Genomic DNA, 288358 nt, shown 5'->3' with positions numbered 1-288358 from the left:
AAAGAGAAATCCTGCCCTCTCTAGCTAGCTGAAGTTGTACAAGGCATCTGTATAACAAAGATGTCTTTTATTCAGGTCTTCAGCAAACCCCTGACAAGGTGCCTAGCAGAACATTATTGAAGAAAAGAAGTTGCCATGGGACTGATGCTTAGATAAGTTGAAAGCTGCCTACAGGTTAGGGAGGGAAAGCATTCACTGTCACCCTTCCAGATGAAGAGGAGTAAGCAGTAGAGTCTCTTGAGGAATGAGTTTTATTGAAGATCCTCATTGGTGACCTGCAGAAGGAGGGGGTACAGAAGTGTGTCACACACACTTGATGTGTGTCAGGTACAGAAGTGTGCAGAAGCGTGTGTCAGTTTGCAGATGATATTGAACTCCTTCAGGGAGTCAAATGACAAACCCACACATGGCACAGACCCCTAGAAAGGCCATGCAAGAGTGCAGTAAAAAGTGGTAGATGAGCACCTTTGTAGATATATAGTGCATCTAGGGAGAATAACCTAAGCTGCATTTACACAGTGCTGAACTGAAAACTGGCAGCTGCAGCTCAAGAAAGAGACTTGGAGGCCTCTGATCTCATCTGCTCAAAAGGCAACAGCAGCCAGAAATGCCAACCAAAATTGTGGGTGTTCTCAGAAAAGATGCAAAGAACAAACCAGAAGATGCAAAACCTTGGTGCATACGCATCTTGAACACTGTGTACAGTCCTATTTCCACATTCTAAGAAGGACACAGGGAAATTAGGGAAAATACAGAGAAAAGCAACTAAGATGATTAAAGGGATGGAGCAGCTGCCTTTACAGGCAATCATAAAATGCTGGGACTTTTCATGATCTTATACCTCCCCCAGGCTGACCATGTTATGGTCAAGGTTTATAAAATCATGAAGGCAGTGAGTAAAGAAAATACAGAATTATTGTTTGCCAAGTCCTGCAGTGTCCTGTGGGCAACAGAAACTAATTGGAGAGCAGCTTAAAACCTACAGAAGAAAATCCCTTTTTTTTTTTGGAGTTGGACTCGATGATCCTTACAGGTCCCTTCCAAATCAGTATATCCTATGGTTCTATGATTCTAATACCTGTTCTACCCCCTGGAACCTGCTGTTACAGGAAGCTGTGGAAGTCCACAGCACCAGCAAGCTTAAATGGGTGAAAGCAGGCAAAATCCAGGGCAGCAGGTCCATAAACAGATACTGGAAGGGAGAGGCAGGAATGTGTTTGCTGGATGCAGTGGTGGGTACTGGGGGAATGAACTGCAGACAGGCAGGATCATGAGGCATCCCTCCCTAAACAGCATTTCCAATTGCCACCGTTGGAGATGAAATGGAGGATTAGTTTGACCCAGAAGGCCATTTCTGTGTTGTCATGAAAATAAGACCCTGTGCTCCTTTGCTAGAGCTTAAAGCTGCCACTTCAGAGTTATTTCCACCCATTTAATTTTGATTGCATCTCAGTAGGCAGTAAATGGCGCAGGATATTTCTCAACTGAAAGAACTGTGTGGTAATTATCAATGGCAGGTATTTTTGTTGTTGTTTTGACCGTGTCAATTTTTTCAGCAGAGTCAGAGAAAATACAGGGCTTTGCAAAAATGAAAGGAGATGAACAAAGAGTGTTAAATAGATATTTATCTTTTGTAGAAATCTATAGAACCTTGAAGTGATATAAATCCAGTCAAATAAGAAGTATGTTGAGTTAAAGAGTTAGGCAGGCACAAGACAAATTTTATTTTTAATGAACGTATTTTTAGGGCTCCATTCTGCTACAGTCATTAAAATTCTGGATCAGAGTCCAATTTATACAGCAGAATGTTGTTCCCAGGTTTTCTGATGGTGTGACTGTTTTACTTTGCATGGTGAGCAAATGATTTTTCTCAGGAACGAGGAGTTGCTCACATGAAGGTATCGGAAGCTGGGCCTAAATAATTAAAGGAAGACCAGAACTCCCGGAGGCTGTATAACCCCCTCTGCCAAGTCGGCAGCGATTCCCTCTCACTTTGAAGATTTCATAAGGATCAAACACTGCATTCTCTCCTAACCCAACCTTTTTTGCTGCAATTGTTTGTCTTCCCCTGTCCATCTTGTTCTAAATACTCCACACAACAGAGTGCTTCACCTTTCACTATCTGTCATCACTCCTTCTTCCAGCTCAGAGAAAAAGGTGAAAATGCTGAGGAGCTCTCTGCCACCCACACCAGAAAGGTGGTTTTATGTTGCAGAAAATACTGACAAAACATTTATTTTATATACTGCTGGCTGTTCCGAGGCATGCTTATGGCTACCTATTTATATTCATCAGGTATCACAATATCTCAAGACAATTATTGGGTCACAGTTTTGAGATCCATTTGCTGTGTCACAATGCAGAGAGAAGAATGCCAAATCATGCCCCCTGGAAATGTGCTGTATTTGAGCACAAGGATGAAATAGGGTATCTATTCTTTTTTTTATTCCCCACCCCCTGGAGAGTAGGAGAGCAAATAGCTAATCAAGGCAGGGGGGAAAGTCTCACAGACTGGTTATCTGGCATTTGAATTAATGGATGGCAATTTGCTCTGCATATACTTTACAGTCTGTATGTCCCTATATATAACAGCAATAGAAAGAACCAAAACCAGTTATTCTCTTACTGCTTTTAAATGTAATTTGCTGTTGCTTGCATCAACCTTAACTTGGTCCACTGTAGCCACACACAGGGGAAAAAACAAAACAAAACAAAACAAAACACTTTGCTATAATTAAGGATGGGCATTTTTTCTGTTTAAATGTACTCTAAAATCCACTGCTTATTTCATACACTGTGAAATTTAGTGGGTGTCTAGAGGGTACATTAAGATGTGTTAGTGTTGAAATCCAGGATCAGATGAGCTGGAGATGGTTGAAGCACAATCCCTCAAGGCAGAAACTTTTTTGTTTTCTTGTTCTTATAACACATTGCTGACATTGGTTCTTATATAGGTTCTTAGAACGCATTGCTGACATTGTCCCTGGGCAATTAAATCATCATTCTGATCATGCCTGATTGATCTCAGTTGCTTGACATTTCCCATTGCTAGCACAGAGGGCTCACTACCCAGCATGAAGTAAGGAATCAAAATCAGAAAGCCAGTATTCTCTAAACCCAGGCTAAACAGCTCACCCTGCTCCCACAGCACTCCCTACATCTCGCAGCACATTCAGTGAATTCAGCTGAAGCAAGGGCAGCCTTTCTCCACACCTGTTTTCAGTTTCAAGAAGGAGTGAGTAAAGCCTGCTGGGATGCACAGATTAACTCCTCCAGTCTGTTTTCAGTGGGTTTTCTGCTCTAGATGTTCTGGAAATACAATCATCAATCTTCCTCTATCATCAGCCCAAATAAATCGCAGCATTGCCTTGAAGCATGAGACAGAATGCAGTTACACTGTCCAGGAGCAAATTCAGACACAAATGGCATCTCTAGCACTGTAGAGGCCAAAATGTTTATCCTTCACATCCTTCACTCACAAATGCCCTTGGGATCAACACTGACAAATACCCTCTTTGGTACCACCCAGGTATATCATGCAGTACTTAAATCACCTTTGAAGGTTTGCTAACCTTCAGACTCTCAGGTAGGACTGACAGTATCCATAGCAGGGTCTGCATCCTTTAGACCATCATTGCAGAGACCTGAGCTAGCATACTGAAGTCAAATGATGAACATCTCCCACACACACACTTTCTGAGCTTCCTCCAGCTTTTACATCCCCAGCAGCACTGGCATGGTGTGTTAGGAAGCTGTCAAGAGCGCATGCTTTGACATCCATGTTGGCACTATGCGAGGGAGGTGTCTGGCTCTTGGGCAGCATCTACTCATGGATTCAGTAGGTCATCATACAGGGCATCAATGAGCTGGTTACATCTTTCTGTTACCTATCTAATCTTGATTCAGTACACAGTGACAATCCCAGCTTGAAACCTAAGAAAGATCTGTAAAGTCGTATTATCCTTACAATCAGTTTGAAACTTGATTCCCTCTTCACTCTGCATGAGCTCTGAGCCCAAATTTTCTCAGTCTGTCAATATATATCCATTGTACATTCATCCCCATGTTCCTTTCCTTTGATTTCTTTTTGTCTTCTCCTATACAAGAGCTTTTACCATTGTTGCTCTATCATTAAATTACTGAATACACAGGCTTTTTTCAAACAGCACAGATTTTTACACAAGCCATAGCATGACGTAAATCTTCATAACTGATCTGCTTCTCTCCTAAGGTAAGATACTCCATGTATATTGGGAAAAAAAAAAAGAAAAGATGCATATAAAATACCTTTTTTGGAAATTTGGGAGCTGGGGTGGGGAAACAGTTCTGTCATAAAGGACCATTATCCAAGCCAGCTGTGATTGCTGAGAGTGTTCAGAAGCAAACCCTATGAGACAGGGAGATTGCACACATGCACATATGTGAAATGATTGTCTCCTTTTTTTTTTCCCAGTTCTTTTTGCTTTTAGGCTGAAGGAAAAAGTTTAAATATGAAAAGTTGAAATTTAGACAGAGGCAGCATTGCCAGTTCTTCTAATGTTATTGTAAGTATCACAACTGTTAATGCTTTCTCTTCAAGCCCCAAATGCTAGCAGCAAGAATTTGCAGAGGAATATTCATTTCTGAGTACATTTTGAGCCCTTCTGATATCATGGAAAGGTTTGAAGCTGCTTCAGAAATGTAGCCTAAAGAATAAAATAGAAATAGAATAAAAATGCAAGGCTTAAAATCTTATGACTTTTAAACAGGGCTGATGTTTTTCCAACTGCATGAATTTTGACAGTGGGATTGGCAATACTGTGCATCACAGCTTTAATCAAGTTGAAGGAAACCTGTTTGGCATACTATTCAAATCTCAGGAAAGTGCTGTCCTGCCTAAGAGTTACCTTAATCTTTTATGTTTGGGTACTGTCCTGATTCAAGATCTTTCTGTGTTTACAATCTGAGCAAGACTTTAAAAGAAGCTCTATTTACTTGTCAAAATTACATGCAATTGCATAGGCAGAACTCATGCCAGTACTGAGATTTTATCCACCGACTTTAAGCCTAGAACAAAATTTTTACTCCTAAATTAGACACTTCTGAAAATTCAACTTATAATGATAATGTCTCACAAAAAATCTTTCTCTCTTAATAATCTTTCATTGCTCTTCCCAGTAGCTTTACTGTGATATTAATTTTTCTGACTTTAAAAGCAAGCAATTTATTTCTAATAATTTATGCAGCAGCTACAACATGTTTATTACCATGCAGTAGACAGGTCTGAAATATGTCAGTGAACATATTTTGCAAGCCATCTGCAAACACTTTGCTGATAGAAAATGGCACAATTTTAAACCATCTTCTCAAATTACCACAAAGTGCAGCTTTCACATTAAAATACAGAGCATATTCTTAGGCTCTGTCAAGACTGCACCTCGGCATAGACCAGACAAACTGAAAGACCTGTCTGATATAGGCCATTGGTGAAGTGCTAACTCACCTGCCAGCTGCATCGATGATGGGTCAGGTTTATTAGGACTTCCAAGAAGCACACAGGTTTCATATGTGAAACAGCTCCTATTCAATACCCCAGGAAATCTGCTGCACTGAGCTGCTTCTGGGCAGGGGTTCCCCTGACTGTGGTTTGAGAGGCATTAACCATTCAGTTGGGCCATTTCCCTGATTCTTCTTGCAGGATGCCTCTGGCATCAGCTGTGAAATGAATGTTCTACAAACTGCCATGCAGTGCACTAGGTCTCCTTTGAAGGAGGACTCCTGGCTGCTTCTCAGGCTCGCAGTGGAGATAAGTCCACTTTGTTCTTGGACATTAAGCTCTTTAAGCAGTGCTTTAGGGATAACACCTCACCCCCTGTTTTACAACTCTTCCCAAGGGTCATCCTCCTGATTGCAACATTTCCCACTGAAAACAGTCATATTCTTAGTTTATTTCAGCGATGATGAAAGCTACTAAAAGGTACATGCTGAGATAAAAGCTGGTAGTAGAGGTCTCTGCATTTACGCTAACAGACCTACCCAGATTGCACTTTATCCCTCCCCAAGAAATGCCTATGGCATGGACATTAGGCTCAGACTGGTGCTTGTAGCTACCGGATATCTGGGATATTATTTCTTTCAGACTTGTGCTTCTCCTTCCAGCCTTTGGGAAGCATATTTGTTGGAGGGGAGGCTTGCCCTTATGGGTTCAACAAGACCATTTTTACCCTTTTCAGAAACAGGGATATCTTGCAGTACTTTATATCTCTCTTGTTATATGGAGGTGATCAACATCTATAAAAATGGAGACAGAAACAATTCCCCCAGACTGGGAAACGTATCAGAAGTGTTTATTGCACTTTAGAGTGTCTGAGAAGAATGATTCAGATCAAAATCAAAATTACTCTCAGAAGAATGAAAATAGCTTAGTTCATTTTTGCACAGAGAAAAAGTAAAATCAAATAAATGATAACTGTTAAGCATAGCATTGTAATTGCCTGTCTAGTAGTCTGTGTTCAGAGTGAACTCCCACTGGCTTAACTTTATTTGTCATCCAATATATTTAACAGGTCTTTCATCACAAAAATGATTTAGATAGGAGGAAAGACAAGTCAGGAGATAGTGGTGGTCTTTAAAAAAAAAAGAAAAGAAAAGAAAACGAAAAAAGATTGTACAAAGATTTGATTAAATCCCAAAAGAAAACAGTAATTTGAAGGGAAATGAAGAGTGGCATTCATCTGACACGAGAATTAATTATAAATAAAATGGAATGCAAACATCATAAACTAACCCAAATTTCCTAAATATATCATTCAAAGAGTTCATTTAATACAAAACCATACTGTATGTTTATTCTGTGTGTACTTGGATCTATATGTATAAAAATAATAATGGGAATAAGTATGGAAATTAGTTTCATTAATTTCATTAAGAATAACAGAATTAAATAAACAGTAAGAATTGTGCACAGTTACTTAATATAGTTTAGTAATTCACCTATATGGGGTTATGCTATACCTCTGTTCTGTAAACTATACCACTTGTTCTGTGTTCACCCTTTCACTACAGAGCTAAGAGTCACTGATCACTGTTCTCAGAGGGCCACTGCATTACAGTAATAGTTGTTAAACTACTTTAAGGGACATCATTTCAGGGCCTCACAATGCATTTTTGTAACTGTAGGTGTACCTATATGTGCATCACATGCAGAGAACAAAGTATTTCTAATTCCTGTGACAACTCAGATTCTGTGAGATCAAAATGCAGTTAGATAGCTCCAGCCCTCAACTGATGCAGGTTATTCTGGAATTGTTTCCAGAGTAGAATAACTCTGCATCCAGAGAGAAATCAGAGAAACAAAAAGCCATTCATTGGACTTACAGAACAGAAGATTCAATTGTTCCAACCCAAAAGAGTGAGGATGAGAGAAGTGGGAGTGATGGGTTGATTGACTTGATGGAAATATGTGCCCAACCCATGGCACATGACACCAAACAGTTGCCTGTGGAGAGGATTATGATCCATAAATTGTTATCACATTCAGTGGTCCTAATGGTGACCACTGTCTGTTTCTATTTAAGCATACTGCATTGAGTCACAGGTCTAAAGGTTTGATTGTCCCTCTGCAAAGAGAGAGTGATCTGTCTGCCTTTGGCAGTCTGCAACACAGAAACAAATTCTGTTGTGTACTTGCAGTTAGTCTTCATAGCAGAGAATTTGTATTTAGGAATTCAGATTTATAGGCTTTCTGAATGCATGTTAGAGCAATTTGAAAGGTTATCATCCCCAGCTGTCTGTCCTTTCTTCTTGCCAGAGTTTATTGCTCCTACAGCAGAGACAATTGAATGGCTGGCACATTATGTGCACTGTTCATGGCCTGGCACATCGATTTCAGCTGACATTATTAACTGGCTGGGCTCTGAGTGTAGGTGGCAGAATGCCTTGACTGATCTTCCCTGCTGGACATAGCTGTAGTGGTTAAAGTATTTATCAGTTCCCACAAGTGATAGCCAAATCCTACAGGTACTGAGGACAAGGCCCTCAACATCCCACCTGTGCAGGGTGCTGAGGGTGCCCACTGCACACCTCACAATTTGGAAGGAGGAAGAAGCTAGTGGCTGTTGCTGTGTCACACAGTCAGATAACCATGGTAATCAGGAGAGGGCTAGGCACACCCAGGTTTAGTGGGCCTACTAGAAGTCAGCCTGAGAAACTTTTCAGCTGGGAGTTCAGGCAGCCAAAGTGCTAAAACTGGCCCTTTGGGGAAAAGTCTGGAGAGGAATAGGAAAACTTAGCAATATGCACTGCAAAGACAATCTTTTAAATAATGTGGCAGTCTGTAGGAGCCACACTGTGCACCTAGAGCAAAATCTCAGGAGCCACCAAGATAACCAAAAATCAGAAAGAAACTGTGGTGAGTGACAAACTCTAAATGGGAATCCCTGCCAGGCAGCCACCTTCCTAACCTCACTGCAGAGCCCAGGAGCAGCACAGCCTGGCACACAGTTTTGGCATATTCACTTGAGTGGAGAGGAATGCACTTTCAACAGCTGTTCCAGTTCTGCAGGGAAAGGAACAGAACAGGTGTCTCCTACAAGCCAAAGGGATTAAGTCACCTTAGAAGAGTGCTGTTGTGGAAGGTATGTGTCCCTTCTCTTTTCTCTGAATGATGTGCAGTCTGAGAATGACTAGTCCAGCATATTTTGGCTATCATCTAGTTTGTGAGTACACCTGGATGTCCTTGGCACACCCAGATTTTTGCGAATACCAGACAGCAAGAGGCACCAAGGGGTCGTTACGGATGCAAATCAACAGAATTTAAGCACTTGGAGGGTGAAGAAGGAGTTACTCAGATTTTCTGAAATTTCTAATAGCAATTTAATTTTGCAAGCAGACACCTTAATTTACAAGCAGGATCTGGGTTCCTTGGTGTATTTGACCATTTTGATCTGGACATATTTTTAAATATATCAGTCAATCAGTGGGAATTAAGTGTTTTGATTTCTTATGTGCCAGTGATTCTGTGACCTCTAAGTGTCTGAATACCTTTGTAAGTCTGGGCCACAATGAGTTCTTTGAACCATGCTAAAGTGTGAGGCGTTTCTACAGACAGAAATGCTTGAGCAGAGGTTTCAGCATGGAGAAAAAAATGTTAAGTAACATCAGAAAGTCCTTTTGAGATGGGCATTGCTACACAGACAATAAAATTGTAGAAGATATCTGGGCATTGTTAATTATATTCATCCCATTAAGCACAAGTATCATACAGAGAAAAATCATTTAGGATTGATGGAGTTTTATATTGCCATCCTTAGGTTTACCCCATGTTTAGAGTAACTCCCATTGATTTCTGTTGACATTAATGGCCCATTAACAGTTACATTCAGTGGCTGGCAGACTGCTCTTCGCCTATGCCAGTCCCCACCTCCTGTTCCTGAAGCTCTCATATCCTCTGGATGTTGCTGCTAAAGCAAAAAGGTGAGGCAGAAGCAACTACACAACAACTGACCCTTCCCAGCAGAATTAGGTGTCAGTGCCACAGCTTTGTCTTTGAGGATCATAGGGAAATACATGGGTGAGGAGTGGGGAGAGAGAGAGGAGGGAGGGAGGGAGGAAGGAAGGGAAAGATCTGCCAGCTCTGCCAGGCTTCCACAGGTCCCTGAAACCTTGCCTTCCCCCCACTCAGAACTCTTCAAACTTCATTGACCCCTAGTTACCATCACACCTTTTCTCTAAGAAGCTGAAATCTCCACTGACCCCTTCCACTACCCCTGAGGCTACTGGTGATCTCTGCACATCTCTGCAAACCCCTTCCTCCTCTCCATCCTAGACCCTCTGCTCTACCTTCACCTACAGTCCTTGTGTAGCACCTCCCTCACCCCTCCTCACCACCCTGGTGGCCTTTCCTAACCAAGGGCCCTGAGGTTGTCAGTCTTGTGTACATAGTCAGGAAGCCCCAAGTGAGCTTCACTGTCTGCTCCAAACTTACTCCCAGAGGGGAGTGTTTTCTAACCCATCACAGCTGTTTGAAGAGCTCCTGTGTGTAAGTGCTCCCTGTGGAGATCAAGGAGCATAAATCCAAAGTATTCTGCACCAGCACTACTATTTGCTGTACTTCTCCCAGGGCCCAAACAATGAATACACTTCTATGGGTCTGCACCAGTAGAAGTGTATTGGTAAAGATTCTTTCATCTCAGTCTTCTGTATTACCCTACATGGCCTCTCTTCTTTTATGGAGAAGAAACTCATAATAATGACATCTTCCAAAGTTTACATAAGGCAAGTGTTCCTTCTGTATCTTGCCTTTGTGATACTATCTGGCATCTGATACCAGGCTTCAAAGTTCAGATGTGGTAAACTCAGTGATCAGCAAGAATGGAGTTAACCATACCCTTGTAACAGATGGAAGCTCTTTGAAATCAACCATCCTATTTTGCTGAAAATTTTGATTAACAAAGCGCCTGTGTATATTTTGTAATACCTATCTCATTCTGGTAAATGTTAGCTTTGCTTCAAATATTGGCTTTTTGGGGCAGCGGAAGAGGTTACTGATTAGAAAGATAGTTTGGCCTGGGATCAGATGCCGTGTGATGCCCAACTACACAAAGCATAACGTGTATAAATAACACCAACATGGAGTAAATGACAAGAGAGTAAGCCAGTGGAAACTGAAATTAATAGAGAGAAAAAAACCCAAATGAAATAGAGAAATAAAGCAGAAAACAGGACTTTATCATTGCTTTCAGTTGTAATAGCCTCACTAGAAATGCATAAATTGATTCCATTTTCAAACTCTTAAATCCCCTGCTCCAGATGAGAAAGAGCAACAATGTAAAATTCATGGTATTTGTGACTGGCCTTTATCGACAAAGAGTAAACAGCCATGACTTCTAATAGAGCTTCTGCTGCTGGTTTAACATCTCCATGAGAGGCTCATGCTAGAGTTTCAGGCTGCACAATAAATATGTCACAGAAGCTTAAGCGTCTCTTAACATAAAGTGATTATTATATATCCTCATCTTATTGGTCTCCCAGCTATTCACATTCAGGCTTTGAAGTATCTGCTTTTATTCCAGCCCTACCATCCCTTTTTGCTCTTCAGAAGTTACACAGAAGTTGTTCAGGAGATCAGCATCAGCGTCTCTGCGACTGATATGTAAATCAAAAACAAGTGGGAAAATTGTAACAAGCCTTTAGGGAGACGGCGGGGTTCTTTATGGCGCTCGCTTGATGCGCAGGCTAAGAGGAGCTATTTCTGAGGCTATCAATTAGGAAGGAATGAATAACTGAGGTTATTAGCATTGAAGGCATTTGCTTCGGGACTGTTATTTCAGCTCTTATTTAGGCTGGTAGTTACTGAGACTTGTTAGCAGCACAGCAAAGGCTCTCCCGCTCTCAGCCTGTTCCTGTTGAATTAGGGCTCAGAGTACACTCCCACTAGCATGGACTGTCTTGTCAAAGGGACCTCCTCTGAAGATGAAAGGGCTTGATGTCTAGATGTCAGCTAAATACCTCCTGAAGGTGTCCTCGGGCATCCTGAGCTCTGTTGGCAGGTGAGCATAAGCAAGAACTCCAACGTAAGAGTCTTACTTATTTATGCTCACCTACAAACAGTTTTCCCAGATGCTGAGCTTAATTTGCTCTGCTTTGCTAAGAGAGTAACAGTGGCGTAAGCTTTGTTGGAGAAATAATTAAGTGAAAATTAAAAATCAACAACAATTACACTAATGAACAGTTATATAAAACCCATTCGTTAGAAAGCAGGAAATGAGAGGGATTATAACTCTGCAAGAATTTTAAACATGGGAAAGGTAACACAGTGGATAGCTAGATCTGATATTACCCCATAAACAATGCCCTACTTGAGAGGAAAATCACAGAGATGAAATTTTCCTCCCCAAATTATACCTGCAGCAGAACAAAGATTGAATTGAGGCTGCATAAAAGAAGTTTTACTAGTATCTTTAATCTTTTTTTTCCCCCTAAAGAATTACTGAAAAATAGGGCTTGACAGGTTTCCCATCCAGCCACTCATCTTATAAAATGCCACCTGCTCTGTACATATTGCCAGAAGTAAAGAATGGAAGGTTATGGGGGACTCTGGGCCAGCAGTAAGCAGCAAAAAAAGAGGAAAATAAAACATATTTATTTGTGTAATTTCAAGAAATCACGCTTTATCATTGCGGTCACAGATTGATATGTAGTTATTTAAAATCAGGAAAATAGTTTATTGAAAGAACAAAAAATGTGGAGGCAATGTGAAAATTGAAAATGCCTTTGTTCACAGGTGTCTGCTTTATTTTTATCCTACTTTTCTTTTTTCCTACTTTGGTAGAAAGAAGGCCAACACCAGAACTGGAAGTTAGGGGAGGGGGTGGAGGGAAGAAAAAAAATTTTAATCTGACATGAGTTAAGGGCTGAAATTCTAATGAATAACATTCAAAATAATAATCTATTAAAATGGATTACTTGTCTGCCAACCACAAAAAGTCTCTCTGCCAGGTATTCATTTACCTCAACAGTAGCCAAGCACCATGCAGATAATTTGCCAGTTTACTGCAACAACAGCAACAAAAACTAAAAGGAATGAAATGTATAAAATTGAAAAATACCTTTCCCATATTTTCCTCTTAATATAGTTACCGATTACTGGAGGGCAGCCTGACTTTCCTGTGATGCCAGTTTTACTATTACTGCCTTGATTTTTAATCAGTAACTATAACAAATCCCTAATAAACTTTCAAACGATCATTAATACATTCTTGAACAGTATCTGAAAGTAAAATTATGACAACAGTACCTTTGTGTGGAGATTACTTTTCTTACCAGCTTTGAAGTTCACTCCTGTCTGAAGCCCTGCGTCCAATTATGTTAGATCGTTAAAAAACAAATTATCTTGACATTTCATTTTAATAGCCTGACTTTGCTTTGGCTAAACATGAAATGCTGAACTTCCAGGGTATGAACTTTCCCCACCAGTGTATGTTTTGGGAATGCTGGGCTGAAGAATGAAAGAGAAGGTGGGGGGGAACTGTTTAATCAATACCAGATTAATAGCCCCTTACCGCACGGATCACATGCTTTCTTAGATGGAACGAGGGAAGAAAAATCTTTCCCAATTCCATATTCTGATATTTGTAGACATATAAATTATTAAAAGCTTCATCTGGGCCTCTTTTTTGTTCAGACAATAAGCTTAAAGATTTCTATTTCCAGATACTTGCACTTTATGAAACCAGTGGTGCATCACCCTGAGCTACGGAAGAGGAGAAAAAGCATTGAGCGTAACAGAAGAAAAGACTGCACGGGAATGTTAGTAACATCCTAGATATGTCTGGATGACAACTCCTTGCAGCTCAAAAACCATATTAATTGTCTTCACCTATGGCACCAAGTACAAATAATCCCCAAAGAGAGAAAAGAATGATCCAGTGAGTAACAGAGATTGAAGGAACTAATAAAGGAGTAAAAGAAGATGGGTATTTGTCTAGGTGATGTCCCTAGCACATGAGGTTATCGTAATATGAGTTGGTTGAGACTGAGAGGTTGGTTGTATACGATCCAGGAGAAAGAGCTGTCTCTCTTTCCTAGCCATGTTGTAGTGGCCACCATCAGACATGGCATGTGACTAGATGGAACCTTACAATCCACCACTTGGGAAGTATTTCAGAAAAACTGGTTATGGAAAGAGAGAATGATGTATCAGGAAGGCTGAGAGAACCGAAAGAGAGTTCTTACCAGCACTGTTGCCAGTAAGAGGAGAGCAACAAGATTATAGACCGAAGGCTTGTGGTTTGTGTTTGTACACCTGAGATCTGGAGTCAAAGTACAGCCTATTGCCCATAGTTTTATAAGGACTCCATTGCTAAAGGGCTAGAGCATTCATTTTTGTATCAGGCTATTTGAGATAGTGTTTTGAAACATTGGCCATAAGGGGTTTTTTTTGGAGAGGGGAGACATAACAAAGTATCACATTTGGTAGGATACATACTAATTTTCCAAATAATCAAATACTATCTGAATTAATCTTAATTAATGAAATGAAGAATACTTCTGGGTTTTTTTGGTCAGCAATATACATGTGTGAGGAAGAAGGATGTCCAAAAGCACAGAATTTTGCAAAACCTCTAAAATCCCCTCTGGAATATGGGTTTCCATCAAAGCAAACTGAAAGCTGAAAACTATTTTCTCTGTACTTTTAGAATATATTTTCCAACTGAAACATAATTGTATATGCTAGGAAATTACTGGAGAATAATATGTGCACAAACTGAAGCAGAAAAACATAGTGTACAAGAGAAAGTACCAATTGTCAACATCATAAAAATACAGGCATGTATTTAGTGCAAGTGCTGGCCCCTCTACATCAGATCCAGGTAATTATATGAAACCCATCTTTTATGCTGCACGTGCAAGTGGAGTCAGGAAATCTTCAGACAACGTGTTTCTTCATCAGGGAGTGAAGTAGCACTAACAGTGTTGTCAGAGAAGAGGCAACAGTCTGGTTTTGTGATTTAAGTGTGCTGCTCTGTGGGAAATGTAAAAACTATGCTTTAAAAATATGAAATAAAATAAAGGCCAGAGAATTATATCCCCTTAGCCAAGCTTCCAAAAATATTTATGGAACTAAAAATCTCAAGAGCATAAAGCAATTCATACTATGTTAATGTTTGTACTGGGAACTTTCCATTAGTAAATATATGAGAGGGAATAACCATATCCATCCATCTGCTTAGTGGCTGTTTGACCACAGAAGCTGCTACATGTCAATTATTAATCCTCCTGGGGATAGAAAACCTTTTTTTTTTTTTTCTTCTGGAGGGCTGGTTTTCTGTTTATTTTTTCTTTTTTTTTTTCTCCTCTGCTATTTAAAAATAATCTTTTTCTTAATCTTTTTCTTAATGATTTCTTACAGATATCGACAGACACATTTTCATCTCAGTAATGTGTTCTTTTTTTCATACAGCCCTACCATCAGCCACATCGCCATGTGCTAGAAGAATGATCAGAATACATGAACCAAATCTTTTCAATTTACACAAGTTCCTTTGAGACTCTTACTTCAGTGCATTTTGTTGCAGAGACGGCTGTTCCAGCGATAGTCATTAGGACATTTGAACAGTCGTGCTGTTTCTATTTTTGTTGATCAGGTAGTGATCTTTCTGGTTTCTGGCACAGCAACAGACAGTAATGCAACAAAGCTATTTATAAAATAACAATCAGAAGTGTCTAATTTAAATGGAGAAAAAAACCCCAACCAAACAAAAAAACCACAAAGGAGTGACCATGGCTGCTGTTGCTATTACTTAAAAGCTAATCAAGCAAGTGATATGTAACATCAAAGAGAAATTAACTTCCATGAAAGGGGGTCACTTTCTAATGCTAGCCACATTGAGAAATCATTGATTTTAGCTGGAATCAAGAAAGGTTACTTAGTTTTTTGTTGGTGCATGATGCTGCTTCTTACAGGTTGATTTGTGCCAGGATTATCTTCATTACTAGTGCCACTGTAATAGCATGGGAAAGTTAAGTACAGAGATAGCATCAAAGAAAATCTTTGCAATAAACACAGAGGTACTAATTCAACTTACTGATCAGAGCTGTCATAGAGCGAAAGCTAATTTAATGATGCCAATCACTGAATATGACTCATCATGAACAATTAACTTTTGCAAATGAATGAATAAACAGACAAATAAATAAGCTACATACATCACTTAAGTTATTTCAGAAAGATGAGAAAACTATGAAGAATATTAGTACAAATTTTCATTTCAGTTTAGCTATTAAGGCTTTTCCAAAGGGCAGATAAATAGCATCAGGTATTAGCCTGTACAAAATGTTTGCCTATACTATATGTCAGTGTTTCACTCTATCTTATTGCACTATTATCTACTAGTACCTAGAAAGGCATATGAATGAGAATCCCATTGTGTTAGGCAATGCCACACAGATGCATGAGCAGCAGGACACAGTCTCAGAGGCACCACAGCCTCAACAGACAAAAGAGACCAGGGTCCGGCAGCACCCGTACAAGGTTCCTGTGCTCACACAGCCAAGTCCTGGAGAAGCCAGATGCAGCCAAGGGTACTTTCCCACCACCTTCCTCAAGCCCTGGCTTGCAGAACTGGGAGGGAGATCAACGTCAACATGGAGCTGCAGGGCATTAATTTCCCGGGCAGTACAGTTGCCTGGAGGGAGCTGGGTGCAGAGGATTAAAATAAGCATCTTTCTGGATTCACACAGCAGCTCACTCCAGGCTGTTAGGAAGGTCCTCTGGGTTGTCAGTGTTAAAAGCACAAAGTAGAAGTTCACATCAAGTGCTTTAGACATCATAAAATTGGTCAAAATCTTTCTTACATTTCTGGGAGTATTTCCAGTTGCTTTGGTAGATTTTGCTTCAGGCTTTGCCTGGATCCCTGTATGAGAGAAATAATTACATTCTCCTTTTTTTTTTTTTTTTTTTATTCCAGCATTTTACTTTTCTGGTTTTTTTTGTTTGCTTTCATATCAAGACTCTCCTTTCAGCGTGCAGCTTGTGGTTTTCTCTGTCTTCTAAGACTGAATGTTCCTTGAACAACAAAAAACATCCAAGGAAGCAGAAAGGGACAGATTTTGCTCTTGAAGTGGGCTAGTTGCAATCCTGCAAACAGAGTTGATTTGGGGAAGAGCAAGACCAGAATGCAACCTTAAATGAGAAATTCCTGTGTCTGTACAGCCATAAGCATGCAGAACTTCCGTGCAGGCTGGACCTGTATGAGAATCTGCATATTTGAGAAACAGAATTGTATATGATCAAACTTGGCAATTATCTTCTGTGTCCATTTCCCTGCTGCTTCCTTTGCTGCAAGTGTCTACTCTGGAACATAGATAGTGAAAATGCTTACTGAGTCCTGAGCTCACAGAACAGCTAATGAACCAGTGAAGGTTTAAGTCTCTTACTTTATGCTAACTGATTTATATGTGTTTAATGTACAACATGCAGCAGTAAAGAAATATAATGATGACTGTATGCTGCTGTTTGCTTATTTAAAGGCAATCAGCACATTTTATGTTAATAGCTAGAATAAACACATTTTATGGACATCTTTCTGCCAGTAGCATGTGGTATTTTTTATGCTGTTAAGTAGCGTCCTTTTGTCCTTTTTTCGTGTGGAAAAGGACAGATCCCAGATTTCTGCTGAAGCAAGTGAAAACTAGACATATGACTTGATTTATTATGAATTATAATTATTTCAAAGACATTTGAATATTAATAAATTCTTTTGCTCACTAAAATTACTAATTTACATTGCCAGATGATTATTACAAATTTATCGTGTGACATATTCATAACTGTGATATATTTCCAATGGTATAAAAGTTCTCACCAACACTTATACAACTGCTGCTTTGCATTTCTTTCAGGCTTAAAACCTGTGGAACCTCTGAATAAAATTCTGGAAAAACACTAGGCTTCACCTGCTTCCACATCAAAATCAAAGAAATTAAATGCAAATGCATGGCAGTTTCAAGGCACAATCACAAATCAGTTTCCTGCTGAAGAGTTTCCATTGAAATGTTGGCCAAGACTTGAGAATCTTTTCAGATATGATCTACATGTCGAGCCTGAAATGAGAACCAAAAAATGACAGATATTGCCAAGCTTTGGACTGATAACATTTACTCTGCTTTGGTCACTGTGTAGCTTGGATGTGAGAGGTTCTTGCACTGAAGGAGCCAATGACATCTAGACCTGCTCCCTTTGCTCTCTCCGAAGGTAAGGAAAGTGGGCTTTTTACTCTGCATTTCAGAGAGCACCAGCTGTAAACAGGGATCCAAATCCTGATTGAGACTTCTCCTAAATTTAGAAGTTTGGGATCTGTAGCTTTAGTTTCATCACATTTATTCTTTCAAATGCTGTGACATGTCAGCTCATCTTTTTCTTAAATGTAAATGCCCAGGAATACGTCACATACTGACTGATCATGCAGAAAGCAGGCTGTAATGAGGAAAAACAAGATCATAATGATACTTGAATACCTGTTCAAAAGTCCTTACACTTTTTAAAATCTATATGTTTATTAAAGGATAATGTGGTATACACTTGGTACAATTTATTACTTATCACTTCATAGGTTGCAGTTCTCGCTTTGAAAGAATTACTACACAAAAAACCCAAGGAAATTACAGGGAAGGTTTTATGCAGTCTTGAACAAGCAGTGTCTGAAAAATTGTACATTTGCAATTTTTTCACAGTGAAAAGCTCTCTTCAGTCTGCATAATTTTTCAAGAACCTGTCCTGTCTACCTGATGGAGAACTGCAGGATGATGCCTTCATGAAATAACATTTTGTTCTAAAGTAACTTGATTTTCTATCTCTATTGTGCCATATTCATCTGACAGTTATTCCAAGAGGTTTTTGCTAGGGGCCTCGTGATGCCACGTGCCTCGCTTCACCCATCTTTGACCCTAACATGTTTCAGTTCCATTTCAACAAATTAAATAAGCCAAACTCTCTCCTACCTCGCTAGGAGTGGGCCTTTAATTTGCCATGGCAAAGTCATAATTATAATTTTGCAGAGACAGAGTGATAATAAAAAAACGTGGTGAAATCCGGCCGTTGCATAACATATTCTGTCTCCAGATGGTGAAACTCAGTTGTCTGTAAACACTTTTCAGTTCTGCTGGGGGAAGGGACATGGTGAAGGAAAGCAAGGGCTGTGGGTATGAACTGGATTTGAAACCCCTGCTTACCATTAACTTCAACAGGGGGAATCTTCTCATTGTTCATTCCTAGGTCCATTATTTATGACAAGATAAGGTATAAAATTATATGAAGTGTTAATCTCTAGACAGAATTAGCTTTATCACAAGATATCTCTTGCTATCATAGCACTTGGAGGATCCTATCTTGTCCTGCAGATCAGATCAAAGTGCTTCACCATGCAGCAAAGCAAAGCACTTCGGGAACTATCTCTAGAGGAGTTGGACACATCCATGTTTTCACTACTGAAAAGTTAAGATCTGTAGTAAAAATCTGACTCCTTAACTAATCAGGGAAATGTTTTTTCTTTTTTTTTTCTTCTTTATTTTGTGGCTCTTTTAAGTCCATGGAATAAATTCTGAGCTCATATTTTGAGCCTAGAAAAGCTGTAAATGTTCTATGTGGTTCTTAACATATAGAACTAAATTAGATTAAAGAACTTTGTTTTCATGTGAGTTAATGTCACTCTAGACAATAGTATAATTTTTCTCCTTCACCACTTTCTAATACTGATAGCTTTAGACCATCTCAGCCTCGCTGTAGATAAGTGTTAGTTAATGACAGCAGATTATTTATTATCATCTAGCAGGTAGATGCAGAAGCAGCATGCAGGAAGCAGAAGAAATATGCACCTTCCCTATGACCCTCACCTAAAATGATGTTTCTTCTCTTATCGGTCATAGTTCCCTCTCCTCTGTGCTCCTGAACTGCTTCTGCTGGGTAAGATATTCCCACAAATTGTCTCAGTTAGTGGTTTCTCCAAAGTAATCATCATGTTGTCAGGAGCTGAGTAAGTATGATTATTTACTGTGATAGATCAGCACGTTCGCATGGTGTAAGTAAGGCAAGAGAAAATGCTGCTGCTGAGTTATCCCCTTGATCCCAGTGAAGGTGGGGTTCCTGCTTCTGCAGCTTGTCCACTGGAGTAGTGAATAGGAACCTCATAGCAGGAACAGCCCCAAACCTGCTTCTGCCTTTCAGTAGAAAACACATTCAGCTTGAATTTGTGCCTGTGGATCCTGTATTATGGTCACTGATGTAATATTTCATGTTTACTGTTAAATAGTGATCCTGCCCCAAGCAAAGTAATGATGTGGCAAGAAGGGGAAAAAATATATTATTTTTTAAAATCCCCTCTTGTTAGTAGCTTCTCCAGAATGTGTGAGGCCAGAAGTGTGCTTACCCTCACAGTGTTGCATTTAAATCAATCCTTGCCATGAGTGACAGGTCTACAGTCCTGTTTCTGCTGCTGTGACTGCGCTTCATTTTGCCTGTGGAAAACTCCGAGAGGTACCTGACCTGACTCTCAATCCCCTGCAAGTTATTATTGCTCACTAAATCCAGGGTCTGAGACTCCTTCAAGATTCTCAGATCTGCTAACTTTTAACAGTATTTCTCTTCACCATTGTAGGATGGCAATGCCATCTAAACAAAAGTAATGAAAAACAAATTGTAATTTAAGGGGAACAGTCTTGGGAGCCTTGCTTTGCTGCTGCTTTCATGTTTCTAATACCTATGTCTGCATAAAGCAGTGAGAAGAATAGAAGATCAGGGACTGAGTGAATACAGTTTTACCAGGCTTGTCAAAAATCTCCTTCCTTCATCTAAAAGCCAACTCCTAGACCACAGTACTTTTTCCCCTCTCTACAGCTGCCTTCAGCATGACATGCTCTGTCACGCTGTGGCTTTTCCCTGCCAGCACTGCTTCAAGGAGGGTCATGGCCCAGAGGGCTTGATGTGCGTGTGAATGGTGAGTCACATTTCTACAGTAACTGTAGATATTTGGGCTCTCACCACCACCTCTGATTTTGGTGGAGTGTGTGCTTCATGAGAGGTTCAGGCAGAGAAAGTTCCCAGCAGAGAGCAACCAGCCAGCATTGAGACCCAGCCATAGTATGAGTGACTGCCCAGGACTGGCACCTCAGCACCAGCATGGCAGAGCACACTGTGCTGAGTTGGCCTGCCTCATTCCAGATGGAACAGCCCACAAGACTTCTTCTAACAGCAGGTGTTCATGCATACCATGAAAACATACTTGGGAAAAGCTTCATTTCAGTGTAGTTCTGCTGTGTGTCCGTTGGACATTTCAGGTTTTGAAAACCTTCCCCCCTTAGAGCACAGGGTGGAAAAGTTCAAATACTATTGTTTGAGAAAATGTCACGGGAGCAAACACTCAGCCCTGACACATGCTCGCTCCTGCTCACAGGGGATACCGTTTCTCCCCCTGCATTAGGACCACCAGGGTCAGCACGTGAGGAGCATCTGAAAGGAAGATGCTCTACTGGTAGAAGGCACACCTGCAGCACCCTACTTGTGTCCAACTGTGTTAATGGTCCTCCAACAGTGGAGGTCAGGACTAACTAGGCTGAAAATCCCTCCAAGTCAGCCTGCTGTAAAAATGCTAGTGATTTTCCTGTGCGAGCAGATACCAGACAGTGTCTGGTGATTGCCCCCAGTGAATTACTCTTTCTTATTTCTGCCCTGAAGAGTCTGAATTGCTCTGTAAGAGTGTCACCAAAACCTGGCCTCTCCCATTTCTCCCATTTCTCATCATGCTCTCTTAACTGATGCCAAAGCACTAAGCCTAACATGATTTTCTTGTAACACTGTGGAGAAAGAAGAGCACAGCACAAAGAAAAGGAATGAAAGCTGTTAAATTAAATGTACCTCTGACTTGGAAGGAAGCAATTTAGGAGCAAGGGAAAGTCAGGAAAGGGAAACCTTACTTAAATACAATTAAGCACCAAAATAAACCAGGATAGAATATCTGGGTATCTAGATTATAGTCAAACCCCCCAAAAATCCTAGCAATAGAAATGAATACCATGACCACAATGAGAAGTGTATTTGCTTGAAATAGAAGGGGAAAAAATAATGATACCAATCTAATACCAGGTTAAAGGAGATCAGCACAACTCCAATATCTTTAAACACCTATTACTGATAACAACAAGATAGAAACCTAAATGGGGCCTTTCACAGACCAATGCACTGAACTGCAGGAATGAATATTTATGGAGAGTCTCAAGGCTTGCTTCTTATTTACTGTTTTTTATTTTCAGATTTCATAGCAGTGTAGCCTTTTTACAGCCCGGTTCCTTGGCTGCAGTTCATTTGAATAATTCTACTCTGCCTGTCTAAGTACCTCCTTTTCTTTTGCCTCTGTATAGGTATTTTCTCTCACAGATGAGCCTGAAGCTGTGTCTGCACAGAAGTCTTTACTCCTTCTTTCACCTTCTTGGGCTCACTGGGCATTTCTGTAGACATTCTGTTAATTAAAAATCAGCTAATACACATTCTAGTCATATTTCATTCACTGTGAGATGTATTAGTAGGGGTATGTGTTTACAGATAGGTTCTAGATGCATAATCTAAGGGCTGGACTTTCTTGGGAAAACACCGCTGCTATAGTTTTTATAGTCATTACCAAGGAGCTATCTCTTTTCAATATAACATGCTAAGGAAAACCACAGGTGAGGGTCCACAGTGTTTATTACATGTGGCATTTGTGTACATCTGGAGCTATTACAATACAAAAATAAGGTTATTGGTGCTGTTGACAAATAGCCAGTGCTTTTGTTATGACAAGGTAAAGGAGTTCAGAAAGCAATGAACCGTCCATGTATGACACCACTGATAGTCTGCAGCTTCGTGTTGGCCCTTCAGAAACCACAGGCTCTTTCAAATATGCATGAAAATGTGAGCAATCTGCTGACATATTTGATCTTCAAGTTACTGTATTCCCACTGGGGAAACGGAGTAGAGCTTTCCCTTTCAATTCTAATGCTTCATCTCAGACTGGAGACAGCAAATGCAGCAACCAGTCGTATGTGTTGTACAAAAGATTAAAATGCTCAGCCCTTTTATTGACCTTGTGGCACTTCTATACTGGGCTTATTTTACAAATTTAGGAATATTATGGAGAATTTATTCAGCACTTATAGCACTATGACTGTGAGTGAGGAACTTTGCAGCAGCAAAAATGTGTAAAATATGAACCCAGAACTGATCTGTTATGGAGAATAGATGTGCACCCTACTATTATTTCTTATCTTTGATGTCTTCAAGATGGCATGAAATTGTCTACAGAGCCTTTGCCATGTCCAGTCTCCGTCAGATATCTGTCTGTGCAACCAAACCAACTCAGTAACCAAGTCAGGGGTATTTTAGGGGAAGCAGAAAGCAGGCAATTGATGCTTAAAACACCATTTACAATGTGAGGAAATACAATGAAAAATTCTCCTCCCGCTTCTGTGTTGGAGGAATGGAATTAATTCTGAGATACAAAGTTAGTTTTTACAGTAGCTGAGACATTTGTCTAGCACCCTAGGGAAAGCCTTTTCTGTTTAAGTCATCTCTTTCAGGATCTGAAATGTTCATCCAGCTTGCTTCATGCCTCAGAAAATCTGCCCTATCTGTCCAGAGCAACTACTTTACAGCGGTGGAAGATGTCCTATATGTAACCTGTGAAAAAATACCCAGTAACCTTTTAAATGTGAGATTTAGTATGAAATAATTATGATGATATTGTGAAGAACTGCAAGCCTTATGAAGAACTCCATCATTTTCATGCTTCAGAAAAACTGCTTTTCCATGGCATTTGCACACCCATTTTGCTGACTGCTTTTGTACTGTCCAGAGGTGCTGCATCACAATTAGAAGGAATCAGATTTCAGTTCAATTTCTGAATCATAAATGCAAGGAAAACTTTTAAAAAGAAATACAGGGATGAGCAGTCGACACCCAGTAAAGGTGTAAGCTATGATCATATGCTCCAACAAAACAAAACAAGTTGTGTAGTATTTTTCTTTCAGAAATATGAAACTATATCAAGAAAAAAATGTTCCAGGCAGACCCAAAATACATTCTTAAACTTTAAAGGAAACAATTAATTTCAGTCTGAACAGATTGTTTTACTTTTGGTTGCACATTTTTCCAAAAAATTCAATAAATTTGAAACAGAAAGTCCTGAGATTTTGTTTTTAATTCCTTCTCTGTGGCCCAAACTGTTTGTTAAATTTACTCAAAATTCTCAAAAGCTTTGGTCACCTGAAATAACTTTTTCCTCTAGATTTCCTAATCAGAGAAAAGTATGGTCCAGACCTTCCATACCTCCCATTTACTTCCCTCTAAGAAGTAGAACAGTTTGGTACATACCCTGTATAATGCATGAGATACCACAGAACTTTATTTGCTGACATACAGTTGTCATTTCAACCAGCTGTGGTCCTACACCCCCTTATCACACGAGAAACTAGAAATACGTTTGCAGACACATCCTCAAAGTAGGCAGGGTACAGTTCAAACAAGGGATTTGGAAGAGGTGCTGAAATATATGAGATGACAGAACAGGTGCTTAAGCATACGTACAGCTCAGCATATACCAACTGTCACCATAGCTGACAATGTATGCTTTGCTAGAGCAAACACTGAAGTCATTTGCCGTTCGCATCCCTCTGAAATCAACCAGAATTTCTCCCTTGACTTCATGAGACTCAGGTTTCTACCTGTTGTATGTGATGAAGTCACAGGACTGTATAGCATGGCAGGGATTTCCCCTACAATGGAAAAATAGTGTCATCTGACAGTAAGTTATGATATGTCACAAGGAACAATGACAGAACACTCCACACAGGAAATCCAGGTAGGAAGAACACTAATGGCTCAGAAACATGAAAGGTCAAAAATCTTTATTCAAATACAAACTGTCACTCCAATAGTTACTCTTGAATTTTTGTATTTGCTTAGCTTCTATGCTTCCCTCTTGGCTTTGGTAAGCATAATGCTGTATCAGTGCTCCTGCAATGACATATGCATGTGCATATAGTTGAAGTAATCTAACCAAATAAAAGCTCAAAACAGCTTTGCAATACAGCTTCATGACTTATTCATGAGGCCGTTTGCAAATAAGACTGCAAACAACACACACTGAAGGAACTTTCTTCTGGAACACTTCTAGTGGTGCCTAATAACTCATACGCAAAGCTGCATATAAACATATGTTTTATATTATAATTGGTTTTGTACCAAACTACTTCTAGGTGAGTCAGATAATGAGCAATAGCAAAATACTTATCCCAAGCTTCACATTTTGCTACTGTGTGCTCCTGGAGATAGATTAACTATGGCTTTGCTCTAGGGATCTGTTTCTTTCTTCAGAGTCAGACTGTAACTGTGATGTTTTATGGGGAAGATATACTTCAAGTTTCCATCCTTCTTCCAAATTCCCATCTAAGTTGTTTACAGAATATAGTTACACAGCACTTGGGCTGACTTTCTGTGTAAAACATACATATTTTGTACATTTATCTGTCAAACACAGGATTATAAATGTAGTGCCATAAAAAGACAGAGATTTGTTGTCAACTGTTTCTCTGTAAATCAAGGCATTTCTATTACAGTGACAACTGAGAATTTCTTGTTACAATAACTTTTCAGAAAGTCATCTTTAAGCATGTGCCCATAAATGCAGTCTTTCAAAACCAGGCAGCAAGCGTTTCATCTGCATAAAAAATAAGCCTCCTAAGAAAAATAAAGACTAGCTAAGGGTTGTTCTTAAAAAACTACTCACTTCTTACAGAGTAATTTTTCTAAAAACTCCTCTCTCTCGGTGACTTAGCTTCCATTTCAAGGTTGAAAATAATAGTGGGAGTTGATAATCTGGATTCTTTGGAAATAGCAACAAATTAAAGGTAAATCATATAAGCTATTAGAATATAATTTTATAATTTTGCTTTCTATGTTCTATCCAATTTTGAAATAGTTGTTTCACATGCAAAATGATTCAAAATGTACTTCCCCTTATCTGCTAACCTGAATATAGGATAGTGTTCATCTTCTTGCTGAAACAGTTCTTTCTCCCTTCCTACATCTATTTCATCATTAATCACTATTACCATTTGTTATCATACTGTGTTGTAAAGATACAAAATATTTTCTAAGGTATTCCTTCTTACTTACAGAAGAGAGGGAAGGTCTACATTCAAAGAGACATTAATATTGCACCATGTGACTTCTGTGTCCCACTTCCCCTGGAATAAACCTGCATAAGGTTCTCCAGCTTCTTGCGTGATGTTGGAAGAGATTTGGGCTCCTAAGTACTGGAATCATGGAAGTCATGGAAATTCAAGTGGGCGTCAGGAGTAAGCAGGCATAGCAACATGAAGACAAAGGAGCACCCAATGAAGACTCCCAACCATAAGTTGTATGAGGGGGTCAGGTGCTTTCATTAAGAAAACTGAAGACGCTGACTAAGGCACTCTTTCTGGAGATAGAAGGATTGCTTTCATCTCTCATATCGCTTAGGTTAGCCTCAAGACTAGACATAGGTCCCCCACGTGCCAGCAGAACGTCTTTACACCTAGACTTTTGGGGCAGTGACAGTAAATGCTCTCTCAGTTGTTTTTGTTGGGGTTGTTTACTTTGTGCAATTGTTTAATTGGAGATTCACTTAGTCAGAGGCTTGAACATGACTCTGTGGTCTACACACTCAATCTCTTCCTTATCTTTTTTTATAAATCTTACTCAGTGCATATTCAGTCACTAATGGAAAGTTAACCATCACCAACAGAAAAGATTGCAATTGCCTCCTGTTAGTGCAACAGTCCCTGGTGATTGCAGAATTTTTCTCAATTCTCAGAAACCTGCATCCAATTCCTTGTTTTATATCACACAAAATGGAGCCACAAAAACAAGGTTTTTCTCTTAGTGAGTCTTCTAGCCACTGTTAGCAAAACCTGAGTACATGCATGAAGCAGGCTTTGCCCCTCATGTTCTTTGTGTGAATCGTAGCCTAGTCTGAGAACAACTAGCTAACCTGACCACTAGAAGCGAGGATGCTATGCTACCTGGCCTAAGTCACTCAAATATATACTTCTGATCTGCCTGGGGCTTTAAAATATAAACCCTGTGACTGCTGCTGAAAAGAAACAATCAGTTCATGAAGACAGCTAGTATGGAATGACATCCCTAGCCCTTGTCACCCAAGTAATGTCATGATAAAGAAACAGACTGGAATAAAGGACAACTATGAAAATATTGGTTCAAAATCTGTGGGAAAGGATTTTGGTACTTGTGCAGAATACAGTAGAAACAGATGTGAACCATTGTAAACATAGGACATGGTCTTTTTTAACATCTAAATTGTTATTTAATGCTAACTAACCTTTTAGGGCAATGAAAGGAAAACAGTCTCAGTCTGAATTATGTTAATATCATTCAGCATTGGGTTTTTCATAATTTTTCAACATTCTCAAGCATTTTCAATCGTTACAAATAATATTTACTTTCTGCTGTTCTTATTTTCCTTTGCTGTGGTTGTTCTGGTTGTTTCTGTAGCTGAAAGGTCAGTGCAATTTATTAGTACAATTAATTGTACTTCCAACAAACTATAACAATGCCATATGTAAAATCTGCTCCCCTAGGCTCATATGCTGGGTGACATGGGGTACAAAAGTCATTCATGGGATAAAGTCATCCTAGAAGGGAAAATTTATCCCTATCTAGCAGCAGCAAAAGGGAGAAGGTCTACACAGCAGCATGTGAATTTATTTAGATTGAGGGGACTCCACCTTTGCCTTTGTGAAAGACAATTTCCTATGCCAACACTGCTTAAGCACAACAGATCAACATCAGATAAGTTTTACCTTTCATGAGAGCCTAAAGCAGTAACAACTCAGCAGGATGACTCCAATTATGCACAGAAATACAGTGCAGTGGTAACAGAACATAAAAAGACTGTTTCTTGATTGGCATTTCAGTATATGCTGAGTATGTGATTAAATGCAGATGAACGTCTTTCGGTAAAGTCCAGGTTTTGTTGTCAGAAAAACTTAACTCAGCACAGTTGCTTGTTCTGCTTCATCGGCTGATTTTCTGCTCAAATCCAGATGCATCTTTTAACATAAGTTTAATTAAGGCAGCATGACAGAAGCAAAGGGCAAGTGGTCATTTTTTAGCAACTAAATCAACAGGAAAAAAATATTCTGAATATAAATATTCAGAGAGCAGATATTGTGAATGACATTTGAAAATAACAGATGATGGATTTTGATATCAACACTGGGCTATCTTTAGAAGAAGAGAGCAGGTCAGAGCTGTGCAGGGCTGCCCTAGCAACACAGCGCGTTGCTGACTCCTGTCAGCCACTGAACACCTTCTCATGCATAAAGTAGAGTGGCTAGTCAGGAAAACGGGGAGTGAACAGGAACGTGACTGCAGGCAACACCAAATGCAAGACTTTGTTCTGACTCTGTCATTAAATTAGTAATGTCCAGTGTATATAACAAAAATTAGTAGCCTAAAGCAGGAAAATTATGAAGAACAAGTACCTAGTTTCTTCTTATGTTTTTTCTTCCTTGATAAAACATTACAACCACAATCCCTGCAGCAACACTTTCCAGGATATTAGTTGAAAAGAAAACATTATATCATATGTGGTGGTACAGACCACTTCTGCAAGAGAATACCATGCCTTCAAAATAAATGGCTGGTCCTTTGTATCACAGAAGTTAATGTTGTCACCGTTTTGCATAAAATCTTCCTTTTTGCAATGTAAATGTCTATGATTATGGTCAATCTACAACTGCTTCAATATCAAATAGGAACTATGGAAACTCTTAAGGACATGTCTTTCACACCCAAATAAGACAGATGGAACTACAGTTGTTACCCCGAGATGTAAGGTCTTTCTATCATTCAGAAAAATCTCCTAGGTTCTTTGGAATACCCTAGTAGTGGGAGACAGAAAAATCTATTAAAATAGGTCAGTGGAATTAAGACTTTCTAAAAGCAATTTACAAGATAGGTAGAAAAACAATCCAAAAACTAAAACACGTGAGGGAAGTTATCAATTGAAGACTATGCAAGAAAAATCACACAAATCAACATGAATCAGCCCATTTTCCCTCTTACCTCCCAACTGAAACACATTTTCTTTAAACTTTTCCTTCTTCTGGAGTGTATGGAATGAGATCAGGTAAAGGTCAACATCCTGAAAGTCTCAATAGTGGAAACGAGTCCTGGCCAAAAGTTTTCTTCATTCCCTGGGAGTAGATTATGCCTTTAAGAGTACTTCTTTACTGTACTGAAGAGATGCACTGAATGTAGACAAGTAGGCAAGTTTTATTCAATTATTTTAGTTACCACCACCAATGCAACCAAAGCATCATGGTTTTCAGGATGTTTTGCACAAGGCCCCTTGGAACTGCACATATCTGTTTGGTTACAGTGGCAGCTACGCTGCATTTTGCAAGCTGGGTTTAGCATTCCTCATTTATCACATATTAACAGAAGCAAAATATCCACGTGGAGTCCACTGCAAATCCACTTACTGAGATGAAACAATATCATTACTGCAGGAAGATCCAGAAACCCAAGCTGAACTCTAACCCTTATTGTTGTTTCTCCAACACATCACAAATCTTTACTTAACAGGCTACTGGGGTCCTCCCTGGCTTGAGCACCTCTCTCGTGACACTGGGGAGCAGGAGGAAGAATACAGATGTATAGACTAATGTTGTGTGAAGTTAACCACGGTAATGGACTTCAGTAACTTACAGCAAGGGGAAAGACAGCAGACTCTAGTCCTGGCCCCGCTGAAAATAGAAAGTGCATACGAACTGGAGGAGCTACAGTAGTCCTGCTCAAGCATTCATAGGTTGCTGGTGCAGAGAGACAGTACTTGGCTTAATACACAAGCTACCTTTATGAGGTTGTGATTTAGCTCAGAATTCAGACCATGTTAGCTTTAAGAGGTAAATGTAATTTTAATTTGAAAGACTCCTCCTGTAACTCATAAGCCTGCTCTTTCCTGTATACTAAGTCAAAGAGGATCTTTTTTTAAAACAGGAAATACATAATAGATGGTGGCTCCATGAGGAACTATGTTATTATTGAATAATTTTATTAAGGGCCAAACCCAGGAACATTAGCCCTTGAAAAAAGTAAAGATTGGTCACATCTAATTCATCATCTCAAAAACAACCAAGGAAATCGTCTTAGCAATTAAAAAGTAATGCAGTCTACAGATAAAATTAAAAGGGAAAATTAATGAGTGGGGACTGAATCCTCGGGTGATTTCTTTCAATAGACTCTCCCTTGCAATAAGTAGGACTTCACTAATGGTCCTCATCTGAGAATAAAGGCTTCCAAACACACTGTTTTTCAGCCATACTATGTAGATAAGTTATCGTTTAGTCCCGTTACACAACTCTAATTTTAATAACACCAGTTAGCTTGGAAGGCAGCGCGATTACTGACAGAGGATAATGCTTCTGAATCAGCAGACATGGTTACTATCTCCACTGTTGTCATTGATTTGCTAGCTGGCCACGTGCAGACTCACCTCTGGATTTTATCAGCTCTCTGGTGAGGATAATGAAATTGTTGGGAGCTGTGAATAAAGTGTTACTGTATGCATCATGTTACCCGTTATAAGCAGCAGGCCTGTCAAAGCTACAGGGCATTTAAAGCTGTTGTTTCATTGGCTCCTGTGGAAGAAGAGGGAATGCCAGTAGTAGCTGTCTCTGGGCTTAGGATGTTTTCCTGCTCCAGTGTCCTCAGGTGTCTGCTGCATGCATGAAGTGGTTCTTCTCATAGCTGATAGCACAGGGGTCTCCAGACCAAGGCATGAACTTTTAGCTCTGTTAGCTTTCACAAGGTGCAGGTATAGTCCCACCAGGTACAGGTTTTTACCACAGGTTTCCCACCACCCCCAACTCAGAGTAAAAGAACATAACTATCTGTGCAGTGAAATATAGTGTAGATGTGACTGTGTCAGTGTCACCTCAAACTTCCAGCCAGCATGGTTCTGTGCAATGCTACATATATTTTTCTGATGATATCCAGGAGTAGTTGAATGTTAAATCCAAATAACTTTAGCTGCAACCCCACTGTTTCTGCCCTCAGCCTGACTTTAAAGTTTGGTTTACAGATAGCCTGTTTTAGGGATAGATGGATCAAGTATAATCACAGCTTTAGACCTCCAGCAATTCAGACACCTTTCTTTTATGTAACCAACATCACATGGCAACTCAGCTAGGGGTATCTGTAGCTGAAGGCACATGGAACGTTGCCAACTCCTCTGAAATTGTCCAGAGGGAGAGGATGTCAGCTGGAGCTGTTGCTGTGATGGGAGAAGATATGCAAATGTACTCAGAGATTTTAGGCCCATGTGGAGGAAGACTCTCGTGGCTCCCTGGCTGACCGTGGCTCCAGCATTGCAGGCTCTCGGTTGCAGCTGTTCTGGAAAGCGTCTCTTCAGCAACCTGATTAGCCTTAGTCTGATGGATGATAAGGGGAAAAGCAAGCATCTTTTGCTTTGCTTTTTTCCAGGGCAGAAAGCTGCTTACTTCTGCTCCTCGTCTGTGAAAAGACTTGGCAAGTGAGACTGGTTTAATGTGCTGACCTGACCAAGGCAGCTTTTAGCAAGTAGTAGGCACATGTAGCAGCCGTGTTGGACTGATGTGTGAGCAACCATGTCAATCACTGTGAGTGGACATGAAGACAGTAGAACCAAAATGTCTTTCTCTATTAATTTAGGATACTTCATGACACTGGACCCCTTCCTTCAGGATGTGTTTGGGCAAGAGGTTAATTAAAAAACTAAGACAGACCAAGAAACATGGCTGTTGTTCAGGGCTGGCTTCATGACATTACCAGGGGAGCACCCATCTGCTGCCTCTCCTCTTCCTGAGGGTTCATGATTCTGCTGGAGATGTGCTGCCTGGTATAGAATGTCAAGCCCAAGTACCTGGCTGCTCTGATAAGACCTCTTCTCTCTGATTGCTGTGGCACCCACAGCAAGACAGTTGGTACTGGGCAGGGGGTACTGGGGTGCTGTGGGAGGGGGTTCCAGCAGAGCTTGTTGGGATGCAGATGGAAAAGAAAATAATTGCTTGCAGTAGGCTGGATGTTGTTTTACATGTAGGATGTATAGCAAATACAGGTAGCTGGGACTGGTATGTTCCTGAAACTGCTGTGAATAGCTCATGATTAAACTTCCTCAGCCAGCTTACAGCACCAAATGCTTTTCCCTGTGATTTATTCAGAGCCTGTAAAGACCTCGAGGCTTAATCAGAATTGGTTAGTGCCCCTTCTTTCTTGATTGACACTAAAGTCAAAGCAAGGACTCTTCTGTCTCCAGAAAAACAAGCTTTCAGCTCACGTTCATGTTCCCCTCTCTGAAGTCTTTTCCCAGAGAGGAGAGGGAGCAGTCTTGCCCCTGTTAATCATTTCATTAGCTTTCTGTTGGGGCAGACTAAGTATTATTGCACAGGTGACATGGGATCAGTAAGTAGCACCCAGAACACACAGGGAACTGAGCCTTGCTACTGGACAAAAATTAGAGCACCAAATAGTTTTTCCTATAATTATTTCAAAAATAGAGATAATGTTAATGCGGAAAGAGCTGTTTGTATGTCCTCTGACTAAATAGTTTTAGGTTAAAATCATCATGGGGAATGAGAGGAAGGAAGCTGTATGCCTTAAAATCTTACAACATGCTACTCAACTAACCCAAAGAAAACCCCACTGACATATATTACAACAACCTGTAGTAGCTGTTAAAGAAAGGAGTGAAAATTGAATTTTGTCTGCAGAATTTTTATTTTAGCAAGACTTGAATAAGACTCACTTCACTGCATCCACCAGTTCATAAACTTGTTTCTTGTAAGCAATCATTTAATGCAAAAACTGAAAAGGATTTGCCAACACTGGCTCCTCCTATTGTAGATTACCTTCACTATAGAGAGATAAAAAAGACGCTCACAGAGGTAATTAAAAGGTCAATTTTTGCTTATGTCTGGGAACAAGCAAGTCACAGTGTCAAAACTGTCTCTCTGAATGCAATGGAACTAATTTCACTGAGAACAGGGTAACTTGATTTGCAAGTATATGTGGATTTGTTTGTGAAATCGAAGGCGCAGTGTAAACTTACAGAAATTAAGCAATTTTGGATTGATGTAGACACTTCTCTGCTTTAAATTCTTAAAATTATGTGGTATCCCTGACAAAGGAAAACAAGCAAAGGTGTGCTTTGATGTCATTAACTTTCATACCTTTTTCACCTGAACCCAGGCCCTTCTGCTATGTTAGGTTCAATGCACAAACCAAGTGCACCATGCTCTTTGCTGTCTGAGAGGCACGGTCACCCTGAGAGCATGGCTTGCTGCCACGTCAAGCATCCTGGGCTGCTCCTCAGGTTTGGAGCAACCTCTTATCACATGTACCTTTCCCACATTTCTCTCTTGCACAGATGAGACTTGGCCTGTTTAGAAATGGCTCATGTGGAGCCACCGGCCGGTGTCCCAGTTCACTTGTGCTACAGTTTTGTTTGCATACAGGAGGATTGATTTCAGTGATGTTAATATAGTCTGTATATTATTACTCTTTATTCAAGCATAAGTCCCACTGAAGATAATAGGAAATGGAGAAATTAATCCTACATATATATACACATACATTCCTCTTTCTCATTTCAGTTTCTATCTTGCAACTTGATTTTAGGGATTGGATGGATTTTAGATGTACCTTCCTAGAGACCAGCTCCGCATCCTTAAAATGTAAAATCCTTTTTTCTTCTGTTTTCCAGTCATTGCTGTGCCAGAAAAAATGTCAGGTTAACCATAAAACAGGTTGTGGCTTTTGGAGTCATTGTACCAGGAAATATTAGCCCATACATTTTCAAAAAACTTTGTGTAGGATTAAACACACAATAACATTAGTTCTGACAGATTTCACAACCAACTCCCCACACAGCACTCTGAAAATGTTTAAGAAATTCTGAAGAGTTTAGTAGTAAAACCTAATTGATAACCAGAAACAGTAATACCTGCAAGCATTAAGTCATAAGGGTGCTTTTTCCACTTGTATGTGACTTTTCTGACATCAGAGTTAAGTGGCTATCTAAACTGAGGTACCCAGTGACATTTTAGATTCCCTTGAGTGTCTCAGACATCTGCAAGGAACTGGCAGGTATGACATACAACATATGGGAGCCCTACACCCTTCTCCAGTGCCAGCCATATGCCAGGTAGGATAACAGAGGCATTTAAAGTGGTATTGGATGCCTACTTGGGAAGCTATGCTCTGTCCCTTAAATCCTGTATTTTTCCATCAATTTATTTCCCATTAGCTCTGGTTCCGAGGTGTTAGTACTGAGAGTAATTAGCTGAGAGTTATTGTTTGTCCTTCAAAGGTAGGAGATTGCTCAGATACATTGTGGAAGTCTGACAGACACCTGATTTAATTCAGTCTCTGAAAAGTGACACGAAATGTTGTCGACAAAGCTGAAGAGGTACAGGGTTGGCTGTGCTAACGGTGTGAAGTCCAGTTACTTGGGTCTGCTGGGTATGTGTATTACAGGTAGGATGATCAAGGCAGACTGAGAGGGGTGAACAGATACGATTGCTTGTTTGACTGGACTGTATGTGTGCTAGATCTCAAGGCTGATTTGCCACAGGGGTATATTGATAAGAAGGCTGCAAGGTTAGGCTGTACCAACAGAACTGCTGTAATCATCGTAATGTAGAAGTAATGTAAATAGTTATTTAGCCAACCAGAATGTAGTTTGAAGAACACATAGCTAACAAAATGTTTGCAAAGTAAATGAAGTGGGAGTGTAAAGCAGCACGCTTGAGGTGCTAATTCTTTGGGGTGACTTTCCCTGGACAGTATCTTTAGCAGCTTTTCATTAGAAAAAAATAACCATCTGTTTAATATTTTTCCTTGTTAGTGTCCCTTTGACTGTATTAATCATTAATTTTATGCCTTATTTGTTCAGAGTTTTTTTCTGTACAATCCCATAGTAATAGCTTCCAGGTAGACGTCCAGACATGCGAAAGGAATAGCTGCACAATTTCCCCTCGCTCGATACCCAGATATTTCCCATTCAAAAGGAACTTAATTTGGTAAAACAGAACACTAATTCAAAAATTGGTCAATTTTCAAATATAAGAGAGGTCCCATCTATCTAACTTAAGCTTGTAGCCTCTGGCTTTTGGTAATATGTTCTAGTCATGATTCAAGTATATTCATCATTATGCTATTTAGATAACTATTAGATGTTAAATACGATTCTGACCTTGAGGCTGCGAGAGTCAGTGAAGTCTCTCACATTACTTCAGTTGGAAGTATATCACACTATGATTGACTCAGCACCATAAAGATATACTATTTGTTATCTGATATATGGGATATGATAGGGTTTTGACAGTGATGATGTGTAGGGATATATCTGTTTTCCTTTTATTTATGGGCTGACTATTCATCAGTTACCAGAACTTAAACTTGACCGTGTAAGATGAACTTCAGTAACTGTTTTTCAAGGGTCTATAGGTACTCCATGACATGTGCAAAGACCACTGAAAATAAGAGGTTTTTCAAGCTAAATTGCTAGGTTATGATAAACCTGTGTAAGCTGGTATAATCAAGCATAATAAATCTATAACTAAGAAAAACTTCTCAGTCTTAACTTCTACCAGGATTCTCAATTTTATTCAAATGGTTCTGCAAAGATCTACCAAATCCTGAATCTGTGGATTCACTAAGTGTTTCAGATTGAAAGAGAATAATCTTTTTTGTATTACTTTTCTGAGCAGTTCATCAAAATTCAAGCCAGAGCAAACCTTCCTCTAGCAATTTCATTTATTCTTGCAAACTCACACTCTCCCACTGCAATTTGAAATGAAGCATGAGGATTTCTAACAGAAACAGCTGTTACCAGAACAGGTTGTAGCTCTTTGAATCATTTTATCTATAACATAAATGGCATTAGCTACAGCCATACAGGTCACAAGTCAGTACCTTCCATGATTTCTCTAGAGCCACTAGATGATAATGATACTCAGAATAAGCGAGTTACTGAAGTGAATAAGTAGCTTCAAAACCATCACAACTCCATCAGGGACTGGGGACAGTTTTATAAGCTCTGTAGGTCACAACTTGATTTTCCAAGTACCAAATGGACTAAGCCTGCCATTACCAAGAACAGCCCCTGGCAGTGTGTTTTACAGAAGAAGCCGACAACTTCCAGCCTAAGCAACAGAAGAATTAAGCTTGAGGGATATTCAGAACTTACATAAAAAGACCAACAGCCTCCTGTAGTCATAGATCTTAAAATTACTGCTACAGACAATTTTGAAAAGAGCATAATTTAAAGTACTAACTGCATTCTTCATGGCAGTTGTCTATGGTCCATGAAACCCAGACTGGGCACAGTACGAAAAGTTAATGGCAGAGGTCATGGGTAATATTGGTCACCACATACATAACTCAAACATTTTTTGAAATAGCTCATTCATTCATATCACTGCTTTTGGACATGTGTTTAACAGTCATCAGTTTTCAATATGTGCCATTATTTAACATTTTGTATTTCCCAAGGGTTTTATATATCTAAGTTGTTATGTCTCCTCAGAGAGCATTTTATAAAGAAGTGGAGCAGGAATGGTGCTAAAGACTGGTAACTCCTGTCACTAAGGGCTAATTCCTCAAAGCTTGCTGTGCGTGTTTTGTACAGTGCTTCTCTGGACTCTGTCCCTAGAATATTAAGTGTGTTGTCACCTATTTCATGGGCAGAACTTCAAGCAAGTGTACTGGAGAGAATATAATCCTTTTTTGTACATTTAAACAATTATCAAATATCCATAGGATATTTTTTGAAGTGACACCATGGGAAGGCTCAGGTCTCTTTCTATTGAAATATTTATTTGTAGCAAGGATTATGTTCAGGTTGCTTTTGTTTTGTTTAATACTAAAAATGATTGGGTAAGGCCAGATTCTCAGGCTTCCTAAATGCCAACTAGGACCCAAACTTCAAAACTTTAAGCTTTACTACTTCTGTTTAACAGTTATTTTCTCTCACTGCTATTTGAAGAAGAGGCAATGAATCTTATCTGTTAAATAATGAATGTGCAGTAATGGAGTATATTCCGAGGTTTTTAACAGTTCATTCACAGCTCGTGGCAGAGAAAGCACAAAGAGGGAGAAATGCATTTGCCAAGACATAATGTTTAAAGATTATTATCAAACATCCTACCCAAGTTAAGTATCTCATAACTTTACTGCATTCAAGCCTATAACCATCCTAATCACAGCATAGTAGTTACCTACAATTTGTAAGAGTGAAATAGTTTCACCAGCAAGCAAGTGTAGGTGGCATTTCAGGATGGAGACACCAATAATACATGATACTGCTATTCTTTGCTGTAGGCCATGTCTAACCTGAAGTCTTGAGATTACCATTTCTGAGTTCAGGTGCTTATTTTGGCTGCAAGATGACACTGCATTGACCCAAAGACCACCATAGCTCCCTGCTCCATTTTCAGCTACCCTGAGCAGGACAGCCAAGGTCTGGCTTTGGAGACCTGCAGCTGCTCAAGGCACTTCATTCAAACACCTTCAGCTCACACAAAAAGATTCCACAGGTAGGACATACACAGCCTAAATGCATACAATAATTATTTATTAGCAAATTTGAATGAAAGACAGCTGAGATTTAACGAGCTACTCAGCTAAGAGTTAATATGCTCATCACCACCTACATCCTTGGAGTTGCTGAATTGTCACCTTCCACCAATTCTGTTTTCTCTCCTTTTAGTGTTTATTCCATCAGAGCAAGGGCCACGGGTCCTTAGAGCATAGCTGAATCCACCCCAGTGTAAGTGTTGCGGAGGGGGATGCAGAGATAGGCTACACCCTATAGCACAGACACAATCCCTGAAATCCATCAGATCTTTTAGCTTAATTTGTATAAGAGTCAGAGTTTCACCTGTGGAATAGAGAACTGCAATGCCAGATCATCGTTCTCACTCTTGACCAGAGGACCTTAGTAGGAATAAGCATGGAAAATGGAAGACAAAACACTTAAAACATCTCTGCCTCTGTAAGTACACAGTGTACATTTCTAATCTTGAATGGTGATATGTTCTGAGAGTTTTTTACTTCCAATCATTTTTTAAATATCTAAAATACATCTTCATTGCAGAATGCTTTCTTTTCAGGTGCTCATTTAAATAACCCCTGTTTTGTATATTTTGCTGTAGCTACTGAAGATAGTTTTCTGAGAGGACTAGCAGTTATTGTAATCTTTATGCCTCGGTGCACGGAACAAAAGAAAGAACATGCAAATTTGGGAGCGGGGGAGGACCTAAAAGAAATTATAACGTTACTCTCTTCTTCTGTGTTACTTAGCTGGAATACACTATTCATCAGTACTCAGGCTAGGTCACTTCCTGTATTTTAAAAGTATTGAGAAGTTTACTAAATAGATTATGTATGAAGACATCTGGAACTTCGAGATCTTTCTGATGTTTTACAAAAGACAACAGCCTCTGTCTTCATAGGTGCTTCTCCAGAAAAGGTAATCAGAAATGCAAGTCGCTGTGTATTTCTTGGTAAAACATGTGCCATGTTTCTATACATCTAAATGCACAGTAGAAGCAATGGGGTGGTGGTCTAGCAACACTCATTCTGAAAGTAGAGATAATACAAACAGAAATTTATATACCTGGAAGATCCTTCTCTTTGATAGCTCTCTCTTCCCTACCTGTTGATAGCTCTGAATTTGTGAGAGTTATCCAGGCACACAAGCCATTGCAGGATTGATTTTCTATGCTGCTATCACTCAAGGATTGTGTTTATACGTAAGAAAACATTACATATGTACATATTACATACAGAACTTGAACCTACAATATACTGGGAGGTAGAAGGGAGGAGAGTTGGATTTCTCAAGGTTTTTTAACTTTTTAAAAAATGGAAATATCAGAAACTCTGTAATTTCCTGAAGTATGAAAGAGAAACACCTTCTGTTGTACAGGGTCCAGTTCAAACATTTCATCTGTAATGTCCCTTTCTTCCAGTGTTTGGTAATGAAACATATTGTAGCATGAATTTTTAATTTGCAAGTTTCAGTTGATCTACTTACAGCAACCTATGCAGCACTAAGAGCCCCCAGCGAGGACTGAGACGGGGAATAACTTTTTTCCTCTCTCTTTTCTATGCTGCAAAAATCCTGTAGGAGACACGGCATTGTCCCTAGTGTTCCCTAAAGAGGATTACCTTCTTTCGCCTACTCTTTCTCAAGGAAATATTCTCTAGTGTTCAGTAAGAACATAAACATTTTTTCTTGTTTCATTGTGTTTTACTTTTTGCATAACCTTTTCCTGGCTAGCCTATCATCCAGAAACCCCAAAATATTCCCTTCGAAACAGAGATTCAAGACCTATGAGCCTTGCCTTGTGGGGTAACGGTTAGTCAGTAGTACAAATGCTCACAGAAAGCTCGCTTTAACTCTGTGTAAGAGCAACAAAATTATTTTCATTGGCCTCAACAAGAATGTTGAACCTTTACTGGAACCTAAAAAGAAGGGGAACACTCCCTAATATAGGCAAATTTTAATCACAAATGTGACTTTCAACATCCCTAATGGACAAAGGAATATCTGAGGTAAGAGCAAGTTAAGTCTTCAAGAGAAATGCAGACAGCTACCCTAGCAACTCTCACACATATTTGATAATACTGCAGATCCAATAATCTTTCTGTCTCCTGTCAAGTGCTTTAGTCATTGGACTCCAAGAGAGGGGGGAAAAGTGCATTTTGCTAAATGGCTGTGATAGAGTGCTGAACATCTATAATCTGAGTAATATAACAGCACACCTGACCAGCAGATGTGTGGTCTATAAGGATATATTATTGTATTCTAGTAGCCGCTGGGGTGTTTTCACAAAGGTTTTCAATAGGAAAGAGATTGCTTGCGTACATGCATATATTTGCATACACTTGGGCATACCCAAAGGCCTTTCAAAAAGGCCAAAAGGACTGTACTGGGAACCAGATGGTACTCAATTCTTTGAGAAATTATCTGGAGTCCATGTCCAACGGTGGATCCAAAAAGATTCTTGATAAATTGTAGCATATCCAGCAGAGTGCTGTGAGAGGTCCTAGAACACCTCACCAGAGGAGACTGAGGGAGCTGGGCTCTTTTCATTTGACCAATGTAGAAGAGAAAGTGTAGTGGTGCCCATGGTTGCTTGGGGGAGCATTACAAGGAAAACAGGCCCAAACACCCCAGAAAATGGATCCTGGTATTGGCAAATGACAGAAAAATCAGCAGTGCCTCCAAGTTGCAAGTACCTGTAAGGTACATATTGCATGTTAGGAAAACCTTCACTGCAGCACAGGAACAGGCTGTCAATGTGACTGTGAAAATCTCTCCTTCAAGGCTTTCAGACATGGCTAGAAGAAGCTTATGTAGGCTGAGACAAGTCCTGCTTCAAGAAGAAACCTGGGCTTGATGACCTCCAGAAGTCCCTTTCAAACAAACCCATAAGAAAGTGCAATATGTGCCTGCTATGCTCCCAAGTTTTGTAAATAGTATCTGGTGCAATTCATGCTATTTTCTACAAGCCTTGGTAGAAATTCTGCTTCACGTGCTCCGTAACCCCATCAGAAGATGGTGTCTACCCCAGTCAGGGTGAGGAAGCATGCTGGCATCAGAAGACCAGTGTACTTTCAGCTTTTTCTCTAGGGATCCTACTTCAAAAGACCATTCCCTTTAAACGGATACCCAGCCTAGATGGCATCGTATATTATAACTAACCAGCTTGGATTTATAGCGCAGAAAAGGGAGCTTTGAAAGGTTTCTACTCTAGTTGGGAGGAGTGACCTCTAAGGAGCAGAGCTCAATAAAATTTGGCCTTTCCTTTGCTGATTGATGACTTTCCTTCTGTGAGAGAGATCTATAGTTGTTAGTAAGACTGTCGTGACTACTCCCAGAGATCAGTTGCTCTGCTCACTGAATGACACTTGCTTTTTTTTTAATTCATAAAGGCTGTTTTGTTAATAAGAAATTGGCAGCATAATAAATTAACTGCAGCATTTCTCTTTCTAATTGCTATAGGGCTGTGGTATGTGTTTAAAATCAGGTTCCATGAGCTGTAAAGTATATTTTGTCTCACTGAAAGGCCTGCCTTTGACATAAACAAAAGCTAAGCAGAAAGTATCAAAGAACATGGTTATTGCTTATTTCCAGCATAATAATCATGACTTGACAAGCTGTTAAAAAACTCATTAAAACAAGATGACCATGGTAAGCGCTGCCTAACAATACCACGTGGTCTGTTTTCAAGTATAAGCTTAAAAGAAGAGTAAAATAAAAGAGAAAAATGCAGATGAAAATACTTGGTGGATGTATGTGGATGTCTTATTTCAGACATTCTTAGTCATGGCAAAACCATGGGAATGCAGCCTGATTCCACTTTCAGTGCTTGAGTATAAAAGGGTCTCCGGAGCAAGTCACTTTCCATTTTGAGAAGAGGAACAAATTATTCATAGCACCATCAGCATTCTAAAATAAAATGAAACCCTAAAGCACACATTTACAACAGAGTAGACAATTTCAGAAGTATACCTAATAAGTAGAAGACCATGACAATTTCTGACAAGTGAATCTCCTTCCTCTGCCCAGCTAGCAACAGCATCTATCTTTGTCATCTTCAGTTCACTCCTCCAGCTTGGTCACAAATTTAGAAATACACTTTCTCACGCTTCCTATCCTATCCTAACCCACTCTGGATCCTAACTGGGTTTTGTTGTTTTCGTTATTCTCTAGGTATCCACCCCCCTTCTTTCATTTAGCAATCATCACTATATATCTAGCACACCACAGCTGCTCCTCTTAAAAAGACCTGGATCGCCTTTTCTTTCCAAGCATCTCTTCTACTTATTTCCACTTGCAATCTCACTGCAGCATTTCCTTCCTCGAGAGCCCATGACCTCACCACCTTCTCCTCTGCTGAAACTAACCTAATTCATGTTCCACCACCTCCTTCCTAGCCAACTGGTCACCTGCCCGTGGCCTCTTTGTGCCTGTCAGTGTCCTGGAGAACACTGACACCTTACCTTGCCCACTCCTCATTCTCCTCTCGCTGCTCTTTAGGTGCCTCTCCGGAAGGTGCTTTTTGACTAACCAAGAGAAAGGCAATTTTGTTACAAGTAGGAACTGGGGTTTACATCTTCTTTTAAACAAGAACTTTTGCTAAATTCCTCATTTCCCATGTCTTTTTTCTTAATGTTGGAGAGTAGTTTCTAACTGGTAAATCTAGATTGCATGTTGTTATGAATGTCAGAACAGAAAGCTGGTGACTGTGACAACAGTGGTAATTTTGCAATCAATAAAATGCAGGTTTTGCCACAGCCACCAATTTTATGTTTCATAATGTAACTTCTGCCCCAGAAAAATTCTCAGCTAGTAGCTTTCATCCAGCATTTACTGTTTGTTTTTTAATATTCTCTGCATCATAAGTAGCATCTTTGAGGTTATTCGTTTCTCTACCTGCTTCCTGATCATGATCAGAAGTTGTGCACTCATCTGAACCTGATGCAGATGGGGACAGAAATTCATTCCTCCTCTTACGAACTCTTTCCTCTTCTCCAGTAGAGATGGGAGCAGTTCTATGTACAGACATCCCCACTGGTACACCGGGATTGTGTTGAGGAGGACATCCTGTTATACACGTGTTAGCAGAGCCACATGTTGTTCTGTCACATCAGCCAGCATCCCAGCACTTAGGGTTTTTGGAATGAGCCAGATGCTGTAGGTGAGGCCTCTCTGATGTCCCTCAGTCAGTGATACAGGACAGCATGGTCCAGCTGGCAGATGTCAGGCTGAATCCTGGCTGCAGGCTGGCTCTCTCTGCAGCTGCTATGCAGAAGGGATGGCAGGTACACTGCTCCAGGAAGCTCCCCAATGACAAGTCAGCTTTTTGAGCTGCAGCCATGTGGACTGTCCTTTGCAAACACTTTGTTAGTGCTACTGAAGCAGTGACTGAGTGTCCAGAACCGTGTTCTTCTTGTTAAAGGAGTAGCCTGCTGTAGATGCGAGCAAGGACGTGGAAAATTTGCATGGCCTCTTGAAGCCAGGATTGGATTTAGCCCAGACAGACCCTGGTAAGGATTAAATTAGTCTCTGGGATGATCCAGATAATTTAGTGCTTGCTCTTCATTCCACAACTTTCACAGGGAGTGAGATGGGGACGTTCTTTTTTTTTTTTTCTCCTAGATCCAGAAGGGGTCATTCCCTGCAACAGGGAATTTGCAGCTTCAGTTCAAGGTATGTGGTGCACTTGGTGTCACATCTGTTTGTTCCCCTGGTGAGTGTCCTCAGGCTAGGACTCAAGCACTCACTGCAACAGTCAGGAGGAGGCTTACCAGGGTTGTGGCAGCAGAGCCATGCTGACATCCGTGAAGACAAAAGTGGCGAGTGGGTAGGGACTCATAAGTATAGAATGAGGAAACATCATCACATAAAGGGTAAATAGGTGAAATAACAGTTCAGTGCTAAATAAAAAAGACAAACTGTATTCCATTTTCTACTTGTTCACTTTTGAGTGGGGTTTTTTGGTCTGTTGGGGATTTTTAATGGTGTGTTTGCTGTTTAGTGAATTTATGAGCAGCCCTCAAAGGTTTATAATGCTCCTTTTTTTTCCAGTGTGGGTGGTTCTATTTCCACTTCATTTTGAATGTTGCCTTTTAATCACAAATGCCATTCAGCTGTGCATGGAGTTTAAGCTCTGTGCAAATCCCTCAGATATACCAGAACAATTTGTTTGTTTAAAGTGAAATCCCAGAGAGCTCTGCAAAGTGGAAATCTCTGTGGAACGAAGCCTTCACTCCAGAATTTGAGCAGTACTGGGCAAAACACCCTCAGCTCTGACAAGCAACCAGCAAATAAAGAACAAATGACCTGTGACTCTTACCTTTCAAATCCTAGCAGTTTATGCTGACTATGAAGAAACCTTGAACTGGACTCCAGGAGGAGGGTAGATTTGATAAACAAAGATGGAGGAAACACATAAAAGACGAGGGCTACAAACTCCTTGTCATTCAATTCAATCTTTGTATTTCTACCTAGTGCATGGTACCCTAGCTGTGCTCAGCACCAGTTTCAGTACCTTGAACCTGAGCTGGTTCCAGAACAACGTCATTCTTGTCGATCAGTTTGAGGACTGATTCAGGTAATGTGGCTGGGAAGTTGCAGTTTCAGAAGCCAGGAGATGCTGTGTGCAGTGGCTGCACGTATCAACTCTTTATTCACTGGTGTTTGCGTTGAGCTTGCTGCAACAGAAAGAAAAGATGCTGAGATAAAATTGAATTTTGAAGAAGCTTTGTTGTGGCCTTCAATACAGTCGGGATTTCATTTGGTCTGAATTGGTCATCTGTGCATTAGAGGAGCAGTACTGAAAAAAAGTGTACACAGCAGCCGAGCTTGCTTCTTGTTAAGGGGCACAAATCCACCTATTACACCCAACAGTATTGATAAGAATTGACTGGGCAGTGCGCTGCTGTGTGTCACTGAGTCCCTGATACTATACACAATTGAATGAGGCAGTCTTCCTCTGCTTCAGAAAACTTGACTCAGAAGACTTTCCATTCTAATGGTTGGGCTCCCTTGTCTATTTTTTCCACTTTTATTTGTGAGCAGTTTGTACCCATATGTTCCTATCCCAAGACTACATTTCAGTGTTACAGGCATCTCTAGTGCTTGTCAGGCTCACCATGTGGCTTCTCTGTTTGTCTGGTCATCCCGCCTTTTGTTCCATTCAGTGTTGCTTACTCTTGAATGTGATGGCAAGAGTTATGTGCACATCCCTAATGCTTTCTGTGATGATACAAATACCTGCACACACATCTAGCCTTCATGCACCAGATCACACACAAACAAAATATCCCCATAGTTCCCTTTCTCTAGCAATTTCTTCCTTGCCTTGCAACACTCATTTATGTGCACACCATGGAAATTCTAATTGGGTAATAATGGCTACAAAGGGTTAGAGCAGGCTGGAACAAGTTGGGATAGGGGTCCAGCAAGGTATATTGTACCAGAGCAACAATGCTGATGATCACCAGGTTGTCTGTCAAAATCCAGCTGCCCCTTTCAGTAACCTGATGCATCCTGGTACATATCACCCCAGTTTCCCATGGCCTGCCTAGGGGTTATTTGGCTTTTCCTTTCCAGTGTTTCCAAAGGTATGCATAGCAAAAAAACATTTTTATCATTTTTGTTATATTTTATATAAAAATAGTGCCAAAAACTTTACCTTCCTCCCCCTGTTCTTGTATGGAAAGCTGTTTCCCAGCTCTTCTAATGTCAAGGATCCAAAATTCTGTATGTTTAATCACTGTGATATCCTTGCATCTTGCTGGCTTTTCTGTCAACACATCCATGTGACTGTCATGTGTTTTTTAGAAGAATGAATTAGATTATTTTTCCAACTAGTCAAAAGTATCAAAGCCTAAAGACTTCTGCTTCTGAAGTCACAGAAGTATAGCAACTGATCTATAAAGCAGCACTTGCCTTTCTCCCTCTTTGCTCATGCTGTTTTCTGCTAATGGAAGGTTTTCCTAATCAATTTTGAAAAGAGGGTAAGACATGACCTATTGAAAGGTAATATTAAATATCCTCACTCTAGTTTTCGTAGTCTTTCAGGGAACAGAAAAAAGATAATTAGATGCCTTTGCTAGGGGCCAGATCTGTTTTCCTTGCCTGGTATTCCTGAAAAAAGAGACAATAAAGCTTTAATTTTGCACCTATATCAGTGGACTGGAAATCTGACAGTGGTATTGGTTGCAAGGAGAGAAAGTGAGAATGCAAAATTGTACACGTCTGCAGTCCCGTTTCTGCATCTTTTCCTTGAGGAACTTAGTCTCTGTTGGCAAGAGGTTATGCGATCTTTATGTCGGTGCTGTAAAGAAAACATGAGCTAGGAAGGATAGGTTAAATTGGACAGGATCAAACTAGCTAGGATCACATAAATAGACCAGGGTAGATTAAGTCGTATAAACAAGGAGAGATTAGGAGTAATGGCTTAGGTGGACTAGATAGCTCAGAGAGAGCTACTGCTGAGTAATTGGAGAGTTATTCGACAGTTCTTAAGAAGTTAACAAAAAGAAATCCTTCACTCTGAGTTGCTAAGGTGATACAGGCATGATAAAGACTAATGAAATCTGAGAATGCAGAAGGGGGGGTGTTTTCAGTAAAGGGAGGCCTTATCTGAAATATGGGTACTATACTTGCCATTTTAAAAATTAATTCAGTCTGGAAAAAATGCAGAGGGAAGAAATAGTATAAAGAGGACGGAAATTCCAAGTCTTGGTTATTAGAAGCCATAATTATCTTTTATTCACTATAGTAGGTGAAATAAATATCAAGCAGCAGAATAATGGAGCAGTATCTTTTAAGATAAAGATGTATTTTATATGTGAGAGCAACACCAAGACTATCTTAGGTCATCTGGGGGACCCATCTCAGTATTCTTGATACATTTGATTAAAAAAAAAAAAGTCTTATTGTTCCATGGAGAAAACCGTTTTCCTTGGTCACAAAGTTTGGAATAATCATGTGCTGAAATATAATGAAAAATGCCTGGAGGAGGGAATCAGGATTTGGCCCAGATTTGACAGAAGATACTCAAGACCTTGCAGGGTTACATCTGACAGATCTTTTAGTAGCTTATTTTCCTAAACTATTTTTGTCAGAATTTTAAAGTTTATTTGGTGGACATTTTCATCAATCATAATTTTAACCCAAAGAAAGCATTTTTTATTAATGTACTATATATGAGCTTTTCCTTGCAGTTGGTTTGCTTGGTTCAGCAATTTTAATGAAATTTTCTAATGAAGAAAAATTAAAGAGCAAAACTGGCAGAAACAAGGTCAATAAATATGTTATAACAGGCATGAGTGGCTGCATTTTTTTATCAACCTCATTATGAGCAAGGGCTAACACACTAAGCTCAGTGCAGCATGTGTTCACCAAAATCTAAACAAATCCTTGGAAGCTCTCTCTTCCCCGGCTGCTGATGTTGTCACTAACGTATTTTGCATTACTTTGCCACAGCTGGAGATCTTGATTCATCGACATGAAAAGAATCAAATTGATTTCCCTCCTTTCCTCCCTTCCTTCCTTCCTTCCTTCCCTCTTTCCTTCCTTCCTACTTATGAGTCCATTTGAATCACAGTGTAAAATTGTGGGCCAGCAGAAAAATGTTGGCTGTGGAATAGGAAGCATATGGTCCATTGCACAGAAAATTAGATAATGAACTGTTAATCCATTGCTAATACGGAGGCCAGATTGAAATGTATGCATACACAGAGGTCTGAGAGCCTATGTGGCTGATATTTAGATTCTCCAGGGACGAAACTGAAATGGCTGATGACTTGGTGTCTGAATAACAGATCTCAACAAAGCATTTAAGCTTTAAGCTTTTTCCTGAAGTAATTCAGGCACCTAAACAAAAGTTTAAACTACAGATGTTGTATTGAATCTGGGCCACAGTGTACTGTTTCCCTTTATGCTCAGTATTGCGGACAGTGACAAGGCAGAAGGCTCTCACTGAGATCTTTTCCAGTCCTGTCAAATACTTGAGGAAACATTGAAAACTATTGTGCTGTAGAAGACTACTGTAGAATCAGTTCTGACTAGTCTCTGTTTGAGGATAAAATGGGGGAAGAACAGATAGGGAGGATGAAAGAGAAAAATAACAAACACAGGACTGGTGCCTTTGGATGTTGTGTGGAAGGATGCTTGCAATGCCTGTAATCAAGATAAATACAAAATGTCAGAGGAAAAGCTATTTGCTGTTCTACAGATAAAAAGAGCTTCTTTTTTTATTCAGGTGTGTGTAATGACAGTAATAATAATTTGAAGCATGCTTTGGCAAGGACAGTTTCCATACTGTGTCCCTGTTATTTTTTGTTCACATCACATCTGCTACCAACTAAAGAATTCAGCATCCTGTTGACACCAGACAGAAGACATGTCCAGAACAGAGAATCTGTGTTTCCCTAGATCCCCCCTTTCTGGCAGGAGTCCCTTCACCCAACCTCCTGCAGGGACTAAAGTGTGCATGCCTCTGACAACCCTTCCAATGAAGAGAGCAAGAGAAACCATGCTTCTAGGAACCAGGACCAAAATGCATTTAACATCTTTTTGGCAGGTACTGGGTGACCACAACTACATGTGAAACAGCCACTTTTGTTTATATTTTAAGGTATATCCAACACTTATGGGGATCAAGTTTGTAACTTTTGCTTTAAAGATTTTGCAGTCTACAGGGATTATACCTTCTGTTCCCTTAATGATATGGATATTTGTCATACTGATGTGGTAGACAAGGGTGTGTTCTTTTTGCCTCAAAGGTAAAGATTTATCTTAGACTTACGAGAAAGCCGCAGAGTAAAGATACATCCTACATCTATTCTTCAGCTTTATCTTGTCCCAGCATATGGCAGTGTACTTTTAGATTGGTTAATCAGAATTCCTCAGGCATTTTGTCCTGTCTAATACCAAAATTATTAATCTTATGTCTGTAAGATACTCTGGAGATCTGTTGTCGCTGGGCACACATTAGCTATATGACTGCTTGCACTTAGTGCGCAACAACAGTGCATTAAATCCATTTCTTTTTTTCTAGACATGCATTCATCTTGTCTGATCTATGTTTCTTGCTGAGCTTTCCCAGTGCTGGGAATTTCATAGACAATGATTGTAACATATCTACTTTATTGGTAGGAAAAATTAATTAATATAAAAATCCATATTATGCTAAAGACTCAGGTCAAAGTTACAATTTGAAAAACAAAACAGTTTCATCTTTCTGCCCAAAAGACAGATGTTTCAAGAGCTTAATTAATTAGTAATAAGCTATTAAGTTATGGATTAATTCACATATAGATTACCCCTGCCTAATAGGTATGTGGATATCTATATTCACTTTCACATAACTATATGTCATGCACCTACAGAAGGATGCAGGTGTGTGAGAGTGGTAAAATCTGGAAATTGTCTAACAGTTTGACCCGAAGCACACTTTATACCTTACAAGTGTCTTAAAATGTGTAGTCCATAAACACCACACCGATCTATCAACCAGTCTGCAAATATTTCACTTTAACTTTCTCACAGAACTCTCTAACACCCTCCAGCAGCATCAGGTTTGAAAATCCAATTTGTGGCGCACTACTAAGCTGTGAATTGTGCACCTTGAAGCTCTTCCCCAGGCTCAGGGCTTCCTGAGCACAGCGAGCAGCTCATTGGAAAGGAAGAGGCTAACTGCACACAAATGCTCGTAGTCATACATATTCAGTTGTTATTCCTCTCAATTTATTGATTTTCGGCTGTTTTCTAAGCCAAGAAGACAAGTGCAGTAGTTATGTAATGTTGCCTTAGCTGAAATCCAGTCAGACACGGGGCAAAAAAATCAGAAGTAGTTGAGGTCACCCTAATGTGTTAGATCATGTTGTACGAGCTCATGTATCTTGATGCTTGCAGAAAGTCTCTTGTAATGCTCATGGACAGGACCAGGTCATAGCTGTTATTACTCCTTATGTATCAGGCAGAGATGAGACCAAGGAGCTGTGTTCGCTGTACAGAGGGCTGGCAGGACACTTGATTGAATATAAACACCGAGTGAAGGGAAAAGGTGGCCTTTATACCTCTCCTGATCCACAACATGCTACAAGTGCATATCTCAAAACACTTTCTAAAATATTTGTGGTCTTTTAACACAAATAGCTCATAAACACATTTCTGGGGTCTCATTTTCAGAGTCACCGTGAGTCCACTGGAAATCCATAGTTCCTCTGAAAGTCGGAATAGTTTGGATGATATTTTCTAGAAAGGGAAGATTAGAAAATAGGTATGAATGGTACGTAGATTATAATTGTTCGTGCAAACCCACATTTATGTGTCCAAGTACTTTCCTTTATACATTCAAGCATGCTCAGGTTTTATAAATGAACAAAGTAGATTTCCATTAAAAGACTGTCATTCTTTCTCCAGCCAGCTTGCCAAATTAAACCCATCTTACTAACAGCAAGGCAATTATCTCTATTCATTTAAAAAAAGAACTGAACCAGACACTCTTAGATTAATGTGGAAAGGCAATAGGAGTTTATAATCTTCGCTCAAACATAAGGTCAAAATAAGAAGAGCGGTATTGGTGTTCATCCCTCAAAGTATATCTGTAACAATTGAAAAGCAAAGCATCAGTGTGATCTAAAATAATTTGTATCATATTACCCTCTATCATTTGCCAAAATACATTAACATCATATATTGATCTCAAAGAAATAGCCACGGGGCAGGGGTGGGGACAAAAGTCCTTTCAGGGACCTCTGCAATGAACTTCAATGAAATGATTGTTTCCTGAAATTAATCTTGCAAAAAACAACTCAAGCGTAGATTTTTTTTTTAAATGCCAAGTAACCAATTATAATAGTTTAGTTTCTAAAAGATTGGTTTTGTTAAATGCAAGTTCATGATTAAGTTAAAAACTCAGGAGGGAAATCACCATGCCAAAAGAACTATGCAGATAAGATGTGGTAGGTATGTCAATGTGTAGATAATTACATGCCAATATAATGTAACCAATGTATTGCTAATTACATTACTTACTGTGGTTCTTACATTCCTACAATAAATTTAAGATTCTAATTATTTTATTAAGTAAATCATTTTCAAAATCCCTGACAGAGGAGGCAAATGGTTATTTTGATTATATTGTAATCAACCTAATGATATTTTCTTTTCATATCATTAAGCAATAATTTATGGTGCAGTGCAAATAATTCAGATTAATTCTAAGAATATTGAAATAATTTACCTATTTTGAACATGATGCATGTTCCTGTGTCCTGGAAGCAGTACAGTGAATATCTCTCTTACCTCTCAGACCTAATTTTTAATTTGACTTTAGCTTTTACCTCCCTGCATGTTCCCCATACGCCTCCCATAGGTAGCGTTACACGGACAAGAAGATCCCTGAGAATTCACCTTTATGAATGAGAGCTAATGAGTGCTACCATGCAAACTGGACAAAAGCAGATGCTCTTGAGTAACTGATCTTCCCTTGCACAAAAGGTTTCTATCACATACTGGGACTCAATGTGCAAAGACTGAACAGCGTAATAGGGGCTGGAACTAACCGCAGTATGTGCAACCCTGGCTGCTGAGCTGTTCAAAACCACAGGCTGAGGAATGGTTACTTAAGGAAACCAATGTTACTTAAGGAATAATATTCAGGGAAATGTCAATACACACCGTGTGAAAAATACAAAGAAGGGTCTGAAAGACCTGCAGTCACTGCAATTTATAACCCTCACGTTGAGTCAGGGATATTTTTCAAGGGCAGAAGTAATGCCTGGAAACATCTTGACCATGTAAGGAAAAATCACTTAAGCTGCTTGCAAGCTAAAAAAGATACAGCATTCAGTAAGCACAGCTCATTTCATCTTTGCAGGAGTGTGTGTTGCTCCCTTTGCATGGGATGTCTCCCCTGCAGCTGTGCTCTTTTGGAAAGCACGGTGCATCCACAATCCGGTACATGTGCTGGTGCGAGTCACCGTGCTCTGTTGGGAGGTACAGTCAGCTACTCCTAGAAATCCTCTTCAGTGCAGGGTGGCTGGAATTGGAAGGGGCCTCCAGAGATCGTCTGGTGCAGCTCGCCTTTAGGCTGTGCTCTTTTAACAGGCACCATACAGACGATTCATATCTCTAGCACACTTCTAGCACCTATTAATAATTTAGCTAACTTTTATAAACTATTTATAAATCAAGTCCTAGTAAAAAGTGTAGCCGAAACATCCAGCCTTTTCCTGACTGGAAGTACAGGTCTAAGAACATGGACCCAGAGGTGAGTATGGAGCACCTGGTTCTTGCTCAAGCCAAGGGCAGGTAAAAGACCCTTCAACCAACCTGAACATGCTGAATCCTGAACTGGACCTCTGGATCTCAGCAGAATGAAGGCCTGGCAATGGAGCATATCTACTGTATGGTCTGTCTAAGCCACGCTGCAAGATTAATATTTTACTAGTGAATTTCACCGAATATTATGCTTAATTGACTTTACAGAAGCACACTAGAGCAGTGCTTTGGTGCATGGCTAAAATAAAGGCATTTCCTGGATTCCTAGACTACCTGCTTTGTGCCTCCTGATAGATTAGTTTGGCAAGGAAGAACCTTGCCAGCTGGATATTCTACCTCATTGTGCTGGAACAATAATTTCTCTTTGTTCAATATATAACATTTTATTTGTTATGATTACTCTTGAAGTGTATTTTAGTAGTTTACTGACCCTTTTAATAAGCAAGAATTTAACCTTTTAGCCAGAAAGAAAGCCTGGCATCATTCAAAAGTGAATGTACACTGGTGAACATACCCCACCACCCTCAACTTCTATTCCTGTTTAATCATTCTTCCACACAGGGAGTACTGGGGTAGGATTAACTTCCAAAAATTGTCAACAAGAGAGAAAATTCACAGCAGGCATGTTTGCTATGTTTATTTGGATTTATACAGCTGTATCTGAAAATCCCATCGCTTAGTGATTTCATTTTTGTAAGAGACATAAATCCCTTTGGAATTCACCTTCTGTAGCTTTCGCTGCATGGGAAAAGAATAACGCACACCTTTTTATTTTTCATCTCACCAAACATTCAGTTTGATTAAATTGCACATCATAAGTATCTCATTCACTCAGACTCCACAGTTCCCTGGCAATATTTGGTTCACCTTCTCACTTGGTAGTCTCTTACACAATGCATCATGAAGATAGCAATGTTCTCCAGGCTTTGTGCTGGTGCATGCAGTCATTGCTCTTAGATGCATGCATGTCAGTTTAGAGAGAGTCTTCATGTCCACAATATTCCAGATGCTTGAGAGATCTTGTTACTCTTCTACTTAAAGTTGTACAACACTATTGTGAACAGAAGGGAAACCGTCATTTTTCTATCCACATCTTTCCTCAGATGTCAGTTTTTCCATGGGAGGTCAATTAGAGGAAAACAGGAAAGCTTCAGTAGGACAAGCCAAAGACCTACTTTTGGAGGTAGCATCAGTATTAATAGTAGCATAGAACTGTGTGATAACACACAAAAACTAACCTAGAACATGAACGACTGTGCTAATAACTTCTTAATGCACAGTAGAGACAGACCATGCTTCAGAGCTTAAACTCACCATAGAATTTACATACAAAGGGAATATTATTTGGTGGGATGAGGGAGAAAGCTGAATTGCAACAAGTTTAAGATTTTGTTCAATATAACAAAAAATGAAAAAGATTTCCTTGCTCTCTGACAAGAAGAATTACTTTTATCGTGGGAACTCTTCAGAAACAGGTGAATGGTTAAAAACCAAAAAACAACATTACTGGATTTTTTCTTATTTGAGTGTCAGTGTTGAAGCTGTGACTCTTACGTTTAGTTGAGCAAGAGGCTTGCATGTGGTGTGATAGAAGAGGCATGTTAAGTCATGAGGTTGAAAGAAACATCCAGTGATGTATTTTTGCTCTTTTTATATGTCTTAAACATTAAGCATAGAAGAATGTAGGAAACCTAGAATGTCTGGGATTAAATTTATACTTTCTATAAGCATTAGAGGCTCATTTCCACTAGAGTTTCTTTCCAATTGAACTAAATAACTAAGTACAAATCATTCTCCCTATATATTTTTGTTAAACATCTTTTCTTTTAAAGGCTGATTATTGCAGTTCCTGTGTAAGGGAGACGTCTATTATTTTATGTCTTCCAAACTCAGTTGTTAGTTTCTAATTGGCTTACAGGAGAGCACTGGAGAGGTCAGTTACAGCCACACTGAAGGGATTATTTAGACTGATGAAGCAATCGGTTGATAATTCCCATTGCACCTTCAGTTCCTCTTGATATAATTTTGCTTGACACTGATGAGGGTAAGAACTGGCATCTTAATAAACTCTGCGAATCTTTTCTACATCTACTATGAAAACACTACTGAAGCTGTTCTACTTTGCATAAAATATTTAAATATTTCCCGAATAAGAACTTGGACTCAGGCTGTCATGACCAATAGATTAACATTGGGATCAAAGAGTCCTTCGGGTGCTCTCCTGAAAAAAAAAAAAATAAACAAAATGGCACAAAATTTGGCAAAAGAAATGAATCCTACCTAAGAATACCTAGTAGTTTAATGTTAGGCACTGTCCTAAGACACAAGAACCTGTTCCCAGTCCTTGCTTCAGATGCTGAGATCTGAACCTTGGTAATTAGGCATATAATCAGCTCAGAACTATGAGCACATGGCTTGTTATACAGCTCTCCAGGGTCACACTTCTGGATGGCAACTGATTTAGAGTACTAGGATTTCATTTTGTACTTAAATGCCTGTCATTAACGCCGTCTCTTAGAAATGTAAGTATTTTTGTGAATTCATGTAGCTTGTCTCAATCCTTTATATGTGATATGTTGTTAGCAGATTTAATGTTTAAAACTGAAGTCATCTGCCATTTTGTTCCTGGCTCTGTCACCAGTCTGCTTTTAGATCTTGAGTTATCCATTCACTTTTTCACCCAGCCAAATAGATATGATGATATTTTTCAGATTCATCCATTTTCTGAAGGCTGAAGTACATCTATAACCTAAAATGGTCTTCATAAACTACAAACCCTTAGAGTTTTTGTAAACACTAAAGGGTCTGAAAGACATTTTGAGAATACAAAATGCAACTTCACCTTAAAATGGCAGAACTGCTTCTTTAAAAATCTGCAGAGAGCAAACTTTTTTATATCCATTCTCTGATCTGCACTATTTTAACAGCAAAGATACAGAATACACCAAGTGCCATGCTAAACTAATCTGTCATAAACAAAATAGAAACATATTGCTTTGGGCAAAATGTTCATTAAAATTATTTCCATCGTACCTGCTTCCTCAGGTTCCTCCTACATAATCCAACTTGGTATTTTGCAATTAAGTCGAGTTCTTTAATGCAGTAACTTTCCTTTTTCTCTCCTCCTGCCAGTCAAATTGTATTACAAAAGCTTCTTCTACACTCAGCCAGACAGCTTGCTGTAAAGTGCTCACTTTTCTCTTAAAAAATAGACATGACGTGCAACCCACCACTCTGTACAGTCTGTCATCAAATCATCTGTGTGGCGTAATCCTCACCCTGCTATGTCAGAAAGGTAGCATGCATTCAGCTGTCTATCACTTCTTTATGCTCGTTAAACCTTTGATGAAGTCAGTGAGCCAAAATAGAATGTGAAAAATAGATGATCCTTTGAAAGCTTTATGAAGGGGTACTCAGACACGCAGTGATTTAAAGAAAAGTATAGCATCTAAGTATGAAAAGGTATCACAGAAGGGTGCTCTATTTTTAGTTCCAGTTCCATTAAAATCCCAATCTGCATTTTTGGATATATGTTAATGAAAATAGCTTCTCTGCAGATTAATGGTAACTTTAATGTAAGCTTTATGCACATGAATGAACGTGAAATAAGTAAAACATCGTTATTCTTCTAATTCATTTAAGACTTGCAGTGTAAGACAGACAGCCCTGCCCTTCTTATCAATGAGAGCAAGACAGCAAAATGCCATCTTGGCTTTCTTCATTAAATTATATACATCCATCATCTAGTGATTACATATACAGTTTCATATATTTGTATAAATTTATCCCTTAGATCTGTATCTACAGCTATAGCATATATTAAAAAATACAAACCCAATGTCATAACAAAGTGGTTTTCACAATTAAAGAGACACAGCATATTTGCAAAAATTGTTATTTAATGGGACTGTGGGAAATTTGATATTCCCAAACTCTGAAGAAAAATCCCCAAATCATGACATTTCTTAAACCTAATACCTTAAACCTCTTCTGCAACCTAATAGGAGCTATCACGTGGGCTACGCTGTTAGAAGGAAAGGGAGTCTATGAGAACTGGCTAGCACTTAAACATTGCTTCTTCATGACTGCAGTAGTTACAAACATGCATGGGTTGCAAGGCTGCTAAATCTTGAGAACTGGCCATGCTGGCACAGCCCAGTTTGCCCAGTTTGGCAGTGGTGGGCCTCCTACATCTTCATGGGCAGAAATAGCAAAACTTTCCCTCCAACTAATTAACTTGCTTGTGTTTTGTTTTGGTACAATCCCTCCAGTCAACTTGGTAACCAGTGTTTGCTAACTAGAGAGCACGCCTGTAGCAGGAAGCAGAACCTTAGTGACAACTCTTAAAATGCTTGGCTTGGATGTGTCAATGCACAGTTGCTTGCAATAAGAAGTGAGCATGGCGAGTTTTCCCAATACCCACCGAAAGGCAGCATTTTAAGAAGCAGTAATTTAACTCAGAAGGAAATGGAGACATTGCACATCAACTATCTAGTTATGTTTAGTAGTTAGAAAAGAAGGCATGAAAATAGTCATCCTCTATCCTACCTTCATGAATAGCCTTGGCTAGTTGAGAGGAGGCATAGTTGTCACCTTTTGACTTAAGAGTGCTTTTGCCACAAAACACCCAAGCAAAGAAAAAAAAAAAAAAAAAGAAAAGAAAAACCCACATAAATTCGTGTCTATCAAAACACAAATACAAATAACCACCTGTGATTTGAGTACAATGTAAAGATTTTAAGGATGATGGCTACTTTCATCTTAATAGTAGAATTGCGGCTGACTCATGAACACATGCACGGTTCAGCCTGTGTACAACCTTTGACTGTGTGTATTTGTTATCAAGTAGTGTTGAAAAATAAGACCAAACCTGTGGTGCAGAGCAGCATGCAAATAAAGGGAAACAACTGGAGATTTGCCTCAAAAGCAAACTTTAGACTCCAGTGCTGGAGGAGAAACTTCCTTTGTGTCCTTTGCATAAGGACTGTAGTAGTCTTTACCCATAAGGGTCAGAGGAGATGATCAGAGCATTACAGGGAAAAAAAAAAAAGAGGTTGTATTCATTTCTTGTTCTACTGGCTACCTTCAAGCAACAAGAGAAAAAGTTTTGAAGACGGATGACTGTTTCTCTGCAATTTTTGTGCAGCATGTTTTTCATTTCTTCATTTGTTGGCATACCAATTTGACTAGGAGAGGTGAGAATCTGCAACCTAAAGTGTGAGATGGCAACATGGGCAAATGCATAATGCAACTGGAGTGTCCTATCACACCATTATATTAGGTTTGTTTGTTAATGAATGTAATGATGGTTGAAAAATGTGTGAAGTCTGGTGATCAAACTGAGAAAAAAAATGAAATAGAAGTTTTGAGCTAGAAAAGAAAGGCCACAAGCATTACATCTTGGAGATGAGAGGAAGCAGATCACGTAACAGGAGAAAGCAAGAATGTGGAGGATGTGGCAGTTAGGTGGTCACATGCATGAGATCTACCAAGAAGCAGCTACAACTGGCCCTATTCAAACAAGTAGATTTGCTTGCCATTAAGATTGCATAACAGAGCTATTTTGCATTGGGGTTTATTGGGTTTTTTCCAGTTCTCCAAGCACAGTGCAGTAAATACCATGTGGAAGTGTATGAAGCTACACTCATTCCCAAAACCTTCTCTCTTCACCGGCAATTAGTGCAAGTCTTTAATTACAGTAAAATCCATGCTAAGCCTTGTAATGTGCTCTGATACTGATTTTCAGACCAAAAAGCATCAACATTTCATAGAAAGAGGCAAATTCATCTTGATTTATCTAACACTGAAATCTTCAGTCGCTAAGAAAAGAATCTTCCTCCAGCCATGGCTGCACTGTTATGGAGAGTGTCTTGTCACTGGGTCCCTCCCACATCAGTCATGGTTTGATGTTCTGCAGAAGTCGTGCTCTGTAGCTGTTACAGCAGCCAAAGTATCTAAATATTTAATGTGTATTTTATCATTTTTAAGCACTGGGAAGAAGACGAAGGTTCCTCATTTTATGCTGCTAATAATATATATATGTATATGCAGACAGGAATAGGCAGTGGAGCATGAGGAAGACATCACAGATCAAAACAAAGGAATGCATCTAGTATTCCTGTCCCTTTGTTATGAGTTTGGTATGAAAGCAAGAACTGTATAGTCTCATACCTTCTCTGTGAAAGTCACCACCATTGTATGATTCAGAGAAATATAATTAATTGGTTTAGGCTGCCACTAGTTTTAACTCTGTATTGCTATGATCTAATGAAATCAGAGAGATGTTTACGGACTCACTGATCCTGACGGTCCATCCACTGCCTCAAAGCCAGGATGAACTATCCTTCCTTATGCCATTCATAGCACATCTGTCTGCTGGGTACTCTCATGGTGGCGGTTTCTTCCCCTTCCCAGACTACTTGCACCAATGCTTTGCTATCCTTGCTAGTAGAAAGGCTTAATGGGTAAACCAAGTCTTCTCTGTTGCAATTTAAGCCCATCTTGTTTTGTCCTCACCTTAGCAGACACAAAAAATGGTTTATTCTCTATTCTTTCTTCCTCTTACATACTTAAAGACTGTTCTCACACCCCTTCCTCTATTTTCACTTCCATTCAATCACTCCTAACAAAAATATACTCTCTAAGCCTCTGATCAGCTTCACACAAAGATTTTGCCTAGGCTTTGTACAACTAGCTCACATATTTCTTGAAATTTGGACACTCAGCAACGGGTACTTTTTCACTACAACCCAGCAGGTGCTGATCAGAGTAGGATTCTTTCAGATGCTACACAGATTATAACCTCAGCTATACATCACTTTATGATGTTTGCCTTGCGCACCACCACATGACATTGGTGACCCATAATTCGTCTGGGAGCCTGAAGAAGCTTCAGATCTTTTCTCAAGAAAAATGCCACTTACTAACTACTGAATGAAATGCCATTTCACAGCAAAGCTTCAAGTAACGATAAACCTCAAATAACCACCAGTGGTACCTGGAATTTTGTATGCATAGCACTTACATGTTTCTATTGACTTTCAAATGGCAATATGTCTGAGCAAGCACCTGTCCTTGACATTTTGCTTCTATAGACCTAGAATCAGTGTCAAGGCCTTTCTGAAAACCTGAAGTTCAACACTGAAAATCTTGCACGGCAAATACCAAGCCACAAACCTGAGCCTGTGAAAGGAGGCACTTCAAGGCTGATGTATAAGGAAAAAAGATGATGGGTGAGGAATGACACGAAGGCAGGCAATTAGAAATGGATAAATGGGTTCAGTTTAAACTAAGTTCTCTGTAAGAGCCAGACAAAATTCAAAGATGCTGAAGGCTCAAAAAAGGATCATGTGCAACTCTTCAGTTCATCACTCTTCAGTCAGCAGTTTTCGCTTTTGGAGAGGTCTGCTCTCCCTGCTGCCAGCAGGTGCTTTGTAGATACTGCAGAGATGTGCAAATAACTTCAAGAAACTGGAGCACAAGCATTCTCACAGCCCCACAGATTTGGCAAGACAGTTGATCAGGGGGATGAATGAGGGACTCTGCTCTCAAATGCAAACACACTTTCCTAACAAACTGTACTGGTGACATTTTTGGGCCAAATAAATTCCCCTATTGACCACTTGATGGTGATTATAACAAATCTGCAATTTTTTCTGTTGATCTTCACTTCTGTGATGTTGCTACTTTAGTCTAACCCTAGGGTTATCTTAGTCAAAAAGTGTCTGGGCCAGATCCTAGAATTTGTACCTACGTTTTCATTCACTCCTAGCAATTCTGTGGGATAAAAGGATGAAAACAAACTGCATAGAAATTGAATAAGAAACTTAGCATATGGCTTCTTGTTAGAGAACTTTATGCATGAAGATTCATGCAGTTATGTTTCTCCAAATGTTTAGTCTATAGAATGGTAACAGGAAAATGCATTACTCTGTTGCAAATAAGGAAACTTCTGCACAGTATATCTCATTGGTATATGCTTTTTCTCCTCTTCTAAGTCACCACCAATTAAAGCTGAGATACAATTATGAAAAAATGTGAAATGATTCTTCCCTACATTTATGGTTACACTTACAGAAGGAGAACTGTAAACTGATAGAAACAATTCCTGAGCAATAAAATAATTGATTGTTTTTCAGGAAAAAAAGCGTTGTTTTTTTCTTGTGCTTATAGAAATTACAAGTAGGTAATCCAAGGATTAAAGTCTGAAGAAAACAGACCTCTTTACTTGAGCAGTACGAGCAGCACTGAGAATTAAGTGATTAATTTTAAGATGACCCCTGACTGCAGAACTGTTGCCATAATGCTCTATAAATATACCATGTCTGTAAAATTTCATGATGAATGGTGCCTTCTAGCAAAAAATTTCCTCCAGCCTTAACAGCACACCCTCTGGTGGATGGACATGTGGCAGGTGGCCCTTCAGTTCAGTTCAGGCATTGCCAAAAGCTAGCACAGTAAAGCTCAAAGTTGAATAATGTGTTTAATTGTTACATTTTCAGGGCTGAGCGATGCAGAGACAGAGGCAGATAAGTCCCCAGCAGCTTTAGGGGACACAAGAGACTAAAATTTAAATTTCCAGAAGAGATCTGGCTCAGGGCAAGCTTTCTTGATTCAGTGGGGCAGTTGCAGGAGCAAACTGGCAGTCTGCCTCCTGTAATCCCTGCCTGTCAGGCACCCATCTGCGCCGGCTCTGCTCTGTGCCAGCTCTGCTCCCCACATCTGCTTGTGCCAGGGGGTGGGTGTTGCAAGCTACAACCTACAGACACCCTCAGGCACCCAAAGGTGTGTGGCCATGTGTGCGAAAATGCATAGCCCATGCTTAAATCTGCCTCTGCAGTCAAAATAAAGGCCATGGAGAGACCATCAAGGAAAAGCAAGCTTCCATGGCTCTCACCAAATTCAATGCAACAGGCCATAATGTGAAGCTGTAATGTCACAACTGCCGAGACCTGACGGTAAGTAAAAGTTAACTTAGCAGCCTAAAGAATCTGCCTTCACCCCAGTTACACCAGGCAGTGTTTTATCGTGGTCTCTAACAACCAAGGCTTCTGCTCAGCAGAACAGCATGAATATTAGCAGTGTGTTCTGAAAATTGAGGATAGGCACCAAAGCTGTAAAATCACTTCTTAATCCACTAGAGAAAGAAGAAAAACTCTTCCAAGACAAGACAGAAATGTTAGATCTTCAGAGATCCATGACACAAGGTTTTACATACTGTCAGGTGCCAGCAGGTCTGGGTATATGAGGGCACATTGTGTAGTGTGTTCTTGTTTCAATATAGATTTTCCTTCTTTTCTCCATCTGGTTAAATAATAATAATAATAATGATGTTATTATTTCATTGTTATTATTGATATTATTATTTTAAGTGTTGTTATTATTACTATTTCCATGTTAGAAAGAGGATGAGCAGCCACTTGGGCTCAAGACATGAAAAGTCAACTTGAAGGGAAAGTTTGTAAAATGTTTTTTGGTGTTATTATATCCCCTCAAGCTCTAAGGAAAATGATTATCAATACTTGATACTGAATTCTTATCAATTGCCTCAAAGACTTCACTGTTATGCAAAATTACAAATTATTTAAGATCAAAAGAATCATATTAGCATGTAAAATTTGTCTTTCTGATAAAAATAATAATAACGAAGATAATTGACCTGCTTATGAAAGATAATTGCCTCTGAAGAAGAAAAGTTAGTGTTATGTTTATTAAGTAGGGAATGTAAGCACACATAAGGATTAAGAGTGTAATAAGCCATACATGAACTTGTATTATGAGAAAATAATACTTCTATTTTTAAGATTTTAGATCATATGTTTAAGATTTCTGTGATTAATAAAATTAGGATGAATGTTCAAATAATAATGTGGCAATAATTTATTGGATCTTTTCTATTTGTACAATACTTTTCAATATTATTAAGAATTTTTAATAATCTGTTTTAAAATTTGAGCTGTGCTTTCATCAAAGAAGTTCAATTATCTCCTATTTGATCATCTATTTTCTTGCCAAAGGGAAGGAAAATTAGTTCCTCTGAAAAAAAATTTTTGCCTTAATAAGTCAGCAAATGCATCCCATCACCTAAAACAAAATAGTAGTAAAAGAAAAGTTACCAGTGTACACCCTGTGCAGTAGAAAGTCTACCATTCTAATCAGAAGGAAGGAAAATGTTACCAAGTGACTGTACTTCACAACTCATTTCCTACCTTGCCAAATTCCACATCACCACCATAACTTTCTGCTCTTATGTAGCACGCACAGCTAGAGAGGGCAGTGGTATAAAATGAGGATACATGGCCAAAATGCAGCCATTTGAGCAGTATTGGGAGGAGCTTTCTCCCAGCACCCATTCACAAAGCACGGATGCAGCTGGGAACTGGCAGAAAGCAGGAGGGGGTTGGTGAAGAGGAATTTATAAAGTGCTGCCATGCAGCTAAGGGCAAAGAGAATGTCTGGTGCTAGGCCTAACAGGGAGTTAATAGGATAGTCACCGTCTTGCTCATGACATGACGTACCTCTACAGCTAAAAAATACAAATTTCAAAGGATTAAGATAGAACTGTCTCTAGGGGGACAGCCGGTGAGCTGTCAGAGACAGTAAGTTGCATCTCAGCCCCTCACTCATGCACTCAGACATCCTCTGATGGCAGAAAACTAAACTGGCTTCTGTCATCTTGCTTACATAGGCAAAAAGTGAAATACTTCTTCCATCAATGGACAGAGCATGATGTCTACATGCCAGTACGATCACTGGCATGTAGAGGGGTACAGCTGTACTTATGTGGAGTGTCTTGTCTTCCATCAGGAAGTACAAGCCTCAGCTGATCGAGCCAAAGTGACTCCTGAGTGGGAGCTCAGCCTAAAGCAAAACTCATGCATGGCTCATTGCACTCGATGCTGGAGATGTCATGCTGTTAGACTTAGTTGGATTCCGAGAAGGATTCCCCCTGTACAGAATATTTGGTCCTGTAAGATGCACCCAGAAAAAGGGAACTGCCAAGCATACTGATTTCCTTGGTTCCCAAAAGTCCTGTGACTTTCTTTGTCACCTTCTCAGTCCAACACAGCACAGCTCACTGGGTGAGCCCAGAACAAGGTCTTACATTAGTTTCCTGGTGTCTCACTCCAGCCTTTCCACCCTGTGCCCAAATTTCTCCCTGGATTACTTCAAATATGAACTCTTCCACACTTACAAAACTATTCTGATCTTGTTGCCATCCAACCTCTTATTCCTCATTTAGTGCTGAGGTGTTGACTGCCACCTATGACCAGCACCTGACATGATCCCCACCTCTGACACCTCCTCTTACATTTCCATAAAAGCTTTTTCACGCCTTTCCCCATGCTGCCTCTCACTTTTGGAAGGTGTTCCCCATAAACACTAACATAGCCATGCCATTCTTTCCCTTTATCTCCCTATTTAAATTCTTTCTTTGTCAAGATGCCAACAAAGCAATTAGCAACAGTTCTGCTACTAGCATGCTTTTAGCTATTGGAATGGCTGATCAGATAACATTTTTCTCTCATGTAATTTCTCCTTTTCTTGCTCTTCCATCCACCCAGGCACATCATGCATTGCCTGCTGTTGTAGAGTTCAAGCATGAGCTGCTGGGGACAGGAACCCTGCTTCAGGTTTTGACCTATGCCTAGTGCAGTCAAGTCGTAACCTGTCCTCCTTTGTTACCCAAATACAAAATATTTTATTTGGAGAATCCTTAAAAATATGCCTAATATTGAAATATGCATTCCTTGGCAGCAGCAAAGAAATTCACAGATGTCCTTCTTTCAGAATATTTATATTATTTCTCAGGAGCCTCATAAAAGGTGCTGGTAAGACACAAAAGAACGTACACCCAACAGTATTTAACCCACACAGGTCTGTGAGGGAGACTTGTCACAGTACCAAACATTTCTGTGTTGTGGGAATTTAATTATGTCTTGCCTGTTTCATGGAAACTGTAACCTAGATACGGAGCCACCAAACTGATAAACATAACTTCATATTTGGCATGTTATGAACAACCATATTTCAGAGGAAATTATTTGAGTTCATTTATATAGATCATAAGCCTGAAACTGAATTACAGCCACAAATTTTGGGTCCGTGGAGTTCTCTGAGATAAGGTCTCAGGTTTTCAGACTTCCAGAAAGCAGAGTGAAACTTCCCTTTCTTATTCTAATGTCAAAGCTACCCCACTGTACTTTTCAGACTACAACAACATTTCCAATTATAAACCTCATTTTTTCCATAGAGTTGGATTAAGTGAAAAAGTGCTTCAGGTTCAAAGAAATTGCCACAGGTTGGGTGAAGATGATAAACAGTTTTGTTGAGCTATTTTATTCATGTGCAAGAACAGATTAAGACTGACTTGGGAAGTCTTCACTTCCTATATAATATTAAAATGTTACTTCTTCACACTCTTTTTTTCAACCACACAAGGTATTTTCTGATGAAGAACTTCAAACTCCAATTTTCATAAGTAAATGCATTTGGTAATTCCAATTGTAGAAAGAACAGCTTTCTTTTTTCCAGTGTGGTTACAAGGAAATTATACTTGAGTCTCTCTGGTTGCTAAATGAATAATGAATTTAGTTCACTGTGCCTCAACAGAGAAAACACATGATGTGAAAATTTCAAAAAGAGTATTAAATTTTGAAATCAAACATAGATGTAACATTTTCTCACCTGTAGATGCTGTAGATTAGCAGTTGAATCCCATGCTGATCTGGAGTAGTTACAACTTCACAAGCTAAACAATAAAAGCCCAACATAGATTTGAAGCTAGTGTTTATCAAACATCTACCTTATTCTCTTGCAGCATTAGAGCACCACAGGAAAAAAGGGACTACACTACAGAGAGGTAAACTACTGCAGAAACTTATTGCTGCTTTGCTAAAAGTTTCTGATACTACTGCCAAGGAGCTTACCATATATTTCAGTCTGACATAATCTTATTTTAATTTCTAAATGCTTGTGGATTTCTGCATACCTCTGTACAAATAAAAATTACTTCATTGTTAAATATCATGATATTTAAAGGATTTAAAAATTAAACAAATTTGCAGGATCAGGAAAACAGAAAATTACTTTTGTCATCTTCACCTCCTTTCCTTTGTCACGTCTCTGGCAGTTTCAGTAGCATCTTTTGGGAGCCTTTTCATCTCAAGGTGCTTCAGGTTTTATCTGTACTGTCTTTGTTTATCTCCAGCTATTATATACTTATCAGGCTGACTAAAAATAATTCAGAGGAAGACTTTGCTCCACTCTACTAAGTAGTTTTCAGCATATCTGATACGAGTTTTGTAGTGATAAAAGCTATATAATAATGCAATTATTCTCTTTTCTTGCATTAATGATGCATAAAGTTTTGTTACCAAGAGAAAGGGATGTTCCTCTATTCACTGAGACATCAAATTATTATGCATTTAGATTTGAAAATGTATATGGAATGAGGATTGCCACTTGAACCTATAAAAGCCAACCTACTCAAATATTTTATATCCAGTCTAATTTACCTGCTGCTCTTTTTTGTCTGATCAAGCCTGAAGTAATACTATTATTAACTCTTCATTTCTGGCCTTCATTGTTTCATTATCTCCCTGCAAAGGTAATACTCCCTGCTTAGCTTTAGAATTAAATTGCACGTAGTCACTTGTCATCTTTCTCTTCGCTTTCCTTTTGCCTGACACGATAGGTGCCAAGGCTGCCAGGCTTACACTTGGCGAGTGGCCGGATAATGCGAGTTTGTAGAGGTGGTTACCAGTTACCACCAGTACTGATCAGGCATGGTGGTTGCGATTGTGAAGTAGAAAGCTGTTCATTCCAGTGAGACCTCAAAGTCCTAACATTAGCTAGACATCGGTTCTTGTGCTGGCAGCTACTCACCAAAATTCACCTCTCAGAGAACCCTCCATTTTAGCATTTAACTATTTTGAGAGTGGATTTTCAAAGTTTTTGTGACTCCTTGTCCCAGTGCCTTACCTGAGAGGAACCTAAAAGAAAAAAAAAAAAACACATGCACAGAAAAAACCCCCCACCCAAAACCAAACCAACCAAACAAAAACCCCACAAAGAAACCAAACCAACAAAAACAGCTGGGAAGAAAAATTACTAAAAGGAACTGTTCAGATTCCTGCCAAGAGCACACAAGTACACTTATTTTATACTCCAGAAGACACAGCAGTGCTTTTACACACATCTCATTATTTTGGACTTCATTATTCATATCTTGGGTAAGCCACACACTCCAAGGAGCAGTTAACAAGTTCTTCCCACATCCAGTTAAAAAAAAAAAAGAAAAAAAAACCTAACAGCAGAAGCTAAAGGGATGCTTTATTTCCAGTAAACCATTGGCTTTACAGAAAGAAAATTCACTACTTTCACTTGTTTACAAACAATTAAATCTATACCTGATTTGCCAGCATTAATTAAAGCTAATTCCCTAGTCCCACTATACTTCAAGATAACTATACTGTTACTTTCTTTTTAGAGAAGCAAGAGGTATAATGCTGCCAACAAAATTTCTGGGAAGCTTTGACTCTTCCTCTTCCATGTAAATACATGAGTGAAATGGAAATTGTTATATAAAAAACTGAATCGGCCAGAAAAAATAAACTACTTTTTTGGGATTTAAATTCATCATCATGAGATGATTCTAATATGGAATCCAGTCAAGTCTGTACTGTAATCAGAACTAAGGGTCCGTACAACGTCTTCAGGATGGATGTACTTTTGGTACTTTCACTTTAAAGAATTCATTCCATTCATGGAGTCCAAGGTTAATATAAACCAACTATTCTGAGGAATAGCTAAGTAGAAACAAATAATTTATTGCAGATACATAATCAACATTTAATTAAAGATATCAACATTTTTCAGATATTTAATTCAGGTTCTGAAGAATGACTTTGTGCTTGCTTTTGTTAATTCATTTATAACCCACAGCAGCCTTGGCCTAGCCTGAGAATGCCAAAAAACTGAAAATTAAACTGAGTAACATTATATAAAGTAACAGATGGGAAAAAGGGGGAGTTTAAACACAAAGCTAAATCCCATTGCTGGAAATTAAGCACAAGGCAAGGAACAAAAAGCAATTTATTCAAAGGACTAAGTCCGGCAACTGAATGGCAAGAAACTCATAAATATCCTTCTGTAGAACATTCAGAATAAGAACATCTGTTTTACTATAATTATTACAAACCTCCAGGTTTAGTGCAAATCATTCTTTTTATGAATAAGGCCATCATCCTAATCAGCAAAGGAACAGCACTGCAAACATGGGATCCAGCTCAGAGGCTTTGCGCAGTTTGAAATCTTTAGGGCTTCTCGCGTCTTTGGAATTTGTTAATCAATGTTCTGGCTGTTGCTTTTCATCCAGCTTCTGTCTGTGGTCATACTTTAATATAGCAGGTTTTGTGTTAAATTTTTAGTCCTGCAACAAATCCAGAGAAAGATGGAGATGGACAGGAGATACTTTTTATTTCTGAAAAATATTTTATGAAAAAAAAAATTAAGTAAATCTGTTGTTAAGGATCTGTTACAGGAGATACCTCTGTTTTCTCATGTGATCTCTTTATTTACCATTACTCCAATTTCCTGATCCGGTGCTCTGTCCCAGTATGGACTTCATTCAGGGAGGATAGTGAATGCCTGAGCTGTAGCCACTCAGGAAAAAAACCCAGAAGTTTTCCGGAGAGAGGAACTCTCTGCTGTGTGGTGTGTCCCATCACACCTGCCGTGAGAAAGGGAGAAGTCAGGAGACTGCATATCATTGCAAAACAGATTCCTAACGCAAGTACTCAAGACAGAAAACCTGACCACTGCATCCACCTGGCCAAGTCCAGCTTTTCCCTCTGGATAGCTGAATGTGGTAAGGATGGGACATGACTGGGCTGTGCCCTGCTGCGTGATTGAGACATGCTCTGATTCAAGATCCCAAAAGCACTTTCAGATACCACAGTGCAAGCTTTAGGTCAGTGGTGTCTGTTCCAATGGTCTCTTGCCTGTTCTAGCAGACTCCAGAAAGAAACATGTAAGGTAGCTAGTAGGTCCAAGTGCTGTTTTCTCCCCAGGGTTGAGCAGTTGTCCTGGACTGCAAGAATCCAGATTAGTGAAGTGTAGCAGCACAAAAGTGGACTCATGCAAAATTCGTTATTCCTGCACTGTTTCTGGGTAGTTTACACTTTTCTGTCCTTATTTTGATATAAATCAGATGGACATTTCAACTCATGTTTACCAATTACAATATTGAAAATTAAAATGAAAAGAGGAAAGCCTAAGGGATTGTTTTACCTACAAGTGGGTAAGTAGGGGAACAGGAACTGAACAAGATGTGTGGAGGAAGTAAAAGGAGAACTGACAATTTAGAGTATGCCCAATCCATCAGAGACACTATGGAGTTGTCTCCTGTTATAGCATTTAATTAGGACTCTTGTGTGCAAGGAAATAGATTGGAAAATATTCTTAAGCCAATCCTTTAGTAGACAGGGAAATAAATATAAAACCATCTTTAAAGGTTTTAACATTTAATTTTAATGTGTAATTTAGCAGGCAAAATGAGGCAATTTGCACTGAATTTTTGTAACAGTTACACATAGTAGTTCAAAAAAGAATTATGCCATCAACTTTCGTGTTCTGAATAAAGTTATGATGTAGTTAGCAACCACCAGTCAGCTTCCTACTTTCTTGGAATTTCTTTGAATATATCCAGACTGAACTATATAACACAACTGAGTGGATAAACTTTCAAAGGCTTTCCTTAGTTTAGAAAGTATCAGGAAAGGTACAGGGACAGCTTTTTGTCACCGAACTCATTCAATCTTTTGCTCCAATCAAAGGAAGATGAGACTATGCTAAAAAAAAAAAACCCGAAGGACTTTTTATTGTTATTTTAAAGAAGGATTGATTTTAAAGTGTTCCTGTTTGAGCCTATTTGCCTAAACCAAACTAAATACCTTGTCAGGTGTCTTAAAAATTTCAAGCTCCTCTTCAAAGCCTTTCACTGTCTTAATTTCATCTACTACTGCACTAGATTTTATCTCTGCAGACGAAATCTTACTCCCTACACACACCTTTACTTGCTCTCTTCAATGATGAAAATCCACCTTCAACTCTGGCTGGGTGATCTAATCCTTTCTACAGAGAATTTACTACTAATACATAGACCCAACTTATGTCCTTCACTGACCATATACGTGCTGACCATACTCCTCCCTCCCTTTCCAGTTTACTGTATTTCTAGCAGATGCTCTTTCCTTCCCATCAGTCCAAAGTGCTAATCTCATAAAACAGAGCAGGATTATGATAAACACTGTTATTAGACTCACCGCTGATTTTATAAGGCTAAACCTATTCCTTACATTTCAACTTTTTAGACTACAAAAGCTCTAAATCTTTTCATCCACAAAACTCCGAAGACCTGTGGGTCAGACAGGAGCAATTGCTTGAATTTCTCATGCTGTGAGATAGCTTTGGACACTGTTGATCCAGTCATCCATCAAATGTCCTGATTCCTGTTGGCATCAGCCACAACTTCCTGGTCTTGCATAGTTATACAGTTTACATTGAAGGATGAACTGTGTAATGCTTCATATTTTCTATGGCAGAAACTTTGTGTGGTCACCTTCTGATATGGAAAATTGACCCTGAACCTCACTGAGAACAGTCATTGCATTTTAGGAATGAAAAGTTAATAAAGGCAATCCTGTCTAGTTGTAAAAGATCTCATGAAGGTATCATAGCTGCCCAAGCTCAGACTGGTCTTTTGGACATTCAGCTCCCTGTTACAACTCCTAACTCATGATGCTGGCAAAAAAAAAAAAACAAACTAAGCCTCACCATCCAAATGATTGTGTGGGTTAGTCAGAAGTCATCAAGCATCAGTCCAACAGGCACATGTTACTTTGTCCATATATGTGAATTTCTCTTGGTACTGTGCTCTGATTTTGTGATGTGCTGTGCAAGGTGCATCAGCACTGACTATTCTCTACTTACTCAGCACGATATTAGCTAAGATCTATCCAGACTTTGACCCAAAGAGTGGAGCCTGAGCAGCAAGTCTGGTTATGCAGTAAACTGGTTTCTATCTACTTAGTTGTTGTCTGGTCTGCCAGCACTGTTCCAGGTATGGTCATTCTCACAAAGGAAAATGTGCTCAACACCGTGTTTTGCCCTGAGGCTGATACTGGTTCCAGGAGCCAAAGGACCATATCAGTTTATCTGGCTATTTTAGCAGGTAGATGCTGCACCAGTCTATTTTATTATTTAAAGCAATTTGAGTTTGCCTGCTGACAATTTCCAGTTAATTTAAAAAATATATGTGCTGGTAGGTGATTTCTTTCTTCATGTAACTGAATAACCAACCCTTCACTTGAAAGAGCTTGTAGATGGTTAATAGGGAGTACATTTTCTATGTCATGAGAAAAATATTTTTTTCTCCTCCACACTTAGGCTTCAGCTTACAGTGGATGTTTCTTGATTGCATCTTTTGTTTGTTGGTGTCTGTGAGACTTCACAGATGAAACTAGTCTTGCTGTGAGGTGAGTCACTGTTGTCGTTCCAAATAATTGTTTTTCTAAATAATATGTGCATTTCTCACTATATAGCATTTTCTACTTAAGAATTGTTAAAATTTACAACAAAACTTCACACTCTTTTATTTTCATTCTCCTTGTACGTGACACACAGCTAGTAACCCTTCCAATGATAAATATTTTCCACAGCCACAAACTTTGCTCACACAGGCTGAGATGCTGCTGTCTTTCCTTACTAGGACACTTCAGAGTGGTGTAGCAGTGCATTGCACCTACAAGCTTTCCAGACGACCTTTGTCCTTTCAAGGTTTTACATACATCTCCATATCTCCTATCCAGTATCCCTTGGGTAGCTGCAGCAGGAAGGATTCCCAGAAGTTTCTCCCTTGGTGGAGACCTTGTTGTCTACCTCCTTTCCCAGTGTGATCTCCAGAAGGTATCCATTGTGCAGGTGCTGTTGCATTACCCGTGACATTGAATCTGCATCAGGTTAAGCCAAATTTTTGTAGCAACCAAATTGGAATTTAGTTCAGATTCTGAGCAGCATTTAAAGGAGCGTGGAAGGGGAAGGAAACCAATTTAAAAAAAAAAAAACATATGAGAAGATTGTGCAGCTATGCTGGGCTGGGTGGCAGGTGAAAATAGTGGCAGGTGGCTTGGGTGAGGGTGTCCATTTTCATTTCAGGAATGAAAGTCCTTGGAGCTGAACAAGGTCTGTCCTTGAAAGCATGTCTATGTCCAGAACAATTTGAAGAAAAAATATCTGTCTGTGTTATTCTGGTACCTGCATTAACCTTATAAAATTAGATTTTTAAAATACCATATTTCTAAATGAGAATAAGATGTAGAAGCATAAAAAGGCATCCTCCTGGTCAGGGGGAGAATATAATGCAGTAGATGCAAATAGCAGCACTGGCAGTTTTTTCCCAAAACAACATAGCACATATAGAATCATAGAATAATAGAACTGTTTTGGTTGGTAAAGACCCTTAAGATCATCAAGTTAACCTAACACTGCCAAGTTGAACCACTGAACTATGTCCCTAAGCACCACATCTATGCATCTTTTAAATAGCTCCAGGGATGGCAACTCAACCACTTTCCCAGGCAGCCTGTTCCAGTGTTTGACAACCCTTTTGATGAAGGAATTTTTCATCATTTCCAATCTAAATCTCCTCTGGTACAACTCGAGCCCATTTCTTCTTGGCCTATCACTTGTTACTTGAGAGAAGGAACCAACACCCACCTCGCTACAACCTCCTTTCAGGTAGTTGTGAGAGAAATAAGGTCTCCCCTCAGCCCCCTTTTCTTCAGGCTAAAGAGCCCCAGTTCCCTTAAGCTGCTCCTCCTAGGACTTTTCTCTAGACACTTCACCAGCTTTGCTGCCCAGCTAAGTTATTTGCATATCTAGCACAGGAAAGGTTAAAACCCTACCTACCACCAAATTTATCTAACAAACAGGTTTTTATTTGAGTCTTTTAGGGATTCTTCAGAACTGTCAGAGGTAAACAGTAAGCTCTATTGGCAAGTACTATGCAAACATACATGTGATACAAACTGTGAAAATAGCTAAACCAAATGACATCTACTTCCCATTTTTGACAAGTGGCCACACTGGCAAATTCCATAAGGGCCAACGAGGCAGATAATGCGTAAGATGTTGTTGCTTCTCTGTGTGCACAGATTTTCCACTTTGGTCCTAACAGATTTCCCACAAATCTCAATTTTAAATTATTTCTGTCAACGAATCATATGCTAAAATCCTCCCATCAATCTTACAGCGATGAAGCAACAAATGGTCTGGCACAGTAAATCATAGTACTTAGCACCTGAAGAGATAACTCACGGAAAGAGAAATGCAGGATTCAGAATCACAGTTACAGAACTAAGACTCCTGACATTTCCCCCTCCTGCTTCACCAACTGCACAAAGTGCAAAATGATTTAAGGTCAAGTCCTCACTATCTAAAGCAGGGTATGCTCAGTGTAGCATGAACACCACCCCCGTTATTATTACAGAACCCATTTAATGTGAAAAAATGAAAAATGTCAGTAAGCCTGGTTTTACCAGAGAAACAACAACTAACTTTAAGAAAGTTCAGGGCTGAATGATGCTCTTACAAAGATGATAACATTTGCCTCCGCAGAAGGCAAATAGCTCGTTATCACCATTCTCTGTTACTTCAAACCTCTTGTTATTTGTCTTCAAATATTATTGCTTCTTTTCAGCCAACTAGAAGTTAACTTCAGATTTGTTCTTGCAGCCAGTAAATACACATAAAAAAATATTTGCCAACAAAAGTCTCCAAAATGGGCAGGTCATCTTTATTCTGAGGGTTTGCAAAGGAACCACTTCTGCTAATTTACTTTTTTGCAATTGTCTTGTTGGGTAAGATGGCTTCACTGGAATTTTTTCCTTCTTTGAACCCTGTGCCCTTCTTCTGCGCTTCATGAGGTGTGAGTGGATCTGAAGAAACTCCACAGTCCCTTGGTGAGAGTTTATGCACTCCAGTAGTACCAATGAGGGAAGCAATGAACTATGCCCATTGACTTCCCTACAGTCCGCCACAGAAGTCGTTGATTTCTTTACACTAGTAGCGAGTGGTGTTTTAGGGCAGAGAAAGAAATTCTTCAGCTTTGTGACTTAGGAGTGAAACGTGCTTTATGAAAAGTTTTGTCAATGCTTGAGATTGATCCTGATTTTTTCTTTCCACTCTGAATTTTCTGGAACTTCAGTATTTTCGAACAAAATTCTGTTCCCCTTCTGATCTAATGTGAATTATTCATTACTGGCTACAGAGAAGAGCCTGGGCTTTTTTGCACCTCTGTCTCTGCCAAGAGCTGAGGAGAAGGGCTCTGGCTCTGGCATTTCCTGGCAGAAAATGATAACCCTGCTCCACCACCAGTTTGAGATGGGCTGGAACAAACTGTATCCTCCCCCAGTCTGCTGGCTTGACCCCTCACATGTATCAACATTCACATACCCATCTGCTATGCCAGCTTGGCCCTTGCTGTCTGTGAGAGGACATATCCAATCTTAGGACCTTCATTTACAATCTCCAAGAGCTGTGTGCCATTCTAAATCCTCTGACATCTATAGGTAAATAAAGGTATGCTGGAGTTTAGTCACTGCAAATGCAAAATACTCATTCATATTCCTCAGTGAAGGTGTCAGTATATTTCAAAGGACCTTTGCTATCCGTATTTTGAAATACTTCAAATCCTTTGCCATCTTGTTATTGGCCACATCCCATGATAAGAAAGAGTAGCCTGTTTTTTTGCAACATAATGTGAGGTACTGGACTAAAGTAGCAGTGTAATTGAAACACACAAAAAGTGGTGTGATCCATCCACCACTAAGTAACTCCATAAGATTTGGAGATCAGCCATTATCTCTATAATGTCTTTTCGAAGGCAATAGATGCAACGACATGTTCAGAAGTTTATTTTTCCTTATATGATCAGTAGACTCTGGGATTTTTCTATGCTGCTTAGCTTTGCAAGTGAGAATTCAGGATATCTTAATAAAACATGTCATTTTATCAAGGAGATGAATGATTTTACTTTGAAGATGAACCTGAAACCTTTTTCTACTGCACAAATTGCTATAGCTCATCATCCTGAATCTGTCTTTTCTGTGGAGGGGTTAGAGTCTCAGAATCATTTGTAAAATAATCCCAGGCAACAGAGAAATCACAGAGGTTTAATTCAGTCCTTCCTTCCTCAACTTCACTGGGGTGCTTGATCAAGTCCCATCCTAGACAAGCCATGGAAGTGTGCTTGTGCCTCCAGCAGAAACTTGGATTGACCTTAATAAAACAGATTCAGCACCTTGATTATCACCACAGTGACCTGAGCACAGAGAAATCCTGGAGATACTTACAAGGGTACAAGATACAATCTAAGCTATTGACTGTTGTGCAAAGCTCCTATAGGGACTTGTCTTTCAGGAGATGTTGTTTAGGTTCAAGCAGTGATATTCATTAAATGCTCCAAACATTTTAAAAGGGACAGCATTTTTCTTGTTGTTTCCTCTTGTTTTCTCAAGATTAATTACTGGCTTCCTGTTAGAGTGCATGTGCTAATGTGCTGGACTGGCAGCAGTGTGTGAGGGAACTTTAACTGGCTGAACAGGTGCTTTCCCCTACTGTAGCGTGCAAAAGGGAGGCAAATTGCATCTACATGCAATCAGCATACCAAACACCTTCACACTGAAGAATTTCACCTGCTTTCTTTTCCTGTGTTGGGCTACCACTTCACAAAAGGTGGATGGTAAGGAAAACTAAATCTGAGCAGAAAGAGGCCTGTGCTGACTGAATATGGCTCCACTCTGAAAACCTTGTAAGCCACATAGCTTCAGCACTGGCTCTGTGAGGATGTGATGGGTAATATAGCAGATTATCTTCATCTCACTGCCCTGCTGCAGTTCCCATGGGTGGCTGGCATTGGGCAGCCACGGTGTGCAGGTAGGACGGGCACTTGACCATGCACACACAGGTGTGGGTGTTTGTCTACATCACCTTGAAGGCATCTTGCAAGGCAGCACAAGAGACTGCTGAAACTGATTTCTCTTTGCAGGCTTAGCTCCTTGCTTCTTGGTCTAACAGTGGACAGGAGAGAAGCAAGAGTGGTCAAATGGCTTCTGTATAAACCTATTTGGCTGACAGCTAATAAAAGCTAGAGCATGCATGTATGATTTTCAATGAAGAAACAAGAGAAAACACAACACAGAGAAGTGAATGACACAGCCATAAAAAAGGTGTTAAAGCTGTTACTAACAAAGTTTTGTATCAATTTGCAAATCTAGACCTGTGACTGCCGAAACCAGAGATGTTAAATGAGAGGCCGAGGTTTTTGTTCTGTCTGATAGCCTATCTCTTATTAAAAAAGCCCCAAACAAACAAAAAAAACCCACCTTAGAAAGCACTGTGTTTAAACTGCAAAACTTCATTATTTTGTGTCATTGAGATATTTTCATACCCTAATCAGTGACTTTAATTTTCTGCCACATATGCTACTATTTCTTTTAAGCTTCATGGTTTCTTGTTGCTCTTCACTCCCTGTTCAAAAGTAAGTATTTCGTGACTAGCAACTTCTTCTCTGCCCATATCTTTCCTTTGTATTTTTACAGGAAAAAAATCTGTTGTCAAAACAAAACGGATGGATAAGTCATTTCTAAGCAAAGTGGGCAGCGTACCTAGAGAATACACTTTAAATTCTTCGTTTGCAACCAAGAGATTGCTCTTCATCAATCAGAAGTACTGACTTAGAAGTAGGTGATTCATGTCATAAACATTTTTTCCTTGAAAATGTGGCATTTCAACACATCTGTGATCCAAAGGGAATGTGTTCTGAGGACATCCCATCCACACTGACCCCCCCAGATCCTCTGTTTCACTGTGATTGGCATTGTCACCACACCGTGTCTTAGTAAAAGAACACTGAACTTCAAAAGAAATACAATTGATGTCGCTATGAAGTAACAATTTCTGTTGGAGCAAAAGGTTGAAGATATCTGGATTCAACAGAGACTGTTGCTCAAATACAGTACCCACATTTGATAATTTTAGTCAGACAAAGAGCTTCTGTTACTGAACCTGCGCTGGAAATTAATTGCCTTCCTACCACCCATATGTCCTCTTTTGGATTATCCCATAGTTGGCAAGGAGCAATCTTTGCTTTGAACTAGCCACTGACATTTGTGTAATGTGTGTGTGTTATCTGTCATTTCTGTTTGCAAAACTATGTGGGAGAGAGGAAATAAATTTCTAAGTCTCCAACATGAAGTTCTAATACCAACCTCCATGGATGCTGAAGTTCTGTTCTTTACAAACAACATTTCAGAGACTAAGCCAGATATTTCACTTTATCAAAACTCAGCAGAAATAAGAAAAAAGTTAAATTATACAATTCACTAAGTTTCATAAATAATCCTGATTCTTTCAGTGTCACTAACTTTGCCTACCTCTCAGAGCCTGTGGATGCCATAAATACTTCAAAGGTACTGATAATTTCCTTCAGAATTAGAGTAATCAGTACCTTTTCATTGCTTTGAACACTTTCATCTGAATCTAGTAATTCTTGCATAATGATTTTTATTGACAAAGAGTTTGTCTAAGTAAGAATAAATACCATGTATCAGTAGATAATGAGATTGCTCAACTGCTAGCTAAAATACTTGATTAAACTAACTCCTTGACTTTTTTTATTAAGTGTTTGTATCTAGAATGTTTGCCCTTTGCATTCTTTGGTTTTGTTGGCTTGGGGTTTTTTAATTGTGAAATCCCATGTGTGTATTTACATATGTATTTCTGCCCATAACAGTTAGGTGATTAGAGCTGCCACAATTAATAGGCAGGCCGCAGTGACAGCCCACATGAAGGAAACAAAAATGTTACACATCATAAAAAGCAGTCACTTGAAAAACCTGACAGCGATCAGCGGACAGATCGGTCACAGACAAAATTAAGCCCCAAGGAACAATCAGTCCAGACAAACCAGTGACATTAGCTACCCCTAATACCATCTTGGGAGAAGTTAGACAAGACAGAACAAAAGTTATTCCATTCCCAACAGTGGGAGGGGGTGTTAAAGGTATGTATCTCCCTCCATGGGAGTCTCTGGAGATAGAGCTCTGTGGTCCATGTGGAGCCATCAGCAGCATCACTGTGCGAACACGGACTTGGCAGGCACTTTCTGAACAATGGTTTGCAGGAGGAAAGCATGCTAACAGGAAAATGAGAATCAAGGAGGACAGAAGAGAGGATTTCAAGGCTTTTTGTCCTAAAACAAAATCTACTCCTTTGAAACATTTAATAAATATCAACAAGGAAAATAATCCAGCAGACAGTAACAACTGGTTGAACACTGGTCTTTCTAGAAGTAGCTTTATTACAGCAACTTTGATTAATGTCATAAATAGCAACACTGACAGAATCAATCATTGCTAAAGTTTCTTCATGTATTTTACGTAAATAGGCTAACACAAACCTCAGTGAGAGCCTGTTGCTGCAACCAATCTTCCCAATTAAAAGCATTCCAAGTGAGGTGTAAGAAGAGAAAACTATACTATACTATACCTTTGTATTTCTCCTGGTCAACAAACCCTACAGGCTCCAGTGGCAAGCAGTTCCTGGCAGAGGATTTTAACCCACGTCCAGTATCAATTGCTGGAAGCCCCCATAGGAAGACCAGCAAAAGATCTGATAGCAGAGTATTCAGTTTGGAGGGCATGGATCTATATGGACGCTTAAAAATCCAATACAAAGTGTTTAAAAGGGCTTGTCAGGGCCCTTGGCTGCCTCTGGTGCCATGGGACTGTGCCTGGCTTGTTGTGTGGCTGACCTTGCATCCCGGCCCACCTTTCCCTGGGGAGCAGTCTGGCTCTTGCCTGACAGAATTGTATATGAGATGATTTTAAAACATCCCTTTAAATGTCAAAGCACTTTCCCCAGCTGAACATGTTATATGGTAACGGGTTGTTTCTTGGCCCTTGGTTCAAGGCCAGACAGCACATTTTACAGGCAGTGTGGGAAAAGGAGTAAGAATTTTTTCCTGTTTTTTTCTTGTGCTGCTTTGCTCCATAAGCAGAGCAATTACTGTCATGCACCAGAGAAGACTTTCCAGCTGTGGAAAGTCCCACAGGAGAAATTTTGAGGAAGAAAATGAGTATTCTGTTAGAGAGTTGCTCTCTGCTGACTGTACTGCCAAGGCAGATAATTGACCCTTGATGGAAGGCCCCCACAGCACTGAACTCTGGATGTGGCAGCTAGAAGGACACAGCAGCTTTTGTGACATTCACATGGATTTAAATAACTGACCCTCAGGCACCTCACCTGTCCCCATATCTCAGGTAGAAACACAATGCCAGTCCTGGCCATACCTCTCCCAAGGACATCCAAATATAAGATGCAGGGGGAAAAAGCATGGTGACAGAAAGTCCTAAAGATGATTCCAAGAAATCCATTAAACACTCAAGATATGTTGGGCCTCTGACAGTGGCTATCCAAATTTAGATGGACTGTGTGATTTGCAGAATGGTTTTTGGGATGTTCTGGCCTGTGTTTAATATTGATTCACTGTTCATTTCCTGGCCAAAGAGCAGTGTTCCAAGCAATATTTCATGTACTTTTCTGAGGTGCTTCTTACTATAGGGCCATAAGTCGTCTTGATTAGGAGGTTTTCAGTGGGTTTTGCCCAAAGCCACTGTCAGAGTATGTTGGCCTTGCTCTCTTCAATGATTATAGATACGAGTTTCTTTCATGCATCTGTAGATATTTTCACTGATACAGATACATCATCCAACTTTATGGTGTTTGTAGTGTTGGTATAGAAAAGCCTTGTGATATTAGATAGATGTAATTTGCCACTCAACTCTTCAACATGTACCTGCACTTAGGTCCCTGAGCCATCTGCCAGAGACAGCACTAAGAATTTCAGACCACTCATCAAACTCTAGCAGCTTCTATCCCCTCCAAAAACCCAGTTTGGCAGAATCATGTTTTCTCCTTCCTTTCCAATTGTGTAATTCACACACAAACACGGACTTGCCTTCCCTCAAAACCTCTTGGCAGGAAGGCTGAATTCAGTTCAAAAGAGCACAAGGAAGGGATGCAAACCAAAGCATAATTTTTCTCCAAGTTTTCCATTGTCCATTGGTCCATGCTGAGACTTTGTGTCCTGTTACTTAGTCAAGAACAGCACTAGAGGCAGTGGGATACTGGCAGGAGAGGAAAGGCAGGGGAAAGCAATGAGCCAAGGCAGGGGAGAGCAATGGTGCCAACTTGGATTGATGCAACGAAGAATCCTAGCTCCCACCTTCCCTTCCTGCCTACAAGTGCAGCCTCAAAACCTCTGAGGCAACAGGAAAAATGAAGTCCAGCAGTAGTAATTTGCAGGAGAAGAACGATTAGTGCATTAAGGTTATTTCACTAACTAATGCCTTTTGCTCCATCACAATAGTGCCTTCCTTGACCTCTGCTGACAAAGACTATAAACTCCACAGGAGACAGGCTGAAAAACACCACTGAGAGTCACTCAATGACTGTTTTGCTGCACAGAAGCTCTGCTGGAGTGCTGTGCCTTTGGAGTAAAGGGGGTGCACAGCTACCACCCTTTTAACCTTTCAGAGAGTCTGTGGAGAATGAAGGGCTCCCGGTAGGACAACCGAGCACTCTTCTGCATCCCGGCGATACTGGGGATAATTTTCTTCTTGTTTTGCTTTTTCTAAACTTAATTGGGGACTATTTTTAACTCCCTTATTTTGAACTGGTAGTTATGATCACAGTTTACCTAACTTCGCCATCTAGTGCCTGAGTCCACTGCACTTGCTAACAGCAACAAAAGTCTAGGAAGACCCTAAGACATTTAACAGAGATAATATGATATCAAATCTGCATTGTCATGTGCTTAAAATAAGTTTGTTCTTGGCATAACTAAGCATTTACTACACTAGCTTTGCTGGACTACTTGTTCTAGAGGCAGCATTGATTTTGGAGAACTAAAATAATTGAATGCCATGTCTAATGCAAAGAAAGATTAAAACTTCATATGGGAATTCAAAATATTATAAAGGATTACGTTAAGAAGGGGCTATGTTCTTGCAAAGACGTTGATGATAATGGCTTTCTTCACAACCCAGATACCAAAGGCATGATTATTTTTGTGTTGGTAATCCTTTCTCACAGAAACATTGGAAAAATCTTGGAGAAACTGTCTGAAGAGGTCCATTTGCAGATGCTGTGGTTATAAAGAGTGGTTCAGCTGTCCCTTACAGGATGCTACACGCTAACTCTTCCTGCGACGTGTTTCTGAATCTAGCAGCACCACAAGTTTTGCACATGGCTTTCTGAATTATAAATTTACCTTATAAAAAGATTTATTCAATCAATTTCATGAGAAGTGATTTATCATAGCTACCTACCACCTCTTCCTCTGCTGAAGAACGAAAACAGATGCACTTTAGAGGAACAAAATAGATTAAAATCCCACCGGAAAGCACATGAAAGCAGAAGGCAAGCTGTCCTCAGACACGAAAGTTTAACTGCAATTGGTAAAATCCTTAATTTTCAATGTACTTACTAAAATTTTATATTTATGTAATTATTATATTTACATTTATTTAAACCTTAGTATTTTAAAGTTGTCTACCTATTTAACCCTTATAATTTAGTATTTTCCTTTATCTAGTGTAAGGCCCAAAACCTTAGCCACTTCTCAGCTGCAATGAGAACTATTCCATTTTGTTAAATATTTTCCATCACAAGTAAACTAAAACATGTCAGTTTCCATTCAGTCCCTTCTTGCAACCCAATGCCAAAGAATGGATCCATCCATCCATCCATCCATCCATCCATCCATCCATCCATCCATCCATCCATCCATCCACCCACAGGTCCCTGCAAGTTAACCCTTTCACTGGTTTCATGTTACAAACCTGTTACCTGGAAGGCCTCAGATACACTAAAGGACAGGTAGCAATAAAACCTGAAGGGTTGAGAAAATAAAGCAATTCCCCACAAAACCATATGAGCAAAGGTTGGTGACAATGACTACATGAAATCATTCATTCTTGCCCTGCTGTAAATCTGAGATTTGGAAGAGAACATAGGAGAGAAGAAGAGAGTAAGGAGCAGGTCACATGCCTTGCACACACTGCTGGGTACAGGAGTAACACTTGAGCAGTTACCAGGGCACCACTGCAGTACTGTATATCCACATTTTAGCTTGCTTTATGGTTACTGGTCACGTAAGCAAGTCAGAAGATAAACACACCTGGTATGAAATCAATGAAAAAAATATTTGCAACTAGTGGGAGGCAAAGAAAGGGGCCTGGGCTTTGCCAATGCCTTGGACTATGATTCTAAAGCCTTCTGCTTTCTTACAGAACATGGTATCAAAAGTTTTTCTGTAAGACAAGAAATTAATGAGAGCTAACTCCCATGGATCCAAAAAATACTTGAAGTAAAATCCTCTCACCAAAGATGGAGACCACCTGTCAACAGAAGTGTTGATTAATGACCTGTTTCAATCAAATATTTAAGCCATTCTTGTCTAAACTCCATAAAGATAGAAAAAGAATTATTGAAAAAGCTCTATGTGCTTCTTGGCAATGCATTATTTGGTTTGGCAGAGTGAAATGCTTTTTCATAGGACCTCTGATGGAGCTCAGCAGGAAGGTAATACACACAAAAGTCAGCTAAACTGGCAGTATGAACTAAATGGTTGCAGAGCTATGAATTATAGCACTACATTTATTTTCATATTTATACAGTATTTATATTATTTATATAGTACCTTGTAAAAATAATAGCACTGTAAGATTTTCCGCTACGGAATCCTATGAACTTACAGTACCTGTGGAAACACAGTCCAGTGCTGTACCAAACTCCTCAACGGAGATTTACACCTGAGAGGAGCCAGCATTCCCTCAGACTGTAAGCTGCTCCTTAGGGTTTAATTCCTTGAAACTCTGTGAGGCTACAGGGAACAAATGCTACGTTTCCTCTCCATTTCCTTCTCCCAATTCCTGAACCTTCCAAATGCTCCAAACACTAGAGTTCACTGCCCTTACCATGGTAATGATATGGTGACTTTTATGGTACGGTACAGCAATGAACATATGACATGTGATCATAAACACTGTGAGATCATAGACACAGCTCTACCAGCTTTGCCAAAGCAGCAAATCTTTTGAAAATGAATCATTAATTTATTAATATATACGCCAAACGAGACACTTTCAGGTATTTGAATATAAATACTGGCGGTGCTAATGCTTAATGTGGGCATTTCTCAGTAGGTCATTCCAAGAATGCAGGACCTAGGAAGATATCACACCTTCTGTTAAAAGCAGGGGACTCCACACTCAAGTGTGTTATTAGTTTGAAGAAACCCAAAACTGCATTTTGATTAATAAATTTTGCATCTAAAACTCACACTACACCTGTGAAAATTAGTCTAACTTGTGCACTCATGCTCATTTCTATAAACACCTAATGTAAACGCTACACTTTTTCACAGAATCACAAGGCTGGAAAAGACCTTTGAAGATCATCAAGTCCAACTATTCCCATCCTAAGCTAAATCATATCCCTAAGTACCTCATCAACCCTTTTTCTTAACACATCCAGTGTTGGTGACTCAACCCCCTCCCTGGGCAGCCTGTTCCAGCCCTCACAACTCCTTTAGAAAAAATTTTTTTTCTAACATCCAATCTGACCCTGCCCTGGCACAGCTTTGTGCCATTTCCCCTTGTCCTATCTCCTGTCACCTGGCTGAAGAGACCATCGCCCACCTCTCCACAACCTCCCTTCAGGTAGTTGTAGGTGGTGATAAGGTCTCCCCTCAGCCTCCTCTTCTCCAGACCAAACATCCCCAGCTCCCTCAGCTGTTCCTCATATGATTTGCCCTCCAGCCCCTTCACCAGCCTGGTTGCCCTTCTCTGCACTTGCTCAAGGACCTCAATGTCCTTCTTATGGTGGGGAGCCCAGAACTGCACACAGTACTTGAGGTGCAGCCTCACCAAGGCCGAGTACAGGGCACAATCACCTCCCTAGACCTACTGGCCACACTGTTTCTGATTCAAGCCGGGATGCCACTGGCCTTCCCAGCTGCCTGAGCACACTGCTGGCTCATATTCAGCCTGCAGATTTTTTTCCCCACTCTGTTAAAGGAGATGGTGATGCTTCCTCACCCAGAGATTCCAAATTATAGTTTGTGCATTATTTAAATTCAAAACACATTACATAACTAGTAGAAATCAAGAAGAAAGAAAGAAATACTGAAGCCCCAGGGGAAATGCAGACAGTGCAAGGTAATTAGTTGTATTAGTTTCTGGCCAAAAGATTAGATTTTATATCTCTACACTTATTAAAAGTTTTACTAGCTCATGACAATTGGGAAAGACTTTCTGCTTATATCCAAAAGATAGCAATAAAGACTTTTTTTTGTTGCACATTTTATATCAGGAACTGTATTTTCTGAAGTGCTGAGAAGACTTTGTAATGGGTCTTCAGTCAGGCCTCAGGAGATGAAGCATCTTTTTCAAAATCCAGGATCTATTCTTGAGCTATTCTGTTCTCCAGCAATAGCCTGTCTAATCTGTGATAGCTGATGCTGATGTGTGACTAACTCATGGCAGCCCTGTCTAAAAAAAACCAAAAAAACAAACCAACAAAATAAAACCCAAAAAACCCCCAAACCCAAAACCAAGACATACCTTCAAAACCTCTTCAGTGAAGATGCAAGACACCCTACAACTGGCACCTGTTTACAATCCGCATCATTCACTGCTTACCCAAGAGCTTCCTTCCAGTTGAGTGTAACCAACCACCAGAGAAAGACACCTTGCAGGTCATTGACAGATAGTTTTCCAATATCACCCATGGGTGATGATACCAAAGTATGGCCTCAGTCTGGTTCTGCTGAAGGGAAACCTTGGCAGACTGCAGCACTCAACACAGTTCAGCTGCATGAGGCAGGAGGAACTGTTCCCCTTGTGCTGGAAGGTCTTTCAGACAAGAGGGAAGAGCTATTGAAACCCCTGCAGCTGCCAGCAGAGCTGTGACTGTCCTGGGCATGTCTTGAAAATGTTAGTCCACTTCCCTGAGCAGGGTTGGGGAGCACTGGGAGAGTTCAGGATGGAGCTGGCAAACAGCTTACATTCACAGAAGGTTTTTTTAGAATATGTTGCTTTCAGAATTTTGCATTGATAATTTTCTTAATTTTCATTTATCTTAGTAGATTAAGACCTAGTCTTGAGCAAACACTTTCTTCTGGAACAGATGCCAGGAAGATATACTGACTGTATGAGTACCAATAGGCATGTCCTGCACAGCAAAAGACCTTGTTTTCCTTATCTGAAGACCACAGGTCGACTTTCTTGCTGAGTCTTCATTAGACCTGGATGGTATCTTCATTAGACCTGGATGGTACTATTTCACAGACTTTTATTTGTTTGGAAATATAGATGTTGATACAATTTAGCAGCTTATTTTTTCTTCCTAGATTTGCAGCTGATTCTTTTACAGACTTCTTCAAACTAAAATAAATGTACTGAAGGCAAAGGCAACTTGTGTAACTGATGTAATTGCCATTTCCAATTGTGATAACACTGTCAGTGTTGTTTGCAGTATTAAAAATATACATATGATTGCCTCTATTGGAAACAAATCAGATGCAAACATAAATGGTGTTCAAGTATCACACAGTTAAACACCAAAATGTATAGGACTAGTTTAGGCATTCACACACTCATGCATTCATTGTCTTGTTTGTTATTTTTTTCCTGAAATACAGCTTTAAAATACAGCCTTAATAAATGCAAAATAACACGTCCCACCCAAGTCCTGAAAAGGACTTGTATAGAATAATCAGATTGCCTTTATATATTTGAAGAAAGTAAAGTTCCCCACACGTAAGCAGAGCAGAAGCATAGGGGGTTTTTTTAGTCAGTATTAGAATTTCCAAATTACCCAGAGCAGCTGTCCCTGCTGAATAACTCTCCAGCTTTTCCATGAACACAGACCAAAATCCGCAGTTAATAGTCACCATTTCCCCAAATCATAGCTCTGGGCAGCAGTACTAACAAGTACTAATTTGAGCTAACTCTGCCACAGTATTTCAAGAAGAAAGGTTATTTTTTTTCCCGTCCTTTGGCAGGTTATTTTAAGGTGTCAATCCAAATTTTTGGCACCCAAAAAGCTGTTCCATAGAAAAGCTGTTCCCCTTCTCCACAGGGCTGTTAATGTAGAAGCAATAGACTTCATTCTCCACTAACAGTAATTTTTCCACTGTCCTATTACTATAATTTTCCACCACGCTCTTGCCAGCCTTGTTGGCTCTGCCTTACCAGAAAAAAGGGGTCTATTTATTTGTTTTGTCTTGATTGCATTTTTGTCACAAAGGAGGAGGTGGGCTTTATCACTCTCAGCTTGCTTTGGAGCAGAAAGGAGAGGGGTGGTACCCCTGGCTGTCCTGTGAACACATACCTAGCTCTCAGCTATATATTTCATGGGAAGAATAAATCTAATGACAGTAATAAGAACAATGACAACGATGTGTGTGCTGACATGTTGCAATGCAGGAAGTTTTCCTGACCAAACCTGACTCTAAGCATCCCCATGTGACACTAAAACATGCCCCTGAATGGTCCCTATCTGGCAATGTCCGATGAAGGTGAGTAAGGACCTGCATCTCTTGTCACAGACTGCTGTCTTACTGAAACAAATTCCTCCATTTCAGAGTGTCTCTTTGGACAACAGGTGCTGCTAAACAGCAGTCACACTTTATAAACTCAGAGGAGAGAGAGCAGTAAGCAATGTGTCAGTACAAAGCAATTCACCAGGAAAATGCACAACGCAGCAAGCCTGCTTTCCATGTCTAAATGCCTCACTGCTCCTTAGTGCCTCACTGCAAGGGCTAAACTCCTGTGGTAGTACGGGTAACCCCATCTGGAGCAAAGAACCCAGGGAAGGTGGAGACTTCTTCTGATCTGAGCTGTGCAGGATTCCAGCTCTGTGCCCACCAGTATTTCCCATGAGGTGTAAGTTATTGTGTCAGCTCAGAACACTGGGAAAGCAAAATGTTTAGAAATGGGATGTCATGTCAATTTTACCATCAGAAACATTTGGGAGAAGAGAAACAACTGCTCTGCTTTCTCTGTTTAGACAGAATGAACCTGCCATTCAGGGTTTTAAAACCAATTAATCTTGGCTACAACCAGTTTTGTATCAGCAAGCAAATATTTAATTCTGTTCCATCCTTTTTATTACTCTTTAAAAAGGAGGAAATAGATTCTTATGGTGGTCTTCGTTGGTCAGACACTTGGTTTCTGGAGCTATTGCCTTCCAGAGACAAGTCTGTGCATGCTGACAGAGGCAAGCAGTGTGAAACTCCCAGACACTGAACTACAGTCTGTCCTGGGGAGGTGGTTGTTCTCCTGATGGGGCAGGGATGACTCTACCACTGTTTTCCTCAGATTTCCAGTCTTTGAGAAAGCTTTATACCGCAGCCCCAAGAGAGGGGCTGCCACTTAAGAGGTCAGTGAGAAATACTGTGGGGAGAGACTGGGCTGGTCTTGCCTGAGCTGCCTCAGCAAGGCTGTCTGAAGGATATTTGCTGAACTTTCTTCAACTCAGAGCTCACAACTACTTTTCCTTGTGCAAGGAGAAGGTTTTAATGACTTTTCTTGCCCCTGTATACACACAGGATCCAGAACTGCTGGTAGGATTAAATACTTACCATTTCTTTCCTGTAACACCAACAGTTTTTGCCATCTGCATGTGAGATGCTTTCTAACACTCAGGAATTGTCTCTGGGAGCTTTATAAATGAGCATTTCCCAGATCCCTGTGCCATGAAAAGTGTTACTAAGGCTAACTGGGGAATAAAAAATAATAAAACATGGAAAAGATACCAGTTCAGAAGTTCAGGTGAGCTTAACAAATGAAAGAGTAAACTGAAAAACAGGTCCCACAGTTATGCTACAAATGTGTCATCATGTTCTGTTGAACTAGTACATCCTGGTAGGGGAGGAAAAGGCCCTCAAACCTGTGCTAAAAAGCCCCTGAAGAAACACTAATCTGTTCCAGGCTCAGATTATACCCCTACTGAACCTGATGAGAGATTGCCTGAGCAATTAATGCTGGACCCTGTTGAGTGGGCAGCTGCCTTAGAGGTCCTGCCCCTGTGAAAGCCTGCCTTGAAAATCAGGTGTCGCTGGAAATAGCTACGTGGAGAGGCCGATGGGTGATAGCTCCACACAAACAGGCTTGCAATGTCAACAGAGAACGGGAGAACTCAGCTTTGCTTTGTGTTTGCAGCGTGACACCACCAGCTTGAAGTCTGTCAGCTCCCTAATTCTTGAGGTGTCGAAATAATGATACAACATTGCAGGGTATTTGGTAAGACTGCTTGCAGGAGTGATGCTGTCAGAACCTTTGAACAGGTTCAGCTGTTCTTCTCTCACTCTTCCCCATCTCATTTTAAAAAGGTTTATGACAAACAGAGGATGATACTCCTTTGCCTACTGAGGAATCCTATGTATTGAAGCTGCAACTTAATTATCTGTGAAGCTTTTAAGAAATCTTCAATGCTGCAGCAAAATTTAGCGTGGATTAGCTTCCAGCTGGGAAAATAATACATGGAAGTTTTGTCCCTTTACACATGAGAGAACAAATACAAGGATATTTCTACAGAAAATGCTAGCTATTTCTTTTCTGTGTATAAATAATAGCTGATAACTTGATGTAGGGGAATGAGCTACTGATTTTGCAGTTCTGGCCTGTATCTCCATCATTATATGCATAATCTTTTGGCCTTGTTCATGTATTTGGTCTTACTCCTGCAACCTTAAACACCTCCTGTTTGATGAGAACATGGACTAGAAGAGTAAAGTGGCCACAGCATTTTCATTTGAATTCTCATTTCTAGGTTGCTGTAATATTTGCAGCACTATGACATTTGAAAGAAAAACAAGGCTTGGGGTTAAATTCCATGGCCTGTTACTGGGGTTTTTTAATTACCGCAGATCAAACCCCCATGTAGCTGCTGTGAATCTCAGTGGAAATGAGCAAAACCAGCTACTGCCTTCCCCAGAAGCTTAAAGTAATGTCTGTAACAGCTTCACAGGGTTTTTTTGGCTCAGTCTGGGCATGCTTAAAATCACAATTGCACACCTAGCCCTTCTGCAGCTCTAGCCTAGAAACTCTCTTGCACAGAGCCCTTTGTGGTAAACTCAGGCTCCTTTTCCAAGAGAAAAAGATTGCTGTGACAGGTCCTCAGCACCAAAGATGATTTTCCTCCCTGAAGGTCCTACAGAGCAAATGACCCATGGCTGTCAGCTGGGGTTGGGACAGATCAGGATCTGGGTAGGGTTTTGGTAGATACAACAGCTTACAGTTGAGCAAGGGTATTAGTAGGACCACACTGAGCTGCTTCATTCCTCAAGGAAAAAAAGTTACAGAATGCCTTTTCTCACTGTATTTGGGGCATGTGTGATGGATGCATGCTGTTGAAAGCCCTGTCAGGTAGGGGAATGCTGTTTTCGTGTGGCTTCTTTTTGAGTGAGCTTTGAAACTCAATGCTAGTAGCGTGTGAGTGTCCTTGCTTCTTGTGATGACTTGGTTTTCCTGATGCTCTAAATCCAGTCTGTGTTATTTACTGGCAAGTCAGTTCTCACTACTATTGCCAGCGAGGAGCATTTCAAGGGGTATCTTGGTTCATGATATGGTTAAATGGGAGGTTAAATTCTGGATGTGGAAATCTTGCTGATGAAGGTGATGGTGAAGGGGAGAAAACCAGAGCTTGTTCGTAGCACAATGGTCTGAGCACAAGGTGCTGATAGTTTACTTGCTATGTTAACTGGGAAATTTGAATGTAGCTGAGAGATGAAACAACTGCTCTGCTTTTTTCTTTCTTGGTGGTACTTTTTAAGTTGTTTTGCCAAGCTATTATGTTTGCATCTGAAAGGTTGTGCTCTGATGTAGGAGGTAGCTATAAAGAGAAACAAATCTGAAGCATAGTCCCAGAATGTCCACCTCTGTCAAGATTTAGGTGTTCTATCAGTAGGTGCAGAGAGCTTTACTGCTGGGAAGAAGAGATGAAGAGAAAATGGTCTGCTCTTAACTTTTTGTCTAACTGGGGGAATCACTGTGGGAAAATAAAAGAACCTGTGTAGAGAGGGGGGGGGGGGGGGGAAATTGGGGAGTGAAACAATCCACACATTTAGATCCTGAGATGAGGAAACAAATTATATTCCCCAACACCCTAGTTGATACTAAGACAGTGGTAGCTGATTACAAGAGGAAGCATTTATGTTAATGAACTTATTTCGTGATTCAATTTTCTTTCAACTTCTACCATCTGTTTTAAAATACATGTTTCTGTTAGGATGCTAATAAGTACACGTGGTTTAATGCTGCATGCTAGTCGCCAGTAGCTCTCGCTGATTTAAATGCAAATTGTATTTTGCCTGAATCTGGACTGCTAGGTCTGATGCCTATCTGAATTACGGTTCCTGGGAAATGCTGAAGGGAGGGAAATCTTTAGAGACAGATATGTTCATATGTCTCTTCTTCTTTATTTAGAGATGGTCCATCAAAAAGTAGCTAAACTTTGTAATTTTTGTAATTGTGTTTTGGGCCAGGGGACCCATTTATAGCAGGCAAATTGTCTGTCTTTCTTCACTGACTGCTGCCTGGCAGCTTTCATGATGAAAGGTGGCACTGTTTGGGCATTTCTTAAATGTATTGTTAAATGTATCTGGCTATAACTAAATACAAATCTTCCAAAATAGGAAGTCAATTTATTGGTGTAGTGGGAAGGTTCCCCCGAATGAAGGAAATCAGTCAGAGGCTTTAAACGGCTCAATGAGGGCTTTAGCAAAGGGTTGATTGTGAATGCTTTGTGTTCAGGTTTTGTATGAAACTTCTAATATCTAAAACCTCTGAAGGCTGTGGCACAAACTAATTTGACAGTATTAGTTTTTAGCAACATCACACACCTTCCCTCAAACCTGAGTGGTTAGCATTTCATGTAAGATGTTTCTGCTCCTCAGTAAAAGAGCTTGGGTGAGCATGTATAGAGCGTTTATTTATGTGGCTGTTTAAGCCAACATGTGAATCAGGCAGAGAAGAGGAGCAAATGTGGAGTCCTCAGCTCAGCCATAAAATGAAGAGGGGCTTTTTTGTAGCCACAGGGATCACCATCATTTTCCTTCCAGAGCCCATGAGAAGCAAAAGCACGCAGACCAATGTTGAATTTGGCTGGTTCGTGAGGTTCTGTATGACTTGCCTCTGCTCAAATCAGCTAAGCTTATTTTGTGACTTGTGGTTCAGTAAAGACACACACAAAAACAACCCAAAAGACCAACTGGGCACAAAGGGATGACATTGACTTCATTTTCTTGACAACAAACTTGAAAATTAATACCACTTACTGGTATTCCCAATAAACTCACAAGATGAACTGCAGACAAGGAAGCTGTGGTATCATCTCTTTCTCCCTGGTCTTGCCTTAGCCTCACTGCTACTGAGCAATATGCAGGAACATGTAAACTCTAAATAGAAGGTACTACTGCAGGTTGGACTCTCATTAGATGGCAACTTTTTGTTTTATAGCAGATGCTGGCCAGTATAAAAATGGAAGTTAATGTTAACCTTGCCATTTGAGCCTTGTCCTAGTGCTAGAGATGATAGAACGATTATTAGTTTAACTGAATTTAGCAAACTTCAATAAGTTTTCTTTTTTAATGTTCACATCTTCAGTGTAGTTTGTTTTATGTGCAGCCTTTCTTTCTTTGAAGATGGCTGTTCAGATGACAGGGTTGTTTGTCTGAAATGACAGCTGCACGAGCCAGAGTTATAACCATTTTTACACTACTGAAAAATAGACACATCTTACCAAAACAGGGATTTGTTTTCCTGCAGGAGTGACCCTTAACTCAGTTTTAACTTACTTGATTTCATAGATGGACATTAATACTAAGCAGATGAAGAATCCCTCTGGATTTGCATTTTTATATCTTTTTAGTACCAAAAAAAAATCATCATGAATAAGTTAATTTTTAGTGTAGTAATAAAACCAATCAGAAATTACTGTCTTTAATTCTGAATGTTATAAGCCACGTACAAGTTTTACATCTTAAAAAAAACCCCAGACTTATTTGCGAAGAGGATTAGACAGGATCTTCTAATCCTCATTCCATTTCATCTGGTTTATTAATAAACTATAAATACTCATTCTAATTATGTCACGCTCAACATGGGCCTGATCCTAAGAGATGCTGCATATCTGGGCCCACGTGGACTGCCATCGACGTCCTGCTCCAGCGTCACTCCTGCCTTCTCAGCAGCCTGCTTTAGCCAGAGCTGTTTCATCCTCTCTTGTCCTGGCTTTGGCTATGTATAACCAGCATTGCTTCCAAACACGCTACCAGCAGAGTGCAGATCTTCATAAGTCCATGTTTGAAAAGGGTGGTGTAGCTGCAGGAAACTGGACAGGTCGTCAGGCCCACAGAGCCATGCCTGCACTTAAATTTCAGTGTTGTGTGTTCTGCCAGGCCTTACATCTGTGCTAGTAACTGTGCAGCTCAGGAGGCGTTATATTAAGTAGGATTAGACATGAACTCCTGTGATTTGCTGCTGTGGTTCATGCCAGCAGCCCTGGGTAGGGGGAGGGAATGCAGTACATTGCGTTACACGCGCTGTAACTTCTCGTTAGCGCTTACATGCTTAAGGTGGGCTACCCACCACCAGCTAATAATATATACTGTGCAAGTGGTAAGGGTTCTGCTTTTGCATTTGATGTAGCCAACATCACTGTCAATGAGGCTGTGAGGTGAGAGAAATGGATGGCGTTGGTTGGGAAAATAGAGGAAGAGGCACCTCGTGCAAGTGGGATGGTGATGGCCTAAAATCTCTACTGTTGCCTCTGTGACACAGTCATGCAGTCGGGAGGAGCACAGAATCAAGCCAAACAGCTTATTTTGGGTAGTTCCATCCAAGCAGTTTTCCTTTACTGCTTTTTACAGTCCTACAGTGCAGTGCTACACCAATAAATGAGATTGATAGCAAGTCTCCTGGAACAAAGGTGCCTCAGCAATTATCCAGGACTGCTTGCCAGTTTTCCCAAGGCCTGTCAGGAGCAGGCTCCGAGCCAGGTGTGACTTCTTTGGCAGCAGCAATACCCTCCAGTCCCTGCTGGGGGAACAGACTGGAGGTACTCATAGGCTTGCTAAGTCTGAAGAAGTGCCCTTGTTGACTGAGACAGGTTGAGCCAGATGGGACAAGGATCTTCTCTTTGTGTACGTGTGTCTGCTGTTACATCTGACAGGTGTGTCTGCTCAGACAACTCATAAAGACAAACAGAGATAGGCTTGGGTAGATGAGATGAAAAGTAAATGGATGAAAAACACCCAGCAAGTTCTGTGTTCATCAAACCATGCAATTTTAAACTTTTAACAGACACCTGAAAGAAAGCATTGAAACTCACAGTAACCCTCAAAATCATGCACTTAATGCAATATTGCCAAACTCCTGAGACAGACCCCTCAAATAGCACTAAAATGATATGCAGCACACTTTGTAGGTCTTGTTAAAAATTTATTATTTTTCTTCTGATTTTTGAAATGCCAGAGTTCCCCTGAGTCAAACTTACAAGTTTTTCTTTGTAACTAGAGTCAGTAGGAAAACATCCTTTAATTGCTTATATTTATATTTTTTTAACTCCAGCAGCCAGAGCTCAAAGTAAACCCCATGACAAAAAGTCTCAAAAAAATTGGTGAAAGCTGGTGGTGTTGGGGTTTGAGTCAGTGATGAATACATTGGAAAATACAAAGGTTACTTCTTTAGTTTGGGGGGTTGGGCAAATTACTGCCTGTAAGCTTCCATGAGTAGACAGCTATGTAACTCAAAGTGGTGTCAGGAAAACCATGGGAGTAAAACTGGCTGTGAGTAAAGCCTGGGTGCAAAATGTAAGAAAGTCCTACCTCAGAAGAGCGACACTCTGGGACAAGCCCATGTCACAGTAATGAGAGCAGCACTGGTCATCTTTGAAGAAGAAGGTGATTTGGCTCATGGAGGGATTGGAGTTGGGTGCTCTGCTTCCTCCATGAACCTCTTAAGAGGGTTCCTGGTCTTCCCAAAAAGAGAAACCTCTAAAAAGTGGCAACTCCCCAGCAGTGCTTATTTGAAAACAGCAAAGTGCTTCTAAAGCAGATCAAAAATGTTTTAACTTTATCTTGTTTTAATTCCATGGAAAAGAGACTGTGAAAATTTCTTTGAGATTCAAACAAATAATGATATGTGCTACTTATCTATGTATTCAACAAAAGACCTAATTATTTATGTTAGATTGAGTCTTTTGTTAATGTCTCCCAGATCTTGCTGGGATGCTGGCCAGGCACAATTTCAGGAGACGTAAAAAGGACCAAAGAAAAGTAATTTGAACTTGTTTAATTCTAGCTTGTGGTTTTATTCTTGTGCTGTGTTTAAAACATTAAACACTTCCATCGTTTATATCTCAAACAAATACTTTCTTTTATATAACTTGTGAGAGAAGAAACAGGATTTGAACCATGCCCTCAAAATGAAGATTTGCACAATAGTTTCCTACAAATTATAATGTAGCAAAAATGCAATTAATATTTTGCTGTGACTCAAGAGTGACCATAACCAGACTGGAGCAGCAAGCTTGCCTTTTCTGCTCGGGAAAGCAGGTGTGTGCCAGGTGTACTAAAATGAAAAATATGAACCGATTTCTCCCCCACCCCCAGGTCTTGCTGAACAATCACAAATCACTATGAAAAAATGGGGCAGGTCCTCAGATACCTGTGGTTGAGAAGCACTGCTTGCTGGTGTGTCAGCCTACTGCAAGGACACCCTCACACCTTGCTGCACATGTCCTTTGCTGGAAACTAGTCTCTTCCATACGGTCACCAGCACCACCACGTTGTCAACTCCTTGCCCCCCCAGAGCAGGTAGGTTCATAACTCAGTTCGTATCTCTTGGATACATCAGAAGGAGTACACAGATGTGATTTTACATGCTGTCTTCATTTTAAGGATCATGAGTCTTGCTTTAGTTCAAACCAGGGTAAGATTAAAGCAAACAAAAATGTATTGGTTTTTTTAAGGGAACTCAAACAGAAAGAGATTACAGCCATTTGTGAAGGCACAGGGCAGAAAGGAAAATGCATGCAGTCACAGTCTTATGCAATGAAATCTCAACAGGCGTCTCTTCCCACATCCCAGTGAAAGCAGACTTACCTGGAATGCGTTGCCAGAGTTACTGCTGTGTTGAACATCCTCTGCCCTTGGGCAGCACCCACAGGAGGATGAGGGACAGGGGAAGACCTGGTAGTTTCCCATTCGTTTGGTTCATGACTTGATGGGAGAGAGAGCTGCAAAGGTATTCTTCAATCTCAGGCCTTCTTGCTCTCACAAATGCTACATTTCCTGAGTTAGTTACCCTCTGGAAACGCTGGTGACACTAGGCATAGCCAGCCATTACCATCTCACATTCAGATGACTAACAGATTTGTTTTGGTGTTACCCTGTGTGTTTTCTAGTTTCAAGTTGGATGAGACCTCTGCAGGCCCCTAGTCCAACCCTTGCTTCATTTCAGCAAGACCAACATGTAAGATTAGGCACTGGAGATCTTGTTCAGTGGAGTTTTGAGTATCTGCAAGTAAAGTGAATCAGTATCCTCTCCAGGCATCATTTCTCAGTTCTTAACTATCTTTGGGGGTAGTGGGAAGAAAAAAAATGGGTTGGCATTTCCCTTACTAATTAGTTAGAATTAACATACGACCATTGCTTCTTGTACTCATGACCATTGCTTCTTGTACTCTTACCATGTGGTTCTCAGAAGGATCTGCCCTCTGCCCAGCCCTTTCCACCCTAGCATTAGTGGCAGCCATCAGATCCTGCACTTTTGCTGGCTGAGCATGCTCAGCTCCCTCTGCAGCTCCTTGTGCAGCGTGTGCTCCAGCTCTTGACCATCACAGCAGCTCTCCACTGAGCTTCCTCTCTCCTGTGCTGGGGAAACAGCTGGACACTGCTTCAGGTGCAGCTCTGAGCAGTGGTTAGCAGGGGGAAAACACTTCCCTTGGCCTGTGGGCTATTACTCACCTAACACCAGATACAGCTAGCCAGCTGTCACTGCTGTGAGGGGGTACCACTGAGCATACGCCCGCCTGAGCTCTTCTGCAGCGCTGGTCCCCAGCGAGCTCCGTGCTGCGTGCACAGCCAGCATGCTGCAGCCAGCCAGCAGGACAGTGTTTGCCTTCCAGTTCATCACGTAATCCTTTCCCTCCCATGCTGAATCCCATTTTGCGTGAACCATGTTTTCATCAGTCATGTACTACACTGCTGTGTAGATAAGATTAGTGCCTACCTCTTGCTAAGGATGCCACTTGTCAGCAAAGGAGTGCTCTAGAGTGATACTGGGTGATTTGGGATGACCGAGCTCCTCCATCCTCTTGCTGGCATGCTATGTGTAAATCATACACATTTGATATAGTATTCTTGTTTGCAGAGGTTTGATAACGTTCCCTCAGTAGATCAAAAAGCTGGGACTTGCCTCTTTACCTAACAAAGTGAATATTGCACAAGTTAGTGCTGAAACTGGGTACTATTTGTAGATTGTTTTACTATTTAGTTCTGAACTCATGGTGACTAGTGATAAAAATGATAATGTACAAACATCAAATATTTTTAACTAGTCTCTGGTAGGTCTCTGCTAATACTTTATTGCGATTATATTTTTTCATGAAGTAAGGAGGGGGGAAGTTTAAAGCAGTTGTTGCTTTCCCTTTTGGGGAAAAAAACCCTCACCAGACAGCATTATTTCTAGTCTAATGCCTCTTTTTTAAAAAAAAAAAAAAGACATAGTAAAATTTCAACATTGAACTATCAGCACACTGAAGTCAGTGGGATTTCTGCCAGCAATTTTGTTGCTGAGCTTCCTTTACCCCCTTTTCCTGTTGAAAGAAGGCAGCTGAATCAGTCAGAAATTCGTGTTGCCTGCAGGGATTTCGGTTTTTGTTATAATTCAGTGAAATTCTTCCCTGAGCCTGAACAAGTCTCTGTCTGTCTTGCCTCCTGTTTTGAACCCTATTTTTAGCCTATTTCAATTGAATAGATTGAAGCTGCACAGGTGTGATACCAGAGGAATGCCTCCACGGTGGCATTATTACTTTGCTGTTTGGAGCATCTCTACAGTCTAACATGGTTGCCACCTCTGGCATGTGGCCATCAGGCTGGGAGGACCTTTTCCAGTTTCCTTAAGTTGGTAGGGTCTGTGAGGTAGAGACATTGGATGAACCCTGCCCCAAAATGAAATATTGCTCCCCTTTCCTTGCTGCTTGCATCTCATGAGTAAACTCCTTCACGCTTCAGGCTGTCTTCTTCCACATCTGGAGGTGCTTCAAACACGAGAAGGGGGGACTGAAAAGTGGGGAAAGGGAAAGTAGGGATAGGTTTTACACCTCAGGCTACTACCACTTGGATGGGTCTCCAGTAATCTACTTATGGCAGACTAAACATGTAGGAGGGAAGAAAACACACGAAGGGCAGAGCGCTAGGACTCGCCAAAATGACTCACATCAAAAGGCTGATTTGCAGTACCTGGGCTTGTGTAAGCTTTCAGGCTTAAATTCAAGGGGTGAGAGAAGCAGGAGATGGTGCCGCTGGTGTAGGGGCTGCACCTTTGGAGCTGCAGCTTCCTTTTTCCTGCCCAGCACAAGCCCTGAGCCAGCTCTGAGGCCAAGGGTGGCCCACAGCACCCACACATGCCTTGTTTTTCACATCACAGGTTACTGCAGAATTACAGTTCATCTGTCTGAGCCAATTATGTCAGATAATTAAAATGTCTTTTTTTTTCCTCTGTCAGATTAATCTCTTAGCCAAAGGGTTAGAATTATGGCTTTTTCTTTAATTCATCTTTTAAAAACTCATTTTCTGTGCTTGTGTGTCGAAACCCCAGTTCAAAGTAACAGCAGTGTGAAAAAATTAAAAAAAAAAAAAAATAAGCCAAGCTGTTCCTGCAGGAAAGAAGGCAGGGGAGTTACTCAAAGGAGTGAGAACCAATAGGATCTGGCCACTCTAGTGCCTTGAAAGGCAGTCTTAATTTCTTTTTAAAACTGGAGGTTAGCCAAATCCCTACCTTTTTGAGCGTGCTGAGACTTATTGTATGGCTGGAAGGGGAGATTTTCCACATTTTCAGCCCTTTGCTGCCCCTGGGGTTCCCCACTTAGGCAGGCATGCTGACAGAGCTGCCCTTGGCTGTCCCGGGCACCTGGTGAAGGCAGCATCCTCAGCCGCTGCTCCAGAAGGCAGCACCCTTCTCCGTGCCCTGGGTCTCACCTACATAGGTTAGGATATTGCTGGCACTGTTCTGCCCCTCAGCAGGGGCTGTCTTCAACAGCAGCAACAAAAAAAAATGCTTCAAGCCAAACCTTGCTGCTTTCCCAATTGCCTTTTCTCTAGCCTGCCTGGATATTTCGGGCTATGAAAATATAAGCCTATCCCTGAGGTTTATTAGGCATGCACACCTTTCAAAATCAACTTATTTGGTTAGTGTTATTTTAAATGATGCTGACTTTTGTCTGGGGAGGCGTTAGGCTGAATGCAGGCTCTGAGCTGAACAAAGCCAGGGCAGGCTTGAGACTGATCTTGTTGTACGTCTGCGATACGCGTTCACTTGTACAAGCCGATGAATTAGTTGCAAAGACAGAGGCTTTGTTCAATGAAAATGTGTTCTGAAAAGTTGTTATCGCAGGGAGTGCCTTTGATTATGATAGCATGAATAAGTGCTTTTGGGGAAGGGGGGGGAGGAATATTAAATAAGAAGCTCTTACAGGAGAATCTGTTTCTTGAAAGCCTCAAATTCTTCACTTATTATCAGGTATTGCAAAGTTGGAGATAAAAGTAACATTAAAAAAATTAGACTATCTTCCATTTCATAAAGCTGTAAGTTAATTTAAAAATCAGAGCCCTCATTGTTTCAGTAATTTAAATTACCATTAGTTGTCATTATAGGCTGTTATTAATAATGACAGATATATATTGCACTTAGTCTGGTACTTTGCAAGTACAAGGATTCATCACGATGCCATGTTTCATCTAACTGCTGCCATTAGTGCTATTACTGAGCTAAGCTGCCTTCAAAGCCTAGCTGGAGCTACTGACTTTATCCCCTGATTTCCATCAGGATTTGGTCTGATAGGGATAGTGCCACTGTATTGGAAATTCAGTGTAATGGTAGCACTGTTTTGAGGGCAGTGTTGGTTTAAAAGCAGATGTTTTTTCCCCTTGTCAGGTTTGCACTCATATTCCTCTCAGCCAAGGTGTAACGTGCCTTTCCAGAGCAAGTCAGCTGGTGGTGTGAAATTTCCACTGCCAAAGAGAATAAAAAGGGGGGGCAGGGGGGTGTGTGAAAGAAAAAAAACACAGTAGAATTTTTCTAGAATAACCTACCAAAGAAAACACAAGGAAACCTCCACTTTTTTCTCCCCTGTATTGTAGTCTAATTGCTCAAGACTTCAAAATGTAATTCAGATGAGATGTGATTAAGAACTGGCTTTAATGTTTTACGGGATGTTTAAGAAATCAGTGTCTTCATGTTGCTCTCCAAAATGCTGATGTTTATCTACAGGACAGCAAACTCTCTCAGCTTTTAAAATAAAAAAAAAAGTGCTCTTCACCAATAACATTAACATTCTGTGTATTAAATAGCTGTAGATTTATCTCTTGATCCCTTATTAAATTGGTGCTTAGCCAAATATTCCTATTTAGCTTCATAATCTTTCCTCAAACATTTGTCCCTCCAGAACCCAGGTCCCTTTGATGCTTTTCTCTGAGCTCTATGTGAATGTCTTTGTTTTGGATTATTTTTCCCCAGAGGTGATAGTTCATATTTCCAAGCCAAAAAAATCATGTTACTTTCTGTCCTGGAACTGTGCATATTTCTCATCAACCACTGGAGTATTTCCAGGTTGAGGGCAGTTTGTAAGTCTAACAACGTATTTATTTTCTGGTATAGGTCAAGGACTTAAGAGAGGTAAGTTGGTAAATACATGCACCAAATATTTCTTCCAGGTTTGGGCTGGTGTTTGCTTTAAATGTGATTTGTTTACAGCCCTTCTGGTTCTCCACTCTTAACTTAGCAGAACAATTACAGAAGCTGATCTACCTTGAGGGCTGGTGCAGGCTTTGTAGGCCCTCTGTTATCTCCTTCAGCAGGGTATCTGGGATTATCCCAGCTCCTCAGCAACCTGTCTTTCCTGCAGCCAGATGTTTGAAACTGGGTGCTGTGTCTAACCAGGCCCTGGTAGCCTAACCTCATGTCTCTGGGCATCAGGGAGCACTGGGCAGGTCCAATAAGACTGGAAGGTATAAATGAATGAAAACTTGGGGGCAAACAAAGGCATGTCTTAATGTGTATCAACTTGTTAATTTGTACACTAAAAATAAAAATCCAACTCTGACTTGACGAGAAGGAAAATAAAACGGACACCAGCAATCCAATATGAATCATAACAGGGTGCCAACTTTATTGCACAGCTCGTAGCTTTATATATGTTCCAGCACTGGATACATCTGGAATACAGCCTGCCTATAGGTTAAGCCCGAAAAGGTCGCATTTGCATACCACGCCCACTTGTTGTTTCTTGTTCACGGTGGAATTCCCCTTCCACCGGTTCCAGCCGGCTATGCCTCGGTTGTTTTCCCCCTTCAAGGACGTGGCGACCTTGCCGAGCCTCCCCCCCCCAGCTGTGCCGGAGGCCTAGCTTGGCCTAGGCATGTCGAGGCCATTCACAGTAGTTCCCTCCAGGTGAATGTCATTCTGTTGGCCCACCAGCTGCATATAATCCGAATGGCCCCGTTCTGCGAGCCATTCCCCAACAATTCCCCCTTTTTGTTTTTGGGCTAACAGAATGTTAGTTTGTGCCATTCGCTTAACACTTTTCATAATGCAGGCATAAGCAATGCGCAAAAGAATTAACACCAACAATACTATACCTATAAAGCGTAAACCTTCTTTCAACAAGTTAAATAACCAAGGAGTGAGTCCACCAAAAGCTGACTGTAGCCAGTCATCAAAGGGATTCACATTTTTAACAACTTTTTGAGTGTGAGACTCTAGCCAAGCCAATTTCTTGTGAAGAGATGCACTATGGTCAGAAAGATTAAAACAACACATCCCTTCAATGTCCTCACACCCATGACCATGTGCTAGTAACAAGAAATCAATGGCAGCACGATCCTGCAAAAAAGCATGACGCAAGCTGTCTTGATCGTGCAGCAATTGTGACAAAACATCCGTGGTAACATTGGCTTGCTTAACCGACCAGCATGCCAACCGCTCCAACTGTTTGAGGGCTTGAGCCGCAGCCAAACCTGGAAAAAAGGCTGTAGCAAAAATGTTGGCCATCATAGATCACAATTGAACATCATCACGACAGGAGTTACCTAAAGGCACGCCTCGTTTAACACGACATGCTATCTTAGTCAGGTTTAGCCAGTCCCTTTGATGAGGGGCAAAAAGGTTAAGTTTTCCTAGGTAACACGGCCCACCATATGCGTTTTTTGGGATGCCCTGCCAGGCTCTATCCCCACAGATTAAAAACACATTTGGGGGAAGAGCTTTTGGGGTGTTATTGTTCCACAATAATGGTCCAATTGTTGATGACAGAGGGCTATATAGATCAGCTGCCCCATAAGCACCTAAGGGGAGAGAGACATTATAACCGTCAAGAGTGGTCTCATTGGTGCCACAAAAATGTCTATCCCATGGTCTGAAGTTGAGCCCTGGCGACACTTCCGTCCAGCCTGATTCGTTCCACCCTTTGTTGACCCGCACATGAGGCTGAGTGTCACCAATAAAGGTTTCAAAACCGTTCCTGCCACTAAACCTATCACCAAATGTGACACACGTCTGAGTGTGACCTTTGGACGTTGACCCCACCGCTTTAGCACCCAGCAATTCTAGTTCTTGTGGATCCCAGGGTAAGGTGGTGTTAAGGGAGCGGATTAATGTGGCAGTACAACTAGCTACGGTGGAAAAAGAGTGACAGTTATTAGTGGCATAGGCAGCAAAGGCAGCCTCTTCAAAACCAGGTATACCCACGAGGCACGTTTTAAAAGGGCTAGTAGTTGACTGCATACTCAGACAAAAATCTAAGTTGCCAGTCTGATTAGCCCAAGTTACCCACATATTGGTTCTGTCGTTCACCCTGTGGATGGCCCGCGTCTGCGTCGTCAGGAGACATATCTCTAACAATGTCACGGTCAGGACGAACTTGCTGGCTGGCCGCAGGGCGGGTCCATCTCGCTGGTACCCATAGTGATCCTGTAGGTGCAAGCACACACATATGACCCCGTCCAAGATATTGACCCTCAGCCAGGCCCTGCCATTGTCCAGTCTTTAGGTCCCGATAGTGTACAAACAATCGCTGCACCTTTAGATTTTTTGCCTGCATCTGTAAACACAGTCACTGCCTCCGCCAATGGGCGTTCTGAGTACTTGGGTCGTTCTATCCACTGTCCCTGACCCATCCATTTAAAGGTAGGAGAGGCCAGCGATGCTGTGTTCAATGTTGTGGCTGCGCTCAAAAGAGCCAGTTGCAAGCAGTCATTTTCAGCAATCATTTGTTCTAAATCCAATTTTCTGATGGGCAAGTCCTTTGTTAACGGCCACTGCTCTATCCAGATGGGGGTATCACTGACCCACTGGAGCTGCAGCGGGAAATTGTACCGAACAGTGGTCGTCAGCAAAAATCCAAGGCATTTGTAAGTCGCACATCAAATTGTCTCAAAGCGTCGCGACCGAGCAGTCCGTTCACGCCTTGGGGCAGAGGCATTACCGTAATGGGGATGTTAGCATGTCGATTGTCTAGTTGAATATGAATAGGCGCCGATGATTGTCGCACTGCAGCTGCTCCACCAACTCCTTCTACCCCTCTCACGCTGGGAAGCGTCTGCCAGTCTCTAGGCCAGCACAGGGTGGACACAATTGTAATACTTTAGCTTGTTGTTCCACAATGCGGCTTTGTCTTTCAGGTATCTCCTTTAACACCTTGGCGGCTGCCTGCTCAAGCGGCGGCTCTGGGGCTATCAAGGGGAACGCCCTTTCTGCCATTAACGCGCCCGCACTTTCTAAACGCAAAGCCCTTTCTAGCATGTCCTGTACAGAGGCATGAGGAGGGAGGGTGACCAAAACATCCCTAGTCCGCATTCTCAAAAGCCAATTTCTCACCAAGAGTAGTCTTTACATGCTCAGGGTGATCTGACTGGTCTAAAGCTTGGTGCAATCTGTCCAAAAAGCTGGCATATGATTTGTTCGGCTTTTGCTTTACCGACAAATACGATGGAGTTACGCTACCAGCTTTAACTTCGCTTAGGGCTATCTGTGCCAATCGCATAGCCTCCTGTAAAACGGCTGGAGGAAGCCCTAGCTGAGCCTGCACCCCAAAATAAGTACCAGTCCCTATCAACTGTGCTGCCGTCACCCCCGCTAACGGATCTCCCTCTGCCCTGGGCAAAGTAGCGGCAGTGTTACAGAGCCGCTGAAGGTGGCTTTCATACTGCATGGCTTGCGACGGGGTAAGTATCATTCTTATCACCTGTTTAATATCTTCCTGTAAAATAATACCACTCGCAGAAAAAATATAGTGAAGCATCTGTTTACTAGGCTCACTATGCAAACCCGTCTGACGCACGGTGTCCCTCAGTTGTACTAACAACTTCCAATCAAACGGGTCCTGCTCACCTGCGGTATATACATCATCCCCCTCCCCATGCTGCTTATATATTACAGGCATGGCTTTTAAAAGTTCATTTGCTGTTGCAACGTCACCCGCTTCCATGGCTTGCTTTGCTATTTTTGGCCATGGTTGGCAGCGAGGACGAGGGAGTTTCAGCTCTCTCTCCTCCCCTATTTCCCGATCTGCGGCTTTGCCCTTAACCCGCAATTTGCTTTTTCTCTTAGGCTGCTTCGCAAAAACTCTCTCTGGTTTCCCCCCTCTCTTTTGACAAATCTTAAACAACTTTTCAAACAAATCAGACAACTCTTTCACAGAATCTACATCGCTATCTAAATCACTAGAGCTACTATTAGAACAATTGAGGGGAGTCCCCGCCCGACCGTAACCTTCTACGAAAGGATTCAGTGTTGAAACAGAGCCCCTCCGAGAGGGCAGCGCAGAAGTCTGGACCGCAATATCTTGTAGAAAAGGGTTCAAGGCCACTGACAAAGGTGGCGCGGAGGGTAAGGGAGAAGAAAATTCCGCTACGCAGGCAACGTCGGATTCTTGTTTAGAGGGTGATAGCGCGGCAACAGCCTCCTGCATTCGCTATTCCGCTTCTGCCGGGGTCTTAGCGACTTTCACTGGCAGGCCGACAGCAGGCGGTCCTGGAGGTAACAAATTAAAAGCCTGCGCTTGGTGATTTTCCACCGGAGGAGAAGCCACCCCTCGTGTTCCATCAAGTTTCGCTGACACCGAAACAGCCAGGGCTCTCTCCTCTTTATATTTGGCGATCGCATTAATAGTCTCTCGCCAGGGGACCTGGAGGGCTTTGGCTTCGTTTTTTCCATCTATAACATCGTTCCAAAGTTCATTGCCAAATTCCCTCCACCGGTTCCAATCAAAATAATCATCCCCTGACTTGAAAAATCCCTTTGTGCAACCATAGGCACACAAACCGGACAGATGTTTAAGATTAAAATTAACTTTTCGCTTTTCTAAAAAGCTTTGAAGTAGGGAAAACGCTACCTCTTTATCCATGCTGGCCAGCCGTATTTTCCGCGCGTCCCCTACTCCTGCGACGAAGCGCTCCTAACCCGCAGCTCCCGGCTCCAAGCCGTCCTCCCAGGCTCATAGTGCCTCTTCCCGGAGGAGTCGCCGACACCGGCTCCCGTCGCACCGGTAACTGTCTTCTCGTCTTTCCAAGGTTGACCCCTGCTGGAAAAATCGGGGTCCCTGTTCGGGCGCCACTTGACGAGAAGGAAAATAAAACGGACACCAGCAATCCAATATGAATCATAACAGGGTGCCAACTTTATTGCACAGCTCGTAGCTTTATATATGTTCCAGCACTGGATACATCTGGAATACAGCCTGCCTATAGGTTAAGCCCGAAAAGGTCGCATTTGCATACCACGCCCACTTGTTGTTTCTTGTTCACGGTGGAATTCCCCTTCCACCGGTTCCAGCCGGCTATGCCTCGGTTGTTTTCCCCCTTCAAGGACGTGGCGACCTTGCCGAGCCTCCCCCCCCCAGCTGTGCCGGAGGCCTAGCTTGGCCTAGGCATGTCGAGGCCATTCACAGTAGTTCCCTCCAGGTGAATGTCATTCTGTTGGCCCACCAGCTGCATATAATCCGAATGGCCCCGTTCTGCGAGCCATTCCCCAACACTGACTAATTAGGCAACATGCAGGAATGTGCATGAATTGTTTGGAGGGAGACAGCCCCACTGCTCCAGCCAGGGCTGAGCAAGAGAGTGGCAGAGGCATTTGTGAGCGGTGAGGACAGCTCGGGCAGGTCAGACTGCAGGATGGAAATGAAACCTGTGGGGATGGAAGGGAAATCACTCTTAAGCTTTCTCTCTTCCCTGAACCAGAAAGATTTTTCCCTACTGATAAACCCCTGTGTCTACTTTTGAAAAACTTTACTATCACTTAGCCACTGATGATACCAGAACAAAGTTTATAATACAAAAACTAATTAGCCATTTATTCCTGTTACAAATTCTGTTAGGATGGGTCATCCTTGGTGAAAATACTTCTCTGGAGAAGGGATTCCCAACGTGCTGCAAGGGCAGCTGACATGTTTTGGAAGTCTGGGTGTGTCCTCTGTTAGGGAATGCAGCCTGAGAGCATGAGCAGTGACGTGGGTTTATGCAGTCTGCGTCTCTCTGCATCCCCAGCTCACAATCTCCTTTCAGAAAGCAGTGCTTTGCTCTGGGGATTTTTAGCCTCTGCCACCTGAAGACAAACTTATCTATGAACTTTCACATACTTCCTCTGTTCTTTGCTTCTAATTTCCTCTTGCAATCCCCTAGTTCATTTTCAGTAGAGATTTGGGCTGCTGTGGCCTGAGTTTGTTTTACACGTCCTCCACTCCCTGTATCTCCCAGCACTGACCAGATAATGAACACTGAAGGTTCACCAGGTGCTTAGTGAATTGGTTTTGTGCACTTGAATTCTACAAAGATACTGTACTAGCACAGTACCTGTTTATGCTACGTTAACATAAAATACGGGCAGTGATTATGTGGGTAAGTTCTCTTCTTGCCAGAGAATGAGAGATGTGGTAGATGCATCAAACTCTCCACTTGCAAAAGAACTTCTGTAAAACGTTACTCATCATGCAAAGAACTGAGATTATATTTGATACGTAGCAGAAGCCTGCAATGTAAGCTTCCAGCATCGCTCTCTTGCAGGCCCTGTAAAGGGTATGAGAAAACCTAACCAGTGACAGACACGTCTGAGCTGGCAGGAGCCTGCATGCCCGTGATGCTGAATCTGTGCTCAAAGTGATATTCTGGAACCTTAGTTCAAGAGCACCCTTAAAGATGGGCATAGTCTATTTGGAAATAGTCTGGAAACACACCAGGGGAGAATATTTTGATACCAAACAGTGTAACTGAGAGCAGTCAGCACTGTTTTATGTAAAAGAATCAGAATAGATACGCTTCAGGGGTGTGCTGGATTTTGGATTTCTTTATAAAGAGAAAACAATGTGAGCTGACAAGGAAAAAGCAGACTACTGTGGAACTATTACTGATGACCAAGGCCTGGTTGGACGTGACTCTGAGCAACCTGATCTGGTTGAAGATGTTCCTGCTCATTGCAGGGGGGGTTGTACTGGGTCCCATACAACCCAAGGCATTCTATCACATAGAAAAATATTTCGGGGGGAGAGGGAGGAAGTGCCAAGCAAGGCCCACAAAATGGTAAAGGAGCAATGAGGTGAGGAGAATCTAAAGAGAGCTGATGCAGAAGGCAGTACAGTTTGGGATACAGCTTGCTGAACTCCTGCAAGTTAGGCTGAAAAAAGCAAATATACAATATAATGAAAAAGTGATCATAGTTCCTTTTCAAGAGCTGTAATACATCTGAGTCTCACCTATTCTGACTAAGATTGCTTGGGTGGGATATCCTTACTTATAACCAAATAGCTGCTTATCCTAGCGTTATGAATCCTAATATTCCAACAAGTTTTTAAAAAGTTAGGAAAGAGTTATCCATGTAATGCAATTAAAAATGTCTACTGGTACTTAGATCTTTATCCCTACCTTTCTCATCTTCAACTTTCTCCCATGCAACAGTAATTATTTTGGGTGTTATTTTCTTTCTGCCATGAGTATGAGTAAATTTCATTTAAAGTGATTTTTAAAATGCTTTTTAAAAAAAAAAATCCTTCATAAATTCTTTCATAAGCTTCCCTGAGTTGTTGGTTCTTCCAGGGTTAGATGCCTGTCTTAGCTCTGCTGGCTCCTGTTTGACAAACAGTGCACTGGGATGTGAGCACATAAAATTTTACACTCTGGCTGGAGACAAAAAAAAAAAGTTACTGCTGTTGAGCTTGCAATAATGAGGCTGTTAATAACCTGTGTCTAACGGGGTTGTCCTCTGAGCCAAAGAAAATCACTATCCATGATTTTCTGACATTTTGGAAGCCCAACATGTATTAATTTCTTCCTGAAGCAGAAACACCGCAGAACCTGAGTTCTGTGCAGTGAGGAAGGCCTAGCACCAAGAACCCTCAATATGCAAAGTTATTTTTTTTCAGTTTTCTTCCCCTAATACAGTGTTGTCCCCATCCCAGAGGATTGCTGAAAATTTATGGAAGAATAGCTTAGAAAAAGTCAAGTCACACCTATACAGGAGAGCAGCTTCTTTCCATTATAAAATGCCAGTATATCATGCAGCTAAAATGGATTTAACAAGCACAAATTCAGTATGAAATGGAAAAACTGCTATTCTGGCAAATAATTCTGGAGTAGGAGAGCAAAAGTTCAGGAGCCACTCTGCTACAGCAGGATTCTTGTGCCAGCCTTTCAAAGGCCCTTACAGCAGCTGTGCCTGCTTGCTTTTATCGGGGGCTTGACATCTGCAGGAGGAAAAAAAGACCACAGCCTTTATCTACTGGCTGGCTTTCTACAGCAGCGTTTGAGTTCACTAACTCCATGCCCCAAGTGCTGCAGTAAGCACTATACATCCCCTGCCCCTGCCGTTGGAAGCGCCTAAATAGGCGTTAGCAGAATTATTTACAGCAGTGCCAAGATCTGGTGCTCTTAAAGAATCCACGTTCTAATTGAGGATGAAAACATTTCACATGGTTTTAGGTTTTTGAATACATGTTTGTGCCCCAATAATCCTCAGAAGACTTTCTCTGACAGACACCTGTTGTCCTTCTGTGAGTAAGTGCATCTGCACTTGTCATTGAACTCTCTGGTGAGAGCACCTACCTCCATCTCCTCAGAAACTCAAGCCCTGTGGTGAACCAGCAGCTCAGCTCTGGGCGCCCAGTGTCTCCCCTCCAAGTCAGATAAACCAAAACAAGGGGGGATTAGCTCTGCTAAAGCACAGCTCCCACCAGTGGAACAGGACCAGCCCCTGCACTTTGCTCTGCAGCTTCACCAGTGCTAAATACAGCTGAACGCTGCGTGCTTCACAGCTCGTTGGAGTCCTCCTGGAGCGTCATTCACACGGCTATTCAGTAGTTAACAGAAGTATTAGACAAAGTTCACATGGGATTGTGAAAGAGAAGCAGGAAAAGAGGGACAAGTTAGCAGTAGGTAGAGCTGGTAGGTAGCTTTGAAAATCTTATGACCACAAAGCAAGAGGAGACACCATCAAGCATTTGTGCAGTGGAAGTACCACATCTGTTCAAAGTTGGGAAACCCTGATGAAATTTCTGGTGCCAGAGTTGGCACCTCCTAGACTCTGATGTCTCTCTGGAAGATGTGCTTTCATCAGCTGTTACTGGGCTTATTCCAGTATGTAATGATCCTCAGTGATGTGTTGGGGCTGCTGGTCAAACTGGGTGGCATGACTGTTTTCTCTGATCTTAATTCTACCAACTTCATAGCCTAAATCTCTGACTAGGATTAATTTTGTGGTGGCTCAAAACTGTATGGATTTTTAAAGGAAAAATACATAGTAGAAGTTTAATCAAAATATGTGTCTCAGTGTTAAAGATCAGGTAGCTTTGTGTCATGAATGCAGCTTTAGATAGTGAACTGTCATCCATCTTCCAACATACCTCTGTGCTCTGTGTAAAAATATTAACAGCCAAACATCCTGGATTCTGGGATGAATCTGAGCTTTAGCCTTGTCTGTCTAAAGCACAAGAAAACTTAAATTGGGCCCTTGGACCTTGTTGGTGATCCTCCAAATCTGTGTCACTCTGTGGACATCTTGAGGTTGCTTTTCTGAAGGCACCCAAGCCTTCCTTTGCTAGGATGTTTCTAAGGAACCTCAACAGCTCCTCCTCCTAAGTATGCACCTACAAACAATACAATGAATATTGTCACTTTTTTTTGGTTTAAAGAGAGGGGACTTGTCAAAGAGGCTCCTTCCCTTATCAGTCCTAATACAACCTACTCTGTCTTCTCCAGGAATGTGTTGAAAAGTTCTGCCTGTGAAAAGATACTGGGAAATGTTCCTCCTTTTCGTTCCAGTTGAAATGGTAGAGCAGAGGAAGGGAGACATCAGGATTTGGGACCAGAGGTTGCTACAGGGCCAGCTGAGGCATTTCACACAGGGAAGGAAGGTCCCAGATGCTGCTTCAGGAATGCTTGTGTGCCTCAGGACAGCACAGGATCCAGGACTTGTGTCTTCTCCGCAAACACAAGAGGCAGAAATGGGTTTTGGCATAAAGAAGTAGAGCTGAGGTAAAAGCACACATCCAGGGGAAAACAGGCACCCCCAGGGCCATTCTTTTTAAAAATACTAATTTTTTTTTTTTTTTGGTCTTCATTAGAGCAACAGTGTCAGTATTACAGCCCAGAGGTAGGCTCCTAAATCACAAAGGGGTTACATTTATGATGCCACTTCCTTACTTCCCATTGCCATGTTAAGTTTCTTTTGCTCCAAGAGCTGTTTTATCACTTCAAATGTTTTGACTTCTTAAAAACTGTGCAACCTGGTGAACACCATTCTTGGTATTCTAGACATTTGCTTTGCTTACATATACATTTCCAACTTTGTCAAAGATCATTTGACTCTGTATTTGTTTTTCATAGACTAGTGAGTGAATGCTTCCCTCTGCAGGAAGCTCTAAGTCAACAGCAGCCAGAGCCTGTGGCAGTGTAGAAGTGTTAGCGAGCTGCTGGGCAGGCTGCCCAAGTGGTACAGTCATGGGTTAGGTTAAGTTTTCCATCAGGGTACAGCCACTGGCTTTCACTTTTTTTTTCTTCAGTCGATTTTGACAGCAAATAAATAATCTGCCCTTATCCACGCAGAATGGTCTAACAGTGGGGCTTATAAATATTCCCCTCCTAGGACTGCCAGGAGAGGGGGCATCATTCATGTCGCTCATGTTTGTGTTACGGCTTTCTGAATGAACTTGACTTCCTAATCTGAGCTGTACCAAACAGCCCAGCCTCCCTGAGCTACCCTCTGCCTGTGTAGATGCTTCTGGTTCCTGCACTGCCTAATTTCCATTTCTGGTTGTGCCAATTATTCTGTGATGGTCACAAACTCCTGTACCTCAATGCTTTCCCTCTAACAGTGGCAGTATTATGCCTTCTTTCTGAAGCACCACAAGACTTAAAATGCAGAGTACGATCACTCCTGTTTGATCTACAAACCAGTGCTGCACTTGCTGGTTCTGAGCCCGCATTATTCACCTCTTTCAAGTCTAAAACTTTATCTGGTGGCTTAGTTAAAAGCATCACTGCATTCTCAAAGTGTAAAACTGGAACAATCTTGGGTTTGCAGGCTTCTTTCTGAAAGCGTCCTTATACTTCTTGGAATTACACCTGCCTTCAAGCAGTATCTAAGATTTTCTTTCAGTTCCCAGGATGAGGTATTTGCATTCTAGAGTCCATCTACTGGTTTGTGGTTTTTTTCCTTTGAGAAAAGAGGGGTTGGGAGACAAGAGGCTGCTCCCACCACATGCTTGCTCTGTAACATTGGCTTTAGTACCTGCCACTAACCATAAGGTAGCAATATTGAAAAACAGAAAAAAAACCCCACAACCCCATAGAAGCAAGCAAGCAGCTGAGAAAGGTAACTCTTAACAATAGAGACCACATTTCCTTACTTAGGACAAGCTTTTCATACAGTGGAATTAGTGCACAGGAACAAAACTGTTTCACTGAAGTCAGTGACCTCACCTCTACTTTCAGAGGGGCTTCTAGCTTCTACACCAATTACAGGACAGGATGGCATACAGATTCACTTTTATCAATTATGCAGTACTATAAAAATATGCAACACTATGCTCTCCCTTTGTCACAGTATTTTTAGAAGAAATACATGGTTTGGGGTTTTTTTTAAAGGTTAATAAGCTCCAGTGAGACTTTCATAAATCTGAAAAATATGCTTGCACTTCTGCACACCGATTAGAGAGTTTTAATTATGTGTTCTAAATAAACTTCAAACCCCCTGAATTACAGCTACTGAGTGCTACTGCTGTCTCAGCTGCTTATTCCTTACACCTTTGTTCTTATCTGCAAAACAAAGACCAAACTCTGCCTGAGGGCTGTATTTGACTTGCATCTACCCAGGACTCCTTACACTCAAAGGTCTGATGGTGGTTGTATGCAGTCACACTTGTTGGTGACACTGGAAGTCATTGCCACGGCATGTCCTTGTGTTAATAATGAAGGGAGTTGCTTGCTTGTAGTGAACCTTTCTGCACAAGACTGCTTCACACACAGGAGCATGGTCAGAAATCTGAACAAGGAGGATGTTACACACCTGGAAAATACAACCCTGTGGCTTTCCACAGTACCAGCCAGTACCTCCTTCTGTTCACTGGTAAGTCACCTCTCCTAAAATGCTACTCAATCTCTGTGCAGCTCATCACACCGCTCCCTTAAGTAGCTACCACCACCAGTTCTATCCAGGCTTGGTTGATGTGAATTTCCTCTAGAAGTATTAATCATTGTTTCAGGAAATGTTTCTTGCACATGAAAAAGTCTACCACATTTGCAAGGTGTCACCACAGAGGCGTATATAAAAAATTTGCAGTAAAAAAAGCGAGTCTTAATCAAGACACCTCTTAGTTTATAAACATGGTATGCCCTCTTCTTTCCTCCCAACAGAGTTCCATAAAAACCATTAACAGCTTAACAACTTTTAAAAGCAAGCAGCTGTCAACGGTTGAAGTAGTACTTCTCTTTTTCTGAGATTTCTGTAAGTCACTTAATTACCCTTCCTCTTGTTCAGCAAAGCACCTGACCAGAGCCTCTGGCCACAGTTTGCTACTAGAGTGTTCTGCAAAGTAAGTTTGTGAAGGCACCATGTGTAAAGTAAGTACTTTTTTACACCAACCATACTAACAGCATAAATTTAATATAAATGTTAATTCAATTACAGAAGTCAAACACATGATTTCAACATTAAAAATTCCAACATTTAAAACAACTACTACATGGCTAATATCAAATGCAAATGAAATTAAACTGCTGTAACTGCATCTAAATTAACACCAAAAAAGATTATTTAATATGCTGATGAAACATGTTTAGCTAAAATATGTAATGGACCACAATAGTTGACCGCTTCTAAGAAAAATTACTCTCAACTTTAAATCTTACCATTGTATCTTTTCTTGTCTACATAATACTCCTTTTTGACTAACAGTTTTTAGACGAAGCAGCTTACAACCAATACTTGCATAGGTCAGACCCTTAGACTCTTTAACATCTCAACATGTGCCACTTGGCCCATTCCTTGGCCAGGAACTGAAACTATAACACATTCAAAAAAAGATGATCTACTGTGTTAGCTTCAGATTTCAAAAAAGAAAAGCCTTTATTTTTGTCATTCAATAAAGCACTTCATGAGATGCTAAACAGTCACAATAAAAAAGATGGCTCATTCAAAATAAATTACATAGACCCAATTAAAAAAACTTTAAAACTATTTTCAGTTTAATGCTAAACAGTGTTTTAAGGAGAACATGGCCTGATTAAGATGTGAGCGAGCTGCTGTTCAACATGGCTACTACGTGTAAGCAGAAGAGCTGGTTACGAGGGACAACCTACCTCAGAGTAAGGCCCCTGAGAACACAGAAACAGACCTGTCCCAGCAGAGAGGTGCTGACAACAGGAAATGCACCTCAGTGAGCTGTGCATAAAAAAATGTATTTTTTTGCAAATTTTTGTCTCAAAGAATTATCTATAGTATTGAACCTGAATGTTACTACAACTGCACCATGTCTTGCGGAGTCTGATGGTATGTTGGCATAAAGCCCTTCAAAATACCTCCCCCACTGATGAAATGCCACACCAGAAGCAGAGATTTTATTGGACATGTTCTTCCTATAAAATTTTGCATCAAAAGTGAGAGTGGTATTAAAGCTTCATATGATGCACATTTATGTATGAAAAGGCAGCATTGCCAGGGTGGGGTGGTATTGGTTTTGGTTTTCTTAATGCTGGCTTAAGATATATTACTTACAACAAGAGCTGTAAAAATTCTGTGTGAAACTCAAAATACAAGGATAGGAAACAGCAAATCATTTCAACACTAAAAAAAGCTACTATTGTATGAAGTAGTACAGGTTAAAAAAAATCTTTAAAATCTCTTCAAATTAAATTTAATCAAGCTAACCAAAATAATTTAACATTCAATTTCACTAATCTTTAAAGTGAAATATTTAATACACACATGTGCTTTGAAGAATTACTCATTAATAAACATGTAGGGTGGTAATTAGGTGTCAGCATGGTGTTCATTTTGCGCAAGATCCAAAGCAACAAATTCTGTACTTTTCTTCTTCAGGGCAACTCAGGCCAAATAGGGTGTACAGCTGACTGCAGAAAAAGAAGGGGAAAGAGACTTGATTTCAGCAAGCATACTGCACTACCTATGCCAAGTTGGACTTAACTATTAAGGAACTTAAGACAACAGCGCAAAGAAAGCATTCACAATCTTGTGCTAACACTGAGTTCTTCCCTTTCTTCTATACCTCCTAACACTAAGTCAAATGATTAAGAAATTTAGTCAACAGCTCAAGACATCAGAAAGGACGTAATAAAAAAAAATAAATTTAAATGAGAACTTCTTATTCTCAATTAAGTTCCCCCCCCCCCCCCCCCCCGAAAGCCTCATACCCAAACAAAAAAAATAATCCTTTGGTACTCAGTGTAAGTACTTTCTCAATATAGATACATTATTTGACCATGCATCACTATCATGACCTTTTAAGTTTCACCTCCAGTGAACACTTAAGTTGTTTTCATTATTTTATGTACGTATTAGATCACTGTTCTGAGCTGCATTAATTTGTTACATCTGTCACACATACCATAGCAGCTGTCTTACAGGTAGTGTTAACTAAGTACAAAGTTCTGCCAGACACACGCTACATAAACAAAACCCAACTTCACTGTGGTCATCAAGGGACTAGAGAAGGGCACTAAATTCAGTCCTGTTTTGAAGTGACTTACTCTACTGAAGTCAATCAGGTTATTTCACTGATAAATGTAGTCCTAGAATCATAGAACGGTCAGAGTTGAAAGGGGCCTCAAAACAGCACCTCCTTCCAACCCCTTTTTCCATGGGCAGGGACACCCTCCACTACACCAGGATGCTCAAAGCAACCTGTCCTCACTGTTAACCAAATTGTATCCTAGTATCTAACCTAAATCTCCCCTCTTTCAATTTAAAGCCATTACCCCACGTCCTATCACTCCATGCCCCTGCAAACAGTCCCTCTCCAGCTTTCCTGCAGCCCCCTTTCAGGTACTGGATCTCCCTGGAGCTTTCTCTTCTCCAGGTTGAACTACCCTAACTCTCTCAGTCTCTCTTCCTAGGAGAGTGCTCCAGCTCTCTGATAACTTTGGCCCTCCTCTGGGCTTGCTCCAACAGGTCCGTGTCCTTATTTGTATTGGGCATCCCAGAGCTGGACGCAGTACTCCTGGTAGGGTTTCACTGGAGTGGAGTAGAGGGGGAGGATCACCTCTTTTCAACTGCTGGTCATGCTGCTTTTGATGCAGCCCATGATACAGTTGGCTTTCTTGGCTCCAAGTGCACATTGTTGGGTGATATGGAGCACCCTGTTCATCAGCAACCACAAGTGCAACTCCTGAGGACTGCCCTAAATCCATTCTCTGCCCAGCCTGTGGGACTGCACCAACCTACATGCAGGACCTTACACTTGGCCTTGTTGAGCTTCATGTGGTTCACATAGGCTCACCTCTTAAGCCTGTCACGGTCCCTCTAAAAAGCACCCATTCCATCCAGTGTGTCAACCTCACCACACAGCTTGGTGGTGTTGGCAAACTTGTAGAGGGTGCACTTGATCCCACTGTCCACATCACCAAGATGTTAGACTGCTCAATACTAACCCCTGAGGAAGGCCACTCATCACCAGTCTCCAGTCAGACATCAAGCCATTGATTGTAACTCGTTGAGTCTGATCATCCAGCCAATTCCTTACCCACCAGCCGGTCCACCTGTCAAATCCGTATCTCTCCAATTTAGAGACAAGGATGTCGTACAGGACAGTGTGAAATGCTTTGTACAAGTCCAGGTAGATTTTATCAGCTGCTCTTCCCTTATCCACCAACACTGTAACCTCTTCCTGGAACACCACCAAACTTGTTGGGCACAATTTGCCCAACGGAAGTTACGCTGGCTGGTTACCAGTCACCTCTTAGATTTCCACATGCCTGAGCATAGTTTCCAAGAGAATCTACTCCACGATCTTGCAAGCACAGAGATAAGACTGGCCTGTAGTTCCCCAGGTCTTTTTTTCCCTTTTTAAAAATGGGGATTATGTTTCCCCTTTTTCAGTCACAGTGTGAACTTCACTGGACTGTTACAACTTGTTTCATCTTTCTTATTTTTCTCCAAGTTCTCCTACACAAGCCCAGACTTACAAATTTATGTTCCTTGTCTGTAAGCGGCATCTGCAGAAAAATCACTGAATCTTCTGGATAAATCCTGAATGACTCAGATTAGAAGCTTCCAGCAGTAACATTAACACCAAGCATGGAATTAATGCTATTTTCAAACTGCCTTATAAGCTTTTGAAAACCAATCTCCTAACACTCAAAGAAGATAGTAATCCCTATTTTAAAAAATGAAAGAGGCCTCAGAAGTGACAGACATCCAGAGCTAAATTCATCCACAATAGCATATTTGAAAAAGGGGAACATTTACCCTTATAGCATAAATGCATAAAGTTAAAAATAACACTTTCTGCAAATCAGAGGAGACCGTCTCTTCTACATGAAACTGACTACCCAAAGGAATAGTCCAAGTAACTACTCCTCTTCTGAACACTAATTTAAACTCAAGCTAAGTGAAAATAATTCAGAAATTACTGAGAAAAGATTCACAGTGATTTTATAAGTAAACATCAGACTAGGTGATCTATCAGGAGATCTACATTAGTAAAGGTATGGTCTCCTCTGAAAACAACCAGGACAAAAGTATTTTTATATGCTTTCTCAGAGGCTCAAGTAACCTTGAGACCACCTTCTCTAACAAGCAGCCCAAACAGTACAATTAAGAAAATGTTTTTTAAGGGGGCAAAAACCTGCCCAAAAACCCCATAATACTGGAAGGATCACTCACCTATACTATCCCACTACGCTGCATTCAGGGACAGCAAAGTTATATAGGCTTGTTCAGGGGCTGTGATAAAAAACATTATGTATGAGCCATCTGATAAATGCTTAATAATTCTAAATTCATACTGTTAAGGAAAATCTTATACTATATTCAGTCTCTTTCTAAAAAACACCAAACACCCCCCCCCAAAAAAACCCTAAACCAAACACACCATTCACCACATCATCTGTATTGACTAAATAAAGCCAGAAATTTCTCTATTTTTTTAAAACATCTGAACATTTTGTACCAACAGCAGTCTCGTTAATTTTGATAAAGCAAACCAAGGCAGTGTTGAAGAAAACTCCCTATAATGAAATAGTAAAAAAAAAGATATTTTACTTGAACTGTGACACTTTTAACATCCAAAGCCTCAGCCAGTCTAGTGATAGATAAGTTTCTTCTGACACCGAGATGCTGAGTGCAGTCTTCAACTAGTTTATACAAGTTTTATCTGTCTTGCAAATTGCTACTGCATGCAGTATTTAAGAAGCTTAAAGAAGTGAATTTGTAGTATTAAAATATAATGCTTTCTCTACCTGTTTCAGTACAGTTTACTATATACATTCTATGTGGAGAGCAGAAATTAAACTCTTATTTACATGCTATGGTTTTTAAAATTACTTTCATTCAGAGATTTGTCTTTTAAATCCTTTATGTTACTTTTTAAATAGTCTCTTCTACCTAAAAAATAAATTGCACCTTGGTGAGATGCCACATGGAATAGCCTGTGAGAGTGAACAAAAAATACCCTGCTGCGGAATACATGTCTAAAACCTGGTAGAACCCCAAAATTGAAGAAACTTTACTCAAACTTGTCCCCTTGTTCCCCATCACCCTTATGTCAGACTCAGTAAGGAGATCATGTGCCAGGCCTCAGCCTTTGCTACAGACAGTGTTATCTTAAGGACTAGAAAGAGGTTCTGACACCTTCTGGTATTACCTTAAACCACTGGAATTCCACCATCATCAAGTGAAAAAAATAATTAGAAAAACTCAAACAAAACAACAAACAAAACACACCCCAAAAAGCCCCCAAACAAAACAATCCCACCCAATCATTCTCAGAAGAATATTGTTCTTTTCCAGGATTCAGATGCTTAACTCTTACTAAAGAAAGGGAGGTGGAAGTTCTCCTACAATTCAAAGTACATCTATGCAACTTCTAGATCTTTTCTGCCTTTACTTAAAAATCTGGATGAACCAGCCTGATTCCAAAAGATACAATCTACGTTACTGCTGCTCAGGACCTGAACGATAATAACGCCTTCTATTTTGGGATTGACTCTGCACTAACACTGCTTCTGGACCAGAGTAGAACAGAGAGTCTGTGTTAATTAGCACAGCTATACAATCTCCAAATTGGAATGGCCTCATAACTTACTTAGCCTCCAGGACAGACAAGAGTAGGAAGTCTTACATGTTTTTCTACCACATTTAGCAGCCCAGAAATAGTCTGCAAACACCACTAAGGTGCTGTTTAACTTCTGAAGACACAGACTTACTTGTGTTGAAATGAGATTAAAATTAATGGAAAAGGTATTCATTTATGGGGCATTCAGGTTTTTTTTCCTATTCTACCCCTCCCACACACTGCCTTTTTGGAACTTGAACATGCAGCTCCATACCCCTTCTCACAGATGGGCATCCAGACATGTAATTTCCATATAGATAAACAAGACCGAATTTTTTCACTTCTTTAATCTGTTCACGATTTATCTAGTAACATTAAAGTGTAGCTTATTCACCTTCCAGTGAAAACACAGCTTTCTCTATTTTCTCCAAGCATTGTTTTCAAAATGTTCAGGTGACACCAAGTGGTTAATTGTTGTACTGCCGTCTGTTCAGGACTACTGAATGCAGTGTGTGGAAGTCAATACAGAAATATGCATCACCAAGTATAAATAAATAAAAGCCAGAATGTTTTGAGCTCATTAATCATAACAGTCCAATTTTAAAATTCTATCAAAGCTTTCCTTTCTCATGCACTTACCTTGGTCTGCTTATATGCTTTAAAAAGGAAAAAAACCCTGAACATACCATCAAAACTTACTTGGGGAAAAAAAATCAATTTCCTGTAAGAGAAGGTATTTACCAGAAAGAATTATTCCCTGTGTTATCTCTGTACACTCCTGCTTATAAGGAGTTGCTTCCAAGAAGAAACATACTGAGATTTTTCTCAAAATCACTGCTACTTATTAAAAAAAAATCCAAAACAACCGCCCACAATACATGCATCATTATTAAACACACCAAGCCATACAACAGGCACTTCAGAGAGAGAGATGGATCCTCTGTCACATATAGCAACATCTCCTTACCTTTCTATGTTTCTTTCAACATAGTGTACATTTTAAGTTGGAACAAAGACTTCTATGGATTAAACACAGAAAAGAAATTCTATTTCTCGACTCTTTAGTGCTATGTTTCAGTATCACAACAATACCAACAATAAAAGAAGGGTTTTATCAACATGAGGGGTGTATCTTTCAAAAGTCAGCCATGTATGTTTGTTTTGAAATACTGCTCTGCATCCTCTGTGTGGGGCCAAATCCTCAGATACAGAAATGCACAGATGCCATTAAAAGAAAAACTTTCAAAGACACTATTACAAGCACTCGGCTATTATGTGGGCACCTTTTAAAAACCAAACACGGGATTTGGCAATTCTGTGAAGTAAGAATTCAGATTAGTTGTGATCATACAGCACACTGAAGTCCCGAAGAGCTTTAAAATACTGTTAATTCAAATTTGCATTACAATTATTCCCTATACCACTTGTAACTATAACTGCAGAGATCAAATTTCAACACGTTATTTTTAATTTTTTTAGAACTTTTTGAATTCTGGTTTTGACCACAGGTGAGAATAATAATTTTTAATGGTTCTGGTGATGTTTTCCTGAAGAAATATAGGAGAGAGAATCCTATCTTTAGATAATGCTATCTGCAAGCCACAAAATGGGCAGGTAAGCATAGAACCCGAAGCTGTCTTAATTCTTCTTTACAGAAGGAAAGCTTCACGCCACTATTTCAACCTAGCAGCCTGTTTACCATTTGTGTTTAGAATTGCACAGGTTAAAAAGGTATGGTCCTAATTTTCATAGCTAGCAAAAAAAAAACCCACCAACACTGAACCAGTAAAATGCCCCTCACAGTGTGTGCAAAAGCAGTCAAATACTTAGCTGTTTTATTATTAAAAATAAATAATTCTCATCACTTTGACCATCTGAAAGTATCACCTTCAAGAAAGGGCCTACACTAAGGCAAACCAAACATATTAAAAGTGTTGTCTCAACTTCATAAAGCTTTACTGTTTGGACATTCTTCTTCCTCTGAGACCTTCTGGGCATACAAAAGCAAAACCAAGGAGAAGCAAGATTCTAAGCCAGAAGAAAAAGGCTGTTCACATTTCCATCATTTATTGAAAAAACAGGCATGACAGTCAAGCTTGATAAAGGTCTGCTACAAACTGCATCCAAAAGAAAAATCTCATTATGGCACAAGTATCAGACCTCCAGAACAAGTGCTTAGTATCAATATTAGGAAGAGCAGGATGGCAACACTATTTTAACAGTTTGCCATCAGCAGTAGCTTTTTCAACTTTTCAAAACTACAATGGGGGTGGGAAACAGCAGGGAAGTCTTTTTTAAAGGATTTCTCAGTAACAGAAAGCATTTTACATTAACAGAATGTAACTGTCATCACTAACATGGGATTCCACTTAACCTTTCAGTTACTCCTTCTGCTTCCATTTTCCTGAAAATTCAGTTTCACAGGGACAAAATTATTAAATAAAAGCATTTTAATGAACACCTCTATCTATTGTCATTTCTCCTCCTAGCTAACTAAGCAGAAGAAAAGTTGTTAAGAAGTACAAGTGGAATAAGTTATACAAAGGTTTGTCTGGAAGTATGAGGAGTTTCCCAAACATTATGGCATGGCTCCATAACAGCCTTCAAATCTGAATACCAAGGAGCCAAAATTCTGATTTCTTTGAGGATAAAGTTTGATCAGAAGAATACTTCAATTACTAATGAAACAACTTGGCACTAGGAATCAGTTCTGTGGTCTGAACGCTGTTGGTAAGTGTTCTGAAAACCAATAAGGAAGGAAGATGATGGCAAAAGTGTTACATTTTGTATTACTTTTTCACTTTACAGAGGTACAGGGATAACACTGTCAGAACTGCAGTAATCTGTTCTAGTTATGAAAAGAACAGATTTTACCAGAGCTTTTTATAACACAAAAACTTTATTTTTCTAGTAGCTGTATTCCAATTAAAAAAAAAAAAAGGAAAAATAAATGAAGATGCTAGACTTAAAAAGTAATTAAGAATAGCTGTACCCGTATTTTCTTCCTTTTTCTGGATAAAAAAACCCAAGTGAAACCCCCACTGAGTGAAAGCACTCTTAACCCAAAGATAATACGTGTAGCCACATAATGATACGCTGCTACAGCCTTAAGAACATTTGTGAAGAGGAATCAAAAAAGCTTCTGAACACTACTTATCTGAATATGGATCAACGAGTTCCTTACAACTAAGTCACTTAACATGTCATCTAGCTCTCCCTTATAAATCATTATGGTAGATCAACATAAGCAAAAACTACCCTAGCACTGTACTGCCCAGATGTTGTATCTCTCCTTCAGTGCTCTTACCTGATGGTCCAGACTCAGCTGAAACAAGAAAGAGTTCTTCTGAACTGTTATATTATTCTGCATATTCTGTGTTCTGTCTTTATAATAAAGATACACACATAGGCCGAAACATACACACAAGGAACAATTTTACCCTACATTTTCTATCTTCAGTTCTTAAGAAGTAACTGAAAGTGTTTATGCTTACCTAGATGTAGAAGTGTGAACTGTGCTGCCAGTTCCTTTGCACCTTCTACTGTTGTACAGAGCTTGTCTGGCATGAAACAGCTCCGGGAAGCACCTGGAATACTAGGAATAAGCACCTTGTACACCAGGAGTATTTTCCCATCCTGACTTGTGGTTGAGTACAAGTAGTACTCTGGTGGTGCCCAGTTATTTTTATTGCAAAAATAATCCAGATGCATTGCTGCAGAACTGAAGTGACTGGCTTTTAAAGAATACATACTAATTGGAGTAAGCTTTATTCCTGGAAAAAATGGGTACGTACATCTGTCGACTTCAGGAGGACCTGGACTGTGCTGGCCATTAAGACGAACTGGAAGATTTGCTGGTTTCCCTAAAGATTTTTGATGAACATCATCTCTGTTAGAAAACCCTAAGAGATTTTCAGAACCAGGACCTACGTGGCCATTAAAATGTTGCTTCCAAGTACTTTCTTTGTTAACTGGTTTTGCCAGCGTTACCTCAATACTAGCTCCATCAATGCACTTTCCATTCATTACAGACATAGCAGCAACTGCATCCTCTCGGTGGAAAAAATGAACAAAAGCATAGTCTCTCAGCTTCTTCACACGTTCAACTATTCCTGGCTTGAACTTGTTGAATTCGGCTTTAATTGTTTCCTCTGTAGTAGATATCATTAAGTTTCTTACATATAACACTTTAACTCTCTGCATTGTTTCTTCATCAACTTCTTTCTCAGGGTCTGCCCAGTCTACTTGAATAGTATGACCCCAGAGTTGGAATGTTCCTAGAGCAAAAAAGCATTACATCAGTAAGAAATATCCAAAGGAAAACAAAGTCATTCATATCAACTACCTCTGGAGAAAACAGCCATGATGCACACCACATGAAACAATATTTTTGCTGCCTGCATCTACTTAAGCAAAATATGTAAAATATTACTTCCTGAAATCATTAAAGAAAGTAAGACTGCAAAATATCAAAATGTTCTATCTGTACCCTTTGGATTCGTTAAGCCCAATAAGCTGTCAAAACACAGACATGCATGCACATGCATAAATAAAGCACTATATTATTTTACATAAGTAAAAAACATCAGCAATAATATCACTAACTTAAAAAGGAAGGCCAACATGTAGAAAAAGTAATCTAAATGTACATGCAATAGCACAAGCCTTACTTTATGTTGGAGCAGATACCAAAACTATGACAAATACACACACACTGCCCCAAAACCCAAAAATCCACCCTAAGCAAAACTAACTCAAAAAAAACCCCACTCAAAACTTCAACATTTTGAATACCCAAACCCAGTTTATTTTGCATTAGCTGATCTAGCCATACTTTTCCCATTACTTTGGAAGGCCTATACAAGTCTTAGGTACCCCTTCTTAATACTCCATCCGTAATTAATACAAGACTTGCCTAATCCCTGTGATTTATTAATCACAGGGCGCTTTGCCTTTCATTTCATTACGGCCAATGCTGTGTTATCTGTTTCAATGACTTTTCTTCTCCAACTACATTGTTTCATTTCCTCCCCATTTAATTTCTTTTCCTTTCACTTTTAGAATTTCCCTTTCTATCTGTACCTTTACCTATTCCCTCCTCTTTCTATTCTCCCTCCCTCACCAGTTACAAAATAAGGGCAAAGAAAAAGTAGTCTTCTACCTGTTAAATCCTTAACATTATTTTCTAGTAAAAGATTAAAGACCCAATCTGAAAAATTTTTATTGTATGAAACATAATAACATCACACATGACACTCAAAGAAAGTAAGTGACAAATTCCAAGCACTGTATTTTTTAAACTTGGCTCTAAGAGAATTCACATCCGTTCACGCTGGATGCGTGCCCAAGCAAATACATATCCTGGTGTAGGTTACAGTAACTTGTGTTTAAAATACAGATGTCTGCTCTTTCGTTTTCCAAACTGCTTAAATTTTAACCTTTAAAAACAAACAATAAAACCAAACCCCAAAGAAATCTCCAAACCCAACACTAATTCAAGAAGCCAGAAAGAACGAATCCTCCCTTGAAGAAAAAAAAACAACAGGGATGATCCACCACGCTCCAGCAAACTGGAGACACACAGTCCTCCAAAAGCTCCATTTAATTACAAGTTGGTTTACCTGGGATGAGCCTCCTCCTGGCCATCGCAGCTGCTCTGTGAGATTCATATTCTACAAAAGCAAAGCCACGGTTTTTAGTTTTGTCAGCAGCATTGGGATAAACAATGACATCCACCACTCCTTCTGTAACTTTTTTCATTTCATTCAGTATTTCTTCTTTCTTCTTTTCTTTTGGAATCGCTCCAATAAATAGTCTGCAGTTGTCCAAGCTTACGCAGACACCAATAAGTTTTCCTGGACGAATTTCATAATTGTTAAGAATCTTGATAGCCAGTTGGGCTTCTTCTTTAGTAGTATACATCACAAAAGCATAGCCTCGATTCTCACCACTGAATTCCATCATCAATCTGAACTCGTAGATCTTCCCAGCTCTCTCAAAAACAGGCACCAACTCATCTTCATACATATCACGGGGAATCTTACCCACAAAAACTTCACATCCACGAGGTGGTGGAGGACCTTCCCAACCTTAAAATAAAAAATTGTACAACAACAAACTTAATACAAACATGAGATAGACACATGCACTCCCTTTTACTTTGGAGGCAGGAGTTAGTTATTTTAGTCTCAATTTTAAACTAGTATATTCTCATCCACTTTTTTAATTCTTTTTTTTTAGTTATGTTTAAATAACGCAATCTGTATTTCTTTTAATTCCTTTGTTTTTTTCACTGGATTCTGTACAACCCACTGAACCTAGGGTTATTGAAAACACTGTTAAGGCTTGCTGTAAGAGTCTACATTTCAATCATTTTTGATTATATTTAATAGAACAGGTGATAACTAAAAAAGGAGTCATGTTTTTCTAAGTTGTACATGTTTCTCTGCATTTCTTGCCTATGTTTTAAGAAATTTTGTTCAGGGTCCCTATTACAGTACCTTTTTCTTCACTAATGTCATTCAAAAGTTCTAAACATTTTGCTCCCACCTTTTCCATTCAACCACTAAAACAGGACTCCCTAAGGAAGGTAGGATATGCAGCCATCCTTTTTTCAATAGCCAAAGGACTGAACATTTTTCCTCTAAAAACAGAGCACAGCCTAGAGCTGGAGGGTAGAAGAGAAGAAAAAAAAACCACAGAGGAGTCCCTAGTTCACATCTGGAAGTTACATGATCTTCTGCCCTTAATCCAAAGTCATTCATATACTTTTTACATATCTGCCACATACACTGAAATATATGCTCAACAGATAGTGTAAAAATATTTATGTGCATTGAAAAATATGGAGTTATGGTCTGCAAATATGACAATTTTCCTAAAATACGTATTAAAAAAACTTGGGTTTGGGGTTTTTTTAAAAGCAAATAAGACAAATCAGGAAGACATTTCAACAGCAGACAAGGAGTTAAATTATCACTAACAGCTTTTTTTAAAGCTCTGACAAGGATTCTCCATCTCCACAGGAGAGAAGGCATGGAGTACAAAGCTGGTAGAAAAAAAAAGAATCCTTAAGATTGGTAAGTCAGTCCTAATATGAAGTGACAAAGCATAAGGAAGCAAAGTGAAATAAAAATTCTGTTGACAAGTTAAAAAAAGAAGATAATTAAATATTTTACTTTGGCTTAACATTCAGAATAAATTATATTTAATTGCTTTTATAATAAACTTAAAACATTTTCCTTCATGTAAGTATCATCAAAGAGCACGTCATTTACTCATGGGAGAAAAAAATTACAAAATGAGGAAAATTTTGACTGCCTCACAGGATAAATTTTCATCCATAAGCTATACACTAAAAAATATTGTACACAGGGAAGCTAACAAAGCATCAAAACTGACATGCACTTGGAGCCACACTGCCATGGCAAAAGACCCAAACAAAGCAATGAAAATTCACTTTCTTAACCTTTTTTTTTTTTCTCCTTCACATTCTACAGACACATTTTCCATGAGTGGCATAAACTGGAGAACTGTGCTGCCACCAATTGAATAGGGGAGAGGGTGGGAAAAATTTTAGTCTAATTTTTGAGCCAGGTCAGCTTCTTGGTAGCAGGAAAACAGATCTGAAACCATCTCCTTTGGCAGCAACACAAGCTTATAGAAACCACAGTTTAAACAAGCACAATTCACAATGAGACTCTTCATTTACAAACTAATTGTAATTTCTTACAAGCCATCTCAAACATCCAAGTCCCACCTGGCCTAGAAAACCATTTATAGCAACTTAACATAATTTCCAGCCTGAGCAGCTATGAAAATACATGAATATTTGAAGGAGAGGTATGTAATTAACATCAATGGACATATTTATGGAAAACATACCTTGTCAAACACATCTAGTTTCAGAAAATATTAACAACTGTCATCAATAAAGGTAACTTTGCCAAAAAAATACACTTCATACTGCCTAGTGTTCTAATTAAAAACCATAATTATAAATTATTTAATGCATATTTTACATTAAGAACCGGCTGAACCCTCAGAAGGTAGTCACTGATGCCATGCAGTTCTTTTTCCAGTGCCACTTTCAAAATAACTTCAAAAGGTTCCATCTGCCTATTTTGTAGGCTAGCAGAAGCATCTATGTAATTGCAGAAGGGGAAACCCTCCAAAGAGAAATCATTTTGATACAGCTTAATCTGAAACTACACATAACAATAAGCAATACAGCTCATGCTTAGAAGCATGACTTACAAAGATACAGGATCACAGGCCACAAGTGAGAATGGGCTGTAACAGTAGCACAAAGACTTTTCCTTCCTTCTGCTAGTGTAAATGCATCATCTGACCCAAAAAGAAGAGTTACCATACTCCACCTGATACAACCAGGACAAATGGCAAAGTCCTTGTATGTTGCTGATGTCAACAACGTTGGAAAAATGATTCAAAGAGGAAGAAACATTTCATAAATACATAAAGCATTTGATTTGTTTCATCAGAATAACAAGAAATGTTAAGATATAGGTAACTGACACAATGTTATTACAGAGCATTACAGGTACTGTGTATTTCATCAAGAAGATTAGAAAAAAAAATTCAGATTATAAACAAAGCCCAAAATCAGTAGAAAAGATGCTAAGCACTTTAACAAACTAAGTATAGGAAAAGGTAATCCCAAATACTAAGAGTTCTCAAAATCAAGCCCATACAGTTTTCTACAAATATGACTTAGACAAAGTCATCAGGCTCAACAGAAGTTCAAACTAATGCCTTCTACTCCCTTAACATATTCTAAACATAAGTTTTAACTCTTGAATAGGGGAATGAGAAAAAGAAGATATTTAGGAAAAATATAACTACTGAACTATTCCTCCTCCTCTGTTCAAGTGCCTTCACTCAAAACAGTAATAAATACGATCATTCAAGTTTTAGCCTGAACAATCTTTCAGCCTTTGCAGCAAGAGATAAGCCCACTAGTTTCCAGCATTTGTGTAAGCATATTTTAAAGCTGAATGACCTTCCAACATCTTCAAACATACACACCCCTTTTCAGTCATTCTTAAAACTAAGAGACATTTAATTTTATTTTTGAAAGCAAATTTAAAGTTCTGAACAAAGGCTTTTCCTAGCACTACCCTGAGTGTTACCCATTTTCTAGAATCTGAGGCAGTACTTTCAGCAAAAGTATTTTAGCAAGGCAATGGGGCTATTTCAAGAGATTCATTATTAGTGTTATTTCATCACAATTATTGGGCATGTTTTCAAAATATCATTTAATACACAAGAAAAAAAAAAACCCTCTTCCAATGCAGTAACATCCTGAGAAGTGTTTACTAAATCAAGTGACAACTGTACCCAAATTGCAAAGTACATATTGCAATTCGTTCCATATACTGCAGGATTTAGTTCTTTTTTGTCACTGACTTTAGTGGACATGTAATTGAACATGCAGAAAAACATTCTAGTGACAAAATTTGCTTTCACTGCAGCAATATATTTATAGTCCAAGCAAGTCACTTGCACCAGGACAATAAATCCCAAACCACCATAAGTTTACTGATGACTGTAGCTTTTATAGCATGATACAATCTGTTATTCTCTACTTATAAACTGTTATCTTTTGCTTACACATGAACACATGTGTAAACAAGTTTCTGTTTTCCAATGTATTGTGACTGAATAGGAACACATGAATGATAGAACTCCAATTGTTGCTCTTCATGTTACAAACACATCCAATGAATGATAAAGGCTCCAGAGCTCCAGCATTTATCAGTTCTTCTTGTCACCATGAGGAGGGCTGGGGGCGGACTTAGATATGGAGAACATCTTAGCATCAGTCAAATACTCTAACTCATTTTCAGAGCTGACTACCTCAGAAAACAGAGGTTTGTGATGGAAAAAAAATGTTCTGGTCACTGAAAATAGTAAGACAAGAAATTAAGTATGTTATGCCTGCTATCATCAACTTGTTTGTCCGCTCTGTGCCACTAACAATTTGTCAGTCATGTTCTCCATAATATGGGACATATTCAGACTTCAGCTGCTTCCAAAGTTGTGACTTCTTAAATCCATCAAGAGCAGATGTTTAACATAGGCTATCACAAGATACCTTAAATTTCTGGAAGCTATAAGGCAAACTAGAATCCTGCACACGTTGTGTTCCTTATACTCTTTCCCTAAGCTTCCACTACTAGTCACTGTCAAGACACAGTACGTGGGGCTACACAATTTTTCAGTCTGATTCTGTATAGCTCTCTACAGAAAACAAACTGCAACTTCATAATCTCAAAAGAAATACTTACCTGGTGGAGGACCACCAAATTTTCTTTGCCCATTTTCTTGAACCATGCTGTATCCAGTCTTCTCCATCAGGGCCAGTAAAGCAGCCTCATTCTGAGTGCCACTTCGGATTTTGCCACATCCATGTGCTGCAGCTTTATTTTCCTCATTCATATCTGCAGTAGCTTCAAGATAACATTGCAAGTATTTCAATTCAGGTAATTCTAAAGTTGTTTTATGTACACAAAAGCTAACAAAACACAGAAAGACAACTTATGCTATGCTTGCCTATTTACTGAGACTTAAATTTAGTGTAAGGCTTCAATCCAACATCCCACTACTACCATCTATATATTTGCTTCCAAAACGTCACTCTGTAGCTGTGGCAATCTTGAACTTTAACCAGAAACCATATATTCTATAAGCAAACTTGCATAAGTGGTATCACAGATATTTTCTAACTTTGCTGCCCTTCAAGTACAATAATGAATTCATTAACCACATCGAGTTGTTTGTGTAGAGACCTACATGCTACCTTAAGTGACAACATCCACTTTCTTATTACTACATTTTGCAGAGATACCATTGATTTTAAAACTGTGTTTTAGTACAAAAGTACATTAGGTCCACGCACCATTGATACAACGAATTCAGGAACAAAAGTAGTTTAATTAAAATCAAGGCATAATAAAACTAGGCTGGCAAATGTAAGGGTTTGAAATAGTCCCACCTCTGGGGTCCTTATTTTCATGCCTTTATCCATTTTCATAATTTCCAAACCTAAAAAGTTTATCAAGATGATTCTTGCTGCTCTATCCACAATTTCTCTTAACATGCCAAGATCTTGCACAGCAGCTTTAGGTGATGGGAAAAAAACACATCAAGGAACCTATCTGCTAATTACAAACTTTATTAGTCAAGCCTCTAAAAAAATTAACTTTCAAGTAATGGGTTCTTTTTGGTCTTTTTTCCCTTCCTCAATTTATATCTTATTTTCCCAAGACCCTCTGCCTTAAGGTCTGCAGTATTTAGACATGCAATCTTCTTCAACACTTACATTCTTCACCTCAAATGCTATGTCCTAGTGCTATGCCACTCATTCTCTGAAAGAAATGCTGTCCAAAAATCACCACCAGAAAAATAAGCTACAGCTCCTGTTTGTTCTTTAATGTCCCTTACATTTTCAGCTTGCTTTGTCTTCAAGATTAAGCTCCAATAATGTTCTGAGACCACAGCAGGTTTGGTTGTTTTCCAAGAAAAAGTTAAAACCAGCTTCAATTTTACCCAAATTTCTAGTCAGCTCCCTATTATTTGCTGAATAATGAAGCTTCCTGGTTAAGGCCTCAATTAATAAAGTACCTGGAAAGTAGAGAAAAAAGGAACTAAATCAAGAACAGTAAAGAGTGTGTAAGCATTCACATGTCTGTCTCTATTACACTTCCTCTACTCATAGTCCAAGAAGCCATTTATCTCAAGCACTGGAACAGACTCAAACTTGTTGCACTGAACTGAACACTGCTGAAAGGGAAGGAAGAGGAGTTAAAACCAGGCAGAATTGTATCCTTTTTCTACAGCATGAAGCCACCTTCTCATTTTCAACTCGTCGAACAAACTAAATTATTACTTTTAGCTTCATTATCCAAATGAGCACCATCCTCTACCCAGATATTTAGTTTTGCCTGTAGAAACAAGAATTAGTAAAAATAAAGCCACACATAGCAGCAAATGTTACCCCACCCATCTTTATATATAAAGGTTTCCAGGTGATTACTGGTCACACAAAGAGCTTTTTGTCTCCATACACAAAGCATTAACCATCCCCATGGCTGCTAACCTTTCTATTCTTCACTTACACACTCTACAGAAACTAACACAGTATCTCAAATTAAAATTATTTTGCATAGCACTACCTTTAAGGAGCAATTAAGCCCCTTCCAGTGCCACATTTATGTATGATGCAATACTTCCCAGGTGGACTTCCACCCCCTCAACAACTCAGTCATTTCAAATGTACACTGAATCAAAGTAGTAAACTATTCTTCAGTGTGTTCTCTTCACAAGAGCCTTCACGCATCATTACAAGCCTCTACACATCCCATTATTTGAATGGTGAAAGAACAAACACAACTGCCATTTTTTCCCATTCCAGAAAAATACGACATTTGGTGGAGATATATTTTGTCTTTTCTATCGAGCGGGTATTCATTTTGAGGCAAGAATCCATGCAATTGTGGAGAACTTTCTATTAGACACCCACTGCTGGTCATTACAAGAAGCCAATCCCAGAACAACTCCTGGCCTCACGAAAATGAGATTCTACAAAGGAAGCAGGGCAGAGCACAAAAAAAACCTCTCCAAGAGACTACAGCTGCAATAGCATGAGTCCTATTTGCTACCAAACCCTGATGCATCTCATTTCATCAAGTGAATTACATTTACTGTGTTTCACAGCCTACAAGCTCCATGGAAATTCCTTAATCAGGAAATTTCTCAGCAGCTTCAGGCCTAATAAGGTACAGAAATAGACACCAACAAAGTTGGGCAAGGGAGCAGCAAATTAATTTCTCCTTCATCTCAGTGAGTTCAAACATCCAGCCAAGAACGCCATCTGCACGAGCAGAAAGGCGACAGCAGATTAAAGCCACGGGGTTTGATGAGAGTCCCCACAGCACTCCCAAAGAAGCTGAGAAGTCAGAGGAGCTAATACAAGAGACCAGTGTAGGAAGCCAAAGGAGCAGGGCCAGGCCCCAGGGCAAGGCCGCCACCCGAGGCGCAGAGGGAGAAGAGAGAACAGCAGCCCCCAAGGTAACCCGCGCCACTCGCGCTGACTTGCAGGTTACAGGCAGCCGCGGTCCTTCCTCCTCACACCCTCGTCCCTCACGTCGTCTCCGCCTTTCCCTACAACACAGCAAGGCCCGAAGCCGCCGCTGTCCCCACGAAGGCGAGATCGCGGCACTAACTCCCCCTCTCCCGTAAGAGCCCTAGACCTCTGCAGCAGAACGAACCGGAGGGACTAACTGCACTCAACACCGACCCCGCCACCTCCACCGGCCGCCTCACCCGCCTGACCCCCGCCGCCACAGCTTTCCCTCGCTCTACCTCCTCCTAGCCAATCACCAGACAGCTTGTGTGGTACGAATATAACTGACAGGCTGCAATAGCCAATCACAGCAAGGCAATGGGTGGTGCCCGGCACGCGAGCTCTTTTAAAATAGGTGACCGTTATACACAGGAGCACGGCCAGGCCTGCGAGAGAGTACGGGGGAAGCCGCGTGCTGGCGGCTCCGTGTAGACGCCTTGGAGCCGGGGTAGCTCCGCCGCCTCAGAGCGCCTCCTGAGGAAGGCGTGCTGGCGGCCCGCCGCCCTGCGTGTCTGCCTTCTCCCCCCGGCCCTCCAAAAGGAGGGTGTTTTGTTATCCGCCTGGAGTCTTTTTGTGGCTTTCGGTTGTCTGCTCTTCCGGGGCACTTCTGGGCCTCGAGAATAGGTTCCAGTGCGGGCTGGTGCTTCGGGGAGTGTTTATGCTTATGCAGGCACCTGTTGGCCAGTAATACCTAAGTGAAATAGCCCTGCTTTCCATATCTAGCGTTATAGTTGGTATTTCAGCCTCTTAGAAATGACTCACGACAGCTACAGGTGCTTTTCAAGCCAGTTAGGCTGGAGGCCTTGGCAGTTTTAGCGCTGTTCCAGAATCTGCACTGAAACTCATTGGGGTCACAGCCATGCAGCTGCAGCGTGGGTCAGGAAATAGGGGATTAGGTTGTGAATTCTTTGGTGGTTGGTCTCAAAATGTTGTGGGCTGTTTGCCCCACCTAGCTAATGTACTAGCCAAAGTACTTTCACCAAAGGCTTCTTCCCCTCTTTTTTTCCTGAGTTTTAAATGCTTAACTGTATTAATAAGGCAGAGAATCACAGATGTTTTAAGGGTGTGCAAATTCATCTTTACTACAAGTATGTTGCAGAGCTTTTAGCAGTCCGGTTTTAAATAGGTACTGCCATAAAAATGTCACCACATCATCTGAAGACATTTACTTGCTCAAGTTTGCCTATTTTTCAGAGAGAACGCTTACTTGTCCTTTCATCAATACCGGTGTGATAGACTGGTCATGTATTTCAGAAATGATATGTCTCCATTTAAAAGTTCAGAATGGCGGAGATTAAGTTCCACCAACTCGTTTTAGGTGTCTGCTTGTTTTTTGACCACATCTAAATGAGCCACGAAGGGATGAATTTGGGATATATTAAGTTACAAAAAGTTTGGGATGTTTTGACCACAGCTCCGTGTCCTTGCTACCTTGGAGACTGTGCACTCCCTGACAGAAAACTCCATGTGTCTCAGTTTTTGTTGCTGGTGGGAAGTACTGAAAGAATGTGGACAGTCTCTTCTAAATGGGGGGAAAAAAACAAACCCAAACAAACCAAAAACACAACTCCTCAGGATTTTGTTGTATTTCATGTAAGTCTCATCTTAGCAGCTGAGTTACCATGTCTGGCAATTTCCTGGAGTCCAAGTGACCCTTTGCTGCTCTGGAAAAGAGAGGAGCTGAGCTGGAAACGTTAACCCGTTCCAGCACTTAACAGCAGAAGGTCACAAGGAAAGCATACACATTTGCCATCAGCTTTTTTTTTTCACTTTATGACATAAATAAAACAGAAAATCAACATAATTTAAGTGTTCAGTGTCTATGTTATTATCTCATTAAACATCAGTCAGACGTAGGAACTGAAAATTCATTTGGTTTTCTAGCTGGCCCCTACCTCTCTAAAAGAAATTAATGGTCCTTTTCTTCCTTTGTTCTCCAGGTGCTAATTGGGTATCAGAGTTCTCAGTGCCCCCTTGCCCACATGCACTAGCTGCTTTTTTTTTTCTCTCTGACAGTCTAATTGTTTAGCATAATTTACATTTTATTAAGAACAACTCTTTCTCACCTGTATTTGACTTGGATTTTGGTGTTACTCGTGATGAAGTCTGAGCTGAGTGTTTTAAGAGAAGATTTACAGGGAATGCAGTAATATGAAATCAAACAGTGTATCTGATCACTTCAGGTCTTCCAAAAAGAATTTGCACTCCCGAATGTTTGTCATGGCCAAATCAAAACTGTTGAACTCAGCACTCTCTGAAACACCTCTCTTCTTGCATTACAGGAAACAGAAGCCTCACCAAGCAAACACTTCAGTCAATCTCCTGTTTTAGAAAGCCAACTTTAGTTACTTTTAAAAGTGTGTAATTCTATCAAATTGGAACCGTTGTAGGCGATAAACTGCCCCCAGTGAATTCCACCATGTTTTAATTTCTTCCCCTGTCTCTCAGTAGTACTTGATTGCACTCTGCTTACAAAGGATGTATCTCATTTGACAGTAGCCATCGTTTGGATGAGCAGGAAGAGAAGGGTAGAAAGAGAAAGTGATAGAAAGAGAACAGCAATTAGCATTTTAATTCCCGTTTCTAGGAGTGACAAGGGTTCACAGCAAAGGGACAGTTTCACACGGTTTAATTTCTTTCAGTGTCCATATATATATAAATATGGTTCATGCAAAATTACACAGTATTTTGATTCATTTATTTTTAATGAGGCTTCACTAAAGGATGGGAAAGTAGACCAGGCCCAGAACAATGTTTATTATTTATGAGAGTATTTAGTTTTTCACGGCTTCATTGAAACAGTACCTTAGCACATAACTATTTAACTTTTAAACTTGATAAATAGAAAATTATTTTTGGATTATTTCACAAGAGTTACCGTATAATTTGCAAAAAAGCATTTGGCATGAATTCTGGTTTGAAAATTACTTAGAATTGCAAATAATGTGCTATTTGCCCTGAAGCTTTATACAGTTCCTATTAACACTGAGTTCATTTCCTCACAAATGCCTTCCTGAAACCATCACAAATCTGAATGAGGGCAGAATCCCACCAAGATTATGACATTTCTTCCTTTGGCTGAATTTGAAAACATGAAAGCGGTCTTACCTACATGCTTTATTTTGTAGCACTGCAGCAGGCAGTTGCTTTGCTTTTCCCTGTTATTTTAGGTAGCTATAACATGGAAGCCCTTGATGTTCTTTAACTTGTTTCATTGGAATGCTGGCAAGCCCCAGCATATATATTCCTGGAGTGGGCTATTACCGCCGTTGTAATACACTTTAATAGAGGCATACGCTTTTTTTTGTCAGTGTAAATTTTACTATGGCCTGGAGCAGGAAAAGAGGGTATGTAGTATTTCTGCACTCTGACAGGTTTGATATGTAGGTAGTGGAAATACTTTAAAAGGAAGCAGACATCCTTTGAAGTTTAGACAAAGGTCTCTGTAGCAAATCTAGACATAATGTGATTGTAAATCTAATTATAGTAAACTGTCTAGAAAGACTTAATTTCAGTCAATCAGCCAGTTTTATTTTGGTTTCCAGTTTATCAAGTCGCTGCGATGCCTGTTTAGTAGGATCCTCTTAACGAGGAAACCTACTGCCTGAAGGGTTGTCTTTCCTTGAAAGGTGCTGTTTACTCTCGTTCAGCTTTCTGCCTTCAAAGTGGTAGAATCTCTTTTAATTCTAATTACAAAATCTGATATTGCTGGAATAAGCATTTTGAGGAACAGGATATTCATTGTAGAGAAAACATCATAGAGAATTGCTTTATTGTTGGGTTTTTTGGTAAACTGCGTTGGGACACACATGCCACATGGTTTTAACATGCAGATATGCAATGAGTATAAAAAAATGGATCCTGAAGCATGTTCTGTCTTCACTTTGATTACTATGAATATCAGCAATTCCACTGATGTAAGTGGAATGAAATCCACTTTTAGCCAATATTGCTGAGTGCAGAGTGATGTAAAATGTGCATAACGAAGTGTATAAAATCCCTCTGTTTGTTTTTCCCTCATTACCTCCAGAACTATTGTTCTCTGCTCCTTCTGTATCTCATCTTTAAAACTTGGACCCTGTGCAGCAAAGCCGTGCCTTTAATCGCCGAGCAAAACGGCTGGTTTCTGGCAATACAACTGATCCCCAGAGGGACAGAGCAGGTGGGAATTGCTGAAAAAAAGTAACATCCTCTGTGTGTCTGTACAGCAGCGATTAAAGAGGTTTAGTGGTTTTAGTGCTTCTGAAAGTGGCTACTGCCCCAACAACCTTGAAACCAAAGTTTACTTTCCACAGTGATGTGAAGCACAAAGATCTACGGAGCAAATTTCCCTTTGTCATGCTGCTGGTGTCTCAGGCCTCACTGGAGGGCTTGTAAGGATGGGAAGCTGTCCCTTCTCTGATCAGTTTTTTATTTCTCTGCAAATGTTGTCAGAAAATACTTGAATTTATGGTAGATTCTCTGTAGGTCTTTGAACATGTTTCAGCATTGGAACCAAACAGGCATCAGGCATCGACCTGTAAAGTCTTTGGAGATACTTGATCTCACCCAGACAGCAACTGCAAGTTTACCAGGGAGGCCGAAGATTTTTATATCCCATTACCTTTCAAATATTTAATAATTGCGTAAAATAAATCACATTGTGTGCAGCAGTGGAGAACAAGATTTAGTTTTTAATTCTCCTAGCTTGAAATATTTTAAATACCTTAATTGGAGTTGGAAAAGTGGAAAGAGTTCCCTCTTTCTTTAGGCTGTTCATACTTGGCTTTGAATTCCAGTTTATTCTGAGAATCCTAAAAGGCATCAATTTATCAAGCTCACATCCCTTTAATTTATAGTGCAGCTGCTGTGAGCTGCTAACTAGCTTTTAAGTCAGGAAACTCTGGACTGTCAATGCCAATTAGAGTTAAATAACTTATGATGCTTCCGTGTAATTTTCTTTGTATTTTTCCTGAGCCTTTGAGGACATAGTCCTATGCTTGGAGGCACAACTAAGAAACTCTGAAGCAACCTAACCTGTGATTCTGTGTGTTTATTTATAGGTACACATTTGTATATTAAGCACACGCAGAATCACATGACTTGTCTTTGGGGGTTTATGTAGTATTCATGAAGTACAGGTAACAGAAGGATTTTTAAATGCTTTTCTGTGTCTAGCTGTAGCCCTTCTCACAAAGCCTAGGGATAGAACCAGAACTGCAATGAAAAACTGAACCAAGAACAATTGTGGGCAACTACAAACGGAATCAGCGTTGCACAGCTTAACTGTGCCTTCCTGCTCCCTGGTTAGGTGTTACAGCAGTGAAAGAAAAACCCAGAGCCAACATTTCTTAACCTACCGAGCAGTTACATCGACTTGGTGAGTATCTGACGTACCTCTTCCTTGAAGGCAGGTTTTGAGTTAACGTCCCAGTGTGCTGGAGACAGCGCGTTTTCCTGGAACGTCAGGGAACCACTAGGTGGGAGTATGTTATCTTTAAAGAGGGCTCCTACACCCCAAATGTTTGTGTTTTGAAGGAGCTCTACACCTCCCTTTCCCCCCGCATCCAGGAGATGCGGCAAAGCCATCCACACCATATGGAGTCGGTGATCGATTTGGGTTTTTTCGATGCTCGCACTCACACTGGATGCTGGGGAGATGCTGCCTGCCCTGCTGCTCCTTCAGCCCAGGAGCACTCGAGCTGGAGCAGAGCAGGGGCAAGGGCTTACTAGGAGTTACACCACCCAGAAAGATCACAAGCGCCCTGTACAAGCTAGTTATGTAGAAAGCCCCAAACACCCAGGCTACAAAAGATTCAGAGGATCACCTTACTAACATACAAGCTAATAAAAAAAGCCTTGTTAAAATATATCAAAAGCCAGGCATTTGCCAGAGAGAGAACTGACAGATGGTAAAGATGTAGAAAGGGTCTTTTGAGGAAGATTAAACCTCAGCAAAACCAAAAAATGTTGGTTTGGGTTTGGTTTTTTTTTTTTTTTTTTTTGCAGCAGTATTCAATACAAAAGTGATAGAGAAGTTTTCAAAGTTAGACCCACTCTTTTCTGCAGGAAGTACATCCTCACATGTATTGCCCACTAAACTGTCAGTAAAAGGCATTTTAGACCTGATGAGTAAGCTCAAAGTAACACATTCACATGGCTGTGTGTAGTCATGTCTCAAGAAAGTCCAGGGTGATATTGTTGGAGGGAGAGGTGTAATGAATGTGTAATGAATTTCTGAGGGCAGCCGTGGCACTAGAAGGACAGTGCCAAATGAGTCACTTTCGGAAGAATTTCAGCACAGATTTGTGGAAACTGCAAAAGAACCTGACCTCTGCACCAGGAGTATCTGAGAGTTGAAAGCTTGTCAGTGGAAAAAATTGAGACAAAATGATTATTCATTGTTCTTTGTAGTACGAGAAGGGAAGGGACAGCTAATGTAATCATCAGGCAGCCAATTTAAAATAAAGTGCTTTTTCTTATGTCATAATTAATCTTGCTGTAGAACCTTTCAGAGGGCAGACAGGTAAGCTGAAAAAAGAGCAAGACAAGTTCACATAGGGTAAGAGTATGAAATGTGATGAGATGAAAGCAGGATTTAAAGGTGGAAGTTCATCAATTATTGCTTACAAAATTTTTTTAGAATATATCAAGCCTCCGTACCCATACCCTGTCCATAATCACTGTTGCTCGTTGATGAAGAATGGTACAGGGCTAAACTGACCTTCCTGTGTTCCTGTGATGCTGAAACTTTTGGCTCTCATCTGTAAGCTCAAGGCTCTCAAAGGTGGGTAAATTGTTATAGTAGTGTCTGGTTGTCTTGCTGCAGCTCTGGACTGAAAGTCCATTTTTCCTAAAGATTAATGTGAGTAGTAGTGTTCACAGAACAAAAATCTCAGAAGCCAGCTGAAGGGTGCATTGCCTAGACCATCAAAATAATTAGGCAGAAACACTGGTGGTAGCCCAAAAGCAACTGTCTGCAGGCAGCTGTCTGAACAGATTTAAAAAAAAAAAAAAAAAACACAAAAAAAGACCAACCCAAAGGAAAAAGAAAAGAAGCTGTCAGTTTATGACCTGTAAGATTCTTCAAATCATACTTCAGCGTAAAGTTCATCGCCATCTTCACTGTGGAACATTGTTATTAAATTTGCACAGGTACAAGGTTTTGGGGAGGTCAGGGAATGGGCAGGAATACTCCATACTTCATCTTGCTCTCAATAAGGACAGTGACCAAGCTGCTGTTGATTTTATCTGGAAGAAACGTAACCCAATGACACTGATATAAGCCTGGAGTATTCTGTACTCAGTGGCAGATCTGGTGGGTTACTGAGAACCTGTCCTAATGGGGTAATTTTTAAATATGCAGTAGTAGTGAAGTAATCTTTCATTAAAGTAGCTTATGTTACTATTTTAATTAGGATCAAATGGATTTTGTATAAACTGATGTCTCGTTCACATCCCGTGTTCCCTTCCTGCTCAATTACACAGTGAGCTCACAATTTACATGACAAATCCAGCATCTTTCCCTTGCGCTGCAAGCGCAAATTCGGCTGCAGCGTTGAATCCCATCTGTCAGACAGCTTTTAACACAAACATTCCCCAGACTGAAAAAGGCAAACTAGAAAGTTACTGAGGGAAAGTCATTTCAGTAACTGGTTTGGGTGGATATTTTCAGTCTGCTTGTAAAAAAAACCCCTCTTTGCAAGCCAAAAAACCCCCTCTTTGCAAGCCATAAAAACCTCATTATAGTTTTGAAACGCATTTCATGACAGAGCATCAGGCCTGTGGCCTGTGCACCTCTCAGTGCTTTAACAGCCTTGGAGTTACTGGAATTGCTCAGAGACCTCAGAAATAGAAACGTGCCGTTCCTCGCTGGAATTACAGTTCATCGGCCAAGCAGCATCGCCACTTTCTCCACAGTTTGTGAAAAGCCATCATTCCAGTCTACACCCTGGCTGTTTGTAACATGATCAGATTGTCACGCTGAAATAGGTCCTTGTGCAACAGAGCTGTTCTGTCTAACATGCAGTGTAACCAAGCCTACTCGCTGTCAGAAATTGGGAGCAATAACTAGAAGGAAATAAAAAGCTGTCTTTGCTGTGTGATTGTCAGTGCCAAGTGGCTGTTGTCCTGGGTGGAGAGATGTGACTTTTGCCTGTGCTCGTCAGGGCCACATCCTAGTTTATTACAGAATCAGATTTCCAGGGGAGCTGAGTTTTGTGCACTCCTGCACATCTTTCCTGATGAAAGACTGAGGCAACATGGCTGCACGACTGTGGGTATCACCAGCTACATCTTCACATACAACTCTAGGCATTGCAGTCTTCGCATTCAGCCCTGAGCGAGGCCTTCAGGCTCCTCTTCCAAAGCTTGGGAAGAGTTAGATACTTAGGGAAGGACTCATGGAGAGCCAGCAGAGCTGGAACCTGCAAAAGTAACCCCTGAATAAAATGAGAGCTGGGATGGAATTTAAAGAGTCTGGATTGTATCTACATGATTCAAAGCTCTTGCTTCAGGTGAGCTGGTGTGACTACAGAACGGGACGGGATCATCAGGTGCTGATCATGATTATCTGTTCAGTCTCCAGCAGCAACAGGGCTATGACAGGGTGACATTGAACCAAGCAGCCACCTTCCCTGCCCTAGGGCTAAAAGTAGTTCTGCGTTTTTCACAGCTATGATATTGCTGGTTCTGGAGGCAACCAAGTCATCTTTCACTCCAGGCACACAGTGCACTACTGTGTCATGGATGTGGTTGAAACCAGGCGCCTCCATCCTCCTCCTGAGCATTCACTCTGAGCTCTGCCTCTGAGTTTGCAGACTCTTTGTCTGCAAACAGAAGTAGCAAGAGTTGCTCGCTTTTATATCTAGCTCTGATCTTTCCACCAGGGGTGCAGGACACCTCTCATTATCTTCACACCCACATTTCTTCGCTTTTGATAAGAATTAATTACCCAACTTTTGGCTACTGCGTGGCAGCAGCAGACCCACCCCTCCCTGTGTTTCTGCACAGCTCTAAATGGGAATGTGCAGGTACCTGCTGCAGAACTGCAGGGAGCCCAGGTGCAAACCTGAGTCAGGTCTAAGATGACACAGAAGCAGAAGATAAGGTCGCTGGGAAAGTTTAGCAGAGCATAATTCTTCATGTGCCTGTATTCTTAATTACATAAAATAACATACCTCCTGAGCCTCACAGAAAGCTCTGGTTACACAGGCAGGGAAGTGCCTTTGGGTGAGGAACCATGCACTTCGTTTGTTTCTTATGTCCAGTGCAGGGAACCCACAGCCTTATGCAAATATTAACTGAGTCTTACAGATGGTCAGAAAACAGAGAGATTATTATTTTCACAGTTACTGAAATGGGAAAGAATTGCAAAAAGAGAAACTGTGAGCAATAGTTCGAGAGGTATGGCAGGTTTCTGCTCTAACTGGGGGAGTTTGCTTTAACTAAAACTACCCTGCAGCCAAGCAGCAAACCTTTGGTCTAATCTGGTGTTTTTACTGGTCAGTTTTCTGAATGGCTGCAGTTTGTGTTGTGTCAAAGTCAGAAATCTCCCTGTCTCAACTGTCTCAATGTTTCTAGTTCCTGGATGTTCCCACTCGGAACATCACTTGGGCCCATAGACCATGAGAAGGGACCCCCCCCCCTTGGAGGGGGCACATATGCAGAGCCCAAACTGAGCCTGTTCCAACGCAGAGTGGCCAGAGCACTGTTTTCTCCTTCTAACTCAAAGCCACAGGTCTTGCCCGACTTGATTAAAAAAATAAAAATTAAAATCAATGATCACTGTCCTAACCCTGAGACAAAATAAGAAAAGGAGAAGGGCAGCCACCTCATAGCCTTATCAAAGGCTGGTGAGCCTCCTGAAGGATGGACTGGGAAAGTCCTAGTAGGAAGGTCTCCCAAATCCCCAGGAATGCTGTAACCATCACACGTTTGCACTCTATGAAACAATATTGCTGCTTCCATTCAAGCACTACTCAGTCACGAAGGGGCTCAAGGTTTTGGGTAACAGACAGGGATGTCTACCTTAAAATTCTGGCCAGGTTAATTAACTGAACAAGATCACAGGATTTGCATGGGTGCTGTCTGCATGTCAGGTGCAGCTCCAGGGCAACTAGTGCTCTCTGCCATGAGCCAGTAGATGTGAAGCTGTGCCGTAGCCATGAGGGAGTTCAGCTGCAGGGACACAAGTCTCAGTGAACCACCACATGATCAGAAGACGGACCCCAGCCCGTTGTACTTACTAGGTTAGCCTACAGCCTGCAGTATTAACGGCATACCTCTCAATTTAAGGGAAGGCAAGTTAATCCATTTAATCTCAGCCCTAAAATGCAACCCTGTCACAAGCTCCCTGACCTCTGTCTGGGGACAGAACAGATGCCTCCCTGGGCCCAGCTAAGCAACACCTGAATCTTTGCAGGCCCACACCTCTGCCATTACTGAATGGTCCTTCAGCACACTGAACATGCCCTGCCCTGGTGAGTAAAATACACCTACGTTACATCTGCCTCCTGTGCTTTCGCTGCCTCGCTCAGGCCAAGCTCCTACTCGTCAGTGGTGTGATGCAGTTGTAGGGAACATGCAGCTGATTTGCTCCTAATCACACTGGCACAGAGCGGCCACCAACTCTTCTCCAGTTCACAGGTAGCTATGGAGAAGAGGCAGCTACTAAAACAAGGTCACAGAGCTCAAGTTCCCTAATAAACGGTACAGAACGTGTTACAGAAAGGTTTCTGTCCCGTGAGACACACAAACAGTGAGCATACGCCACGAGTTCTGTCACAGACAGAACTGCAGTACTGCAATCAATGTAATTCTGATTTAAGTCTCTTCAAGACCACCCCGCTTTCCCCCCAACCATCTCCCATGGTCTCTAAGCACTCAGGACCACGTCCTAAACGCTCTCTTAACTTCAAAAGGGAAGCTAAGCCATGAAACACAGCACAGAATAGACTTTTGAGAAATTATGCCCAAAATAGCCCTCAAATACTTTTAACGATCTATTCCTACAGCAAAAGAGATCATTTATACCACCAGCACAGTATTCTGAAAGACATCTGTGAGGCTTACAGGAGCGTGTACAGCAAAGAGCCTCAAAACCACTAAGGTTCTGTATCTTCGTTTCCCATCAGTAGGCCCATCCGTGGCAGTTAAACCAGACCCTGAGCTATCACAAAGCATGAGGAGCGAACGGCTCCTAGAATCACCTGAGCACGTCTTTGTTTTTATTTTCGTTATTACTTTTCAGTGGATAAAGGATATGCTAACTAGTGACAGTCTGTGGCACAGTTCTGCATCAGTGGCGCATGAGGCTTTATTTAATGTGAGAACATGCAATAAATAATATAACACTGTATCATTTCTAGAGATCGCAGTTGTAATGTTTCTGGTTGCTGCAGCTTGCTTTCTAAAACCTGTCTGGACGATGTCAAGTCACACACAAGTTTAATTCCCTCTTCCCCACCCCCTCAGACTTTAACAAGTACTGCTATGATTTTGTTTTCATTAAAGCCCTCGATGGTATTTATACGTAGCATTCTCCATCAGCACGGGAGGACCCAAAGGTGAAATCAAGCAGCAGATGACTATTCACCACAAAATGAGTAATCATTTATGTGCCAAGCTAGAATAAATACAAACAGAAAGCTCACTGTTCTAATGTCTTCACTTAACAACTTACTCTTTTTTTTTTCCTCCTCCTCCTTTTAAACACAGGTTTTGTAAAGACGTTTCAAGCCTTGTGAACCCTCACTTTATTTTTGTTTTCTTTGGAAAGCCTGAGGTGAAACATCTACCCTTTTAACTTGATGTCTTCACTACTCGCCTTTCCCAGTGGCACAGGGGTGATGGTTTTACTCTTCCATTACATAGTCTAGTTTAACCACACAGCTTTTCAAAACAGCCCCGCCACTGAAGCGAGCGGCAGCTCCAGACTTACACTCCCCATCACCGATGAACAATTTCACTTACAGGCATACACACTTCCCAGCAGCTGAACTGCGCCAGTTTTCTGTGTTTTCCTTATTATAACTAGCTCCTGCATTTCAATGGCATCACAGTTGAGCTCGAGTCTGAAATGCAATGCTCCACCTAGGGCAAGTGCTTATTTTTACTCAAGTAATTACAGAAAAAAAGTTGATGCTGACATTTACCAAAATATTTCAGAGCACAGCCACCACCTGCTGAGCCGAACATGGGAATTCGTGCCTGCTGGGCTTGCGTTTCCCCTCGGAGCACAACTGATTTGACTCCTGCCTGACTTGAACAGATTCATTTCCAGATCTCCTAGAGTCATAGTTGGTAGGAAACTCCCCTAAATGTGCAGCTGGATTTTTGCCCACATCATTACTTCCCTGTGACGAAAGGATGCAGTGAGACATTCTAGACCATTTCATAGTATTTTGGGAAGGAATAACCATTCATATCAGTACAGGCTGGGGGATGACCTGCTGGAGAAGAGCTCTGTGGAAAAGGACCTGGGGGTCCTGGTTGATGACAGGTTGGCCATGAACCAGCAGTGTGCCCTGGTGGCTAAGAGAGCCAATGGGATCCTGGGGTGCATCAAAGGGAGCCTGGCCAGCAGGTAGAAGGAGGTGATCCTCCCCCTCTACTCTGCCTTGGTCAGGCCCCAACTGGAGTATTGTGTCCAGTTCTGGGCTCCCTGGTATAAAAAGGACAGGGGTCTCCTGGAGAGAGTCCAGAGGAGGCTACAAAGATGATTAAGGGCCTGGAACATCTCCCCTATGAGCAAAGGCTGAGTGAGCTGGGACTGTTCAGTCTTGAGAAGACTAAGGGAGGACCTAATTAATGTTTATAAATATTTTAAGTATGGGATGCAGGGGGAATTGGCCAGACCCTTTTCAGTGGTCTGTGGAGACAGGACAAGGGACAATGGCTGCAAGTTGGAGCACAGGAAGTTCCGCACCAACATGTGGAAGAACTTTTACACAGAGCCCTGGGACAGGCTGCCCAGGGAGGTGGTGGAGTCTCCTTCTCTGGAGATATTCAAGACCCGTCTGGACGCCTATCTGTGCAATATGAGCTGGGGAGCTGCTTTGGCAGGGGGGTTGGACCCGATGATCTCTTGAGGTCCCTTCCAACCCCTACAATTCTGTGATTCTATGACTCTAAACTGTTACATATTGAAGGAAAACTCTATACTAATAGAGCTGGACGTCTGTGAGGAACTGCTTTCATTTCCTTCATAGACATCCGTGAAGATCCCAGCGTAGTCCCCCAGCCTGCTCTGGATGCTTCTTGCTCCACAGCCTTACCAAAGCAGGAGCACCAGCCCTTTGATACTGAAGCTAGAGCAGGAACATTTCTCTGCCCTCCAACAATCCCGCTTATGATTTGGTTACTGGTCATGACCCCGTTGTTTATTGTATAAGTGAATCATAAGAATTACTGGAATTCTTATAAATCCCAAGTAAATAAAGGGAAAAGAAAAGCCCACCTGTAATCAGACACCGTGTAACTGCTTGTTAACAGACTGTTCAGTGCCCTGCTGGGGTATGTTAGAGAAATGTTACAGCATTATACTGACTTTCAGGAGGCCACTAGACATGTTTAAATGAATAAATTCTATTTATATAATTACAGTCATGACTACAGTTCGTACTTTATGCACAGCAAGTAAAAAAAACACCCCACACTGGAATTTATGTAAATATTACTAACATATACACTATGAAAAAGCAATTCATGTTAATTAAAACACACCTTAATTTTAAAAGTTTACGAGAAACGGTTACACGGAGTGTTGCAATCTTTGAAAGCAGAACAGAGCTGTTTACAGGCATCCAATAGTAATTAATGCCCAGCTTCTTGGAGCTGGGCTGCAGACCGAAGGTGTACTGAAAGCTGAGCTAAAATCCCCCCTGCTCACTCAACCACAGCAGCAATCAGCGCTGCTGCTTCCTACGAGCCTGGAATCTCACCCCAGCCTTTACATTCTTTGTCGGTTATAGCGGAGCAGCCAGAAGAAGACAGATGATTAGAGAGCAGCCAAGTAGACTCACAGTTCAAGAAGCCAACCTTCGAGCAGCTGGAAGGTCTAGAGGAAGGAGAAGGGGGTTTATAGCACAGCTAAAAGGAGTCTCTATAATGGGGAAAGCGGTCACTGCAGTAGCAGAGCTGATGACAGGGCACCCAATACTGCTCAGAGAGAGGAGTAGATCTGAGGTTCGGTCCGGACTGAAGACACCATCGTATTCACCTTTGACTGGAGAGGCGGGCAGGCGCAGCGCAGGAACGTGTAAGTGCATGTATCGCATGCAAGGCATTCCAGGAGCTGAATGGTAATTTCTCTGCATACATCAAGACATCGCTGAGGGAAAAGAAATAAACTAGCAAAGGGTTTTAGTACTCAAACAGTCGGCTAGATGCATGTGATTTCAAATCCAACTCTGAAGTGGAACAACTTTACAATCATTCAATTCCTGATAAATAGAAAGGCCTCACTCAGCATTGGAGAGGAAACATTTCTAGCACCAACTGCTAGCTTGTGAATGGATACTTATTTGTGAGAGACAAGCACAGAAAGACGCACTGTCTTTCACCAAGAGGCATCTTGTTTTAAGGCAACATCCAAAATGATGACATAGCCACTGCAGGGTACACCCCCAGTGATCCCTGATGCTGTATGGCACCCATACAGGTCCCATTGCTGAGGGAGGGTAGGAACTAAATTGGTGCCAGCTGTCCTCCTCCCTACCCTGTGCCCTGGAACGCTGGAAATTTCTGACGTTTGTATGTCACTAGCTGTCACTAGTGATTAGCCATGCTAATCACTAAAAGCAGCAAGGAGATTGCCATCTTTCCTTACCACTTGCCCAAGTAAAAAGTCATTCAATACAGTAGCACGTGTTTACACAATTAATACAAACAAGGGATTAGTGACCATTTCTGAAAAGGGAAGGGGCCAATCCAGCCAGATGTGCTCCTGCAGCATCCAGCCTAGGGTTGGGTTTTCTTCTTGGCTATCCAAGAGTCAGCTTGTTCTATCTCCACTAAAGAGCCTTTTGGGAATGGAGACAGGAACTTCCGCTGTCTGTCAAAGGAAGAGGTAAGTAGCTTGTTCTCGATCTCGGTCGCTTAGTGGAACTCCATCATCCATTTTTATTAACAGTTACAGCACCTGGGTACGCGGCTGGGAAATGGGAGAACAGGAAGGATGTTACCAGAATCACTTACGGCTACAGGCAAGGGGCAGGACAGCCTCGCACCCCTGCTTTTCCACTATTTAAAGGTGTGTTAAAACGTACCAACTGAGATTTTCAGAAAAATCTATTATTTGGCTTACACAGTAAGCTATACCTTGTGCCCTGTGTTCTAGACAAAGTTACATTTAAAAACGGCACACAAGGTTAACAAACGTTACGCGATGAGCAGTGTGTGCTGTCATAAATACAGTCGTGTACATCCTATGTACAGGCGCTGGCCGCCGGGCCGTCAGCCGGCCATCCACAGAAAGAAGGGAACAATGATCGTGGGGAGCGTGGTGGAGGGTGCCAACCCCAGGCAGACTATCGATGCTAATCCCACAAGCACCGAGGCGAGAACGCTCCTCTGATCCCGAATAATCATCTTCACCGTCTCACAGAACTGGAAACAAAGAAGGAAAAGATCAGGGTTAGAGGGGAAGGCTGTGATGGGACAGCTGGAGGTGCCCGCTCCCGCCTTACAGGCCAGGGGCTGCTTCCCAGCTCTCCGCGAGGAACGGCGAGTCTGGCATTGCCCTGCGACCGGAGCTGCCTGCGGCTCCGGCGGGAACGGGGAACGCCAGAGCGTTTTCGGAGCACGTCAGTAGTGCTAAGGAAGGAGCCGTCGCTTGTCTCGGCGCTGGGAGCCAACAGCGGGATGCTGCCTACCCGCCTTTCCGCGCAGCTCCGCGGCAGCGGGGACAGGACCGGCAGCTCCCGGGGGCCGGGGGCGGCGGGCGGTACCGGGCGGCAGCTCCCGGGGGCGGCGGCTGACCTAATTTCGGGGAGCGGAGAGCCCGGCGGGACCGCCGCCACCGCCAGGAAGGGCGGCACCGCCCCCGGCGCCGGCCGCCGCCTTCCCCGGCAGCTGCAGCCGTCCCGGCGGAGCGGCTCCCCGCGGGGCTCCCCAGCGCCGGCGGCCGGGCCGTACCTTGTCGGTCTGGAAGCTGACCGGGGCTCCGTATCGGCAGTAGGTGACGAAGTGCTCGCAGTTGTTCCAGAGCAGGCTGTAAGCCGTGGCGCCCACCAGCTTCTCCGCCCGGCGGGCCGCCTCCTCGCTGCCCAGCACCTGGTCCTCGAAGAGCCGGTCCATGTGGTTGACCAGGATGCTGCCGCCGTAGGCGAAGTCCTCCACCGTGTCCACGCGGATGCTGGCCGTCTTGGTGATGACGCCCAGGATGAGCCGCTTGTTGGTCACCACCTGCTGGATCTGCCGGCGGTCGCCCGTGAGGGCGGGCAGGATGTCGGGCATCAGGTGGGCGACGCGGTTCTCGCCCAGGTAGATGCCGAAGTGGATGAAGAGGGTGCGGGGCACCTCCAACAGGTCTCCCCGCTTGAAGCAACTCGTGTCGTAGTAGCCGGGGGCCGCCGCCGCCGGCGGTTCCTCGCCGGAGCCCGCGGACAGGGGCCGAACGTGGACGAGGAGCAGCAGCTTCTCCAGCAGCAGCGAGGCCGCCTGCGGCACCGGGTTCTTCATGGTCGGCGGGGGGGCGATTTGGGGGGAAACCTTCACGGCCGCCAAGCACCCCCCGCCGCCCGGACCCGCTTTTCTAGGCTACCGGGCGGGGCGGGGCGGGTACCCGGGCCAGCCCACCGGCTGAGCGGCGTGTGGGGAGCGCCCGCCCCGAGGAGCGGCCCGGCTATATTGGGGAGCGCGGCGGCCGTACCGAGCTGACCCGGCACTCCTCCGTCTCCCTACGGCTCGGCCCAGGTAGAAGGACACGAAAGAGTGACTTGAAAGCCCTTCATCCGCCACAGGCGTACCGCGGAGGGCTGCCGGGGCTTTTCGCTCACCTTGCCCCGCCGACGGGCCCGAGGGGGCGGCATGCGGCCGGCTCTGCGGCCGGACGCTGCTGCGATGCTCTCTCGGCGGCGGGAGAGGGGAGCGGAGCGGTGGCTCCGGAGCGCCCCTTTCTTCCTCGGAAGAAAACAAGCCCCCGGGGAAGAAGGAGAAAGTCACATTTATAAACAAACTCGCTCGGAAGGTCCGCCAGCTCAGAAAAAAAAAATAGAGTGGGAAAAGACGGAGAGGAATGCCCGTGCGTTTTGTTTCATGCTAATCCATTATGTAAATGGATAAATCCTGGCAACAGAGCCCACAAAAGAGCAGCCCTCTCAGGGCAACAAAGCCGCCCCGTCTGAGGCTAATAAGTTTCAGTAGCCGAGCAAATTCCCGCCCCCCCGGGGCCCGCGGGATGATGGATGGGACAGACATTCATCTTACCTGGAAGATGACAGGGCCCGGAGAGTGGCAGGGGAGGAGGCTGCCCCCCTTCGCCCTCACGGCTCAGCCTTTCACCGAGTCCCGCCGCCACCGCCGCCTCTCCCCGGCCCGCTACCATTGACTTTTTGTTTGTGCCGCAGCCCCCCTGCTTCGGCTGTGTGTGTGTGTGTGTGTGAAGATACTTCGCCTCTGAGAAACTCGGAGTGAGCGGGGGTGCACGTGTGCGAGAGACGGAGGGAAAGCAACGCTGTGGCAGTCGCAGGGTTAGAGCATCTTTTTCCCCAAAGCCGGCTGTAAAGCTGCCAACGTGCCCGACCATTCCTCCTGGAGGCTGCGGGCGCTCAGGCAACACCACAACATACACGATGCCAAGTCAGAAAAAAAAGAGGCAAGAGGCGCACTGGTGCCTGACAGCTCAGCCTCTCCACAGGCAAACCACGCTGAAACAGCAAGTTTTACCCTCTCAGTCACTGAGAGCCTGTGGATTAAGGATGAGATCCCCACAACACCCTGGAGCTGTAGGGCCCCTTCAGCCACACCAGCAAAAAAAAAGCTAAAAGGGTCATCATCCCTTTTCTTTCCCTCAGGAAACAGCCCTGGTATGAACAGAAAGGCAAAGGGGATGTGAAGGACGCAGGAGCTGAGCATCCTACCACCACACATACTGAACCAAGGCTCAGGCATGGTCTTGTGCACAGGAAAGGCAATGCTCATCAGTGAGCCAAAGCCTGTTTTCCACTCAGTGGGGAGAATCTCAGGAGGTTACCTCACTGCTTGCCAAGAAACGATGGCTGGCCTTGCCCTCCTGTTCCCTCTCTCAGAGCAGACAGCAGCATCATGGTGAACTGAAGATTATCCTCATCTTGCTTCATCTGTAGAGAGAGGCCCACCATAACCTTGTGTTTGGCCACCGATTACCAAGGCCAGAGCCCTCTTACCAGAGTGATCAGGCGTTGGGGATTTTCTCCAGTCTCTGCCAAATTTTTACACAACAGAGGCTTAGCCCTCTCCAGACCCTTACCTCAAACCATGTCGCTTACAAAAGAGAAAATGCCTTCTAGATGTGGCTTATGATGCTGGTAGGAACCCTGTGGGTCAGCTGCCAGCCACACAATTACGTAATTAACCCAACATCTTTTAAAATTCAGGTATTTGAATGCATTTGAAGGTTTGAAGCTTTTGGTACAATTAAATAAAAAAAGGGGGGGGAGGGTTGGGGGGTGAAGGAGGGATGTTTGCGTATTTGTACTCAGTGCATAACTTCAAGGGAAAGGGGAAAAAGATTAAACCCCCTCATCACGATGAAGTGTCTCACCTGTCTGGAGATGGTCACAGTGATGTCTGGAGCACTGTACCACAGCCAGGTTACCAGGCTCCACAGAAAGTCCTGGCACAGAAAGGTTCCCATCACCCTCCTGCGGGCATAAACACCGCCCCCCCCTCCCCCCCTTCCCCAAAGCTGTCAAGGGAATGTTTGGATGGGCTTTGTTGAAATAGGCATTAGAGCCACTTCAATCCCACAGGACAGAGTTCTCTCCCTGCCCTAAGGAAGGAAGAGGAATTCAGTTGAACGCCCTGGAAGACAGACATTTCCCAGCGGGACCCTTTGCATGGAGGAGGCATCCTCTGATTGCTTTTTAGAGCCAGTTAGCTGTAATCCCAAAGTCACCAGGGTCCATTTCAAGTAAATCCGGAAAGGAAGCCAGGATGAAACCGAAGAAGAGGGATTGCAATGAGGAGACTCAAAGTCTTACTGCATGGGAGGGTTTCAGAGAACTAAGGTGAGAGGCATGGTGTAATTTCCTCACACCTGAGGCACTAAGGGGGCTCCTCTCTCCCCTCCCCAAACCACCTGCTCACTCTCAGGCCCAGAAACCCCAACTGAAGCAGCATGAAAGACATCGCACAGCAGACAGGCCTGTGCAATGGCTTCTCTCCTCCAGCCAACACACCTGCCCCACTGCAGCAACGGAAACACCCCAGGTAATGCTGCACCACTACCTTGCAACTCTAGTGAGCACTGCTGTGTGCAAGGCACTTAATTCAGCACATCAGAGTAATTTCTGAATAAGACTATTCCAATTCTTGAAAGGCAACCCACAAACCAACATTTCCTGCTCCCCTGTTGCTCTCACACTGCCATGATGCAACCCAGAATTTAAAAGGTGTACTTACAATTATTTCTTTCTTCTCTGAAGGGAAAATTTCCCCTGTGTTTTAGTGGAAAAATGGTTTAATTGGAAGTTGCTAGACTGAAAATATATTTTGTACGTCACGCTCCGGCACATCCGCTACCTTGGGTCACTTCTGGGTAACAACTTTTGTACTTTTAATAAATAAATTGCAGTGGGAAAGTAATTTTGAAATATCAAATACAAACCAGCATTGAGAAAGCATGTGTTTGGACTGTTGGGTGCTACAGAACAATGATAAAACCCACCATTTATTTTCAAGAGTTAGGCAAGAGGCAGTGAAGAAGTTGTGAGAGGGAGAACACAGCTTTTATTTTGTGGTGCAGATGAGCCCCAGCACAGAATCTTGCCAGGTAAGAGGTGTGAGCCAGTTTCCATTGCACTGAAACCTATATATTAGAGGGAACCTTATTTTATATGCTAGGCATTATTATTTCTACCCTGGCCTCACAGCTAACACAGGAAAGAAAGGCAACTGGAAGGGTAAGCTCTGGCCTGCCTGAGGGACAGCCCTGGTCTAACAAGCCACACACATTTTTAACTGACTGCATAACACTCCCCTTCAAGTACAATTTACATTTCACCAAACCCTTCTCAATTACTCAAAACTCTGCTGTAGATGAAGAAACAAATGCAGCTTTAACAAGCTTTCAGGTCAGCTGGGATTGCTGGAACCAGTACAGGCTCACGGATTCAAAACACGTTAAGGAGGTCAAGGAGAATAAAATCTTTAGACAGGGATTTTTGGAGGCTCCAGTGTGTGAGAAAAGTATCTGGAAAGCAATGCCACTTTGTTTAAGCTGCTGCACTGAAAGTAGTAACAGACAGAGAGCATGTTTGTGAAGGATGGTTTCAAACAGATGATTCCCTACATAAAAAACCAAACACCTTTGTATTCCCAGTCCAATCCATCTGAACACTGTACCATTCTGTTAATTACAGCGTCCATTGTAGAGCTGTAAGTGACCAGCTCTCCAGAAACAGTATCACTGACTTTTTCAGGTTTCCCATTTAATGAAGATGAGCGACAGAACAGACAAAATCAGAAGGGAACCAGAAACACAACACACAAAATTGCAAGCAAGTGAAATAACCCCAAAACAAAGAACCTTTGAACTGAGTATTGTTTTCTTCCAGTAGGAAATAAAACACCAAAAAAAACCCAAGCTGTACTTTATAAACATTCACTTTTATTCAAAAATTACTGCATACACATTTAGAGAGTCACTTAAGCAGCATACTGAGTGAAATGCATATATTTACTGTAGCCTTGTCGGTTTGCTACTGAGGTCTAACACTTTTTCTTATTTCCTCTCAATATGTTTGTCTGTTTTCCTAAATTAATAGGCTTCCAAATCATTAACACTGGCTGTAAAGATAATAAAACCAGCATGCCATTTTCCCTTTGAAGTTGGGTATTTTTCTCCAATGAAGCAATGACTTTTTACAACCAGACTGAATCATGCTGTACACACTGATAGTACTCAGGCTCACTAGGAGAATAATATGTTTAGATGGGTAAGGTATTCACTTATGATACTTTCAATTCAAATGAAAAGAACCACAGAAAAGGTGGGAATAATTAATTGTATAATCCTCATTAGCAAACAAGAGGCTAGGAAATTATAATGGTAGCACAGATTGATATTTAGAAACGAAGTGTTTTGGTGACAATCAAAAAATACCTTTTTCATATCTGCTATTTGTTGCTTTGTCAGCACAAACCAATTAATAATAATTATTAATACAGTCTTCCCCCAAATAAAGCAAAATATTAATTTCTGAATTAAAATGCCTGAACATGTGGATTAACACTTATGCAGATTATTACACAGAGAAAATAGTCAGCCATTGGGGCCAGAATTTCCACCTTGGTATTGCCCCAAGAAGTATGATACAGACTTAAGTCTCTGCTTAATCATGTCAAGAAGTTTATGAGTGTCCTGATTTGAACATGCAAATCATTCTGTAGGAAGAGATAACCAGGAGTCAGAAGAGAGGCAAGGACACTGCAGTCAACACGACATGCCTTCACAGCAGCAGACAGACCTTTCTGTGGGAAGGGCAACGCAAGCATCAGCCAAATGAACTCATTCTGGGCAGGGCCCTGCTGCACAGGAAGAGAATTTAACAGCCCCGAAAGAAACTGAGTATCACTCCACCACCCGGTCCCCTTCCTCCCTGCCAGGACTGCACCATCACAAGAGAGCACAAGGAGGCAGACCAGCTCACAGCACTCTCCTTACCTCATCTTCAAATTTATCCCCACACCAAGATATACGAGTTACAGCTTTTCTGTGCTTCTAACCAAGGTTTGATGAGTCAGACAAACTCTAAGAAGTCTGTCAATAATCAGACAAAGTGCTGGAAGTTTGGTGGGTCATCACTGCAGGTCAGCATTTCTCACCAGCCACTCGGTAACAGTAACACCAGGGAAAGCTGCTTCCCAGTACCAGCCAGTGCTGACTTCCTAGTGATGCGCAGGAGAAACACAGCGACAGGAGCTCAACTGTATCGGGCCACTTAATTTTCAAATACAGGTGGAGAGAAGGAAGAGAGACATGGACTGAACAGGAAGTAATTACCATCCTGAAACAAAGACTGTTTTGTCTCACAAAACATTATGTTGCATTGTGATTCTATTTTACAGGAAATAAATTAATTCTTCATCCAATGTATTATCTAGACAGGAAATGTCATCAGTCAGACAAAGCTATTAGTCTGGTATTACTCAAAACATTTGCTAATCTGTGACATATAGCTGAGCCTCTTAGAAAACTGTCACTAACTTCTACTCTTTGACTTAAAAAACCTCACTCAAGAAACCAGTTCTTGTTTATAACATGTTTTTATACCACTCAGTATTCAAAGCATATGTATTAAACACCTGTTACTCTATCAGTGATTTTAAGTCAGGAACATTTTTAATCTGGAAATCCAACAGCATCTGTCCAAGTGCTTTACCCTGTAGGAAAACAAACCAACATTTCATTTCACTGTCTAAATAGATCACATTTGTAAATAAAGTTTTTAAAAATCATTTTATTAGGGTATTTTTCCCTATAATCAGTGTAAGAATTCATCATGTTTAAGCTTTGTAAGTATTTCTCTTGACATAATACATATACATAAATTCTGGGTGAGTTTTATCAAGTCCTGGATTTTAGGTTAGCTGAAGTTATACTTAACTTTCCCATTTATTTGGTTCACTTGTGAATCAATTACATGAGAAAACTATACAGTTGAGTTTTGAAGGATCTAAACCTGAACAGATTGAATAGTTTCTTCAATTTATTTGGAACTTAGAGCTAAAATAAGTTTATTTTGGGTTTAATTCTGCTAATTCATACACAGCATCATCCTGTGCTGTGAATGGTCTTCTTGACTATGTTGAGATTTGTACTCATAACCACTTCTCAGCCTGTGGTGTCAGAACTGTGCTTTGATGTAGCCAGGGGATTGCCACTTTATGCGTTCTCCAGGTTTAGATGTTTCAAATACTAATATTCAGATTTCTAATACTCTAATTGTATACTTGCAAAGAAGTTAGCTTCAGATTCACAGCAACTTTCTACTTGCTTGAATTGTTTTAAGGCTTGAAAACAACACAGTAGACAATGCACATTAACAGGAAATTAAAAGGAACGGAGTCCAACCCACACGTTTACAGTTCCACCCCAAAAGCTGGTTACAAAGAGACTCTAATACATAGCAGTAAGAGACAACTACATTAAAATCAATGATTTGATACATGCCTGTGGGTCACTTCTTAGGGATGCTATGCCACCACCACCAAGGGAATTCTTCAGAACAAAGTTTAATCCATGGATTCCTGGCAGCTCATACCTGCAAAAGAAAACCTACACATTGTTTCTCAGGAGATTTTGTAAGAAACACTTGGACAGAACATCAAGCAAAAGACAGTGTGTAAAACTTTCATGCTTCTGATGGCATCCCACTGGGTAGTCAAGCCTAAAAGTTAATTGAAGACTAACTCAGTGTTTTCCCTACCTTCTTACTCCTTTCCATTTCTCCAAATCAACAGTTCTTAATAGTTTTAAAGTAGGACCATAAAGTAGCAATACTCTTTTTATTCAACTTCAAACCTCATTCACTTCTAATGAGGTTTTCTACATATTTTTTTTTCTCTCTAGGAGTTAAAGCCCATATAGAAAGCTCCACAGGCAAGAGATTCAAGATCCAATATGAACTCAGAGAGCAGTAGGCTACAGGACATACTTTAGTATTTGCCAGTTCTGATTCTGAAAAAATACACTCACTCTATTCCTGGAGCTCATTTTTGCTAACAAAGGCTGCCTGCTAATTGAGAAGGCATCCTCTTTACTGCTGAGAAGTAACTATGAGTCACTAAATCAAACTCTTACGACCAACTACAGACAATTTTATAACAAATTCAGAGTAGAGCTACATTTCAATGCTTTCTTGGAGCCTCATAATTTGTTCAGATAAAACTTTATTTTAGCTAGACAGACCCATTTTTCTGTTCCATTGCCACTGTAAGCATTTTTCCATCCTTGCTTTTGACTGGTGCACATCCAATTTGGAAACTTCTCTAGAAATTTGGCAAATGGCTCTGGTTTCCTAACCAAGTTGTTTCAAATTCCAAAAATAGGTCTATAGCATATTTCCATTCACTTCTCCTTGCATGGTTTTTCAGTATTTTGTCTCCTTAATTTTTCTTGTTTTCCTTTGGTTCTGCTTTCCTCCAATACTTTCTTTGTCTAAGGACTCAATACCTTTCCCTTTTTTTTTTTGTTCCATAGGAAAGGATTTAATCAGAACATCCACAAGACAGGAGGAATAACTGAGAAAGAGGATATCCAATTCTTGCTCTGTCTGCAGATGTTTGCTGCAACCAAAGTCACGCTTCCTCCAAAGACACCTCGTTTTCCTTAGCCATCTATCTGATGGTCACCTGTTTGGGGCAGATTCTTCAAACCTGCCCTCCAAAATAGCTGGAATTTCTTGCAGTGCTCTTGTACTGCCAGTCTTGTCACACTGAGTTTTCATCTTTTCCAGCTCCTTTTTAGCACTGTGAAAGTTATGGCTGTTGCTGATATTCCCAGTTCTGTATCTTGGGCAGATGATGACCCAAACCTTTCTTGGAAGGAGATGTGGTCAGTCTACGATTCTGCTGAGCAGCCTGGCAAACACTTCAGTTCTTGTTACACTCTTGCACATGGCAGTCATGGAGTGTCTGTCTCCCAGGCAAGAAGTTTTCACTGTTCCATCCACTCTTTCATCACCACACTTTCTGTATTAACATTATTAGTTGTTACTAAGAAAACTGGTGTTACCTCCCTTGAAAATGAGCTGCTAGGCAACATTATTATGCCTAAGGGCAAATCCATGGAGAACACAGTGAAGTTCCATTAATGCAAGACTGCTCTACTTGAGAACAGGAACATGAAGAATAAAGCCATTTCCACAGTAAGTCTCCTACATAACTTACTAAATTTGACAGCATAACCAGCTACATAGCAGGATCAAAGGACCCAATAACCATGCCAATAACCATGTACCATGATAGCTAGAGGTCTACCAAAATTCCACATGGTAAATTCCACCCTGAAAAACTGGCAAAGACATCCATGCAACGATTTTCTCCGACATATCTAGACTAATGGAATATGTGTTTCAGAAACTAATACTTAGAGTTTTCATGAAAATAATTCATTTTTAAAAAAATAGGAGAGAAATTAATAGCATACAAAAGCTGAAGCAGATGACATACAGTGGAAGAATTTAACTTTCTGCTGTAATTCTGGCAGAGAGAGTATGTAATACAAGCAGCGTATTACTTTGGAACATCACAGAACAGCACATTCACTTCAAGTACTTTAAAGAAATATTTACAGCGATACAACTCGAGCTGAAATTAGGATTACAAAAGCAAATATAAAGAGCAGCATTTTCAATATTTTAAGGCCTGTTTGAAGCATCTGAACATCCAAATTATTTCGTGCACAAAAAAATATAAAAAACCCAAAATGTAATAATCATTAGAGTAGCCTGAAGAAGCAACAATATATCAACTAAAGTGTTGGCATGCATTTACCCAGCATAATCAAACAATTCAAGTTTAATTTACTGAGATCTAAAAGGAAGAAGAATTATACAATTGGATAATATTTATCAAAAGTTTTAAGAGCTGCTTTTAAAAGCAGAGAAAACAAATAAACCCTTCAAAGAATACTAAGGCTGTGACAGAAACCAATAAACCAAGGAAAATTCACTGTTCTAGCTGAACTCCTATGCTTATGCTCAATGGGGTGCCTGCTTAACTACTTCCTTTAAAGTGCTGTCTGTACATATTCAAAGAAGTCAGGTTTCCCTGTGAATTTCCTGTTAAAGCCACATGGAAATAACAAAAATTGCTTAGTGTATTTAAATCAAGTAAAAAATAGGAATCCTCTCATCACAAAAAAGCAGGAACTGAACCCATAAGCTAGAAGAGACATATTGTAAAGAAACAATTTTTTTCCACTCATAATAAATATACATGCCAAAAAAGAGTAACCTAGAAGCATCAGTATCCACATTTCTTCAGCATATAGTGAAAATATCCCTTAAGTAGTCAGCTGTCATTTATTATTTCTGATCTTTGGAATATTCTTAAAGGAAATAACCATATTTCACATGAAACTAGCACATTCTCACGACTGACCTAATATCACTAAGTGAAAAGTTTCTTGCTGTGTTTTAAGATTATCAGGTCTCAATTAATAAGAGGCTTGTACACAAGACACCAGATAACCTAATAGTAACAAAGAGCAAGATGGCTAAAAGGACAAAAACTTCCAACCCTTTGACATGCAGTATGATCATTTAGCTACTCATCTTCCTACAGCATCGATGCCATTTTTAATGATGGTACCAGTCCCCATTTAAGAAACTGGGAGTCCCTTTCTAAACTTTGAGCAAACTTCTATCTGAACATGACCATCTCTTCCTTACCCTCACTTAAATCGGTCTGATCTTTCATGCTGAGCTTATGCATCACTCCTATGCCCAAAACCCCCTGTGATTAACTGTTAACAAGGTACTCTAAACAAGGGGGGGGATATATATTTTAACCACTCAATTTAAATAAAGGAAATGAAGGAAAATGAAAGAGCAATGTAGCTCTTTATGACAGTTAAAACAACAACAACAAATTTAAAAGAAACTATACAATCTGAAGCACATGAGCATAATCCTTATAATCCTAAATATTTCCACAAAAGGATTTATTCTTTTTCCCCAGTAGTTTTTCAGTTCACGCACAGAGCTCCATTATCACATCATTAAAGGAAGCCAAACCCAGGAACAGATAATCTAATTAATCAAAATAAATTGGCTTCATCCAGACACAGTAAATTTGAACTTCTATTTATGAACATAAACAGCATTAAGGAACAACAATGAATCAGTTTCTAGAAGTATCATTAAGAGGCATGACATTCATTCTTCCCTTCTCTGCTCTATTTCATGGGAAACTCAATTACATTTCTTAGTATCACAATTTATTACATGGATTTGTTAGCACTTAGGAAACAGAGTGAAATCTGCACTGAGCTGCTTATGAAGACAAAAAATGGAACTTACAACTCAAAGATCAGGGGTTAAAATAACTCCAAACTCTGAGGTTTGAGCTGCACTTGACTCAAGCTCTTTGAACAAATAAAGAGACACTTACCAGCTGATGCATCACCCATGGAAATACATGATGATTTTAGCAGAATCTCCATATTTGCAGAATTACTGACTTTATCAAAATAGGTTTTAGAAAACTGAATGGTTTGTTGCAATATTAAGCTTTTGTTTTTAAAAAGAGACAGAGGTTTAGAATTTGCTGGCTAGACAAACTTAGGAAAATGAGCTCCATTAGCTCATGCTACGAGTGTGATATATGTCTTATTTGCAAATACCCAGAAAGGAGCCTGAACATCAGCTGAAGACTCCATGAAAACAAAGAAGTTACATATGTTGTCTACTGGTACAGAATATTATTTTGCATATGAATACCAGGTAAAAGCATCCAGTCTAGGACGTATTCTCTGTTTTAGAAAGCAAAATTATCTGTAGGGTTTTCTTTCTGTAAATTCTGCCTTGGCATATGGGGCAAAAAAGTGGACAAGAGTGGGGTGCTCAAAGGAATAATTTTTCTAAAATGAGTGAGTTTCATACAGATTGAAGTGTTTTGCAGAGATGGGGTTAGGATGAGGCACACTTCTGATGGCTGATCAGGTAAGTTTTGGCTCCAGCCTATTCTCTGGTGGTGGTTTAGGGATTTCAAACTCCCAGGTATGCAGTGGTTCTGAGGCTTAGGAAGCATCAGTTACTATGGCTCCTCAAGTCTCCAAATGGTTAAAAACCAACAGAAAGATACATTTCCTGAAGGACATTAGAAGTTATTTCTATTTGTAGAGACATTCTGTACTGGAACAAATCAAAAGGAGTAGTCCCAACACTAATACCCTAATTCTGGGAATGCCTTCACTAGATAGATTCACTGCCTTTGTCCACCTTCAGGAGAGCCCCAAATTCATGCTCTTTTTCTCCAATTATTGCTCAAGTTATATGGAAAAGCAAGGAAAGATACAATGTTGAATACAAAACACACGTTTTCAATCTTTATGTTAATATACATTAAGATAACTTCTGATACCATCATGTATCTACCATGCACAACTGTGGACTGAGCACCAAGCTACTCACCTTGTCACTAGCTCTTCTTCAGGTTTTTCTCGTTCTAAAAGGTGTTGGAAGTAATTCTCCAGAGCTTGAGATGTTAAAGTTTTCTTTAGGTATGGATAGTAGAGGGGATGCCGTGCTATCACACCTGTTAGGTATAACTGGTGTTAGTTGGAATAGGTGCTGTTAAAGTCAGTTTGTATTTATCCTTCCAAAACTGATTTGAGATCCTCCTCTAACTCAAACTGTACATGTGGATCCTCCTTAATGAGCTCCTGAATAAAAAACAATAGTATGCCAGCTTTCCCTCTGTCAGGGGAGAAGTAGTGTGGACCATAGCATGAAAGAATGCTCCCAGACTAAGTGATGATTGGACCTTTTGTGGCTGCAAACAGTCCCAGCCACTGAAAGATGTCTAAAGAACATCATCATCATCACAAGAAACAACCCAAAAGCAGTTCTCTTCCCCTGAACAGCTTGCAATACTTAGAGAAATAATCACAATTAACCATAACAAGGCATGATTGGTGACTGAAAGTTTGGTCCTTGCCCCACTCCTTGCATGAGATCCTGACATAAGTGTGAGAAGTCACGGTTACATTTTTATTGCTGTAAATGTGCTTTCATAAGCTTCAGGTAACTTTATGCTGAAGCTGAAGTTCCACAGCAGGATCAGGAAAGCAGATTTGTGTCACAGGGATCTTTGTATCTGTGGACTTCAAAGGTAAATTAGAGGTCAAGTTCATTGTTGTTATTGTTTCTCAACACTGTGGTAGTGTCTCTGTATCTGAGGAAATCTATTAGCTATGCATCATTCATGATTTGGCAATGCTACATTGCAGAAGTAGTTAGCCATGGGGAAGGAAGAAAAAAAAATAAATCAACATTCCTTCATTCTTCAACCCTAAAATGTTTCACTAACAAGGACAAGAAAACTATATTCCTAAGTATAAATGATCAAAACTCATCAGTTTTAGCATGACAGCTAATAGCAAATCAAATCCCAAACGCACCTTTAATTCATACTGAGCTTTGAACACCACACGCTCTCATCTTCCAACAAGAGAGCCAATTGTTGCATGCAGAAGTAAGGAATAGAAGGAATTATTAAACAATGCAAGAAGCAGCACAATCAACATAAAGAGACTGCACACTGAAACACACCATTTGGATTAACAACATAATAAAAACATTCTCTTACATGCAAGGACAACTTTAGTGCTTCCTGACACTGCAATGTTTTAGCCATTCACATTAGAATGGAGATGATCAGACAACCAAGAGTTCATACTACTTAACATACACATGCAGGAGTAGCAGCTAATGTGTAAAGGAAACCTTAAAAAGGCATTTCTTAACTTTGGGGAGCTTGACTTTACAACCCTAAACAAAGTTTTTTCTTTGTGGTATGACATGCAGGTATTTTTTCTTAGTATCTCAGACTTCAACAGCTGCTAAACAGAAAACTACAGATATCTCATTAGTAAAAATCCTTGGTTTAGAAACATTTTTTTCCTGTTTCAGCACATAGACAAAAAAAAAAAAGAAAATCCAGTGATATGACAGATTTAAAAAAATCAAGTAGAGCAAATCTTACATCACTTCAGAAAGCAAGAAAAAAAAGTACCTATGTTTGCAGAGTTGCCTTTGTCTCCACTTCTAGTATAGGCAAGGTCCTCTAAGCGGTAAGTATGGGGACCACTTGGCAGATCTACACAATAAAAAATGAATACATGTTAATGACAGCTATGAATTTGAAGAAGTAGCCATCATATTCAGGGCATACTTTCTGCAAAGCTTGTAGTACTCCTCAAAACATTTCTAAAGCTTTCTTCCCATAGGAACACCCAGAAAACCAAAAGAGGTGAGGCTGGGAGCCAAAAGTTACAAATTGATCCCTCCTACATCATCTCCAAAAGCCCTTTTACCTTTCTACAGCTGAACCTGTGCCAGACATATACTCTTCCACCACCTCTGAATACAGACATTCACCTTGGTCTTAGCAATATGGTATCTCTGAAGATGACATAGCAGCTACTTTTCACTTCTTGACAAGCTGACAGCTTTCGTTCTTTTGACACACATATCTCTGCTTCCAGTGCAGGTGGAAAATATAGTTACTGTCCTGTCAATTCTCTAATATCTATTTATTCTGATAATGTCTACAGAATTTATAAATCTTGAGTGTCTTCTCGGCATGTCTCGCCTTCATACACACTGTAGTAAGTTACTTATTCAGTTGCTTTAAAGAAACCCAAGTTTGTTTTTTCTAAATTACTGATTTTGTAAATATATCATTATTATGCAAGAAAAGGTCATAAACGCATGCTCTAGAGGAAGCAAATCTTAATTCAACTTGTCAATGTGTGACTATTTGACTTTCAAACAGAAAGACTGTTGAACTTCATCGAACAAAAGTTTATAGTCAGTATTATTTTTATCCATTTATCAGAAAAAAAGCAAACCCACTCCTGCTCAAATTCAGAAATTCTGTCTTGTGGGATCCATTAAGTTACACAGCACAGACCTCTTGCAGTTGTAGATTACTAAAAGTAGTGGGCTGTCACCATCTCGTTTGCTCCCCAATGCAAGAGATGAAGCACTCGCTTTACCAGCGAGTTTAAGTTACTCTCTGGGAGCAGCTTAACACTGAAACACAGAGCATAGGTTATATCCCAGTTCTCAAGCAGTGACAATCTAGCAACGTCCAGCCAGTTTTGCTTCTGACCCAACTTCCTTCCCCACGGCCCTTTCAGCTCACCAGGCATCCCTCGCTTTTCAGTCCCAGCATCTCCAGCACTCGCCTACCCTCCCGACTCACATGCAGACTGCTCTCCCACAGCTCCCCTTCTCCTCTGTCCGCACCCCCGCAGAGAAGCGGCCGCTCTCCCCCTCGCTGCCCCGGGACACCGGTAGGGGGAACATTCGGAGCAGAGAAGCGGAGCCCTCGCTTGGCGCTACAGCTCACGGCCTGCCACTGAGAACTGCAGCACGGCGGGTTAAACACGGCTGGATTTAAAGGAATAAAGGAGACCATCTTGTAAATCCATTATATGAAAATGCATCAGAACTTTTCTGTGTTGTTACTGCTTCTGCTGAGGATATCAACTATTGTGCTCACTTTGTGGGTTTGGTTTTAACTTTAGGGAGACCCACTCAGAATCACTAGGTTGGAAAAGACCTTTGAGATCATTGAGTCCAACTGTACCTGTCCACTACTAAACCATATCCCTGAGCACCTCACCTACCCCTCATTTAAACGCATTCAGGGATAGTGACTCAACCACCTCCCTGAGCAGCCTGTTCCAGTGCCTGACAACCCTTTTGGTGAAGAATTTTTTCTTAATGTCTAATCTGAACCTGCCCTGGTGCAGTTTGAGGCCATTCCCCCTCATCCTATCACCTTGTCATTTGGGTGAAAAGACCAACAACCACTTCTCTATAACCTCCTTTCAGGTAACTGTAGGCGGTGATAATACGGTCTCCCCTCAGCCTCCTCTCCTCCAGGATAAACAACCCCAGTTCCCTCAGACACTCCTTGTAAGGTTTGCCCTCCAGCCCCTTCACCAGCCCGGTTGCCCTTCTCTGGACACACTCCAGGGCCTCGATGTCTTTCTTGTAGTGAGGGTCAGTACTCGAGGTGTGGCCTCACCAATGCCAAGTACAGGGGCACAATCACTTCCCTGGACCTGCTCATTCTTTCTGATAAAAGCCAGGATGCCATTAGCCTTCTTGGCCACCTGGGCACACTGCTGACTCATATTCAGTCAGCAGTCAACCAACACCCCCAGGGCCTTCTCCATCAGGCAGCTTTATAGCCCGTCTTCCCCAGGCCTGTAGCGCTTCACAGGGTTATGTCCCATGTGCAGGATTCTGCACTTGGCCTTGTTGAACCTCATTCCATTGGTCTCAGCCCATCAATCCAGCCCATTCAGAGCCCTCTGAAGATCCTTCCTACCCTCACGAAGATCAACACTTCCTCCCAGCTTCACATTGTCCACAAACATTCAATCCCTTCATCCAGGCCATTGATAAAGACATTGAACAGAACTGGACCCAGGACTGAGCCCTGGGGGACGCCACTCATGACTGGCCTTCAGCTGGATTTTGTTCCATTCACCACCACCCTTTGGGCCCGGCCATCCAGCCAGCTTTTTACCCAACAGAGGCTGCACCTGTCCAGGCCAGCGGCAGCCATTTTCTCAAGCAGAATGCTGTGAGACACAGTGTCAAAGGCTGTGCTGAAGTCAAGGTACACTACATCCACAGCCTTTCCCTAATCCACTAAACAAGTCACCTTGTCATGGAAGGTGATCAGGTTCGTTGGGCAGGACCTGCCTTTCATAAACCCATGTTGACTGGGCCTGATCCCTCAGTTGTCATGCATGTGCTGTGTGGTAGCACTCAAGATGACTCATTCCATGATCTTCCCTGGCACTGAGGTCAGACTGATAGGCCTGTAGTTTCCTGGATCTGCCCTCTGACCCTTCTTATACATGGGTGTAACATCTGCCAGCCTCCAGTCATGTGGCACTTCCCCACTCAGCCAGGACTGCTGGTAGATGATGGAAAGGGGTGTGGCAAATAAAGATGTGATGCTGTAAATGCTGGCTAAATGCAGACTGTATTTAGACGTATAACTGTACTGATTTAAATTCACCCTCAAGATACAAGTGAATGTTTAAATTATACTTAAGAACAAAATTAATGTTGTGGTAAGTTTAATTTAAATCACACTTTAAGCGCCCCTACTATTAAGTCAGAAGTAGATACACACTCCATGAACTGCATCAGGTGGTCAGGTAACATTACCTCCAACTCCCTCCTGCCTTACAGTGCTGACTCCTCAAGCATAAGTCAGGCTGACCTGAAAAGCTCTAGCAAAGCTGGGTAACAAACTATGTCCAAATCCTACTGCCTGCAGTTTTCACTGTCCCTATCAGAAAGAGAGGCTGCAAGTCTTGGGCAGTGACAGCTGGACAGATCCCAAAAGTCCGTTTGGGTATGGGGTGGGAGATACTGTCGATGACAAAAAGGCCTCTTTGCAGCATGACACAGTGTGCATCTTAGCTCATGGTACTCATTTGGTTTAAGCAGATCAGGCAACAGAGGAGTGACTTCGCTGTCACATTTGAATGGCAATAACAGGAAAACCAGTAATGAATAACCAGCGCTCACCACAGCAACCTCTTCTACTGGCACAGCTCAATCAGAAAGAAAACATCAACCCACACCTCAAAAAACAACCTACCAGTGTTAAACTGCTTTCATGGAGACCTAAAAGTTTTACAACGTGTTACTGTCAAAGATGAGCTGGAAGAGTGATTACAGTTTAGTCGGGCACAGCAGTTCTTCATTGATACCAAGTCATGGTAGTATGAAATTTCAAATAGTGAAAGCATACAATGAAAGAGTTGACACAGGAGGTTTGCTTTGAGCTTGATGCCCTTTTCCGTGTTCACTCCATGAAAGATGCAAGCAAAAATATGCCATGAAGCTTTTCAGAAAATGCAAATATAATTAACTACCAAACCATATTTTTGATTAAACTCTCCATTGGGAGAGGATCTCAAAATAAGTCCAGCTAACACTCGTGGTTCATTTTGGAAACAGACCACCACACTTCACATGCCACAGAAATCACAGTCTTTTTAATAATTTAATTCAGTCCACAGTTCAAGAAGAAACATCCCGCTTCTTCAAAAGGTTGAACTATGACAATGTTTAAACCGTATAAGCTGTAGAAGTCTTTCCTCCATCAGACATTTTACATAGACAGCCTCCTTTTAAACAAACCCAGTTCAAGACAGTGTTCTGGTGTTCTCATTTATTATTACCCTAATTGATTTATCTTTCATGATCTGTTTATCAGGAAATTGTTTTCTTTTAATAAACATCTTAAACAAATCTACGAAAGAATTCCCTTCAAAGCTAGGGCAAATGGTAAATTCAAATTCCACCCTCCCAGAACCACATCTAGCAGCATTTTCTAAATCCATTTTCACATATTTCTCTTATCTATTCAAAGACAACTAACAGTCCCTCACACTTGAGATAACCATGAAACTAAGGAAAATACTTCCCCCCCTCTTTACTAAATGCTGACAGAATGTGTTTTAGCAGAAGTTACTCCTTTTACAGTCTAACCCATTTGCCCATTTCACATCCATGCTGTCCATGCGTTAAGCCACAGAAGTAGGTAAGTATTTAGTCATACACAGAAAACATTGCTATTTACAACTAAGGACAAGAGTTTAGAGACCCTTCTCGGGAAAAAGAACCAGAGGAGCTCTTCTGTCCCTCAGGTGGCAATGGGAAGTCTAATATTTTTTTGTTTCTCCAATATTTAGCATTTTAGTCACCTTGAAAAAAATACCAGTACCTTTGCTAACCCCTTTAAACAGAACAGTGGCCTCCTATTCCTTCATTTGCCCAGTTTGATGATGTAAATGCCCCACTGCCCTCCTGGGAACTCCCAGGTATCAGAGATTTTGGTGTGACGTTTGATTTGCAACAGCCATGAAGGCTGAAAACATACTGAAGAGTAACTTGTTTCTGTGCCACCCACAAATCCCTGCATTGAAGAGATATTTTAATAGATGAGGAAAATGAACTCATACAGGGCATTCAGACATCTAGTACCAGTGACTTTCAAATGGCAAATAGTCATACATATATTTAAAAAATTCTCTCTACAAGATACAGAACATTTTATAGTAACATATAATTAGCCTTTACATTATTCCATTACCAGTTTTGAGAAATACTACTCACCTACACCTGGAAGTCACAATAAATCTTAACATATTAGTGCCTTTATCACATTGATTTTTCAAGTGCACACAGACTTAAACACCTTAATTACTCTTTCAGCATTAGTATTACTAATGCTTTAACAATCTTTTTGTACAGCTTTAGATTTGAAAATTTCTTTCCACAGCTATAAATTAATTCTCTCATTTCTCTCACGAGTAAGAATAAGGTACAGACTCTGTTTGGACCAAAACAGAAGTGTGCTATACGTTAAGAAACACTGCATATAGTTCTGCCATTAGAAAGAACATAAAAATCTTCAAATGTCTAGCACTTTCAGTAATCCATAACCTAGCTCCTAGCTTTTATGAACAAATCTGAACATTTCCTTTTCATTGCAGACATCCTGGCCTGCTCCATTCAGAAGCTCATTTGTTTGCTATTCTCAAGCTTCTTTTCTTTCTTCAGAGAATTTGATTACACAAATCTGAACAGCAACCCAGGAATTACCATGCTGGATCATTAGCCTAGTGTGCTTTCTTTAAAAGTCACCAGGTTCCAGGTTGATGCCATTCTTACTCATTTTATGAAGGCTGCCATATCAAATAGGGCCAAGCTTTAGTTATGTAAATGCTAAGTATTATTCTGTAAGTCTGTCTTCAGTTCTGAATGCAGCTATTTTGATGTAAAATAAACCAAACTATTTCCAGGATTACAAAGTAAGATTGTGGTATACATTGAAACCATGCTTTAATGCAAAGCCATTCAAGTGTCTTCAGTTGTGTTTAAGACTCAGGGTTTTTTAGTAAAAATCCACTTGCTTGCTATAGACTTAATACCTTTTATACTACACATCCCTCTAAGAAAAAGCAGCTTTTAAGTCTTAAAAATATGAAAAGGTACAATATATTTCACAAACTAATTTTTCCAGAACAGAGACAGCGAATGATACATTCACAAGTAAAAAGAGGAACATACCTTTCAATTCACTGCTTATCTTAGGTGGATCAAATGAAACCACTTCATCTGATGTAAATGTGAGATCCTCCTCAAATGACTCAACATGTTGCCCATTTAAAAATAAGTTGATCTGGAAAAAACACATGCATGTTCAAACTGCCAAATCAGAAATCCAGTGCAATATGAGAAATGTGCTTTATTTGTTCAAAGTATTGATTTGGCATATTTTCAGGGTAAAATAGTGTCCCTCTCAAGTCACAACAATGGTCCATTACACACCTGAAAGAAATATTTATGCAGAGAAAAAATAAAAAGTACAGAAATCAAAGAAAAGCTCTAGCATTTTTTTTTTGTTTTGTTTTAAATGAAGACAAATCTCTCTTTCCATCTCCCAGTATACACAGCAGCACCACATGGAATTTGTGTCACAGCCCTGGACAGTTGGATCCCAAAACCTGAAAGCTTCCAGTTCTTCCATAAGCCCCTTCACTGTCCCTGTTTATGACAGGCTTCTCTTTGGATGCTAAATTAATCTTTAAATAAATTTTGTGAAAACAGCCTATAAAAATAAATATTGATATTCTGGGTTTATGTGGAGATGAAAAAAAATGCCATGCTGTTCTCATCTGGCATGATGAGCTGTCTTTACCTCCACCACCGAAGAGTTCTGAAAAAATACAGTCAAGTCTGATTTTTCATTACCTCGTGGGGCTGTTCACTTCAGATGTAAGTAAAAGGTTTCTTTGGCTAAATAGCACAGCACAACCATCTAGAAAAAATTCACTGCATCCATTTCATCAGCACTGGAGGACTCCTAGTACTAAAGACTCAGTCATCCAACCAGGTTACACTGCTGCAGCAAAAAACATACACCAACTGAGCTGCAGCACTTACCAGGTACAGCTGTCAATAGATGGAAGGTAATTGTATTCATCTTAGCCCTCTAAATTTGTTCTCAGAGAATAGCTAACACTGACAAAGGCCTCCAATGTTTATGCAAGAGGAAAAAATAAAAACATTTCAGAAGAGCAGCTCTTGCCTTCAGTAGATTTCCTAGCATTTCTATCCCTAGGGAAAGTTTTCAGGTTGTTTTTTAAATATGAAGAAAACATGGGAAGTACCTACTGTTTGCACTGTAAACCCACTGGTGATCTATGATTAAAAATGAGGACAATTGCATAAGAGCAGCTGAAACAACAAATGAGATACTGAATCTAAACTGACACCCAGGAAAGTGTTATCAAACACAAAACAAAAGAACCCACTGTGGCAACGTCAACGTATCTGAAAATCTCCTTACAGAGTTTTTTCCAGTTTGAGGTCAAATGCTGGACCTGAGCAACTGGACTCTTTGTAACTGAACTTCCAGTTGAGGAAAGCAGTTAATTCATACCTCCCTTACTCTAATCTCTAGCTTGACCCCTGCTGTTAAATACATGGCTAAAACTTTGAATCAAGGACTTTGATCACTTACACCACACTTATTTACATAACCTTAAATATTACTGCAGTACAACAGTGGTAGGTCACAAGGCATTGTTAGTAGCCTGTCAGTTCATTCATCAGGTTAGCTACCTTGAGCAAGGATTTCGATTTTCTGTATTACAAAGAGCAGATGAGACACTGCTTGCTTTCCCTGCTACATTCTGTTACTATTTTACCTCAAGAGCATTTTACCAAGTCTGGAACACAGACTTACTAATTAGTAAGTTTACATTTAATTTGATGAACAAAACAGTGCTAGGCTAAACTTCCACAAAGATAATAATTTTATATTAAACTTGGAAAAGACAACCCATTTGTATAAAGGGAAATATAAATAACAATAAAAATAAGTACTTGAGCTTCTTTAAATGACAAGAAGGGTGAGGGTGTTTCTAATGGTTTCCACTATGCAGAGTTTATGGTTTTAATAACTAAGTAGCATCTTCTCTGTAAGATTATTCCTATATTATTTCCCAATAATACAGAGCATGACTCAAATACGTAACATTTATGCAACTTGTGCTAAGCACTGTATGCATGTTAAAAAGTAAACAGTCTTCTGAAATTATTAGAACATTTAAATTGATTACTGAGAATTGTTTTACAGAGTTATTTTTTTAATCAATTGGGGTTTGTTTGGTTGTTTTTTTTCTCTCTTTCTCCTTCCTCCCTTCCACTCACTGCGCTCATGAAGCCCTCACCACCAGCCTGTCACATTACGTGTGGTCTAACAAAGCCCCATGTTCTGGCCTTTGGCCACTTTCTTGATTGGGAATAAGCAAGAAAGTTGTTACTGAGAAGCATTATTATTAGGATGCTTTGACATGAGATGAATGCTAAAAGCCAGGTAAAAGCCTTAGAAAAAGAAGGGCATATATGTCCTTTTGGCTGCAGTCTCCAAAGGATGCATTAAGTCTGTGATGCCATTCAAAAAGCAGAGATCAGTACTGAAAGATCCAAACATCATATGTTTTCAGTAAGACCAGTTTCTTCAAGTTAATCTTGAAGACTTCAAGCTACACAGAGATACATGCCTGGTGGAAAAGTAGCAAGGCTCTAGCTCAATGTTACATCTTACGCCGATTTCTCACCTAGGACTGCCTCGTCACCTGATCCACAACCTCTGAACCACAACTATTATTACACAAGTCAGAAGACATGTTCAGGCTCATAAGATTAATGTCCAACTCTATGAACACTCAATTGCTTCCTCTTTAAAGAGGGATCATTAAGTTTCAAAAAATGTACTATCTTCATAAGAGCTCTTCTCCAGTGCTGTAGAAATACAATTCTAGGAACCTGAAAAGAGAAGTTCAGTTTTGATGCAAGATATTTCAAAATTCTCAGCACTGAAAACGAAAGGTTGGCAAGTTCAACTGTAGTAAGACATTCTATATTATTAACATTAGTCTCTCACAGTATTTTTAATGAAAGCCACCAGAATACTTTGCAGATTAAGGATTCAAAGTCACTGAAAAAAGAAGGTCAGAGTCAGCAGAATTTTTCAAATTAATTCAAAGAGAAAAGAGCAGACTTTAAGAAGTCTTACCTGAACATTGCTTTTAGGATAATGGAAGAAAAATGGCTTCAAGACTGGAGACCTAGACACACAAGACAAAATGCATTAAGTGCATTTAACCAGAAATTAGTGGAAGTGTTGGATCATACATCTTCAGACTATTTGTACACCAGACAAGCACTTGAGAAATTAAACACTGTTTAGCCATTATTAGCAATGGTTTTCTAAACAATTGGGGTAAACCTGAGAAGTGTCAAAACTCCTTGTTTTATTAAGAAAGTAAGATTTTATTAAAAAAAAAAAAACCCACACATGAAAGCTTCATAGGAACTGGGACATCTGACCTCACATTTCTAGGTGTAATGGGCTGCTACAGACATAGGTTTGCTGTGCCCATATTCCAAACTAGGAGCTACAAGAGAAACCTGGTTCAGAAGTCTGCATGTACTGGCACATACTTGAGCTACTGCCCTGCCATAAAGTCATATTTAGAAATCTCCCTACAACTCATTAAGCAAATACTGTTACAAACTGGTCAGAGACTTAAATTAACTCATAAGTCAGTAACTCAGTAAGGAACCTCACTATATGCATACATATCTTGTAGCACTTGCTACTACCTTGCTGTAAGTTAAGAATAGTGTGCAACAGAAAGGCCAGTTGCTTCTGTGGTCGCTGTTTCAAGGTGAGGAAGCTTGTGAGGGTGAGTGGTAGGCACATTAACATCACACATTGCAACAATGATTAGGAGTTCACTTACACTCTGGGGCGCCCTCCAACAACTCCAGTGAGGCCAGGTGCTGGAAATGAAAAATGAAATTCACAAAAGAAATGTTAAAGCCATCCTTAAAACACTGAAACTCACAGCTTACCATAGCGTGAATCATTCCTATAATGCACACTTGAGAAATGCTTGGAAAAATATCTAGCAAATTATGTGTGGTCTTAAAAATTAATAAAACTGAACATCTTATGACAGCTAAAGGCAGAACATGTACAAGGTACTCTGAATTTTAAGAAAAAGAATTGTGTGAAAACATAAAAATAAATTAAATCTTGAGGTTCTTCTTACAAATATTTTTTTTAAAATCAGTGTCAGTCAGGCAATACAGTTGATAGAAAAAGAACTTGGCTCTGGGTTTTCTGTTGCTTTATTTACTTTTAAAGAGAGCAGAGAAACAATTCTGACCTGAAACAGTTTGTTTTGGTACTTGTTCAGTGTAACTTTGCTTCTTACAGTAACTGTTTCAGATTAACTTGCATCTCTCACACCTCCACTTTTTTTTTTTTGAAGGTGCTGGGTACTGCTGATTCCATGGTCTCTGTGATTTAGGTAACTCATAATCCCATGTTTGCACTGCGCCAGCACTGTGATTAGACTCTTGTTTATTCTCAGTATCAGGTTGCCAGGCTTTGCAACCATTAAACCCACCCACCCCAAGTCAGTATTTCCAAAAGAAACAGTTCTCCTCTCCTTATCCTGAGAGTTGCCTCTCACCCCTATTTCTGGCATGGACAACATGCCTACACAATACATCAGAGCTCCGCAGAGTATTGCAGGGGAAATGCACACATTAAATCAGTCCAGGAACTCACCATTGTGTTAAACAGTCCCTTAAAAACAAGTGCTGTGGAAAGCTGCCCACATTGCATATTCACCCAAGTTAATCCTAGCTAAAATGGCTTCATACTTCCTCCAGGTGTGAATTCTCTGTCTGTGCTTCAGACTAAGAGCCATATAAACTGTGCTGTTCTGGAGAGCAGCTCACACTGATAACCTCTAATTCCCAGCAGGCTGTTCTAGTTTGCATTCAGTGCCTTTGTAATATGAGGGGATGCCAGTAGCAGCACGGATGGTACAACACAGCATAGATTACAGTCTTGCTATATTCAGGTTCACTGAAAGTGATTTCCTTGAGACAGTGGTTACCAAGGTGTTTAATGAAGTTTTCAAAGAGGGATGCTGTCATGTAGCCCTTTCCTTGATCACATGGCTCTAATCGGAGGCACAATTGGAATCAGCAAAATTAAAACTCAGCATACATCTGAATGACTGATAGAGATGGTAATTACAGTAAACAAAGTTAGGGAAGAGGTCTTTTTCCCTAAGGCTAGTCCATAATTAAAGCGTGGACAGTGTGCTAGTTAATATTATGTGCTACTTGCACACTCTTAACTAATTCACAAGACTAGACTTCACTAACTATATTTTTAGCCAGAGGCTAAAAAACCAAGCACGCCAACCTCAAAACACAGCAGACTTTAGAAGGTGCTACAGTTGACAGTAATTTGAAGGGATAGGGGGTGTTAGCATTAGCTACATCTTTCTCCAAAAAGGCCTGATTTTTTTGTAGTGCACAAAAAAAGAATGGCTTCAACAACACCACACCCAACCTTCCCCCCCCAAAAAAGCCATGAATAACCACCTCCCTACCCAATAAATTCTCCTGCAAAAAATGTGGTAGTGGGTAGAATGTGAAAGAATCCCTTACCTTGGCCTTACAGTTTTAAATAGCCTTGGGCTGAATCTTCCCCTGCACCATTCCCCATGCACTCATTTAAGCAGAAAATTGCCATTGCCCATTGAAACAACTGCTGTTATTTACTGAATTATGCGCCTAATTTGTTTATTTAGGTTGCTGGGGGAGGGTGCTGGCTATGGTAAGGTCATGTTGAAAATATAGGTTCGAAAAGTTAATTTAAATTATCTGTGGATTGTCACATGGCTCACTTCCTGCTAGGCAGTTGAACTGCTCATTAAGGATACCAGATTTTGCTCTGACATCAGTTTCAACTTCCTGAAAGCTCTGAAAGAAAGCTCTTCACTTGCCTGCTCTCACAATGGGAACTTGGCTCCTACAACAAAGCAGTTCTCTAAACACTGACAAGAAAACAATCCATCTAAGAGCAACCACTGCTCACACCTCAAGGCTATGAGAAGCTTCTACAGTTGCCTGCTATTACTAGTCTTGCAGGATTCTCCAGCATAGGCTACTGTAACAGCAGCTAGGTCTCTGGAGATACTACTGTTACCCCTGCACCTAGGCACAACTGCAAAGCTACACCTATATATCCAGTTACAACATTATTAGTTTCTATCTTACAATTATCCAATTGATTATTTATGCTAGCATAAGTAAGATGAGAGCATTTTTAAGTACAAATTAAAATTTTATCTATAGGCAATTCCTATTTAGACTTCAGGCAGAGGAGATGAAGCAAACCCTAAGCAGGGGTTTGTTATTTCTGTGACCAGCACTAGAGCACAACACCTCACCACAACCTCAGGCTCCGATTCCCTTCGCATTTCTCCAGTAAAGGTGAAAGGCAGCAGTGAAAGGTGAAGCACAACCAAGCAAAAGTGGGCTTTGTCACTGTGGCCACACCTACTTCTACTAAGTTAACTGTCATCTCCCTAGAACAACTGTTGGTCCAAAATGTCTTTGTTAACGAGATCTACTCATGACCCACTTTATGCTTACTTTGCACTGCTTGCTTAAATATCTGTGCAGATACCCTCCCTCCCTTATTTCTGGAAGAAGGAATCTTTAACTACAATGACATGAATAATTGGTCATACTTGTAAGGAGTATCAATCAGGCTGTGGTACCAAGTCAGTAAGATTATTGGCTGAATTGAAGGTGTTTATGATCTTTCCCTGGAAACTCTACACAACTTTGTCTTCAGAGCAACATGCTTTAGTCCCCTGAAGCAGATAAAGTACAACTAAGCACAGTATCATCTTATTTCCCACCAGTAACCCCCCAGAACAAGTTGTTCCACTTCCAAGTTGACAAAAAACCTCACCACCACTATCTGCCAGCTTCCCTGCCTCAGGATGTCACAAAACGGATACATTGCAAAAGGAGTTGCATTCCTTGATGTTGCAGACCTTTCTTTCAATCTATGTGTTATGTTCACCCATAGGTACATTATTTGCCTGATGTAATCATCATATTGAATATCCTACTTACTTTGCTAAGTGTATATGATCCAAAAGTCCACTACTTCTGAGAATGTTTTCCCTTGTAGTGCCTGAGGACCTACCCTGGTAACTACAAATTCTCCAGGTGACTGGGCATTTAAAAGCAATGAGTATTACACCACTTGATTTCATTAACTCCCAAATATATGGCATGACTGGAGAAAGGTCAGGCAGTAAGTCCACTAAATTTACTTCCTTCTAGGTAACCAAGCTTTGGTATAGGACCCTTCCTTTGGATTCTGTGCTTAAAGGTCTGAGTCTACACTGACTTCAGAAAACAAAGAATAAATTATTATTTAGCAAGTGCTTTTCTCAAACTGCACAACTCTTCACACAGCCTTAACCTGTCTTTTAATCCTATGACTCTTCCCCGTAGCCTACTTTCAGTATCCCCCACTGGCAGCCCAATTACCTTAAAAAGAAAAGCCATCATTCTCTGTGCATACAAATATGTATATTTGCCAGATTTTTTCCTTACATTCACAGCACACCCAAATTTCACCCTAATCTGCAGGATGGGGAAGAATCTTTAGGAAATCAAAGCATACTAGTACCCTACAACTCCCCCCACCTTTGATCTGGCAACAGCGTTGTGACAGATGTGTATGTAGATAATACAAGAAGCCCACTCAAGATACACTCCTTGATACAGCAGTTCCACTGTTTGATTCACCACATATTTCTCCTTCCCCAATCCTACAAACTCAACTAAAGGATCAACTTGCAAATATCAACACTTTTAAAGCTCATCTTTCCCTGAAAATACATACATATCTATATATATATATAAAGGTTTCTGGTTAAGTTTCATGAGCAGTGGTAACAGGCAAACAAAAGTACTGGGAAAACCAATGCTGCTTCTGGTTGGGACTGTCACAGCTTCCCCCTTCTTCATCCTTTCTTGCTCATGCTTCTCTTCTCCCCTACACCAGCCCTGGTGTTCACATAAGCATTTCAGGGACTGGACCCACTGAAAACCAGCACTGACAAAACAAATGCTTAAGACCAGCCCAAGCAAGCATGCATTTCAATGTGTAGAACCACCTTGTTCTACTATGTTATAATCTATGCCATAGCAGGAAAAGCTCCAGTTGGAACCTGCAATTCACCTACAAGGTGCAAATTCCCAGTAAAACAAGCTTCAGTCCATCCAGCTCTCAATTCCCTACTGCATTTTCTAATGGTGGGAGCACCTTATGTTTTGTGTCCTTACTAGTTCCTGTTCAAAACCTACCTTAATGGCCACATTCAATTTGGTCTTATTACTTCTTATTCTTCAGTCCACTTCTGTCAGAAAGTAATTATTATTTCTACACAAATCTGTACATTTTTTCAGAACAAAACCTTATGCAATATAAAAGAAGAAAGATGCTATACTGCCTGAAATGTTTTGTAAAATGTTTTGGTGTAAAAAAGCACGAGAAAGCTCCGGGACCAGTAGAAATGTAAAACACTTCAAGTACATTAAATTCAACAGGTGACACTTCTTTCTTTGAAACTTCACTGAGTTACAAAATACAATGATGTCTCCTGCTCACCATTTACAGCACTGGACACTAAATGGTTTGCCATGTACATTTATGGTGACTAAACCAGCTCAACCAAAAGGTTATTAATCTGTTTACTACACAGTCTAAGGAATGCTATGTTATATTTGTATATAAAACAGACAAAGAAGTCTACTTCTCAAGCATTATTTTTTAGGTGATCCAAGGAGACAACTCAAATCCAATGTTCTTACAGTAGAGTTTAAGAGAAGTACAAAATACATACATCCTTTGTTTACAGGGGTCATTTATACAATCTCAGTTATTCTATCTATGTTCTTTGAATACAGCAGATTCTTTTTTTTTTTTGAGAATAATATTGCAGAAGATAAACTGGGGGCTGCACTAAATTGTTGCAACAAGGGCATTTCTGGAAGTATCTTCCAACACACTTAGGAGATCAGTCATAATATTTACATGTACTCAAGCACTTTAAAATCTCAAGTGCTATTAACCAGCTGTCATCTTAGTGTCAAACTCCGGTCATTTTAATGTGAAGTAAGGGTCAGCACATGATTTTAGCTCTTAGTAAAACATTTCTTAGCTACTGAACCCCTATTAAACTATAAATGTCACTTTCCCACAGCAAAGCTCTTCTTAAGCCTCTTCTACATTGTATTTTATAAAGAATAAAATATCTGAAATTTTAAAAAATAATAAGTTGTGTTGATGCAGTGTACTTCAGAGCTAAGCAAATGGCTGATTAGATATGTACTATGTATACCATGAAGACATTTTCACTGAGTGGTACAAACCTGGCCTGTGGTTGCTAGCTTTTGTGAAGTGAGGTTGAATTTCGATAGACTGGGCAATGCAGAACTGCACTGACCTCCCCCAGGCTACTAGAGATTCAAACATCTGAGGCTCTGTGTCTAGGATTTTTCACCACCAAGCTCACTTTCTAGAGCAGGAAAATAGCACTGCAGACCCTGCAATTAAGGCTGAACATTTAAAGGTTTTTTTTTCAGATCACACACACACAAAACCCAAGCCAACTTGCTAACTGCTGTTAAAAAGAAGTGAATATTCTCAGCCTTCCAAACTTCTCTTGCAGGGTCTAACTCTTTGCCCATATCGCAGAGCACAACATACATGCTTCAGCCCCACCAACATATAGATAGTGTTCCTTTACCTTTTCTCTTGACACAGAGGACAAGATTTCATAAGAAATAGGGAATATGATTTCAAATCAGCAACTTCAGATCATTTTTTCACTGATTTTCAACGTAAACTTCTACCATAAATGGGGTGTTGGCAGTGGGCAATCAGCACTCAAATTAATCAGAAGTTACACAGTGATCTTCTTTTATGAGGCATAAGTCTTATTATCCTTTACATGTACAAATACACAAAAACCTATTTCAAAACATTTTGGTTATGATAATCAAATCCACAAAAGAAATCAAAAGTTAAGAAATGCTAACCTTAAGACTTTAAATTCACTAGAAGAGTTAATAAGTATATCTCTGATACTGAAGACATATCAGTGTAAGTTTTAAGTCTCTATTACAATATGTCTGTTTATTTTCATCTTAACTGTCATTCCCTACAAAGTCTAAAAAAAACTAACTGAAAGTTTCAGGGGAAAGAGCTCAAAATTTTTTGACTCAAGTGACTTGAATTTAGTTTAACTGAAAGCCACCAAAACTAGGCTTTTATTACTGAACTAAACTAATACCTCTTTTACCTACAATTTGTAGTTCTCCCATCATAACACTCCTACAGAAATAAAAATGCCTACCAAATCTAGCTCAGGGCTCCACAAGTAGTGAACAGAAGGCTGAAACAACTTGACACAGACCAAGAGTGACAGTGGTCCTATACTTCATCACAAAAGATATAGCCAATAAACACAGGTAAATCTAAAATCTTAGGTTCAACACTGCCTCCTCTCAGATATGACTACTGTAAAGATCCCATAGACCAGAGCAGGAGTTCTTGGGACTCTCCACCCTTATTCTGAACCATCAGATCTCTTTTCTTAAATCTCTCTTCTCCCTTACTCCCCACTCCTAACTTTTAGCCAGCCTGGAAGACTGGTGGAGTCCCCCTCTAGCATTTCTTACAGGGAAAGCAGAACCAAGGACTGATTCAAATTGTTTTGTGGCTGCCCTTCCTTCCACTATTTCAGGAAACGACCTGTAAAGCAGACAATACTGGGCCTTAAAAAGTTAAGTCAATGGTGTTTAAGCTGCTCACTGAAGATTCTTGGATGGAAGGTGGTATGTATGAAAAACAGTTCTCTCTACAGCTGTCAGCATCATTTTGGTTGGAAAAGACCTTCAAGATCATCAAGTCCAACCATTAACCTAACACTGCCAAGCCCACTGCTAAGCACCACTTAAGCATAACAAACACCCAACTAATACTGAGGTGAAAGAAGAACATAACTAAAACCAGTACTTCACAATTGTTAAATACAGTCCAAGCAGAACAACAAACTTTTTTCCTTTTTTTAAATTTTTTTGTCTGGTCAGACAAAATAAGTGATTTTTATTTCTTAAAGGTCATTCCATTACTTTTGGGACAATTTGAGTGAAGTGTTTCAGTCCAGGTGATATCACCCTACAAGTCAACTCCTCCTCTCTCACTGCTGGTTATGAAGGATTTATTTTTCCTGCATTTCCTTGTTTTTTCATTAAAAGCACATACAAAATAGGCATTCTTTGCAATCACTCTCATAGTCACTACTTCTCCTGGAAGTGACAGGAGAGCTGGGGAAGGACAAGACCAAGCAGGCAATCTTTCAAACACAGGACTTTGACTAAAGTGTGCCTGCTTTTTCATGAGGAAGAGCCACACATGCTTAAAGCCTCACTTGGTGTGTAACCCCACAACTGCCACAGTTTTGGCAGAACAAACCCACACAAAATTACATCATAGACTTGTGGCCGATGTGCAAACCCACATCTGACAGACATGGTCCATTCATGTAAGAGACAGTAGCCACAGCTGGTTTTGCTCAATGCCCAGTGAGAAAGTGGTGCAGCACTGGTACAAAAGGGAACTTCAGGTGCTCACCGTCTACAGGGCTTACTCAAGGGTACAGAAGGAGGTTCAAGTTCTGGGTTCTTCTCTGCCTGCAGATACTCCATCTCTCCTGTACGAGTGACTAAACTCCCATGTGGCATGCTCTGCTCCTCACTGAAGCAGTTATACTTTGGAGAAGAGTAAATATTTGCAGAAATGGCCCAGAGAAGCAGAGAAGGGAAAAGCCAAGGGAGAAGGGGGCAGGAAATTAACATCAGGTGCTGTTTTACAGAACAGTCATCTTCACTCTGGCTTCTGTTCCCAAGATTGCTTATATATCTATATGACAAGAGCTTTCATTTAAGTCTTGCCTATTGGGCTGCCTGTTTTAAGACAGTTAAGTAGCAGACATTCCTTGATCTGCTCTTCACAGCAAGTTCTGAGAGCCTACACCACTGTCAGAAACCAAGCATCAATAAGCTGATCCAGTTATTAGCACACTGCTAATTATCATTTAGCAATATTGCACAACTTCAAGTTAAGTCTCACTGAAGAAAATATGAAAATAAGAGACTCTTCACAACCAGTGCCTTAGAAGAATTCCACATCAACAAGCACCCTAAGTCTGACCCTTCTCTGCATGCTACATGTGCAGGTAATATGGAAATATACCACACAACAGCAATTGAAGGAACTGACTTTATGGAGCAGTTTCAATATATCTTCAACAAATTTTTAAAATGGCTATTTATGGGGTTGTTCAAGCACTTGGAAGCATGTCAGTAAACAGCTCTGATACCCTCTGACACCAGCAATTTATATCAGAGGCCAAAAGCCTTGTTGCAGTCCTGTACCTGGCAAGCAAAAGTGCTATTTATCACCAGATGCTCCAGATGACTCCAGAAACATACTCATTCCCATTGCTGCTCATTAGCAGTGGCTCTACAAATTGAAACACATTTAGTTTTGAAAATAAATGCTAAAGGATGTTCTAAGAAGTTGAAGCTGTTCCTTTAGGAAACAAAATCAGCACCCCACCATCATCCACACAGACTGCCTAACCTGATGCTACATAGGAACACATCTGTTTCATCACAAAGAGCCCCAACAACATGAAGTAAAAGCTTGCCAGACACCTTAACACAGTTAGTTGTTCACGTATTCTGGTAACTCAATACTGGACATACTCCACACAATCCAGGCAGCACAGATTTTTTTACTTTTTCATTCTGTGAAAAGCACTTAATTAAGGTTTATATATGCAGCAGTTGCTCTATGAAGATGCACAGACCAAATGTGGACAATACTACATCTGTTAGATTAAGACTTTAAAAATAAGTAATTGGTTTTTAATCCAGAAAGCTTTCCTTCAGAAAGATCTTTTTAGGGGACTGTTTAGGAATATATAAAATTAATAAATATAGAACTTTAATTTCAGTTGTTCCCTAGTCTACTTGAATTTTAAAAAAAAAAAAAGGAGAAACTACTTAAATTATTAATCCTTAACTAATTACAAAAATAGTAGTTTGATCCAACTGAAAATACTATCTTTCATTAATTAGGAAAAAAATCCATTCTTTAGAAGCAGTTAATGCTAAATTCTGACCTACTAAACCAGCCTTTAGAATTGCAAAGTCCTTAAAAGTTCTCAGTGGAAATTCCTGATTATTTCTACATCACCATATTCTCTATCTTGTAGGAAGAGGAAAAAGGGACACACAAAAAAAAAAAGTATGACCACTCATTGACCCTGCCTCTATAAACACAACTTGAAAAACAAAACACCACCCTGCATTAACTCTCTTTATCAAGACTACAACTCAGAATGTGCACACTTCCATGTAATTCTGAATCCACAGAAAATAAGTTCATTAGTTCCCTAATTACTTCTTCCACACCCCTCCATTACTCAGTATTCTAGATCTGTTACATTCAGGTTAAGCTCACGTAATTAAATTTTGAAGATCTATATAAATCCTCAATATATTCTTTCATAAAACACATAGAAGCCATTATCTAAAGTGTAGTCCTCAAAACAAGCTGCCCAAATTTTAAATGGATAATAAAACCGGGATGAGTATCCAAAAGGTAAACAGCAAGGCATAACGCGCTACTTACACCTGACATGGACACAGCAGTGCTACTTTAGTGATACTTAAGTGACTTGGGGGGTGGGGAAAACTTTTCCTCAAAATAATGAAACAGTTAAGTCCTCCTGTGAGGAGTGGAGAGAGTCTAATGACACAAAGAACAAATTGAAAGGTTTTTTTAACAAGTATTTGGTAAACAACAGAAGCATAGATGATTTCACACTAGGTGACCCTTATGCAAATACCCTTATGCACAATGAAACATAACACAACTAGGTCTTTTAGGTGCTAGTCACAATCAGGAAAAAAACAACTTTAAAATTCTAGAGGCCATGAATATTTACCCATGCCAGTTCCAGCTGGTGCAATCTCTCTGGAGAAGATTTCTACAGCTTCTTTTTGCTTATGGTGTACAGCAAGCCAAATAACAGCTTCCCGAGGACCCTGCTTCAATAAAGGAGAAGTTAGATTAGTTTAGATGAAGAACAGAATCTAAATTTACCAAACTGAAAAGTAACTGTAGCTCAGCGTTCAAGTTAAATCTGATGGAAACATTGAGTGGTCACTGCTACAAACTACAATTGTTATTCGGTGACTTTTCATCCAGCATCAGCATGATTTTCTGTAAGAATTTAATCTTTTTTATTTTGCTACCATGAAATCAACTCTTGGCTATTTCAGACTAGCAGGACACTGTGCTGCTTCTCCAGCATTTGCAAAGGATCAAGTGAATTAAATGCTCGTTTTCACTCCCTTAGCAACTGGCAAAGAAGCTTTCCTCTTATTTTAACAACACTAAGAATACTCTGGGGTCAAGTGAGCCAGATCTACTTCTCTTAACATCAAGAAGCAAGGAGATCAGTTCATAAAGAAGAATTCAAACCTAAGCCTTGGGAATTCAATGGGAGCTTGTAAAAGCCACTGTATTTCCAGAGAAGAGAGCAGATGCTCCTCTAAAGGTACAACCAACCAGAACTCTGCCCCCTGCTCTCTAGGCAACCAACACAGCCACCCTTGCAGATACACAAGCACAGGCTCACTTAAGATTTTAGTTCTCAAAAAAAAAAAAACAAAACCAAAAACCAAAACAAACCAAAAACCCAACTAAATCTCTTTTCTACCACTGAAAGATCTACCACTGGAACCAACACACTGGCAAAGCCTCAGGTCTCACTGAGGTCAAGACTGTGTTTACTGAATAACTTGCAACCACATTTGGTTGCAATCTCTAATATATCTCTAAAAAATATGAGAAACCTGCTCAAAACACAAGTCTGCCCTTAAGTGTCTCTTACTTGTCTTGAAGTACAACCTTTTCCATCATACCTACAAAATGTAACTGCATGAGGCTTAAAATCTACTGGTTGGGAGTTTCTCACACAGTACTGCTCCCAAGAATGAAGCTCTGCAGCAAGCTATTTCTTCTCAAAGCCAGCTTTTTTTGTCACTGAGCACAATGAGAGTTTCTAAAGGTTCTTTGGTAAGCTTACATTGGAATCAATGGAAAATTCAAAACCAGACATGTTTGACTACAAGGTAGTAGGGGATTTCTTCTGCTATTTATGCCCTTTATGTTCAACAGGATTTCATGAAAGCATACTAATATTTGAAGTCTTTTGTTGTTGTTTTTGATATTCTACAGCATTCCTATTACTTTGTAACTCTCCAAATGCCTGCAGAATTCTTGTAGATTTGGTAAGTATTCTACTAAAAAGAATACAAAAGTCAAAGAAAACCAAACATATAGCTATTTAAGGATACTGAAGAGGACATTTTCCTGAAAGAAAGGAACAATTGGATTTTGGAAGATGCAAGCCCTGCCATTCATTTTCTATACACAACTAAATATACCATTTTTAGCTTAATCCAGCTTCCATTCCTTACAGTTAAATAATTTCTGAAACATTTAATAGCTTCCCAATTGTACATAAAATCAAGAAGAATATTAAAATTTTTTCTTCCCAGGTATCATGCTTAAATTTTTGCAAAAAGCCTATTTCTTTACAAATACAGAAACCAGTGACAATGCTGAAAGCATCAGAGATTAAATACTCAGCCGACAGGATGGATACAGATGTTGCTAGAATTCAACAGCCCCAGCTTCAAAACATAGGGGTGGAGGTATGGAGCAGAGGGGATATATTTTTTTGGTCAGGTAAGAGTGAAGCCACGACTCCTTTAAGTCGTCCTCCCTCCTCTGGACTCAGAACCGCATTATCTTACACAGCACCCGTTTCTGTGTGGTTTAACATTGAAGAGACAAAGGAACTCCCTTCACACTAACAGCATTTTTCCTCTAATTCATAGAGCAGTAAAGAAATACACCTTGAAGCTGTTACATGCAGGCAGCTGTTACATGAACCAAATTAAAGTTGTGATCAAACAAAACCACAGATCTCATCCTTCTCATTTTCATGTTTACTCACTACCCAAAGCTGAATGGCTGTCCCTGATTTCAAGACTAGAAGTCACATAAAAAAATTCTCACATTACTTGAGGAATTGGCCAATTTACACTGCTGGCAGTGAAAGATGCTAAACTATTATGCCTAGTAAACCAGAAGTTTCTCATTGGAATTCTAGTAAATTTAACTACATCCTAATAAAGTGAGCTGTCCAGTAAGACTCGGATAAAAATTTTAAACTGAAAAAAACATTCTTCTTCTAAGTAATCTGAGACTCTACATGCTGGAGCTGAACTCCTGACCTGTCTATCTTTTAACACATCTCCTAACTCCAGTGCTACTTATTTTCTGTAATGCTGGACTCCCTAAGAGCACTACATAAACCAGTAACATGAATATTAGCTTTTGGAATACTGATGTCTTGTATATTAGCATGAATTCCCTGGGTATAGACAGTACATTTTTCCCCAAAAGCAATACTGTTGAACATGTCAACATTTGAAAATCTCAAGTCAGTTTCAAGAATTTAAGTAACTTCAGCAATGCAGCAACATGGATGTTATTTCCAAGTGGCAGCTGTTCAAATGGTGTTTATCATAAATGTTGTAATACACCACACCAAACATTCTGTATATTGTACAAGTATCCCAAAGAGACTGCAATGTTAACAGACTACTAAATCCTCTGCTCACACAGCAATGCACACCCAAACCGAAGCTCCCTTTCACCAGCTGTGAAGTCTGGAAGCTTCCTCCCTTGATATAAGCTGGTGTTCAGCTGAAACGCAGTAATGAAGGGCCTTTGTGTTTTTTAGTATGTTGAAATTCAAGTCCTAAATATTCATTAAGTTGAAAGATGATTGTTCTCCACTTCCATACAGAAGTACTCTGAGGTATCTTAATACTAACTATAATTGCTTTTATCATCCCCATGTAGACGCAGTCACAGGGACACGCACAGAGTTCATTTCTGCATCTCCAAGCTCCCAGATGGGAAAACACCTGACACAATATTAGCATATAAAAATTCTACAAACATTATTCCCATTTTTATTAGTTTACCTTGATACCCACGCAGGCAAACCCTAAGATAAAAATTTAGCAGAGCCAAGGTAGGAGAGGCTATATTATTCCATCACTGAGGCAAAAGAAATTTCCTTCTATACATACAGAGAAGGATTTATATTGTGTTGGCCAAGAAATAAGAAATCAGTTTTCCAAGTTTCAGCAGATTGATATAAAAATGGTTGCTACACAGAAACTATGTAGCTATCATACCACAAATGTTTAGGGTTTGGATTTTGTTTGGTTGAGGGGGGGAGGTTGGTTGGTTTGGGTTGCTGGGTTTTGTGTTGAGTATCTTGTTCCATTCTGTGTTCCCAAAGCTACCAAGAGATTAATTAAATTACTACAAGTATTAATAGAAAATACTCTCACAGAAAACAGACTTAGGCATTCATATCTGCTTCCTGTATCATGTCTTCAACATGTAACTGTAACATGTCTTCAACATCCTATTTAAGTTCCAGGTTTACTTTCTTGCCCACAGATGCAAGATGCAATGGCTGCTGAAAATAAGCTGAATCCTATTCTTGGTGGGTGAATCCAGTATTAAAAACTGGGTATGTATTAGTTTACAGTACCAATAAAAGACAGCAAAACAAAGTTATATTTCACCAAGTCTTAACAATGTGTTGTAAATTGCTTAATAAAGAGCTAGTAGAAAACTAACAAGCGTAGCATATAGTTCTTACATAGAAAACTAATACTTGCTGTACTATTAATAGACACCCATCACATGGAACATATCCAGTGTTTCTGAACTATGAACTCATTAATGCTGTGACACTGTCATAACCTCTTCCTCCTCCCCAGCAGACAAGCATAGAGCATGAGATACTAAAGACTGAAACGCAGAGTTTAACACAGGGTTACCCAGACTGATTCAGGTCCTTTTCTTGCTCATGTTGGGCTGCTGCTACCACAGCAAGCTATCGGAGTGGCAAGCAACAGCCACGTAATTGTCCAACTTATCCTGCCTTGGTATTCATACATATTTGCTTCTCTTCAAATTCAGATGGTAGAATCCTCAAAGCAGGAACTGTTTTCCTTGCATGTTAACATCCTGCCTAACATAACACAGCTCTGGTTTTGAGCACTTATTTGCAACCCAAGCAACCATGTCTAATTCTGTATGGAAAGACAGGGCAGGAAAGAGCATTTCAGAGACTATGTTATCCTACCTGAAGCCCCAAAAAGCAGATGTTTTCCTTGGGATTCTACAACTTTGTATTTTAAATGGAAAAGCAAACACATCCCTTTTTCTCAAGCAAACATGGCTGCTTTCCAGATGAAAGCTCCTCTGGTTATTTCTGCTAAACTCTTGGAAGAGCTGGGTAAAGGCAATAAAGCCATTTCCCGTATCCCAGCCTCAGCTCTTACATCTTATTTCAGGCATGTAGGGGAAGCCCATACAATGGAGATAACACTGTATTTACTTTCAATAAAAGGCTTAGGAGTTGAGGCTGGAAATACAGAAAACATTACAAATACTCAATTTCATTTCAAAAATTTATGGAATGTACCATAAGCAAGGCAAGCTGAACAATGAGGAGAAACTGCTCTTTTTCAAATCATTATTCACTCTATATCATGAGCAAGAAAAGTTTCTATGTAAACATTAACAACTGTATTACAATGCATAATCATAAGGAGCTGGTACAAAGAGAACACAGACAAGTTCAACATCTGGAACATCTGTGCTTATGTTTCAAAGTTTCAATTCTGCAGTTTCAGTAACACAATTAACATTGCAGGGTTTATGGTCCTAAATGGAAGATGACCACATTATAAAGCTGGTTCCTCAGGAATCGACTCTTGCTGCTGTGCATAATGACACCAAAGCTCAAGCACTAAAATGAACAGATATAGTTTGCCCAACTTCCAGAAACACTTAATCTCTACAGTTAAGAAGTTCACTGCTTTTCTCCACATCATGTTCTCGTTTCCTATACATACAAGTTGCTGGCCATTTTAAATAGTGGCACTCAAGATCAAACCCAGACGAGTTTAAGAGTTAAGAATTCTGCAAGGCTGTCACTGGCAAAGAGCAATTTGATGCTACTGCTTTGGAACAAGCTAAATTCTGACAGTACATGTGAGATTTACAGTCCTTTAAAATGGACTTCCATATTCTAGATTTATAAAACCATAGATACTACAGCTGTGGTGGCTACAGCCTTCACACTCTCACATGTGAATTTAATACATCACAAAATAGAATACAGAATTATACAGCTAAAGATTGTTTCACAGAGTACTCAGTTTTTAGAGCTGCGCAGGCAACAGTAATTCTACAGTTCCCTGACACTGCAGTCTTTATAATGTGGTCTTTCAGAGTGACATCTACCGTGATTTAATTCCAGACCAACTGAACTTTTTAAAAGATATTTCTTTCGAGGGACAGCACTAGAACACACTACAACATCATTTTTCTAAGATTTCCTATCAGTGCTTCTGGAAGACCCAATATTGCAAAGATCTTGTCAGTGTTAATTTTGTATACTAAGTAGCAACACTGAATTCTTTGCGAGATGATGGGGTGAAATTCCCAAGATGATAGTGACTTCCTTTAAAGTTGCAGAAAAGATAACAATACGGAGAGATTACAAGAGGTCAGTAAAAGTTTAAGAACACTCTACTGAATACTTACACCATCTATACTCCTTCTAGCATGAGGTCCATATGTATCTTCAGACCCTAAAACCTGTATGTTAACTGCACTGTAATCTTCATACCCAAGCTGACTGAAAATAAGGCGAGTCCTGCAACAAATGATTGTTTTTTAAATTAGTAAACTGCCTCAAAATTATCTGAAGTAGCCCTGTGTGGTCCACAGGAGTTAGCTCTGTCATGTAAACCAGACCATGAACACTCCACACTAAAATATATCCAAATATAACAAGTGATTGCTGACAAGGAAGTTTTGCCTAGGTTTCAAATTGAGCCTTTGTTTATTCAAATTATTTGAAGGATGAAAGGAAAGCCAACTCTACTTTAGCTCTTTCTTTTATCTTTAACAAAAAGACAGCTTGAAATGTAATTACAGTATATGCAATCTTCCTGGGTTTTATACTGGTAATTTAGTTCTTAGCTGTGCTTCTGCTAGAAGGCACTATAAACTACCAATAAATACATGTAACTACCCCATCACATCACAGGCACTCATGGAGAAAAACTGGATGGAAGAAGGAACCTTCATTCAAACCTCAAAGGTATTTGAGGTTAATAAACATATGAATCAAAGGCCAGAAAGTAGTTAAAGTTTTCAAAGAAAACGTTTCTTCATTACTTGTTTAATAATGGCACTGAAATCCCTCAAGCTTTCTATAAGGACATTTCCACCAAAAGCACATTGGGTCAGGAGTGTCAAGTTTGTCTAACCACAAGTAATAATGGGGATGAATATTGCCTTTTTATACATCATGAAAACACACATTGACTAAAGAGAGGCAGGAATCAATACTGGTTTTTTACAAATATTAAATTTGCATTAAAGAGACTGTTTGCAACAACTCTTGGAAAAGAGCCCAGCTCTCAAGCACTAAAACTGAAAGTGACAACTGTAGTTTTTAAAAAGTAATCATATGAAGTCCAAAATAAATAAATAATATTTTTTTTTAAAAATCACAGTAAAGAAGTTAGGAAAAAAAGTTTAAAAGAACACAGCCATTAAAATAATCCAACATATTAACATGTGTGGAAAACTAAGTTAAATTCTGAAGCACCTAAACTGTTTTCCCAATGATCTTGGGCTGACACCCTTGTAGTTGTATAAAACATTTAATCACTTGAAACATTAGAATTATGTTAGGATGAGAAAGGCATTGTGCATCATTAGAACATTTGAAAGATACCACTGACATATCATGATTACTGTAAATATTAACATGGTACCTGCAAGATACCCTCATGGTACAAGGCTTAGAAGTACACATTTTATAGCTAAGGAGATGAAAGTGGTCTGTACACTGCATCTTTTTTTTGATGACCACAGAAACGCAGATACTTGATTTAAGGTGTCTAAATTTGCAAACTGTCTGTAGTGAGTTATTTTATTTACCTACCAACATTACAGTTCAAATAAAGTTCAATACAGAGTTCAAAATACATTCTGTGAGTAATTTTTAGGCTTTTCACAGGTCTTGGTAATGCAAGAGAGAACCATCAAAATAAAAGGACACCAAAGGTTACTCCCAATACCCTTCTTCACACATATACAGCCAACTCTCTCCTGCTTTCAAAAACGAATAAACTAATAAAGGAGAAGCATGCAAGAGAGCAGTGAAAGAAGTCATTTTACAAGCTTAGTTGGCAGCCTAAGGCATTAATTCAACCTGTACAACAGAAGCACTCTATTCTGTACTTGCTGCCATTAGACTAATAGGCATAATTTAATCTAGAACAGACTGGAAGCTGACTACCTGAAAGATCATCTCCTCACAACATTCTGTTGCAGGAGCAGTTGGTGGACAGACTGAAAGCAGAGAGAGATGTAGTTGCCTCTGGTTATACCACCACAGACAGCAATCAGAAGGCATTAACTCTTACTCTGTATCTGGGTTGCCATAGACCTATCTTTTGAACATGACGAATAAATTATTCCACACATTAATTTAAGATGGAGAATATATTAATGGGTAATACTATACATTGTGATTTTACATGCACAGAACAAGCCACAGCTGCTCCAGGCATACCTCATGAGCTAGAGGCCACTTATCAAGCTAATGAACCAGCCTCTGGCTATCTTCCTTCAGGCCTCCTCTGAGGATTACTCAGGACAGTAGGCCAAATTAATTTCCTAGTGGTCACAGAAGCAGCAGCACTACAAGCTGTTTCAGACAAAAGATTCATGTGGTTCAGTCTGAAAAAGTCCCAGGCTAAACATGAAAGGGAAAATACACTATCCTACTTTTTTTTTTCTCCAAAATTATCACCTAGTTTCCAAAAAGATTGCTTTTTGGGGACTCTTGAGTCCCTGAGTATTAGTATTTAACAGCTCTTGGGTTTGATTTTTTTCTTCATGGATTTTCTCAGTGGCTCTTGGACACATATACTTTTAGCATTCACAACACTCTGAAGGGATTCCAGAGTTTCATTACACATCCTGTATCAGCTCACTAATCTGCTGTGTCTCCTGAGAAGAGTCATGCAGCTTCTCATTCATCATAGTGCCATACACAGGCACATGAGCAATAAGTCAGTCTAAATCCACACTAAGTCTTGCAGATCTGCCAGATTTCTATCCTAGTGTACTTGTTGCACGGGTCTATAATAGGATGGGGGGGTGGGGGAGAGGGTGGAATTTATATATATAAACATGGTACAAAGATGTCATAACTAGAAAGATTTGGGCTCTTGGAGAAAGTGCTCAGACACTTCCATGAGGATATGGAATTATATTTAAGAGTATCCCTTTCCTCATCCAAATATACTGGCATGACAATATGACTAAATATTTATAATTGTAAAGCAGACTAATAAAATTGCTCTAGCAAACAGACACATTTTACAAGATACTAAGAAAACTTTGTTAAAACAAACTTGGTAAACTGCTTATGTTTCATAGCCCTAAGACTTTTGATTAAAAGAAAGTTCAGTGAAAACTAGTTTCCTGGGGGTTCCTCTCTGGCACCTAATAAATTTTGATCTGAATCACATCTTTTCCTTCATTTGGGTCTCTCTCCACTATCCAGCCATCTAATATCAACAGTATTTGACAGCTTTCTTGTTCTGTCAAGTATAGCTGCACTGTAGTTACATGTTAAAAACACGTTTTCTAAACAGGCTACTTAAGTCTTGAAATGTTCTCTCAACTGAAATACTGCAACCTGTGATTCTTACATGGCTAATATGATTGCAAAGATATCTCACAGTTCTATTTCCATCATCTCTGAATATTAACAGCCAGATCCCCTTCCAAGACTCAAATACTCACCTTTGCAGAATACTTTCTGCAGTGCGTTTTCCTTTTTCCACTGCCTTTGGACCTCCCACTGGACAGACAGCTGTAGCTCTGAAGCCATCAAGGTAAGTGGCATTTACCTAATGGTAAAGGGATTATGAGATTACATGGGATTCAGTACTGATATGATATAAATGCTCTCTGACAATCATTATCTTTACATTAAGCACAAGTGGAACAGTAAGACACCATTTATCACCACCACAAAAGTTAAATCCATTATTTAGCATTCAGAATTCTACTGGAGGAAGATTCAAGTCTACAAATCTGCCAAACTCTGAATCACTTACTGTCATCCTTAAATTCTCCTGATAGATGAGACACATTCTGATACTGAAAATCTGCACATGACAGTGAAATAGATCAGACATAAGTTCCCCAGAAGTATTACAATACATGTGGAAAAATACCACACACATGCAATTTACTAGACTTCCTTTGCTTAACAGGGCTCTAATACAGTGGAAGTAATGACCATAACATGTGGTTCTAAATGGTAGGGAAGCTTTAAACAGATTTATCTAAACTAAGCATGATGAGTACTTCCAAAATTTGTTACCTAAAATAAAAACAAAAGCAGACATTAAAGAGCCTGGTAAGACATAAAGCATAACTCTAACTAGAAATGTTTTCTACAGTAGCTTTCACAAACACTTCACCCAGTTTCACTGTGTCATAAAACTTAGTATTTCAGCTATTTCTTTTGAAAAGCTATTTCACATGTAATACATTTCTCACTTTCCCTGAAAATTTACCTTGTATCTTTATTTCTCTTAACTGCTTTATTAACTATACTTCCTTTGACGCAGCAATTCTCTACACTTACTGTAAAACTACTAAAAAAAAAGGAACACACCCCTAAAACACTGTTTGTTTACAGTGCCCAGTCACTCCTTACCCAAGTTGAACACACTAAGTTCATTTGCTAAAGGTTACCTCAAAAACAAGTGTACAAAGCATGTGTCCATTTATCACTGACAGATAATTAAACAGTTTAAAAAATTGAAACATTTCACACAAATTTTTACTTATGCTTTACAGTATCATTACACTGTTTAATACACAAAAGATAAATTGAAAGGTATGTGTTTAGAATTAGTTTTAAAAGTCCTTTAAAACATGAAGTAATTTCTATTTTACTTCTGATTTTATTGCTATGTAAAAAACAAATTCTCATTCTTTGTTTATTCCATTTCATCAACTGAAAATCTCATATCTCAGCGATTTCCTTTAGATACAGAAGCATGGAAATGTAAAGTCAAGAGCAAAAACTGCAAGAGGACAAGGCTGCTGAGCAGAACAGTTGTTTTGCTCCTTCTCAACATCTTTCAACATATTCTGCTTCAAAACCCACACTTGGACACACTGCCTTCTGTATTCGCCCTACCAAAATCCACTATTTACTACAGGAATAAAAGCATTAGCACAACTATCTTTTGATTGATATAATTCAGTGTTCTGTAGAAAAAGCATAGTTTACACTCTACATAATTTTTAGGAATTAATTAAAAAATTGATTTCATCAGATATACAATGATAGTTAGAGCTAAACATCTTTTAGAAGTATGCTTATGTTTTAAGATTTCATTGTTGTTTCAAAACCAGAAATCTTTTCAGATTAGGAGAGAGTAATTCCCAGATGCAGATAGTGCAGTGATTACTCAGAGAAAGAAAACTTGCTCCATCATTATGCAACTAGAACTCTTGAACTAATTAAAATTCTGAGGAAACGCAAAAAGCTGACAAGACAGTAATGTACTAAAATTGTAGACTGCCTATTAAAAAATAAAATCAATGCCTCACTGTATTAGGCTAAAGATTAGAAAAATTCATGTTCAGATTACACTCCCACAATACTTTTAAAATATCAAATGCCTTTTTCATAAAGCTGACAGAGGCACGCTTACTATAAAGCTCAGGGAAGTGAAAAACTAAGTGCACAATAAAAGTGGTGTGTGATATACTACTCCATTCCAAAAAAGCTTTTTTAGTATGCTTCAATTATGGAGCCCTTCGAGTGCTCTTCTATTTTGAATTTACAACTCAAAAACCAAACCTGCTTTTGTGATAGTACATACTCCTGAAATAGTGTCTTGCTCCTGTAAAAGTCAGCTTTGCTGCTAGTTTAAAACAAGAATGAGATCCAACCCTTCCAGTACTTCACCAGAACCATATTACCTCAGCATCCACTCAGAGAGTGGAGACCACTGGAAGACTGTGTCGGTAAATAAAGCCTCCCAATTTTTACTAGAAGTGCAAGTCTCTTTCAACAGAGTATTTCAGGAGACCACCTATCTGTCTCATTTTTAGTTGCTCTCTTGATAGAGGTAGCTACTCCTCGCTCACCTTTTGAGAACTAATTGGTAGATAAATTTCATAATAAAATAGAACAACATGCCAGAATAAAAATCAAATAGTGTTAATGGACTAAGATGTTTTAAAAATTATTATATAAAAGAACCATTCCAATCTTCTCTGTGGATAAGCCTGTTACGTAAAAACATGTTAATTTGTATATCAAATAAGGTTTGTCTTTTTTATTCTTGAGGCAGGGAGGATGAAGATTTTAAAGTGGTAACAGTTTCTGGCAGAAAGTATGTAGCATTTTCTCCAAAACAGAAAATTTTGTAATCAAAAAATACCTTACACTCCACAGAGATATTACCTTATAAAATGTTGAAGGTGGTGATCCTTTTGCCCCTTGAACTTTCACTGCTCCGCCATCAAAACCTAGAGTGGTTAAAAAAACATAAATCAGTATTTAAGATTCTTCAATATAACTTCAAAGACATTCTTTTTTATGATGCATATTAAGCAAATGCATTTAATTAAAGAGCAAGTCATTGATAGCTATATTGCCACAGCAGAACTTCTGACAAAGCAGTCCTCCCTGCCTTAGAAATACAAGCAACAAACTTGTCACTGAATTTATGACTTCGATGAGCCTTTTAATAGAATGCTTGAAATGTTTATTCATGTACTTATAAAACACTTAACGCAGAAAGGAGCCTTAGGACTTGAGAGGCAGTGGTTATTTTCCACTTAACAGCCAGTTGTTGCACACACAGACCATACAACTCACTGTAGCTGGCTGAAACAGACAGCAGTCCTTCACTTGCCAAAGAAACAAAAACCAAGAAGAGATTTTTTTGCTGATAGCTTAGTAAACTAAGGGATAACTTCACTTTACCCTTCTTATCAATAACAAACATAACTGTCTGACATACATTCCAAGGAAACAACCATGTTTAGGATTAGGAATATTAATGCCAGAAAAAACAGAGAAAATTGCTGCCATCAGGTTCAAGCTTGAACTGAAGGAGAAATAATAGGTGAAACCCCTCCAAAATTAGCAGAGCAGGATCAGCACTTAATGTCAGAGAATTATATGGTAGCTCAGTTGTACAACACCTGCGCTTATAAATACTTAGGAAATAGTTCAAAGCTTTACACAAATACTCTGAAGAAATCAAATCAGATCGTATCTGGAAAAGCAATGTGACGGGGAGAAATTTTACATGTCACTCAAAAAGCCATCATATTCTCTGCAAGACTGACATATGGTTAATTTAACACTCAATACAAAGCAATATCCCTAGTCACAGTGAAGATTTGAAAGAATTTCACGTTCCAGGTGAAGGAATAATACAAAGAAAAACCCCTCCAGAACAAAATGCATAGCATTCACTGGAAAGAAGAAAAGAGAAGCACCTGTCAGTTCAAACACTGCAAATAATCCAGCTGGACAATAAAGTCAGCGGTGTTGTGATGGGTGCATTCACCCCCTTAACCAAAGCAGCTGTACAGGCTCCAAAGGGGGCAAAGGCCTGAGCCATAGCCAGGCCAACAGGAACTCTGACTCCTATCTGTTCTCCAAAAACCCAGAGGAGCAGAGTGACACACTGAGCAACGATGCACATGAGCTTGGAACACTGATCATGAGATTAACATGCAAACAGTGGGGTGGCTTTTCCAGACTCATTTTATCAAGGAACAAAGCTGTGGGTACAAGGCGTCTCATGCATACCTTCCCATCACATACAATCTGACTATAAGCCAACCACTATATTCTATAAATGACAGCTTGAGCGAGCTGCCTTTGAGGTCTCCCTGCTAGGCAGCACAGCTGTACAGCAGTGCTCCCCCCTTGAGCTGGGATGCCTGTCAAACTTACTCTTCAAGGCAGAGACACCTTTTACAAACCACAGATCTTCGGTACGCAACCAACATCATGCATAACCTTGTAGTATGTTAACTTGAAATTTGTGCCTTGGTAACTTGAAATCACTGTTCAAGTGATTGTGCCATACGATAAGAGAGCACACCTTGTCATCAAGCTTTGTGAAGTTACATTCCCACATCATACTAAAACTACTTTTGCAAATGCCTTTGACAGTGGTTCATTAAGAGACCTAAATCACCTATTTGCAACAAACTGACAAAGTCAACAGGATATTAAATCAGGATTCACAACAAATGTAAACAGCAAAACTAGATAGCTTGCCTGTCTTTAATGGTGTACGTGTCAAAGCACTTCAAACTAAAAATATTTAAGAAGTCTGCCCGTTTTCCATCTGTTATATTTCTACAAGGGCTAACTGAAAGTTCATGTGAAAGTTCATTTTAAGTTCAAACATGTCATATCAGGTCATTTGCAAGCTAAAAGTTCATAGGAAGGTTACGGTTTCTTTTTTTAAAGAGACTAGTAGCTAAGAGCAACAAGCCAGCCTTATCAGACTGCCATTTGGTTCTGTTGCATGAACAGAAGGTTCACTACAGTTTTACAGTACTTTTGCTATTAAAGCAAAATATTGTAGATGCTATGGTGTTTTGAGTTTTATTACAGCAAGTTCTTAATTTGAGATTTCAGTTGTTCTAAGTTTTATGAAGACACTTGGCGTACAGTGATAGTTTAAAAATACTGACATAGTGGAGCTGTGTCAGTGTTGCTCACACAGAATACACAGCTTAATGACTCAGTATGTGCAAGGAAAGCAAAAGGAGTACCGATCAAAGTTTTACATTAATCAGCCACTATCATAGAGGAATTTTAACCATATTCTATTCAGGAATTTCTAGTAAAAGTCCTTGAAAAAAAAAATCAGTTTAGTACTCTATCACACTCCCAAGGAAATTATTTACCAAGAAATATACAAGAAAAACATGGAAATTAAAGTAATTGCTTTATTTTGATAACCCAGTTCATTGACTCAGATCTCTTCATTTATAAGAGGACTAACCTGGAATTTCAGTGATGGAAACTTCAGAGAAGTCACATGTGACATCCGGCAAAAGATAGTGCTGAGGATTGCCCAATTCATATACCAACTGTTCAGCTACAGTGCCAAAAGAGATTAGTCCTCCTGTGTCTGGTGGTTTTGAAAGAATAAAGTCTCCTTCAGAAGAACATTCTACAATAGGAAATCCTATGTTGTGCCTAGAAGATGAAAAACACGGAAAACCCCCTATAAATACAAAGGGCAAGTGAAAAGAAAACCAACTAGCGTTCCAGAATTTTATGGTGATGACTAGTTAAGCAAAACTGAAGAAGAGTTACAAAAATATCCAGTTGTTTCTGCAGAAACATACACAAGAAAAAGCACTGAAACTGCTTGACCAAAATAGGAAGAGGATGCATTTCACTGCCTGGCAAAGGAGCGCACATATAACAACAGGTATCGGCAGTAAACAGAAAGCATTGGGAAGGTAATGGAAAAGCACGCTAACAGAAATAGTTCAAGCAAAAAGAAGTTGGAGGACTATGATTAAAGAGGTAAATTCATAAGAAAAAACTATGATTGCTAATTCTAGCCTAGTCTGGCTACAGCAGCACACACAGCATGAAGATGTGAACACATCCTGCACTGTGGATTTCTAAGAACGCAGCCAAGGCAGGAAGAACAGACTGTGCTGGAAGCCTCGGAAATGAAGGGAAGTAGGGAACAGGAATAATCACATCTATAAGAAACAAATTTCACATATTAGCATTAAATCATACACATATAATCACAAAAAACAGAAAGATGCATGAAGGATCTTCAGCCCAGAACAAAAGACAGAATGAATCAAGAATTATGAGCCACAGAATAATTTAATAATAGGCAGTAAACAAAAAATTATAGACATGTTTTGTAAATTGAAATATTGTTCACATTCTTACAAGATTAATATAAGAAAGCGATCAAATAACTCCTAGGAAGAGACATGTTGGTCCTTACAGTAGCAGAATTTTCAGTTATATGGACAAGACCTCTAGATATCTGATCTCCCAGCTTTTATTTACAGAGAATTTGAGCAAAACAGTGACTTAAAAAAAACCAGTACCTGAAAATTAAGAGAACCTTAACATTCTTTTAAAAGGGCTACCTGGCTCACTGCCCTTTCACAGGGAGTTGGAAGCTTGTTCAAGTGAAATGTCTCAGAGACACAAAAAGAAGAGTTAAGGAGATCAGCCCCTTGCAAAAGCAAAACTGTTCTAGAAAGGTCCCGATAATGAAAGGTGGTGAACATCACTATTGTCATTAGAAGTCAACAACCTTCAAGTCCTTTGTACATACTTAAAATCGGTCCATCCCCAAAATTAATTCTTTTTGGGTGCTAGTGGGAACAATGTGCTGAACACACAACCACACTGGTTATCAGCAAAGGTTAGATGAACATAGTTTGTGTAACATAAATCCACAAATTTCTGAAGGAAGTAAGCAACAAAATCAGTGAACTCTTCGGTGACATTTGTGTAAGTTCATGGGAGTTTAAACAGATTATCATTGGGAAGCTTCAAAATAACCCCATTATTTTAAAAAAGGATTAGGAGACAAGCTCTGTTACCAGAGATCAGCAACTTTAGTACTGTTAGCATACAAAACTTGGGAAGTATGGTAACTAGTGGACACCTAGAAAAATCACAGTGAACCAGTAAAGATAATGTTTCATTAGACTGGTCTTTGAAATCATTTAAATCGCCAAGCAGATAAAAGGAAGCAAAAAACCCCACCCTGGTGAATACATAACTTTGAATGAACTCAACACATTTTTTAGCCAAACTTCTAGATTTTTGGGGGGGAAAGGGGAAGGAGAAAAGCTGGTGACAAGTATGTAATGTTCAAGATTTTAAAAGTGTGACCTAGAAAAAAACTAATATCCAAAATCTTCCAATTTTTGGTCTTTAACATTATTGTAAGATAACACAGACTAACATACACAATTATCCCAGTTTTACAAGTAGACAGATACAAGAAGCATCATCATTTGCCCAGTGCTACACAGCAGCATCAGTGACTCAACAAGGTTATAATTAAGGAGCATTTACTTTTACCCTCTTTGTGCCATGCGGGTGTGCTTTGGCCCTACTGTCCACCTCAAGACAACAGCTCCAGGTGGCTTGCTAGCAAGCTCAACACAGCTTATTCCAAGCACCTACCCAAATAATATCATTTCCATCAAGACAGATAACCCAGTGCAGTTTATCCCACTGCAGGAACATCTGGTATCCTTGCTGCAGCCCACTTAGATCGAAGTCACCAGCACACAAAACTCTGCCAACATGTTCCTGCACTTACTCCCCAGTGACCTCTGTTTTGAAGGGAGACAACGAACTGTAGACACTCAACTTCCTACTCTGAACCAAGTCTACTACCATCGATTAAAATTCAGTTTACTCAAGCTCTACTCCCAAAAGTCCCAATCCATTAAAAAAAACCAAAGCCAACAACAGTATAGTACAGCAAAGAGAGAAATTTCACCCCCCAAAGTAGCTAAAAACTAGCCAACATTTAAGTCATTAAGAACAAGCTGATCATGGAAGAGAGCAGATGAACAGTTATCAATATACACAACATTATTATTCAGATACTTAGTAGGCAAAAGGAAGGACAGACTCTGATTTTCCTGTTATCTTCAGGCCAAGGTCTTTATGGTAGAAATTTTTATGCTGCAAGAGTAGCTGGAAGGAGACCATGTAAGTATGAAAGTATTTTCTGGACCAGCTCATAAAGAGCCTCTACGGTGGAAACCTATTTGCTATATTGAAAAAAGAAAGACACTCAGCTCTTACTACTTGCAGCAAAGTGTTGACCCTAAGCTTGTCAAGAAATTCTATGAAGGAGAGAAGAAAGTTAACACACAAAAAAACCCCAAACAAATAAAAGACTACAGAGAAAAAAAAAACCTCAACACATGCACACCCCTCAAATCTCACCAAGGGGGAAAAAACCCCAGCAATCTTCCTAGGAATAGCATGCTGACACAGGATACTAGCATGCCCTAGCATGTTTCAATAGCAAAGGTATCAAGGAAGACTTTTAGCCTTTGTCTCAGGTAAGCATGAGGGATGTTTCCTCCTCAATGTCCAACCACATCCAATGAATTTTCCTGAAAGGTCAGTCAGTTGAAGACGTGTGTTGCCCTGAAAGTTTCCCTCACTTTTTAAAAATTCAAACCAAAGATTCAATGAATTGAGCAAGAAGTCCCTGGATTCCATCTGTATTGTAATTGATTAACTGGGAACATATATACAACCTACACTACCTTGTGGTAGATGCCAGTAACAACCTACATTAACATAGGTACACTTAAAAGAAAAATATATTATGTATACTGCTAAAAGCCACTACTTAAACATCAATTTTCAGCTTAGAAATAAATTGGGCTAAGTCACCCCTACTTGTGCCATGACCCAGTCAAGTGACAACTACTTAAACCTGGTGTTATGAGCTCACCAGCAGCAACAGCTACCTGGATGGGATATTCCAGCATGCACTACAGGCACTACAATCACACCATGACTTCAATCAGCACCTCCACTGAAAAAAATCACTCTTTGCCAGATTCACTAGTAAGCTGTGCCAGATGACTGCAGACCATACAACGTGTGCTCTGTAACACACCAATTTTATGCTGGCCAGAAGCTACAGCCAAGTTATTTTATACAGTGTAGCAGGGTAATTAAACTGGAGAACTACAAACCTGAACTTCAGCAGCAACTACATTCATGGCATCCAGAGTGGCACAGTGGCCAAACAGTAACAGAAGAACTGCATCAGCCTAATGGTAAAATCCCCTAGTAGGATCAGGCAGTATGAAGTCATGTAAACACTTTTGAAAGAAAACCACTGAAATGAATTCTAATTAAATAGTATGAGTATGTAATTATAAAGTACTAGGGATAAATATGAAACTACTACTGTTAGAACACTTAGAGCAGTTCTTTTAACACAGTTAAAATACAGAAGTAATATATATGCTTATGAAAGGAGAGGACAAATGCCATTCTTTTATTCAAAATGTCTGGTTTGGGCTTTCTTTGTGTTTGGCATTTAACAATTAAATAAGTTATATGCATTACAAAACTAGAGCACTGAATAAATCCAAGCTACAACTAATCCTCAGGAATCCCCTCCAAGCTGAGGCTAGGTGAGGTGGTAACAGTTAAAGCAGGTCCTCACTGACTACAGCACAGGGGTAACCTAATTCCAAAACTGGTTTTGCTGCTGAAGCCACCTTCTCATAGCTACCTATAGCTGCTGTCCTACTTGAGCAGTAATCAGGGCTCTGAAATTGAGTCTCCTGCCTGACAGTAACTTACTTTTGGTTTATTTTTTTTCCATGTAAAATGCTGGTGTTTAATTCAGTTCTGGCTCTCAAATGTTACAGCTTATGTGTCACAGCTGGTAACATGATCTGTCTAAACAGAATGTCTCTCTGCCTACCCCGGGGCAACACACTATTCAACCTCTGTGCAGCTATGAAGATCACCTTTCTTCTTGCTCTGCCACATCTCAGAGTGCATTACAGGAATGCAAAATCCATGATCAGCACTGGGTCCTCAATCTCATTGTGGCCACTACTGGTAGACTGGAGACCGCTGGCAACAAGAGACTGGAGAGTTAGTGTAGTACATTTACTTACAGGGGAAAGATGCCACAAGAACAAAAACCAAGGCGGCCACAGCAATACACGACATAGAAGTGAACTGGGATCCAAGTAGGCTGTAGTGTAAACTTTTAGCTTTACAGTTAATACTTTCCTGGGTAGTGACTCCATGAATGTCACACCAAGGAGAGCTCCAAGCTAAGCTTCTCAACTCCCTGGGCATGTATCTTAACTGCAGTGCTATTAAGCAAAGAGTCAAAACTGCTACCACTTCTTAGCGGTGTTTCTGTAACCAGTTCAAAACTGTTAAGGTGTTCAGGCAAGATCAGCACAAACGTCTGAGTTAACATAAATGCATCTCTTTACATGTAGGCACCACTATTTTTCCTAACATCTGCTGCAATTCTGATTTAGGCCAAATTTGTTGAGTGCATCACTTATCTCCTCCAACTGGAACATTTCAGAGTATGCATTATATGTAAACTCTTAACACCTAGGCAATTTCAGGCCAATCAGACACACTGCCTGGAACTGATGCTGCTACAGACAAAAAGGCATTCCACATTGAGCAATCTGGCATTTGAGCAGAATCCAGCTTGTGAGCCCAAATCAGCAATCTAGATCCAGCCCTTAAGAGACTCCAACTATTGACTTACCCTTTTGGTCATCCCAGGCCAGAGGATTATGCAGTCTCAACCATTGTACACTCTTGGCTTAGGGTAAAATGTCAGTGTTTATCATCTCCTCAAAATGATTAGTCTACTGATCAGGATTAGTTTATTTTCTCATGCATTTCAAAACAAAATAGAACAACGTACTAATCACCCACTGGCACTAAATAATAGTAAAAGACAGCAATGTCTGGGGTTGAATGAAAATTAACTACATAGCTGTGCATTATCAATCTAGTTCTGGCATGAGGGTTCTTTTTGATACACTCTGCAAACTCCCTATCGAGTGCTGTGCACTAGACATTGAATAGGGAACAGTGATGAATTGTCACTTCATCTGACCATCTGCTGACATACTACAGAAATAAAGGAAAATGAGTGCCTTAGATAACATTTACTTAAAAATCAGTCATTTAAGAACACTCAGTAATTTTCTATAAACTGAACTAATAGTTTTTTGCGTTCTCTGCCAAACATCAGAGAATCTACACAAGAGCTAAGTCAGGCAGCGCTCTTCTCACTGGGAAAGTAAACAGCATTTACCCCTTCTACCTGTCTGGTCATTTTCATGGAAACTGGACAAAACTTCACAGCCTCAAGATTCTTGCATTTAAGTCAAATGCATTAGAGAGAAACCCAGTACAATTAAAGAAATCCCAGTGCCTTAGGTCAGTATACAAATCAAGCTGAAGTGTAGATTTTATCAACTAAAGTAAATTAGATGGTCATGAGTTGGAACACATACTTTTTTTTTTTTTACATTTAGAACTTAGTTTACTGAGACAACCAACAGCTCAGCTTTTAATAGCTAACTATTCAATTACTACAATACACCCACATGAACATTCCTGATACTTAAAGCATCCTTTTGCATTGGAATTGAGTTCCCAGAAGTGGTCTACATGGTACTTATAAAAAAATAAAAAAAGGAAAAAACCCACACCAAACCCAAACTTGAACAACTATGTTGGATAAATTAAGTGGGTCCAGTCTACTGTCTCAAGAGAGATGATAACGCTATATGCCTGGAATGTGAGCTCTGACTTGCCTGGCTTTACTCAGTTTAATCTGAAGTGTACTTCTTTGCATACTTAATTATTTTCACTTATGCATAAACTATAGACAGATAAGGCTTATAGGCCTAAAATTTGATAAACTATTCCTTTTTTTACAAATTATAAAAAACTCATATCCATCAGTTCTTCTTAGAAGTACACTTACACCTTTTTCAGCAGCCAACAGCAGAAGAGTAGCATGAACTACTGGTGTCAGGGAGAAAAAAGCCTAAATGCGGTCAAAAAAATGACCCAAGTCTAATCATAACCAAACCTACACTCTGCAATAAGATGTGAGGAAAAGAGAGATTGCCCTCTAGTGTTTGGTCACCCGAGAATGGCCTAAGTGCTGCAAAAGATTTTCTTAAAACTCTAGCATAAAATGTCCAGTAAGTATTTGCAGAGCTGAATGACAAGCATGGTCTTGGCTGCATGAATGCACTCCTGACAGTGAGAAACTCACTCGTGAAAGGCACTTCAATGACAAACACAGATTTGATATGGCTTCTTCCCCCCACATTTACTGCCTTCGTTGGTCATATTGAATCCAAATCAGCATTAGACACTATGATTTACTGGCATGTAAGTTACACGTGCTTACTTTCGGTAGACTGCTAAACACATAGCTCTTCCTAAATGAGAGAGAAGTCATTAATAGACTACAGTCCCCTAAGTTCTGCAAGCTGTCAGAGCTCTGTTGACCTACTGGCAACATAAGTAATGTTGGTAGCAGCAGTTATTGCATGTTTTGGTCATTACTGAAACTATGAATTGCCATGTTACTATTGTGTATTGTTTCTTCATACACTGAAAACAGATTCAGAATACCTAAATAACAAAATCCCCATAAAGTTTCTTTTAACTTCAGGAGTCAAAAGCTATCAAATGGAAATATTATGAAAGCTTTTGGGTTGCAGAAAAATGTGTTTTCTCTTCCATGCATTTGGTCCTAAATATAATAAATAACTATACTGGGGGAAAAAAAAATAAAAGGCAGCAAAGCTGTCTAGTAAGTCTCCTCACTTTCCTTCTTCTTCCATATCCTGGATGGGTTGGACCACAAGTCCCCTTCAGTTAGTCTTCTACTCTGCCTCACTGAATACAAAATAAAATTTGAGCACTGATTTTGGTTTTGACTAGTTTTAGGAGTTTATCATACAGGCTGAAATGTCAACATGCTTTTATTTCAAGAATTTCATCAATTAAATACCTATGATTTTTTGAATTTGCAAGCAAACCCACTAGTTTTAAGGCAACATGACTAATTCTCTAGTAGACATAACCTGAAGGTAAATAAAGTACTATTAGCAAATACTGTAACGCAGAGCTGAGAAGCACACATGCAGACCAAAGGGGACAAGGTAACAGAGCAGTATTGGCAGCTAACCTCCTGTATTCTTTAGCAGTGATTCAAGTCAGCTCTGAACCACAAGACTACTATGATTTTAGCACTGGTCTGTGATTTTTACATACATGTACAAACAAGTATTAGATATCCATATACAATGTATGTATACTTAACCTGTACAGTTAGCTAGTCTCATTCACTGTTTAATGTACTCAAAACACCTTTTTCCAAAGCAGACTGCCACTTCTCACAGAAAAATCTGTAAGAACTATCAAGCATTTTAAGAAAAGTAGTATTCTGGTGGTGTTTTTTCCCCCTTTCATTCTTTCAAAAAGCAAGGCCTTTTAGAGTCAGTTACAGGAGATATTACAAAGTTTCATCACACAGCATAATAAAATCATCAGGAGATATATCAGAAGTAGCCTGATGTCATAAGCAATCATAAGTTTCCAAACTGAACTGACTGTCTTGTTATTATAATGCCTCTTACTTCATTTCCCACCAAAAATTAATTGCAGTTTGTTCAGGCTAGGTAAAAAGAAATGTTTGACCCTGTTTCTTTCAGTGTCATATCTGCCTTTGCATGCAAGTCAGCAGCATTCAGGAACTCAAAAAAGCAGAATACATCTTTCTGGATCATGCCCCAAACTGGAAAGAAGTAGGAGAAAAAAGTGTGGCAGCCCTAGGGAACTAACTTGGGAGAACAGCTCTTCAAATTGAAGGGCAGAGCATTCATCTACCTGGGAGCCCCCAGTGGCCTCTTCCCCAGGGTCAACTGGGAGCAGGACCATGCCAGACAAAAGCCACCCTTCCCTCCCACATCTCTCCTACCACTCTTCTGCCCTTTCCTCCATGACATAAAGGAAGCACTGCCATTCTGATGACACAGCACACATTAAGATTCTTCCCTCTCACACCAAGGTAAATTGGAATAAACTGCAGCCAGAATCACTCATCCTATGCAAAACACTCTCCCTGTCTACTCCAAAACTGCTCTGAAAGAGCTGGTCAAAATTAGTCCTTCCTTGCGTACTCCTCAGCAGGCAGAACCACACACTGACCAGAAGTCTAATAGATTTGAACAGAAGATACACACCTAATTTTAAAGAGGACTGACAGCTCAAGACATTTGTGAAAATCAGGTCATACAGCAGAGGGCTGTGACATACATTCAGCACTAGCAAAGCAAATCACTTAAGATTTGTGACTGAACAGCAGGTAACTCTGAGCTAACCGAAGACAGATGATACAGTATCCAAAATACACCTACTGTCTTTTCCATTACAACATACATGAAAGCTAATAACAAATCTTCAGTTGTCTGACTTTCTGAAAAAGGAAACAGAAATAATCTAAAAGAAAAAAGAAAATCAGAGGGGTAATTTTTTTTTCCCTCAAATCATCTCCTTAAGCTGATAAGCAAACTGACAGTTGACTAGGAAGAAACACTTCAACAGGGAGAACAGACCAGGTAGAATAGTAACATTAAGGTAGAAAAATGTCAAGAGGCCCATATTGCTTCCCTCAAAAGAATAAAGCAGAAGTTCTCACAACACAGACACAAAAGGAAGCCCTATCTTTGGTCCACTGCAAACATACATGCTGATACCACAGTCACCTACCAGTCTGGCACTGCATGCCAATCCGTGAATATTCCACCTGTGCACTGAGCACCACATTCAATGAGATGACCTGCAAGGCTGGGAAAATGGCATTCAAGTAACTAAATGTTCTGTAAAATCGAGTTTCACAAATGCAGCTTTAAATTATAATAGTACAATGGAAACAAACCTAAACAACCAAACATTGTGTTTTTCTTCCATAGCCATCTGATATCCATGAAATTTATGTTAAGGAACAAGGGGTTCTGAGAGCTGACTATTTAAAAAACCAACATCTAAAAGGTTATCTGACAAAAAAACAAGCCCAACCTAATTTCACAAATCAGATCAAGAATTCTTGAACTAAACTCACATCTTAGCTGACTGCACTGTGTGCAACTGAATATACAAAGCCCATTTTAAAATAAAGATATGCAAGATCTCACTTCCATTGTGTAGGACAGGATGGATGTATTATGATTATGTATTAGGTTTTTCAAATCTTTGACTCTGATAGTCCATAAAAACTCAACAGAACTAAGGAGAAAAATCCTTCTATCTATGACCCCCAATTCAGTGGAGCTGGAGTTTCTCTCCACATTGATTCTGAAGCAACAGGAGGTCCAAGCATACTGCTAATAGGTGTGCTCAGGTTTCCTTCATCATCACTCATTTTTATGGACAGATGATGCATAAAGTTAGATTAGGTGACATAATTTTAGCCTATCATTTCCACATCAGATTTCCAACCTTAGGAATTACAAATGGAAGTACTGACACCGAGCTTCTGAAAAACCATACAAGGACGCTGACCTCTGACTAGATCTCCAGCTGTGCATCTTTGAAGGTAAGACCTGCTACCATCTCAACTATCAACAGCGATGAATAAACAGGAAAGGAATCACTAGCCTCATCTATAAGATTTCATCTCACGGCACAGAAAGTTAAACTGCTAAATAAAATCACTTGCTCCTTTCCTCATTTTCTTCTTTCAACTTGGTTCTGTAGGTTTCTAGAGTTTTAGTTTCAAATGAGAGCATCAAGCAGGCCTTAAAAAAGAACCCAAAGCCTAACAAACACATTCAAATAAATTAATTCAATTGCATGCAAAAAAATCACTGTTTAAAAAGTTATCCTGACATTACATGATATGAAATATAAATTAACCCATTTCTTCTTACATCATTTACCTTCCTGCAGCTAGCAAGTCAAATTCATCCCTATTCCAGCCAAACTACAAGAAAAATAAAAATATGTTACAGGCATAAAATGTTTCTCACAATAAAGAAAACTGCATATAGTATGTTTACTTCTTTGAGTAGCAACGTATTGGATATATTTTTACTGAACTGCAGAAGTCTAGAGAGCATTAATTGACAGGTTTTGTACATGGATTTGAGTTGCTATACAGTAAATTAGTAAGACAGCTCTGATACTGTTCAGCTTACTTATTAATACACACAAATAAATACTAAGTTCTCAAAATCACACCCTCTTCAGAAAGAGCAGAGGTGAAATATTCATAGTATTCAAAATCTGCATAACCTAAAACTCTAGGATCTACTTTATGTTTTTTTAAAGTTTGAAACTTATCAGTTGCTGGAGTACTGTGAGTCATCCTTAAATCTGGAAACATGTTTTCTATTTCACTGTTCTTCCCAAGTTCTACATAATGCAAGTAATACATTAATTGTTTATTATTTAAAATTTGAGAATTTGAAATAATTTTGAGTTGCATTGAAACTCAACTACTTAAAACTGCTTATCCATTGAAAGAGGCCAGTGTTTTCGGCCACCTCATGAACCTCTACCCCAGTACCCAAAAAAAAGTGTGACTTCGACTATCACCACCTTGTGGTAAAGCAAAATATACTTGTTTCTTAACCCTGAGAGCCAAATTTTAAAGAGGGGGAAAAATAGTATGAGTGAAATACTGGGGAAATATGGTAAGACTTCCTTAACTTCACCAAAATGCTTCCCAGCTTCACGATACACAAGTTCATAAATAACCCTGCTGTGAATTTCAGAAAAGTGAAAGCTGACATCTTTTCATGCATGTAAGGAAAAATAAAGAGGGTAAGGTGCTCAATAGTTCGATTTTAGTATCTACACATTTTCATAAGGAGTAAAAATTGTCTGAAGATTTTTGCTGAGTATGAATTCACATATGTTCATTACCATTCAGAAATTAACTTGTACTTACAGAATGAATGAGGGGTCCTAGTACAATCCCACTGTCAACACATCTACCTGTCACAACAATATCTGCTCCGAGGTCAAGAGCTCTGCTTATTGGTCTTGCACTAAAAAAGACAAAATACAGCAATAGGTACTTTTACTTTTTAAGGTATCATTTGTAAAAAGTCAATTCCCTGATATACACAGGATAAAAATCATGGAAAAAATTCCCACAGGAATCCATTAAATCAACTTTAACAACCTATGCCGTTTTGTATATACAACAGGGAAACTTTAATAAGCAATTATCAGAACACCCTATGAAATTTATGTGCCTAAATTATGTATCTGAAACACCTGTCTTGATGCTCATTAAAAAACTGTCTTGAGCATAGTACATAGACAGTCAATCCCATTATCAGTAACAGAAAATATGATGTGTTTTTCAGGCATTATTTCTTATTTCAAAAGATCAATTTAATTCACAGACAAAGCTTGTAGACTTTGTCTGACCATTTTGACACTTCAGGTCAATTTCCCTTAAGTGTTTTGAGATCTTCTAACTTCTACCAACTTCAAGAAGAGCACTAGGCAATCATTATTTTCAAGGACATCTGAGCAACAGATATTCCAGATTGATCAAGAAACAGTCAGCCCTACCAAAAGTAGTCAGTTTTGAAACGTTCACCTAGGCAAACAGCTCAAGTCTACACATTTTAGAGAACAAAGTTTGACCAGAGTGTGGAGCTCCTGAATCCATCTATTCTTCATGAAATAGGCAACCTGGAAACACAGGCCACAAACTGCATGCCTTGGAGAACAGAACCAAGAATATGTTTTTTCTAGTTTCTATATATTTAGCCATGGTTTTCTCAAGAGGTAAGTTGGAAGACATATAAGTTGTCTTAGAGATGTAAACATAAAATTTAAGTGTATTTGTCACCTCCTCAGTGCCACATGAACTAGAGGACACTACCTAAACCAACAAGTAAATAATTAGCATTAAGAAACTATCTGGGCATAGTGTTAAGTCACAGGTAACAAGCCCAAATGGGGTTTCTGAATTCATACATACAGGATACTGAGAAAAACTGCAGAACCACCTTTCAAAAGCACTAAATAAAGCTGTTTGACCCTTGCTGTTAAAAATGCACTGGATTTCAGTGCATGGAACTCCAAATAGCCTAGATCAGGAGGGATAGAAAAAGAACCAGGAAATCCAGCAACAACACAAATTACTGAAGGCTAAATTTAAAGACTCATATGTTAGAAGAATCTTATTTTACAGAGCAAAATACATGCTGTGTACAGCCATCCCCTGCTATCTGCCAGTGATGAATGTTTGGAAAGTGCAACGAAGAAAAATGCACAGTGCTTTTTCCATAAAGATTAATTTAAAAGAAAGGGGACTGTCTCCACAGACTTTAGAAATACACCAAACAAAAATACAGGAGGGAGGACATACTTGACACGGAGTATGGAAAAGCAAAACCAGAATCACCAGGATCATCATCTGGAAGAGATGCTGGCTGTTGAGAACACTCTACCACTGTTCCCTTTCTCAGTACTTCCCCCTTTTGATAGACTTGACTGGCACCAATTAATCTGAAGTTGATGGTGACAATGAAATGCAACTGATCATGAAAAGGCAGCTAGAACACCTGCATTCAGAGATTTGTGAGGAGCCTTCAAAGCAGCGATCCATCCTGGAGAGCCAGCTTGCAAAGTTTCAACAACACAAAGCCTGACAGACAATTCAGCACAGCCTGATGGAGCCTCCTACAGCATGCAGAGCATGTCCCAGTACTTTAACTCCTCAGCTGCACTTCTCCAGTGACAATATCCTAAACAGCTACTGCATGCAGCAAAAGAATACTCCATATAGAGAAAAAGTGTGTAAAAGTTCTTTTTCCATAATAAAAACCATCATATTCAAAATAACTCACCCAAGATACACATTCATGCTATGAACGCTTGCTGGAAATGGTTTGCCACTCTCTAAATCAGTGATACCAGCTCCTTTTAGGTTCTCTTTCTGTTAGAAAATGAAGAAAACACCATGTCTATGAGTATTTTGTAGTATCTACTGTAAGCCTTGTATTTGTCAGACAAGAGATCCACTTCGTTGCAACTCTAAACAAAGTATAATAATTAAAACTAGAAACAATACAAATCATTTGAATGGCTAAAAGCCCTAGACACTTTTAACCATAGTTCTCCAGCACAGAGAAAAAGAGTAAGCCAGTCTTTAAAAAATGCTAGTCCCTACCCAGATGAATAAGTGTATTTATTCCCTGGACTTTTAAAACTGCCTTTAACTGATTTGGTCCTACAGGAAACCCTTCAAGCAGGTAACAGCAGTGCTGGTGTGGGCAGAATTCAAGGCTAGTTCTGTAGCTTCAGGTGATACTTCAGATACATTGTGTTTCCAGGGAGATAGGTAAGGGGGTGGATGCTTTTGACCATGCATTAGGTAGCTGAGAAAACAATGGATCGAGGGGTCAGTGATTACATAGACTCAACACCAAATGCCAGTTACAGGAGGAACTTATATAGTGTAGAAAAACCTCTTCCACTCTGAATTAGTTTGGTATTCTACGGTAATTACTGTAGTCATCCAAACCACAAATAACATTTCCTACTGTAATTTACGTTGTTTGGTATCAGTGAAAGTTGTCTGTAGGCAGTAACAGCCTTCTTGTTCCTGAAAGCTTTGTACTGACAATAGCATGGAAAATCATTCATTTCAGATCAGAAACATCCATATCAAGCCTAAATAGTGGCCATTTCACTGTTCTGTTGGTAAGGAAATTCTGCACCGCTGATGCTGAAAGTAATTTCAGTACAGCAAAAGTTTCTTGTAAGGAAGTCCAAGCACTGCACTAATTCACAAATAAAGAATCTTCCTTGATCATCTTCCACATCCAAGAGTGTGCAAGAAGTAACAAGGAATAATTTTCCCAATTACAGGCAGAGATTTAACCACACTAGACCTTACATCAAATTCACAGTTTGGTTCAAAAAGATAAATAGCAGATTCAGTCTTACAAAATTCACCCCCATCACATGGCAAACAAAGAGTGCCAATAGTTGTTTTCACACATCAAAAGAGAAAAAGAAGGAAGCAACAGTTTTTAGATTTTTTTTTTCAACAGTAGACAGCTACTGCATAAACATACACAAAGTAAGCTTCTTTAGGACAGTAAATTCCACCTTCATGCTATGTAGATTAAAATAACTTCAGCAACACTACAAAGCCTTAAGACAAAGTAACCTACCTCACTCATTAGGTCATCTCCAGCAACAACCGCTATTTTCAAGTCAACATCTGCTTTCTTTGCCACCTCCTGAAGGGCTGCTGCACAAGCAAGTGGATTAATTCCACCAGCATTACTAATGACACGAACACCTAAACAAAAAAGGCAACTGAATTGCAGTAGCAACAACAATCACTTACATTTTAGAAACTTTAAAGCGTCCTGAAACACAAGAGGTCATCTTTGCAAGGTGTCAGACAGCTAATCAAGTATTAAAGTTACATTAAAATATGAACACTATTTCATCTGTAAAAGGATCAGTGTAAATCAATGCAAATTTTTAAGAGAAGAATAATTGTTAGGTATTTCTCATCTTTTCTTTATGAGTTTAAGGAGAAAGTAACCCAAAAGACAAACATGATGAGGCAGACAGCATCAAAACAACTCCTACAGCAACACTACTTGACACCAGTCATTTAAGCACCCACACTCTCCAAACAACTACATTTTAGCAGAAAGGTGCATCTACCTATAAATTCCAGGCTCTGTCAACAAGGTATTGAGCACTTACAAGTAATTCCCTTTGTCCTCTCAATCTCACAAAGCTGCAAAGCTTTACTAATGTAAACAGAAAAAAACAGATCAAAGAAACAAGTGATGTTCTAGAACTGTAAAAGAAAGTTGAAAACCTTTCAGACTGCATTGAAAAAAATATCTAGATTGCATATTTTAACAAAGATCTGTAAAGTAAGTCACAAATGAAAGCTACAGTAAGAACATAAATGGAGATATTTATTATACTATTTCAAATTAACCCAGAACCAAATGCCACCATCAGACCTGTACTTGTCACCTATTATGGTGGGATGTTTGCTGGTGTTTAATCATTACTCCCAGAGAACAGCATACAATGGGATGAAAACAGCTGTTTATAGGAACAGCAAAACCCACCTAAGCAATTGAACTTAGTTAACATACAAACTGACACAAAGAGTAGCATACCTTTCCTGTGAATATCGTTTACATAGGGAGCGATGGCAGCAGAGACAAAATCCGGAGTGTAGCCTAAAAGCTGAAATAATTAAAAGCTATAACCATTTGTTAAGTCCACACAACCCCGTGTCTTAGTTAACCGACAAGAGAAAATAGGGACGAACTAGCTCTCAAGGCATTTCAATCGTACTGTCAGAAAGGGACCGCAGAAAAGGACGTGAACGCTTTTACTAGATAAAACTGAACATACGAAAGCAAACGCATGCAAGTAACGAGCGTGCAAAAGCACACACGTCCCCATAACCTGACACGTTTGAAACAGCGTCCGAGCGTGATCCGGGTTGGGGGAGAGTTGGGAAGGTACCGGAGCCCCCCCCTCGCCTCACCGCGGGGCTACACCCCACCCGGCCGTGCCCTCTCGAGCTGGGCAGCGGCTGCCTAAGGCCACTTACAGGAGACCGGGCTTTAGCGGCTGTCAGCAGCGACATGGTGATCTCGGAGAGATAATCGAAGACGAGGAAATCCAGCTTCCCTCCGTACAGCAGCTGCGGCACTGGCGGGACGGGAGAAGCCGCCGTTAGTACCGCGGGACCCCCGCCTCATCCCTCCCGGCAGCGGCCCGAGGGCTGCCCTGCGCCGGGGACAGCGCCCGGCGGCGCTGGCCGCGCAGGGCAGGGCTGAGGCCAGCCGGGCCGTCCCGCCTCTGCCCTTGGTGACGGCCTTGCGGGAGGCCCGGCCCGGACGGGCGTACAGCGGCGGTCCCGGCCCGGCCGCTTACGCAACGGCGCAGTTCGCGAAGCCAGCAGCCGCCACTCCTCTGCACGCCCGGCCGGCGGCTCCGCCAGGCCTCGGCGTCCCGACGACCGCCCAGCCAGGATGGATGTCCCCGCCACCCCCGCGGGCAGCCGCGCCCTCCCCGCGCCGCCTCCTACCTGCGGTCGCCGTGTCGCCCCAGAAGCCTGAGGCGCAGCCAATGCGCACCGCGGCGCCCGCCGGGGGCTCGCAGCCGCTGCTGCGCTGCCTGCTCCAGCGGGGCGGGCGGGCCGCGGCCCCCAAGAGCCGCGGGCCCCGAAGCCCCAGCAGCGCAGCACAGCTCATGGTGGCGGCAGCCGGTCCGACGAACACCGCCCCTGGCTGAGGCCCGGACCCGCCCCGCGACCGTCCCACCCCGGCCCAGCCCAGCCCAAACCGCGGCAGCAGCCTAAGAGCTCCCGGGGGCGTGCTGAGAGACTGCGGAAACGGCTGGGGAAGTGGGCGGGACACAGTTTACAAACCCCGGGGTTGCGGGAGAAAATGACAAGAGGTCTGGTAGCGTTCGGTCCGCCCGGCTGTCCCGCTCTGCTCAACGCGCCGGTGCCAGGCCGCTGGAGGGCTGGGATGGCCGCGCACCGCGACGCGCCCAAACGGGGCGACTCTGGTTTGATCGTGTCCCGCGCAGGACGTGGATCCATGGCAGGCACGTTTGGGGCTGCCGCCTACCTGAGGTGCTCCAGGGCTGGCAAGGGCACCCCTGTCACTACCGAACCACCAAGAGTGGGGTGCGGGTGTGAAGCTGACAAGTGGAAGCCCCATTCAGGTGCGTGGCAGTGTCACAAGCACGTCAGACCCTCTGGTTATGGAATATTTGTGAAACACGTTCCTCCTCCCCTAAATAACAAAATGCATCTATTAAGAAATAAGGCTTTCTGTGGGAATACCTACGGCAGTTTTGACAGGAAGGGTTTCTCAGCTCCCTGACTGAATTTCTGGTCAGTGGACGTGAGGCACATGTCACCAACCCAGCAAGTTGCCCAGCACAGGAGGGAGGAGGAATCATTTCCCAATCCTGAAGTCTGAATCGTATGGCTGTCTTTGAACATCTCCACAGACGGCTAATTGTGTAAAGGTACTGCAGAGCAGCTCCCTGGCTAGAGAAAATCCACGGCGTCCATCGCATGTGACAAGGACTCCGCATAGGAGTCCTACATGCTGCTGTGATGCAGTAACAGCTATGTCTGCCTTAACACGTGTGCTTTGATTCTAGAATGGTTTTGAGTAACTTCTTGCAAAGTAACATTTGGGCTCTTTGCAGGAATGCTAAAAAATGCAACTTTCACTGTGACACTGGTGATGCTAAGGATATGACATGACGTGGTTTTCCTGACATAAAAAGTAGCCATGTTGAAAGTATTTAAATAAGTACTTTTGGAAGTTGTTGATTAAGCATACAATTAGACTAATTTTAAGTCACAGTTAGAAATGGTGCAGTTGAGAGAAAACAGGAAAGAATCATGATGAATAATTTGTTTATTTATGTTTTCCTATTGCAAAAAGGTCATAAAGCACGATCATCTAACCTTCTCAGTGCCTGAAACATGATGAACAATTACTGTACTAAGTAACTTAACAGGCAGAATCAACGATGTCTCAGAGAAAGGAAAGTTAGTTACCAACACAAGCAGGATGTAACTTTTGATTATTCAATTATTGAAGTATTTATGTTGAAAGCATTCAGGTTTTGATTCCCCATAAACTAGTAAACATCCACATAATCGCGGTGGGGAAAAAACAACACTGTTATGTGTACAGAGCAGGCTCATGATAGCTTTGTTCTAAATAATAAATAAATAATGTATATTTATATTCTAAATAATAAATAATGTATATTTACTGTGGCTCCTTAAAGTAAACTTTGAAGCAAGAACCCGAAAGAGGACTATCTGGTACAAAATACAAAACTATCAGTGCAGTCATAAAGACAAACACTTTCAGCAGTTAAAGTGTCTTCCATGTGTGATTCACTAGTGAATACATTGCAGTAAGATTCTAAAATACTGTGACACAGCAGAAAATGTGGCTAACCTTCGTCAAGTCTTGCGATGGGCTCAAATCCTGTGGTGAAATACAGAAATACCTTGGCTGAGACGAGGTATTTCTGAGTGCAGTCCTCACTCACTTCTGTGCCTAAACTTTTAGAAAAGAAATGCCCATCACTAACCAACATAATAATTCATAACCCACTGAAATGTGTTGGGACAAGATTTTGTGCTGCAAACCCGAATTTCTGGACGTGAGAAGACAAAGCTGCTGAAACAAAGTGAACCTGAGGCCAGTAGATGGCTGTGTTTCACCACCGTCCTCACCCCTGGTCCCAAAAAAGTGTCATCTGCTCCTGCCAGCATCTGCTGCCTGCACTGGGCAAAGAGGCAAATGCGTGTATTTCGCCACAGATGAACAAATGCCCCTTAGCTACATTAAGATACAAATATTCACAGGCACATGTCTAAATTGGTAGAGGAGTCCTGGAATCTAGAAGGAGCTTTATTCTTTCAATGCCTTTCACTTTCGTGGCATGGATTGACAGCAACTGCCCAGGGTTCTGCGACAGGCTGGATCTTGCTTTGCCAGAAACCTTTTTAAGGTCCTTAGGGAGTCTTAAATACAGTTTTAGCAAATTTGCATATGGATGTTTACATGTGTGAGAAAGAATTATATCCAACATGTATAAAATACTTAGACACACCTAATAGTTGATCTGCCAAAAGCATAAGGAAAAGATTTAGAACTGTTTCCATTATTTTCAATGGTGTTCTGAAGGGATGAAGGGATAAAAGCCAGTATTTTGTTCTTTCCCCAGTGAAATGTGTTTCTTACTCAATTCAGACTTGTGCACAGTAAGCTATTTAATAAGCTTGCTGGGACTGCAACAAAATGATCCATTTCACCAGTGAATTACTTTACACACTCCCTCTATTCCCTCTGTTTGATTAGACAGATGACTTTCTTGAAGACTGTGAGTTTTCATCATCATCATCATGATTTCATCATGAGTAGCAACAATTAGTTCAGAGCCCAGTATTTTGCATACAATGTTAGGATTGGTTTGGTGAAAACAGAGGCAAGTTACTTAGAAGCTCTCTTCCAGGTAGGCTTGGGAAGCCATGTTCTGTGATGGTCAAGTCTTAACTTTGAGATCTTGGCCTTTATGTGTTTTGCCAGATATCCGAAACAATTTAGTGCTCTTTGAGGACATTAGATGGCACTGTGTGGTTTTCAGTAAAGCTCAGAAGAAGCTGTGGCCTATACAGGGGATACAGGTCAACAACAATGGGCAATCTGTCACATGGTAGGAGAATTTTTAATTCCTTTCATAAATTGTGAGAAGGGCAAAAAAAAATAATGTCCTGGCTTTAACTTTTATGCTGGAGAAAGAAAAAGGTTTACAGAGTTAAAAAAAAATCGTTTTCCTGTTCACTGTTCAAGTGTAGGTGAGTCTGAGATTCAGAGTTTCCTTCGGTGACCCCAATACTTTGATTCACTTTTATTACACAGGTGTCACCAGTGTTTCAAATGCAGGCCTGCATTTCCCTCCCTGCAAACAGACTCATGCACCAGCATGGAGCACAGATGATGTGTAAAGAAAATATGAAATTCATTCTTCTAATGCCGTCATTATGCACTGATAGTGTTCAGAGCTAATCCTGGAAGTCAGGGCAAAGAGGAGTACATTTTTCCAAAGCAAATATACTTTCTGTTATTTTTCTAGGATTTTTCTGACAGTCAAGCTTCCTCTGATTGATTAAAAAAGTACAAGCAAGGTATTTCACAGGCCAGGGTTTTATTGTGAAATATATTACATTTTTTAGTAGGGTTTCCTTTAATGTCACTGTAAATAAGTTCCTGTCCAAACCAATATTATCAGAAGACACCGACAAACAGTTTAGTTTATTGAGTAGTCTCTGTTTAGTTTATTGAGGCTCTGTCCTCTCAACTAATTACAAAATATTCAGCAAATATTTGAATTCATGACTTAACTCATTCCCACAAATTGGTGCATCTCTTTGTTTAACAAACAGAGTTCACTGCTCTTGCCCTCAAGGTAAAGCATGCATTGCAATCTCTCTTTTGCAGACAGTCTGAAAACCAACCTTTTCTGAGTGAATCAACGGTTGAAAATGATCTCTGTAAATCAGTAAAAAGGGAGAGAATTTGTGAGGTTCTCTCTAACACCTCTACATAAGGCACAAGCAACTCAAAGCTCAATAAACTGATCCCAACGCATAGTTTGGGGGATTGTAGTAAGTTTAGTAGATTTTTAACAGGTTGAAGTGAAACATCCTATGCCTTGGACTCAGAAAAACTTCAGCTGTGACAAAGCAACATTTTATGTAATCCTCTGAACTATGTTGATTTCCTCCATTTATATCATGTTTCTGTTGCTCCTTAAGATTAGAATGAAGTTCAAATAAAATCTGAAAAGCATCAAAGTAAGCAAGCACTAAAAAGAGAGACCATAGGATTTTTAAATATTAAGAGAAAAGCTCATTCAAAGTATCAAAATTCTGGTTTATGGGCATGGGGTATTTTCAGAAGTACTTTAATGACAAGGTGCCCTGATTTGTAGCCATTTTGATTGTAAAGTACTTTTGAAAATTTGTAGTAATATTTGAAATAAAAAAAGACACATTAGCTACATAAAACATGATGATTCTTTGCAGAAACCATAAGAGTCTTTTACATGGCTATATACTGCAGAAAAAAAAAGTGCTGGGAGAAAGGGCCACCAGAATATGAGTGTCAAACCAAATGACTCTTAGGAATCATACATCAGTGGAGTTTCCCTGCTTGGATTTAAAAATGTGTATTATCCCACCATTATATAAGAATACATTCTAAAGCAAGTCAAAGTACTTTTTCTGTGTCCACAGTGTGCATGCAGCAAAATATTCTATGAATTCTTTCCAAAATAGAAAGGCACAACTGACAGGAAATACATATGCTTCATACTTTTCCACAGAAACAGGTGGGTTTCAGCCTTTATTTGAAGTGAATAGCAGCACTGCTGCCATAACTGGAAAGAAATTACAGCCTCTCCCATGCAGGATAACTGAGTTTTGCTGACACAGGAATCCACCAGGCATTTCACTTCAGGAAAGGTGAGGAGGAAATCTCTTGCAGAGAGTGGACTATCCGATTGGCAAAAATGTTGCCATTTACCTTTTGCCCAAATTTAGAATATTGAAAGAGAAAGAGAAAGATCAGTTACAACAGTTTCCTTTTTTCGTTTTCACTTTTCTGTTTGTAAACCAGTTGCTTTTGTAGAAAACCAGCAGCACAACTTCAATACCTGGCAGCTTTTTAACTGTCCATTTCTCATCCTAATTATCACTCATTGACTGACTGTGCAAAGGAGATTAAGCTCTGGTATCCAGGAGCTCATGTACAAATGCAAGTGTATTTCTTCCGATTTGCATTTCTGAAGGGAGATTTACTGTGAATAATGGAAAGGTGTTGGATACCTACTGGCTGTTTGAAAAAAAAAAGCTAATCAAAATTGAACCAAAGAATGCTCTTTTAAAAAAATCATGATTCATATTTACTATCTACTCAAGAAATAAATTGCAAGAAAAAAGTCAACTGAATTGGAAAACTCTTCCCTCTGCCTCTGCTACAGGAATCGTTCCTTATTTGTTACCAAATCAGCAAAAAGACTTACTGAGGGAAAACAAAAAAACCCCAACAAACCTGGCCAGAAAATCAACACAGTCAAATTATGTTGGACACGTCGCAGGGTACAACCAGGTCTCTAGCACGTTTTTCCGATAAGCAGGTCAGCTATTTTGCAGCCAGGACCAACCAGGACAAAATGGTAGGTAGGGAAGACAAAATGCTTTATAGCTGTTCTGCTAAGGGTGCATGTTGTTTTCAACTTAACAAAAAGCAGAAGTAAGTTCTTTCTAAGTCATACAAGCTGAAACCATAGAAGAAAAGGAAACAAATATATGGAAAGAATTAATTATTCAAGGCTAAGTCATGACCACTCAATCAGTAAAGCAAACAAAAATTTCCTGAGGTTTAAATATTTACATCTGCTATGAAGTACAAGCAGTTGCAACCAGAATTAGAACTAGGTTACAATTACAAATGCAGTGTACAGATTTTTGGTAGTCATTAAAGCAATGTTTAATATTGATTGCTTCATAAATGTACATCTGTACAGTGGCAATTTCGTGTAACACAAGCACCTCACTGAAATCAGCTTTCCTATTCCTAATCCATTTGTGGGCATAATGATCTTTTTGTTTTACCAACCCAACTGGCCAATTATCCAAAACAGAGAAACTATGCGTTTAATTCTAAAATGTTAGGCATTCTATCTCAAGATTAACTAAGCTGTTACTACCAGTTTTGATTGTTGGCATCTTTTCTGACTCCTGAAATTCTTGCCTAAGAGCACAAGACAAAATTTTCCATATTCTGTTACCAAATATTCTTCTGAGTTTCAAGCCTATACATACCACTGTCAGTGACGAAAGGGAATACCAGATTTGGAAAGGTCAACTTTCAGTGTCGGTCATCCTGTGGAAAGAACTTTTGGCAGCCTGGCAGCTAACTTACTGGCCATCGGCACAGTTACTGGAAAGCTGACTCTTCCATGAACAGTGCTTCTGCTTCACAGAAGTGTCCCACAGATTTGATTTTTAGCATCATAAATGCTCAGATTTCCTTCTGGCAATATGTGGTTCAGTGGGAAACCTGGTTGACCAGATGTGACCAGTTGAAAAGAGGATATACAGGTCAGGAACTGTCCATGCTTCAATGCATAATCATATCTAATTCCATAACAATATAACAATCAACTTCCATACGGTGCTTTTGTCCATGAATTTTGAATACCTATTACGCAAAGTTGAAGCATCTGTCCTGACATACAGAGGTGAAGTCATTTGTCTGAAACACAAAGCTGACTCCAGTAACAACAGATCCACCAGTAAGCCCCAGTCCCATCATTGTTTTCATCATTTGGGCAAACATACATTGAAGTCAAAAGCTTCATTCAACATTGTCCCATCACACATTATATTGTACAGACACAAAAGCAGAATGTATCAGGAGAAGACACTGCCTAAAGCTCAGGTGCAGAGCATGAGTAGAAAGGTGTTTAGTGCTATTGATACAGACAGTAAGCAGAAGAATGTACATAAAATATTTTTTGGCTGGGATAAAGCCCATAGCAGAAGAGGGAGCCTGTCACCAGTGTTTTGGGTGTATTCAGTAGGGCAGATACTGACAATGCCAGTTCCCCAGCAAGGAAGTTTTGGACAAAGCCATTCAAATGGACTCCTTGAATTGAAGAATCATGCTTTCATTGCCTCTGAGAAATACCACAGGCTTATTTTCCAGATATGCCACTGCCCAGTGTGACTTCGTACCTTTTTCTGCCTCAGTTTTCCCATCTGCAGAATATGGAGAATGCTGCTGATTCTCTTTGCAAATCACATCGTGATCTGTGGTGGGAAGGTGCTATAGAACCAGAAGATATTCTTAGCATTTATTGTTAGGGTATTGTTAGTTGTTATATGTATTTCAGTTACTGTGGCTTTTCCTCGCACTATTTGAGTGAAACTTCTGCCAGCCCCATCCCGAAGCTATGGAGGAGTTTCTTACACTGGTGTTACTAGAAGCAGCATCTCTGTGCTTTGTCCCACCTTCCTGCCTCCCCTGAGACCACTGATAAGTGGGAAGCAGGTTCTGAAAACGGGAGGAGTAAGATCTGTGTGCAAATTCTGGGAATCCACCTCAACCCCCTACCCCACCTCTTCCCGACACCTCCCAGTGCCCGCCCCCAGCTTCAGCCTGCTCCCTTAAACTGCCGCCCTGTGCTGGGTTGAACATTTTCGGCTGCTGAGTGCACAGCTCACACTGAGCAGTCGGCAGTGCCTGGCAGGACAGACATGATGGTGCTGAAGCTATGGAGCTGGGCTTCCCTGGGCCCTCTCCTCTCCCTGCTCTTTCCTGCCAGCATGGCGGTAAGTGAAAAGAGACAGTGTTAGAAAACACATGGGCACGGAAAATGCTGTTGGAGAAAATTCACTGAAAATGGTCTTCTTTCTTCTCTTCAGTACATTCCCACCAGAGAAAATTGCTGCATACTAGATGAACGTTTTGTAAGTAATTTTCTTTTATCTTAAAAGTCTAGTTAAAGCTTTTCTATGCTGATCATTTACCACCATTATCACCCGTAGGTTTACTTGGTCTTCAATTGTTACTTTAAATGCTTATTCAACCCGTTATCCATTTATAGTGGTGTGGGCTTGGTAAAGCAGTGAGGAAGGCGGCACTGCTGACAAAAGCATATGCTCAGAGGCTACAAATAACAGGATGCACCGTTTTCTTGCTGTGTGTGTATGTGCACACAGTGTTAAATTAAACTGCCTCTTTAAATTCAAACACTGCAGACCAGGTGGGAAATGCCTGCCCTTTTTTATCCAAAACTGTCTGCATGAGCAGAGCCTGGAAGTTCCCCTGCCCAAATATTCTGCTCTCTTTTTTTTTGGTCCTGAAGCATTTCCAATAATTATTCTTTCCTTTTTAGGGTAGCTACTGCCCAACAACCTGTGGCATTGCAGATTTCTTTAATAAATACCATCTCACTATGGATAATGAACTGCAGGAAATGGAGAGAATTTTGCGGCAAATTAGTAACTCCTCGGGAACAACAGAAATTTTGATTCAACACATCCAGAGCCTCTATCCTTCAGAGAAGCAGACACTACCAAGTGAGAATACGAAAATAACTATGCAATTGAAAAATGCAATTTACATAGTTTTCTAATTTTCCTAATTGCAATAATATTTTACCTTTGTCTGTTTTACAGGTACAGTTGATGATTTTACTCAAAAATCCAAGAAAATAATTGAAGAAATTATCAGATATGAGAACACTATTTTGTCTCATGAAAGCACTATACAGTAAGTATCTTTCACTTCTTCTGTCACTGGACAAGCCAAACTGTTTTCTTTCTCCCTTCTCCAAGTGCAGCTAAGGCTCCCCCAGAAAGGTCTTTGTGCTCCTGTGGACCACAGTGCCCACACTGTCAGCAGCTGCCTAGTGAGACCCAGAAGGATCATGAGGATCTGCTATTGTAATCTCTGCTCATCTGCATAAGCCATTAATTGTGCAAAAAGTGCAACATAAGAATGCCAGGAATCATGGAGATACTTTTATTTATGTATCTTTTGCTGTGCCAGCTAATCCTAATTTTTTTTTAATCTCATGTGGAGATTTTATTAATATGAGTTTGTGCTGCAGTGCAGAGTGTGGGGAATATTTGTACAATCATTCACTGGCTAATTTTTCTGCATATATCCATGAAAATCAGCTCAGTTGGATTGATAGAAATCACAAGTAACTGTCAACTCACTGGTAGTCTTTTGTAAACTGACAAAGAAAATAAAATTGAAAACATTGTTAACTTTTCTAAATCCAAAGGATATGGTCTTTTACCTGAATGCAGAAAAATCTCCACTTCTATGACATTATATCAATGATGATTCAGGCATTTTGACGCTTGCTGCAGTTTATTTGCAGCATGTATGTTTTACAAATTCATTGACAAGTAAAGAGAAATACCTAGGTGAGGCAAGTGTGCGGGGAAATGTGTATTACATATTCAGAAACAGCTGAAACAAGCCATGTTTATGTCTCTCTGTCCAGACAGTTGACAGATACGTATATACTGAACAGCAACAGGATCACACAGCTGAAACAGAAGATTGCCCAGCTTGAGGCACGCTGCCAGGAGCCATGCAGAGACACAGCTGAAATACAGGAGATAACTGGAAGAGGTGCGCAAAATACCTCTTGTGTGGTGGAGGGTTCATTCAATGACAAGTATAGCCAGCTGGCATCACAGTTATTTGTAATCTTATGGGCCCTATATTTTGGCAAAGGTTGCAAGTTATGAATCCAGTGCTAGGTAGATGCTGTGCAAACAGGGTGTTCAGATGGAACAAGAGGTCTCACTTGCTCCTTTGGCCTTTTTGGCCAAAATATGATTATCCTAAAATGTATGCTCAACACAAGGAACAGAAGGAGAGTTTCTATGGATGTAAGAGAAAAGGAAGGTAATTCATTACCATCTCTACTAAGTCACCTGAAAAAATGCAATTATTCCATTAACTCCAAAAATGCAATTTTTGTTTCCATAGAAATTACTGCAACAACAGTGTTTTACATTTAAATAGTTTAAGCTGTATGTGAGACTGAATTCCTCATCTTACTCAAGTTCTGTGACCTTTAGTAGGATTTTAAAGTCTGTGGATTAGGTAGCTAGCCTTGCAACAATGACCTTTAGATTAATTGTATTTCTTGCACTATCAAAGTTACAATATCAAATACATCTGAGAATACAACTGTAGCAAGATTAATGATCCTCTGAATATCTTTACTTCAGATTGTCAAGATATTGCAAATAAAGGTGCCAGAAAAAGTGGGCTTTACTTTATCAAACCTCAGAAAGCCAAGCAGCAATTCCTAGTCTACTGTGAGATTGACTCATATGGCAATGGCTGGACAGTACTACAGAGGGTATGCCACTTACATATTATTACTATAAGAAAGCTTATTTCATCAGCGCTGTTTTTATTTACCTACATAAGATACATAACTTTGTTAATTCATGTTTTGGGGGTTGTTCTTTTTGTTTTGGTTTTGTGGGGGGGTTTCCGCAGAGACTGGATGGGAGTGAGGACTTCAAGAAAAACTGGATTCAGTACAAGGAAGGATTTGGACATCTCTCTCCAGATGACACCACTGAGTTCTGGCTGGGCAATGAAAAGATTCATTTAATAACTACACAGTCCACTCTCCCATACACCTTACGAATAGAACTGGAGGACTGGAATGGCAAAAAAAGGTACTTGCTCATGATGCTTCTGAAAATGACAGCTTAGACCCTACTGCTCCCACTGCTGTATCAGTTTGTACAGCTGTGTGAAAAAATAATGATCCCTTAGACCTGCTAACATGCATAAAACGCTGTATTGGTACTGTGTGTGTGACTGAAGGTTATGTGCTACCAGTCCTTGTTTATTTGGCAGAAGGAATCTGTTTCTTCAATTTTCTTCACACCTTATGCATGTTATGGACTAGATAGTTGTTCCAGACGTAGGTCCCTTCCAGCTGAGCTACTCTGTCCTGTCCTGTCCTGTCCTCTCCTATCCTATCCATGTATTTGATTATTCAGGAGGGCTTTCTATCCTTGCTATTTCTTGAGACATGCGCTCCTTCCTCCTGCCAAGAATTTCCTCATGACCCGAGTAAGCCTAAACATTACGAACCTGGGAGATATATATGCATGTTGATATAATGTAGATCTTTTTACATCACTGAAGACTAGTAGTCAGAAAATGTGTCTGATTCTGGAGCACAAAGGTTGTTTGGATGTATGTCACTGAACTGAGGCTCACAGTTATGCAAAAACAATGATTTTTCAAATGCTGGGATGCCATAAATGCCTTTTCTGCAATGCTAACACCTATGCATTTTTCGTTTGTGCATGTACTGGGAGTGCAGCATGCTCATATTCACCACTATCTTTTGTTAACAGCACTGCTGACTATGCTGTATTCAAAGTAGGAACGGAAGAAGACAAATACCGACTGACTTATGCATATTTTATTGGTGGTGAAGCTGGGGATGCCTTTGATGGCTTTAATTTTGGAGAAGATGTAAGTGACAAATCCTTCACCTATCATAATGGGATGCAGTTCAGTACTTATGATAACGACAACGATAGATTCTTAGAGGGCAACTGTGCTGAGCAAGATGGATCTGGATGGTGGATGAACCGATGTCACGCTGCCCACCTCAATGGCAAATATTATACAGGTAAAGTATCTTCTAAATACCTATAATCCAGGGCACCACATTTCAGAAACAAATGGGTCACTTTCACTGAATATGCTTTACCATCTGATTTTTCCAAAGCTGGTGTAGCCAATTCCTTGCAACAACTGAAAACACCAGCAGTGAGAATTTGTGTCTACTCTCTAGGCCCAAGTGAGAGAATTAGTCATGAGAGAAGCAAACCAGGGGGAGAAGGGCAGTGAGCAGGGCCTGTTAGCATGCCCAGGGATGCCACAGAAGTTTTAGTATCAGAAAAAAAAAAGGGCATCTTTACTACTTTAGAAAGCAACTAAGTGTTTTGCTCCAACTGATATTTTTAGGTGGTGTGTACGCACCGAAAGAGATTGGCCCATTTGGACATGACAATGGCATTATCTGGGCAACCTGGCGTGACCGGTGGTACTCCATGAAGAAAACTGCAATGAAAATCATCCCATTCAACAGACTGTCTGTAGATGGACAGCAGCACAACTTAGGGAGCACCAAACAGGTTGGTTTGACCACAGGATATATTGAAACTGATAAAAGAACATAGATATCATTTCAAATGGTAAGAATGGACAGCTGAGGTGTTAAGCCCACTGTGTCTTGGAGAAGTTGGCTGTATTTACCATTTTGTCACGGAAATATTTGTACTTTGATTTTAGTGTATCTTCCACATTACTGCCTCTTTTCACAGATGGATAAAGGGATAGTCTCATGATCAGAAACAATTCCTTGCCCTCGTGTGTTTTAAATGCTATATTTTTAATTTGTGACTAGTGTAACTATGTATGAACTCTATCAACATGTCATCAGAGCATTATGATGGTTTGATGAAGCTCTGAGCAACCTGATCTAGTTAAAGGTGTCCCTGCTTACTGCAGGGGGGTTGGACAAGATGACCTTTAAAGGTCCTTTCCGACCTAACATGTTCTACGATTCTGTGATTCTTTCCTTAGAAAAACATTGAAATGTGCTCTTTTCTTTCTGTTGTAGGTTGGAGACGCATAAAGGGACATTTTCACAGAGACTGATGTGAACAGCAAAACCAAATCTTTTATCTCTTAGACACTGAACATTACACAGTTCAGTTTTGACTATAAAACACCATTGACTGTGCTTACCTCTGTATATTTTTGTTTCTGTACAAATTCTTAATAAATTTTTAATTGTTACAAAAAATCTGAAATTGTTCTCTGTGCTTTACTGTTGGCCAAGCAAAACAAAGTAAACCTTATGATGGTTGGAAGGTTAACTGCCACCAGACCTGTTTGATTCAGTCATATCTGAATTGCACGCCAGTAGTATCTGCTGTTTGTTTAAAGGCAAATGTTGGAGCTCTTTCTCCATAAAATGTGGTTTGTTTCCAGAAGTTTTCTTTCTGCTTTCTGACAAAATTAATTTGTGACATAGATCAAAGTACATAGCAATTTAAAAGAGGGATCCTTTAGGGATGAAGGCTACTTAACTGAGCTTATCCTGAAGTGATGAATACATTTTCATTCAGGATGTGTTAATTAAGTGTAATGACCAAGAACAAATATTTTACTTCAGAGTAAACATACTAACAAGTTTCTCAAATATTCTCAGATACATAAAAATAAAAGTTTCATTTGCTATACAGTACAGAGCATTACGCTGTACAACTGTTCCCGAATGCCCCCTTTTTCATTCATAAATATTTAAAAATTAATCTAATGTATTTTTTACCAGTGTCAGACCAAAACCTGTTAACATTTGCAGCATAAATTAATTCCATTTCACTTGCTTTTTCTTTTTCTAGATATGGTAAAAATTTTTCATGTGATCCACATGAGCAAACTCACAGCACAGATCAAGAACAGCAAAGAGTTTGCAAAGCTGTCCGAATGTGCTCACTCAGAATATTTGATGAGTGCATTTGAGGGGTGCAGTGGCAAATCATACTAGGTTTGTGGATAAATTGCTCAACAAAAAAACATACTCAGAGCTAGAATAGAAATGTATTTTTATATATACATACATAGTTCGTATATTAAGAAATTAAATATTAAATGTGTCTTTATTTTTAGCTACTGTTGAGAGACCAGAAGCTCACCTCCTGTTTCTGTGTAGCATACTCAAATGCCTTATTTTAAAGACAGAGCAACATTAGACTAAGAAGACATTATCTTAAAGGCAGCTTATGCTGCCTCAACACTTTCCCAGTTTTGGTGGCCAGGTCTCTAGCAAGGCTGCTGCTGATCCTCTTTCCCTGGATCTGAGTCTCTATAGCATAACAAGCTACTCTCCCTCTGTCATTTCTACTGAGGTTGTTATGACTTCAAGCAACCCTTAAGCCAAAGTGTAAGAGGTTTCTTCAGAATAGGTGAGAAGTCATTGTTAGCATAGGGTCATCATGGGGTTAACAGATGTTTGGGTTGAGGGACAACCCCTCCATACCACTGAACCATATTTGCATGGCTCTGGTGCACGCATGCAACTGGCCATGCTGCACGGCTCACCACCAACCTCAGCACCCAATTCCTCACCAAATTCCTCTGTTGTGGTTCCTTGTAGCTGAAGCAGTATGCAGAGAGAGCAGTAGGAAGGATGCGAGCTGAAGGTTGACAAGCCCAGTCTGATCCTGGTTCTGCCAACAGCCACTTGAGTGGCATTGGCCAAGTCCCTTCTGCTTTCTCTTCTCAGTTTATCTCACCTATGACATGACTTTAAGGTTGTTATTATTTACATATTTGCAACATGGAGTAAAAATATATTTCTTTCAACTCTGTTACTTTGATTTCTGTATCCATAGTCCTCTAGGATTTGTCCCTCCCATTTTAGCTTTTGGCTGCAATGATTTGTTTGATGACAATCTGCTGTAACTACACGTCACTGGTGTGAGCTGGTGTTTTAGGAGTTGCTCACCAGAACTAAGATCGACTTACTCTTCCAGTTGATATGTTTGTTGGTGTCCTAATGTCTCACAAATAATTTTCAACCTCTTTGGAGAGAACTTGAGTGGTCAGGAGGGTTAGAGCTATAAAATCCAAGATGCCTGATCTTTCACAGAAGTCCTATACCATAGCTCATCAGTCTGTCTGCAGGATAGCCACCCACCGATATTCTCTAGGCCCCAGAAGAAGACCGGCATGATTCATGCCTTTTGGAGATCTTTTCTACTCTTTCCAACCCTCTAAGTATCAGAAAGGGGTCTGAATATATCTCATATTTCTTCTCTTAGAGAAAGAATAATCTTTTCAGTATTGATTTTTGCAAATAAATACATTGCAATTTGACTCAATGCCCCTTTTTTTCTTATATACTGAGAGGTCATAGTTCTCTCTTCTAAATCAGTCTTTATCATATATGACCTATAGTGAAAATCATTTGTATTTAGGCAAGCCTGTCCCCTCCAAGTTTATAAAAATTCATTATAGGTTTTGATTACTAGAAATAGTTTGCCTGTCTTTCGTAGCTTGTGCTTGTAGTCACTCCTCCAAAGACCAATGTAGCACAAAACAGAGACATTTGGAACAGAAATACTTTCTCTATTGCATGCTCTCTACAAAGAAAAGCAAAACAAACAGAAAAAGATGAAGAAGGGCACAAAGAAGGGATAGAGCTAGAACAAGGCAAAAAAGGTGGACAGACTGGAGGACTAGCTAGGTCCCTCAGTCCCTGGGATGTTGCATGGGGAAGATGTGGAACCAGATGCCAGTAATGAATTCAGATGAGTTACGCAGTCTGAGGAGCATATTGAGAGAAAGTGGAGCTGAGACCTGAGGCCAAAGGAGAACAGAGTCTAAGCCACGGTGTCCAGAGAAGGGACCGCAATGACCAGGTCAGACAAGGAGAAGGCACTGCTTGGAAACTGGTGGTAGGACAGGAGGCAAGGGCAGCGCTGTGCAAACAAGAGCTGGCCCACCTCTAGGGCACACAAACCAGAGGCAAACCCCAGAGTCCCCCACTATTGCCGTGGCAACCTGCCAAAAGCAGGGCAGCTGAAGTAGTAAACTGCACTTCTGTCCTTTGATCGTGAATTAAAGTTAAATCCAAAGTTTGTCTAGCTCTTGGCCTTTATCCTTTCAAACAAACATGGGGAGAAGTGACTGGATGATTGCAACATGAAAGCAAAGGTACAGGCTGAAGGTCAGGCCCAGATTCAGCCCTCAACTGGAAAGCCAGAGGAGCTCCTCCTTCACTCCAACTTCACCCAGCAATCCCCTTCACATGAAGCAGGAAGCCTCTCTTGGCTTACCTAATGTTTATGATTGATTATCAGCTTTGTCCAATCCCTCTATCCTTGGCGGCCTAGTTTTACTTGGACCAGAGCTTAAGTTTTCTGTGTGTGACAGTCACCAGAGAGCTGCACTCCGTCGGGGGCAGAGGGAGCCTGGCACATGCTACTGCTGCATCCAGCATTGCCGGTACCGGGGACACCACCTGGCAAATTGTCTCATCCTCTGAGCGCATGGTTGAAGAGGCAGAAATTCTTCTGCTCGATTTTTAAGGCCTATTAAATTACAGAATTATTGAAGATCACAAAATCAAGCTTTTAGAAATTGGGAAAAGCCAAAAGGTGCCATGTGACATCACATCTGAATTAAGAAGGCTGCTTTAGTCGTTGCATAGGTTATAATGCACATAATGAGTAAGGCCGGGAGTAGCACAGTTGCTTCTTACTTAGAGCTGATGCCCTGCAGAATGAGGAGTTATTCCTGCCCTCATCTCCCAGTTCCCATGGGACCAGAGGCAAGGCACTGAGCCATCTCAGTGCTGGCTGTTGGATGTTCCCCTGAGCCCTGGTGCTGGCAGAGCTACAACTGCTATCAGTGGGATCTACCCATACAGCATGTTCTAAAGACTCAGACTATCAAAATGGATCCCAAAAATTAATAACTACTTTTTGACTTAAGCTTCTCACCTGACTTTGGCTGCTGTGAAAAAGGGAAAGTCATGCCAAGGGAATGAATGTTTGTAAAGCACTGGGGTAGCAAAGTGATGTGCATCATAGGAAAATCCTTGAAGCTTTGAACAGTCTGTGCATCACCAATTGCTGTGCATCACCATACAATGAAAAGGATGTACAGCTCTGGGCAGCTGCTTGCCTGCAGAGCACCACCTATGTTCAATGTCAGGTGGAAGGGGTTCACTGGATGAAACATCACACGTGTTCACGTGTGTACACAAGTGTACACATGAAGACAGAACATGAGTTGTGCCTACAGTTTTTGTCTTCCTGAGCATGGAGGTCCTAAGGTTGTGATCGTTGAGCAGAGTTTGTATTTAGGCTAAATTAGAGCTTGTTGGTTTGAGTGGGAGACTCTCCATGGACCCCAGTATATTTTGGATGAAGTCCTTTTACTCTGTTCCATAAAATGATTAATCCTAATCCTTCAATGCTTCCTTTCATTGTGGTCTTTCCCTCCTTTAAGAATTTTCTTGTCCTCCAAGGTTTTATTAATTATTTCACATAACTGCTGCCAGAGTGAACAAAACTGTGTAGCACCTGGAGTAGGGAAGCATCACTGATCTTGCCCCTCCTAATGTTAGCAGATGAGCATTTTGGGGTGTAAGTATATTAAATATCTGCTTTGAGTTCACGAGCTCTCTTACAGGAATTTATGAACCAAGCAACACAGCCATGGCTGGCTGATGTTCAATGTGAGCAAAGATAGTACGTGGTGTGTTTGTACATTCATTACTGAAGTTAGTTGGTCTGCCTTGTTACTGAAATCATACAAGGTTTGTTGCATCATAGTATTACTGGCACTGCATAAGATTCAGCAGAAGACTTTACAAAGCATGTTGCAAGGAAATGAAAGAAACAAAACATCTTGTTTCAGAATGTGCAGAGATAAGATTAAACCTTAATATAATAGAAAACTTTTGTCATGCAAAACCAGATCCTGGTGGTGTATGTGTTAATCAATGTAGCACCATCTTACTGAACACTTCTGCTACCCAAGGATACAACTTGCTATTAGTAATATCAATATAAGTTCATTTTGGTTTAAGAGGGTTTTCCTAGGTAAGAGAAGCATGAAATGCAAGGCCAGAAATGGATGGAAACAAATGGTCTAGTACAAATGCAGTGAACTTTTACGTGGAGAGGGTTCCAGGCTCCTGAAGGCAGAAAATGAGGAAAAGCAGAGGAAAGGAGGCTAAGACCAAACCCGACAGAGTGCTGGAAGGGATCCAAAGCCAAAATCAACTACTTTGTATTAAATATGTTGTAAAATGCCATATTCAAGCTGAAATTTGTCTCTCCAAAGCAGGGTATGATAAGATATTGCAACCTGTAGGTGATGGAGAGTTTTGTAAATGCCAAGTGATTTTAAAAAAACCTAGAGGTGTTTTTGATCTTTCAACTGATAAGGCTCACATTTGCTCAAGCAAGGGTTTGCTTGCTCATTTCTGCTCACTGTGGTGCAGATTTTGACATGGGCAACATCTCTCAAGTGTCTGACAGCCCAGTGCAACACTCTCCAGAGTTACAACAGTAAGGAACATTATCATGCCACACACAAGCTGTACCCATTATACAAGCACTTAAGGAGACATGACTCTTTAGGAAGATTTATTTATGCTCAACATCTGTCCTGGGACATTTTCAAGTGCTACTTTACTAAGCTTTCCATAAAATATGTGTTCATTTCAAACAAATCCTATTTGATAAAAAAATTATAATATACCATTTGTGTAAGAGACAGCATAGTGTTAACACATGTGAATTATACAAACACCAGTAAGGCCCAGCTGTAACAACTGATGTAAACTGGGCTCTGCACTCCTCAGGAATTAATTTCAGTTAAGGACCATATGGTCACAGATAGACTGTAGGACCATATGGTCACAGATAGACTGTATCAACTCTTCTCAGGCTAGCAGTTGTTCTGGAGAGGTCAGTGGATTTCCCAACAGTGGAACACGGTCACACAAGAAGGACAAACCAATGATTCCCTTTCCCAAAACATCAACTCTTTGAGTATGCTACCTAAATACTCATCACACACAGTATGTGTCTTCCAGCAGGTCAGCATTACTGGATCCTGCTAAGTCCTGCATGCATTTTAGGTGAACATCTAGTTACGAGAAACTAAGCTTTAGGCAGGTTTTTTTTTTCCTGGAATATATGGTGTTGCCTGCATGTTGGTGTTGTCCAAACTTATCTGGAGCAAATAACATGCTCAACTTGTGCAAGAGGCATTAGGTAATCACCCAACGGGGAGGAGACCGTTTGGCATGTTTTGTCTCCAAACAGAAGGGAACATAATGATTAATCACAGCTTCTCATTAAGGCTTAAATTGCACCAACAGAAGACCAGTGAAGAGCATCCTTTCCATCAGAGTTCTGCCCACTCTTCTCCTGAAGATGACATCAATGAGGATCCTCTGTGCATTGCTGTGCCTCAACTTAGCCTGGGTATGCTTACTAGATTCTGTTCATATCTTTCTGCTTGGAAGAGTGGGATTTTATTTAATGCTCACTTGTTAGATACATTTTGGCTGTCACCTCGCTTATAAAATTCATTGCACACACATATGCACAAGCTTACTGTAACTACATCACTGCTGGACTTTCATCAGTAGTTCTTGAATATCCAGCTCTCTAGTTTTGCTTAATTCAATTCCACTGAACCTGTTTGGCTTCAGGAGCAGCAAAGCAGATATATTATAAGTTCATTGGCGAGGCTGTAAGCCTTAAACCTAACTGATTGGATACTAGAGACTCCAGGCAGTCAGGAATTTTCATGTTAACTAGGGTTAATTCTATCTCCTTTGGATGGTACTTCAGCAGGATTTTCCACCTACAAATGACACACAATGCCTTTGTTATGAAGTGCACATTAAAACCCAGTGGTTCCTGTGGCAGCAATATCAGGTTAAACTGGAGGGAAGAATCAATTTTTAGATAAGGAAAGTGATAGGCTTGATTTTCAGTTACGCTAATATAACCTGGCTGTCTTCTCATTTAGGTCTCAGCCCGTGATCTTATGTTAGATCTTTATGTTTCTCTTTGTGATTGTTTTTTTAATAATACGGATGTTTTAACAAATGACAGAAACTATAGGGAGCAGATGTGACAAAGCAGAAGCACTCCTGTTGGAGCTGTCAATGCTGGAAGGGCACAGACCAAATAAAAGTAATATTTAATCTGTTACTTTTAGGAGGTCCTTGGATTAGATTCTCAGGATGAATCAAACCAGTGTCAATCTGTTGATTTTAATAATGACATTCCAGTTCCCCAGGCCTGAGGTTCTGGCACCGGAGGCTAGAATTAGGAAAACTTTCTCTGCCTCAGAATTAATCATTAGTCATAATAACAATTAATCATTAATCTTTTTAAGAATTAATTATGCTGCTTGAAAAGAACTTAAGGTGTGCAGAGGAACCCAGTCAGACCTAATTACATCTCAAGCCCTAAGACAGGGATTTCTTTTATGAAAAAGGATTATTTTCCAGTCCTTCACTGAGCAATAACACAATAAGAATCCTTACAGTGTTTTGGCTTCAAATTAGGTTGTGTATATGCACTTTTGCTTCTCAGGTTTGAAGAAAATCTCTGTATATTTGTCTCCATCTTTTCCATAGGCAGAGTGGAACCCATCCATCACTGACACTGTTACTTTTATTACGATGTTATTAGCTTTCTTGCTCTTTATGCCAAGCAAGACAGTGCTACAAGCTTACAGTTTGCAACTGTGGTTAAAATGAGAAACGCTAAAGGCAAACTCTATTCTATGTAAGATAGGTAATGAGCAGCATTAGCTATAACACTATGTCTTTAAGCCGGTTTTGTGTAGACTGAAGGTGGTAGGGTGAAAATGGAAATTTAAGCACATTGAAGCAAATGGAAATAGAACATAGTATTTTTTAAGTCTTTGCTTCACTTTAAGCAGTTTTGATCTAATTCCAAGTTAATTTTACCTTTACACACAGAACACAAGATTTCTGTGGCATAATATTAGCATGATGTAACCTGAACATCACTAGCTCATCACAGCAGCATTAACTTTAAGAGATGAAAAAACTTTATTTCGACAAAACAAGCAAATTCATATTTTACAAGAAATATCAGGATTAAATCCTTGCACTTCTTGGTGTGGTGCTTTCCAGATGTCTGTAATCACCACACGCCAGCTATGCCTCGGGTGTTTGAGTAAGTCTGCATCATGTTTCTCTGCTCTTGGCAGCTGTTTAGTTAATCTTGGTTTTGCTTTTCCCCTTCCCCCTCCCCCCAACCCCCCACTCCTGGCAGGCACAACATGGAGAGAGTACCTTTGAAAAGGAGGGTGCAGGAGTGCGTGGTCCCCGGATTGTGGAGCACATGTCCCAGTCCAGCTGCCAGTATGAGAAGAACTGGCCCATCTGTGCGGACGATGACTGGGTGAGCAATGGGCTTTGGGGGCAGAAGCAATACCGGTCAGTAGGACACTCACGGACCTCACCTGTATGGCTGCTGTGAGTGCCATGCAGCCAGCAGCACGTGGATGGGCTCTAGGTCTGAGGGAGGGCATGTGATGCTTCACATTAGGGCAGCCTGGAGAGATCAACTGCAGGAAAGACAGATAGAAAGAAAGGAAAAAAAAAAAAGGAGAAAGAGGGAGAAGTTTACAAGGGTGCAAAATCAGAAGAGAAAGTAATCCTGGAAAAGCAAGGTGAAACAAATGAAGGCTGCAAAAAAGTAAGGATTTATTTTCAGCTTGTTGACATTGCCATGTTTGGAGATGGTAAGAGAAAGGCTCCAAAAAGACAGATGTTTGAAAAAGAAAAGAAATAGCTAGAAATAACAGACTTCACTACTTATGTTTTAGGAAGTCAGATGACAAAATAATAAAACATAATGATTGACTCGATGGCTTTGTGTATAAACTGCTAATTTGTCCCTCTCTTGCTTCTTGCATCTCACCCCATCTCTATGCTTATTGATTTGATGAAATTTTGGCAGAGAGGTTTATTCTGTAAGAACATGAAGCTTTTCTGAGGGAATTTTGGCTTAAGTAAGTTGACCTCTAACATCCTTGCTCAAACTGGACAGCAGACTTGTCTTTACAGCAGCCCTTTGGGAAATACATATATGTATATATACATTTGTATGTCTTACATGAGCCCCAAGGAACAGAGGAGGGAGAAAATTAAGGTTTTACTTGTTCCTCACCTGTCCCTTACGACAGATTTCTGAAGATGCACTTCACTGACTCCATCACAGCAGTGCCGGAGGCATACGAGGGAAAGGACCAGCTCCCAGGTGGCTTGAGCTATGTCACACCAGTCCTTGGCAGGGTCATTGGATGAACAGGACACCTGAAGACAACTTGCAGAATCTTGACCTTTTTTTTTTCCCTATCATGTTTTCAGTGTTGACCAGAAGTCTGCAGACATAGTGTTCAAAAAAAAAAAAAAAAGGTTTACTTGTGAAGATTTTAACAGAGTTACTTCCCTCTTTCAATTTTAGGGTACAAAATGTCCATCAGGCTGCAGAATGCAAGGACTGATTGATGAAACGGACCAGGATTATAGTCACAGAATAGACAAAATTAAGAGGCTGCTAGCAGAAAATCAAAACAACTTTAAAAAATCCAGTCAGATAGTTGTGGACACCGTAAATCTACAAAAACCAAACCTGGACAAGGCTCAGCGTAAGTATATTGCACCCAGTTTTATTAACCATTGGTGAATTTATAGGGAAAATATATGCTATGCTGGACTCTATTATGAAGAGACGGCCTAAACATAGTAATTCTGCCAACTAGTAACACCTAATGTAATTTTTACCTGCTCAGTACTATGACAAATATGTTCTTTGGTACATGTTTTAATCCTGTATTTGAAAATACACTGCCCTTTTAGGACAGAAAGCCACATGTGCATAGCTGACAGATGCATTTCTGTTTCAGAGACTGATGAGACCTACGGCCAAGTGTCAGGAGAACTCAGGCGGAGAATTGTGACGTTAAAACAGAGAGTTGTCACTCAAGTAAACAGAATTAAAGCTCTGCAGAGCAGCATCCAAGAACAGGTGTTGGAGATGAAGCGCTTGGAGGTAGGCAGCTATGTAACTTCCATTCTTTCCAGAGCTTACCTACACAGAAAGAGGGTCTGTCCATTCTCCTGTACATGGTGAGCAGTGCTCCCACTGGAAGGAAACACGATGCAACTCTCAACCCATTCTGATCCCCAAATGAGTTGCTTTCTGTGCAGCTTGAATTTCTTTTGCTGCTGTGTGGGAAGCAGTGTGAGCTCAGGAGGAATCCTAGACTCCAGGTCCCACCTGCTGCTTCCTGCTCTCAGGTGGGCAGGAAGGATGTTATCTCTGCTGATAACTGGTTCTGTATGAGGTGTTTCTCCTCCTGTAAGGAGTGTCTGAGCATCTAGGATGAGGGAAGTATCCCCAGTGCTGCTGCCCATAGCCAGTGCTGGTGTTAGAGCCTATTGGTGCAGCCAGTTCTTCTGATGGTAATGCAAGAAAAGTCCTGGCACAAACAGTGATTTTGCTCAAAACCCTGTTTTGATCCCTGGATCAGAGATCTGACTTTGGGAAAGCAGTGGTATCCCCAGGATGACAAGGCTCTCAGCCGGGCCACGACAGGCTCTGGGACAAGTCCAGTGTCTTCCCCTCTCTGTCCCAGTGCCCAGGGAGTGTGCCCGGCTCTGCAGCACTCCTTCCAAACCCAGGAAGATGTCCCTGAGAATAAAAGGAGCAAAGATTTGGAGTGTGCTACCTTGTACTTCTCCATGGAGCTCATGGGCACTGTGCTATTGCATGTGTTGGATTTACAGTGGAAGTAAACCTAGGGGTGATTTCAAAACTAAGCTTTAGAAAAGCTCAGCTGTAGGCAGGAGGTACCACAGTAGCTTCCACCCTTCCCCAGTCCAGTTAAAGGATACACTTGCTTGAGAAAGTCAGGAATGTTTCCTGAACATGTTATTTCTCTCTGTTTATTTAGGTGGATATTGATATTAAGATACGAGCTTGCAAAGGAACCTGTGCTCGAGGGTTTGATTACCAGGTGGACAAAGAAGGCTATGAAAACATCCAGAAGCAGCTTACCCAAGCTAGCTCCATCAACTTGCACCCAGAGCTTCAAACAACCACCTTGAGCACGCTGAAAATAAGGCCACTTAAGGACTCCAGTGTTCCTGACCATTTTAAGCATAAGCCTCTGCCAGAAATGCATGCTCTGGACATAATTAATAACATCAGGCAGATGCAAGTGGTATTAGAAAAAGCAGAAACAGACACAACCCCCTCCCGAGGCGACAGCTTGTATCACATGGCAGAATCAAGGGGGGATGGACCTTCCCACAGCGGCAAAATCTTTCCTCCTACTCATGTCAGAGAAACCTTTAATCTTGGAGACAAAACCTCCTCCACTGTTCGTAGATGCACCAAAACTACCACCAAAAAAATTGTCTCTGGCCCTGATGGCCCTAGAGAAGAAGTGGTTGAAAAAACAGTTTCTTCTGATGGCTCAGACTGCTCCTATTTACAAGGAGCAGGACATAGTGGAGGGGAAGGAAGCGTGTACCATGTTGGTGGGACAGGTGAATTGCACAAGCTAGAGAGGGTATTTCCTGAGCTAGAGTCATTTTTTAGCCCTGACTCTCCATCCACTGCTAACAGACACTTTGGTGGATCTAGCAGCATTTCATCTAGCAGTCACTTTAGTGGCACAGGCAGTGGCCACTTAGGTACTGCATCATCCAGTCATACAGGGACTTATGGGGGGAAAGGCAAATCTACAGACTTAGGAGAGGAGGAAGAAGATGACTTTAGAGGCCTTCACCTTTCACCATCTGGATTCCCATCTGGCAGTGCAAGTCACTCCAAGACTGTAGTGACCAGCTCCTCTTCTAGTTTCAACAAGGGAGGCTCCACTTTCGAAACCAAATCACTAAAGACCCGTGAAATAACTGAGCAGCTAGGTGGGTTGCAGCATGATCAGAGTGCAGAGGATGCCCCAGACTTTCAGGCACGCAGCTTCAGATCGTCAAGAAAGATGGAAAGGACAGCCAACTCTGGGAAAGGTACACGGGTATCACGGAAGTAGTTATTGAGGTAGTGGAGCCAAACTCCATCCATACCCAAACTGACACATTGATTTTAGATACCGCAGTACAACAGTGTGATGATTAAAATGCAAGCACTGTGTCTGTTTGTTGCCACCTCGGAAACAAAAAGGAAAATATTTCATTAATACTCGGGTATTACATAGAAAAGTCACAATTTAAGAAATATGTAAAGTTTTGTTTTCTGAATTCTTTTTAATGTTGCCTCTGACTATACCTAGTGTAGTCCAAGACATATTTAACAATTTTCCTCAGAGATATTGGTACTTGGATTCCCCTGAACCTTTTATGAAATTTTGCTGATAACTCCTGTCAAACCAGATCAACTTTTTTTTTTAGACTGTGATGATATCCGCCAGAAACACACTTTTGGTGCCAAAAGTGGCATTTTCAAAATCAAGCCAGCGGGATCCCATAAGGTTTTGTCAGTTTATTGCGACCAAGAGACCACTTTGGGAGGATGGCTATTGATCCAACAGAGAATGGATGGATCAGTGAATTTTAACCGGACCTGGCAAGACTACAAGAGAGGTTTCGGCAGCGTGGATGGCAGAGGGAGAGGAGAGTTCTGGCTGGGCAATGAAAACATACACTTGCTGACTCAGAATGACACTCTCCTTCGGGTAGAGTTAGAGGACTGGGATGGAAACGCTGTGTACGCAGAGTACATCATACAGGTAGGGTCTGAAGCAGAAGGGTATGCCCTTGCCGTGTCCTCCTACGAGGGGACAGCCGGGGACGCGCTGATCGCTGGCTGGCTGGAGGAGGGCACCGAATTCACGTCCCATGCCCAGATGCGGTTCAGCACCTTTGACCAGGACCAGGACCGCTGGGAGGAGAGCTGTGCAGAGATGTACGGGGGTGGCTGGTGGTACAACAGCTGCCAGGCGGCCAACCTCAATGGCATTTACTATCTGGGGGGCCATTACGACCCCAGGTACAACATCCCTTATGAGATTGAAAACGGCGTGGTCTGGCTGCCGTTCAGAGACTCTGACTATTCCCTCAAAACTGTTAGAATGAAAATCAGGCCCATAGAAACCCTGTAGAAAGACAGGCTTTTAATATGTATGTTATGACTACAAGTTGAAAAGACTTTTTTTTATACATGTGTTAATGGAGTACCTTTACCCTGTGAGTTTGAAAGGCAACTGGACACATCCGTGGCTTAAAAAATAAAAACTGATTAATTAGCAACAAAAGAGTTCTTTCATCTTATTTATAACTGACAAACCTGCTATATATATTTTATATATATTTATGTATATAAAGCATCTATCACCATATTGATAAATGTTCTTTGGAACCACTCTGATGGCAGAGGTAAGAACAGGAGTCAGCCTGTCAGTACCTCAGCACTGCTGCTTCCAACTGATTTAAAACAAAAGAAAACAAAACAAACAAACAAACAAAAAAGCCCATTAAAGGAAATACTGATTTTAAACCTCTTTTTATATAAATTTTGTCTAGACATGTCTGTCTTGGGCAGCTCACCCCCTGACTGGAGATAAAAATATTTATAATTTGAATTATTTATTTGTTTTGAGAGTGCTAAAGAAGTAAAAGAATGTAGAAGTATGTGCACTACTAACTCCTGCCTCCAGCAACATGAACCATGAAAGTCTGACCAAGTTTGACAGTCACACCTCTAGGCCACCTCTTCTCATTTCCATTTCGAGGGGAGCACAAGAGCGGCGAGAGTCAGTTCTCAGGCAGAGCTGTGGGTGGTTTGGGTTCTCATTTTTGCCACACACCTAACGTAGAGTACACTTTCATAAATGACAAAATCATTTTAGGACTGACTTTTAAGGAGCTCCTAAGCTTTGAATTTCCAAATATGGAGGCAGACCACCTGTCCCAGTGATGAATTCTAGGTAGTTTGCCATGCGCACTGTAACTTTAAAAGGAGACAATTCATGACAACTCATCAAAACACAACTCCCAAAACAGACTATTATTTTCTAGTGACCACTGGAAGGTTATGACTCTAACCCACACAAGCACAACGAAGAGCATCCGATTGACTATAGTATACATTTCCCTGTTTTAGGATGTTTCTCTGCATGTGTCAAGCCAGGGTCTTCTACAGATAAAGGGTTCAATACAGCAACTTGCTGACAGCCTCTGATAAGGTTTTTGTAGCAAAAAGCTGGCTGCATGGAAAAACAGTTGTATTTGTTACACAGTTACGCAAGAACATGCTGTATGTACCTTTGCCCTTGATGGCATAAAATTCCACAAGCATTTACTCTGTTTAATATTTCTATACTTCTGTTGAGAAGCAAGCAGGAGCAAACGGCCTTGTCTCCAGCCTCAGTGGCCGGCATGTTTCACACCATTTAAGAATATAACCAAATGCTGGCAAAGCAGCTCACTTTCAGCCTTTTCTCAGTGCTTCTCAAACACAGTCACTGTCACAGATTTTTGAAGAGTTTGCTGAAGAGCAAAGACATCTTTGCAGGCACGTGCAGAGAATTGTCTGTGCTGTCAGAAAGGGCGCTTCTGCTTTACATCTTGTGCAGCGGCCTGGATGGAAGCCTGCTTGTGGGGATGCTGGACATTTACCCTCGTGTAGTGAGGTGCTGCCATGATGTCTCCTTCTCACCCTCCTGGGCTCTCATCAAGATGAGAGGTTTCAGATGGGAATCCATTTACTCCTAGTGATCTGGATCCCCTCTGTTGTGGAGGAAGACAGTCCCCTCTGAGTTATTAAGAGGTGGAGTATGTGGGCGAGGTCACAGGAAAGGGTGTATTTTATCCAGCACACAGGATTTGAACTGACTGGTGGCCGACGCTTTTGTTAGGTACTATCTCACACAAAGGCAAGGACTTTTCTGCTCCTCACTCCAACCAAGCACTGAGTAGGCTGGGGGTGCAGAAGGAGTTGGGAGGGGCCACAGCTGGGACAGCTGACCCCAACTGACCAAAGGGGTATTGCGTACCATATATATGATGTCATGCTTGGCATATAAAACTGGGGGAAGAAGAAGGAAGGGAGGGGGAGGAACATTCAGAGCGCTGACATTTGTCTTCCCAAGTAACTGTCACGTTGGATGCCTGGCTTTCCTGGGGATGGCTGAACTTCTGCTGTCCCATGGGAAGTGGGGAATGAATTCCTTCTCTTGCTCTGCTTGTATGTGCAGCCTTTACTTTACCCATTTAACTGTCTTTATCTCAACCCATGCGTTTTCTCACTTTCACCCTTCCAATTCTCTCCCCAATCCCACCAGGGGGAAGTGACCAAACAGCTGTGTGGTACTTAGTTGCTGGTTATGACACCTTATTTGGTGGAATGTGTTAGCTTTTCCCTGCATAATGTATAAATACTTAAAAATCATGTGAAGAAAACTTTTGTTTTAAGGCTTTATTTAATTTTTAGAAACATTTTAAAATAATTCTCTTCCTCTTCAAATGGGATATAGAAGTCCTTTGTAAAAGAGTAAACCAAGTTGGGTTTGGGTTTTTTTCCATCAGCATTATTGTATAGAAGTTACTTCTGTCTCATGAACAAATGAAAAATGGAACCAAATACACTTGTGAGTTATTCTCATCAGTCAGACATTGATTCACAGTTGACACAGCTTTTCCCTTCAGGTCACAATATGCTTGTACATACATAGTGATTTCTTATATATAAAGACAAGCCTGAGCACCATGCCTAAAAAGATAACCATGTACAAATATTAAAAGAAAAACCCCTGATTCTGTACATTTTGATAATGGTTATTGTGGAAAGTATGGCCTGATTTTCATGCTCATCTTCTTCATTGAATACCATGACCCCTTCCAGTTCATCCATACAATACCATCATCTGTACCATGTTTTGCCATATCCCAGCTGTAGGTCCCTCCCCAGTAGTATCTGCCATTGGGGTTGGATGAGTGGCAACGGTTGTACCACCATCCACCACCATCTTCTTTGGAGCACTGTTTTCTTGGATCAGTAGTTAACCTAATGAGGCAAAAGATAATGTTAAGAGTGAGAGATGAAGTGTAAGCAAACAGATCAACAGACTACACACACCTGCCCCTGTACTGGAATTTTCAAACAATAATAAACATTGAAAATCCTCTCTGAACTTCCCGTAGCAGAGTGACCATCATGAATGTAGTCACTACACAGTTTGTTTGGAATGTGAAGCAGCTAAGAAAAATAAGGAAAATTTTAGCTGCACCTCTCTAGGAATGTCGATTTACTGATTGATAACTTCAATTACTTGCAGTTCATAATGGTAATTGCAATATCAATGGAATATAAACCAATGAGAACTGTACATCTTCCCCAATCTAAACAATTCCTTTATTCAGAAATATGTAATCGGGTACTAAGATGGAGACATAGCACATAGTTTAGAGATATGATGCCAAATTAAGTACTTTACCATTGAGCTCCTGTCTTCTGAGTAGGCAGAACTTTATTTTTGAGTAGGACATGCTATTCGTCTCTTGCCCCAGGCACCCTATTATGTATTACAGGAACGAGTACCAATATTCCTACTTAATCAAGACAATGGTCTTCAGCACTGCCATCAGTCCCTGACAGTGAATACCATCAGAGACTATCAGTCTCTGCTGTCATCCAGATCTGCCAATTTATCTATGGTAACATTATTCACAAAAGCAATAAAATTTGGTGTTCTTGCTTCTTAATTGGCTGTGGAGCAGCACTAACCTAATGTACTGTTTTACCTGCCCTTGGCTGGATCAGAGGAACTGCATGGATATTTGGCTGGTATCTTGCAGGGATAAAACGTATTTTAAGATACTACAAAAATGCCTTGAAAACTAACAGCAAACTATAGAAATAGCCTATATTCAGCTCTATTTTAAGCAAAATTTTTGAAAGTCTAATGCAAGTACGTACCATCCATCATTGTCTCTGTCATAAGTACTGAAGTACATGCCGTTGTGAATGGTCATTGTTCTGTTTTCACCATGCAACTGTGAAGCTCCTTCCATCAGCGCGTTGCCTGCATTGCCATGATAGTTACTGACAGAAAGCTGATACTTGTTTCCTTCATTCTGTATGGTGAAACCTCCATAACGAGCTGATACTTTATCGCCATTCCAGTCCTCCATTTCAATTAAAACTTCAGTGGGTCCTATTTTGGTAAGCTGGCTGATCTTATCATTTCCAAGCCAATATTCACCTAAGAAGGCACAAACGAGAGCTCTGTGAAATAGACTTCACAATATACTTGCTGGCAACTTTATGATTTGCCTATAGTGGATTAGTTAATTCCATAAAATTAAAGAGCTTAAAGAAATCTGAGAAGACAGTTTCAGTAAGAAGAATTTTTCATGCTCGATGTTTTACCTGGTGTATCACAGTAGTTCTTCCCTCCGCTCTTGGCGACATTTCCAAATCCCTTTTTATATTGATCCCATACTCTTCCAAAATTCACGCTGCCATCCTGCCGGTTCTGAATCAAAGTCCAGCCTGCAGGAGTGAGAGTATTTACATTAAATTACCAGTGAGAAAGGAGCATGAAATGTTAATATACAGCCCTTCTACCTTAATCTGAAGGTTAGCGGAGCATATGGCTTCCTTGCAGTAGGTCTGAGTTTTCACTGCTTACAAGGTCAGCCTTGCCATTTTTACTCATGCTGCAGTAGCACTTTGCATCATGAGGAACGGTGGAAAAAGCAGAACTTGAGAAACTGCTTTGGTCTTTTGTCCGATGCACAGTCAGCAAGACTTTTCCAAATGAGTCAATCAGACTTCACTCTCAAGTAATTAGTAAAGTTATAACTTTGTATGAAATTCAAATGACAACATTTTTAGCACCCCCGTTAATTAATACCTCAATGAAACAGTTATTTCACACTAACCTCCTTTTTCTGTTTCCATGTCGCAGTATACTCTGTACGGTCTGCCGAAAGGTTCTGGCTGGATGAGGTACATTTCCGATACCTCACCTCCCTTTCTGATAATATCCTCACATTCTGCAAGAATAAACCAGAGTCTGTTACTGGCAGAACTCTGACCTTCTTCAGCAATCTTCTTACCTTTCAATTTGCTTGATTATTCTAATTCTACTTGCATTTTGATTTCTATGCTACATGATCTGAATGAAACAGGGAAGAAAGAATAGTGGAATTGTTCTACTTTTCCAAATAGGAATTTCTGAAACCTCAACCCAAGTGATAGAAAAGTATATAGTTTTCAATGATTTTTTCAATTAGACCAGCTTGTGAAAGGAAAACCTGTCTTGATTGAAAAAAAAACCAAGGGTACAGCTATGATAGTTGCAAACGTATCACCTCCATCTTAATCTTACAAAGACCCCGAAGCACACATTTCTTTAAAATGTTACTGGCCGTTAATGAAGACAGACATTGGGTAAGATGATCTTTGGTCTAACCAGTACAGACATCCGTAAAAGATTTTTTACATTTAGGATCACCTTCCATCTGTCCTGCTAGCCCAATGAATGGCACAGTGATATAAAGGGGAGAAGGGATGTCACAGAATCACAGAATCACAGAATTGTAGGGGTTGGAAGGGACCAACCCCCCTGCCAAAGCAGCTCCCTAGCTCATATCACTCAGATAGGTGTCCAGACGGGTCTTGAATATCTCCAGAGACGGAGACTCCACCACCTCCCTGGGCAGCCTATTCCAGGGCTCTGTCACCCTCACTGTGTAAAAGTTCTTCCGCATGTTGGCGCGGAACTTCCTGTGCTCCAACTTGCAGCCATTGCCCCTTGTCCTGTCTCCACAGACCACTGAAAAGGGGCTGGCTAATTCCCCCTGCATTCCATGCTTAAGATACTTCTAGACATTCATTAGATCCCCCCTTAGTCTTCTCAAGACTGAACAGCCCCAGCTTATTCAGCCTCTCCTCATAGGGGAGATGCTCGTTATAGTTAAAGCAGTACCTTTGCCTGAAACCACTGGAATGTTACAGGAAACAACACAGGGGGATCGGCAGTAGTCTGCCTGGGTTGCAATGGCATTTTCCAGTTTTTGTATCTTTTTGTGTAAAGAATCCACAACGGCACGGAGGACCCTCAGGCTAGATGGGATGTTATTGTCCAGATTATCCTTTATATAATCATATTGCAATTCCACTTCTGTGTTGAACTGAGAAAATATATCATCATTGTCTAGAAAAGCAAAGAGATGAAAAGCAGGTTAGTTTTCAATATGTTTCCCAGTCATGAAATAATGAAGAGCAATCCATGAGCACAATTTGAGAGGACACTTCTTCCCTTAGCAGGGAGAAAGGATAAGCATTTTTTTTCTTACTTTTCCACACTGTGCAAAAAATATGCAGATTCTCAGGGAAGTGATACAAGTGTACTGTTATTTCTTGGGTAGCTAATACATTTATCAATGGTACTATATTCTGCCAAAGAACTAGAATTAGCTTCCTTCCAGGGAGCCGTGGTCCCAAGCCAGGATCTGGACATATAGGGATTGGATGGACACGGGAAAGCAGGCAAGGAAGAGAACATTTGACCCTTAAGTTTAGGGGGCTTGTATGCATCTTGCCTCAGTATAAGATGAGATCCTTTCCTTTGCCTCTCTCAAAGGATTTTTTTTAAGACTTAATAGGACCTACTTTGCTAGATATTCCACTGTATTTTGAAATTTTTTTCAGAAGTCCCATACACATGTAACAGTAGCAATGCTAATAGAACTGCAATACCATTTACACTAGTAAGTCATAGAAATAGCATACCTTTTCTTTGTTTTTGTGTCTTTACCAATTTATCATCTAGAACAGTCACATATTCATAGAAAGTTGTAGAGGTTTCAGACAGTCTGTTCACTTTGTCCTTCAGGTCACGAACAACCGGTTTCACATTTTTTTCCTGTTTTATCAGTGTACTCTGCAGCTCACATCCAGTTGGACACAGCACTCCCTAAAAGAAATTAAAAGGGCTGTGAATAAAAGTCAGGATAAAAAATTTCTAACCCCATCAGTGAATGATCATACCTTTGGATGCACTGAATAGATAGTAATGTGAGACCAGATAGTTAAGCATCTAGACAAGGACTCTTTAAGACATTCAACTTCTACAAAGAGGCTGCAGTCTGATAGTCAGAAAGAAGCCTTGAGCCCCCCAGGAGGACTCTTCTGTTGACAGTTTTGGGAAGAGCCTTCTCTCTCTTCACACTTTTTTGGTCCACTATCTGCTTTTCACTTTTCTGCACTGTTAAATGTTCATTTACAAGGTTAAAGCCCGTCAGGAACTACCCACTGCCCACACATGCTTCTATCCCTTCCCTCTTTCACTAGCATCAGAGAATCAACCATGTTCACTACACCTCATTATATCTATGTCTCATGAAATGACCATCCAATTCATCTCTAGAAGCTGAGCACAATTGCTTCTGCAACAAGCACTGCACTGTCAAGGACAGCAGTGTTTTACAGGGGTAGGAGACTGTGAAGTCCTGCAAGAACCAAAATCTCCAGGCAGCAGCAGGACTCTCCCCCTGACCATTAAGCTTTAATAGCCTTTGTTTGTTGAAAACCTCCACACTCGTATTTGCTCTCAGGCACTAAGATGCCCCTCAGCTTGCATTTTCTGGCAGAGAGCACAGCAGAGACAGCGTGCTAGAACACTGCAAGGCAGCAAGGAGTGTGCTAGATCTCAGCATGCTTGCATCCTCCTCTGTAAGAGCTGGGGCAGTGACAGAGGGCAGACTATAATTATGGTTTGAAACAAATTTTAAGACAGACAAGGGAGGTTTTTTGGGTTTGGGTTTTTTTTGATCCCTTGGGTTCCTTGTAATTATGTGAAATCCAAGACAGAGCTCCTGTGGAGGTTTTTTTTCTGTCCATCTTAATAGTTTCATGGAAAGTGCAGGCTATTCCTTCTTTCATTTACAGTTCAAATCTCATCTCCCCATCCCCGCTGTAGGCTGACTGTGACTAAACCCACAGGCTCAGAGGCATCACTCTTCTGAATGCAGTGCTGCCCGACTCAAACCAAAAGATGCAAAGTCGGGCAGCTTTGAAAGAACGAAGAAATTTGGTGAAGAAAACTCCATGCTGGGCACAGTAGGAGAAAAGGACAGTCTGTTACCAGCTACATCAACAGGCAGACACCTACCAGCTCGTCTAGAGCATGTTTGCAGCCACCAGCGTCAGGGTAGACGACACGTTCTTTCTTGTCACTCGGCTTCCCCCGCTTTGGGGGCCGGGGCTGGTACCCGGTTCCGCTGATGGGAGGTGCCACTGGTCGGACAGTGGGGGTTGCTTCCCGCCTTTTGTCCAGGGGTCGGTGGCCTCGAATCCCAGGCTGAGGGCTGTCATCCTGCAAAGCCAGAGGGAGAGGAAGCTCTCTGAACCTGGGATTGCTACTGTAAAATGCCTTGCACAGGGTGGGGGCAAGTATTTTAAGTAGCAAGGAAACCCATGGACTGCAATGAAAAAAGCAATAACGGAACAACTGTACTGGCGTTACGTAAAAGTCACTTGTAAGACTGGTCACACTCCCTGCACCGAGACACCAGGCAACCTAAAAAAGCCTTCAAACTAAAAAAGCTGCAGAGTTCAGAGTCACTGTGCACCATGAAAAACAGTAGTAGGATTTTTTTTTTTAAAGTACTTAGGCTAAGGGCTAAGAAGAATATTCATTACCGTGTTATCAGAGCCTCAGTTTTTCATTGGATTGCAGGAAAATTTGTAAGGTCTCAGAAAATCAGGCCACAGTCAAATACATTAAGAGGTCTGAGGACACAAGCCAGCAAGCAACTGATGGAATTAGGAAAACTGTTCAATAACAACTCTCGGTAGATTTTGAGAGCTCCCTCTGATGTGTACATTCCCCACCACTCCCAAATAAAAGTCTAAGAAAGAAAAGAAAGTCTAAGAAAGAAAGAGAAAGTCTAAGAGGCTGGACAAGAAAAACTGGCTTGTTCCTAAGTAGCTGTTGAAACTAAACCATTTGAACTAATTGTTATTTGAAAAACTGGATCAAAATCTTCGACCATCTCCAATCCCGCTCAGACTTAGCTACGAACAACAAACGTTTATAAGGATTTAGGATCAGAGACTGCAGGTAGTTTCAAAATTAGCCAGCCTACAAATCACAAAATTGCTGAAAATGATGTAGCATAGTAGTCTTATCAGTAAATGTACAGACATAAACACTTAGATTGTATAACAGAAAAAAAAAAATCATTTCTGATCACCCTGACCTATTTCATTCTTGCAGGGATTTTCAAAATGTTTAAAAAATGTACCAAGATTCTAAACTGCATTTCCCATTAAAATATTTTACTTAAAATTAAATATAGGTTAAATTGTTAGTTTAGATTGATCCTCGTTGTTTGCCTTTTTGTTTAACAATCATTACCTCTCCATTTCAAATGTAAAGCTATATGGTCTGGCAATTATTCTTTTTTTCAGTATCAACGGAATCCATAGAGAAGTTTTTACTGTCTTTGAGATGGGACATGATTAATTACATATTTCCACTTTTGTGCATCTAAATAATTAATTGCCTTCAACATCATAAATTAACATTGCTAAATTAATATCCTTAAACATATTCAGCTGAATAACTAATCTTACCTCTATTCATTCCCTACAGAGGAAGAAAACAAAGAAAGAAAATGTATCCAAAACTAGAAAATAACTGTTACACAATTACATACACAGGAAGAAATAATACAAAGATAATTCCTTTGAACACTTCAGTGGAAAAAGAATATGCACCGGATGATTTTTCCCCACAACTTCTACCTTAGCTAACTCACATAAACTGAGTAATTCATGCATGCAATTAGATACAATTAATAATTTTTTCTATTATAAGTTATGATCAGTATTACAACCTCGTCATCATAGTCAGTAGCGGCCTGGGATTTAACAGAAGAAACACAGAGCAGAAACAGCAGGAGTAGCTTCATGGTGCTGGCTGGCTTGAGCAGCTCAGTGACCTTCTCCCACCAGCAGCTCTGACAGGGAGAGATCCTCTCTCTTCCCATATATATTAGACAGAGACACTCATCTCCCAGCTTGACGGTGATAGGAGCGACCCTTCTGAGCAATCACTGCATCTCTGTTAATATTCAACCTTTCCCTCCACTGCATGCCTCGATACATTTGTTGAGCAATTTCTCTGGACAACTCTTATCTACATGTCCCTGAGGCCTCTGTTCATGCTGGCATCAAATAGATGTTCAAATCCTTAGAAGTACCTCCTGCCCAGATTACACAAGGTTACCATTTTCTCAAAAATCACAAGTGTTTTAAAACAGCTGAAACATGAACCTCCGACGAAAAGAAACATCGTCAGATGTTTTGTTCTATTTTGTTCTATTGTTTTTTGTCCCCTGATGAAAATCTGAGTGTTTTGGAAATACGGTATTAAATTTGAACTCAGCTGCCACCATACAGATTGTTACATTCTTCTCAACATTTCTGATGAGGCCTGGATATAGTTCTGGTAGTTTCGATGCAAGCCTTTGGGTTGCTTTAATTACTAGGTAAAAAGGGAGTATATCATGTTCATTACATTAATAATTTTGAATGAAAATATTGTTTAGCTTTAAATAAATATCAGATTAATACTGTAAGCATAAAATAATGCCACTCCATTACTTTGGAAATATGACATTGTAAATTAATTAAAATAATTAAATTTTACATATTAATTTGTTGGTTTCCTTTTTTAATACAAAATTTACATGCCATAAACATTATTGAAATATTTTTTTTAATCTTTTAAAATAATACAACATGAAGTTATTTGTAATCATAGTGAAATACATAAATGTGCTTTCTGATGCTTTGTAAAAAGCACGCTCTCATATTAGCAGTGTTTTAACATTTCAGTGTCTGCCTATCCTGCAATTTTCTTGTGCATTATGAATGTAAATAACACACTGAATTAAATGAAATGTGCCGAATGGAGGCCAGCACACTTTCCTGAAGTCATTCATACTGACGTCTGAAGACATGAAGAGGTGCAAGCCATAGGCTGAGGTTCCATTTCAAAGGCCAACTTGATCAAGTGGGAGATTTTGTGATAAACAGAGATGAGACCAGATTGGTTTAGGCTTTTTTTTTTCCTGCATTCGTGCTGTTTTCAGAGTTCTTGTAAACTAAGTGGAGATTCCCGAAATATGCAAACTCTTTAACCTGATTGGTTTAATTATTAAACAGCCTGGACCAAAATCTGCCATGGCTCTATGAGCTCTTACTCCACTGAATTTGATCCCTTGCATGAGGACATCACTAACTCTTAGATTTGGAATAACACATATGTTTTGCTACAAGCATTAAAAAAATCCACCTAAGGCCCGAACTGACATCAACATGTCATTTCCACTTAAAAATGCAAGATATTACCACGGATTGTGGGCATCTCTCAAACTTAAATGCAGTTTTCCCACCATGTATGCCTGAAGGAAGTTCAGTCACCTGCATCTTGTGTATATGGAAGGGAATAGTGATGCTGAACCCTTGCCCAGGGCTTACTGGTAGCCCATGGTACAGTGGAACTAAAACAAGGTCTTACTAGTCCTGAGCTAGAAACTTACTCTTAAATTATCATGGCTCAGTCCAAACAAATCTTAGTTAAATGTGCGATATTTATCCTAAATCCATTCTAAAACCTTCACCATGTTCTGCAGGGTCCTTCTTCAGGCATTAAGTTCTCTTCATGCTCCTATAAAAAAACATGGCTGTGCCTGTACAGAGGGTGTCAGGGAGCAGATGATGGGGGTTGGTGTGAGAGCCCCCAAGCCTGCTGCATAGTCCCAGGACAGGAAAACGCCCAGGCTTCTTCTGCCTTCAGGTGGGATTTCCCCTTTGAAACTCAGCCTTCGATTTTCACTGACTACCCCTGGAGAGTTGGATGGTTGTGTCTGCCTGGGGATTTACCATGAGCAACACATGTATGTCATTCCACAGGAGGTTTGCAGCATCATGTCAAATGAGCACATGCCCCAGGAGAGGGACTGTGTGACTGCTCATCTGGCAAGCAGAGTCCTTGTCCATGCTGCGAAGGTTTTGCCTGGAGGGTTTTACGAGCAAAACCCAGTTCAAATCTGGAACCACACACAGAGCAAGCTATACTGGCAAACACACTTGTATCTAGAAAAACATTTTGGCAGCAGAGCTTTACCTACCCTGGGTACCATTCTGGTTATGAGACCTGAGTTTTCTCTCACACTCATAACCATTACAGCTAGGATGACCCTTCCTAAGGACTGAATGAAACCTTCTGAACAAGCAAAACCATGACTTAAATTTCTTTTAAAAATTATGTCAGAGAGCCTTTCTCTTCAAAACGGGACACCTAACCTTTTTTCCATCCTATTCCCTCTCCCAATCACATGGCTAATGAGAAGCTGTTCCCGGACCTAACGTGGTAGTGATACCACCACACCTACTATTAGGAACTGTAGTAACACATCATGGACCTGGTGGTGTTCCAGGTCATCCCTCTGTACAGTATTTTTGTACCGAAAAGGCACTTACTGGCAGAGGCGTATGTGTGTGTTTTGAGGAATGACTGTTTGCTCACTGCCCCTTGTGCTTGTTGTGCCGACGTGTCTGCCAGCGGTGCGGCCCTCATTACACAAACCCCATCCGGCAAGTCACGGTGGCAGGGTCACAGCTCTGCAGAGCTGAATGTGCCCTCCAAGGTGGTCCTAGGGTGGTAGGACAGAACCTTCTTGGGCCACGATGAGCTATAGTGTTTACTAAATTAAATTTTAAAATAGTTGACTTAGAAGTGTCCTTTCAAACAACCGGTGGTGTAATAGTGTCATCCTGTAAAAAGAATGCTGCAATCTCAGCAGAGATGAACATCCTCATTTCTTCTTTTTACTGGTAACAAATATTACTTCAAAGGTTTCTCATAAATGAGAATCAATGCTATCTTCATGTTCTGGGAACACACAAGTTCTTTAATGAGTGGGGTTGTTCACTTTGCCCTTAAAACAGCACTAAAAGCACACACAACTTACTGGTCACCTTCTAAACAGTGATTTGTAAAAACATTTAAAAGTTTATTATTATTAAAAGTTTACTACTTCCAGAATTGCAGCTGTAGCTGATGAGCAAAAAGACATCAAGTAGCTGTATATAATAAAAAACATTAATAATGTCCATATTATAATTAATAATGCTGACATGATTTATGGAAGTTTATGGGGCTAAATTTCACCTTAGACTAAATTGTCTAGGAAAAAAATTACATTATTACAGACATTAATTTGCCCTCTGATTTTCCTAAACTTTACAAGGACATTAAACTGAGATTATAATGAGGGTAATAAAAAAAAATGGGAACAACTACAGAGCCACATAAATACTAATAATAACAGTAATAAACTGCACGTAAGAGTGAAGCTTTCTTGCAAAATAGAAATGGAGATTTTTTTTCTTGGACTGCTACAAGAGTCTGTATTTTGAATTTGGTTTCCTTTAATAAGGCAGCAACAATGAGCCTGAATTCTTTCAGCAGACAATAGAAAGGAAACAACTGTATTATGACACTCTGTATGTTGCCTGAATTTAGCCCTTAAACCATTCCCACACATCAAATATACTGATCAGTCAACTGACCAATTAACAGGCACATGCTACTCTGTGTGTAAACTTTAAAAAAACCCAACTGTTTGCAATCCCTTGACCCCAAAATCTCCTTTTAAACCTTGTGTACCTTCAATTTAACCTCACCAGCCTGGGAGGATGCAAGAGACTTGCCCGATTTTGACATACTGCCCCATGGAATTTGCACTCCAGGTTGCAATTTAAGCAAGGACAGATGATGCTCCCCCTCCTCAAGGTGCCACGCTGACCTTTACTGGAGTGTCCAAACAAAACCCAACGGGGATCCCCTGCATCACCGGAGCGACTACCTACCAAAATAAGTCCTCATGTTAAACATGAAACCTGGTTGGCTTGGCTTGAAATGGAGCTGGCAATGCCCCTATGCTGTTAGTGGCACAGGGTCATGGCCAACTCACTCCCAGCTCAACTCCCAGACTCCAGAGACTGAAGGTTGAAGCCATCTGGAGCAGATTTCTAGCTATCACTGTATCTCAAATAACTAAATATAAACCACCAGTGCAGCCACCAGAAATGATCCATCAACTCCAGAACAGGGAAGGGATGGTCATTGTGCCAAGCAGTGGTACAGAAGAGCAACATGACAGTGGGGCTGCACAGTCGGGCTTGTAGCTTGAAAGGACAAAACTTCCTGAATTTAAGCACAGATACAAGTGTGTGAAGCAAGCAGATGCCTATTTGCAAGTTGCAGGTCTGCATTTGGTTGTTCCACTTGTGAAAGCAAGTGAAGCACCTGCCGGACTACCAGGATACGTCCCGAGAACAACCACCTCTGCCTGGGCACAACATGCGCCCTGCAACGAGCTGCTGGACTTGCCCGTCCTTCACACACAGCTGCAGCCTTGGTGGAAAGGTCACCCTCTGCACCTAAAGCTCAGATCGTTTCCAAAAGACAGCCACCGGGTGTAACGGTTGGCATCCCGAGCAGCCCAGGGAGCCCCTCATGGCGTGCAGCTGCATCCTCCGGCGCTCGGGAAGAACACACCCAAAAGCTGCGGCCGTACCACCCGAGCGCCTGGCGAGGCCAGGCCGACCAGAGCACGTTCCCACCTCTCAGCGCAGGCAGCCGCGGCACTGGCGCCACCTGCCCCCCTCCCGCGGCCGCGGCAGCCCAAGGGGCCCGGCGGTGCGGCCGGGAAGGCGGGACACCGCGCTCTGCCGGCCGGCGCCGTCACTGCGGCCGCTCGGCCACCCGCGGGAGCGCGCGCGCGCGCCGCCGGCAGCGCGCGCAGCCCAGCCTGGCGCGAGGGCGCTAGCGAGCAGCGCGCGCCCGGCCCCGCCCCTCTCATTTTATAGGCACCGCCTTGCGCGCCAGCGCGCGCTCGCGACGCGTCACTTCTGGTGCGGCGCGGGGTAGGCGCCGGAAGCGCTTCCATAGCGGCCCGCGGAGAGCTGCTGCGGCGGTGGGAGCTCGGCCGGCGCCATGGTGGAGGCAAGGCCCGGGGGTTGGGTGGTCGGCCCGTCGCTGAGGCGCCCGGGGCTGGGCGGGAGAGCGCTGCCGGGGCGGCGGGGCGACTGGGCCTGGGAGGGGGCCGCCGTCGGGTTGTAGAGGGAAGCCGTGCGTGGGCCGCCGAGCGCCGCTTCGCACCCCCACCCTTGGTACGAAGGTGCCGCTGTGGGGACGTGTCACGGAGGTCCCGCCGCCTTCCCAGCCCCTGCCCAGTCCGCCCCGGGGAACAGCGGCTTGCGTGCAGGAGGCGAGAGGGGTGTTCCCCGCCGGCCGGAGGGCTGTGGCCGTTGCCGCGCTGGGGCCGCGGCGCGGGTCTGGGGCAGGAGTGCGTAGCAGGCAGCGTTTTGTTTTGCCAGCCGCATGTGGAATCGTTACTGGGGCCTGGGGAGGTGATGGCGTGCCGCCCGGCTTCCGGTGACTTACCGGCTCCTGCAGCAAGTGAAGAACAAGGGCGGCTTGGAAGTAAAGCTGGGGAGAAGGCAACCGGTTTTATAGGGTGTGAAGTAGTTATTGTGGGGTGAATATCGTGCCCTTCTAAAGGCAGGTGTTGTCAGGGGGATGGCAGAATAGGCAAAGACTGCTGCCCTGTCTAATACTACTAGCTGTTTTTAACAGTGGTGCCTCTGTCACAAATATTGTAGATGCTTTTTTCCTGTTGGAGAGGCATGCTATTATCTATTGCTTTTATGATGGATTCAATAGCTGCTGCTGTTGAGTAGTAATTAGCTCCTGTGATTCTTATTTCTTTCTCATTGTGGGAAATTCCTAACTCAGTTCCAAATGCAGGAGGATGGGGGTGGGGGTGTCCCACTTAAGGCCTGGAACTTTCAGGACCTCACTGAGCCAGGGTAAAAAACTGTAGGTGCTACTGAGTTAAGAGGCTAACAGCTTCTCCAGAATGAGTCGGTGAGTGGGCAGCTTCCAGGGCAGGAAAACAACCTACTGAGAGCTTAACAGAGAAAGCATCTGTGCAATGAATTTTGGAGACTGGGAAGTTGAGTTGTACCCCATGCCAAAAATTATTAATCTAGCTTCCAGTTTGCTTTCATTGTTTGTATGACATACAGAACAAATACTGTTGTGCTGAGAGTTTGGTGTTGCACCTAAGTGTGCAGACTGAAATTTGTAATGTGGTTTTGTTCATTGGAAGGAAAATACTAATAAAAAACTGAACTATGCTGTTAAGCAAATATTCTATACAAATTAATAGCTTTTTAATGCTGTTTATTAATTCTTGAATGAGTTTTTAAGTATGTTTTGGTTTTATTAAACAAAAATTATAAAATTAAAACCATTTTTTCAGGTTTGATCCCAATTTTTATCTCAGTAAACTGTGCAGTGTTTTTGTGACGTGACACTAAGCACAGAAGCTGATGATTGATTGCCCTTGTTCTTTTTGTGGTGGTAGCCAAATAGAATTTCTAGGAATGATTTCAGAACCAGTTACTTTATTGTGCATGCATGAAAATGGAACTGGGAAGCATGAGGGGGAAAAGCTTTCACACTTACGTATTTGTCATATTGATTCTAGTGCAGAACGTTTGATCAAAGTGTCTGGCTTTCTTTTCAAAGTGTTGGCAGCTTCAGAGGAAGGGAATGTTACTTTGAGTAAACAATTAAAACCATTTATTAGCTCTCCGGAGCAGTGTTTATTTTTCTGTGAGTTAAAAAGTTCTGTATCTTCTGAAGTGTGAAATAACTTGGTTCAATTTATGTTTGTATTTTCAATTTTTCATTTAATTGTCCAAGTGTATTTAAATATCCTTTTCTTTATTTTAGGAGGTCCAAAAGCACTCTGTGCACACACTTGTGTTCAGGTCTCTGAAGAGAACCCATGATATGTTTGTAGCTGATAATGCCAAGCCTATTCCTTTAGATGAAGAAAGGTAAGTACTGCAATCAGTGAATTATTACTATGCCTCAAAGTTCTAAATTATGTTAGTGATTGCTCCAAGTCAGAAGTTCCCATGTCTGTGTAGGGTTAACAGTGTAGTCCTCAGGGAAGATAAATACGAGAATTGTACAGCAAGTTATACAGAACTTCTCTAAAGTATTTAAAAACTTCATAACAATTCAGAAGTTGGTGTTTAATTGGGATTATGCTTTCCTTTTCCAACAGTCACAAAGTCAAGATGGCAGTCAAGCTGCGCACAGAGTATGGCTCGGTGTTACACATGCCTAGTCTCAAAGAAAACTTGCGGGAGAAAGGAGGCCCGAACACCGGCGACCCCTATGGACACAAACAGTATTCTGGAAATCAAGGTTAGTCGCTCTTGGTGGTGTATTTGTCCTGTGCCAGTTTCACTGATGTAAAATCTGAAGTCCAGTCCTGTGTTAATCCATCAGAAATAAAGATGGAGATCACGCCATTTTTTCATTATTTGGTGTTTTTCTTGCTAGAGTCCATGGGAGGTAAGTGATTTAGAATAAGGAGGAAGTGTGTTTTTTTATTTTAATCTTTTTTTGTAGATTTTTTTCAGGTGTGTAACTGTTAAACTGGAAAAGTATTTTAAGCCTGGGTGGTTTTAATTTGTGTTTGGTTATATATAAAATATCTATGTATTAGGTAGATCCTATACAGAAACTGAAGAATACCAGATGCTGCCTTATTTTAGATGAACTTTTTTTCAAGATACTTCATTTGGAAGTATTCTGAGAATAAAAGATATTGATAGATAATGAAAAATATTTTAAGAACCTTTTTCCTTTTTCTGTACCACAGAAAACTGATTGGTGTGACTAGCGTAGGTTTCACACACCCATGCTATTGGTGTACTTGAGTTTTTTGCCATGATATCTACCTCTGAAGGCGTCTCTGGCAGTATGAAGACTGTTTCTTGAGAAAGAATCCCTATTGATAATAAATGGCATCGCCATTTTAAAAAAATGCTATTTTACTCTTGGGTTATTGAAAACTGAGGCAACTGGAACAAATTTAATGAGAATAGGAAATATGTAAGTGTAGTACATTGGAAGCGATTGCTGGTTTCTCTGGCTGTATATGACCTGCTTATTTTCCTCTCAAGTGCATCATTTGGAGTGCAGTATAAAGTTAATATGAAATTTTGTTGCTCTTCAGGACAAGAACTTGAGTATTTGATAACTGGTACACATCCATACCCACCTGGGCCTGGTAAGTAAAACTCTGTGAACGTTTTTCCTTACTTTCAGAACTAGACACCTTCCATCCTAGCAGGAGCAGGCTTCTTGTTGCTGTGATTCCATAGCTGATGTTACTGGGGAATGCCATTGAGGTCTCATAGCATTAATGCAGAGTTTTGTGACTGATAAATGTTCTGGGCTAGGAGGTAGGAGAAAGATTTAGATACAAGTGCACTGTCTTCTTGCTAAGTCGCAGTGCCTTGACATAATTGACTGTAGCATAAATGAGACATAATTGCCTGTAACTGTGGAGACAAGACTTACAGATTTTCTCACGTTCATTGTTCTTTTAACAGGATCAGATATGTCACAGTTAGAAATGAGGGGGTTTTTTTCTCATTATTGCTTACTGTTTTGACATTGATTTTGGGTGTCTCGCCAAATACTGTCTTTGCCAGCTGCCAGAAAGGAGTAAGAAATGTATTTAGGGGAAGAAATACAGAAATGGGGGTGGAATCATCAGTCTGCACCAAAACTGCACTTTGCAAAGAGTTTTAAAAACTTTTAAGAAAGTGATCTGCTGTTGTTAAGGTGAAGTTATAAATTATAAGTCAGAAGCTCTCGCTTCAGTAGGACTAAACCTTTTGTAGTTCTGGCACCACTACATGATGCCAACCGCCCCATCAATGTAATAAACTGCACTTAAGGACCTAAGTTAACAAATGCTTCTCAAGATCATGAGTTTTTTTCTGTAGTTGAAGCTGCATGAAAAGATGGAAGCTCTCCTAGTTAGGCTTTTTTGCTTCCAATGACAGAATTGTACAGTTTTCTACTCTAGAAATTGTGTATCTGTGTATATAGTAAAATCCAGATGAGAAGAATTTGAGCCACGGTAAAAATTCCAGTGGATTTGACTTGCATGTGAAAAAGTATGTCATGGAATGGTGGGATTTAATATTACAGGGGTGTGACAAGCCCTTGTTTGCAGCTGTATGTGAATAGATGTTTTTGCATAATATACTTCTCAGGGTTTCCTTTTTAAAAGAGTTGTCTTTCCTTTTCCTGTGTTGTTATTTCAAGGTGTGGCTCTGACAGCAGATACTAAGGTCCAGAGGATGCCTAGTGAATCAGCAGCACAGTCGTTAGCCGTAGCACTTCCTGCCTCTCAGTCCAGGTACTGCTGTGTTACTTCATTAACACTTTCATTATCTATGGGAATTTCAAGGCAGAACACAGAAGACAGGATAAGAGATCCTTTGAGTGTTTTTGAATGTTCTAATAATGTTTAAAGAAACTATTTTAGTGTGTCCAGGCAGCATTTTTTTGTACATTTTCATTTCTTGGGTGTCATGAGAGGCAACGGGTAGAAGTAGGAACAAGGAAAATTCTGTTTAGAGATGAGAGAGAAGTTGGAGCTTTGGTTGTGGGTGTGTCTAACCTTGAGGTGTTCAAGCACTGGAACAGTGTCCCCAGAGAGATTGTGGAATGTCCCATCTGTGGAGGTGTACAGCACTCAACTGGATGCAGCCCTGTGATACCTTATTGCTAAACAAGTGATAAGAAAGACAAAGTTGATTGCAATTCATCACCCATTTTAATTCAACCCAGGTTGGATGCAAATCGGACAGCTGCTGGTGTGGGTGATATTTACAGACATGCTGGAATATCTGAGCGTTCGCAGCCTCCTGGGATGGCCGTGGTGAGTTTGCACATCTAGTGTGAAAAGTAGATAAGTATTCACCAGATTGCCTCTGGCTCCATTTGTCTTGTATGTTCATCTCCTGATTATATTTAGTCAGTATTGAGATGTCAGAGCAAGATTGCTTTAGGTTTTAAACAAAGAGGTAAGTTATAAAGTGTAAGAATAACCTTCTTTTTAACTTACAGGCTATGGTGGAAGCTGGCGGAAACAAGAATTCTGCATTAATGGCAAAGAAGGCTCCAACCATGCCCAAACCTCAGTGGCATCCACCTTGGAAACTGTACAGAGTAAGTTACATATGTATGACATGAACATGCGTATTAAAAAAAATATTATTTTATGTTCTCTGAAGACCTCAAACCATGTGCTTTGTTCTCATTCACAAAAATGAAATCAAGTGAAAAGGGATCATAAAGAAGTTGTATGTGCACATACACTGCTTAAATAACAGAATTTGTAATCCAAGCATTGATTTTTAGTAAATTATTTTGTATTATTAATTTTACCCTTTTGTTTATGTAGGTGTTAGATGTATTATTATCAACTTATTACAGAATCGTTTTTTTTCTTTTCCAGTCAAATTCTTTAGTAGAGGAACTCAAAGACAAGACACAAAATTTGAAGTTAATAACATGTTAAAGAAATACTGTAACAATGTTAATATAATGAATTGTCTCCAAAAACACTTTAAAGGCAATCAGTGTCTGAGTCAGCCGGACTTCTTTTACTTGCTGTTGAAAATGAGGGGAGAAAACCCACTGAATTTCTAAACTATCTCTGCAATTTAGATTGTTTGATCTTGGTGTTAAATTAGCCTAACTTTACCTTTTAAATTTCTTAGGATGTAATATTAGCCATCCCCCAAAATCTCATATATCTTTAAACATTTTAGTGATGAGTATGGCAGGGTAACTGAGTTAAAGGGAATATCTCTAACGATATGTATTGGTTCAGATCTTTTTAACTTTTCAATTGTATCTTTTTGAATATGTGCTTTTTTCTAAGGCACTGATTTATACTACGAAACTTAAGCAATTTCATGTTCTGTCTGAGAGAATGTTATTTTTTTTGATTGTTAGGCTTTCCTGATAGTTAAAAAGATCATGCTTAGTATCAGACTTGTATTGTTTTAGCACTGTTCCTCTAAATATAGCACCATATGTAGCCATTTAGATCTCCAGAAGAGTCCTGAGTGCTGTCTTAGTTATAGATCTTAAGGCAAATTCAAGAAGTAATTTATTGGAGAGCACTTGAGCTCAAAGGCATGTATTGGTTTTCTAAATGCAGAAGTATTAGAGCATGCTCTATATAAACAGTCAGGAAAATGCCATTTGGAAAAAAGGTACCAAAATAAAGCTGAGAGAGTTTTACGGTAAACAAATGAAAAATGACTGCTTGTTGGGAGCTTTTTCTTTTGAGAGAGACTGTCAATACAATTCAAGTCACTACTAATTCTATATGTCAACAGTTTTAGTAGAGGTCAAAATCTATGCTGAACAGGACAAAAGCTTGTTCAAGCAACAGAAATAGAAGCTTAGTTGGAACACCAAATATGGGCTTCATCTGTTTTAAGGGCTACATTTCAACTGGTCTTCCTAAGCTTGAAGTCATTTGTGTAAGATGGGGGCTTGAAATAGGTCAGATTAATTACTTCCTAGATTTCTCTTCTGAAAATTCCTGTTCATGTTTCTAGACTATGAAGAAGTCTAGGCAGCTGTCTCAAGTGTATGTGGCTGTGCTGTCATCTGGTCAGAGGAATCCACTTTAGCTTTTGAAAGTGTTTCTGCTGTATTTCTGCTTAAGAACTTTTGGTGTGTTTTAGGTCTCTTGAAACGAGCTGTATGACAGTACATGAGATATGACATCCAGCAAAACCAAATACGTGTTTTGATTTTAGTTGTCTGACTTTGGAGATATTAGAGAAGCAAGAAATGTGTTGGTAGAGCTGTTCTTGTGAGGTTGTAGCCAGGTGGGTGTTGGTTTCTTCTCCTAGGAAAGAAGCAATAGGATGAGAGGAAATTACATCAGTTGTGCCAGGGGAGGTTTAGATTGGATATTAGGAAAAAATTCTTCACTGAAAGGGTTATGGAGCACTGGAACAGGCTGCCTGGGGAAGTGGTTGCGTCACCTCCGCTGGAGGCGTTTAAAAGACATGTAGATCTATCACTTAGGGACATGGTGTGGTAGTGGTTTTGGCAGGTTAGGTTGGTGATTGCACTTGATGATCTTGAAAGGTCACTTCCAACCAAGACAATTCTATGACTCAATGCATATTACATCTGATTTTAAAAATGTTTGTTGGTTTGTTTTTTTTTCTAAAGGTTATCAGTGGTCACCTGGGCTGGGTGAGATGTATTGCAGTAGAACCAGGAAATCAGTGGTTTGTTACTGGCTCTGCTGACAGAACTATAAAGGTAAGGGGTTGGAAGAAGTCACAGGGGGTTGCTGGGGGTGGTTTTTTGTTCTATAATTAAAGTCTTCAGCCCCTGAAAATAATTTCTTGGTTACTGTTTGCAGAATAATAAACAGTAGAACTTTTTTATTTTTTTCTTTTTACCTAGTCATAAAGAATTTCTGCAGTGAAGCTCCCATTTATTACGTGGGGGTAGCCAGAGAGCAAACCTTTGTGCTATTGTAACTTTTAACTTAAAATGCAGCATGATGAATTATATTGGGGCTATTACCCAGATTATCAGTGTGTAGCTTTTCCCTGTTGACCTCAAAATACCTATTTTTGATGCAGATTTGGGACCTTGCTAGTGGTAAATTGAAATTGTCTTTGACGGGACACATCAGTACTGTACGAGGGGTGATAGTAAGTGCAAGAAGTCCATACCTCTTTTCTTGTGGAGAAGACAAGCAAGTGAAGTGCTGGGATCTTGAATACAATAAGGTAACCTATAGTTTCTTTAATTGGAATTAATTGGTGTTGGCAAATAAAAAAATCAAAGGATTTAGAATATTATTTCAAATATCCAGTTAGTGTGTGGGTTTTTTTTTATTCATCTAGGTTATCAGACATTACCATGGCCATCTAAGTGCTGTCTATGGTTTAGACTTACATCCAACGATAGATGTACTGGTAACATGTAGCAGAGATTCAACAGCACGAGTAAGTATGGCATTGTTACATTTTCAAATCTTGGTATGTTGGTTTGTTTCAACATCTTTCAACATCTCTTCAACTTTTTTAACAAGTTAACATGAATTAACATCAATATATTAAGATGATTTATGTTAACTTTGTCTTCTGTTGATAAAAACTGATACCTGAATACACAAAAATGCAGTGTCGCTTCAGAATGTTGTTTTATTTCTTGGTTTAAGAAATAATTTACCCATTACTGATCTCTGACTTGTTTCCTGTGAATTCATAGATTTGGGATGTGAGAACAAAAGCCAGTGTGCACACGCTATCAGGACACACAAATGCAGTAGCAACAGTGAAATGCCAAGCTGCAGAACCACAGATTATTACAGGTATAGTGGGCATGTTTAGTAAGTATGAGAAGTTAATAATGTTAGCTCTGTTACTGTATTAAATTTCTCTTAGTTTTCTCTTGAAAATGGGCCATGCAATGGTTGTTTCATACTGTTAATGTTATGTTTAAGTAAATCTAACACTATTTGGTTTTCTTCACTTCCTCTGTTTCTCATGTTTACATTTTTGTTGTAATGTATAGTGAGACTTGTATATATTGAGGCTCCGCAATTCAGTTAAGAAGTGTGATAGCATGGTTAAATGTAAAGTTCATCATCTTTCCCATTATGTTCAAATCCAGCTTTGTTGTGTAACTACTTAGGTCTCCTTGAATTTCAAAGTGCATAAAAAGGCTATTATGACTCTGCGTATTTCTTGTCTGAGGTGGCTTTAGTATTCTTGTGACAGACATGAATGATATTTTTGTCCCTTTCACATACAAATTTGGGCTACCTTATAAAATAATAGTGATATATATAATAAATATGATGGTTTCTACTATATTTTCTTTTCATTGCAGGCAGTCATGATACTACCATACGGCTCTGGGATTTAGTGGCAGGAAAAACTCGTGTTACTTTGACAAATCACAAGAAGTCTGTAAGAGCAGTAGTGCTGCATCCCAGACAGTAAGTTTTCCTCGTTCTTTTGTACCTTCACAGTTCATAACATTGGGTGGCAACAGAAAGCTAACGTGCGTGATGATTGAGAGCGGTAGGGCATTGCAACATGAAAACCTAATGAGCTTTGAATGTACATACTCTACATACCAGTTCTCAAATACCTGTAGTACACTGATTGTGCTCCCCAAGTATTTGCACTGGTGTACACTAGCAATCCCAAGAGTGTCCTAATATCTCATGGAATTTCTTACCATTGTGCACTTGCAGTTCTTAAGAAGCTAGTGATGCTGGGCTTGTAAAAGTAATAATAAATATGTGATTAAATGATTGTTAGGAGAAAGTGAAGTAGTTTTGTAAAATGGCACATATGTGAATAATGCAGGAGATGACAGTGATTAATGCAAAAGGAATTTTTTTAATATACAGTTCACTGCAGAAAACATTTCAATCTAACTGACCTCAAAAAGCAACTACTTGTGAGTATTTAATCTTTGAAGATGGTGGTGTTGGAAGTGCTCTGATTCTAGATACTATGTTTTAATGCACATCAGTTACCTGTTCGGGTAAATCTCCATTCACATAAAACTGCAATACTTCCCCACCTTCAATATTTTAAGATGAAATTCTGTCAGTGCAGAAATTCCAACTCTTTTATATGAATCAATTCTGATTTGTGTGTCTGAAAAGTTACGTTAAACTCATACTATTCCCGATAGCTATGGCAGAGCCTTGGCTTTACTGATACTCTGCAAAAATATCCCAGTGGATTTGATTCATCAGTCGTACCTCTTCGGGGGCGGGGGGGGGGGGGGGAAAGCCTTGCAAGTGTTTTTTATCAAGCAGGAGCAACTGACAGACAAGTATTTTTTGTATTTTGGTATTTCTATATTTTTTTAATAGTCCGGTATCTTTTCCTAATTTGTTATTGCAGAATCTAGACAACAAATTGTTTAGATGTTGTGGCAACTGAAGGTATTCTTACAAGCTTCTGTATGCCACCCAAATAAACTTGTTAACTGCCTCTACTTGTTAAAATGAGGAAATTGATTATTTTAGGGTAATTCAGTATAACAAACTGCCTTTCATAGTTCACTCTATTGCAGTGCATTTTCCTTAACTGTGTAGTTTTAGAGGATTAGCCAATACTGGGGGGAGTTGTCTTATTTTCTTCATACCTTTGCTGATGATGCACTTAGGCTTGAAAGTTTGTCAGAATAACAACTTAAAAATTAATTGGGCATTTTTAATGTTTCTTTGCATGTTAACATTGTATATAGCATAGAATTTATAAAGTTTAGGTAATCTATGGTACAGAAAGGAAACAGGTAATTCATGACTTCATAAAATTTTATGATATTATAAAATATCAGAAACTTAGTATTAAGTGAAGGACATTTACCATCCCTACAGCTATTTTGAACTTATACTATGCTTATTTTCTTTCAGTTACACATTTGCATCTGGTTCTCCAGATAATATTAAGCAGTGGAAATTCCCAGATGGAAATTTCATTCAGAACCTCTCTGGTCACAATGCGATTATCAACACACTGGCTGTTAATTCCGATGGTGTTCTGGTCTCAGGAGGTAAAATGAGAAACACATTTTTGTATTTTCCTTCTCTGCCCCCTCACATACACATGGCTGGAGGTCCTTAGCCAAAGATGCTTGCTGAGCTGTCCTTTATCTGGGCCTATAAGCCTTCTACACCATACAGCTTCATTTCATCACGAGTAGGGCCACTGTTGTTTTCTTGGATGTTTCTGAGCTGCATGCTCAAAAAGTGTTTGAGAACACTAAACCTTTGCAGTACCATCTTAAGTGTGAACTCTTCCATGTTTTTGATGTGTTATAGTTGCATTGGTTCTGTGGTGTCAAAAGTTCCTTGCATAGATTTTCTGATGTTTTCTTTGTATTGTTTAAAAGATTGATAGCCAGTCTCCAGATTTTATTTGGCTCTGCAAATCAAAACCATGTTTACTCAGCTATGTTAATGTTTAAGTGTCTTCAAAACAAGGAACCAGACACTTGACTTCAGTGCCTGCATTTATTCTGGGAGGATTCTCTATCTGTTGTGACACATTGATTTTATTTTTTCACTCAAAAGCTTCAAGAATTTAATAATCTTCTGATACATGAGAATATTGTGAGTGGTCTGTGAGCCCTCAAAGTCTGGGAACTACTAGTTCATGTTTATTTGTCTGTGTTGTGGGAATAGGAGGAGACTCCTGCATGCTTACTATGTCTGATCATGAATAATTAATGTAAGAACAGTTACCTCATATTGCAGGTTGCATTTTTCTAGATAGCAGTTACTCAAGAACTATAATAAAAATATTTTGGTCGGAGTATGTGATACTAAAACCATAATCTGTGATGTTCCTGAGGGTCTTGTGTTTGTACAGGACACAGTACATCTGTAGAATTTTTTTTTAGTGACAAGCTTTTTTGAAAGTAGCTTTTGGAAATCCTAATTGAATTCAGATCTTTCTGCTAAGGTGTTGTGTCTGTATAGGAGGGAGATGCTAAGTTTGTTTTTTAATAGATATGCTATTATAAACAAGGGATAAGTAAATAGTCTGGATGAAGAAAGTGCTGGTTTTACAGCTTGAGAACTGAGCTCTAGAGAAAGAGCCCAAGGTAGCATGGGAAACCAGAGTTGAAGCAGGAGGTTAGCCCAAATCTCTGAGGTCCTAGACAAGTCATTTAATCATGAGATTGTCCTGGGAGACCTCTAGTCAGAGGAAGGTGAATTAAGAGGCTGGACTGTGTTGCTCCACATAACTTGGAGAGACTGAGTTTTTGCCTGTTGTTTTGCTTGTCTCATCTTTTGGGTAGTTATAAACAAGGATGGGACTCAGTTCACAGCATCAATTCCAGATCAGTTCCATGAGTTTGCAGATGCAGATACTTATGAACGTTTCCTTATTTGTAACCAGTCTGTGACAAAAGAAGAACAGTTGAATTGCACTTTGGAATATGGAAATGTGTTTAGTTCCATTTGGTTCCCTGTGCTCTTGTTTCTGTTTGATAGTGTGTCACATAGGCTAGAGATGTGAAGTAATACGGAAACATGCCAAGCTGGAAGATGGCTAATTACATTGTCAGCTTACCTTGGTTATGTTTCTAAGTATTTAGAAAGGCAGCACTACTTGACAAATGGCACATTGATAGTAAGAACAAGAACTTTACAAAATATTGGACTGGGCTCACAGTTCATTCTGTATTATTTTGTAGGACACTTTCATGCTAGTAGTTGAGGCTTTAGAAAAAGTTCCTTTTCCACATAAACCCCTTATCATTTTAGTGATGCTTCTTGTGAATTGTTTTAAAAATTAGATTTTTACTATTTGCTTCACACACCCCACACATTCTCATGCTATCCTCAGCAAATTCAAATAAGTTGATGCTGAATTAAACTAAGTTAATGTTACCTTATAGTGTTTTACTGTAGAAGCACCTTTCTCGAAACATGGATTTCTTGTCTAGCAGGTAGCTGTGGAGAAATTTTTAGTAGGATCAACTTCCTGCAATTGCCTTGTGATGCAGTGTCTGGGTTATCTCATGCAAAACTAGGTAACATTCTGAGGAAGCTTAGAATCATAGAATCATAGGGGTTGGAAGGGACCTCGAGAGATCATCAGGAACCCCCCTGCCAAAGCAGCTCCCCAGCTCATATTGCACGGATGGGCGTCCAGATGGGTCTTGAATATCTCCAGAGATGGAGACTCCACAGCCTCCCTGGGCAGCCTGTCCCAGGGCTCTGTCACCCTCACTGTGTAAAAGTTCTTCCGCATGTTGGTGCAGAACTTCCTGTGCTCCACCTTGCAGCCATTGCCCCTTGTCCTGTCTCCACAGACCACTGAAAAGGGGCTGACCATTTCCCCCTGCATCCCATACTTAAGATATTTATAAACTTTAATTAGGTCCCCCTTAGTCGTCTTTTCTCTAGGCTGAACAGTCCCAGCTCACTCAGCCTTTCCTCATAGGGGAGATGCTCCAGGCCCTTAATCATCTTCGTACCCTTCTCTAGACTATCTCCAGGAGATCCCTGTCTTTTTTATACCAGGGAGCCCAGAACTGGACACAATAGTCCAGGTGGGGCCTGACCAGGGCAGAGTAGAGGGGGAGGATCACGTCCTGTGACCTGCTGACCACACTCCTCTTGATGCACCCCAGAATCCCATTGGCTCTCTTAGCCACCAGGGCACACTGCTTTTCTTAACTGAAAACGAAACCAGTAGAAAATGGGAAGCCTTGTAGGGTGTACTGAGCCAGTCTACATGAATGTTAGAGCTGCTGTATTCCTGATGTATTAAGTCATTGTTCATTATGCCATTTTTAGAAAGCTGATAGAAATTAACTGGTTAAAATACTAAATATGTTTGTTTGTTTTAGCTGACAATGGTACAATGCATCTTTGGGACTGGAGAACTGGATACAATTTCCAGAGAGTACATGCAGCTGTACAGCCAGGCTCTTTGGACAGCGAATCAGGAATATTTGCTTGTGTTTTTGACCAGTCAGAAAGCAGATTGCTAACTGCTGAAGCTGATAAAACCATAAAAGTATACAAAGAGGATGATACTGCGGTATGTCAAAGTGTCTAATTGATGTGTTTTTGTGAAATCAACATACTTCAAGCTAATGTTAGACATACCAATAAGGGATGTGCATAGATTTGTGTAATGCACTTTCTTCATGTTTGAAAGCACTTTGTGTGTCATGATGCTAAGAGGAGAGCAGCTAGTTTCTGCACTCCCCTAACTTCTTACTATATTCTCTGGCACAAGTAAGTCTTGGGTCCATCAACTTTTCTGGAAAAGTCCTTGGTGAAATCCTCATACAAGAACACATACTGTTTTGAAGCCAGTAGGGGACTGTGTGTGGTTACGTTCATTAAAACAGCAAAAAGAATTAACACAGAATTAGCAAAAAGATTAAATTTTAAATATTTATTTTGTATTCTGCATATGATCTAGATTAGTCACTTGCTGTGAAAATTCTTAAAATTCAGAGGAAAAAAGAACTTATTTTCAAATTGTTATTCTCAAATTTGCTAATGGAAAAGACAATAGAATATTATGTAATTTATTGGAATATGTCTTCCATATAAAGAATATAAGGATTTTTCTTAAATTTTGGGGGTTTATGCACTGAGTTAGACTTGGAACAACTTTGATAGAAAGGAATAAGGAATGTTCTATCCATTTTACAGCTGGGCAAACTGTAGACTGTGGCATCTGCCAATACTGATGTAGATATTGCTGGAAGGACTGTCTCTGGCATTCCTGTTCCCATGCTTTGATCACTAACAATGTTTCTGAAATGCTATGGACGATCTGAGTTTTGTCTCTGCTGCAAAAAAAGCCCGAACAGAACAAGTCTTGTCATGTACTTCAGGAAGAGAGATGATATAAATTTTTATTTTGATAAATTAATTACATAGTTTAGTTGATTATAATGTTATATATGAAATAGTGTTTATATACTATGTGAAGAATATTTTTAACCAAACCCTAATTACAGGTGAATTTCAAGTTAAAGATAATCCTAATGAGATTTTTCTTTTTTTACCTTTAGACTGAAGAAACTCATCCTGTCAGCTGGAAACCAGAAATTATCAAGAGAAAACGATTTTAGTGTGGTCACATTCTTCTGCTGTAATTTTAGTCTGGCTTTCCTGAGAGCATTCAGTCACATTGTGTTCTGCCTAGTGCAGCAGAGCAGGAAGTCAGCTAAGTCATTTTGCTATTTCAACATGTTTTATAATAAATTCTATTTCTTTCCTTTGGTCCTTTTTTTGGTGTGATCCCAGCAAACCAGATGCAGCTGTTAACTTTCTCTTTGAGCATGTATAGTTCCTGAAAAGGGTAGATGTGCAGGTGGCCACTACTTTATATGAATCTATGGAGTATAAGTCTAAAAATATTTTGATAAGCCAGGTTTTCTGAAAGACCCTTGCTTGAATCCAAAAGTTAATTGCAAATTTATGCATAGAAGCCATCTGCTGGAAATTTGAGTGACACTTTTAGATTTTAGACCAGTATTGTTTACTGTACATATGCTAAGGACATACTGTAATGGAACAGTATATATACTGAATTACAGTGTAATAGAATAATCAAGAAAGAAGCTGGACAATGTAATAATGTAGTTTGCTTTATAAACACAACCCCTGAGCACACCAATGCTGTGTTACTAAATGAAAGGGATCTTTGAAGTGGTTTAATTCCATAGGAAAGCTTTCATGTGCAACTGCTAATCTTCACTCATTTCATTGGCCTCTGTCAAAACATACTGTTCACAGTCACTACAGGGTTAAGGCCAGTTGTCTTTTGCAAATCACCTGGTTTTTTTCCCAGTCATCCAAAGCATATATGACGTTAGAGTACAGAGAACTTACAAACTCTCAAGTCATTCCAGCCTAAATTGTACATGTTGCTGTCTCCCCATGATCTCATGAAGGAATTGAAAATAAATTTTGAAGTATAGCTGAAAGATAATTTGTACCCCTGAGGAGACAGATCTTGTGTTTACAATGAGTCACATAACAAGCAGTAAACATTTGCAGCTCTTGCCTGTGATGTCCGTGCTGCTGTAAAACACTTTCTCCTCATTGTGGGGAGAAGCAAGTCAGCCATCAAGCCATTCAGTTGTTGGCAACTTTGCTAGTGGTGGTGGTAGCTGCAGTGGCAAGGGTTGTGCTGGGTAGATGCTGAGGATTGTTCTGAGGCCACAGCATTCATAGTAAGCAGTGCACAGTAAATCTATTCTCTGCCAGCCTGATTTCTTCCAAATCCAGGATTTGTGTTGGAGAAGCGACAATAACTTGCAATGTATCTTACAGAAAGCTAGTAAGACTAAGTGTTTTTATATTCTGAGAACTTTTGTCTTTTATGATGCACAGGAGGTCTTATATTTATAATTAGAATGTTTGACAACGTTGTTTTAAAGGATCCCATGCTGCATAAATTTAGTTTGACAGCTGTTGTCTGAAGCATCTTCACAAAAAAGGGAGGGGAGGATTTGGCATGTACAAGTTGGATTAAACAACTTTTATCTGAATGATAATTTGAATTTTTCTAGATCTCTTACAGCTTTTTTCATTTTGACTAACATAAGGGGGGGAGAAACAGATTGTGGCTTATGCATATTATATTGTGCTGCTAAAGCTTCATTCCAGAAATCAATGAAGTATTGCTGTTACACAGAATTTACTTGCTCACAGAGAAATCTTCTGTAGGAGACAAGAGTGGAGAGTAATAACTTAAAAAGGAGTGGGATTGTTGTAGAGATTTTTGTTTTGTTTGGGGGGGTTTGTCTACTTTTGGAATCAAGAAGGGAAAATTAGATGGTTTGGTTCTCAGTTCTAGCACATCTCTTTAATGGCACTTGCCTTTGAAAACTGCATTTATTCCACTTTTTATGGCTTTGAAGAGAGATCAGAAAGTCTCCTTCAAAACCCCTGTGTCATTCCTGGACATCTGCAGGAATCCACTAGCACGGGGTGGTGGTTGCCAGGGTGTTCTTTCTGTGCCCTGAGTAAAGACATGGTTTGCAAATTAAAGGCTATGCACTATTATTTGTAATAATCTCCTTTCTTGGCTCTGTAATATGCTGTCCCAGTTCTAAGTGTGATTTCTTTTTTTAAATTGTGTTTTTTAACATTGAATTTACATGTTCATTCTGCCTAGTAGTTTTTTCTTCCACTTGACAGTATGTGTTCTCTAAGTATTATTTATGACACATCAGGATTATCAGATTTCATTTAAGTGCTTCTCTAGTGCAAGGTAAGCCTAGATAGTGAGTTGTGATACATGTATATCTGACAGTGTAGGCTGCAGTGACATTGGATTTGTCCATCTAAGTTGTAAGGTGAAGCAGAAGAGGAGGATCTGGTTCATTTGATATATTTTTCTGTGCTTCAAAGTGTCACACTGCAGTGTCGGTTAAAGAAGTCTTTAACAGGAGTCTAATCTCAGAAATTATTGTCATTCATTTCATAATTTGATGTTGTCTTCTGTGTATGATCAAATCATATGCATTTCTACCTTGAGTTTTGTTTTATACTGTACATAATTGCAGAGAATTAAAAGTTTTCTGTTTGCAGCTTAATTTAAAAAAATGTAACTGGTAAAAGTGATAAATTTTAAGATCACTCTTTGCTGTGTACTGAAGCATCCAGTAAGCTGTGCAGCTAGAGTGCTGTCATTTGCTGGCAGCGTCCAAGTTGTGCAGAACAGTATGTCTTTGGCAACTTAAAGGCTTACAGAAGTGAATCTTTAATAGCCAGTTTCTTTTTAGTCCTTGTAGATAAGAATTAAAGTGCTATGCCTGATTCTGGTTTAAGTGACAGCAATTTAGCCATCAATAAAACCTTAAATATAGTGTGAGTTCATGTCTTTTCTTTCCATTTTGGGTTTCGTAGTAAGAACAAAGACAAACAAAAAACCCCAATCCTAAGTATGTATTGAAAGCTAAAGTAATTCAGGATTAAAACTGCTGGTTCCCATTGTACAGGAATATTTTGTAAAAAATATTTTTGCAGATAAAAAATATTTTTGCAGCTGTAATGGAGAAAATGCTGATGACCGTTACATGAAGGACTTCCTATCTGTGTGAAGGGAATAGCAAAACATGCACAATTTTGCAAAACTTCTCTAATGTGTTTTAAAAAATCACATTGAAACTTCTTGAGTTAAGTATAAGGTCTGTGAAAACTTCTGCATGAGAGCTCTCTGGGTGGAAGAAAGCTTAGAGTTAAGCTAATTTTGGTATATCTTACTGGGAGCAAATGGAAGAGAAGCTTCTGTCCATGGCACAACTGAAAAATCTGGTCCCAGTGAAATCAATTTATAATTGATTTTCGAAGTAAAGATTTCAGTCAGAGGGGTGTTGTGTCTGTTTTCCTTAAAGTGAGTGGGAAGAAGTATCAGTCTGGCACATCATGTGTGTGAGTATCCACACAAAGTGCTGCTTTTTCTCCCAAGATGCGTTGTTCATTTTTTTTAGATAAGGCTTCCAGATTTTATTGGTATAATAAAATGGTGAGATTTGGAAGTTATTGAACGTTAATAAGACTGATCATCTGAAAAAGGTCATCCTTCACTTTTCTATGAAATTTAACACTAGATTAATAGGACTTGAAACAAGCATTAATGTGACTTTATATGGAAGCTGTTTCATAAGAGGAATATGCAGTCAGTGAATGACTTCATTCCTTTGAAAGCAAACCAGGCTTCAGCTGGAATGAGCTTGAAGGCTGCATGGGGAGAGAGAGAGAGAGAAGCTTTTTGCCTTGGCTTCTGCCTGTGGTTCCAAAACTTGGCAGGCAGGGAACTGCAACTTTCACTGGTGGTCATTTAGGTAGAACTTGCCACTTTGGGAGACTCCATCTGATGCTTCTTTAATGGCAGGACCTCAGAATCAGTTTTCTGACTTTTACACCCTGAAGCCTTATGAGTTTAGTTCTGTGTTTAGTAGGTCAGAAGTTGACTGAAAACTGGCAGAACAAGTTGGATGAAAAAAGAATGTTAGTCCATGTCTGCAGATGAGCCTTCCAGGAATTTTGATGCATAGAGAATAATCTGTATTTTGGTTTTCTTTAAGCTTCTGTAAGTAAGCTTGGGTAGCAGGGCTAGCAAAATGTAATTTTTTTTCTCTGACCACTTCCACATGGAAGTGTTCACTCTTTCAGTGAAGAATTTTTCCTAACATCTAATCTAAACCTGCCCTGGCACAGCTTTGTGCCATTTCCCCTTGTCCTATCTCCTGTCACCTGGCTGAAGAGACCATCGCCCACCTCTCTACAACCTCGCTCCAGGTAGTTGTAGGTGGTGATAAGGTCTTCCCTCAGCCTCCTCTTCTCCAGATTAAACATCCTCAGCTCCCTCAGCCGCTCCTCATATGATTTGCCCTCCAGTCCCTTCACCAGCCTGGTTGCCCTTCTCTGCACTTGCTTGAGGACCTCAATGTCCTTTTTATGGTGAGGAGCCCAGAACTGCACACAGCACTCAAGGTGTGGCCTCACCAAGGCCGAGTACAGGGGCACAATCACCTCCCCAGACCTATTGGCCACACTTTTTGATACAAGCCAGAATGCCATTGGCCTTCTTGGCCGCCCGGGCACACTGCTGGCTCATATTCAGCCTGCAGTCAACCAACACCCCCAGGTCCTGCCGTTACTGACGGCTCTCCAGCCACTCTCCCCCAGGCCTGTAGTGCTGCATGGGGTTGTTATGTCCCATGTGCAGCACTCTACGCTTGGCCATGTTAAACTTCATCCCATTGGTCTCAGCCCATCGGTCCAGTCTGTTCAGATCCCTCTGAAGAGCCTCCCTACCCTCAGGCAGATCAACATTTCCTCCTAGTTTAGTGTCTGCAAACTTACTGAGGGAACATTCAATCCCTTCATCCAGGTCATTGATAAAGATATTGAACAGAACTGGCCCCAGGACTGAGGCCTGGGGGACGCCACTTGTGACCGGCCTCCAGCTGGATTTTGTTCCATTCACCACCACCCTTTGGGCCCGGACATCCAGCCAGTTTTTAACCCAGCTGAGGGTCCACCTGTCAAGGCCAGTGGCAGCCAGTTTCTCAAGCAGAATGCTGTGAGACACAAAGGCTGTGCTGAAGTACAAGTAGACCACAGCAAAATGACCCAATCTAACTAGGAGGATTTTCATTTTAATTAGTATTTATTCTGCTAATTGCTGTAAAGCAGCAGTAAGGGAGTTTTTAAAGATACATTGAAAACACAGTAGGGTTTGCTTTAGATTGGAACTGTGGAGTTTCTAGATGTAGACTTGGTTTATTCAAAATGCTCTCTTGAAAGTATTTTTTAAAGTTTGGACTTGAGAGATTTGGGGGATCAACCCTTGGACGTTGCTGCTTTCCCATTGGCGCTTATATTGAAACTATGTAGTACTGGCTTTGTAACGTTCAGTTGTGAAGCTTCAAGTGCGAAACACATTAGCTTCCTTCAGGTGCATGTTATCACCAGGCTCTGGTTAACTTTTCCTTGGGGCTTCTGGTTAGAATATAATGAGCACATAAGCCCTAATTGTGTATCTAAGGTATGGATTAATTGGGCTGCTTGCCTGTGATTCAGGCCTCAGTAGTGCCAACAACAATTGAGCTAAGTGCTTGTCTCCAGGTGAGGAAGGCTGAAATCACTGACAAGATAACTACAAAGAAATGCCCAGACTTGGGAAAATACTGCAGAGTTCTTTCCTCAGAAAATCCCAACCTTATATTTCAGTTTGAGAAGCGCATGTAATGTGTGTGATCACTTGGTTCTGCCAGTGTTTTCTGCAGCCTTTCTGCTCTTTGTGTCCTTGCAGGAAATCTCAGCTTTGCTTTATCTGATGCGTAGCGAAGAGGAGGGCTGAAGGGTTAAGCCCTTCAGAGCAAGGGAGCCTCAGTGCAGCATCAGTATGAATATGAATTCCAAGGGCTACACCTAGAGAAGCGTGAGGCTTCCTAGAGACCAGATGAGAAAGAGCTGTAATTAACTGAAATCTCTGAGGGCCATGGAAAGGACAGAACAAAAACTAAGACTAGGGGAGAGCAGAGCTATTACATCTGCAAGGAAATACTTGAAAATGTGCTGCATGTTTACCTGGTGGGCTGGAGGAGTAGAGGTATTTCTGGATTAGATGAATGCTGCACAGGTATAAAGGAAGGAAGGGGAGAGAATGGTGTGCTCATGAGGGTGCAGTCAGTGGGGAAAATGAGACCGTGGGCATCCTGATGCAAATTCCTTTGACAGTCAAGCTATCAATGGATGTCTGAGAAGTGCTGGTGTTGTCTGTATCTGTATGTTCTGGTACCCTCATGCTCTAAAGTGTAACTCGATAATTTAGACAATTCTTTGGCATATGAAGAATTGCAGAGCAATGCAGAGTGAGGAGTCTCAAGGGGGTTGCTACTGCAGTGGGGTTTGTACAGAGGAAGCACTTACAAGTCTGAACAAGGCTTAAGAATAAAGTGTGAAGAGTGAAGCCAAAGTTTGTGTTGCAAATAGCTTACAAAAAGGCGGTGAGGCTGATTTTACAATTGACTGCATCTAAGTGTTAGAACGCTGAGTTTGCTTCTTTCTGGCAGGCAAATGGTGAGCTGTAGAATGAGAGGTGAGTTTATAGCCAGAGTATCAGTCTGACAGGATGTATTGCTGTTGGGAGACTATCGTGTGATAAATAAGGGTGTAGGCTTGTGCAATCAGAAAAACCTTCTCTTTACCACTGGGAAAAGACAACATGAATCTTAACATGACTTAACTATTTCCAAGTAAATCCCCTTGATAAGCAAGCTTCCTGCATTGACAGCTAGAGATCAACTCTCAATAAAGCAATAGAAATATTCCATACAAAAATTTGAACATGAATTCAGCTGCCAGGTGAGCCAAATTTCATGTCCTGTAAGTGTATTAATTCTTTCCTGCTCATTCCATTTCATCTTAATGAAAATGCTTCTTTGAAAGAAATCTTGGCAATGAAAACCTACTGGAATCGATCAGTTCTGTTAATGACTTTGTTCTACTTTGGAACTGAAAATCCCAGGGAATGTGCTTTAGTCCATGTTGCTCTAAATCAGTGTTTAACAGGAAATTGGAAAGTAACTAATGAGTGAAATTCATAGTGATAGCTAAATGAAATTAAAGATGATAATGCTTGCAGCTGATTGTAACAAAAGCAGTGAAATGCAGTGTTATGTCTCTTCCTGAGAAATTTATAAGTGAGATGGTAAATATCCTAGTTATCTAAGGGCAAAGAAAACTACTCCCGGTGTTGGTGCAGGTGGCTGATGGGTCGGTGATGCCATTTTTCTTCAGCCATTAGAATAGCACAACTGCTGAAAATGGCATGGCGTGGTCCAGGCTTTCATGGCCCAAAGAAAATGTCCAAAGCTTTCCAGTAACAGCCCTGTGGTCTGTGGCAGTGCATTTTTAGTTCTTTTTTGAAGCAGTACTCTCTTTCACAGGCTTCAGTTTCTCCTTGATGTTTTAAATATTTTTTTCAAGGCAATTGTAGCCCTTAATGGGGAAAACACTGCAAAGAAGTTGGAAGCTATCTCCAGCCTCTATCTCCAGGCTGATGAGTTATGACCTGGTAACTCGTTTCTTTTCTTCCTTTCCTCCAAACTTGTCCTGGCCTTCTTGCATCAAGAGCGTCCTCATGGAGCCTGTGAGATCCTCAGCTGTTCTGGAGAGCTTCCATGTTGTCCCAGTGCAGGGTGCAGTGCTGTGGATTGATCTTCCTGCTCCTCCTGTGGCTCTGCCTCACTATGTCAAACACAGTGACTTAACTGCAGTGGGAGCATTTTGTGACGAGAAGTTGTTCCTGGAGATGGGAAAATACTGAGTGGATAAAAATCTTACTTTAATCTTACTTTCTTTCTTGATAGGCAACCTGAGATGACTGTTCTTCCTCCACCCTCACAGTTCTCAATCCATTTGATTTTTCTAGAGTGATCCTATATATACAGCATGCTGTGTATACAGTGCTCTGGTGGTTGCTAGCAATGCCCCACACTGGTTTAAATAACAAAATCTGACAACAATTTTCACATTCTTGGCAGAATAAAGGCAAGTGGAAAAACCTAAGACTTGAATGAGACACACACCAAGGAAACTTAAACCAAAGTCAGAAAGATGTTCAAGTAAATATTGTCCATGGACTTTTTCTCTGTAACCTCCTGTTCTGCTCAGTGCCTCAGCTTACTCCAGGCTAAGCCCAGACTGACACAGCTGAGACTGTCCTGGCAAATGCTTTGTATTGGTAAAGCTGAACAGGGGACAATGTGGAGGAATGCTGAAATCTATCAGCTATTGAGGATGGTCGTCCTTGTGAGTGGAAAAAGTCTAGCTTCTCTGAATACTTCACATAGTGCTCTTCACTGTTCTTCATTTCCTAATCCCCTAAGTAGTTACTAAGAATGAAGTAGTAAAGAGATCTACTGTTGCAGGTAATATAGATCTTAAAATTGCAGATGGAACTTCTGAACTGTCTTCAAACTGTGTCCTTTGTAATATCTCAGGACATACAAGGTTTGCAATAACATGGTATCTCTTACTACTAAAAAATCGCAGACAAGAAGCCATTATCTATACTCACAGAATGTTGGGGGTTGGAAGTGACCTTGAAAGAACATCTAGTCCAACCCCTCTGCCAGAACAGGATCACCGAGATTAGGTCACACAGGAACGCATCCAGGTGAGTTTTGAATGTCTCCAGAGGTGGAGACTCCACAGCCTGTTCCAGTGCTCTGTCACCCTCACAGTGAAAAGGTTTTTCCTGATGTTCACATGGAACTTCCTGTGCTCCAGCTTGCACTCCTTGTCCTATCACTGGACATCACTAAGTAGAGCCTGGCTTCATCCTCCTGACTGACACTTATCCTTTACATATTTATAATCGTCAGCAAGGTCACCCCTCAGTCTCCTCCAAGCTAAAAGACACCCAGCTCCCTCAGCCTTTCCTTATAAGGAGGATGTTCCACTCCCTTCTTCATCTGGTGACACAAAGTCTTGCAAGTAGCTCCCTGTCCTTCTTGAAATGTGGAGCCCAGAACTGGACCCAGTATTCCAGATGCCATCTCACCAGGGCAGAGTAGAGGGGGAAGAGAACCTCTATTGCCCTGCTAACCACACCCCTTCTAATACATCCCAGGATGCTATTGGCCTTCTGGGGCAGGAGGGCACATTCCTGGCTCATGGTCACAGAAGAAATGGGAGAACTTTGTGCTCCTCAGAATATTACCTCTGCACCCATATCTTTTTTTTAAAAAAAGAGAAAAGCGTGAATGTTGCTGTTCTGTTGGAAGAGAAAGCAGAGGGGTGGTGGGGTCAGTGATGAATGGTCTGGGTGTAAATGTCTCTGTAGCTGTATGCCTCATGCCCTGCTTGTTTGGAACGAAGAGGATGATAACAGCTGTCTGTTGGGGGGGAGAGAGAGGATGGTGGATGTGAAAAACAAAACTGCTGACTATCTGTGGGAGACACCTTAAAATGAACCACCAGGAGCCAGCACCTGTGAAGTAAGACAGCTGTTGTCATTCATACCTCCGGTGTGCACACTGTCCTGGTTCTAAGACATGTCAGCTCGCACGTTTTAACGTGGGGAGTTTCTCTGGTGTAGACAGGGCTGAAGTAATATGTAGTGGAATTTAGAAATCATCCCATACGGACAACATGCTTTGCCAAGAACAGGAAACCTCATACTCTTTCATCTTCTCTCTCCCAGGGCTTTTGTTGAAAGGTTTTCTTGCACGTTCACACGTGCAGGTCGTGTACAGTCGCTTTGTAAATTATTTTTCAGTGCTTTCTGCTTTCCTTCCTCCTGGGCATACAGTGTCCTCTCCCACCCTCAGCCCTCCCCTTCCAGGAGGTGGGAGGTGATGGGCGGGAGGCCAGCCACAGCCATCTCCTCCCAACCCTTCTCTGCCCCTTCTTTCAGCTGTGTCCAAAGCCTCTTTGTCACCTGTTCATTCATAGCAGGATAAAAGGATAATCCGTTGTTTCCCTCTTGTGCTCCAGAGCCCAGTGGGAAGGTGAGTGTTGCTGGGAAAGAAGGGATGGTTTTCTTTTTTTTTTGCTTAGGTGCTTAGAGTGAGGAAGGGATCACCTTCTGGACACACTGGGGCTGTGTTCACAGGGTCACATCCTGAAATTTACTGCGGAGTGTCTAGAAACGGGAACTTAAAAAGCACTCTGCTGACAACTTTGTTTCTCCTGTTTGCGAGCATTATTGGAACTATAAAAATAACATTTGTGATCTGTTATTTGCTGCTAGGAGCTCTGGGTGTGGAGTTGGCGTTTTCAAGAGTTTGGTGCAGTTTTTTGCCTTTGAAACAAGACTGGGCAGCGCTGCTGATTCACTCCACCAGGTTTATACGTTTTGATGGGATGAGAGCAGTTCAGGGAAAAGCAACTCTGCAGCTGAATACAAAGCATAGCTGGCTTTGCTCGCTGCCTCCCTACGGCAATCGTTGTCCCAAGCAAACAGCCTGAGCAGTAACTAAGCATCGCACCACAGGCTCCTGCTCCTGTAGCTACGGCTGTAGGACTGCATGACTGTAGTTGTCCCCAAAGTTTGTTCCTTACAAATTGCATTGTCTCTGGTGGTTGCTGGGATCGGTTTGCATCTCTGCTGCCAGGCCAAGGTGCTAGTGTTCAAATATTTCTACTGTTAATTTGGGTTTTTTCCCATGGGGCTGAGAGTGGTCTATCAGCGCTGTGTTGCAGTTTGGGGATTTTCTTACAGGTACAGAGGTAGATCCTAACTGCGTTACTCCAGACCTGTCCTACCTCTTGTCTCCCTTTTGGCGGCAGCAGTTTTGGCAGTGCAGCGCAGCATCAACTATTTGGAAATATATGTGGCTGTTTTGGCTATTTGCTGCCTCATCATCTGTTCCCTCTCCCCTCAGGGAAAGCGGTAGTGGGGCCAAATGAAACACGGGCCAGATCCAGCCAGGCCACCACTTTGGCTTGTGCTGCCAAAACTGACTGGGGAGCAGAGTTCTACCAGGCACCTGGGAGTGATGGTCTGTGGGCACCAAATGCCCTAAGTGCAGCTGATGGGCACCGTGTTGGGCTTGCACTGTTTCTTCTGGAGCCTTCAAATTCCCACGAGACCCAGATGAAACTGGCCACAACTGATGTCTGTAACAGCCCAGCTTCCACGCAAAAGCCCCAGCCCAATATCCCTTTTCATTTAAAAATGTGTGCTCCACAACTTAACCAACTGCTTTTGCATGATGGACATGGAGCTAGAAAAATAAAGCATATGCACATTCCTGGGGAAATAAATTTTGGGAAGCTAAGTTTGTGGCTCCTATTTCACATTCTTTTTTCTCATTTTAAATGAAGCATCAGGACAGCAGTGCTGTGAGGTGCAGAGCGTGTGTGGGGCAGTCACAGCTGCTGCATCCCATAATGGGTGGAGAAGGAGCGGAAGCGCTGCTTGTGTATGTGTTCTGCTCTGAAGTCGTCTTTGCCTTGCCAAAATCTCTTCATTGGCATTTTCTCCATATTTGGCTCATTGGAGCCATGCATGTTTTCCATTAGTTGTCTCAGTTAAGGCGAGTTTCTTATTATTTTTAAATATTGCATTTTAAATAAAATAACACACTCTTTCAGTGGTCTGATAAATTGTTGGAAGACAACTTGCTCTCTTTGCCTCATGCTCTTCTTTTCACTCATTTTCTTTCTTTCTTTTTTCCTGTTTCCTTCCTTTTCTCTCAGCCAGTCTTGCTTGCCTGCACACCAAGGTCAACACCTTCTCATGTATGTTGTGCTGCACGCAAACTCTGAGAAAGAAGTTTGCTGGTTCCCCCATAGTGTAAGCCCAAGTCTGCCACGTATTCTCTTGGACAGAGCCCAGCTGGCCTGGGTGCTGGGAAAAGGACACTGGAGGTACCAGTGACAAGAGGATGATAGGTAGAGAGAGCAAGGAGCAGGTAAGCAGCAGTATTATCATCTAAATACCTGTCTCAGCTGGATACCTGATGCACTTCCCATCTATCTGTATAGTATTTTCCACATCTGTTCTGGGGTTTTGCTCCTTTAGCAGAAGGAAGTAAAAAAAAAAACCCAAACCCAAAATAATCAGAGAACACAAGAGAAGGAGTATTGAGAAATAACATTGAAGTGAGATTATTTCATATGCTCTTTGTGTCCTATAAACCCACCGCAGAAGTAGGGCCATAGGATCAAGCCTTCCAGATTTCATACTGTAAAGCTTCCTCTATTGAGCCCTTCATTTTTTCCTCTATTTCCCCTTTGCAGAGATTTAAGCCAACAGATAACTCTTGCTTCATAGCCCAAAGGTCAATAAATCCACCCAGCTTACACCTGTGGGGAAATTAAAAGTTACGTTGTCCTCATGGCTGCGTTTTCTGAAACGTCTGTTCCCTGCCAGTACTTCTGGTCATAAACCCTCCGCAGCAAGTCCTGCGGTCATAGTGGTGCCTTGAAGCTGTACTAGTGGTAACAGGGGAGCTGATTTCTACCATACCGAGTGGTTTCCTTTTTCAAAGTATATTCAGTTACAGTCGGTTAATATTAATTGAGGTGAGGCAGAGAGAGAGGGTAAGCTGGGCGTGCTGGGAGGGGATGTTTTCATTCCTTTGAAAATGTTCTAACGGCGTTAATGTTTTCTGTTACTTTCTTTCATGTCCTTCCCCAGCTCAGAAAGTGATGAACTGAGGGATCGATACTTGTTCTGACCAAGCCCCTGTCTGAAACTCCAGTTTGGAGCATTTTGTCATTTTTCTGCCCTCACCTTTTCTTCAAAGAGGGAAAAATCCCCAGGCTGAGATGCTAGCCCAAGTGTTTTGTCTAACAGAGACGTCAAATAACATGCAGTGGCTTCTGAACTTACTTAGGCATACAAAAACTCCCCCCATCGAACAGCTGCCCTACATTAGGTTTTGAAGAGGGAATTTCATCTCTCCACACCGGTGAGGCTTTTTAATACCTGATTTGATGAGCAGGGAGAAAGCCAAGCACAGGTTCATGGAGGAGTAATTCAGTAGGAAATCAAAGTCTCCCAAGAGAGTCTTGTTATTCCAGTCATTGCCTCTGCCCTTGGAGAGTTGCTCACCTGGTATCTGCAAAAATTTGATGTCCTTGGATCTCCCACATTGCTGCCCATGACTTGGGTGCACCTGAGAACAGGCTGTGGTCCCTGGACTGTCATCACTTTACTTGCTGGGCTATGGTGCCCTGGCCAGAGGCAGCTGTCAGCAAGAGCCTGCTTACATCTCAGCCCATCACAACTCACCACCTGGTTTATTAGTACAAATTCAGAAAATTAAGATTCATTTGTGGGTGCTTGCACCAGAACAGATGAAATACTGGCCTGGGCCTTGTGCTGTGGTTGTGGGGTTGGTGACTTGTGTAGAGAAGCAGCAAGGGATGGGAAGAGGTAAGTTGTGCGCTGCTACTGGGGTGGCTTGGTATCCTCTCTGAGCATCTCTCTATGCCCCAGCTTGCTCCTCCTGGTGCCCAGGTAATTGCCCTTGAACTCATTAAGGGGCATTTCAATGCACTTCCCTTTCCTTAACCTTTCCACTTGGCAGCTTGTTCCTTGTTTCACAATTGACTGAGTTTGGAATTGGATGTGGAGACATGTACAAGTGGAACACCAAAGATGAGTTCCCAAACTGTGCTGTTGCACACTATTAACAGTGGAGCCAGCAGCCAGTGAGTTCCCTTGGTTGTGCCAAATCCAGATTAGATACTACAAACCCTGACAATCTGGTATTTTCTCTTTTCTAGTGGGGAGAGAAGATGGTGTTTCAGGGGAAATGAATAACTGTTTTAGTTGTTGAGCAGTTACAGAGCATCTGCCTAATGTGTACTATGCATATCCACGGAAATGTAGGCAAAAGAAGGTTTATTTTGGAATTTAGTAGTTGAAATCTCATCCCATTAGAGTAAATGGGAGATTTGCCATTGATTTCAGTCAGGCCAGTGTTTCACCCAATCCTTTTTACATATGTTTTCATGTGTTATGATAATTAATGAATGAACTAAAGCAATCTCTGTGGAGAATATATAAGGATTGTTCTTCTCTACCTTGGGGGCAGCAATCTTCCTCTGTTGCCCTTCATTTGTAGGGGTTCTTGGAAAGAGATGGGGATGGGAGAGTCTTTACTGTGTTAACGATACATACTTTATCTTGTATCTCTCTCTTGTATAATCCATCAAGAGCAGCATTACACAGAGGTTAGCCGAGAAAGGAGCACAAATGGGAAGAAAATGTCTGAAACTGGATCTAAAGAGGGGCTGAGGCAATGTTGTCTGGATGGGGGCTGTAACCGGAGGAGAAAGCAAAGAGAGTATCTTTCCCTTTGAATGTGTCTGTTAGGTTGTTCCAAGTCTACAACCCAAAGGTCTGGTTGGGTTTCCAGTCTCATTCTGGCTGGATTTCTAAATGCTCAGGACAGCATTAGTAGCCAGGACAACCTTCTGTCTTATTTTCTTTTTTAAAAAAATTGTTTCTGTCTGTTGTCTTGCCAGGGGATTCTGATGAATCTTTCTGGAGATGGATCTCATCATTTCATCCACACCTTCACCTCCCCAACAGCAAGTTCATTCAGCATGTTCCTTTCAAAGATGCAGCTTCCATCTGATCAGAAACTGATACCCCATGGAGGTTATGAGGTGGTTTTATTCCCACTGTGAGCAGAAATTGCTTGTGCTCCACAGTCTGCTTTGGCTACCTCTTGACTTGAACATGTTAGTTTTGGCCCAGGAAGTCCCAGCAATCCAAGTAAGCTTGTCCTTTCCTGGCCCAACCACCAATTAGTGCTGGCCCTCGGCCTGGAGGGCTGCTAATGTGAGAGAAACAAGGGGTAGCTGGAGAACCATTTTCTGTTCAAGATCTTTGACTTGGAAACTCACTTTCTCTTCTTGGTCAGAACATCTCGGGTGGGGTAAGTGGTTTGGAGCTTAAGCTCTTACGAGAGAAAAGAGGATGAAGCTAATGTCATGCTATTTTCTCTTGCAAGGCTGTTGTTAGCAGGCAACTGGGGGAATCCTCCATTGCCATAACTGCGATCAGTTTAAATATTCACTGAAGTGGAGTAAGAAGTGGCCACCCAGAGAAAATAAAACTGTAGCTAATATAAAGCCTACGTAAATCACAGCGTGAGGAGATACTCTGAGCAACTGGTAGGAGAAAAATGTCGGTGATGCTGTTGACCGCAGAAGTCCCAAGCCTTTGCTGACAAATCCGCGTTGTCCAGCTCCAGTGTGGCAGCATTGCACACAGGTGGCATTGTACACAGGTGGCATTGCACACAGGTGGCACTGCACACAGGTAAATAGCCTTGTTCTTTCAGAGGAACTTGGGTGTGTTCCGCTCCTGGGGCATGACTGATTCCCAACCACCACAATTTTCTTCCACATAATGTCCCTATAGTTATGACTACATAATTGTTATCTATGTAATTAAGGAGGCTTAATTTAAAATTAATAGGAACATTTAATTGCTCGTTGCAAAATACTTGCATCTGTTTATCAGCCTACCAGTGCATGATTCTGAGCGGCCTGTGTTTTTCATTTCCTCGGTACACGGTTGAGTCCTGACTTCTAGCTGGTACTTCTGCTATAGCTTTTTCAGGCAATTAATCCAGGTAATAACAGCATGAAATTGTTGCAGTAAATAAAGCATTTCAGATAAGTGCTTTGGTGCTCAAGTAAAGAAGCCTGTGGGAATATTTCAACTCATTCTGATTGCCTTTCAACATTATCTTGGCCACAAAGTACTATTATTTGTCCTTGCAATATGAATTTTTGCTGGAAAGCTTTAACACAAGTTCTCCTGTACCATGTCCTCTTATAATAAATTATCGTGGTTTGGCTGTTGTTCTGGTTTAAGTCTGCTCTAAAACAGAAGGAAGGAAAGTAGCCTAAAATAGCAATTACAGGAGAGATTTGAGGGTCATGAATTACTTTCTATTTCTGTCCCTAGTTTAGATGTCACCTTGGAACCCCTTGTTATCACAGGAAATCCCTTCATTGATTTCAGCTGGTTCTGGATCAGGTGCATTTGGGGTGACCTCGGACAAGTCAGGTGCCTTCATTCATTCATTCATTCATTCATTCACATCTGCAGAGAGCTTCAGGACCTGCGAACAAATGCTACTGTCAAAAGTAAAAACAGTTATTTCAGTGTGGATTAATTCATTTTACCTTCCCACCAGCGACCAACTGTTTAGAGCAATGAAATCCTGGCAGCTTGTGTCAACAACTGGGAGCAGCTCTTTCAGGACAGGAGGAGAAAAGAAGAAAAGGAGCAAAGGCAGACCTGAACCCTTCCCCTTACTTAGCATACGAAAAGAAAAGTTGTGGCTGTCATTTCAAAAGGCCCTCTCGTAAAAGAAATGCAGGTTAAATTAAAACTGCTGTTATTTTTCTCATTCCACTGGTATATGGACCCCTCCTGGTTCTTGATGAAGAGCGAGGTGAAATATCGCACGACTGAGCTACAGAGAAAATAGCAGCCTGTTCCAAGTGCCGCAGCCAAAATGAGCATTCGGAGAGAGATCACTGTGTCATGAGCTCATGCTGGCAATATGGTTTTTCTATGGGTGTAAACTGAGATTTGAGCCTGAGAGAGACCCTGTATTGAGCCTCACAGGAGCACTTTCATAGGTGTTGTTTTCTTTAGCATCAACGAGGAAGTTGCTAACTGCTCCCAGACCTAGAAAAAGACCTACAGCCCCCAGCAAGTCCCACTGCCCGATGGTCTCCTCCCCTTCCCTCGCCACCACGCAGCAATAAACTGAAGATGGAGCCAGAAATACAACATCCAGATTTTACTGAGGGGACAAGGTCATCTTGCCCTGTGTAGCTGTTTGGTTTTGTGTGGCAGTCTGAGATTCTTAACTGCTTTCGTTAGAGACGTGGTGGGCAGGGCTGGGAGGCTGAAAGGCAGAGCAAAGTCCTGTGGTGTGGAGCCTGGTGCCCCTGTTCGTGCGTGGGAATGGGGAGCCCACATGTGCCCACCCTGCAGCAGCTTCTCTTCCTGTGGAGAGTTGGGGCCCCGGACTGGCTGCAGCATCCTTGAAGAAGGTCCCTCCTGGGAACCAGCCCTGAGACCAGCTGCAGAAATGGTCTTTCTCTGGTTCCTATGATGGGAAAAGGATGCCGGGGGCACAGCTCAAAGTCAGCACAGGACCCCATTTCTCTGCATTCTGAATTTTTGGTCTATTAAGTACTTTGCTGCAATGGAACAGATGGCATTTCAATTCACTAGGATATTTCTCAGTATTGGTTTGTTTCTGCTCGACAGGAGAAACGCTGGGATTGCTGGTATAAATATGGTCCTCCGCTCCAGGCAGTTACACCTCCTTGCACAGGAGGTCTGCTTCCAGCACAGAGCAATTCTTTGCTCACCCATTTCTGTACCTAAACCACTTCACAATTCCTTTAAAGTGCCATAGCTTTCTTGTTGGCAAAGTCCGAAAAGCATAGTGGTAATTCCTTTCCTTGGTGTACTAAAAAAGGCTGGTAACTCCTGTTAGGAAAAATCTATTTAAAAATAGGAGCACGCTTCTAATCCCCAAAGTGCTGGTACCCAGTTTTAGTGTATGACTGAGGGCAGGGGGACCCTGGTGTTGGGGGGGACCATTCCCATCTGTGCTGACCCTGAGACACTTATACTGACAAGCGGGTCTAGGAATCTGGTTTCATTGGCCTGATGCATTGTTCAGCGTGGGGCAGTTAAGGGATGCATTTCATGTTATTTTGAAAGAAGCAGCCGTAAAGCCTTTGTCGCTGGAATTCAGGGGTGTTGTGGTCAACACATGGCAAGTGCAATTAAAATAGTGAGCTACGCCTACAGACAGGTCTTGCCCAAGCTCTATGTATGAATTTAGTCTCTAGTCTACAATATTTTCTTGTTCCTGCCTTCTAGGGCATGTATGTATGTGGGGTTAGAAGTGCTGCTTTCCTTTTACAGATGCCTAAAAGTCTTCTTTGTTTCTTTATTATCTTAAAGCCTTACTTAAAGGTTGGAGAAGCTTCTCTTTCCTATCCTCTTGGCTGAGTTCATTCTGAAATGCAAACACTGATTTCTGTATCTTCGGCCGACAGACACATGAAAGCATTACAGCCCATAAACAGTTGAAGATAACACAGCCAAAGAGGAGAATATTCAGGAATACAACTGGGAGTGAAGACAAAACATTATAAAAAGATATTTCATTGACTGTTCTATGTTGGGAAACAATCTGCTTTGGGGAATAGTGTGATCTCCATGACTGGAACTTTAGAACTATTGCTGTGCTGCTGTTATCTCAAGCATCTGAGAGTTGCTATTTGGGCTACCAGAGCAGAAGATACATAGCTGAAATTGGTAGAAGCCTGTATTATTTTATTCTTAGGCATACCAGGAAAAAAGGTCAGCAGTCAAACACAGCCAGAGCAGGCTGGTAAGAGCAAGCAGGGACAAACAAGACCCAAGGCCCTGCCTTGGCATGCAGGACGTGTAGGTTGCATTGGTGATTCCCTCTGTAGCTGTGGGCACACTGACCCTGTGTGCAGCATGGAGATCTTCACCAAGCACGTTTCCTGTGCAGAGACATTAGTTTGGCTCTAGGAACTGTGAGATAGTTGGAGCTTTTCCAGTGTGTAGCCCATCCTTTGGGTCTGTTATCTCAGGCTTGGGACCCTGAAAGTGGTGCTGTGACATCTCCTGCTGAAGAGCAGGGTCAGCAGTCCTTGGGGCTCTCTGTGCCTTGACGGGTGCAAATGTGCCCTTTGGACACCTAATTTCATTTTTGGGTGCATTGCTCTGTGGCATAGTGATAATGAACCTTCTCAGCCCCTTAAAGATTCTGTAAAGATCAACTCTGAAAAAAGGACAAGGACCTTGCATAATTCAGTGCGAGCACTGTAAAAATAAGGTTTTCACTTACAGAGTGCGAAGTGGCTGTAGGAAGCTGGCAGAACTGCTTTTAGATGTATCTTCTATGTCCAAACTTAAAATAGGCAATCAAATTCTGTCTCCAGCACTCATTCTTGGCCTGCTTTCAAGCAAATAGTATCCATTAATTAGGATCTGCTCAAATATGTTTTCACACATAGTAAAAACGGGTGCCTATCCAAAAGCTGCTAGGTGCTCCACCGGCACTTGTTGAAATGGAACAGGCAGAATTAGCCAGCAGCAGCTTACTGCCAGCTGCCAACAAAACCAAACCTGTTACAAGAGGTAATGCAAACATCTGCTCCCCTATGGCTTCTGGAGGCTTTCACCCCATCCAGCCACACCTACAGCTGTCACCTCCCCAAAGAAATGCATATTATGGCATAATAACGTGTGCCCTGAAATGAGCGGGTCAGGGCACTTGCATCCTGGACAGGGAGGGTTGTTGTTTTGTTCTTGTGTATTTATAGCCTCGTCTTAATAGGCTCTTTAAGAGAACAGGCAAACCTTCTAGGATTGTAATCGTGGTAGTGTCACTTGGAGCATGGCAGCCAAGGCTCAGGCATCCAAGCTCCTTATGAAGTTATCATCTGGAAAAGGAGTGCAAAGGCTCAAAAACTGCTGGTGAATTAGTTGCTTTTAGTGTGTGTGCGCGTGTGAGAGAGAAAATAGCCAGGGGCCTTCATTCATACATGAATTACTGTATATTTTACTTTTAAAAGCAAAGCCTTTTTCCGATTTATAGCTATTTTAAACAGTCACTTAGCTCAGGCCAGGAAGGGAATCAGCTGGCATAGTGGATTAGCATATTAAGATACAGCTTTACGTGTCGACCCTCTCTCCTCTCAGTGCCACAAGCTGGATGGAGTCCTCGGCAGGGACTTCAGCTGATGAAGTGATAGCAGCCGGTTTCCAGACCTCAAGCATGCTGTGTGGGCTGCTCTTTGGCGATGAGGGCAGCTGCCCTGGGAAACTGGATTTTCATAGATGTGCAAGCCAGAAAGGAAAGCTCTATAATCATTTAGCCTGACTTCATTTTAGTCGGTAATTCCTGCCTAAAGCCCTGCCACTTGTGGCTGAAACAGAACATGCCTGTTAGCTGTCTAACCTCGATTTAAAGACCGCCGTTTGTGACACAGAGTGCAGCCTACCCGGTGGCATGCCATTGCCATCGTTCTTGCTATTTGCATCTTGTTTGCATTTTGAACTCTGTTGACTTTTAACTCCCAACTACTGTATTTTGGAGTTCTGACAGCAGTGGTGCTGTGCACTGCCGTAGCCAACGGCTGCCTGACATCCCTTAAGGGAAATCTGGGAAGAGCTAATTCGCAGCACTCCTTTACTTGATGACCTCTTATGTCTTCAGATATGGTTGTGATGGCTTTGTTTTGCTTGTTCTCAGCCCGCTCTTGCTTTTCAAAGCTTCAAACTTTATAGGGAAAGGGATTTTGGAAGGGTAGGATAACTTCTCCAATGCTGCGCTTGCATCCCTGAGTTAAGAGGCTGCATCCAGATGAAGATTATCTGTGGATTTGGAACTCCTTTGTGGGGACAGGACTAGGGGCAATGGTTGTAAGCTGGAGCATAGGAAGTTCCGCACCAACATGCAAAAGAACTTTTTCACAGTAAGGGTGACGGAGCAGTGGAATGGGCTGCCCAGGGAGGTGGTTGGGTCTCCTTCTCTGGAGATACTCAAGTCTCGTCTGGATGCCTATCTGTGTAATGTGAGATAGGGAGCCTGCTTTGGCAGGGGGGTTGGACCCGATGATCTCTTGAGGTCCCTTCCAACCCCTAAGCTTCTGTGATTCTGTGATTCTGTGATACATTTGGTCACTGCACACTTTCAGTATCATCTGCTGTTTGGAGAAACACATCAGATGGAAAGATTTAGTCCTGTTTTGTTTCTTCTCTCTGTGCCTTTTGTACTTTTGTTCTTCTCCTACGCATACAGAATTTGACTGCTGGATCTGATTGCAGGTTGTGATCTCTTACTGTGTGAGAAAAGATGATAATCTGTATAACCTCGTATGTGTTATGTGAAAATTCAATACAGTAGGCAAGGGAGGTATTATATGAAGGGCACATGAAATCTGATCTGTGATTATATTTTATCAAGTTTTAGAGGAACTCATAGGCTCTGGGTTCAGCAGTGGCAAGCAGACAGCCCAAGACAGCTTTATGTGAAATTAAACCCATGCAGTGGAAAGTTCTTGAGTGTTTATTCCTGGTCCCAAAGGGTGAGCCTTTGCCATCTTAAAGGGATTGCCTCAAATCTGCATCAGCTTGTCAGAATAACAGGCAGCAAAAGAAAGAAGCCTTCTGCTTTAAAGATAGCATGATGTGTTAGTTGTGACATATACTGAAAACCACATGAGGATGTGAACAGCTATCAAAAATAGCTTTTACTATTGGATAAATCCTATTGCTAGAGTGGCAAAATCTATGGCCGAGTTTATAAAATAAATAATAAAAAATTACAGGATGCAAAATCTGAATAAAAAACAAATCTAGCAGAATCTCATTTAATTCTGGTAACATTTATTTTCGTCCTTTATTTAAATTTTCCAGAAACTGAGATCATTCAAAAGGATCAGTTACGTGTTGTGCATGAAGAAGGAGTGCCTTTTGTCCTGCAGGGAACCGTGGGATGAACCTGATGATAACCTGGACAGAAGAATGTATTCACATTTGGCAGGCAGACCCAAACATATTTGAGCAGGGTGGGGGTGTTTCTATTTGATCCCAGGGCAGATAACATGTGGAATACCACTTTCCCTCTGGTTAGTCAGGAGGAGGCTTTTTGCAAAACTGACCACTCCCTCTGAGGAAACGGGAGCAATTAAGATGACAAGGGATGTGATGCTTGGGTTTGCAGCTGGGAAAGTGGCAATTAGAAACAGAATGGGATTGACAGCAAGGAGATTAATGAAGATCTGTAAAATGGAAACACGACATCAGAAGATGAAGCCTGGATGATAGCATATAAGTAAACTAAAATTAATGTCTAAATATTGATTTGGGTAATCCTACTTGGATGGGTACACGAGTGACAAAATCTGAAATAATTGCCCACAGAAGGCAACAGCAACACCCTCTCCATGGACAGAGTGAAGGCATCACAGTACATCTGGAATGAAAGGGGAAAAATCCTGCCACTGCTCACAGCTCTCAAACCAGCATGAAAGTCTTTCCTACATTTGTAGGCAAACTCAGGTACGTTATTTCCAGTCAGATTCTGGCAACAAAAGTATTTATTGTCAGTGAAGGCCAAGCATCTGTTCCAGAGCAAAGTGAGTTCTGCAAATCAGCTTGCGATCAAAAGTCAGGGGATGGCTACCAGTAAAAAAGAAACCAAAACCAAACCACTCTTAACTACATTTCACTGCATGTATAAGGAAACTAGCCCTAGAGCTTCCTATTATAGTAACTGTGACCAGCCTTCATTTGGTCACCAGCAAATCTTTTGTGCAGCTGACACGCCTTCAGAGAGGTGTTGCTGAAATCAAAGGAAGTGTGCCTGGGGAACTGTGAATAACGGAACACCTGATGCTCTG

At 40.7% G+C, this 288358-nt stretch overlaps 7 protein-coding genes across 7 annotated transcripts; 3 read left to right on the top strand and 4 right to left on the bottom strand.

Annotated features, from left to right (window-relative positions):
• Positions 1-103273: 103273 nt before the first annotated feature.
• Positions 103274-127073, bottom strand: RBM46 (RNA binding motif protein 46; the record flags this gene model as incomplete). Its single annotated transcript, XM_084263269.1, has 5 exons — positions 103274-103453; positions 119923-119999; positions 120110-120892; positions 122237-122704; positions 126923-127073. The coding sequence occupies 5 exons, from the start codon at positions 127071-127073 to the stop codon at positions 103274-103276; spliced, it is 1659 nt and encodes a 552-aa protein (XP_084119395.1).
• Positions 127074-145194: 18121 nt separating this feature from the next.
• Positions 145195-146421, bottom strand: LRAT (lecithin retinol acyltransferase; the record flags this gene model as incomplete). Its single annotated transcript, XM_084262701.1, has 2 exons — positions 145195-145347; positions 145876-146421. 2 exons carry the CDS (start codon positions 146419-146421, stop codon positions 145195-145197), a joined length of 699 nt encoding a protein of 232 aa, XP_084118827.1.
• Positions 146422-151850: 5429 nt separating this feature from the next.
• LOC311191168 (uncharacterized protein) lies at positions 151851-209776 on the bottom strand (the record flags this gene model as incomplete). Its single annotated transcript, XM_084263267.1, has 17 exons — positions 151851-152325; positions 153116-153206; positions 158082-158205; positions 159685-159768; positions 165789-165900; positions 168805-168856; positions 169535-169574; positions 179711-179810; positions 188770-188847; positions 191462-191526; positions 194037-194233; positions 203363-203440; positions 204532-204575; positions 205545-205644; positions 207466-207554; positions 208798-208928; positions 209755-209776. 17 exons carry the CDS (start codon positions 209774-209776, stop codon positions 152251-152253), a joined length of 1482 nt encoding a protein of 493 aa, XP_084119393.1. The 3' UTR covers positions 151851-152250.
• An 8682-nt stretch (positions 209777-218458) lies between these two features.
• FGG (fibrinogen gamma chain) lies at positions 218459-223603 on the top strand. Its single transcript, XM_084262669.1, has 10 exons — positions 218459-218558; positions 218652-218696; positions 219125-219308; positions 219408-219501; positions 220247-220377; positions 220986-221119; positions 221263-221447; positions 222141-222421; positions 222760-222929; positions 223418-223603. Exons 1-10 carry the CDS (start codon positions 218484-218486, stop codon positions 223430-223432), a joined length of 1314 nt encoding a protein of 437 aa, XP_084118795.1. The 5' UTR covers positions 218459-218483; the 3' UTR covers positions 223433-223603.
• Positions 223604-229697: 6094 nt separating this feature from the next.
• FGA (fibrinogen alpha chain) lies at positions 229698-236661 on the top strand. Its single transcript, XM_084264063.1, has 6 exons — positions 229698-229811; positions 231648-231776; positions 232845-233028; positions 233287-233432; positions 234337-235417; positions 235799-236661. The coding sequence occupies exons 1-6, from the start codon at positions 229761-229763 to the stop codon at positions 236506-236508; spliced, it is 2301 nt and encodes a 766-aa protein (XP_084120189.1). The 5' UTR covers positions 229698-229760; the 3' UTR covers positions 236509-236661.
• Positions 236662-238808: 2147 nt separating this feature from the next.
• FGB (fibrinogen beta chain) lies at positions 238809-246409 on the bottom strand (the record flags this gene model as incomplete). The annotated part of the gene is made up of 8 exons (XM_084263311.1): positions 238809-239411; positions 240324-240609; positions 240777-240899; positions 241292-241405; positions 242341-242568; positions 243147-243330; positions 244528-244731; positions 246257-246409. The coding sequence occupies 8 exons, from the start codon at positions 246407-246409 to the stop codon at positions 239183-239185; spliced, it is 1521 nt and encodes a 506-aa protein (XP_084119437.1). The 3' UTR covers positions 238809-239182.
• A 4541-nt stretch (positions 246410-250950) lies between these two features.
• On the top strand, positions 250951-266661 carry PLRG1 (pleiotropic regulator 1; the record flags this gene model as incomplete). Its single annotated transcript, XM_084263266.1, has 16 exons — positions 250951-251133; positions 251304-251936; positions 253237-253343; positions 253577-253719; positions 254537-254590; positions 255640-255733; positions 256168-256258; positions 256447-256548; positions 258583-258675; positions 259005-259154; positions 259272-259373; positions 259639-259741; positions 260263-260371; positions 261812-261951; positions 264763-264956; positions 265948-266661. 16 exons carry the CDS (start codon positions 250951-250953, stop codon positions 266005-266007), a joined length of 2358 nt encoding a protein of 785 aa, XP_084119392.1. The 3' UTR covers positions 266008-266661.
• Positions 266662-288358: the final 21697 nt, after the last annotated feature.

The sequence above is a fragment of the Gallinula chloropus genome (assembly GCF_964237585.1).
Source record: "Gallinula chloropus genome assembly, chromosome: 4".
NCBI lineage: Eukaryota > Metazoa > Chordata > Aves > Gruiformes > Rallidae > Gallinula > Gallinula chloropus.
The sequence above is the reverse complement of the archived record's forward strand: the minus strand, read 5'-3'. Positions and strand labels throughout refer to the sequence as shown.

Bases quoted from the DNA above. Each gene is read 5' to 3' on its own strand.
- FGG (XM_084262669.1), top strand. From the start codon at position 218,484: ATGATGGTGCTGAAGCTATGGAGCTGGGCTTCCCTGGGCCCTCTCCTC. The intron at 219,502-220,246 runs GTAAGTATCTTT...CTCTCTGTCCAG, and splicing joins TCTCATGAAAGCACTATACA to ACAGTTGACAGATACGTATA. The intron at 221,120-221,262 runs GTATGCCACTTA...GGGTTTCCGCAG, and splicing joins GCTGGACAGTACTACAGAGG to AGACTGGATGGGAGTGAGGA.
- FGA (XM_084264063.1), top strand. From the start codon at position 229,761: ATGACATCAATGAGGATCCTCTGTGCATTGCTGTGCCTCAACTTAGCC. The intron at 229,812-231,647 runs GTATGCTTACTA...CACTCCTGGCAG, and splicing joins TGTGCCTCAACTTAGCCTGG to GCACAACATGGAGAGAGTAC. The intron at 233,029-233,286 runs GTAAGTATATTG...TTTCTGTTTCAG, and splicing joins AAACCTGGACAAGGCTCAGC to AGACTGATGAGACCTACGGC.